The sequence below is a fragment of the Panthera tigris genome, chromosome D1 (assembly GCF_018350195.1).
Source record: "Panthera tigris isolate Pti1 chromosome D1, P.tigris_Pti1_mat1.1, whole genome shotgun sequence".
In the NCBI taxonomy this organism is placed as follows: Eukaryota; Metazoa; Chordata; class Mammalia; order Carnivora; family Felidae; genus Panthera; species Panthera tigris.
This window is the reverse complement of record NC_056669.1, coordinates 25,693,515-25,981,872: the sequence shown is the minus strand read 5'-3', so window position 1 is coordinate 25,981,872 and position 288,358 is coordinate 25,693,515. Positions and strand designations below refer to the sequence as shown.

At 37.8% G+C, this 288,358-nt stretch overlaps 1 protein-coding gene and 1 long non-coding RNA gene across 7 annotated transcripts; one reads left to right on the top strand and one right to left on the bottom strand.

The window, feature by feature from the left end:
- Positions 1-58,481: 58,481 nt before the first annotated feature.
- ARHGAP32 (Rho GTPase activating protein 32) lies at positions 58,482-256,893 on the top strand. 6 transcript variants are annotated; one of them, XM_007082691.3, is made up of 23 exons: positions 58,482-58,673; positions 78,232-78,340; positions 98,576-98,667; positions 99,294-99,335; positions 99,709-99,793; positions 140,542-140,628; positions 162,641-162,778; positions 164,931-165,023; positions 166,364-166,486; positions 168,087-168,164; positions 180,834-180,915; positions 214,057-214,206; positions 223,357-223,459; positions 225,279-225,423; positions 225,844-225,926; positions 234,024-234,131; positions 234,395-234,540; positions 235,151-235,346; positions 241,736-241,881; positions 244,318-244,389; positions 246,713-247,591; positions 248,315-249,288; positions 250,837-256,893. In XM_007082691.3, exons 1-23 carry the CDS (start codon positions 58,558-58,560, stop codon positions 253,081-253,083), a joined length of 6,294 nt encoding a protein of 2,097 aa, XP_007082753.3. In that variant the 5' UTR covers positions 58,482-58,557; the 3' UTR covers positions 253,084-256,893. The 6 variants fall into 6 exon arrangements, with proteins under 6 accessions (XP_007082753.3, XP_042813766.1, XP_042813767.1 ...); XM_042957832.1 differs by lacking the exon at positions 99,294-99,335; XM_042957833.1 differs by lacking the exons at positions 58,482-58,673; positions 78,232-78,340; positions 98,576-98,667; ... (3 more) ...; positions 162,641-162,778; positions 164,931-165,023 and having other exon boundaries at positions 166,440-166,449.
- Positions 173,270-177,566, bottom strand: LOC122231023. Its single transcript, XR_006208132.1, has 2 exons — positions 177,509-177,566; positions 173,270-173,636 (listed from the first exon to the last, which is right to left on the bottom strand). It is a non-coding gene; the product is annotated as an uncharacterized LOC122231023 (long non-coding RNA).
- Positions 256,894-288,358: the final 31,465 nt, after the last annotated feature.

Sequence of the window (288,358 nt, the reverse complement as noted above, 5' to 3'; positions counted from 1 at the left end):
CATTCCTGTTGGCTGTGGGCCGCAGCTCTAGAGGTGGGATTTTTAGTGAGATTGTGTCTCAGCCTCTCTTACCTGCTTTGGTATGGTTTTCTTCTCAATTTCTTGATCTGTAGTCATCACTTAGCCAGATTTCATTTTTTTTAAGGAGGAAATTGTTCCATATGTAGCTGTAGACTGTGTGTTTGTGGGAGGTAAGTTCAGGATCTTCTCACATCACCATCTTGAACCGGAACCGTCCTTCTTCTGGTCTGCAGCAGAAGAGAGAGCAAACAGGGTTATCTGAGGCTTATGCCCCAAGAAGGGTGGGGTGATCCTATGATCATTTACATTTTTAATGTACAGAAATCTAGGTCTTTCACCATGGATTGTTTGTATGGGAATGTGATAATTTTCTAGTCACTTCTGAGATTTTGTGGAATAAGCATTTTATTGCTGTTTTAAAATCTATTTCATATAACTTATTAACTATTTGCTAGATGCAAAGCACTGGTAGGTCTGTAGGGGAATGATGAATAAGTCAGCCCTAGCATATCAGTATATTTTCGATAGAAGATAGACCTGGGGAGAAAACAAAGGGGGCACTTAGTGGGAGAAATGCTCCCTTCGAGCTGAAAATGAAGTCATCCATTATCAAGTTCCAAATCCAAACATTGGTGTTATGATATATATTTTCTTATAAAAGACTCATTTTAGTAGCATGGTGTTGATAGAGATGAGTTTGAGAAGAGAACCGTCTGGACAAAGGATAGGCCCCTTTAAAAATCCATTCCACTGTTATGATTGATCTCCCTGAAAAATTAGTTTGAAATGCCTGTAGGGCCAGAGGGTTGAATTAGAAATTGCTAGAATGGATCAGACCAAAGGTTTAATCTTAGTGTTTGATTGCCACTAGTGATTTACAGTTAAAAATAGTTCTGCTGTGGGAAAGCATGGCTTTCATCTCTGATAGTACTTTAAAGGTTAAGTATTGCCCTGTTTCTTTGAGCAGTGATTGATTTACAGCTTTGTGTCAGTTTTCCCCCCAGAACCTTTGGGTTCATGTTATACCTCTATTTATTATATTTTGAGGTATTGGTTTTCATAATTTAATTTTATATCATAGGAAATAGAAGTTACACCTTTTTCTTATTTATCTTATTCATCAACAAAGGATCCTACTAATTTGATGGTTTTAGATTTGATGAACTCAAATTTGTGTACCAGCCATGCTTTTATAGATTGTTTTGTCCCAGCCATTACTTTTTCTAACTGAAAACTTACTTTTGGACTTCTTTATTTGATGACATTTTAGTTGAACTTCTTTGACCCTTCTTTAGTTCTGCCATATTTGGGTGTTTCTCTGTGTGAAATTTAAACACTTACAGTTGGAATCAGTACTAAAACTGACTTCAGAGTGACCCCTCTTAAAGTCAGTTTGTGATCTGTGAACCAAGTCACCAAAGCTTACATTGACTCTGATGTTTAAAAAACTGTGTTCCCTTTGAAGGCAGGGATTGTATTGATTTATGTCCAGGTACTAGTATAGTACTGATCCTGGTGGGCTGTCAATAAAGGTTTGTTGAATAAATGAATGAATGGGATATTGTGAAAGGCTTAGTGAATGTTTGAGTAGAGGTAAGTGCTTGATTTCTTTTTATCTATGTAAATACTGTTAAGTAACTCCTAAAAATTTATTCAGGCATATAGTGTCTCTTAAAACATCAATTATGACAATAACAGTAACAACCCCAAAACACTGGTCATAAACCTTTAAGAGTATAATTATTTAAGGGGCCATTGGCTGGCTTAGCCAGTGGAGCATGTGGCTCTTGGTCTTGGGGTTGTGAATCTGAGCCTTATGTTGGATGTAGAGATTACTTAAGTAAATAAACTTATTTTCAAAAAGGTACAGTTATTTTAGATCAAGAGTTATGCGTATTATTATTTGCCTACTTGAACCAGGAGAATGGGAAAATAATGGTGATTTGCTAGGCTGACAAGTAGCAGTAAAATTGCTGCCCTTATACATTGTTGGTGGCTTTATAAAATGGTTAATCCTCTTAGAAAAAAATTTTAAGTTTATTTATTTATTTTGAGAGTTAGAGAGGGTCAGAGAGAGAGGGAGTGAGAGAATCCCAAGCAGGTTCTGTGCTGTTAGCACAGAGTCTGATGTGGGTCTCGAACTCATAGACCATGAGATCATGACCTGAGCCAAAACCAAGAGTCAGATGCTTAACCGACTGAGACACCCAGGTGCCCCTAGAAAAACGTTTTATTTTTCAAATTTATTTATTTATTTTTTATTAAAGATTTTTTTTTTTTAACATTTATTCATATTTGAGAGACTGACAGAGTGTGAGCAGGGAGGGGCAGAGAGAGAGGGAGACACACAGTCTGAAGCAGGTTCCAGGCTCTGAGCTGTCAGCACAGAGCCTGATGTGGGGCTCAAACCCATGAACTGTGAGATCATGACTTGAGCAGAAGTCAGATGCTTAACTGACTAAGCCACCCACGCACTCCTACAAGAACATTTTAAAAGTATGAGAAATGTCTAAACATCTATACTTTGTGACTCAATGTTATAACTTTTAGAGTCTGATGAAGTAGTCTCAAATAAGGAGCTAGCTATATATAGAAAGATATTAACTGCAGAATTATCTATACAATTGAAGAATACTATGATGTTAAACCTTAATTAAGTTATCTCTCTGCCTCAGTTTTCTTATCAGTAAAATGGAGATAATAATAGTATCTTCCTCATGTCCTTGTGAGGAATAAATGAAACTATATATGTATATAGCTTAAAGTAGTATCTGGCCGATATATAGCACTCAAATTTGGCTCTGCTGCTACTGTTTGTGTTTTATTATTATTGATGCACAGGTCTCTCATTTCCTGGAGACTTTTATGTAATTGTGCCAGGCATTTTGTTAGGTACAGTGGGAGATGAATAAATAAAAGTTGTGGTTTTTGTTTCAAGGAACTTAAAATTCACTTGGTAGTGATTGTAATATATATTTATAAAGATATTATAAATAACTTTAAAAATTTTTAATGTTTTATTTATTTTTGAGAGAGAGGAAGGGGCAGAGATGGAGGGAGACACGAGTCCAAAGCAGGCTCCAGGCTCTGAAGGAGGAAGAGTCCCCATGTTGGAATGATTTGAGTGCCATACTGCGGAGTTTTTATCTTATTTACATAACACTGGTAAATGATGGCTTTTGTGACCTGATAAGAGCTCTGTTTTGGGAATATTGGGTAACTGCAAAATGATTTTGTGGTTGTAGGAGAAGTGGAAGTAGGGAAATGGGACGACTAGGTTTTTTTTTTTTTTTTGTTTCCCATTCATTCAAAAAACATGTGTTGCTCACTTATTCTCTGCCATATTTTGTGCTTTGTATTGAGGATAGTAAGCCGTATCATATTTACTTGAACAATGATTGTTAACTGGTATTTCAGAGCATAGATCATAAAGCTTGAACTGGTATGTGTTTGTAGGAACGAAAGGTAGATTAGATGTCAAACACGGTGGTGGGACAACCGTCATAATTTTCTGTATGGGGTAAGGGAGAGGTAAAAGGTAAAGATAATTTTTAGATTTTAAACCTGAATGACTTGGGGACTTACTGTACTTATTCCTAAGGCACATTGGGAGAAAAAGAGGGTGAGCTAGTGTATGTGGACAAATGATATGTTTTACTTGATTTATTTTGTTTCAGTTGCCAGTTAAACATTCAGTGGCTCCTTTGGAGGCAGTTGGGGGGTTGGGACTTGGGGGTGGTAGAGATGTTAAAAATACAGATTTGTAAGTCATGTCCATAGATGTAGCAGATGAAGCCTGAAGTAAATTACGTTGTCATGGGAAAATGTGTGTGTGTGTTGTGTGTGTGTGTCTGTGTGTGTGTGTGTGCACGCACGTGCGTGTGTGTTGTTAGTGAGGGTGGGTAGGGAGCTGAACTTATTTTATTTTATTTTATTTTTTAAAAAGAGAGGGAGAGGGAGCACGTGCATCCAGGCGGGGAGGGGCAGAGAGAGGAGAGACAGAATCCCAAGCAGACTCTATACCATTAGCGCCCAGCTCCATGCGGGACTCGAACTCACAAACTGAGATCATGACCTGAGTCTAGATCAAGAGTTGGACGCTTAAGTGACTGTGCCACCCAGACGCCCCTGAACTTTTTTTTATTTTAAAAGCATAAAAGAATCACTTTATTTTATTAAAAAAATTACATATGCCTGTTTAAAAAAAAAACAAAAAACCTAGTGGTATAGAGGGTATATCCAAAATCTCACTACCCAGAAGAATCTTACTTCCCAGGTGCAACTGTCATTAATATTCAGGAAGGTCATTCTAGATTTTTTTAATACATATTTGTAGATAGTTAGAAATAATTGCAGAAGTCTATTATGTATTGCACAGTATATTTTATTTCATACAATGACTAACTGTAACAGCCTCAGTTCCCTCAACTGTTTGTTTGTAATATTTGAGTTATTAAAATGCTAGTACTGGGCTAGTACTGGACAAGGCTAGGAAGGAGGTACTCACTCTTGGAGACCAGCAAGTATGTGCAAGTTCTTGACGCTGAGAGTGATGCCTCTTAAAATTTTACATCATAGGTGCCTTGCTTGCTCACCTATCCCTGGTCCTGCTGTCAAACAATTAAATAATAAAATTTCCTTTATAATTACTTTGTATTTTTATTAACCAAATCAAGAACATCATTTTAAAAATCCATACTACCATGAGACTTTTAAAGAAAAACAGCAGTTTCCTGACACTGTCTCATCCCATTTAACTTAACCCCATCTGGCCTCCGTTTCCTGTTCTATAGAGGCAACAATTTTCAACTCTTTTGGCTTTTTTCTCCTTAATATTTACTACTGTATTTCTAAATATTATGCTTTTACTGGTAGTACTTGATGTATCATACTGCATTATCTAAGTCATTTGGGTATCAATGACCACTTTTTTTATTTTGTCTTTTTCTAAAAAGGTAGTACCTTGGATTTAGTTTGTTACTGGGCCTTTTTATTATTGAATAATTCAGCCAAAATTATTGTGCTATGACTTTGAAGGGCTTCTTTGTAAGAGCTTGTTACATAGACTTTATTTTTGCTAAATCCAGTAGAGTATCCAGTTTATTTGTTCAATGTATAGTATCAAGATTGACTATCTTAACACTTACTGCAGATTTCATTTTTTCTTAACCTTTCTATACAAAAGAAAATCAAGTGAAGTTTTAATGAGGTGCAAGTTCCTGTGTACCTGTATCCTTTAATTAATACAAAAATTTTCTTCTAATGTTCATTTACTGATGTAAGCTGTATACCAGGTACCCACTTAGGTTTTTTGTACATATGATTTCATTTATTCCTTATAACTTGTAGTGCCAGTAGCTACATTTTATGGTTGAGGAAATAAAGAGGTAGAGAAGTTAAATAATTTGCCTAAAGCTGCAGTTGTGGTAAATAGTGGAACCAGAATTCAGACTCGGGAATGTCTCTTAAATCTATATTCTTTTTTTTTTTCTTTTTTTTTTTTTTTTCATGTTTAGTTATTCTTGGAAGGGAGACAGGCAGAGCATGAGCAGGGGAGAGGCAGAGAGAGAGGGAGACACAGAATCTGAAGCTGACTCCAGGCTCTGAGCTGTTAGTACAGAGCCTGACGTGGGGCTCAAACCCACGAACCGTGAGATCATGACCTGAGCTGAAGTCAGATGCGTAACCGACTGAGCCACCCAGGCACCTCTTAAATCTATATTCTTAACTGCTGGCTTGAACTATGCACTGTGCTCTCTTTTGGCTTCCCAGATTTCTTCAGGAACATTCCTTTCTCCTTCCTCTGCTGAAATGTTGCTTTTAAGAATAGTGTTCAAAATTTACACAAAATTGGGTTTTTGCAGACTACGAAGCTTTTTCAGTTTTTATTAAAGATGGGAAGGATTTATCGCAGCGGTTTCTCATGATTGTAATGACTAAAAAACATAAAAGAAAATATAAATCTCATGCTCAAGCATTTGGGGTTTGGGAGAGGGAGAGAAGAAATTAATATGACCAAGTAGATTATTTACATCTTGTTTGGTTCACAAATATGTTGTGTCTCAGGAAATTCAGAGATAAATTACATAGACTATGTCCTTAAGGATTATCATCTAAAAGTGTACTTATAGGCAATATAAGTATTCTGTAAGAAGGGTAAATTAGGTACTATGGGAATTTGTTGAAGATCTAAGGAAAACTTGTAGAAAAGGAAATGACTTGAATGGGCCCACTGAAGGATGGATGGCACAATTATGGAGTGATCAATTCAGTAGAAATTTACAGAGGCAGGAAATTTGGGGGACATGTTGTGGAATGGCAAGTAGTACTTTGATTAGACTTTTCTTCCCCAAGTTCGCATAGCTAGTGATGCTTGAATTGGAGATGGAATCCCAGGCAGTCTGACCGCAGAGTATGCAGTAATAGCTATTGTGCTAGATGCTTCATACTCACCTGGAGATTTGCCTGGTAAGAACCCCTTCTGTCAGAGTAGGGATGTGTTCTGCAGAGAGGTTTACAATGTAAGGAAATTATTTATAAGGGAGCAAGTTTCCTGAAGGATCCCTGGAAAGAGATGAGGAGGTAGTCAGCAGAGGTGGGGGGGGGGAGTTGTGGGGAGATCGTGGCGGGAGGAAATGAAGAGGAGCACTAAGAAGACTGGAGTTCACTTTTGGGGCTGATCAAGAGAGCTTGACAGCAGTGTGCCACTTGGTGGAAATAGTTGGCCTCAGGGTTCCAAGTGGAGTTATGTTTGCCAGTTTTTAAAGGAGGCATTTAAATTATAATGAGAAAAACTTTCTTCTGTTATATCATTAAAAAAAGGTTACTTCTGGGGCACCTGGGTGGCTCAGTTGGTTGAGCCGCCCACTTCAGCTCAGGTCATGATCTCGCGGTCTGTGAGTTCGAGCCCCGCGTTGGGCTCTGTGCTGACAGTTCAGAGCCTGGAGCCTGCTTTGGATTCTGTGTCTCCCTCTCTCTCTGCCCCTCCCCACTCATGCTCTGTCTCTCTCTGTGTCTCAAGAATAAATAAAACATTTAAAAAAATAAAAAAAAAGGTTACTTCTGATAACACTTAATGAATTTAAGTGGTGTTTCAAGGTATTAGTTTACATTACTAATATTAAAGTTATTTAGCTTTATAAAAAACTATCACTATCATTACAGTTCTTGTCTTTAAACTGTATTTCGTAGTTGTGTTTTCAAGAATGTGTTGTTCATACATGGAAAAATAGAGAATATAAAATGAGATCTGTTGAGAATATTTCACAAACCGAATGGTGTCCAATTATTTTTGTCCGTATCATGCTTCTTACCTTTTTAGTAAGGAAGAGTTTGATTTGTTGACTAGCCATTGTTAGCAGTAAATGGGGGGGGGGTGCACTTAGAGTTTAGGAGCTAAGTAATAGATCGAGCATTTGATGGGTTTTGGTTAGCTGAAAGTCAAATTTTAAGATAGGGATCATTGCGCAACAAGTATAGTTGGCAAGTGGGACCCACATCCTTAAAAACATAAGGTTTTGTGCCAGATTTAATTCTGCAAACATTTTATGTACAGATAATTTGTAGGAAATGAAGATTACAAAAAAAGTCCCTCCCTTGGAATTTATAGTCTGAGAGGTGAGAGAAAAAATTTGTATAAACAAGATAGAAATAGATGACAGCTGCGTGAGAAGTGACAAAATGCTATGAGATCTCCAAGTGGAAAAAATTTATTATTTAAAAAAAATTGTGCATGTATGTCTTGATTTTTGGAAAATAATTTCATGAAGTGTGGCATTTGAGTTTGATTTAGAGAGATGGCTTGGTTTCCACAGATTGTGGATGATTTGATGGATTAATGTGAGAATAGACACAGGGGGAATAGTATTGAATATATTTGGAAAATGGCCAGCAATAGTGTGGGGAATGAGGATGTTGGAGATGAGGTTAAGGCTAACAACATGCTGAGTGTGGACGTTGTTTTGTAGGTGTTTGGAGGCACTTGGTGGTGTTTTATTTGAGCAGGAACTGATATCATCCAACTTGTATTTTAGGAAGGTTATCCTAAAGTGGACTAAGAGGTGGTTAGTGTAATGGTAGTTAAGAGAATGAGCATCAGTCCTGGGGCATCTCCTGGCTCTGTCACTCTTGGTTGGTAGTGCGGTCAGTCATGAGTTTAACCTACAAAATGGGGATAATGGTAGCACTTAGAGACTGTCCTGATAAATAAATGAGATTATCCAGGGCAGCATTTACTACATGTCTTAACACAGAGTAAGCGTTCACAAAAAAATGTTAGCTATATAAGAATTTTATTCTGTAAAAGGGCAAAGGCTAGAGGTAGAAAGACCACACAGGAAAGCATAGTGAGTCTACTATTTAATAAGGTGTATGATATGCTGAGGCTTTTTTTCTTTTTTCTTTTTTTTTTTTTAGATAACATTTTATTGTGCCGTTGAAAAATCTTGTGTTTGTTAAGTGTGTGTGTGTATGTGTGTTTAAAGTAAGTTCTATGAAAAGGCAATTGATTATTTTAAATCTAATCAGTCTGTGTATCTGAGTAATCTTTAACGTGTGTGAAAGCACCTGTCAGTGACACTGGTGGGCTTGTGGTGGTGGTGCTGGAGCACAGAGAGATTAGCAAACCTAGTTGCCTGGGAAATCATTGAAGAATGACCATCACTGGAGTTTCACTCACTGCTTCCTCACTGTGTAACTTTTCTTATGGGGTCTTGAGAAATAAGAAGATGGAAAAGAAAGGATATGAAAAGGTGAAGGTGCCATTTACTTAGTTTGGTTGTTGTGAATTATGCTTGAGATGGTATAAGAGTCAGAAGGAAGAATTTTTTTTTTAATGTTTATTTATTTTGAGAGAGAGAGTGCAAGTTAGGGGAGGGGCCAAGAGAGGGGGACAGAGGATCTGGAGCAGGCTTTGTGCTGACAGCAGTGATCCCCATGTGGGCCTCAAACTCAGGAACCTGTGAGATCATGACCTGAGCTGAAGTCAGACACTCAACCATCGAAGCCATGCAGTGCCTTTAGAAAGAATTCTTTAACATAAAGGTGTTTTGTGTCCTCAAAGTTTGCAGGGACTATAAATAAATTCCATGGTTGTTTGGCCTCTAAGATGGGAGATTCAGGGTGAATAGATTTTACCCAAACTTACAGGAAAAATTAGGGTTAGAGCTATAATTGAGAAAATTGAAAATTACCTTGAGTTATCAAAACCCTTGGAGTCAACTGTGACTCTGCTTTTTCCCTAGCTCATCACCACTACATCAACAAATTCTGTTGTCCCTACCTTCAAGATCTATCTTGAACCAGGCCATTTCTCACTTTTGTCCATTGCTACCACTCTGGTGTAAATCACCATTATCTCCTTTACTAACCCATGGCGATAATCCGAAACTGGTCTCCATGTTTGATTTGCGCCCTGCCCTGGACTAGTCCTTATGTAACAGCCGGATTAATTCTTTTGACTAATTCAGGAAGTCATGTTCCTGTTATACAAAACCTGTCAGTAGCTCCCTGTTTCAGGAGTTCTTAGCACAGCTCAAAAATCCTTCCACGGTCGGGCCCCGTTTTTGGAGCCCTCTTTCTTGTCACTCCATTCACCCAATGCACACGAGCCATCAGATATCTACATAATTCACCCAGTTAAGAATTCACGTCTCTGTACATAGCTTTCCTCCTTACAGAGGTTTCTCTCATTACTCTCTGTGAAGCTGCAGTCCTAGGTTGTCTCCATTCACTTTAACAGGCTTAAAGCTTTTATCACTACCCCAAAAGTATACCTTTTAAAAACATTTGTCTTCCCCACTAGAATGTAAACTCCAAGAGAGCAGGACTGTATTTTTTGTATTGCCACTAGTTAGAACACAATAAATGACCAGTATGGGGCACCTGGGTGGCTCAGTCGGTTGAGCAGCCAACTTCAGCTCAGGTCATGATCTCACAGCTTGAAGCCTTGAGGGTTCGAGCCCTGCGTCGGGCTCTGTGCTGACAGCTCAGAGCTGGAGCCTGCTTTGGATTCTGTGTGTCCCTCTCTCTCTGCCCTCCCCTGCTCATGCTCATGCTCTGTCTCTCTCTCAAAAAATAAAATAAACATTAAAAAAAAACATAATAAATGACCAGTAAATACTTGTTTAGTGGATGAATGATTTTATAAACAAAAGGAAATTTATATTTCTTTAAATCTGAGATCTGCTGTTGTCATCAATATTTATTTTATGTTCATCTACATGCTGGAACAAGCAAAATAAAAATACAAATATTAAAAACAGCAACTAGGGAAATAATAGAATTGTAATATGATATCCAAATAGCTTTTGCTTGAAGTAGTGTTTGGTGGCATTAAAGGAAGAAGTTTCCTTCTCACACTACCTGTAAGTTAATCTTTCCTGTGACATTGTGCCAAACTTGAGAGCTGGCAAAAATTGTTTGATTCTTACAAATTTATTTACTATTTGATTTTGTAACTCTCATTTTTAAAGTCCTATGGTGTGTATTTAGAAGATTTCAATTTAAGCAAATTTCACCTCCAGACCAAGTTCTGACAAATGTTCAAGGTCTCAGTTCCAGGTATCAGAGAACTATACTTAACTTAAATGATTGAGGGAGAAATGAACATGACACATACCAGAATGATCTTCAGTGTCCCTAAGAGACCCCAGCATACCTTGTGTATAAAACAAAGATCTTAGATGTGTCCTAAATTTGAATTCTCTCTGACTGCCATTGTGATTTTGGACAAGTTATTTAATCTTTCTTTCTTTCTTTCTTTCTCTCTCTCTTTCTTTCTTTTTTTAATGTTTATTTATTTATTTTGAGAGAGAGAGAGCATGTGTGCATGCGTGGGGGTGGAGGCAGAGACAGAGAGAGGAAGGGAGAGAGAAAATATGTAACTTTTCTTGAGTCTGTTTTTCTAATGAGTAAAATGGGTATAGTATTACTTAGCTACTGAACAGGGTTGATGTAGGAATTCGATAAGAAGATACTGTATAATATAGTTGGTACATAATGGTAAATAATATTATATTAAAATTTTATGTACATGGACTGCTGAGTGTATATGTTTTTGTATTTTGACGGTTTTGATATACTGTTTCTAGTTTTCCAAAGATATTTGATGGTATTACCTAACATGTTTTAAATCCATCCAATTGTTATAAAATCTAGTCCATTTGTTTTGCATTTTTTGTTTTAAAAAGCAGATATATTTTGAATTAATTAATTAGTTAATAAAATAATATTAGAGGGCTGCCATGCCTCACTGGCTCAGTTGGTGGAGTGTGCAGCTCTTAATCTTGGGGTTGTGAGTTCGAGCCCCATGTGGGGTATGGAATTTCCTTAAAAATACAATCTTGGGGCGCCTGGGTGGCTCAGTCGGTTGAGCGTCCGACTTCAGCTCAGGTCATGATCTCGCAGTCCGTGAGTTCGAGCCCCACGTCGGGCTCTGTGCTGACAGCTCAGAGCCTGGAGCCTGCTTCGGATTCTATGTCTCCCTCTCTCTCTGCCCCTCCCCCGTTCATGCTCTGTCTCTCTCTGTCTCAAAAAAATAAATAAACGTTAAAAAAAATTTAAAAAAACTTAAAAAAAACAATATTAGAAGTTATTAATAAGTGCCATAATTTCTGCTTGTAAAGATTAGAACTTTTAATTAAAGTTTATTTATTTATTTTGAGAGAGAAGCAGAGCAAGTGAGGGAGGGGCAGAGAGAGAGCAGGAGAGAGAGAATCCCAAGCAGGCCCTGTGCTGACAGTGTGGGGCTTGATCTCACGAACTGTGAGATCATGACCTGAGCTGAAACCAAGAGTAGGATGCTTAACCTACACCCAGATGCCCCTAAAGATTAAAAACTTTTAAGATCTATGTGATGAGCACAGGGTGGTGTAAAAGGAAGTGTTGAATTCTGTGTTGTGCACCTGAAACTAATATAACACTGAGTGTTAACTAACTGGAAGTGAAATAAAAACTTGAAACCTTTTTGAGATCTATATTTTTGAAGCTCTGTAATTGCATTTTAAAATTATACTATGGATGTGCTCACTCATCTCATCGATGTTAGTGGAAGCCAAGTGCACAATATGGCTCAGTAAAATAAAATCACATATTGAAGTTTTCAAGTCACAGATATCAACTTTATCAGATAATTTTGTCATGCTTCTGCAAGCTGTTTGTTGTTAACATTTTGTGGCTTTACTCTTCGGATGCTTTTATGGTCTTGCATCTCTCAGGTGAGATAAGTAGCTTCATTCTATGAAGTATAGATTTTAATGAACTGAGAGGCAATAATAAGAAAAAACATTATTTCTCCCGAGTCCTCTGAATATGAATTAAGAAGGCAATAAGATGTACATAATGGGCTTAGAAAGACAACGCTGCAATAATGACTGATACAGAAAATTTTCAGTTATTTACCACTTATTTGATATAGCACTTAATAGCACTATTCTGGTCATTACTTGTAGAAAATACTTAGAAACCTCCTTTGACTCTTTCTTGATATCCTACCCCCTTTTCTGCTCTAACTTTGTAGAGAAATGTGGAAATTTATGGTTAAGCAGAGTCAGTGGGTCAGAAAATGGGATAGACCTTTAAGAAATAATTTAAGGGGCAGTTAACTTGAAAGTTGCCTTAGAATAAGCTGGGTATGCTGGGTTGGAATTGTGCAAATTGTCATGAAGACTTGTGCAAAGGTAAACGCAAGTACTGGGTCCTTCTGATGGTCTGCTCTTTGAAGTGCTGCACAGGGGTGCACTGCTGGAGGCTGCTCCAACAAAAGTGCCCTTCGAGACATAGTACTGTGCAAAACCTTAGGTTACTGGAAAGCGGTAGCAGGGAAAGCAGTCTAGCAGGTAACATCCAGTGTTTGCCTGGAGGAAATTATCTGGGAAAACTTGACCGAAAGAAATAGAGGTTGCAGCTGCAGCCTGCAAGCAGAACGTGTGCTTCATCTGTGTGAAAATGATTTTTCCTTCTTTTACACATATAGAGCTGGTTGGTCACCATTACTGCTTTTAAGGTGTTAAGAATAAGGACCTTGTGTTCCTATTCTACAAAGCACGTTAAGCATTGTGCGTAAATGTGCTACACTGAAGAAGGCATCAGCAGTTACTGAAGAGATGGTGTAATGAAAGGCTGGAGCCGCCAAGCATCGTCCTTAAAGGAATTCTGAGGTAGGAGACAAGGAAAACTTACCCACTGTAGTGGAACAGGAAAAAGTTATTTCTTTAGTTTGTCGTTACTCCTCTGCTGAATGTCACGTATCCTGTGCTGTCAAGTCAGTAAATATTTCTATGCCATTTAGCGGTGGTCCAGACAGCAAGGACTTAATGAAAACTGAGAGCCAAAATAAGGAATATTTAAAAAAAATTTTTTTTACATTTATTTATTTTTGAGAGACAGAGCGAGATGGAGTGTGAGTGGGGAGGGGCAGAGAGAGAAGGAGACAGGGAATCCGAAGCAGGCTCCGGGCTCCGAGCTGGCAGCACAGAGCCCGATGTGGGGCTCAAACCCACGAACCGTGAGATCATGACCTGAGCCGAAGTCGGACGCTTGACCGACTGAGCCACCCATGCGCCCCCAAAATAGGGACTATTTTTAAATACACTAGACATTTTAATTGATTTGTTATCTTAACTGCTTTCAAATTAAATGCAAATTTCTGGAAAAAAAAAATAGGTACCTTGTGATTAGAATCCTGTTTTCTTATTTGTGTACATTTTTACTCATTTAGAATAAAATCAGCTGATGGTAGGCTAATCACAGACTTTCTACTGAGGTACACCTAATGTTAGATGTACATCAAATTTCATATTTATCTTTTTAAAAAAATTTTTTAATGTTTATATGTTTTTGAGAGAGAGAGGGAGATGAGACAAAGAATCTGAAGCAGGCTGCAGGCTCTGAGCTGTCGGCACAGAGCCCGATGTGGGGCTCGAACTCACAAACTGCAAGATCGTGACCTGAGCGGAAGTCAGACGCTCAATCGACTGAGCCACCCAATCGCCCCTCATATTTATCTTAAAATCCACGTGACTTTTTGGAATGAACACACCATAATATGTTGAAATTTATATAAATGTAACAGTGTTTAAAATTGACCCCCTAGGAAGATGTGACATTTTAACTTTTTATTTCTTGGCACTTGCTGTAGTACTTCCATTTTGAGAAGTAATGTGAAGATGGTCAGTTTTGGGCTTTATTATCTGGTTTAAAATTTAACAGTTTGACATGCTCCACACCAAGAAGCCCAACCAGCATTCCACTTTTGAAGTATGTGGTTGGGTGTATGAAGGAAATGACAGGTCATTTTAGACATAAATACTCATTTACCTAACACCTAGCGGGGGAAAAACCCACAGTTCTTCCCCAAACCAAATAAGGCCAATTATTTTTACACTTAAAAATATGAACTGTCTTGCTACTGAATCGAAAGATGGGACATGAATTGATACTGGTTGTTGGTACACTTTTGATAATAATAGATATAAATCTTTTCAAGCACAGAGAAGGGCTAATAAGAAAAATAAGCCAACCTAATTTACATATAGGTGAGAGATAATAGCATTTTAAATGTGAAAGGAGTTGTTCACCTTAGCTTGATGAAATCTAATTTAAAATCCTTGAAAAGCTTCAAATAAGAGCAGAACCACTGAACAGTAGAGAATATTTTTGTCATCCAGGTTTGTGAATATACAAAACTAGGAAGGTAAGAATAGCTACCTTGGAGTAGTTTTTCTTTGGAAAAATACCAATGCTCTTTGGAATATATTTGGTTTGCATTATAGTCTTATTTAAAAATATATAGAATTTATTTTTTGAATAATCACATGTTCAAAAGAAATAGAAGAATTTACAATATTCACTCATATATCCTAGATATTTTGAGTATAATTATTTTTTGTATATATATTTTCTTTTTCCTCCTTTAAACAGAAATTGTATCAGTGTTATACTGATTTTTTCTGTATCTTGAAATTTTTTTTTTTACATAATACAGAATTCTGTATCATTATATAAAGTGTCTCCTTGATCTTTCCTTCTTTCTTTTTTTTTTTTTTAATTTTTTTAACGTTTATTTATTTTGAGACAGAGAGAGACAGAGCATGAACGGTGGAGGGTCAGAGAGAGGGAGACACAGAATCTGAAACAGGCTCCAGGCTCTGAGCTGTCAGCACAGAGCCAGACTCGGGGCTTGAACTCACGGACCGCGAAATCATGACCTGAGCCGAAGTCGGCTGCTTAACCGACTGAGCCCCTCAGGCGCCCTTCTTTTTTTTTGTTTTTTTAAGACTGCCTGATATTCTCTTGAGTGACCATATCCCAGTTTTTTTTTAACCAGTGCCTGTTACACTTTTAGGTTGTTGCATTATTGTCTTGATTCCATGAATACTTTGGTCTTGAAAGTCATTTGTCTCTTAACTTCCAGGCAGAAATATTGTACAGGTTCCAAAAGAGTAAAGAAGAATGTTGGCAGCTAAGTAGGGAGGGTAGTCTTTAGCCAGTGTGTTATTGCTAGAGGTAAAGAGTTCATTTTAGGACTTTTTTTTTTTTTTTCTATTTAAAATTATGTAGTTTCTTAATCTGCTATCATGCATTGCTGCACGTTACATCATAGCATTTTCCAGAAAGGCTTGCAAAAAACTTGAACTGTCCTGGGCAGCATTCTGGCATCTACTGGGAGAAACTTGTGTCACTGAACCTGTGATCTGGGTTTGTATTCCCATCGTGCTGGGACGGGGGCAAACCTGAAATTCTGAACTGTGTCTTTTGTACTTTATCCTCATTACATTGTTTTTGTAATTAAAAAAAAGAAAAAAAAAAAAAACCAAGCTAGTTGTAAACATTTGAAGCAGTGGTTCCTATGTACATTATTCGCCTCCTTTCCTTTTTAATTTATATTGTTGCATTTATGTATTTCTAAAAATATTTTATTTTTTAAAAAACTCATTGTGTCAACTTTTATAAAAAGAATATGATGCTCTATCTAATCTTGGGGATTTCTCCCACTTAATATTACATTGCTAAAATTTATCCTTGTTTTCACTTGTCACTAAAATTTATTCATCTTGTATGTATGTTTCCTTCTGTGACTGTTAACCAGAATTTATTTATGTGGTCTTCTGTTCGTGGACATTTTAGTTGTTCCCCAGTTTTTGTTTTGTTACTGGTGAATTGTGCTTCTGAGAATATGCTTAGACTTGTTTCTGTTGTACATGTGCAAGAGTTTCTCTTAGGAAAATGAGCTGTTAGATCATAGCATATGTGAATGTCCCACTTCAGGAAACAATGCCAATCTGTTTTCCAAAGTGCCTGTGCCACAACAAACAAATTCCTGCTTCCGTGTGTTGTAAATACAGACAGGACTCCTGCTCTTATAGGATCTGCATTCTGCTTAAATAAGTAAAAGAAGATAATTTCAGAAATATTGCAGTGTTGTGTAAAGAATAGACAAGAGTGTTGTGAGTCGGGTGATGGGGTTGTTAGCCAATTTCTACTTATTAGAGGTAAGAGTGATGGCAAGTTATTGGAGGGTTGTTTTAGTCAGTGTGGTCCCAGATGGCCTCAGGAGGGACTTCTGAGGTGAGGCCCAGGTGAAGAGGCAGCTGGGTCACAATCTGGAACTCTGGGGGTAGTAGCGCAGAGGCGCTGTGAAAGGGACGAACGTGGTCTGCAGCAGGAACAAAAAAGCCACTGTGGTTGGAAGGCAGTGGACCAAGGGGAAAGTGAGAGATGGGCAGGGCTGGAGCTTGACAGTGAAGTGAAGAGAGCCATCAGAAATGTAAATAGGTGAGTGATGAGTGATGAGGCGAGTATTTAGATTTTGGAAATACCACTCTCACTACCCTTTTGGTAATGGTTACCAGACCCGTCCGGGCAGGACTGGGAATAGGCAGGTGGATGAGGTGCAACAGCTGGTCCAGGTGAAGGGTGGTGATGGCTTCCGCTGAGCTTGTAGAGGACGGGAGAGAAACAGTGCAATTCAGGATACGTTTTGCGGAGAAAGCAACAGGATTTGCTTATACAGTAGTTGGGATTTTTAGGGGGATACAGGCTTGGAATTTCCAAAACATAGTCTGCATCAGTGGGGTCGGGGCCATGCCATCCCTGCTGAAACTGGGGGCGGGCTGGTCAGAACAGCCTGAGGCCTTGGAGATGTGGGTTGAGGAAAAGTAGTTGAGCTTAACTGTCAGAATTTCAGAGTAATGCAGTTACTTTTGTTTCTGTGTAATTAGAATCAATAAGATACAACTTATTCATAAATTGACATTAGGTTTAAACACATCTTTTAATGTAGCATTTTAACCAGATTAGCTTTTGCAAATCACATCCTGTTGTACATACGCTCAGATGTCTGTAGTTTCTTGTGACCAGAGACTCAGTACCCCGATAATATCACTTATTCCTGGTTTTGCTATTTTTTTTAAATTTAGTTTATTTATTTATTTTGAGAGAGAGAGAGGGAGAGAATGTGAGCAGGGGAGGGACAGAGAGAGAGGGAGAGAGAATCCCAAGCAGGTTCCACATTGTCAGCATGGAACCTGTTGTGGGGCTTGAACTCCTGAACCATGAGATCATGACCTGATGCTTACTGATTCCCCACCCCTCCCCTCCTCTCCCCTCCTCTCCCCTCCTCTCCCCTCCTCTCCCCTCCTCTCCCCTCCTCTCCCCTCTTCTCCCCTCCTCTCCCCTCCTCTCCCCTCCTCTCCCCTCTTCTCCCCTCCTCTCCCCTCCCTTCCCCTCCCCTCCCCTCCCCTCCCCTCCCCTCCCCTCCCCTCCCTTCCTCTCCCTTCCCTTCCCTTTCTTTAAACTTTATTCATTTTTTTTTGAAAGTGAGAGAGAGAGGGCAAGCACATAGGGGAGGGGCAGGGAGAGAGAGAGAGAGAGAGAGAGAGAGAGAGAGAGAGAACCCCAAGCATGATCCCACAGACTGTGAGATCATGACCTGAGTTGAAACCAAGAGTCAGATGCTTAACCGACGGAGCCACCTGGTACCCCAGATTGTTTGACTCTTCTAGCTCTTGGTAGCTCTTTGCACTCCTCAGCTTGTGGCTGTATAACTGGTCATCACCTCTGTCTTTACATAGACTTGTCCTTTGTGCTCTGGTCTCTTCTGTCTTATGAGCACGCTTGTCATGGCATTTAGAATTAACTCCAGAATCATTTCATCTCAAGATCCTTAACTAACATTTGCAAAGATCTTTTTCCTAAATGATGTGCTATTCACTGGGTCTGGGTATTATATTAGGGCATGGACATATCTTTTTGGGGGCTGAAATTCATTCCACTCCAGTGATGGGAACCTGTGAAGTCCTACTTGAAAACCTAGAAAACTAAGAGAATGGTGAGGTGGTTAATCACAATTAGGAATAACTACCTTTGGCTTTTTTCCCCTTATAGAACCCAGTTATGCTGTTAGAGGCTCCCCTTTGGAGAAGCATGAAGTTCATGTGATGAGTTCTTTCCGCTGCACCCTGGCGAGGTGTTTTTATTTGTATAAAAGTTGCCACATTCATTCAGGTTAACACATTAAATATAAGTAAACTTTTTTTTTTCTTGTTTTTGAACAACCAGTAAGGAGATCTTTGGGAAGAATTTCCTAGAAAACAGCATTTAAAAACATTAACTTTAATTTTACCTTTTTTTCTGCAGATATTTCAGTTATATTTATTTTTCTTCATTTTATAAAAGGTTTCAAAATACACAGAAAAGTACAGTGAATCATAGCACTCTTGTGCCCTTTGCCTAAACTTAATTAAATTTCATATTTTGTCATATTCACTTAGTATATATATATTAAGAAGAATAATATAGATATAGTAGGCTATTCATTTTGCATATGTATTTTTATAGTCTTAAAATTATTTGGTACAGTGCTTTGAGTACATTTTGGGTTTAGTTATTCAAAATTCATTTTTGTAGAATGTATTATGGTGTCATTAGCATGACTTTCAAATCAATATTTAATTGTGGGTATTTTAGGTAATGTTTCAAATTGATTAAATTGATTCTTAACTCTTACTTGAAAATTTAATGTTAGATAACTTGTCAGTTAATCTTTCTGTCTTGAACTATTGGGATAGCCTTACTTTATTATTATTATTTTTTTTAATTTGGAATATTTCAGACTGAAAAGTAGAGACAAACATAAACCAGCATACCAGCTTTATTATTCTTTATATTTTACCACCTTGCCTCAGATATTTTTTTCAAAAAAATAAAACATTATATAGTTGAACCCTTGATACTATTTTTTTTTTTTTCTTCTTACCTAGAAGTAACCATCATCTTGATTTTGGTACATTATCATACTCATTCATGATATTCTATTAAGTACGTAGATCTAGTTATAAATGATACATAACATTAGGGCACCTGGGTGGCTCAGTTGGTTAGACGTCTGACTCTTCGTTTTGGCTCAGGTCATGATCTCATGGTTTCTGGATTTAAGCCCTGCATGGAGTCCAATGTTGGGTTCCACACTGACAGCACAGGGCCTGCTTGCAAGGATTCTCTCTCTGCCCCTCCCCTGCTTTGTGTGTGTGCTTACTCTCAAAGTAAGTAAACATTAAAAGAAATGATATATAGCATTACTTAGTGTGTATTAAAACTATGTAACAAGTGCATGTTTCTCATTTAAAAAAATAAATGAGTGTGTTCCATTTTTTAAAAAATATTTATTTTTAAGTAAGCTTTATGGCCATCATGGGGCATGCTCCTGAGATCAGGAGTCACATGCCCTTCCGGCTGAGCCAACCAGGCACCCCTTTCCTCATCATTTTTTTGGATATCATCCATGTTAATATACAAAGATATTGTTCATTTTGGTTGTTTATATTTTGTATGAATATTCCACAGTTACTTCATCCATTACCTCATTCAAAGATACTTAGATTGTTGCAAATTTTTTGCTGATTGTGCTGCCTTAAACAGCCCTGTACATGTTTCCTTGTGCACATGGGTGAGTTCTTTAGGGTATCCTAAAAGTAAATTGCTGGGTTGAAGAGTACATATAACTTCAGTGTTGGTAGATTTAGACAGATTTATCTTTTAAAAAAAATTTTTTTTTAATGTTTATTTATTTTTGAGAGACAGAGGATGAATGGGGAAGGAGCGGAGAGAGAGAGGGAGACACAGAATCTGAAGCAGGTTCCAGGCTCAGCTGTCAGCACAGAGCCCAACGTGGGGCTCGAATCCGTGAATCGCGAGATCAGGACCCGAGCCGAAGTCAGTGCTTAACCGACGGAACCACTCAGGCGCCCCTAGATAGATTTATCTTTAAAGAAGGTGTACCAATTTGTACTCAAACCAATTGTGTATTAGAATTCTTGTTCACTGCCAAGTGTTGGTTAGGTTGGTTAAGTATCTTTTTACTTTTTATTTCTCATTTAGCTTCAATAGACTATTATATGACCATTAAAAAAATGCTTGTTTTTGAGAGAGAGAGTGTGTGAGTGCATGAGAGCAGGGGAGGGGGAGAGAGAGGAAGATAGTGAATCCCAAGCAGGCTCCGTATAGTCAATGCATAGCCCAGGACGGAGCTCAGTCTCACTAACTCTGAGATCATGACCTGAGCTGCAGTCTGGAGTCAGATGCTTAACTGACCGAGCCACCCAGGTGCCCCTGACCAATTTTGTTTTATTCAGAGTTATTCCTATCATCCAGGATTATTTTGAAGCAATCTCTGCCATCATATCATTTAATCAGTAACTGTTTTTCTTTTTTTTCTTTTTTTAATTTTTAATGTTTATTTTTGAGAGAGAGAAAGTGTGAGCTGGGGAGGGGTCAGAGAGAGAGAGAGGGAGATACATAATCTGAAACAGGCTCCAGGCTCTGAGCTGTCAACATAGAACCTGATGCGGGGCTCAAACTCAAAAACCGTGAGATCATGACTTGAACTGAAGTCAGAGGCTTAACTGACTGAGCCACCCAGGCACCCCAGTCAGTAACTATTTCAATGCTTAATGCATGCCTCCACAAAAGATTAAAGGCTCAGGGCTTTTTTTTTTTTTTTTTTTAAACAGTATTGATAATTATTAAGCATAGTTAAAAAAAATTTTTTTATGTTTATTTTTGAGAGAGAGAGACAGAGTGTGAGTTGGGGAGGGGCAGAGAGAGACTAGGAGACACAATCTGAAACAGGTTCCAGGCTCTGAGTTGTCAGCACAGAGCCCAATGCAGGGCTTGAACCCACAGACCATGAGATCATGACCTGAGCCAAAGTCAGATGCTTAACCAACTAAGGCACCATGGTGCCCCTAGCATAGTTTTCTTTCTTCCCTCCCTCCCTCCCTCCCTCCCTCCCTCCCTCCCTTCTTTCTTTCTTTCTTTCTTTCTTTCTTTCTTTCTTTCTTTCTTTCTTTCTTTCTTTCTTTCGTATAACTTACATATAGTAAAATCTTAAGCATAACATATTTTAAGTATGTATTTGATGTGTTTTGACAAATCTATACATTTGAATAATCCATACCCCAATCAGGGACTGTTCCATCCCTCCAGCTGGAAAAAGATCTATGCAGATTTGACCCCTGTGGAAGAGACAGGGAAGAAAAGAAAGGTGGGTAGGAGAAGCCCAGACTGGTGCAGTTCTAAAGTTCTGTTAAAGCTGATGGGGTACCACTGAGCCCAGGTCACTTCTTAGGGGAACCACATGCTTCCTAGGGACAGGCTTGCCTTTATATCCCTGTGGTACTGTGTCATTGGCTAGCAGCAGCTTGTGAGCAGTGTGGCAGGCAACATTCTAACGATGATTTCCACCCCCCCCAACCCTTGATTCCTTTCCCCTGGTGATTCGATCAGACACTGATCTAGGTACTGTTCAGAGGGAGTTTTTAAACATTTATTATTGAAGTATAGTTGACCTACAGTGTATATTAATTTCAGATGTACAACATAGTGATTTGACAATTCTGTACTCAATGCTCACAATAAGGGTAGTCACCCTGTGTCACCAAACAACATTGTTACTGTATCATTGACTGCATTCCTTATGCTATACTTCTCATCTCTGTGATTTATTTATTTTATAGTTGGAGGTTTGTACCTCTTAATTCCCTTCACCTATGTTGCCAATCTCCCCACTCACCTGTACTCTGGCAGCCGGCAGTTTGTTCCCTGCATTTAAGAGTCTGTTTGTTTTGTTTTTTAGATTCCACACATAAGTGAAGTCATGTGGTATCTGTCTTTCTGCTACTGACTTACTTCACTTAGCAGAACACCCCCTAGGCCCATCCATGTTGTCACAATGGCAAGATGATTTTTTTTAAGACTGATTAATATCCACTGTGTATATATATTTATATACCACATTTTCTTTGTGATTCATCTGTTGATGGACATTGGGGTTGTTTCCATATCTTGGCTATTGTAAATAATGCTGCAGTAAACATAGGGGTGCATATATCTTTTTGAATTAGTGTTTTCATTTTCTTTGGGTAAATACCCAGTAGTGGAATTACTGGATCAGATGGTATTTCTATGTTTAGTTTTTTGAGGAACGTCCATACTGTTTCCACAGTGGTTGCACCAAATTACATTCCCACCAACAGGGCACAAGGATTCCTTTTTCTTCACATCCTCACCAACACCAGTTTCTTGTCTTTTTGATACTAGTCATTCTGCCTGGTGTGAGACACAATTATTATGTGTTTGTTTGCTATCTGTATGTCTTTGGAAAAATGTCTGTTAAGGTCCTCTGCCCATTTTTTTTTTTTAATTGGATTGTTCTTTTGGTGTTGAATTGTGTAAGTTCTAGATATATTTTGGATATTAATTCCTTATCAGTTGTATCATTTGCCGATATCTTCTCCCAATCAACAGGCTGCCTTTTTTTGTTTCGCGGATGCTTTCCTTTGCTGTGGAAAAGCATTTTATTTTGGTGTAGTCCCCGAAATTTACTTTTGCTTTTCTTGCCCTTGCCTGAGGAGACATATTCATAAATATGTTGCTAAAGTCAGCGTCTCCATAAGATTATTGCTTATGTTTTCTTCTAGTTTTATGGTTTTAGGTCTCACATTTAGATCTTTAGTCCATTTGAGTTTAGTTTTGTATATGGTGTAATAAAGTAGTCCAGTTTTATTCTTTTGCATGTAGCTTTCCCGTTTTTCCAGCATGATTTATGAAGAGACATTTTTTTTTTCCATATGAGGGGTATTTGCAGATTTGATTAAAGTCTGAAGTCAGTTGCCCTTAAAATATGGATGTTATCTGGATGGACCCGATCTAATGACACAGGCCCTTTTAATTTTTTTTTTTTTTTTTGAGAGAGAGAGAGAGAGAGAGAGAGAGAACGCAAGTGGGGAGGGGCAGAGAGAGAGAGGGAGACACAGAATCTGAAGCAAGTTCCAGGTTCCGAACTGTCAGCACAGAGCCCAGTGCAGGGCTCAAACCCACGGACTGCGAGATCATGACCTGAGCCAAAGTCGGACACTTAACCGATTGAGCCACCCAGGTGCCCCTGACACAGGCCCTTCTAGAAAGAGTTTTCTCAGACTGGTGGCAGAAGGGGATGCCAAGAGAGATTTCAGAGCATGAGAAGGATTAGGTGCATCATTGCAGGCTCAGAAATAAAAGCGAGGGGACATGTGATGAGGAATATGAGTGTCCTCTAGAAGCTGAGAGTGGCCCTTGGGTGACTTCCAGCAAAGAAATGGGAACCTCAGTCCTACAACTGCAAGGAACTGGATTTGGGCAACAACCTGAATGCGCTTGGAAGAAGAATCTTCCCAGAGCTCACAGGTGGGATTAAGCCTGGTTGACACCTTGATTTTGGTCTCATGAGACCATTTATTCATATAGTCATTAATCTCATCAGAAAAGCTGTCAGGCTCACGATATCAGATACAGATTTTCCCCAAATCTAGCTACTTGAAAGTTCAAATTTTATCATTTGCTACGAATGCTGGCAGTTGTTTTCCTTGAAGTGACAGGCTTACTTCATTATTGAGAAAATATCTGCCAGATAACATAGTTTGAGTAACTGTAATTTGTCCTCTGTTCTTTCAAATAAAAATGGTGTTCAATGAAAAAATGGGGCTAGTTCATCTTGTATCTTAATCACTTTAATGATTTCCTAAACATAATCATCTGTTGTATTTTGAAGTCTAAAATGCTTTATACACACTTCCCATTTCATCACATAGAATATAGAGAGATATGGATTCAGGGTCAGGACTGAATAAAATTAATAAGTTTTGCTGTTTTCTTTAAGAATTTTAAATGAAAGTATGGAGCACCTGGGTGGCTCAGTCAATTAAATGTCTGACTCTTGATTTCAGCTTAGGTCATGATCTCATGGTTCATAAAATCAAGCCCCCTTGTCGAGTTCCGTGCTGAAAGTGGGGCCTCCTTGGGATTCTCTCTCTCCCTCTCTCTCTGCCCCTACCCTGCACATGCTCTCTCTCACAAAACAAATAAACATTAAACAAAAAAGGATTTTTAGGGGCACCTGCGTGGCTTAGTCAATGAAACATCCTACTTCAGCTCAGGTCATAATCTCATGGTTCCTGAGTTCAAGCTCCATGTTGGGCTCTGTGCTGACAGCTGGAGCCTGGAGCCTGCTTCAGATTCTGTGTCTCTCTTTCTCTCTGCCCTTCCCCTCCCCTGCTCTCTCTCAATAATAAATCAACATTAAAAAAATTAAAAAAAGAATTAAAGGAAGGTAGACTTTGCAATTTGAAATTGTGAGTGCACATTGGTGAAGAATACAATGACTTAATACTACAGTTTATTGCACTGCCTTTGTTCATGGTTGTACCGCCTTTGTTACCCATCATGGTAACACAGTGAAGAGGTTATAAGTTACTATGAAAATTGTTTTCTTTTGATAGACCCCTGAAAAGTTCTTGGGGATCCTCAGCTGTCCTTTGAGAACTGCTGTCCTACATCATTACCAGCATTTGTATTGTCAGTTTTTCAGTTTTAACCATCTAATGGGTGTATCTTATTATGTTTTTTGTTGTCATTTTCTCAAGGCTAATGAGAATTGAGCACCTTTTTATACGTTTAGGGGCCGTTAAGGATATCTTCTTTGTAGTGGGCCTAAAAGGGCACTCACACTCTTGATGGAAGTAGACAGCCTTAGAAGGCCCAGTTTTTTAGACCCAGTGCACTTAAGTCAGTTAGGAAAAAATGTCATTTACCACATAGCTAGTAATTGTCTTTGCTTTTGAAACTTAAAAAAAAATGTCTTTTTAAATTTTAGAGAGTATGAGCCAGGGAGAGGGGCAGAGGGAGAGAGAGAGAGAATCTCAGGCACGTTCCATGCTCAGCACGGAACCTGACTTGGGGCTTCATCCCACAACCCTGGGATCGTGTCCTGAACTGAATTAAGAGTCAGATGCTTAACCCACTGAGCCACTCTGCGCCCCTTAAACTTTAAAAAAATTTTTTTTCTTAACGTTTATTGATTTTTCAGAGAGAGAGATGGACAGTGTGAGCAGAGGATGGGCAGAGAGTGAGGGAGGCACAGAATCCGAAGCAGGCTCCAGGCTCTGAGCTGTCAGCACAGAGCCCAAAGCGGGGCTCAAACTCACAAAGTGTGAGATCGCGACCTGAGCCAAAGTTGGATGCTTAACCGACTGAGCCACCCAGGCACCCCCTTAAACTCTTTTTTTTTTAAGTAGGATCTGTGCCCAGCATGGAACTCAAGACCCATCAAGAATTGGATGCTCAACCAACCGAGCCACCCAGGCTCCCTGAAACTTTTTATTGGAGTATAACATCAGTTCAGTGAGGTGGTTTTTACTTTTATTAATCTTGGTTTTTAAAGGTTTACTGATTTTTTGTTTACTATTTATCTTTGTTTATGGTTTATTTCTACTAATTTTGAATTTAATTCACTTGTGCTTATTCTAGGTTATGGGTCAACAGATGATTGATTTCAAGTCATTTTCTTTCTATTTTAAGCATTTAAAGCTCTAAATTTCCCTCTAAACACTATTTTTATTGCATCCCACAAGTTTTGATGTAGTATATTTTAATATCATTTATTATGAAATATTTTCAAGTTTCTTTTTAATTTTTTCTTTGACTCACTTGCTATTTATATGTTGCTTAATTTCTAGATATTTGAGTCTTTTCTAGGTATTGTTACTGATTGTCAGTTAAAGCAAGTTGATTTAATAATATTCAGATTTTCTGTATCCTTAATGTTTTTTTGTCCAGGATTTCTAGTATATGTGCTGCCGAAGCGAGCACATGTCCAGGATTTCTAGAGAGGAAGAGAGTTGTTAAATTTTCTTGTTATTGGGGCACCTGGGTAGTTCAGTTGGTTAAGCATCCAACTTTGGCTCAGGTCATGATCTCTTGGCTCGTGGTTTGAGCCCCACATCAGGCTCTGTGCTGACAGCTCGGAGCCTGCCTTGGATTCTGTCTCCCTCTCTCTGTCTCTCTGCCCTCCCTCTCTCAAAAATAAATAATAAACATTAAAAAAAATCCTCGTTATTATATGGTTGTCTGTTTTCCCCTTTATTTTCATTGGTATTTACTTCATGTATTTTGAATTTATGTTATTTGGAACATATACATCTATGATTGCTGTATTTTCCTGATGAGCTGACTTTTATTATTTGCAAATGTCCCATTTTACCTTTGGTTATACTTTTTTTTCTTGAAGTCTGTCTACTTTGTCTTATAGTGACTGTAGTAGTAACAGTTTAGCCAGCTTTTCTTTGGCTTGCTATGTTGACTGTTCAGCCAGTCAACTTTTACTCTTAGCCTATCTTTGTGTTGGTTTACAACCCTCTTTGGAGCTTCCCAGGCAAAATCTGAAACCCGTCCCCTTAGGCAGAGGGCAGGAAGAGACCCAAGAAAGAGGTAGGCCACTCCAGGTTGGGAGGTGACAGTTTAAAAAAAAAATTTTTTTTTTAATGTTTTATTTATTTTTGACAGAGAGAGAGTCAGAGCATGAGTAGGGGAGGGGCAGAGAGAGAGGGAGACACAGAATCTGAAACAGGCTCCAGGATCTGAGCTGTCAGCACAGAGTCCAATGTGGGGCTTGAACTCACGGACAGCGAGATCATGACCTGGGCCAAAGTCGGGACGCTCAACCGACTGAGCCACCCAGGTGCCCTGGGAGGTGACAGTTTTAATGAGCAAAGAGAACTTACATACAAGGCTTGAGTTGGGCAGCGGCAAGATAAATCCTGGCACTTGCCTGCCGAATTTTAAAAGTTTATAAAGAAGCCTTAACTAGGTTTAGTCAAATATATCGTGCAGGTAGGTGTTCTGAGTACCACATCACTGTCTCCAGGCTGTGTCCTTGGAGCAGCCTGAGGGAGTGGGAAAGCCAAGTGGATCCCACATTCCAAGGAGGGGGGAGGGGTGAGGAGCATCTGAGTGCCTAGGCCCAGCTCATGGGTCAGTTGGTATTCATGTCTTTTTGATGACCTTTTCCAACACTTTGCTTTTATTAATAAAGTATATTACTTTTCTTTTTTTTTTTTTTTAATTTTTTTTTCAACATTTATTTATTTTTGGGACAGAGAGAGACAGAGCATGAACGGGGGAGGGGCAGAGAGAGAGGGAGACACAGAATCGGAAACAGGCTCCAGGCTCTGAGCCATCAGCCCAGAGCCTGACGCGGGGCTCGAACTCACGGGCTGCGAGATCGTGACCTGGCTGAAGTCGGACGCCCAACCGACTGCGCCACCCAGGCGCCCCTGGTATATTACTTTTCAACAATGTACAGTTGGGTCTTGCATTTTTATCCAGTCAGGCACCTGTTCATTTTAGTTAAAGTATTTGGTCTATTTATATTTAACCTACCTGCTAATTCCAATATCTGGGTGATTGCATGTTTTTTTCTGTTGACAGCTTTTTCTCTTTACTATGGCTTAGTCATTTTTTGTTGTTGTTGTTGTTGTTGTTGTTATATACTAGTCATTATGGATGATGCATCATAGAGGGCCTGTCTTTTGTTATCTTTTCCTGAGTATTAATTTTGCCTCTAGTAGGCATTTGAATTACTGGCTGATCACATTGAACATTCAGTACCTTGGTTTTATACTGTGCCAGCCTGGACTGGTTTTGCCTTAGTCTGAGGGAACTTCTTTAATCCTGGGACATTGTCTTTGCTGTTAACATATGCATTATAAAGCCTGAGGTGTTTACCCAGTAGTTAACTTGGCTTGGCTTGGCTTGGCTCAATTAGAAAATTCTGTTTTTCCTATGGTGGGCAGCAGCTGAGATACCTTACTCAGTCTCTTTTAGCCTTCTAGTTTTTCTTGCACATGTGAGTTAGTCAGCCAAGAATGTGAATTGAGCTTATTTTTAGAGTGTAGGTTTCCTCTGTAGCACTCTTTTTTTCTGGAGTTTCCATCCTCAAATTTACACTCACTTTGGTGACCCCAAACTGTCACTTAATATGTCAAGCAAATAAGACTGTGGCTTTCTGCTTTAACTCTCACACTCCCATATCATGGGAACTGGGACATGCTTTCAGGGGAAAAGCCCATCTATGTGATCTCACCTGTGAGTACGGTTGTTTTTTAAATGGTTGAATCCCTGCTAGTTTTGCTGACTTTCAGTTACTGTTGCAGGTCGGGTTCTTTTGGGAAGCAAACTTTATAGGACAGAGATTAATGGGAAGGAAGTTTATTAGGATATTTATTAGTATTAACACCTGAGGAAGGAAAGGAAGAAACGGGTAGAGGGAGAAGTTAGGCCAAGGTGGTCTTTAGAACGGCTTGAGCTGACCCTGTGGGGGGGGTTCTGAAACGGGATAATCCTTCAATGTTGTTTCTAGTTGGGATGACTGGGCCAAACCCATATATCCCTCCATTAGATGTTCTTCTGTAATCCCTATCCAGTCTTTTTGAGTACTTGTCTTGTATTTTGTCCACAGTTGATAGTTCTTTTTTAAAATTCATTTTATTTATTTTTTAACTTTTTTGTTTATTTTGAGAGAGAGAGAGAGAGAGAGCATGGAAAGGGCAGAGAGAGGGAGAAACAATCCCAAGCAGGCTTTGCACCGTCAGCATGGAGCCTGATACGGGGCTTGAACACATAGCCTGAGCTGAAGTTGGACACATAACTGACTGAGCCACCCATGTGCCCCTGAAAGTTCTTTTTAAAAAAATGTTTATTTTTGAGAGAGAGAGAGAGAGAGAGAGAGAGAGAGAGAGAGAGAGTTGGGGGGGGGACGGAGAGAGAGGGGGACAGAGGATCCAAAGCAGGATCTGTGTTGACAGCAGATAGCCTGATGCAGGGCCTGAATTCACTGACTGGGAGATAATGACCTGAGCTGAAGTTGGATGCTCAAGCTACTGAGCCACCCAGGAGCCCCCACAGTTGATAAGTTTTTAACCTGTTGGGGATATTCAAGCTACTCCATCACTATCAGAACCAGGACTTTTCTAAGTTTTTAAAATGGAAAGTTTTATATAATTTTTTTTTTTTTAACATTTATTGTTGAGAGACAGAGCATGAACATGGGCGGGGCAGAGAGAGGGGGAGGCACAGAATCTGAAGCTGGCTCCAGGCTGTGAGCTGTCAGCTTCGTAGGGCTGTGTGCTGACAGCTCAGAGCCTGGAGCCTGCTTCGGATTCTGTGTCTCCCTCTCTCTCTGCCCTGCCCCCACTTGCACTCTGTCTCTCTGTCTCTCAAAAATGAACAAACATATTAGGAGGATTTTCTCACATAAAACAGCATCAACTCGGAAGAGTAAATATTTGCACAAGAGCTAGAAAGCATTTATGTGCTATATAACTATGAAAAATTCATAATGTTGAACACCATATTAAGTTCTAATCTCTTATTTGATAGATTTTTATATTTTACAAATTAGCCAGTCATCGAGTTGATTGGATATGGAGTATTTGATAGTTTCTGTTGAAATCATTTAGTTCAAAGATATTTTAATCTTGTTTTTCAAAAAGTTTTACTCTCAGGCACGCACTTGTGAAGTATTACTCATGAGAAATGTTACTTTGAAAAAGTATATTCTAGTTTAATTTGATGTCACAAATTCAGTTTGGGGAAGACGGAAATGTCTATGTTAAATGATTATTTGCTTTCCTGCCCATAGCCTAACAAAAATGTTTTTCCCTAAGATGTTTTGTAACCAAATTAAAAAAAGGTAATCAGAACGACCAGTAAATGCATTATGGAGTACAGTTGCATATTCGTTGTATGTTTTACATGCATCCTAACTATAAACTCAAATGAGAGACATTAGGGAGAGTGAAGAAGAGAGACGTTTATCCAGTTTCCCAAACAGTGATTTTTTTTTTTCAGTAGCATTTGAAGCATTTCCTCAAATATATACATTTGGGGAAAAAATTAAGTAGTTTTGTCGGATGTATGTTTTATAAAATAATCTGGATGGGCCAACCAACCAGTAATGTTAAATCTTAGGTCCATGTTCTCAGCCTGTGTGTTATAGTAATTATTTCTTTTACAAGAGTGCCACCTGATGTTCTACTGCTTTAGTAGCAGCTAGTTGCATATTTCATGTAGCAGATTAAGATATTTTAGTTGTTTGTTATTATCTCGCCGTATTAATGTTACAATACATGTCTCTGAACATGCAGACTGTGTTCTATCTAGTCAAGGTGATAAAAATTAAAATCCTTTAGTGACTTAATTTTTAAAAATTGACTTATTTTAGGAGATTCAGATACATGATTTTTTTCTTGTGGCCCCAAACCTTGCTGATAGCATGTGCACGACACTACCTTTTGTGTCCTTGCTATCTTTCTGCAGACGTCAACTCTCAGTTTGTAGTTAATGCAGTAGTCATTGGGGTTGCTTTGTGGTGTTGGTGGGGACAGATTTTATCATAACACAATGTGGAAACAGTATTAATTAGCTCTTTGGTAATTCAGAATGTTTGATAATTGAGCCAATAGTGTAAGGTTTAATTAGGAACGAATTTTTCTTAAAAGATTTATGAATCAAATTACTATAAACATGATTTGAGAAGAACTATTTAAAGTAAGAGTGATAGTCTTTTCCCAAATACCCACTTACATGTGATAGATGCCTTAACTAATTTGCACCTGTTCATTTATACTGATCTCTAAGGCCTTCTTTCAGGGCACACTTTTTCTAAGGATGAGAAGTTATACTGTTATTGAAGACCATTTTTGTAGTAATGCCCAGTTTAAGCCAAAAGAACATTATAATTCAAAGCTTATATTTGACAAAAGTAAGAACTTAATACAACTGTATTTTTTTAAATGCTTTTAGATTATAGATTTTCAGAAATCTAAAAAGTAGTTCAGGCAGTACAGCATTATGAAAAGAACACATGGCTTAAATTTTGATTTCTCTATTTCCTGGTTCTTTGTCCCAGGGTAAATGATGTAATAATTAAACAACCTGACTTTACTTTTGTGTGAACTAGGCGTAGCCACATGTACCTTTGTGCCTGTGACTATTGAGTAAAATTATGTGTAGTACTTAATGGTTTATAGCCAATAGTGGCTTAAGGTTTATCAATTTTGTTGGTCATTTCAGAGGATAACTTTTGGTTTTGTCAGTTTTTCTGCTATTTCATTAAAATTTTTTTTTTGTTTTTAGTTTATTTACTTAGAGAGAGAACGCACATGAGCAAGTGACGGAGAGACAGAGAGAAGGAGAGAGGCTGAGAGAGAATCCCACGCAGGCTGGGCACTGTTAGCCAGGGCCCAATGTGGGGCACAAACTCATGAACCGTGAGATCATGACCTGAGCTGAAATCAAGAGTCAGACGATGAACCCACTTGAGCCACCCAGGCACCCCTATTTCATTTTTTTTTTTTTTTCTGTTTGGTATCTAAGACTATTTCTTGTCTGCTTGCTTTGGGTTTAGTTTGTTCTTTCATTGTTTTTGAAGGTAGGTGGTTAGGTTATTGATCAGGGATTTTTCTACTTAAAAAAATATATTTTTTAAATGTTTATTTTTGAGGGAGAGGCAGAGTGCGAGCAGGGGAGAGGCAGAGAGAGAGGGAGACACGGAATCCGAAGCAAGCTCTAGGCTCCAAGCTGTCAGCACAGAGCCTGACATGGGGCTTGAACCCAGGAACCGTGAGATCATGACCTGAGCTGAAGTTGGATGCTCAACTGACTGAACCACTCAGGCACCCCATGAATTTTTCTACTTCTTAAAATACAGGCATTTATGGCTGTAAATTTCTGTGACTCCTGCTTTCACTGCATTCCATTGGTTTTGGTTTGTTGTGTTTTCATTTTCATTTACTTTCAGTTATTTTCTAATTTCCCTTCTTTGACCTACTTGTCATTTACAATTGTGTTAATGTTCACTTATATGTGAATTTCTCCCATTTCTTTCTGTTCTTAATTTCTAGTTTCATTCCATTGGGTTTAATTAATCAAGACTTGTTTCATGGCGTAACATGGTTTATCCTGTGGAATGTTCATGTGCATTCAAGTATTCCGGTGTTACTGGTGAAATTTCCCAGAGATAGATGTCCGTTAGGTCAGGGTGGTTTATGTTGTTTAAGCCTTCTTTCTTGATCTTGTAAGTGTTGTTTTGACACTTACTTACAGTGGGGCATTGAACTCTCCACTGGTATTGTTGTGTTCCCTGTTTGTCCTCTTAATTCTGTCAGTTTTTACTTCCTGGATTTTGTGTGCATGTATGTTTGTGATTGTTTCACCTTATTGACAGATGGACTCTATTATCGTTATAAAATATTGTCTCTAGTAACAATTTTTTTCTCTTAAAATATTAATTTGTTAGTATAGTTGTTCCAGCTCTGTTTTTATGAAATATTTTTTCCATCTTTTCACTTTACATTTAAAGCGTGTCTCTTGTAGAAAGCATATAGTTGGATCATGTTTTTTAAAAAACATTCTGCCAATGGAATGGTTAGTTGAAGTTTTTTTTTGTTTTTTTTTTATGTGTATTTACTTTTGAGAGAGAGAGAGAGAGAGAGAGACAGAGACAGAGTGTGACTGGGGGAGGGGGCCGCGAGAGAGGGAGACATAGAATCCGAAACAGGCTTCAGGCTCTGAGCTGTCATCACAGAAGCACGACGCAGGGCTCGAACTCATGAACCACGAGATCATGACTTGAGCCGACCGAGCCACCTAGCCACCCTTGAAGTTTTTAATTTATGTATATTTAACGTATTTTACTAAGAATTTACATCTGCCATTTTGCTACTTATTTTCTGTGTATGTCTTTTTCTATTCCTCTTCCTCCATTCTGACATTCTTTTCTGTTAGGTGTTTTCTAGTGCACCATTTGAATTTACTTGTCTTTTATTTTACAGTATTTTTTGAGTTGTTCTGTTAGTGGTTGCCTTAGGGATTATAATTAAGTGTCTTAATTTATAACAATCTAGTTTGAATTAATACCAACTTAATTTCAATAAGCAAAACTTTGCTTCTGTACAGCTTCTGTTTCTCCCCTTTCTTTGTGCTGTTATTTCATACAAATTATTCTTTATTCATTGTGTGTCTTTCAACACAGATTTATAATTATTATAGCTAGAAGAAAAAAGTTATATCATTATTAATTTAAAAATATGGAATACTAGTGGAACAGGTAATAGTTTGGATATTTTAGATTAAATAAAATGTATTATGTAAACTAATTTGATCTATTTTTATTATTTTGATAGGACAGGGCATCATTGCATTAGACCCTTGCTAATCAAGGGGTACATCCATTCGAAATACAGAATCTCCTCACTCTGGCTGTACTGAATGAGAATCTGCATCTTCATTTTTATTTATTTATTTTCCAGAATGTGCACTTTAACAAAATACCCAGGTGATATGTTTGTATATTAAATTTTGCAAAGAAGAAGCAGTGCACTACTAGATACTGTTAAAGTGTGAATAGATTTGTGAATGGAATGCACAGAGCGCCCTAGCTTCTGGGACTTAGCTTGAAACAGGGGTCTGTTCTTCTCATCTCTGCTGCCTGTGGCTTTTAAAAACAAGCACACACACAGTAATGACAATCACAAAATGTATTTATTTTGGTTTTAGTAGGGGAGCAAAGTTAAAATGTAGGTCTTTAAAATTTGTTCTTGTTCACTAATACATGAAGTATATGATGTATTATTGACATTAAAAATCATGCTTTCTTCAATATATATGATGATTTTCTCTGGAAATCCTTTTTGAAAATTATTTTTTATTTATTTTTGAGAGAGAAAGGGCGTGTGTGAGCAGGGGAGGGGCAGAAAGAGAGGGAGAAGGAGAATCCCAAGCAGGCTCTGTGTTGTCAGGACAGAGCAGGGCTCTATCTTACCTGAGCCCAAATAGAGTTGGGACGCTGAACCGACTGAACCACCCAGGTGCCCTTGGAAAGCCTTTTAAAAATCCAGAAGCGTTTGACTCCTTAAAATAATAGAGGTTTTGCGTAGACTTTTTTTGGTAAGTAATGTAATTTTAAAATTTTATTTATATGAGATTGGGGAAAGTATGCGTCTGAAGCATCAGGGTCCTCAGTTATTTTATATATACCTTTCTCCCCCTAGTGAGAATGTATAGTATTATTTGAGTCAGTGGATTTTAAAGATGACCTTGCAACAAAATCAGGTAAGAGGCTTTTAATAAATACTGGTCCTCTCACCCTATCCTTAGAGAATCTGGTTTAGTTGATGGGTCTCAGGCATTAAAAGCTCCTAGATAATTCTAATGTGTAGTTAGGTTTGAGAACTGTTGTAGTCTTTAGTTCAGTTTTGTGTTAAATAATTGTAGGCATGAATAAATATAACTTGGCTCAGTATATTACCATTATGGATTCTAGGCAGAAACAGTGATCAGACTGTAAAGGAATCATCTAGAAGTTGTTAACGATGCAGATTTAAAAAAAATTAAAAATTTTTTTAGAGAGTGATAGTGAGAGCAGAGCATGCGCAAACAGGGGAGAAGGGGCCGGGGATCGGCAGAGGCGGGGAGAGAGAGGGGAGAATCTTAAGCAGGCTCCATGTGGAATGTGGAGCCCAATGCAGGGCTCGATCCCAGGACCCTGGCATCATGACCTGAGCCAAAATCAAGAGTCGGACGCTTAGCTGATTGAGCCACACAGGCACCCCAACAATGCAGATTTTGTGGTCTCCATTTAATAGCTGTAGAACTGGTCATAGAAACCAGCATCTTTAGAGGCCTTTTAGATGATTGTAATGCAGGTGGTTCATGGTCCATTGCATTAAGGCAAACTAGAATCTGATGAGAGGATATATGTTTAATGTGAAATTTACATCTTTTCATGTTGAGAAACTTGACTCTGGCAAGATAAAATCAATATTCTCCTCTCCTCTCACCTTTTCAGTGTTGGGCAGTGTTGGGCAGTTCTAGGTTGATCCTTGAACATCGTGGGGGTTTAGGGGCATCAACCCCACGGAGTCGAAAACCACAAATAACTTTTGACTTCACCAAAACTTAACTGCTAATAGTCTACTGTTGACCAAAAGCCTTACCAATAGCATAAACAGTCAGTAAACACATGTTTTGTACGTTATATGTATTATATACTGTATTAGTAAGCTGGAGAAAAAAATCTTATTTAAAATACCATAAGGAAGAAGAAATACATTTATGATACTGTACTGCAATTATTGAAAAAAAATCCACATGTAAGTGGACCCATGAAATTCAAACCTGTGTTGTTCAAGGATCAATTATAAGTATATGATTATTAAAAAATGTGCAGCTGTTGGAGAAATTTGATAACATTTGTACTATTTGCATTAAAAACAAAAGAGTTGAGTATGAAATTCTTGGGGGGGAGTGGTTAATTATTGACCACAGTTCACAATTTCATTTTAATTGAATACCTGCAGGAGGCTTGTTTGGACTAGGGAGTAACTTCATTGAAGCTTTTCTCTATACCTACTCCTGTCTGTGTTGCTTTTGAAAGGGACACTCCAGAATTCTACCCTAATACTCAGTTTTAACCCATTATTGAGCGTAAGCTACATTACTCTGCTTATAAGCAAAAAGTACTAAGAGTAACATTTAGGCTTTTCTGTTTGGCAAGCTGTGTATATTTTTGAGTTAATAACCTCCTGATAAAAATAGTCATTTTCTGTTTTCTCCAGAAAGGAAAGGTGACCTTTTATTTTCTGTTGTTACTGTGGCACCAAGGTTAAAATAACTTTTTTTCCATTTGCCCTGGGTCCCAGAGTTTATTCACATATCTTTATTGGTAGTCCCATTTGCCGTTCTCTTTTACTCCTAACCTGTGCCATATACAGAGCCTTTCTGTTGCCCTAAAATTGATCTTCTGCATTTTTTTCTGTGTTTTGTCCACCCTGTGCTCTCCTGGACTCACCACATGGTGAATAAGTATGTTAAAGGGGTTTAAGCCACATTATCTTGGTTAATGATAACTCTGGTTTTAAAAAAGGTAATTTATTCTAGGGAATGTTCGTTAAAGGAAAAACATATTTACCATGAAATTATCTGCTCTGCCCGATCTAGTTTTCTTAAGCAATTTATGCAAGTGCTGTAGTTTCAAAAACCTCATTTGCCCACAGTATAATTCCTTTTCACTGTTTGTCCATGAGCTTTAGGATGGTGAAGAACTGTGTTTGAAAATGGGATTGTTAGGATTTGTTTTCTCGTGACAAAGTGGTTATGCATCCCTGTGTTTTCAGCAGATTAAATTTTGGGGCGATTCAGTATAAGCGTTGTGTGTGTGGATGGGTAGTTAATGGGAATAGTAATAGCTTTGGGATTTTCAGTATTTTTATTTGTAAGTAGGAGCGTATCTCTCACCTTCCTTTTTCCCTTTGGGAGACAGAATATTATTAGTTACATGGCAGAAAAATAAAGTTGTGGTCTGGCCTGAGAAAGTTTGAGACAAGTCTTAATAATTTATAAATAATATGTTAATGTTATTGAAATTATCAAAAATCAGAAAAGTTTGAAAATTACTGGAGAAATTGTATTTCTGGACTGAAAGAATAGAGATTAAGTGTCTGAGAAATTGCCTAAGAACATAATCTCTGCTGGTGTGTGTGACTTTAATTCTCCATTCTTTTCTGCTTCCTAAGTAGAGCTTAGATTGCATAACAGACTTCAGAAACATGTACCTGGAAAATAGGTTTAAGTTTTCTTATTTACCATTTGGAGGACAGGAATACTAGAAAAATTTCAGGAAGGGTGTCTCAGTTTGAACTCAAAACAGTAAGACTAGAAAGAAAAGATAGGTTTTGTTTGTAAATCTTTAACCAGTTTTATATTTGATAATTAATAACAACTAGCTAATCATCATGGATACACTATGATAAAACAACTTTATATATAGTTCTCTGTACATATATAGCTGAGATTTATATTTATTTCTAGTAAGAAAATATACAGCTTTCAAAATAAAGCATTTCTTTTTTTTTCTATTTTTATAAATGTTTATTTATTTTTGAAGAAGAGAGACAGAGCGTGAGTGAGATAGGGGCAGAGAGAGAGGGAGACACAGAATCTGAAGCAGGCTCCAGACTCTAAGCTGTCAGCTCGGAGCTTGATGCCAGGCTCGAACCCATGAACCATGAGATTGTGACCTGAGCTGAAATCGGACGCTTAACTGACTGAGCCCCCCAGGAGCCCCAAAATAAGGCATTTCTATTTGAAATAATGCTCCAACTAAAAGGTGAAAATAATTTTTATTTTTATTTTTAAAGTTTATTTTGAGAGAGAGAGCACCAGCAGGGGAGGGGCAGAGAGAGAGAAGAGAGAGAGAGAGAGAGAAAGAGAGAGAGAGAGAGAGAGAGAATTCCCAGCAGGCTCCACACTGACAGCATGGAGCCTGATGTGGGGCTTGAACTCAAAAACTGAGATCATGACCTGAGCCGAAATCAAGAGCCAGACGCTTAACCAACTGAGCCACCCAGGCGTCCCTGAAAAGAAATTTTAAAATCCAGTTATCAAATTATTAAGAGTATTATCTGAGTTTGCAGTTTGGTTTTTGTATGTTTGTGAATTTCAGTAGCGCTTACCAGTGTGGCCAAAAGACTGATTGATACAGGGTATAAAGAGTTGTCCCTGTTGCCCCTCCTCAGTTCTGAAGAGTCACATTAGTGCTCCCCAGGGGTTGGCTGCAGCTTTCATTGGGTCTTCCGTGAAAGTCAACCTCTCTTTCTTAACCTCTCCCTTTTAATTTGGGTTCCTTTTCCTTGCTACAGATGTTGATCCCACTAGCACTTTCCAGTAAACATGCTAGATGCCAAATATATTGGAGTCTGCTTCCTGGTACAATATCCACCTCGTGTTATTATTAGGCCTTACCTTTAAATTAGCTAGGAGTTGTAATCCTGAATAGTGTTTGTTACGTGGCATTAGGTGAAAGGTTCTTCCTGTGCTTCAGATGCATGTGTTCTGAAACTTTTCTTTGAGCCCTTTCTCCCTCACTCTGTCTTTACTTTGGCATGTATTTATCCTTCCCCTTTCTATCTTATCTGTCTTGCCACCATTTATAGTTCTGTTATCACCATTTATGTTTATATAAATTTTTATCTGAGGAAGTCAGGTAAAAGAAGCCTCGCTTCTTAAAGGAGGTGACACTTGACTTCATTTAGAACAAATAGAATTTTGCCAGGTGTGTAGAGGTGTGTGTGTGTGTGTGTGTGTGTGTGTGTGTGTGTGGTTGAGATAGAGAATGGAGTGTATAAAGTATAGGGAACCACTTCTGTAAAGAACTAGAAACAGCATGGTAAGGGTGGAGAACTATAAATCATTGCTATGGTTGATTGACAGAAGATGCCATGTTGGACAGATATACAAAGGCCAGGTCATGTGTACCACGTAAAGAAGTTTGCGCTCCGCTCTGTAACAGTGGGATACCATGGATAAGTTTGCCTATATTTTCAGTACCAGATTTATACTAAGTAGATATTATTTAATATATTTAATTCTTCACAGTGTGTTTAAAGTCATGTAATATGAATTTGAACGGACATAAAGTTAATACTTTGTAAATGTCAGAAGACTTTAGAAGTAGATGTCAGAATCGGTCTTGATGTTTTACTTGAGAGTTTCACAACAACAGTTTATAAGCACTTACTATGTAGTAGGTACATTGCCAAGCCTATTGTTTATATTGTCATATTTAATTCTCCCAGTGTCTTTATCAAGCAGGTGGTATTAATCCAATTTGTATATAAGGAAATTGAAGTTTAAGCTAAATAGCTTGCCCAAGGTCCCATGATAATCAGCAGGGCTGGGATTTGAATTCAGATTTGACTCCCAAGCTAATATTTTTGACCACTTTACAAAGATGACCCCAGTGATAAGTATATCACTGTTTCTGTGACTGGAGTATTTACTTAAAAGGTCAGAATAATTCGGGGCTCCTGGGTGGCTCAGTTGGTTTGTGGGTTTGAGCCCTACATCGGGCTCCTCACTGCAGAATGGAGTCTGCTTAAGATTCTGTCTCTCCCCAGCCTCTCTCTGCCCCCTCCTGCTTGCTCTCTCTCTTTCTCTCAAAATAAATAAATAAACTTAAAAAAAAAGAAAATAAATAACTAAATGTCAGAATAATCCTTAAGGACTGTATGGTATTTGTTTTCTTAATCTTTTTAATTTCATTGAAATTATTTAGAAATCAGAAATGGAAAATAGCACTGAAATTTTTTACCTTTTTCTTTGTTTTTGAGTCTTATATTTCTAGTGAAGATAGATATCTCAGAAGTAACTGTTATATGATTCACAGTATATAAATTGCAGAGCATATTTGTACATGGTTATAAAAGAAGATAGCTTTAGAAATGCTCGTAGAAAGGAGATGTCTTTTTTTTTCAAGTTTATTTATTTATTTTGAGAGAGAGAACATGAGCTCGGGAGGGACAGAGAGAGGGAGAGAGAGAGAATCCCAAGCAGGCTCCACACTGACAGCAAGGAGCTCTATGTGGAGCTCGTTCTCACCAACCGTGAAATTATGATCTGAGCTGAAATCAAGAGTTGGATGTTCAGCTGACTGAGCCACCCAGGTGCCATGGAAATGTCTTTTATACTGAACTTTAAAAATGTTAATGGATTTAACATTTAATGTTTTCTTACTGCTCATGCAATGTTAGATTTTGGCACGGTGTAACTCTGGGTATGACATGGCTTTAAAGGTGACCTACTTTTACCACTGTTTTATATCAGTGTCTTCATTAAACTTAAGTATGGCAAGTGTTACTTCCTCATGGCTGCTTTGTTTTCAGAGCAGAGAAGAAAATTTTCTGGATTACTTGAAGCAGTAGCTAACAAGAAAGGATGAGAACAATATAGGTTTCGGTGTAAGACGGTAGAATTCCATGCAGAAAGTATTAACACAGACAAAGAAGGTTTGTAATGATAAAGTGTACACATTGATTATTTATGCTTCAAATAACAGCATTAACAAACATAAAGCCAGAACTATGAATTAAGGAAAAATGGAAACATGTTGGAGATAACGGTGGACAAAAAAAAAGAGAGATTTAGGAAAGTTCAATTAACATAAGGTAAATCTAATTGAAATTTATTGAACTTTGTTCAATCAATATACTTTGTTCAAAACTGATCATATACTGGGTCATTTAAAAACCCTCAAGAAATCCCCCCAAATAGAAATAATTGACTAGTAGTCTCTGATCACATTGCAATAAAAGAAATTAACAATCAAAAACATATAAGACACAAAAACACTATTACTTGTAAATTAACAGCTCTACAAAGAGGAAGGAAAAAGGAGAAAAGGACAGTGGAAACAAAATGTACTAGAACTGATGGGGTTTAGCTAAACCTGCATATAAGGGAGGATTATTTGTCTCACATATCCATATTAATAAGAAGTAATTAGAATAAGTGAATTATCCACCTAACTTAAGGAGAGGGAAAATACTAAAAATATATCCAAAGACAGTAAAGGAAGGGGTTTTAATAAAGGCTAAATATTAGCCTCTCAGATGTGTCCCGTGACTGTGTTAGTTTACTGTGGCTGTTGCGGCAAATAACCACAAACTGGGTGATGTAACAGAAATTTATTCTCTCAGAAATCAAGGTATGGGCAGAACCATGCTCCCTCCAGAGGCTCTGGGGGAGGACTGGTTCCTCATCTTTTCTTGGTTCTGGTGGCTGCTTCTGCCTCTGTCTTCCCATCACTTTTTCCTCTCTTGTGTGTCTAATCTCTCTCTCTTCAGAGGTGGTATTTAGGGACCACCTAATAAGCCAGGGTTATTTTTCTTTAATGTTTATTCATTTATTTTGAGAGAGGGCATGCATGTGCCAGTGAATGAGGGAGAGGCAGAGAGAGGGAGGGAGAGAAAATCTCAGACAGGCTCTGTGTCACCAGTGCAGAGCCCTGTGCGGGGCTCAAACCCACGAACTGCAAGATCATGACCAGAGCTGAAATCGAGAGTCAGACACCTAACTGAGCCACCCAGATGCCCCTCCAGGGTTATTTTCTCATCTCAAGATCCTTAATCATAATCTGCAAAGATCCTTTTTTTCAAGTAAAATAACATTCACAAATTCTAGGGACTAGGACAGGGATAGGTCTTTGGAACCTGTATCACATGACTACATGCGGCAAAAGGGACTTTGCAGATGTGGTTCAGTTAAGGATCTTAACGTGGGGAGATTATCCTGGTTATCTGGGTGGGCCCGAGGTTTTCTTAGGGGTTCTTATAAGACAGAAGCAGCAGTGTCTGAGCGAGTAGATGTGATGGAAGCATGAGGTTAGAGTGATCTTTGGAAAGGCCATGAGCCAGGGAATGCAGATGGCCTGTAGAAGCTGTAAAAGGCAAGAAACAGATTCTCTTCGCTCCTCAAGGGAGTGGCCCTGCCGACTTTTAGTTCAGTGAGACTGATTTTGGATTTCTGACTTCCAGAACTATCAGATAAATTTGTGTTCCTTTAAGCCACTAAGTCTGGGGTGATTTGTTACAGTAGCAATTAGAAATGAATTCAGAGATCAGGGCAGAAATTAATAGAGTGCCCTGAATGCGAGGATGTGTTATCTAAGCACTTTACATATGTGAGCTCATTTAGTTCTTTCTCCCAGTGCCCTTGTGAAACAGGAGCTGTTATTCCTGAACTATAGGCCCTGAGAAGTCAAGTAACATGTTCAGTAGGTGATGATCTAATTAGAGAAGTTAAAGAGTGGTTTTATGTTAGAAAACAATGAAATAATTAATCTGTTAAGTTTCATTTGGAAAGCGACATGGACACATGAAAAACGTAAAGGACCGGTAAGATTTGTTTAGCTCTGATGAGATAGATACAAGAAACTGAATGAACTGGATGCTATTTCTAGGAAAGTTTGAATTACCAAGCCGACTTTAGAAGAGAGAAAATTGAAGCAGAGCGATTTACAGAGGAAATAGAAAAACTTGCCACTCTAAGCCAGCGGACTTGGATGGTACTGGAGAGGAAGTCCACTACACCTTTACTAAAGGGGTAATACCAGGGCCATTCAAATAGAATGCTGGCAGAGAAGAGAAAAAGAAGGGAGAGTTTAACAATCTTTAAAAGATCTAGCAAACTTGGCAAAGATTGCACAAAGAATTGATTAGTCTCACAAATGCCTACCAGTGTAAAAATCCTTTAAATATTAGTAGAATCCAGCACTCATTAAAGAAAAATACACTATGATCAAGATGTGATTATCCCCTCCTCCTCTCCTTGAAAGCACCTCTCCTTTTGTAAATCACCATATAAATAAATCAAATGAAAAATCTCGTTTTGAAAAACCATTTGTTAAAATTCAACATCCAGTCTTTATAAAAGGAATAGTATGGCTGTTGCTTTAACCTGATAAAGTCTGTTTGTGTATGTGTGTCTGTCTGTTTCCAAAAGCATAATGATTACTGAGCACACGCTGGAAAGATTATCATTAATCAGAATAAAACAATGATAATCAGGGGCGCCTGGGTGGCTCAGTCGGTTAAGCGTCCGACTTCGGCTCAGGTCATGATCTCACAGTCCATGAGTTTGAGGCCTGCGTCAGGCTCTGTGCTGACAGCTCAGAGCCTGGAGCCTGCTTCAGGTTCTGTGTCTCCCTCTCTCTCTGTCCCTCCCCCATTCATGCTCTGTCTCTCTCTGTCAAAAATAAATAAACATTAAAAAAAAACAAACAATGATAATCAGTGGGAAGAAGGACTTCACACAGGAGTGTTGCTTGAGTCTTGAAGGATGAGTCCTTGTTTACCAAGCAAATGGGTGAAAGGCTATTCAAAGGAGAGGGGTTAAATATTACATACAAAGGCATAGCAATGTGAAAAAAGTTGTTGAGTTTGGGGAGGTAATTTATAGATAAGACTTGAGTGGAATTCATAAAGGCAGGCAATTTTTATTTTATTTATTTATTATTTTTTTAATGTTTATTTTTGAGAGAGAGAGAGAGAGCGCGCGCGCGCACAAGTGGGGGAGGGGCAGAGAGAGAGGAAGATACAGAAACTGAAGCAGGCTCTAGACTCTGGGCCCAACGTGAAGCTGGAACCCACAAACCTCAAGATCATGACCTGAGCCAAAATCTGATGCTTAAATGACTGAGCTAACCAAGCGCCCCAAGGCAGGCAATTTTTAAAAAGCATTTCATATTGACTTAAAATTTTTTTTTTCATGTTTATTTTATTTTTGAGAGAGAAAGAGTGAGAAAGAGAGAGACAGAGAGAAAGTACGCGTGCATGAATGGGGGAGGGGCAGAGAGAGAAGGAGACACAGAATCCGAAGCAGGCTCCAGGCTCTGAGCTGTCAGCACAGAGCCCGACTCGGGGTTTGAACCCACCAACCTGAGCCGAAGTTGGATGCTCAACTGATTGAGCCACTCAGATGCCCCGCATATTGACATTTAAAATCAATATATAGTCTTTTTAAAAAAAAATTTTTTTTAACGTTTATTTATTTTTGACAGAGAGAGAGAGAGACAGAGCATGAACAGGGGAGGAGCAGAGAGAGAGGGAGACACAGAATCCGAAACAGGCTCCAGGCTCTGAGCTGTCAGCACAGAACCCGACACGGGGCTTGAACTAACGGACGGCGAGATCATGACCTGAGCCGAAGTCGGACGCTCAACCGACTGAGCCACGCAGGCGCCCCAATTATTATTTTTATAATAGCCCTTGAGTTTTTGGGAATCCTCACCCCAGTCTTACTTAGGTATCAAATAGGGATTCCACCTTCCTGTTGCAAGGTTAAAGTCCATGAGCAGATGGCACAAGTACACTTTTTTGGACACAGCGTAGGTAAATAATCTTAGATAGCTCAGTGAAACTGAATCTGTGGTGGCCACCAGAAAAGAGGGTGCAGGACAGTGGCTACCATGTGATTGGAAGGGCTGCAGTTTGGGAGCTGTGAAATGGTGGGAGTAGGCGGATCAATAATTGGTTGAAAAGGCGCAATACCGCATGTGGGTAGGTGTGGCGTGTCCTCCTGGTCAGATGCGTTTTCTGTGTTCCGAAAGGGCTAGGTTCCGCTGAGCGCAGCCTTCTGCCCTCACCTAACCCGAACCCTGGTTGACAAGCTAAGTAAGGCCCTTGCTGTTTTGGTAAATAAAGTTTTATTGAAGACATCCATGCCCTCGTGCTGGTGCCTGTGGACTGCTTTCCTTCTACAGAGGGAGAGTTGTGACGGAACATATGCTTCACAAAGCCTAAAGTATTATTTGGACCTTTACAGAAGAAGTTTGCCAACTCCTGACCTAGTTCTTTTAGCAGATGAAAGCATGTGTGAACAAATGCAAAATTCACGCTGTGTTCAAATTGTTTCGTAATATATCGATCACTTTGGAACAAATTTGTATTTTCAAAACAAATGTTATAGCAAAACTGTATCTGAAACCTAATATTATAGCCAACATTTGGAGAACAGGGCAAAGTCAACAAGTGAAGACACTTTCCTGAAAACATTGGAATCCTCTGAATCTTTCTGTACTTAAAGTGAGACCATTCCTTAGGCATTTTCAGTTATGTGAGCCAGTACATTTCTTTTATGTTCAGTCCAGTTTGTTATGTTTTCTATCACTTACAGCAGAATTCTTACAAAAAAAATTTTTAGAACAGTTTTAGATTTAGCAAAAAGTTACACGTAATACAGAGTTCCCAATAACTGCATATCCTTTTGCTAACATTTTACATTAGTATGGTACGTTTATTATATGTAATGAATCAATATTGATACATAATTATTATCTGTGGTCCATACTTTATTTGAATCTTTAGTTTCTACCTAATTTTTCCCCCCGTTCCAGGATACCAGATTACCCTTAGTCATCATTTTTCCTTAGGCAGTTCTTGGTTGTGACAATTTCTCAGACTACCCATAGTTTTGACGACCATGACAGTTTTGATTAGTACTGGTAGGTTATTTTGTAGAATGTCCCTCAATTTGAGTTTGTCTGACTTTTTTTTCTCACGGTTAGTCTGAGGTTATGGATTACAGGGAAGAGTACTACTATAGTTTTCTTTTAAAAATTGCTTCTTGAGCAACAAGCATGGACAAGATAAGATACATAAGAGAGAGATTTTCATCTTAAGGATTTTTATAATTTTTATTTAAAAAAGTCATTTAACAGCCCCCCTCCCCCTGCCAAACTCTGTCTCTTCCTGTCCTCATTGACCACCTCAATTTATCATCCCTATAGTGTCCTTATGTAAGCTTTGATATCTTGGCGGTTACAGAGCACTGTATCTGTTTGAAGTGAATCTGTTTGTAAATGGCTCATGTAGCATTATGAAAATGTGACACTATTAAAAAAATGTTACCTGCAACACAAAAATTTAATTCAAGATAAGGGAACATTTTCACGAGTTTTAGTCTAATATTTATGTTTTAATAATGCAGAATCCATTTAATGCAACTGAGGTAGGGCATATTATTTTTGACATGTCCTGCAATACGTTATTTAGTCAGGGTTTTGTGTGTTGTGAGGACACACTTTGGACTGTTGCATCAGTTGCTTTTCTCCGTTGTTGTTAACAGCATCTGTCGGTTGCAAGAAATTTCAGTATATTAGATACTGTCATTTGCCTGTGGCAAGTAGTTCTGACAAATGGAAGATTAAAATTGAGCCGCTATAGGTGGTAAACCACATCCTTTGTGACAGATAAAATACCTCCTGGGGTATTTTTCTGGTTTAACCGAAGCAGTGATTTTGTCCATTTTCAGTGAAATGTGAATTTCATTGAGCATAGCAGCATGTTAGTGCCTGAGGGGCATCTCTTGATTACCCTGTATCTCAGTTTTCATCATTTAAATTTCAAATAGCAGAACTATCAAGTGAGTCAAAACACTTGAGGCTTAAACAAATGAAAATTCATGGATTCTTTAGGTGGACTCTATTTTGTTTGAAATGTACTATTTGTAAAATAAAACGAGACATGTATTTTGGGGAACAACTAGGTAAAGACCAAATAAAAATAAAATTTGAAACCCAAGTTGATCATGTCTGGTAGTACAAATAAGGTTTCTTTGTTTGTAAAATGAACAATTTCTTTTAGCCACCAAATTAAAACTTTGTTGCCTTTGTGTAAGTATTCTGGGTCACAGATATTTAAGAACATAAATTTAAGAATATAGCATGACAGGAACTTTCCTAGAGCATTTTGTACAAGCGCACCTTGTTCTGATTGTCACCTAGAGTGTTTACATTTGTACCACGTTGTCTACTGTTGTACTATACCAGGTGAGGTAGATTCATGCAAGCATTTAAGAAATGTTAATGGAGAAATAAGTATAAATTAAGGGAAGTTAAGTGGTATGGTTAGAATAGCATAAGTGTTATTGGTACAGCCTTACTGAGAACAATTTGCCCCAGTAGACCCACGAATTTCAAAATAAAAAAGTCAGAAGGTGGTGACTTTGTTTCCTGCAGGTTGCTGGAGCTCTGTGCCAAGAAAATAAAACTTGCTACATGTTATTAACCCCATGATTTTGCTTCCATTTCCTGCGGTGAGGGCCTGATTTGCTTATGAGGCAGACGGCAAGGGGGTATATGTAGTTGGTGGTTACATTAGTAGTACCACTCATTTAGTCTTTTCATACTTACAACTAATGAGCAGCCCTTCTGTATTTGGATTGATCAATTTGAATTAATTCCAAGTTACGGGGTTAAAAATGGCCGTTTATACAGTTTTAATACTCTTTATTTAGGAATGGTATTTCTTTTGCTTGAATTATTGATCGCTTCAGAAAGTAAACGCATATCATTTTGGGGATGTGTAATTTTAAAAAAATGTTTATTTATTTTTGAGAGGGAGAGTGCAAGCAGGGGAGGGGTGGAGAGAGAGGGAGACAGAAGATCCGGACTCTGCACTGAGAGTAGCAAGCCCGATGTGGGGCCTGAACTCATGAACCCTGAGATCATGACCTGAGCTCAACCCACTGAGTCATCCAGACGCCCCAGGAGGGTGTGTAATTTTTATGCTTGTTTCTTTCTTCTGTAAATACCTGATCATAAGCAACTGGGCTGTCAGATAAATAGAATCAACTGAAGGATTTCTGCACTTACAGGAGTACAGATTCTAGGATCTGGTCTCTGGAAATCCAGTGGGTCTGTATGGGGGTGGGGGAACCTGGTTTTTTTTAAGCAACTCAGGTGATTCTGATGTCCAGTCAAGTGTAGGGGCCAGCCATAGTATGCGTGTGTAGTTCTCTTACATCACTGAGGAACTCCTGGCTCTTGGTTTGCGTAGAAGACATTGAGCTGCATAGGGAATAGCTGGCTGTTCTGTTGTTCTGTTAGATGTTCAGTATTTTTGATGGCAGCAGTTTTATTCTGCGGTAAGACTTGGGAGATCTGACTGGCCATAGAGGAGTATACAGTAAATGATGATATTGGCTTTAAAATATTTTTATACAATTTTTGCTATAATGTGATATATGTGTTTCTGAAAAATCTTGTGGTTTTACAAATCATGCACTAAAAAGGTCTGGTAGAAATAGAGTTGTACAAATCATTCAAAATCTGTACAGCTTTGTATCCAGAATACTAATAAAAGCAAAAGCGTCGTTAAAAAGATAATGTCAAACGGCTTGTAAGTTAAGAAATAGTACAATAAGTATAGGATTTTATCTTTAGAGAAAGGTGATGATTGCTTGATGGAAAGAGGTGTAATGAAGTGTTGAGGCTGCTGAATTACAGAGATGAGGACAAAGCATGCAAAAATGTGGAAGTACTATGCATACCAGAGATAGCATAGGACTAAGTTGAACTAGCAGCAGAGTGGTGTGGATGGACACGGGCGTTTGCACAGTGCAGTCATCCCCTGCATTTGGTTACATCCACCGTATGGTAGTGAACTTGGTGTTAAACTCCGTGTACCTGACTGAAAACATTAATGTGTGGGAAAAAAAGTGTTACATATAATCTGGCTATGATCTAATTCATGTTACAGAAATGTGTTCTAGCAGAAGAGACTGTATCTAGTGATCATTTTGGGGAACAATGTAGTGATAATCTGTGGAGTCAGACTCTTACCTCCATCCTTGGGACAATTCACTTACTCTTTCTTTGCCCATTTCTCTTGTATTTTAGAAAGTTCTCCTGTAATTTGAAAGTGTTTTTGAAAATATTGCAGGGCAGCAGAAAGGAAAATACTTTGGACTGGGACACAATTTGAAAATTTTTTTAGCGGAGGAGACATTTTAGCTGTTCCTTCACAAAAAACCTAAGAGAAATACCACTTATAAATTATTTGACTTGGACGAGCCTCAGTTTTCTCACATGTAATATACAGAGACAGTGTTGTTTTCTTGATCACACCAGTAGGTTTTTGTGGGTATCAGAATTAAAATGGTATGCTGTGTGAAAATTTATTATACAATTGTAAGGGAGAAAAGGAAGCATGAATTTCTAGAGTTTAAGTTTACTAAACTTCAGATTAGGTAGTGTTTAAGATTTCTCCTAACTTTGAAAATAGTGGAATCTCTGACATTTTTTATACGTGCTAATAGTTATTTCAAGTTGTGTGTGTTGCCTGACACAGATGTTTCTCTGGTCCTTCATTCTTTTCAGCAGAAAGTAGCCTCTGGCCAAAATCTTCTTTACTGTCACACTGGATATTCAGTTGGGTGAATGTTCCTGATTCAGAAATGACTGCCTAACACAAGTGTTAGTCAACATAAGGCTTACTTCCCGTACTGACTCATAGCTTGGGTCTGTGCAGTTCAGTATCCTGACACCTTCGTGTTATTTCCAGAATGTTTTGAGTACCCTTACTATTATCCCCAGGTAATCTGGTTAATGTTTTATGCCAGTTTCATCTGTGAATTTTTAAGGAGTTGTATGTTTGCCGTTCTCCTTTTTACCCTCATATTTTGCCCTTAGCTGACCAGAGATTGCATTTCATCTAGCCCTTGCTCCCTCCCCATCCCTCTTTAAAACTAACTTCTTTTGTGCTGCCAATTTCAATGAAATTCAGTTCTAATTAAAATGATTTTCACCTTACGGTTTGAATGCTCAACAAGCATGACACTTTCAAAGATAATTTGCTTTTAAATTGTTGTTGATCAAAATAAATCTCTAAATAGGTTGAGTCAGCTTTGTTAATGGATGTGCACATATTTTTGAACTCTTTGGGGGTAGAAAAAAGGATTGAAAATTTCTGTCTTAAAGACGCAGTTGAAGGGAACATCCTTAGTTTTAAAACAATGCTATGACCATATTTTCTTGTTGCATATTAATTTCCTGGAATGTGTTGCATCTTTATATATTATTAAGTTCTTTAATATTTGACTGTGGAGTTATGGGGAAATTATAGTGAATTCAATTCTCAATGCTTTTTCTTTTAAAAGTTCCCTAAAATCTGTGTTTTAAATATAAAATTTCCACCCTTCCCTCGGCTTAATTCCTCTTTGCCATTTGCTTTGAAATATGTCAGAATGCTTTGAAAATAGTAGACTGCTGTACTAAAGTGATTTTTTTTTTTTTTTTGTTTTTTTGGTGCTGGTATCTGTTTTGTGTTTTATGTTTGAAAAATGACTGAGTGGATGGTAATCATTGGCTGGTTGTTTGATGCTGGCAGAAAAACCAGTGCATGATGAATTGTCTTTTCCATTTTTTCACTTAAGAACTTGTTAGTTTCAAGCACCTGGGTGGTTCAGTCAGTTAAGTGTCTGCCTTTGGCTCAGGTCATGATCTCACGGTTTGTGGGTTCAAGCCCCACATCGGGCTCTGTGCTGACAGCTCAGAGCCTGGAGCCTGCTTTGGATTCTGTGTCTCCCTCTCTCTGCCCTTCCCCTGCTTGCGCGCTCTCTCTCTCTCTCTGTGTCTTAACTGTTCTTTGATGCTTAGATTCTGATACACTGGCCAAATAGTAACAGTGTTTTCTTGGGGTTGGTGGAGAGGAGATGGTCTAGTTCTCCACAAACTATGTTATTTTGTACTAACATGTGAGATTTCCAAGCTCATGAGGGTTTATTGTTTATCTCTGTTATGAATTAGTGTTTTCTAAGATGTGCACCCTGTTATGGGTAAATCTTTGACTTCTTGATTCCTAGTAATTATTTAATTCCAAATGTTTCAAAGTTAATGAACTAGATTTAGTATACTAGGTAATGGTGCATTTCCATATTTCAACTTTATTCATCTAATTGATAGTTTATTCTAGGGTATCTGTTGTTTTTAGTTACAGCCCAGATAGGAGTAATGATAATGTTTCTGTGCTCTCTTTTAAGGGTAGTCCATAACAGCTGTTATGTTATGTAATTAGGACTGGAGTGCCTGGGTGGCTCAGTCGGCTTAATTAAGTGTCCGACTCTTGGTTTTGGCTCAGGTCATGGTCTCACAGTTTGTGAGTTTGAGCCCCACAGTGCAGAGCCTGCTTGGAATTCTCTCTCTCTCCCTCTCTCTGCCCTTCCCTCACTTGTGCTGTCTCTGTCTCTCTCAAAATAAATAAAAATGACGTGGCGCCTGGGTGGCTCAGCCGGTTGGGCATCCGACTTCAGGTCAGCTCACAGTCCGTGAGTTCAAGCCCCGAGTTGGGCTCTGTGCTGACAGCTCAGAGCCTGGGGGCTGCTTCAGATTCTGTGTCTGCCTCTCTCTGCCCCTCTCCTAATCATGCTCTGTCTCTGTCTCAAAAATAAATAAAAAAACATTAAAAAAATAAGAAAAAATAAAAATGAAACTTAAAAAAATGATAGGGACTAATGTTTGCATACAGTATGTTTGCATACTGGGTTGAGTTTTAGTAGTCATAGGTTCAGATGTGTACAGGTATTGCCAGTGAACTCAGTAGATCATGTCGCAGGAGACATAGAAATATCATAGATGCCAGTGGAAGATGCAAGGGCCCATTTAGGTAAAAGTCAACCAATGCTTGAAACCTCTTAATGTGCATTACCTTGGGTAGCTGTTCCACTAATACCTTATTGCAAGAGTGTATGATCAATGGCCTTTGGTTACTTTTGTCTTTGCATTTCTATCATTTTATCATTTTGTTTGTTTAGTATTTGTCATTTGATTAATACTTATTTTAGAAGATTGGCAAATAAGGCAGAAAATATCAGACTAAAGCATTCCACATAGCTTTTAAGAATTAATGCCTGTAAAGGAAATATGAGAGCTAGAGGAGCCTGTAGAACCAGACTGTTGGCATATAATCAGCAAAATCCTGAGTGTTAGAGAATATACAGGACCTGGTTTCTCCAACAGATGTACAACAAAAATAAAGGCGGGGGGGGGGGGGGGACCTTTAAATCACCAGGGACTCAAGAGACTTATTAACTAAAATACCATGTGTGGACTTTCTGATTCAAAAAAACCAACTGTTTTTTTAAAAAAAGGTTCATGGCAATTGGAAAGCCTTGTACATTGGCTACATATTGAAGATATTAATGGATTATTGGCTAACCACCTTTGGTGAGATGATGATATTTTACTAATTTAAAAAAGAGTCCTTGTCTCATGAGAATTTTAATTCTTCTGAAGCAGTGTAACATTTTTTAGTAGACCTAAAACATAGATTCATGAAACATCTTCCTTTTATTATACCTCTCGGTTTTGTTTAGCACCTATTATTCACAAATGTTTTGGTAGATACTTTATATGTATTGTTTCATATAATCACTTCAATTGCGATACAATTGGGGATGGTTATTCTGATCAGATGAGGAAATAGAACTCCTGAGTTCACATAGGTGATAAGCACAGAGGAATTTGGATCATCTGAACTTCATTAAATTAATAAAATTCCAACATGATTTCCTAAATGGAAACCATGGGTACTCAGAAATTGTACTTAGCAATTGTTTTCAGTTGCTTTGTATATTTAACTTGAATGCTACTTATAACTGTGAAACAGCTTAATAAATTGCATATCAGTAAATAACAAGTTAGTTCAGTTTCTAAACATGCTTACCTTATCTCAAGGGAACAGTGATATAATTTGAAGATTCTAAATTGACACTTAAGAAACAATTTTATTATTTTGAAGTACTTTTTGAGACATCATAAGATATACTTTGCATTCACTACATCTTTTGAACACATCACATGAAAAGCACCACAGATTATAATATTACTGTCTGGTTCCAGCCAAATTGGAAGAAATTGGCAGATACTCAATCCCTAATTAATGTGTCATTCAAACTTGAATATAAATCTATGTATCTTTCTCTTCATTTTAGATTTGCCTTGGTCTGTATAAAAAGATTGCCTTATTTATTCACACTGACTTTATTTATTTTTGAACTTTATATTCCCTATGCTTGGATGTAAATTTTTCTGTCATTCACTCATATGTATTCAATAAGCATTTTAAAAATTTTATTGTTGATTTCTTGGGTAGATGAGGTATATTCTAGGGTAATAATTCTCGAGTATACAAGAGAAGAAACTATGGAATGGATCTTTTAGCTTATGAGTTAACCAAAACAGCTAACACACTTTTGTGTTAAAAATTAGCAAAATTGTAGATAAAGAAAGTAAAACTCACACAGTATTTTTGTTATATGGTCTCCCAAGCTATATGTATATAATGTTATGCCATACACACAAACACACACACACACACACAATTTTTCTTATAATAATGGAATCTACTGTATATAGTGTTTCTAGATTTTTTTTTTCAAGTTACTGATACCAAACAGACTATATATAGCACTGTGGTTAAAAATTATGTTGAAGAAGTCTGATTAAGTAGATTGTCATAGTATATTTCTTTAACCAGTATTTACACAAGATGAAGATTCTATCTAGATCATGTTACAATTGATGGTAGTTACTGATCCAGTGAAAATGTAGTCTGAGATTATATATTTATTGAAGGTAGAGTTATACATTATAAGAAATATTACACATTTTTAAACTTTAATACCACAAAGTATGTTTTCAATATTTATTTATTTTTAAAAGTTTAGTTTTGAGAGAGAGAGAGCAAGAGTGTGCAGATAGAGAGGGAGGGAGACAGAGGATCCGAGGCGGGCTCTACACTGACAGCAGAGGGACCATCGTGGGCCTTGAGCTCAGGAACCATGAGATCGTGACCTGAGCCAGTCTGATGCTTAACTGACTGAGCCATCCAGGCGCCCCCAAAATTATGATTTTAATCTTTGCTTGTTTAGCTAAAGATACAGAATGTAATTTAAAAACAGTATATGATTTTAGTTAAATTTCGAGAGAATTTGTGCATACACTTGGGAAATTTCCACTTAACATCACTTGTTAAGGAGATTGGAAATGTCATGCTGAATTGTCTTTGATCTAATTTTATATGTACTTTGTAATCTTTGTTTTAATGTAATGAAGGGAATATATGAGCTTTCTGTTCTAATTTTTGATTTTCCATCCTTCACATTCATGAAAGGGGTTCAGATAAGTAGAAAATTATATCTTAGCTGAGACTTGTTTCCTTTTATTTATGAGATCACTACTCTCTTTTAAATAAGGGTGATTACAAAGTGATAAAACTAAAAAAAGCCAAATATTTGCAGATTAAATATCTTATTTCTCAGTTTTTATAATTACAACAATAAAAACATCTAAATGGTGTCAGTGATGATAAGCTTGATGGCTGTCATTTACAGAGGATCTTATCTTCACTGTACAGTATGATAGTTTCATCACATGCATTATTTCTGATCCACACAACCTTACAATGTTATTATTTCTTTTTTAGAGATAACCAAACCAAACTGAGACTCAACTTAAGCTACTTAACCTCAAACCAAACTATTTATAAATGACATGTTGAGATTTGAACCAATGTCTGATTTACATTTCTATTGAAAATTTTTTTTAGCTTCATAAAACAGCTTTTTGAAATAGAACATATACTTTTAAATGCGTATATTCTTGTAATAGGGATGATATATTGTTAAGGTATCCATTTTTTGGAAATTTTATTTAGCTTTTGTTGGAGAGTTGTTCACAGATCTCTGAATATATATTTCTAATGAGGCAAAACCTGCTCTGACATGGTATGTTTCATTTTCCAGCCAAATAGACTTTTTCTGTTATGTTTCAAGTGACCAATTGAGGATCATATTAAATTAATTGTATTCTTTAGCTATTTTAATGAAATGAATTTATTTATAAACAAATAACATTTATTCTGTTTAAATAAATTTTAATAAAGTAACATATTCATAATTGTTTGCCCTTTAGATATATTATAAACTGAAGCAGATGTCTCTGTATGATGATCCAGAATACATGAATATTCTGTAATAAGTAAGAAAATAGTTATTCTTTTGAAGTTAATTATTTCAATGTAGGAAACCTACAAACCACCTACAATTGGTTAGAAAAACAATTTAAATATATAAATAATCTGAAATTTTGAATGAATACATAGTATAAGAATGATTAATGATGGATGACATTTGTCTCTTACGGATTATGCTTCTTACATTTGGAAGAAAATCTTCAATCGCAAATATTTTAGGAAGATACTTGCTTAACTTTTCTTTCCAAAGAATTATTTGATACATACATACATATATATATGTATATGTAGATAATACCTAGACACATGCTATTCACATTGAGAATATATAATTTTCTGGAGTCTGTTTGGTATATTTGTGTTTAGAGTCATAATTGTGAACCATTCTGTGGACAAAGCTTGGTGCCCAGTTAGGGGATATTGACCTTCTGGCTATGTGCTGTGTGCTGTTTTTATTTTTTTTAATTTTTTTTTTTTAATGTTTGTTTATTTTTGAGAGAGAGAGAGAGAGACAGAGCATGAGCCGGGGAGGGGCAGAGAGAGAGGGAGACACAGAATCTGAAGCAGGCTCCGGGCTCTGAGCTGTCAGCACAGAGCTTGACGCAGGGCTCCAGCTCATGGCCTGAGCCAAAGTCAGATGCCCAACCCACTGAGCCACCCAGGCACCCCACTGTGTGCTGTTTTGAAGCGATTTGAGAAAAACAACTTTAACTTAAAGAGTGGGAAAAGGAGCCCTGAAATCAAGACCTCAGTTCTCTTGCTGCTCTGCTGCCGTTTTGTGTGATCTCCTACCTGCACTCTTTTTTAGTAGTCAGCCCAAATGTGTGGGGGATGCTGTGTAGAAATGAATGCAGGTCAGTGTCCCCCCCCCCCCCCCAAAGAAAGAAAGAAAGAAAGAGGGAGAGGGAGAGGGAGAGAGAGAGAGAGAGAAAGGGAGAGAGAGAGAGAGAGAGAGAGAGAGAGAGAGAGAAAGAGAAAGAGAGAAAGAAGAAAGAAAAGAAAGAGCAAAAATAACCTATGAGATTAAAGCCAGCCAGGCTAATGAGCTGAATGGGGACCAGGAGGAAAACCACATATTCTTCCCATACAAATAACATTTTACATGGAGGTTAGATTTATTTTATTTATTTTATTTTTATTTTTATACAGAGAGAGAGAGAGAGTGAGCAGGGGAGGGGCAGAGAGATGGAGAGAGAATCCAAGCAGGCCCTGCACTGTTAGCATGAAGCCCGACGTGGGGCTCAAACTTGTGACTTCAGCCAAAACCAAGAGTTGGATGTTTAACTGACTGAGCCACCGTGGTGCCCCTTGGTGGTTAGATTTTAAAAGGTATTTTTAATGCACACTTATAAACTGAGTAACCCTGGATGAATTATTACCCTAACCTTCAATTTCTTCACCTATAAGGATTATAAATAGCTTCTTCTGTGAGAATTACATAATTAATTATAACTAAGTTTCTAAGAACCATAGCACGTTGCTTGGCACATGAAAGTACTCAGTATATGTTTGCTGTTACTATTACTACTTAACTGCTGCTAGAAAAATAAGCCACTTAAAAATTTTTTTCTTGCATAAAATGCATTCTAGTTTCAGATTCTTAAACTGTGGCTAGAATTGCTTTTCCTCTTGTTGCAATGGGTTTAGGAACTCCCCTTTCCCTCTTCTTCCTTACCTGTTGGTCAGTAGAAGATAGAGAGTCAACTCAGTCTAAACTATTGATGGTGAGTCCTGTGGTGTAGGTCAGAGACTTGCGCCCCACTACAATTTGTTGGGAAAGTGAAGCCTGATAAGGTTTCAGGTTTTAAGCCGATCAGGGGAAAAAGGGTTAAAGCAATTGTAGTCTTCAGGAAGGTGGCTCCTCCTCAGCTTCTGGTAGCCCCAGTGATTGACTCCACTTTGTTCCTTGCATGCCCCTTGCTACCTTATGTTTCTGCTAGATTTTCATTAGCCACCGAAGGGAACAGAACGCATGTTGATTTCGAAGTTAAAACCATTTTTTTAAGACTCCTGATAGTAGAGGCAAAACCGTGAGGCCTGGGGTGCTGGGGGGCTCAGTTGGTTAAGTGTCTGACTTCAGCTCAGGTCATGATCTCTAGGTTGGTGAGTTCAAGCCCTGCTTTGGGCTCTTCACTGTCAACGCAGAGCCCGCTTCAGATCCTCTGTCCTCCTCTCTTTCTGCCCCTCCCCCTGCTTTCTCTCTCTCTCTCTCTCTCTCTCTCTCTCTCTCTCTCTCTCTCTCTCTTTCAGAGAGAGATAAGTAAATAAATCAAAACCTGTGAGGCCTGTGGAAGGTTGGCTTGGTGCATAGGTCAGGTTGGTGGGATTGAAGGCTCGCTGCAGCAGGGGTGTCTGGGGGAGGTTCTGCAGTGGCAGCAGGACTAGAAAAGATTTCCTGAGTGAGCTTGTATTGCTCAGACTGCCCTCACTATTCTGTGTAAAAATACTGCTTCCAGTTCATGTTTTCATGTTTAAAAGGACTTGAGGAAGTGAGGCAAATCAATGACAGTAATGAAAACAAAATAAATGATTAAAAGGAAAGATAAGTTGGATTCATGAAACAGATTCAAGGAGTTAGGACTGCTTAGGAGGAAAAAAAACACCTGATTTAAAATAATATTTAAAAATTGGATTGTTTGCTGAGGGATATAAAGACTATATTAAAATTAGTTATTATTTTCCAAGCATTGTGTGCACATGGTGCAGTGAAAACCTGTCTCCCTCTCATTCTTCTTGTCTAGCTGTGTTTTCTCTCGGAGATCGCATGCCGTCCTTCTCTGCATATTCTGCACGTGTTAGCCATGTGTGTTTCCCCTTCCTGTTTTAAAATGTGAATGGGAACAAATCACATATACTGTTCTACACCTTTACCTCTCTCTTCTTTGCCTTAATGGTGGGCCTTAGGGTTTGTTTCACATCGTGACCAATAGGGCTGCCTTGTGTTTCTCATTTACCCAACTGTATAGCACTCCCTTTGATGGGTATTCCATAATTTGGTTATCCAGTTTTCTGTTAATGAGCAAGTTAGATTGTTTTCGCTATTCTATTTTGCTGTTATAAAGTTGACTGCCATGAATATTTCAGTTCAGTTCTTATTTCCACCTGTGAAAATAAGGCAATTTCCTAGAAAGGGAATTGCTGGGCCAAAAGATGAATATCTGACATGTCAGTGGTTGGTAACAACATGGCTGTTTTCTAAGTAACAGTTGTCGTTGCCAGTGTTACAGATGCTATACTTTTCACTCATTTACCAGCAGGTCATTGTATTGCTCCCATGGGCATCTGCAGTTTAAATGATGTGTGAAAGTGTCGCATGCCTTTATTTGATGTAATAGTCAATGTCTTTTAACTTAAGGTATTTATTCATTTTTCTTTAAAAGGCTATGGACAAGCCCAGCTGTTATGTCCCGTTTTGGATACCTGAGCAAGTGTATCTGGCAGTTATTACTGAGGGGAAGGAAAGATGGATGTAATATTAGAAGGCCTGCAGGTCCCTACAGCAGGCTTACCTTCTCTCTGAATTGTGATCCTTTTTAACTGTGAGGTCTGTGTGTGTCTCATTGTGGTTGGCCCAGGAGACTTTTACATAAAATGTTATCCTTTCTACTTTTTTGTTTACCTTTCTTAAGTCTGAAATCTCAAAATAAGAGCATCCTGCACTTTGAAAATGTCTATTTTTAACTTATTAACTGGAAGCTTTGAGAAGACTAAATAAATTAGGGAAAAACCACCTTCATTTGGGTATTGCGTTTGGTTATGTAGGTCACAGAGCCTGAGGCAGTGGGAGGGACTCTGGTGTCACAGGTGCAGCACTCAGAGGCGGGGAGTGTGCTCTATGTGATTTCCTGTCTTTACCCCAACTGTAATTAAGCGAGCACGTAATAGACTGTGGCCCGGCATGATCACATATCACTGTGTATCAGCCACACACCTGAGTGTACATAAACAGAGCTGAACAACTTGAACATTGGTGGTGTTCTTTATCCATGCCTTGAGGTTTACATTTTTCGAATACAAGATGGAGACTGAAAGTGAGAGTAGCACTTCAGGAGATGATAGTGTCTTCTGGTTGGATTCTGAAATTCTAACTCAGGTGTCTGGAAGTGAAGAGGGAGAAAGGGAAGACAACTTCAGGTAATTGTGGAATTCGCAGTTCTCTCTCTGTCTCCTCTCTCTCTCATCTTTGTTCCTCCCGCCACTCCCTCCACCCCACACCCCTTTCCCATTTTTTCTGTTTTAATCTCTTTTCTGGTAGGACTGTCTTTTCTGTGGGGGGAAGGTTTGGAGCTGAAAAGAAAAAGTTTCTAGTTGTACATAGCTCTCTTCATTCCACAACATGCCCTGAGCTTATAAAATGCATTTTAAATGACTTGTTAGAACACCAGGAAGAGAAGGTGTTAGACAGGTTTTGTAGTAGCATTTCAGGAATTTCAAGTAGAGACTCATAATGAATGAACTACCACTCCTTCCTGTATCTGATTTGTACCTAATAGATTTGATCTGAATTTGAATGTAATAAGATTTTTTCTTCCTCTTTTTCTTGGAATGTTTGTGTGTGTGCATGTGCGTGGATGCTTTTGCTGCGTTATTCACGCAAGTAAAACATTTTGACTATAAGTACAAATTATTTCACGGGTTTGATCCTTACTCTTGTCTCTGATCTTCTATCTCATTCCCCTTCCCTCCTCCCTCCTCCCTTGCGAATCTTTCTTGGTTTTCAATCTCTAGTTGTAACTTCATAATTGAAATTTTTAGGAAATGCTTCCCCATTAAGCAGTTCTCAAAGTTTGGTGGTACTGGTAAAGATCTTCCCCAGCTTGTGGAGACAGACCATTGGTTTATTCATGCTGTTACAGATTTTAGAAGGCATTTTTCCCCCCGAACATGGTTAGCAGATTCATTCTTTTGGAGTTACTAAAACACCTCTTGAAGAAGTTTGTTCTACATATTATCACTGTCACCCACAGGAGCAATTAAACATCTTTTAATAATTTTACCTGTGCATACTTGGGTAGGTGAACATACCATTATTTACACCAGAGCTTGTCTTTATGTTTAATGTTCAAGAAGAGTCTCTCTGAAGTTAAAGAATTTCTTTATCTTTAAAGCCTGGGATAGGGCTACTTAGGTGGCTCAGTCAGTTAAGCATCTGACTTGATTTCAGCTCAGGTCATGATATCATGGTTTGTCAGATAGAGCCCCATGTCAGGCTGTGTGCTGACCATTCGGAGCCTGCTTAGAATTCTCTCTCCCCCTCTCTCTCTGCCCCTCCCCTGCTTACAGTGTCTCTCTGTCTCAAAATAAATAAATAAACTTAAAAATAACATCTAGGATAAAGGACAGAAGGGATTGAATATAAAGAAGTCCTGATAAGCTACATTAAATTTGTCACTCAGTGGTTATAATGAACAAGTATGTTTTAAATTTTGAAGAAAAATTTAATGTTCAAAGTATGAAAATGAGTTATTAGCATATGAAGTTCTTATTTTTGTATCAACTTTCTCATTCTTCCCATAATTTTATTTGTCCTTTCTTATATATAAGAAAGGACATATACTTATATGTCCTTTCTTATGAGTAAGCTGCTTCTCTCCCAAGATATGCTGATGTTACACAAATTCCTTACAATATGGCAGTGTCTCATGAACAATTAGAAGAAATAAAGTATTTATTTTGTTTGTGTTAAAACTATTTGACTTGGTATTAAAACTATAAAAGTTATTTTGGGATATTAGTCAAAGGAAGAAACAGGACTTTGTTGTAATACATTTGGTGATGTCATTCTCAATTTACTTGTTAGGCAACAGGAGACTATCTGGGATTTTCTTTTGATTGTTAAATTTGAGAGCAAATCTGTGCAAGATTGAACTTTTCTTTTCCTCAAGCCTATGTGATAGCATTTTCATCCTGAGAAACTGAGCTCTATTAGTACTTGCTTTGTTTTGGGAAACCATGATAACACCACAAAGCATTGATCCTTTTTATAATGATATTTCATATCTGAATAGCTTCATGGCTCTCCCAGACCAAATAGGTCTTTGGGGTTTGATCTTACTTTATTTTTATTTGTAAGCGCAACAGAGAGATCTGAGTAAGGCCGTATTTCATGCATGTTTCTCACCTATTCAGCAGTAAGACATGGGGAAACGCGGTGGCACGGTGCCTTTACAACATTCATAGCCGCGTTCCAGCTAAAATGCCTAGCAGAAAAAAATGTGTGTGGGTGTCGGAGGTGAAGGGTTGGATGGTAGGAGTTGCAGCTGTAGCCTTGGGAGAACCAAATAGTAGACTCAATGTTAGAGTTGTTTTAGTAAAAGCAATTTAATCATTAAGAAAATATACAGAAGAGTCTTCATGTGTTTCTTTAAAATCTTACATTAAATCAAACTGTCCTTATTGTTTACATTCTAGTTAATTTCCACTTACACACTCAGTCGCATACACACACAGCAAGGGCAAAAGATTGTGTGCTGTTCTTTTTCTCTGAATAGATTCTAAGCTACGTTTAAATTCATTCTTAGAAAAATAGCATTGTGTTATTTGAGACACCGTGACTGATAAGAGTATAAAGTTCTACCATACCTACAATGTAGGTTCCTGGTGCTGCCCAGCTGTCATCTGCGTTAGGAGGAAGTACTCTTGGAGGGGTGTTCATGTCTGTCCCAGTAGCTTTTAGAATAGCATTTATTTTTAGACTTGGTTGGAAGAAAGGATACTTTTTCTTACATTCTAGCCCTGTGGGGAGTTGCCCAGTCTCCTTCTTAGCAGTAGTTCAAACTTGTACCGCTGACTCACAAATGTCTCATTTTCTGATTTCTTATTTGTAGAGTGAAGTTATTTTCTACCATTATCACTATGGTAAAATAGTAATTCAACTAGAATATTTAAAGATTGTCACAGTCCTTAGAATTCAGTAGTCCTTAAACATCATTGGAAGAGCCCTTTTGTAAATAAGGAATATGAGGCAAAAAAGGAAAAGCAGAGATGTTTTAATTATTTTAAGACAGAAAAATTTAATTTTGGAGTTGTTATATGCAATATATTAAGCCAAATATGTTATGTACAGGATGTCATTTATCTGTGTATCAAGCCTATAAAATAGGTACTATTTTCCCCATTTTCCAGATGAGGAAATTATCGCTCAGAAAGTCACACATAGTCCACATTGTAGTATATGGTAAAGCAAAATTTTGAACCCAGGTGTGATTGATCTTGAAAGTGAAAGACTTTAGTGAAACATTTAGCTGCTAAAGGTTATTTTCTGGTAAATGATAACTTTTAAGAGACTTTAAAGCTGACATCTTAGTTCTGAAATTCTTTCTTTGAGGGATTTTGAGCAATGGTGATGTGTATAGTTTATTCAGTGAACATAAAAGTGAACTAATGCATACAATAATGTGATCTTTTAAATGTGATGACCTCTATGGGGTGCCTGGGTGGCTCAGTCGGTTGAGGGTCTGGTCCGACTTTGGCTCAGGTCACAATCCCATGGTTTGTGGTTTTGAGCCCCGCATGGGGCTCTGTGCTGCTGACAACTCCGAGCCTGGAGCCTACTTCAGATTCTGTGTCCCCCTCTCTTTCTACTCCCCTGCTCTCACTCTGTCTCTGTCTCTCAAAAATAAACATTAAAAAAATTTTTTTTTAAGTAATGACCTCTAGAACACCTAGCAGTTATTACTAATTCATTATCATAAGGGTTCTGGTTCTTTGGCATTTAAGATTAGAAATGTTTGTCATATAGTCTAGTTTAGTCTTCTGTAGTATTATGTTACTGGCAGATACATAGCCTGGCAAGTATGACATAATAGTTCGAAACACTTACAGAGATGATATAGTGCATAAATGAACCACATCTTCAGAACTATGTGTTTTTAATACATTTTTTAAAAAGTTTATTATTTATTTTTGAAAAAGAGAAAGTGCGAGCAGGGTAAGAGCAGAGAGAGAGGAAGAATCTCAAGCAGGCTCTGGGCCATCAGTGCAGAGCCCAGTGCGGGCCGCACAGAACCACGAGATCATGATCTGAGCATGTATCAAGAGTTGGATGCCCAATTGAGTGAGCCACCCAGGTGGCCCTAGAACTGTGCTTTTAAAATCAGTTTGTAGATGTCCAGATCTTTCACTAAGATCTTTGCTTTAACTCCGTAATAAGGTGATTTTAGGTGAAAAGAGAAACTTGTAACTTTAGTTAAACCAGATGGTTTGGTGAACATGTTTTAATTTATTTTGCAGTGTCTTCATTGGTTTATAGCATCATATGACTAATAATAGTTCATGCACTTGATTTGTTGGTTGCTTCATTAATTCTCAGCCTTATTGGAAATGATACTGTGAGTTAGAAGATAACTGCAGCAATCCTAATAGGTAACAATGGCTTTGGAATATGGTATTCTATTTCTTCTAGGCTCTTACTTTTCCTTTAGATTTAGAATGATTTCTTTTGATGGCTAAATTTCTCTGGAAGCCTATAAAGCAATTTCACAATTCCTTGCTTTTAATTCCATGGCTGTTCTTATGTCATCTGCAGAAATTTTTTTGATTTTGGGATCCTCAGTTTTTATGAGCCTGGAAGGATAGAGAGGTAGCATTAATAATTAACCAATGACATGTATACCTATATTACAACCCAGGTCTGTGTTATACTCTGTGACTTCTCATAGGCATCTCGCCCTTAATAATCTGTTATGTATGATACCAAAAAAAATGTATCTTACCAAAAAAGATGAGTATTACTCCATAACCCTGAATGTGTGATCTAGAATACAGGTGAGTCCTTAAAATATTCTTTCAACATAAAGTATAATTTTCACCTAACATACTCTTACCAGTGTCACAAGGATAATAAATTTAATTATGATCAGCAAAGTCTGATATGAACATCACTTAATCTCAGAAAATTTTATGCAGTATTGGAGTCTAGCCTTTGGGCTGTCTTTATGATCTATGAAATAAATCTGTCTTAACCATGAGGCATGCTAGTACAGGGCTTTCTTGGTATTTCAGTAATTAAACTCTTTGGGATGGAATCCAAGGTAAACCTTTCTTCTACCTGCCTGTATGAGTTTTTTGATGTTCAGGAAGGGCCTTAGAGTACAGAAACGATAGAAAAGTATGTCAGAGTTCCTGGCTATTAGGTTGTTTATTTAAACCTTAAAAACCAATTTTTCCTTAACCTTTGCATTTTACTGAAACATGAAAACTCCCTTAAACAGTCATTTGCATGTTCAAACTCAGTAAATGAAAACCCCTGGAACATATAAAGTACTGTTTGTAAATGTAATATAGTCAATTTCCTTAAAAAACAATCAAGTGATAGCCTAGCAAGATTAAAATGAGAACAAGCAAAACCTTTCTGGACATTTAATTTTAGAAGATATGCTATAGTTTTACTTTCCATTAATGATTAGCTTCTCTTTCCATGCTCTTATATTCAGATATGTATTTTCTTTATTATTAGAGAATCAAATAATTTCTTCCACTCAGGTGTGCTGTCTTTTTCTACCATGGTTCTCTTTTCTACTTCTCTTCCTCTTAAGACAAGATCTTTAGAATACTTTTCCATCCTCTTTCTCTCAGTCCCCTTTGGATACTCTTTTAAACTTACCAGCATCTTACCCCACCCCAACCCCAGTTTTTTGCTCAGATGTTTTGATACTTTTTGTCATTTATTCACATTTAATTATATGTATCATTGGTCAGGACCAATGTTGTTTCCTTTTTATCCTCTTCCATCTTCGTGTGTCTGTTCTGGTACATTTGGCTTTTTGTTGGTATTTTCTTGAGTATTTTGTTCACATAAGTTCCATGAATGATGTACTCTGATTTCTTGCCTGTACTCGTGCCTTTTTTTTTTTTTTTTTTGTAGTTTCTGTCTGAATGCTTGTAACACAGTCTTTTTATCCTTAGTTACATGTATTTTATCCTTAGTTCTTCAGCTTGGAGCTCAGTGACTTTCAATCCATAGATTGAAGTTTTCATGTTAGAACAGAACTTTTTATTATTACTTATTATTTATTTAATTTTCCCCTCTCTTCTATCTACAATAAGTGTCTCATTGTGGAACCTATTTATTACATATCAAGTCTTCCTAATCTGTCCTTTAATCATTTACATTTTTATTTTTTTGATTTGATGTATTCCTTATACTGTTTATTTAGGCCACCAGTAAAATCTTTAATCTTCCAAATTCAATCTGAGTAGGGAAATAGTTCTTAAGGTTTTTTTTTTTTTTTTTTTTTTATATAGACATAGCATATGCACTGGTACCTGTAAATAATACATTTGTGTTATTGTCTTCTTTAGCTTTGTGACTATTTATTTAGTGTACATGTGGTATTTTTTCTGACTGAATGGAATTTATGCTTTTAACAACTAAGCTAGATGTCTGCCCTTCTTTGCCTCTTTCCCTTAGCTGTTTTCTTTAGTAGTCCCATGATGCATCTAGTTTCTCGTAGGTGCAGACACCCACATTAGGAGCCCTGGTCCTTCTAATTGATGGTTAAATTTCTTTACAGAGTGATTTTCCAGTTTTTATTAATTCCTTAGGGGCAAATACCTCTTTTGTTGTGGAGAGAAGTGGGAGCGTAGCCTCCTTAGGCCTGTTTTCCTCTTTGGGTTTACCATTCACTGTGGTCCCACTTGCTTATCAAGACCTCTGTCCTGCTGCTTCCACCCATACCATTCTGTTAAGGATTTGTTTCCTTTTATTTAGCTTTCAGAGACTTTTCAGAGACTTGGAGAGAAAAGAGAGATCTCTTTCTTAACATACGTGCAGTCTCGAATTAGAAGTCTACTGGTACTTTTTCCCATGGCTTTAGAGAGGAAACTTCTGAAGAGAACATTCAGTGAGGCAGAGTGTTGTGGTGTCTGTTAGGCAGTCTAGTGTGTCTCTAGAGATGTGAATGGTTTATTTCAGTGTCTTCCTCAGGATGTAAAGTGGAAACTTCCAGGAGAAAACAGCTTGCCACATCTGGAATGACTGAGATGTGTTAGTGCATTTCAGTTTTCCTATCTGCACAACAGGGCTAATAATAGTGTATCAGATAGTAACTAGTTAGAAGATGTAATGGAAGAAAAAGTGCCAATTTTAAGAACAACGGAAATAAAATACCCAGAAATAAATTTAACATTTGACATATTTGAATTAAAAATAAAACATTACTGAAGGACATAAAAGACATTTGGAAGAAATGAAAAGATATACCTTGTTCGTAGCTGGAGATATTCAACATCATGAAGATGTGAGTTTATTGGGCTGCCTGGGTGGCTTAGCTGGTTGAGTGTCTGACTTTGGCTCAGGTCATGATCTTATGGTTTGTGAGTTCGAGCCCCATATCGGACTCACGGTTGTCAGGGCAGAGCCCACTTTGGATCCTCTGTCCCCTTCTCTCTCTGCCCCTCCCCTGCTCATGCTCTCTGAAAAATAAATAAACATTAAAAAAATTATCAGTTTATTATAAATTTATGTAATAATAAGAACAATTTTTTAAAACCTAGACACATTGATCTTGAAAATAAGTTGATCTTGGCTAAATAACTTCACCAAGGAAATTTGGGAAGAAGAAAAGAAGCAAGGACTAAGTACAACCAGATATTATACTATAAAGTCTCAATAATGAAAACTTTGTGGTGCTGGTACCTGAATAGAAGGCATAATGGGATAGAATGGAAAGCCTAGAAATATATTCAGACACATAGGAAGACTTAGGTATGGTGAAGATGGCCTCTCAAAAGCCCATAGGGACAGTGTGTGCTATTCAGTAAGTACCTTGGGGGAAACTTGGTATGCATCAGTGGAAAATAAAAAAAAATGAAGTCATACCTCATACCAAGAATAAATTCTAAAATGACTAAAGATATGTTTATTAAATGACATCACAAAAATTTTAAAAGAATACGTGGGAAAAAAACATTGGGGGGTCAAGGAAGGTTTTAGAGCTATTCTTTAAAACACAAAACCCTCAAAGGAAAGAGTTGTGAAATTCAACCACATAAAATAGAAAACATCTGCATTACAAAAAAAGGACAAATGACAATCTGGGAAAAATACTTGGAACTCGTATTACAGATGAGGGACTGATCTCTTTAATATATAAAGACCTAAAAATAGGTAAGAAAAGACCAGTAACCCGCTAGAAACAACAGCTTATGTATAAAAAGAATTTTTTCATTATGGAGAATTTGCCTTTCAGATATACTTGCACATATGTATTAATGACATATTTCGAAGCTTATCGTAGCATTGTTTGTAATAGCAAAAGATTGGAAATCATGCAAGAATCCCATCAGTAGGGGACTGGTTAAATAAATTGTGGAACATCTACATAGTGGAGTATCATACAGTGTAAAAACAGCAAAGAAACTCTTTGTAAACTCATGGAAATTTGAAGTATGCTGCAGGAAATACTAGACAACTACATAGTGGTGTGTAGATATGATACTTTTTTATGCAAAAAGTGGATTGTAATAGAGGAATAAATGTATTCTTCCATTTTTGTACACAAAGTAGGATATTTACACATTGCTTTTATACTTAGTGTGGATGTGTTCTTAATATAATATGAAAACATTTATATATATGAATAGATATATTCATAAAGTTTGGAAGAATATATAAGGTGGGGAGTGTAGTGGATAGGAATTGGACAGGATTTTTGTCTGATAAAATTACAGTATCTATTAAGAATTATAGCATATCTGGCATTTTCAGTTGGAAGTGACCACATCTCAATTCCACTGGCTTCAGCAAATCTCTGTTCTGTTTTCACCATCAAAACAACTGACCCCATTAGTCTTACATATTCAGTTTCTTTATTTTCTGGGAATTCTGGGAATATTGGGTTTATGTAAGCTCTTAATAGTGTATATAAACTATCCGGAACAGAGCTTCTATATTTTAAGGAGCTTTATAATCTAATGTATTAATATCACCTGAAAATAGGAAAATATATAACTCTTTATGACGACAGGTAATGACTATCAGTTACAGACATACCCAGACACCTTGCAACTTCAGTCTTACTTCAGCCATGGGTAAAAGAACACCAAACTCACCACTTTAGGTATATGAACAAGCTCTTCTCTGCAGTGGAATTGAAGCCTGTTCTTTCACAAACAGATATAAATTGAGTGACCAAATTCTCTGTTGTCTGCAATAGAGTAGAGATGCCTGTCTCTATCAGTCAAATATCACCGCATGCTCAGGCCATAAAAAAGACTTCTCGATCATTTCCCATACCATTGGGGAACAATTTATTGGCCATAAGTGTCACAGAACCAGAACCAAACTTAGCAAAGAACCATCAATAAACAAAAACAAAGATTAAGGGAATAGAAGCAGAAAGGTAGAATTCTGTTGCTCCTTGGAATTTACTCCAGGGATCAAGAAAAGATATGCCTGAGTGTAAGCAGTCCCTTAGGGAACGCTTCTCAGGCAATGTGTAGTGTGGACTTCTCTGTGGAATTTAACACTGTCGAGTATAATTTTTCATAAGCCATCAGTAAGACTCATACAAAGATAAAGTGAGTATATGTCAAAGATATAAATAATTTTTAGATGAGGGAGATGGTAAGGCTGGTTCCCACAATTTGAAGAGAGTGGTTTTTTTTCCTCTTTTTCCTTTTGCTTGAAAATACTGCAGGTCCAAATCCGAGGTTTTACAGAAAACTCTTGTAAATAAAACATTAGATTCTTTAGGTTTTATGGTTGGTAATCTTAACATTCTATCTTTTCTCTTCGATATGCAACTATAATGAATCACTTTAAAGGTAAAATTTGTCCATAATTTAAAAAGCATGGAACAAAAGGATCAATTAAATAAATAGATATTAAGTTTTTATGGAGTTGATTCGTTGTTATATAACACAAAATGTATAATATAAACAATTTTTATACCTTTTAAAATATGTAATATTTACCAATATACTTCTTATTTTATACTTTTATTATGGTATAACTTGCATATAATTCACAAATAATGAGTGTATAGCTTGAAGAATTTATATAAATGTATATACCCATGTAAACACAAACCAGTCAAAATATATATTACTTTAGCCCTAAAGGTAACCATTATTCTGACTTCTGTCACAGTAGGTTTTGCTTGTCCTTGAACTTTATATAAATAAAATTATACATATAATAAATATATAATGTGTATTATAATAATATATAAATATAAATAAAGTTATACAATGTACTCTTTTCCCCCTAGCTTTATAGAGCTACAATTGTCATTTAATATTATTTAGGATATTCAGCATGATGATTTGATACGCTTATTTATTGAGAATAGTGTGTACTTTTGTCTGGCTTCTGTTTCTCAGCATTTATGAGGTTCATCCATTTGTTGCACATGGCAACAGTAATTATTTTTCAGTTCTGTGTAGTCTGTTATGTGGAAAATAGTACACTTATATTTGGCTTCTTTTTGCCTTACTGTGTGATACTACTATATAAATACATTTGATTTTTGCCTTTGACCTTGTTTCCTGTGATTTTGCTGAATTATCTTACTCTAATTGCTGAACACATTGTGTCATCTTCAAATAATGAGAGTTCTAGTTGTTCCTGTCTAATTACCTTTTATTGACTTTTCTTGCTTGTTTTAAAAACTAAGACATCAAGTATAGAAGACATTCTTGTCTTGTTCACGACCTTCTTGACCTTGCTTGTCATCAGGAAAGCATCAGTATTTCACCATTAAATATGATGTTATCTGTGTGTGTATTTTAATAACCTTCATCTCTACCTACCTACCTACCTACCTATCTATATTTATATTCACAGAAAACCTGTGAAGAGGTATTAAATTTTACCTGATATATATGATATATGATATATATGTTTGTATTCCTTTATTTTAATCATATGGTCATTATAGCAATTGATTTTAGAATGCTAAAACAGTTTCCTTTTTGGACTAAACTTACTTGGACACTGTGTGTATATCCTTTTTGTAAACCGGTGTTTTGATTTGTTGCTTTATTTAGGGGTTCTGCAGCTATTTTCACGATCATGACCTACAATTTTCTTTTCTATTAATGTCTTTATCAGCTTTTGTTATGAAGACTGTCCTGGCCTCATGAAACAGGTTGGAAAGGTGTCTTCTTTTTATTTTTATACTCTGGAAGAATGTAATATTGCTATTATTTATTCCTTGAATATTTGAAAGAATTCACCAGTGAATCCATTTGGACTTGGAGTTTTCTTACAGATTAAGCTTTTTTAATAGCTATAAGACTATTCAAATGATTTGGTTTCTTATATCAGTTTTAGTAAGTTGTGTTTTTGAGGGAATTTGTTCATTTCAATGAAGTTCACAAATATGTTGGAATATAGTTGTTTGTAATGTCCTCAGCACCATTTTGTCTGTAGACTTTCTAGTTATAACTCTCTTTTCATTGTTTATATTGTATGTCCTGGTTTTTTCTTGATGAATCTTCCTACAGATTGTCCATTTTGTTAATGTTTCAAAGAATTGGCTTTTGGCCTTGATTTTTCTCTATTATCCACCTGATTTATGTTTCACTGATTTTTTTGTTTAAATAGTTTTTTTCTAGTTTCTACTTTGCTTGGAATAATTTCCTTTTTTTCTAGCTTTTTGTAATGGAAGCTTAGTACATTTGTTTTCAACTGGTCTTATTTCTGGTAACGTGCATTTAGAGGCCTGAAATTTGCTCTGTTTTAGTGGTAGCCCATGTTTTATCTGCCGTATTTTTATGATCATTTAGATAAAAATATTTTCTCATTTTCTTTGTGATTTCATGTATTTGACTCATGGTTATTCAGGTTTTGTAATTTCTATACATCTGGCAGAATTTCTAATTTCCCTTCTTTTTTTTTTAAAGTTTTTTATTTATTTAAGTAATCTCTATACCCCATGGGGGACTTGAATTCACAGCCCCAGATCAAGAGTCACATGTTTCCCCAACTGAGCCAGCCCGGTGCTCCTCTTGTTATCTTTCAGTAATTGATATTTATTTATTTAAACAATTTTGTTAATGTTCATTTATTTTTGAGGGAGACAGAGAGGGAGAGAGAGAGAGACAGAGTGCAAGTTGGGGAGGTGCAGAGAGAGAGAGAGAGAGAGAGAGGGAGACACAATCCAAAGCAGGCTTCAGGCTCTGAGCTGTTAGCACAGGGCCCAATATGGGGCTTGAATTCACAAACTTTAAGATCATGACCTCAGCCGAAGTTGGATGCTTAACTGACTGAGCCACCCAGGTGCCCCTAGTAATTGATTTTTAGTGTAATTCTGTATTGGTCACAAATCATTCATTTATGATTTAAATTATTTTTATTTGTTGAAACTTGCTTCATTTTCTAGATTATGGTCTCTTGGTAAATGTTTAACATGCTCTTGAAAAGAATACATACTCTGCAGTTGTTGGGTTTAATGTTCTAGCCTAGCTCAGGTTGCAAAGGTGGGTTGTTCAGATCTCCTATATTCATGATTTTTTTTTATCTGCTTATTCTATCAGTCATTGAGAAATATCTGTTAAAATTTATGACTAGTTGTGGATTTGGTTATTTTCAGTTCTTTCAGGTTTTTGCTTTATGTATTGTGAAGCTGATATATTGGAATATGTATGTATTTCTTTCACATTAATTTTATATTATGCTGTTTACTTGACACTTTTATCATGAAATGTCCCCCTTTAATTAAAATAATTTTTTAATGTTTAGTTATTTTGAGAGAGAGAGAGACTGAACATGAGTGGGGAGGGGCAGAGAAGGAGGAGACAGAGGCTCTAAAGCAGGTGCCAGACTCTGAGCTGACAGCACAGAGCCTGATGTGGGGCTCGAACTCATGAACTGTGAGATTATGACCTGAGCCACAGTCTGATGCTCAAGTGACTGAGCCACCCAGGCACCCCTACTTATTTTAATTGGAATTTTTAGTCTATTTAATTTTTTTATTAAGGTATAACTTACATACATAATAGTCACTCTCTTAAACAGTTAAGTGTTATTAAGTATATCACACAGTTGCACAACTACCACCACTATCTAGTTCTTAAATATTTCAGGAAGATATCTCTTACTTATTAGTTCAGACCTACCTCAGAGATATTGTGGGTTTGGTTCCAGACCACTGAAATAAAGTGAATACCACAATAAAGTGGATCAAATGAATTTTTTTTGGTTTTCTAGTGCATGTAACATAAAAAACAGCCATCTCTGTTACAGTAAAAAGTGAAGCAGCAAGTGCTGATGTAGAAGCTATATATATAGCAAGTTTATAACATAAAAAAGTTATGTTTGCACTATAGATGGCTGCTGACTGATCAGGGTGGTGGTTGCTGTAGGTTGAGGTGGCTATGGCAATTTCTTTTCTTTTTCTTTTTTTTTTTAAGTTTATTGATTTATTTTGAGAGAGAGAGCACAAGCCGGAGAGGAACAGAGAGAGAGGGAGAGAGAGAGAATCCCAAGCTGTGGGGCTCGAACTCACGAACCATGAGATCAGGATCTGAGCCAGAATCAAGACTTGGAAGCTTAACCGGCTGAGCCACCCAGGCACTGTTGTGGCACTTTCTCAACATAAGACAGCAGTGAAGAAGGTTGCATCAATTCAGTCTTCCTTTCATGAACAGTTTCTCTGTTGCATGTGATGCTGTTTGGTAGCATTTTACCCCTAGTAGAACTCCTTTCAGAATTGGAGTCAGTCCTTTCAACTCCTGCTGCTGCTTTCTCAACTAAGTTTATGTGATACTCATAATCTTCTGTTGTCATTTCAGCAGTCCTAACAGAATCTTCCCCAGGAGTACATTCTGTCTCATGAAACCGCTTTCTTTGCCCATCCATAAGAAGCAACTCCCTATCTATTCAAGTTTTACCATGAGATTGTTGCAATTCAGTCACATCTTCAGGCTCTACTTCTAAATCTAGTTTTCTTGCTATTTCCACCACATCTGTAGTTACTTACTCAAGTCTTGAAACCTCTCAAAGTCATCCATGAGGGTTGGAATCAACTTTTCTAGACTCCTGTTCATGTTGATATCTTGACCTCTTCCAGTGAGTCAAATGAACATTTCAGTGGCATCTGGAATGGTGAATCCTTTCCAGAAGATTCTGTTTCCTTTTCCCAGATCGGTCCAGAGGAATCACTATCTATGGCAGCTATAGCCTTATGAAATGTATTTTTAAAATAAAACTTGAAAGTTGAAATTACTCCTTGATCCAAGGGCTGCAAAGTGGATGTTGTATAAGCAGGCATGAAAACATTAATTTTATTGTACATCTACATCGGACCTCTTGGGTGACCAGATGCATTGTCAATATTTTGAAAGGAATCTCAACAGTAGGTCTCAACAATGGGCTTAAAATATTCAGTAAATCATGTTGTAAACAGATGTGCTGTCATCCAGGCTTTGTTGTCCCATTTGTAGAGCACAGGGCAGAGTAGATTTAGCATAACTCCTAAGGGCCTTAGCATTTTCGGAATGGTAAATGAGCACTGGCTTCAACTTAAAGTCGTCAGGTATGTTAGCCTGTCCTTTGAAGCAAAGCACTAACCTCTCTTTTCTGGCTGTGAAAGTCCTAGATGGCGTCTTCTTTCAATTTGAGGGTGTTTTGTCCACGTTGAAAGTCTGTTGTTTCGTGAAGCTACCTTCATTAATTATCTTAGCTAAATCTTCTGGAGAACTTGCTATATATATAGCTTCTACATCAGCACTTGCTGCTTCACTTTTTACTGTAACAGAGATGGCTGTAAGATGAATTAACTTCTGCCAGCTTCAAACTTTTCTTCTGCATCTTCCTCACCTCTCTCAGCTTTCACAGAATTGAGAGTTAGGGCTTTCCTTTGCATTAGGCTTTGGCTTTAAGAGATTGCTGTGGCTGGTGTGGTCTTCTATCCAGACCACTAAAATTTCCCCCTTATGAGCGATAAGGCTGTTTTGATTTTTTATCATCCATGTGTTCACTTGAGTAGGAAATGCAAGAACTTTTCCTTTGCATCCACAACTTGGTTGGTTAGCACAAGAGGTCTACCTTTTGGCTTGGCGTGGCTTTTGATATGTTTTCCTCACCAAGCGTTATCATTTCTGACTTTTGATTTAAAGTGTGAGACATTCGACTGTCTTTCACTCGAACACTTATAGGCTGCTTTAGAGTTGTTGATTGGCTTAATTTGAATATTGTTGTGTCTTGGGATAGGGAGACAAGAAGAGAGGGAGAGATGGGGGATGGCTGGTTGGTGGAGCAGTCAACACGATGGCCAGTTGGTGGAGGGACCAAAAAACACACACGTATTACGTTTGCCACCTTTGGGGTTCGTGGCACCCCAAAACAATTACAATGATAACATTAGAGATAACAGACCACAGATCACCATAACAAGTAGAATAATAATGAAAAGTTTGAAATACAGAGAATTACTACAACGTAACAGAGACATGAAGTGAGCAAATGCTGTTGGAACCATGGTGCCTATGTACTTGCTCCACACAGGGTTGCCACAAGCTTTCAATTTGTAAAAAATACAGTACCTGTGCAGTGTAATAAAGCGAAGGGCAGTGAAATGAGGTATACTTGGAGTAATTTGTGATGTCTTCCTCTCCCTAGCCCCTGGCAACTACCAGATATACTTTCTGTGCCCCTGTGAATTTGACTGTTCTGGATATTTTGCCTAAATGCAGTCATACAGTAGATGTTCTTTTGTGCCTTCTTTCACTTAGCATGTTCTAACCGTTCATTCTTGTGTAGCATGAATCAGCACTTTATTCTTTTTTGGTTTTGTGGTTGAATAATATTTTATTGTGTGGGTTTGGTGATTTTGTTCATTCTTTGGGCGATGAGCATTTTGGTTGTTTCTATTTTCTGACTATTATAAATAATACTGGTATGAATACTCATGTATAAATTCATGGTGGACATATGTTTTTATTTCCCTTGGTTACATTATCTAGGAACAAAATTGCTGAATTATATGGTATTTCTGTTTAATATTTTGGGAAACTGCCAAACTGTTTTCTACAGTGACTGCATCATTTAAATTTCTACCAGCAAATATTTTCTTATTTGTCTTTTTAGTTGTGCCTTTATTTTTCCTTTCTCCGCTTTCTTTTGGATTAATCAAGTATGTTTTTTTGTTTTTTGTTTTTTGTTTTTTTATTGAGACGGAGAGAGAGAGTGAGCAAGCAGGGGAGGGGGGCAGAGACAGGGAGAGGGAGAATCTTAAGGAGGCTTCATGCTCAGCACAGAGCCTGGTATGAGGCTCAATCTCATGACCTGAGCTAAAATCAAGAGTCGGATGCTTAAACGACTGAGGCACCAGGTACCCCAAATATGTTTTATTATTGTTTTATGTATTTACTTATTTTGAGAGAGAGAGAGAGAGGGAGAGAGAGACTGACCCAGAGAGACTGCACACGCATGAGCAAGGGAGGGGCAGGGAGAGAGGGAGAATCCCAAGCAGGTTCCAAGCAATCAGTATGTTGAACCCAGTGTGGGGCTTGAACTCATGAAACTGCGAGATCATGACCTGAGCTGAAGTTGGATGCTTAACCGACTGAGCCACTCAGGTGCCCCAAGTATGTTTTATTTTAACAGATTTCTCCTCTATCAACTTTCTAGTTACACATTTATTTACTGTTCTTTTACTGATTATTGTAAAGATTGCAACATATATCTGACTTACTGCATTCTTTTCTAAAATAGGGCTTATTTTATTTCCCAGCCACTAGAGAACTTCTATACTGATCGACTGCACATGTCTCTCCTATGTGCTTTTTTATGTGTATTGTAAATCTCATCCATAGGGTATGATTGTGTTATGTCAGTTTAAAACATTACTTACATTTTCCAACTTTTTCCTTCATTGTTCTCTTCGTGAATTTTTGTAGTTCTGTGATCAGTTTCCTTCAGTCAGAAGAACTCTGTTTCTTTTACTGCAGGTCTCCCAGTGGTAAATTTTTTATTTTTTTTAGAATTTTTTAAAAAGTTTATTTATCAAGAGAGAGAGAGAGGGAGCGCACAAGTGAGCACACAAGTAGGGGAGATGCAGCGAGAGGGAGAGAGAGAATCCCAAGCAGTCTCTATACTGTCAGTGCAGAGCCCCATGAGGGGCTTGAACTCAGCACGAAAATCATGACCTGAGTCAAAACCAAGAGTCGGATGCTTGACCAACTAAGCCACCCAGGCACCCCTCCTGGTGGTAAATTTGTTCAGCTTTTCTTTGAAAATAATTTATTTTCCCTGCTTTTTTAATGGGTGATTTTAGAGGATTCTTCGTGGGCAGTATTTTTTCCTCTTGCTATGTTGAAGGTTTACTACTTTATCTTTTCATTTTCATTGAAATGTCCTCCCACATTTTTGTTGCATCTTTGAAGTCAACTTGTCTTTTATTCTCTGGCTGCTTTTTCTATTAAGTGTTTAGTTACTTTTTTAGCACTTTGAGTAAACTATGCCTAACTTGTTTTTTTATCCTGCTTGAGGTATGTGGGACTTCCTGAATCTCTATTTTGATGAATTTTATAAGTTTTTAGCTAGCTATTCTGTTTCAGATATTGGTTTTGCCTTGTTTTCTCTTTCATCATCTCCCTTATGTCTAAGTTGGCAATTTAGACATATTTGAGACCTTTTTAAGCAGTCTCATGTTTTGTGTTGTGTATTTCCTTTTTCTCTGTGTGCTTCAATGTGGATGTTTTCTATTGAACTGTCTTCCAGTTTACCAGTTTTCTCTTTAGCCATGTGAATTATTTTATTAAACCCATCTAATGAGTTCTTAATTTCAGATACTGCATTTTTCAATTTTAGGATGAGCATTTGATTGTTTTTCAGATTCCAGTTGTGTCTTAAAATTCTTCATTGTTTCATACAGGTTTAAAACATTTTATTGAATGTATTAATATTGAATATATTAATCATGAATTTTTTTTAGCATATGATTAAAAACTTGATAAAACCTGGTAAGGATTTAACTGATTTCTTCTTAGCAGCTTTCTTCTTTTCTGCTTTGCTCTAAATAAGCAATTGCTTGCGATCCAGCTCATCTTAGAGTTTCCTGTCTTTCTTTAGAGTTTATCTAGTTGCCTCAGTTTTTAAAAAATGTTTATTTATTTTTGAGAGAGAGAGAGAGAGACAGAGAGAGAAACAGAGCATGAATGGGGGGGGGGGTAGAGAGAGAGGGAGACACAGAATCCGAAGCAGGCTCCAGGCTCTGAGCTGTCAGCACAGAGCCCAATGTGGGGCTCAAACTCACGAACCCCAAGGTCATGACCTGAGCTGAAATCGGATGCTTAACTGACTGAGCTACTCAGGTGCCCCATAGTTGCTTAGTTTTCTGATGGATTCAAGAAAAGTTATGATTTTTTAGGCTTTCTTTTTGTATTGTTTGGCTGGGAACAGTGCCTCTTACAGCTTCCTCTACATCATAAGCAGAAGCCAGAACTCCATCATAATAATTTTAAAGCCCATTCTGGAAATTCTAAAATCTGAATCAAATGTGAGTCTTTGTTTTTTTACATTTTCCTCCTAATTTTTAGTCATTTGTTCCTGTTTTTTACAATTGTTTTTCACTTTTTAAAGCATGCCTTGTAATGTTTATTGGGTATTAGAGTGGTTAAAATATTTGCAGAAGGCTTGTCGAATGTTATTTTCCTCTGAAGAGAGTTAATTTTTTTTTCTGGCAGTTCTGATGCTTTTATAAAGTCTTGGTTTTTGGCTTTGTTAGAGTTCATCCATTGGCAGTTTGACCTTACTCCTAAGGCATGACTTTTCTGGAGTCTCAAGAACTGAGGGTGCCTTTTCGTTTTTCAGTACTCCTCCATCTTGACACAGCTTGTTTGCCAGCCTCTGTCTCTACAGTATGACTGGGCTGCTGAGATCCCCTGTTGGTTCTTTAGTTGCCCATCACCTGATTTTGGATGGGTTTCTCAGCATGTTTTCCTACATATTTGTAGACTTAGGAATCAGTTAACAGTTTCCGGGGGGGGGGGAATTTCTATTGTAGATTTATGGGTTCTGTTTCTACACGTTTTCTTAGGGGTCATTTTTCACCCTGAAGCCCCACCCTGCTTTGGCATCTGCAACCTCCAACCTCTGCCAGCTTAGTTCAGTTAGACCACAATATTATGTTTGGGCTTTATTTCCCATTATTGATTTAGACAATCTCTTATACAAAAGTAATGATTAAATGTGGAATTTGCTTGATGGGTTCTCAAAGAACGTAGCCCCAGAACTCTTACCTGTATTGATTGCTTTCCTGCACCTTTAGACAAGTTATTTTGTATGTTTTATTTAGCATTCATAGCTGTTCTCAAGAGTGCTAGTTCAATGCACTGTGCTTCATAAATTGGAGCCAGAAATACCATATTCTGGAATTGTGGTAATACTGGAATTTTACTAATGCTTAACACCTTTCCATTAATATTGGTGGCTGCTGCAAATCTTTGCCAGGTTCCTACTGTGTTAAACAGATAAAATCAGTTCTTATATAACAGTTACCATAGACCATGAAGGTTAGCTACTTATTAACTTTACTTTTATCTTTTGGAATAAAAGAAGGTGTTTAGTACATCAGGAAAGATCTCTGAAAGCCAGAGTACAAATGGGGAATCAATACTAACCATTAAAGGTCTTAATTAAACTTCATACTGACATAAGCTTCTATTTTTTGAATTATAGTCATTGGAAGGTTTTCATAGAATTGGGAGTTCTTATCATAGTTTCTCATGTTTTTATCTCCAGGAAGATGAAGTCCTCAGTACATTCTGAAGAGGATGATTTTGTTCCAGAACTACATAGAAATGTTCACCCTCGAGAGCGGCCTGATTGGGAAGAAACACTTAGCACAATGGTAAATCAATTTTATGCATATGTATCTGTGTATATTTTACTTACGTAAAGAGAAGGGGCTGATGAATCTTTAAAAAAATTGTTTTTTGTTACTTTGTTAATTTATTCAGGAAATATCTATTGAGCAGATAATCTATTCCAAGCAATGTTTAAAACTCTGTGGGCAGAGTCTTGAAAAAAACATGCCAATTTCCTACCTTTGTGGTGCTTATATTTTAATGGGGTAGGACGAGAAGGAAACAATTAAATATATAATATGTCAAGTGATGGGAAGTGCTATTGTAGACAATTAATTGTAGAGTAGTGGGGTTACAGAGTAGGAGGATTGGAAAACCATTTACAGAGAAATGGTTTGGATGGATGGAGAGCTGATCATGTAGTTTATTGTGGTCCATTATAAAGACTTAGGTTTCTTATGCTGAGTGAGATGGGAAACCCCATTGGAGGATTTTTGGTTGAGAAGTCACATGATCTGGCTTGAACTTTTAAAGGAAATCTCTGGTTTTTGTTTATAGGCTAAAGGGGGAGGCAAAAGAAGAAATAAGGAGACCAACTAGAAGGTTATTATAATAGGTGAACAGTAATGATAGCTTGAACCATGCTGGTAGATATGGTGGAAAATGGTTAGATTCTGGAGAGAGTTTTACAAAGCCTACTATTTTTGCTGATGAATGGGATATAGAGTGAGCTACAGATAGATCAAAAATGGCGTCAGGTATTTTGGCTTGATCAACCTGAAGACTGGAGTTTACATTTCCTGAGATACTGGAAAAGCAGTTTTTGTTGGGGTCTGATTAGGAAAATCCTATGCAATGTAGTTTTCCACATGATAAGTTTGAGATACATGTTTAATCTATTATAACTTTTTGCAGCTCAGGTCTGTGAACAGTGACATTTTTTTTCTTATGGAGAATAACATTTTACTTAATTGTAGTTAAAAGTTAGTGTTTTTTATCATCAAAATTGAATGCAGATACTCATCTGTCAATTCTGGTCTATAATGAGATTTTACAATTTTATTTTTGAAAATGTCTTTTCAATCAGGTACTGCCAAATGCTGACATCCGTTCATGAGCAAATGATTTTAATTGAGCATATTTATTGCTTAAAGGGCATTTATAGAATTCTATTAGATTCTTCTCTTGTTATTTACCTTTTAGCATAACATTATATTACAAACTTCCGGTGGAAGGTTAGGGTGAAGCTCCTCATTTGCAAAGTTAAATGGATTTTGTAGTATGGAAATATACTTTGCGCTTGTATTGTGGTCAGAAAAACTGTACTGGAACTGTAGTTTGAGCTCTGAAAATATATTCACTGCAAATTTATGTGGTAATAGAGATCTTTCTTCTTGTTTTAGTGTTTGATAGCTTGATAAAAATATATGGCAGCTCATGATTGTGACTCTGACATTTATCACAGTGTAAATTTCTCATAAGCTATGTTTTCTTTGTAATTTTAGGTTAAATTGATCAAGAAATAGCATCAAATCTACAGCAAAAACTAATTATGAAAGCCATTTAGCATTCAGTAACAGAGGTTGAAAATATGTCCAACTGAACCTTTTCTGTTTCTTATTTATTTATTTATTTATTTATTATTTATTTATTTGTTTATTTATTACCAAAAATCTGTATAATGTATCTTAGTGGATTCCACTTCAGGTTGTACTGAATCAATGTTTGTTGACTTTATTTGAGAATATTGTTGGCTTTGATTGTCCCATGAAGACTGTACATTGGGACTAATTCTTCACTCACTTGGAACTCAGCATTGACTCCTCAACAACTGAGCAGTATTGGCTGCATTTGTTGACTCATCAAGAGTTAAGGAAAACCAGTTGAAATCATTTGCATTCTTTGTAAACTGACTCTTGATTTCACTCTCAATGACCTCAACTCTTCAAGCCTGTACTTACCAAAAGGCTTTTGTTTTCTCTGGATTTCTTTGCTGTAGTCAAACATGATTTAAGTGATTCACCATTGGTCACTGGCTTTCTTGGTCTGCCAACAAATGATCTACTTGGCAATTTACTCTGGATGCAGTCTTGTTTTTATTTTTATGAAGGAATTCTGTGTGAGGCTTTGCTCATTTACTCTGTTTTAGAGTTTTCTGACTTTTCAGATTGTTGTTTTCCTATGAGTTGAGAATACTGTGATGAGTGCATAGTTTGGTAATGTTTGATTTGTAGTCTTTCTGCACAGCTGTAGTGCCAGTGCATAAGAAACACAGTGTTTTGCCATCTTATTTTATAATGAAACCCATGTTCTCCTTTGCCTTAAAAGCATGACATTCAGAGTCCACTTATCTCTTTGCTTATTTTTTACATGTGTATAGATAGGTAATTTAAAAAATGTGGTATGGTGATAATGTGGAACTAGAAATGCAGTGGAGTTATAACTCAGTAGTGCAGTTTAGGGTGTGATGAGCAGCAGTATGAATCAGTGAGAATGCCTCATAAGGTCTCTTTCATAGCTACTCAGTTCTGTCATTGTAATATGAAAGCAGCCATTAGATAACACATAAGTGAGCGTGGCCGTGTTCCGATAAAACTATTTATGGACACATTGGAGTTTCATGTAATTTTCATATGTCATTGGATGATCCTCCTTCTTTTGATTTTTTTTCCCCCCAAACATTTAAAAGTATAAAAGTCACCTCTAGCTTATGGGCTGTACAAAAACAGGCATTGGGCTGGGTTGGCTCTAATTTTTATGTGTACTTATTTATTTTGAGACAGACAGCACACATGTGCATGCATAAGTCAGGGAGGGGCAGAGAGGGGCAAGCAGGCTCTGCCCAGATGATGCAGATGTGGGGCTCAGTCTGATGAACTGTGAGATCATGACCTGAGCTGAAATCAAGAATCAGATGCTTAACTGACTGAGCCCCCCGGGCTCCCTTGGGTTGGCCCTAGTTTTGGGTCCTGCCTTATATAATTATAACATAAGATGTAAGGCTCTCTGAAATATTCCAGATAGAAAAGGATTCTATTTTAATTCTCACAGTATGTTGTTCATATCTGTGTCTGAATACTTAATCTCATTCTAGTTATTTATGGTTGTTACCTCCTTTTATTATATTGTGAGTTTTTTGAGAAGGGATAAAGATAATCTTGTATTCATTTTATTGAAGGATAAACTTTAAAAAAGGATATAATCATGACTTGCTTACAAATATAAAATGAACACATGCCTGAGATATTTAACTCATTAATTAATGAAGGAGCCAGTCAAGTGTTATAACTTGATTCAAAGGAGATTTGGTTCAAAGGAGAATTCAAAGTGCCTTACTGTTAAGAGATTAATCATGCTAAAATAGATGCAAATGGATGCAAAAACTGGCAAAACTGCTTAGTTCCACTGGACACAATTTGCATTTCTATGGACAGGAATTATTTGTACTATTAGTTTTCTGCAAGTTAACTTCTCTGCAGGGATGGAAAATAGCCTCAGCAGACAAGTCCCACACCCCTATTTAAGTCAAGGAATTCCTAGAGGTACTGGACTTCCATTGAAAAGATATTCAATAATTTGGTTTGCTAATAGTATATGGAAACACAACTGTTTTAATGACTTTGTATTCTGAAACTTTACTGAGCTTATTAGTTCTAACAGTTTTTTGTTGGAATCTTTAGGGTTTTGGATATAATATGTAATCTAGAAATAGTTACAATTTTACTTCTTCCTTTCTGATTTGGAGGTCTTTTATTTCTTTTTCTTGCTTAATAGCTCTGGCTAGGATTTCCACTACTGTTTTGAATAGACATGATGAGAGTGGACATTTTTGTCTTCCTTGTCACTGAGTATGATATTAGCTCTGGGCTTGTCATATATGGCCCTTATTATGTCATTTATATCATCTGTATTGAGAGTTTGTGTCATAAATGGATGTTGAATTTTTTCAAAAGCTTTTTCTACATCTATTGAGATGCTGATTTGATTTTTATCTTTCATTTTGTTAAGGTGGTGTGTCATGTTGATTGATTTGTGGATGTTGAATTAACCTATGATCCCTGAAATAAATCACACCTGATTATAGTGTATGATCCTTATAATACACTGTTGGATTCAGTTTGCATCTATGTTCATCAGGGATATTGTCCTGTAATTTACTTTCTTGTGGTGTTCTTGTCTGCTTTTGATATCAAAGTAATGCTGGCCCTGTATAATCAGTTTGAGAGTGTTCCCTCATACTTTTTGAGAAGAATTGGTATTAATTCTTCTTTAAATGTTTGGTCAAATGTGCTAGTGAAGCTATCTGATCCCAGACTTTTATTTGCTGGGAGGTTTTTGATTACTGATTCAATCTCCTTACTAATAATTGATCTGTTCTAAATCATTTTTAAAATTAAGACAACAGCAGGGGCGCCTGGGTGGCTCAGTCAGTTAAGCAGCCAACTGTGGCTCAGGTCATGATCTCACAGTTCATGGGTTCAAGCCCCGCATCAGGCTCTGTGCTGACAGCTCAGGGCCTGGAGCCTGCTTCAGATTCTGTGTCTCCCTCTCTCCCTGCCCCAACCCCACTTGCATTCTGTTTCTTTCTCAAAAACAAACAAAAAAAAATTTTTAAAAATTAAATTAAAAAAAAAATTAAGACAACAACAAACCCTAAAGTAGCTCCCTATCCTGTGGTTTATGGCTTATGGTTTATGGTGTATAATTTATTTATTACTCTTAATAAATTTATAATTAAATAAATAGCTATAAGTATTGTAAAAAATCTAATAAAAAACTATAGTTTTTCTAAATTTGTAAGTGAAATATTTATTTGCAATTATTTAACAATAAAATCATTTAGTGAAAAAAATTAGGATCTTAAAAAAATGAGATAAAAAAACCCAAAAAGAGGGAGAATCTTTAAGTAGTTTTGAATATTCTAACTAAAACCACCTTATATCATACTTCTTAGTGTTTCATTATATATTTTATTTTTAGTTTTAATTATATCTGTAATCTCAGAATGGATCCTGTTAATTCTCAAGGTTTTTGTTTTTGTTTTCTTTTTTTTGTTTTTTTTTGTTTGTCTTTTTGTTTTGTTTTGTTTTGTTTGTTTTGGTGGTGGTGTTTTTAGGAACAGTTTCTCACTTGAGGGTCTGTTTCTAATCAATGTGTTCAAGGCTAATGGCTAAAGCAGGTCATGTTGTAGTAAAGAAGTTGTTATTGACAAAATAAAAATGGGCCTTGGTGAAAATACTCATAGATGCTAACAACCAGAACCATGAAAATTAAAACAAGTTATAAACTTTGAACTTCCAAAATACCTAAAATTTTATGAAGGAAGATAACAAGTTAATGCTCAGTGTTGTTAACATTGTATGTGTGCCCCTACAAATGCCATCCCCTTTCCCTTTCTCATACACAAACACATGTGTGCTTGGCTCCTGTGTGTGTGTGTGTGTGCACACATGTTCTCTCCCGTGTGCACATACTCCCTGTCTCTCACGCACACACAGACAATCACAGTCCCAGTCACTCACTCCTGAAGGGTTGGTTGGCTTTTTCCCCTCTGTATCTCTTCTTCCCACCTGCTAAATGCAGGCATTCACAGGGGTCTGTATTTTGTTTCTTTATGCTTGTTTCTTCCCACTTCTTTACTATTCCTGCAGATTTGACTGTCATCTCTCTACAGATGACTTCATGTCCCATATCTCTAGCTCCGTAAGAATTCATTCCCCACTGGAAGGTCCTAGAGAAACTGTGAGTTATAGATTTTCACTAAATCTCTGTTTTCCTTCTCTCAGAAATGAGTTTCTTCCTTTTAACTTGACGGTTTATGGTAAGAACACTAACTTTATTCCAGTCACTCCGGTTCAGAATCCTTGCATTTGTTATAAATCATTTTGCTCTAGTCACATGGCCTCCTTGCTCTTTCTCAAATATGTCAAGTATTCTCTCACTTCAGGGCCTTTGTATTTGTGTTCTCTTCTTCTGGAAAGTGCTTTCTCTACACAATCTGCAAAGCTTGCTCTTTTCCTTCTGTCTGGTTTCCTCGAATGTTACAGTTAAGTGCTGCCTTTACTCACCCTCTTAGAGAAAATAATAGCCCAGCCTTCCTCTTTTTTTGTACTCAGCTTGAATTTTCTCTGTAGTACTTGCAAATGTAATTTGTATCATTATTATCTCTCTTTTCCATTAGATTTTAAGCTCCTTGAGTACAGGGACTGTCACTTTTGTTAACTGTTTCATCATCTGTGTAACTCTGAGTAAACTCTTAGTAAAATACTTTTTGAATGAATGAAACTGTCATTCCTGGACAAGTAGAAACACTTGTTTTTCCTTGAAAATGCCTTAAATTTTCCTGCTTCATTATCTCACTTGTCAGATGTTAATATCTTCTTTCTTTTCTTTTTTATTTTCTGTTCTTTTATTTTCTATTCTCTCTTTTTTTCTTTTCTCTCCTTCCTTTTTTTTAAGACAAAAGTTGAGACCATTGGTACATTTTTCTTAACTTTTCGAAAGTACCCTATGTATCTGGAGCATTTCCTCCGTCTGTTGCCTGCTTTCTAAAGAGGAATGAGGATTGGTGAAAACAGCTGGATTATTTCTTCCTGAATAATCTTGAGCAAGAGGTAATTTTGGAGGAGGTCTGTATTTTGTTTATTGCTCCTTTTATTAATAGTTGTCCACTCTGTTTGATACTTACACTGGTTCCTTTTACCCATAGAGCTGTAAAAAAATTGCAGTTTGAGTAAAAGAAAAAAAAAAGTCTTTGCAAATGTTCTTTAGGTGAATGTCTTTAGCTCCTTTATTACAGTGTGATGTTTACCAGTTTAGTTTTGACTGAATTTTAGTTATAACTAGAGAAACCGGTGATGTTTATCATTTCACAGCCTTTAAGAGCTGGATGTTTTGTTTAGTTTTGCTTTCTGAATAATCACAAATGCAACCATTGATTAATATGCAAAGCCCAGGTTTTGAATTTGTGCCAGTATATTCAGAGCTCTTCAATAAACAACCCCAAACCCACCCCATTCCACAGTGCATCCTTTTCTGGCTGAAGATTGTGGGAATTCTCTGGCATGAATCAAGTGGCATTAATTATTGAAGATAATTAATGGTCTGCTGAGTGTTCTGAGATATGTATTAGGTGAACCATATGAAATTGTTAGTTTTATACATTAAAGAAGCTCAAAATTGGAAGTTTTACAAGTTTAAGTGTAAAATCTTTTGAATTGTTGAGCTGATCTCAAACCCAGTATTTTATTGTTGATTATTAAACTGAAAACTACAGTTTACCCTTGATCAACACGGGTTCGAACTGCACAGATCTACTTGTACTTGCATTTTCTTTGAGAAATACAGTATGGTACTGCAAATCTATTTTCTCTTCAGTGTGATTTTCTTAATAACATTCCGCCTCCCAGCTTATTGTAAGAATACAGCACGTAATACATATAAATACAAAATATATGCTAATTGACTATTTTATCATAAGGCTTCTGGCCAGCAGTAGGCTATCAGTAGTTAAGTTTTTGGGCGTCAGAAGTTAAGCTGCAAGCTTAAATTTTTGACTGTGCCAGGAGTCATCATCCTTAATCCCCATGTTGTTTAAGGGTCAGTTGTACATTCGAAATATTGTGCTTTTGAAGGGGTTAAGTGATCTAGATGTTACTTTTAATGACAGAATTTGTTATATAGCTTTCCAAAAAAATTATTAAACTTACGAAACATTCAGGGAGAAAGTACATAAAACATACAGTTAGAGGAATAGTGATTCTTGTAGATCTGAACAGGAGTGTCATGGGTAGTCTAGGATCTTGCTATGTCTTTCTTTAATAGAAACTTTCCAGTGAAGTATCTTCCGCATTTGTGGTTCTTTCTTCCCTTCTGCCATTCTTTTGTTTATACCCTACCTTTTTTCAGAAAGAATTTGTATTTTTTATTCTATATTCTGTATTTAAATATTACATGCAAATTTTTATTAGTAGATCTGTTGTACAAAATTCAAATGTAGAAACAGATTAGTATCAGTTTCTAGCAGCAATGAAGACTGGCAATAATTTACCTGAATAAAGTCCCTATAAAGGCAATGTTATACTGTTTTTAAATTTTCCTAAGAAGCTTAATATACAATATCTGGCAAATTTATGTACAACGATGGAACCCTGGATGTTCAGTCCATTAAATACCTGCTGAATAAGGAGGATTATCTTGTAATGATTGGAACAAACAGGAGTCAGATGAAGGAGAGATGAATCTCCATTATAGACAAGTATAAATTTCAGAATATCTAATGATTTTGCTGATATGTCAGTGTGTTAATTTTTACGTTGATTCCAGATGTTGCCTGGTAGGGGCTTTGTGATTATTATAGCAATGGTACTTGGTAATAACTTTTCCTAAATTATTTTAAACATTGCCCTGAATATTTTTTTTTTCTTGGTGTTAATTGGTTCTCTCTGAAGAGACATTATTTTGCAGTAGAATTGAACTTAAAGGCAACTTCTTCCCTGTGAAGGAACTGGTTTTATAATCACTCTTAGGAATCATAGATTTTTTTGCTTTAGTAATCTCACTCAATTGTTACCAGTCAAAATAGAAAATTAAGTAGGATAATTATATAGTTTACTCCTGGGGCTTACTTGATGGTTATTTGTATGCTTTTGGAGGGGAGTTATCCTTGTACATAAATCTACCTGCCTCCTTTGATTTCAGAGTGTTTTTTAGCATTTGCACATTAGGAGTTCAGTTCTAAATACCATATTGAAGGAAATAAGTGAAGAAAATTATGTAATTTGTTTTTAACATTGAGGGTATTTTGTTGTATCAAAAATTCTTTTGAAGATATTCACACAGATAACTCAGGTCATTAAATTTCTTGGTAATATACTTTAAAAGTCATTTCAGTGATACTGTTGTTCAACATAGTATACTGTAGATTTAATAGATTTAGCTTTTCTGTAGTATTGGGATAATTATTATTACATTTCCCCTCTTTGTCTCTTGCTTCTTTGTAAGAAAGGGAACAATACTTAGACCGATTAAAATTTAAAGTTTCTATAAACATGTTTCATTTCAGAGATTTATTCCATGTATGTCTTACAGTTAAACTACGGTCGAGTACAGAAACTGACAGTCCTGTTTGCCTTTCTTGACAGAACAGATTTCATATTCAGGTCTTGTTTTTTTAGTTAGCCGTGTATATGTTAATGCGTATGTATTATGTACAGATTTTCCCTTGACTGATGATGGGGTCATGTCCTGACAAACTCATTGTAAGTCAAAAATATTCTAAGTTGAAAATGCAGTTGGTGCATCTAACCCACTGAACATCATAGCTTAGCCTAGCCTATCTTAAATGTGCTCAGAACGCTTACGTTAGTCTACAGTTGGGCAAAATCATTTAACCCAAAGCCTGTTTTATAATAAAGTGTTGAATATCTCAGTGGATTTATTGTATATGGTATGGAAAGTGAAAAGCGGAATGATTGTGTAGGTACAGAGCCAGTGCTTATCCTCATGATCCTATTGTTGACTAGGAGCTGTGATTCACTACTGCTGCTGTCGAGGGTCACGAAAAGTATGCCACTGCATATTGCTAGCTCAGGAGAAAAAAACTCAAAGCTTAAAGGACAGTTTGTACTGAATGTGAATTGCTTTCACAGCATCGTAAAGTCAAAAAGTTGTAAGTCGAGCCATCTTAAGTCAGGGACTGTCTGTATACGTATGCAGTTCTACCAACAAAGCTCCTACGTTTTTTGGGTTTTTTTTCCTGTTTAAGAGGCCAAAGATCCTTCTCTTTACTACTATAGTTTAAGCAGAAATGCTATATTTCATCATCATCATATCAAGAAACATAATTTATAATATTATTCTAAAGCTGTTGTGCCTTCTTTCAAATTCTGAGTGCAAATAAAAAGAATATATTAAATAAGATTTGAATCTGTTAAAGGAAAAAAGTAAGAAGTAACAGAAAGTTACCATTTTTTCCCCTGAATCTTTTTCACATGCTTTTTTGCTAGCCTTGTGCATAAAGAGAATCTTGATCTAGGCTTCCTTTATTCACATATCTTGTGTTTGGATTTTTTGTTCTTTGAAGAAAAGGCCATTTTGGTAACAGCATATTCTTACACTTGGTTGCATTTTGATGTTCTTTGTGAATGCTTATTTGGTGATATTATTGTTAATTTTCTATAACAGTTTCAGAACCATCTTTGTTGTTCTTAAGTATTAACTACTCATTTTGAATAATTTGCCTTTATGCCCAGTTACACATTTAATATTACAATCTTGCTTTTTCAGTTGATTATATATGTGTATGTATGTATATGTACCTATGTGTCAGTATGGGTGTTATTTGGTTGCTGTACCTTTTGAAAATATGAGATTTTATGTAAAATCACTTATATTTCAAATTACTGGAATTACATATAAGTACAATTACATCTTCATAATTTAGTAATGAATGTCATGGAGCTGGGTTTGGGATTTCCTGCCCCTCTGCTTTGTTCTGTTTTGCAGGAGGCTAATCCCTGCAAACTACATGCTCTCTTGCCAGCAGACTTCTGGCAAGGTTTGGCCAGTGGGAGGTACTGGTAGAAGATTGGAGAGCAGGAAAAGGGGAGAAAATAGGTCATTTCTCCTTTTCTTTTTATCTGGTTTGAGATACATCTCCATTGTGGTTCTAGCTCCTACCACATTAACTCATGACTTGGCTCAGTGAACAAAAAATTCCATTTTATTACTACAACATGGGTATATCTCATCATAAATACGCTTTTCTTTTTTTCTTTCCTAAGTTGCCTATAAATATGAATACCTAGTTTTGTCTCTTGGAATTATATTGAGTATCTAACCTCCTTTAGTTATGACAGGTTGTTATGCATTTGCATATGATAGCTGTAATATGTAGGTAATATGCAGAGGTGGAAGAAGGTAGCTAACTAGCTTGCTTTCTCTCTTTCTCTCAGTAAAGCCTTCTTCCTTTATAAAAATAAAACATACTTACATAGAAAATGCAGAAAAGTGAGAAAAAAAAGACTCACCCATAGTCCTATTTTCCATACTGGTGAGATTATTTTGGTATATTTCCTTCGTGATTCTTACAATGCAGAGAAACTTTAACACCCATATGAACACATTTTTCTTATACAAATTTCTCCAAATTGTTACTTGCAAAGAATACTGCTTTGTTAATATATTCTTTTCCCCATCATGTCTGGGAATATAGTTTTATACTTGTAAACCATTTACAGTTTTCTATCTTTTTCTCCCCATTTAACATATGCATTCTGCCTTATTATTAAGGTGCTGCAGTGAAGAGAAAACTGAATATTCCCCATTGTACATTATGGAAAGTGTCATAGGTAAAGGAGTTGGCTGGTTCACTGGAAGGAAGAGATCTCTGGAAAAGACTGGCTGGTAGACATAGTGTAGGGAACCGCTGTGAAAGGGGAATACAAAATATTGCCATGGAGAGGGAAAGGAATTAAGTTTTCCTCCTTGTAGGGGAAAAGAGTGAGGGTCTTGAGAGTGGCAAAATGGGTATGGGACAGATTGTAACATGCACATTGAAATATGGGTTGCAAGGGAGAAAGTAGAGATGGCTGTTGCCCCGAGTCAGATCTGTGTCCCTCCTGCTGGCTACCAACCCCACCTGCAGAAATTGCACTTGCTTCCAGGGCTTGCCTTCACATGAACAGACTCCTGTGAGACTTCAGCAGGAGTGTTTGGAGAGTACTGAAGTCAGTGCTTTCGGTGGAGTCTGGGAGTGCTAGAAAGCAAGAGCTCCTGGGGCTTTGCGTCCTAGTTCTGGGAAGAGAGTTTTAATTGCATGAGAAGTAAAGGAGCACTTAAAGCCTGAGATCACTCAGGAATTTCTAGGGTCTTAAATATACACATTATTAGTATTTATTTTCTATAGCTGTGTGAGAAATTATCACATATGTAGAGACTTAAGACAATACTCATTTGTTGTCTTACAGTTCTGTAGGCCACAAGTTTGGGCAAGCTGAACTGGGTTTTCTGCTCGGGGTCTTGTAAGGCCGAAATCAGGGTGTTGGCTGGATTGGGCTCTCATCAGAGGACTGAAGAATCTGCCTCCCACCTCATTTAAATTATGGGCCGAATCTGCTTCCTTGTGGTTTCTTCTAGTTCCTGGGTCTGGGGTCCCAGTTTCCTTGCTGGCTGTCAGTGGGGACTGTTTTCTACTATTAGAGGCTACCTGAATTCCTTCTTACTTGGACACTTCAGTCTTCAAAGCCAGCAGCAGCACCTTGAATCCTTATCATGCATTAAATCTTTGATTTTCCCTTTTGCTACCTGCTGGAGAAAACTGCTTTCGAAGTGCTTTTGTGATTAGATTAGGCCCATCCAGACGGTTATCGTATTTTAAGATCAACTGACCTGGGAATGGAATTACATCCACAAGGTCTCTTCCCATCATTACCTAGGTTAGTGTTTGAATAACCAGGAGGTAGGCCTCTTGGCAGGTGTTTGTGGGGGGAGGGTGGGCTGCCTTCCTTAGAATGTTGCTTACCACATTGTTACATAGTTTTTCTCTGTTATATGTGCTTTAATGTGTTTAACTCATGTGATAATATTAGTTGATAGAAATCACAAATATCCCAGGAGATTTAAAACCACTAATACTTTATAAACTGTAACTTTTTTATGTTTGCCTGGGAGAAATTTATGTATACTGTGTGTTGTAATTGGTGTTAAATGAAAACTCTTAATAAAGAAATTTAAGGACTACACAATATCCTATAATATAGGATGTATTATTGATGCTTCATCAATTAGTAGGATCTTGAATTTGCTTTATTTATTTTTAAAGTTTATGTATTTATTTTAACACACACACACACACACACGTGTGTGTGTGTGTGTGTGTGTGTGTGTGTGTGCATGTGGGAGAGGGGTAGAGGGAAGAATAGAATCCTAAGCAGTCTCTGTGCTGTCAGCATGAGCCCAATGCGGGCCTGGATATCGCGAGTCGTAGGATAATGACCTGAGCCAAAATCAAGAGTCAGATGCTCAACTGAATTTGTTTTATATTTTTCACATTGATGAATATCTTTATGATGAATTTTGTCTTTTCTTTTTATTGTTACTTTATGGGGAACTAAATCTAAAGAGTATGAAGATCCCACATTACTTATGAAGAGTTTTGTTAATTTGTATTCTAAGCAGTAATGTTTCGTGCCATATCTTTTCAGCCTTACAAAGTTTTGGTCTTTCATATTTTGATAGAAGAAAAGCTGTTTCTCATTGTAATTTTTTATTTAAAAAAGATATTGTCTTTGAACCTTTTTTCTTCCTTGTGCCTATATTAGTTGTAGCAGATTTTGTAATAGAAACTCAGTTTAAATACTGTGTCTAATGCACTATGGCACGTTGTTTCTTCTTTATTGGTCTCAGTTTCCTCCTTGCATTGAAATGGCTGAATGAGATTTCTTTCAGCACTCTGATTATGTGTTAAACACCTTTCCATACCCTATTTTTTCCTTAAAAATCTGTAATACCCATTAGCATTTTGCTAGTATTTATTAAGATGGACTTTATAGACTTTGGGAGAAGATAGTCACGCACATAGATAACACAAAAGGGTGTGCCTTGTGTTGGGGCTGACTGTAGAAGTAGCCAGCTTTAATGGTTCTGTATCCGAACACAGTGTGTTACAAGACTTAAATCACTTCTGTTACCCAGCCATGGGAGAGCTTTACATGGGAGCTGGAAAATAGTCATTTGCAAGATTCTTTAAAGGTCTGTACCAGTGGCAGGAATGGTGGAATATTTTTCTGGGTTAGGGAGCAGTGAAGTAGAAAGGATAAAACATTACCCATTCCTGTTTTTGTTAAGTTTTCAGTATCAAATAATTTCCTGAAATGGATGAACTATTCTCGTATGTGGTTTAACTGGTTCAGATTATAGAGAAACAGATACTGTCCTTTTTATAGATGCCGCATTTTTTCAGACTGCATTAGCTTTTTACCAGTGAGGATATACTTTTATAGTTGGCTTGTGGTTAAGTATAAGCCTTAGATCTCGTTATGTGAATTTTTATCAAACAGAGTGTGCCCCCCCATACTTATATAATTGAATTTTTGTTCTTGATGCACTTTATAATCATGTTAGTTTGTCTTTGCAGCCTGTTAAAGTCTCTTCAACTTCTGTCACTCAGAGTGTTAGAATCCCTTTTAGTTTTCTTCTGTCTATAAATTTGATAAGTATGTCATTCGTTTTCATTTATCTTTTATAAATATCCTGAGAAATTTAGGAATGAAAGAGCCTTATGGTCTGCTACCTTCTTTTTTTAGTGATTTATTATGTAATTGACATTTAACGTATTTTGAGTATTTTATCATTTAAAAATTTTAAACTTCATTTTAAAATTCTGTTCGTGGGTATATCACAGAAGACTCAGCTACATGCTGACTGTGGTTATTCAGTGGACCTTTTGCATTTACCTGTTCCATTATTCTAGCAGCCTTAGTTAAAACCCCTCACCATCAAAAAATGGGGAAATGATAAGGGTTTCTGCTTAATTTCTTTGATTTGTATTTGTATCTCTTATTCTGAAAACCTTAGTTTTTAATGACATTAACAATTACTTATTTGCTTTAATTTTCTACTTTTAATAGTTTCAAAATAATAATGCAAACATTACTGAGAATACTTTGTTTCCTTTTATCTCTAGGAGGATATATCCTATTTGAGGTCTATTACTTCACATTAGTGTCATTTGAAGTAATTTCTCTCTGTGTGCTTAAGCCTCCAACTTAAAACAATAAGGTTCATTTGTTTTATTTGGCTTTGGATTTTAAGGGATTGCCTTTTTTTCTTTGCCCCAGTTTAATTTAATTTAGTTTTACAAATATTTAAAACATTTACATCTGAACTACAAAACAAGGCATTCAGAAAAATCTAGCTTCTATCCCCTGTCTCTTTGTTCCTCCATAGATAAACATTTTAATTGACTTTTGGTTTATCCTATCTCATTTAAGTATAAGAAAATACACATATTTTTGTATTTATTTTTAGTTAAAAGGTAGCTTGTTTTTATAGCATGCGTCTCCCTGCCATGACCTATGCAGAAGATTATTTTATAGCAATACATTAAAATATTCCTCATTCCTCTTACAGCTGTTATTCACTTGTGTTGCTGCAACATAGTTTACCATTCCCTTATGGATGGACATCTAGGTTGTTTCCACCCTTTAGTTAATAAAGATAGTCCTGCAAAGAATAACCTTATGAATATGGTACTTTGTACTTTTGCCAATATAAGAAGAAAATTGTAAAGAAATTTATGTATTATTTTGGTAAGATGTGAGAGAGAGCAGATATAAATATGTCTTCAGCTTGTTCAGTTTACTGTTGTCAGTTGAGCAGTCTTGTTGGATGTTATTGTCTTGAATGGGTGTGGAGTTTTATCAGATAATTTTTTTGGACTTATGGCAACAAACTAGCATTTTTTCCTTATAATTTTTAATTATAATTAAGATTGAATTATAATGATAGATCTTTTTCTATTGTTGAACCAATCTTGCATTTCTGGGATAAATTCAGTTTGGTTCTGAAGTATTTTTAAAAATTCATACAGTGATGGATGTGGTTTGTTATTTTATTTAGGAACTCAAACAAATCAAAACACTGAATATCTTTCCAGGTGTCAAACCAGTCTTGCATTCTCAAGATCTATCTTGTCATGGTGTTTTCTTTTTTTTCCTTGTTGGTCTCATTTTTTCTAACTTTTTATAATCTAACTTTATATTAAAATTATTTTACGCTCAAGCAGAATGCAGAAAACTTGCCACCAGTAGTTCCCTTTATCTTTTCCCTTTATTATTCTAGTTTCTGTAAGTATTACATTTACATTCATCAGTGTTATTACAATTTTTGCTTTCAATTGGCACATATATTTTAAAGAACTTAAGAGGAGATTAGTGATCTATTACATTTACCTAATTATTTATTATTTCTTTTGCTCTCCCTTTTTACCAGAAGGTCCATGTTTTATTCTGATGCCATTTTCCTTCTATATGAAGAGCTTTCTTTAGTATTTCTTGTAGAATCCATCTACTGGTAACAAATACTCTCAATTTTTGAAAATCTGAGTACGATCTTATTTTTATGTCATTTCTGAAGGATATTTTCACTTGATATAGTTTTCCGGATTGAGCGTTCTTTCAGCATTTTATAAATGTGGTTCCACTATCCTTTGGTCTTCTTAGTTTCTAATGAGAAATCCAGTCATTTAAATCCTAATTTCTCTCTATGTAATGTAGTATGTCTTTTTTCTCTGGTGGCTGTCAGGATACTTATTTTATATAGGTTATCAACAGCTTGATTATGATGGATTGTTTTGTGGTTTTCTTTGATTTTATTCTGTTTTATTTTTGCTGATCTTGAATCTGTAAATATGTATCTTTCAACAAATTTGTTATGTTTTCATGAATTATTACATCAAAATTTTTGTTTTCTGTGACCATATTTCTCTTCCATGGGTATCTGTGAGTCTGTTCATATTTTTCAGGTCTTTAATAATTTTTTTCTAATGTTTATTTATTCCTGAGAGAGAGAGAGAGAGAGAGAGAGAGAGAACAAGTGGGGTAGGGGCAGAGAGAGGGAGACACAGAATCAGAAGTAGGCTCCAGGCTCTGAGCTGTCAGCACAGGGCCCAATGCCGGGCTTGAACCCACAAATCATGAGATTATGACCTGAGCCGAAGTCAGACGCTTAACTGACTGAGCCACCCAGGCACCCCTGTATTTTTCAGTCTTTTAAAACAATTTTGAATATTGTCCTTCAGAGTACATAATTAATTTCTTTTAGTCTATTGTTAGGTTGTTGGTTCACTGACTCTTTTCCTCTATCGTTTCTATTCTGCTGTTGAGCCAAGTCAGTATTTTCTTATTTCAGATACTATATTTTTCCATGTTGAAATTTTTATTTGATCTTTTTTTACATTTTTCATCAAGGAATTTTTGTCTTTCCATTGGTTTCAATATCTAATGCAGTGTGTTTATTGTAATATATGTGTTTTAAAGTCTTTGATAAGTCCAACATCTGTTTCATTTCACATTTGGCCTTTCTTGATTGTCTTTTCCTTTGGAAATTGCTCATATTTTACTGGTTGTGGTGTATCTAGCAATTTTGGATTGTGTCATGGATATTTTGAATATTGTGTTGTGAGACTGACTCCACTAGTGTCCTGTATAGAGTGCTGACTTTTTTCTTTTTTCTTTTTTTTTTTTTTTGTCTTATCAGACTTCAGCCTGGTTGGATTCAGATTGAACTTTCTCTCTGGACTTCTTTATTCTTTAGGTGGTGGTTTTAGCATCAGTTCAGTTTTATAGTCTTTGCTGTACTCTTACTTTTGTTAGGGATTTTGCACACACTGTTCTCAAAGGATGCTTTCCCTGGTTTCTCTGATTGGAAGGGTGGAATTCTCCAAGAGCTTTAGCCTCTGGTATAATACACATTTTTTTCTGACTGAGCTACTGTTAGGTGTAAATAGTGAGAGAAAAAAGAAAAAAAATAACAAGGATTATCTCCACAATCTTTATATAAGAGTCCTTTTTCATTGTTTTTCTATTTAGAAGAATGGGTTTTCACTCTACAACTGAAGTGGTACCCTCAGGTCTGTCCTTGGGCCAGGTTGGAAGAGATAAAAGGGGAAAAAAACAATCTCTCTGCCCTTTTCCCCACAAGGGGCAGTGTTCACATCTTTTGGCCAGAAAGTTGGACTTCTCTAAGAGTTTTGCTGACTCTGCCTGTTACTCACATCCTGATTAGCCTGTCCTTGGGTCAGTCTAGGAGGTAACATGGGAAAAGCCAGGAAGCACACTGCCGCTACATTAGCCACTCTGCAAGTTTTGACTTTGTTTCCAAATCTACCTGCTGTCATTAAAATTTTTAGAGCTCTTAGGTAGTTGCATGTGTATATTTTATTTCATTTTGTTATCTTTAGAGTTTTTACCGTAAACACTGGAAAAGGCTGGAAACCTCACATTCTTTTTTTGAAATAAATTTTGCTGGATATAGAATTCTATGTTGACAGTTGTTTAAAAAAGCAACTGAAAGTACTCAGTCCAAATTTTGGTTTTCTTCTGTTTATTCCTGTGAATGTGATGTGTATTCTTTTTTTTTCCTTTGGCAGCTACTCCGATTTTATCTTTATCAGCGCTTTTCAGCCATCTGATTATGATATGCCCTGTGTAATTTTCTATGTGTTTATCAGACTCTGAATTTATGGAGTTTTCTGGATCAGTGTGTTTATAATCGTCATAAAATTTATAATTTTTTTTATCAATTATTTTTTCAATTGTTTTTTCTATTCTTCTTCTCCTTAACCCCCCTCCCACCATCCCAAGGGAAGGCATTTTACTCTCCTTTATTTACCATCCATTACATGTATGTTAAATGGCTTTATATTGTTCTATATGTCACTGAGACTTTTTTTCCTGTCTTTTTCTCTCACACACACAAACTAAAAACCAAATAAAAATTGTTTGTGGATAGTTATCTTGCTGTTTCTTTAAGTTCACTGATCTTTTCTTCTGCTGTGTCTAATACAGGCATACCTTGGAGATATTGCTGGTTTGGCCCCAGACAATTGCAGTAAAGTGAATATTGCAATAACGCGAGTCAAATGAATTTTTTCATTTCCCAGTGCATGTAAAAGCTATGTTTACACTGTACTGCACTCTTTTACTGTACTGTGCATTAAGTGCACAATAGCATTATGTCTAAAAAAATAATATTCTTACCTTAATTTAAGAAATATTTTATTGCTAAAAATGCTCCTTTGATGTGTGTTAGGGGATGATGGCCTTTCTAGCACAGAGAGCCTATATTCAAAATTGAGTTAATATTTTAGGTTTCAGTCTACCAGATAAAATCATCACCATTTACCAACTATGTCCAGTTACTCTTTTTTACTTTTATATTTTTAAGTCTGTTAATGAATAATTTACAGAATAGTGAAAACCCACTTTATTAGAAATTTTAATAAGAACTTAAGCACAGCAAACCTCTTTATGTCAAGTAAATTTTGATGCACAAACTTCATAAAAAATGAAAGAATATTGTTGCACATTATTTTAGCAAAATAAGGTGATCTAGGTTGTTGTTGCAAAAGACCGTGTGATAAAGTCTTTTCAGTTGAATGAATGACTAGAGGAAAATACCATATTTTCTTTTTTGTCCTTAGAAGTATGTTGTTCACTCATAATTTTTAAGTTATATAGTATTCATCTAGGATAAATACCCTCAATCTGAGTTGTTGTTTACATGATCAACGTCACCAAATTTTTAAAATCTAGAGCTAGAGTTACCCCTTGCCTCAGCACCCCAAACAACCAGTCTGTTCTCTGTATCTATGAACTTGGTTTTTGTTGGTTTCATTTTTTAGATTTTACATGTAAGTGAGATCATATGGTATTTGTCTTTCTCTGACTTATTTCACATAACACAATGCCTTCAAGGTCCATCCATGTTGTTGCCGGTGGCAGGATTTCATTCTTTTTTATGGCTGAGTATACACATCTTCTTTGTGAGTCTCTTCTTAATTCATTGTAACTGCTCATCCCATATTATTGCATCCTGTGGCACTGGCTCTAATAACTCAATTTTTCTGTTATAAATCATAGATGATATATTGTAAATTTGTTTCTTTACGATAGGTATTTGGATTTGCTGTTTATTTTGTCCAGAATATGGAGAACCATTTGATTTTCCAGTTTCTGGCTTTAAAATGATGCAGCTGAATGTGCCACTAGAATTAAGAAATCATGACTGTGAAAACTGGCAGACCAAGGGTTAAACTGGAAGTATGACATACATGTCACCTTCAGATCTTGGTGTGAAAAATGCATGTTGTGATCTCCTGATTATGTTCAGATTGCCATTTCAACTTTTCTTAATCATTGTAAGCTAGGTTATTTTTTTTTCCAGTTCCCTAGGGGAGATTTTAGTTTGTGTTGAGACAGATGATATAATAGCTGCTTTTGAAACTTGATTGTAAGAGTATGATAATTCTTAAGATTCACAGAAAATTTTTCCTTATGCAGTACAGTTTTTAAATTAGGTGAATATTTTTTTTCTTATTCTTAGTAATTAAAACTCAAGTGAGTTACAATTTTAAGAAAAGATTATTAAATCAGTATGCATTGCTGTGGGTACAGAGTCAGCAGAACCGTTAAAATTATGATCTGCTTTTTAAAATATTTATATTAAAGGAATAGTCCTAAATCCTTTGTTTTTATTTGTTTATTATTTTTTTTAAGGCAAGAGGAGCAGATGTCCCAGAGATTCCTGGAGATCTTGGTCTTAAGACATGTGGCAGCACAGCCAGTATGAAGGTTAAACAGGTGAAAAAGTGAGTATGATTTTACAGTGGGTTTTCAGTGAATTTGTATAAATGACAGTCAGTTTTTTAGTTCTCTTACAACTTTTATTTAGATTTCTTGGTAAATATGCTCTTACTGTCCACACATTAAATTATACTATAAGCCTAAATTATGACTCAACAATTAGTGGAATAGGTCTGAAGATTATCTGCTTGTTTAAAAATAGATTTTAATTTTGTCCTCGCAACAGCTTTATGTCATTGTCTGTTAGGGTGCATTTGTTCAATGGGAACAATCCAAGTGTGTCTGTCTCAGTGCCCTTAATACATGTTCTCATTCATTTAGAAAAATCAGCTTTGTCATTTGAGTTATGAGATTGCTGTATCTCAGCTCTGCCTTTGAGAAAGCCTGAATTTGATGCCGGTAGTTGGCTCTTATGTCAAATGTCTGAAGGTATCCATTTCAGTCTTTAACCGAAAAACCATTTCATACTTTCCCACTGAAGCCTTACCTACCTCCTTCCCCATCCCATGAAGTTGGCATTAAAGAACAAAAACCAGAAAAACCATCTTTTCACCCAGTAGAGTGTTAGATAGCTATGTTTTCGTTGTAAATAGAGAAAAGACAAAGATAAAAATATTCATTCTGCATCCAGACCCACCAATCCAGGACTGATGGGCTGCGACAACATTCACAGGTAAAATCTGGTTGTATATTTCATCGGGAATGCTGCTTCTGATCAGAAGTTGGCTCTTCACAGTTTTTATAACATTCACTGAAAACATAGATTTTCTACGGACATTGCCTTGGGTCAAGATTAGGAGAGTGTAGTGGTGCTTTTTAATTTTTTCTGTTGTTTTTGTTTTTGACCTGTGCACTGAATGTAATTTTCATTTGATCCACTGTATTTCTGGGAAGGTTTGTGTGGCTATTTGTGTGCTCATGCGCATGCGCTTATTAAATAGTTTTGCTTGCAAGAGCTCTTCAACACATTTTATTTTTCCCTTGGGCTTAGTTATTCTGACTGTTTCAGTATCTTGCGTCTCACTTAGTTATTTCATGTACTTCAGGTTACCCTTCACTAAAGGTCACTTTCCGAAGATGGCTGAATGTGCACATTTCCATTATGAGAACGTTGAGTTTGGCAGCATACAGGTATATTTGAAATATTTCCTATATACTGAATTAAGATATATCTATATCTGTATTTTTTTCTTGGTCTCTATTTTTATCTATATATGAGAGGTGACACTTAGAAGTAGTTTTTTCTATTGATGTCTTGTTGGTTGATGGGAAAACTTTTATTTCCTTCTGTTGGCAAATACTTGATGCCCTATAACTCCTATTTTAGGTGGAAATAGTGTAATCGAATCACTATAATCTTAGAACTTCTATTAGACTCCTTATAATTCGCTATTGTTTTATAGCATGAAGTATTCTAGTTGTTCCCTGACTAACATTGGGTCATAGTAATGATGATTAAATGAGAGTTGGAGTGAAGTGGAGTACGGGGCAGATGTGCTAATAGAGTTTTATTATTTTATTTTATTTTTTAGTATTTTTTTCTTACTTTTAGGTATATTGTGTGTGTAAGTATATATGTTTATAGAGCATGTGCATGTATACATATATGTTACATACATACATATATATATATATATATATATATATATATATATATATAATGTATATTTTAAAGCCCAGGCTAAGAGAGAAATTACCTAGGTGTCCCTCCTATGTTGCACTTGCCTTCTCTACCCTAAAGATTACTTCTACCATGACTTTTATAGTATTTGTTATAATTTTTTGTTTTATTATCTGTATGCATTCCTAATCAGTATGGGTGTTTAGTTTGCCTATTTTTGAACTTTATGTACTTAGAATTATTCTAATCCATTCAGCAAATACTTACTGAGCAAGTACAGCGTACCAGGCACTGTTTTAGGTGCTTTGGCTATATCAGTGAGCAACAACCACAACAAAAACCGGATACCCATTCTTTTCTTAATTTTTTTAATTTTTTTTTTAACATTTATTTTTGAGAGACAGAGACAGAGCACAAGCAGGGGAGGGACAGAGAGAGAGGAAGACACAAAATCCAAAGCAGGCTCCAGGCTCTGAGCTGTCAGCACAGAGCCCTCCATGGGGCTTGAATCCACGAGCCGTGAGATCATGTCCTGAGCCAAAGTCGGACGCTTAACCGACTGAGCCACCCAGGCACCCCATCTGAATACCCATTCTTAAAGCGCACAGAGGATGGCCAAGAGCTATGGTAAAAAAGTAGAACAGGATAAGAAGGATCAGGGGTAGGTTGAAATATCAAACCTGGGTGGGCTTCATTATTGAATGTATTCTTTCTGCTTTCATTTACCATTGTGAAATTGATCCCTGTAGATGTATGTAGTTGTAGTTGGTTCAATTTGTTCACTACTGTATATTAATCGATAGCATGCATTATGTTACAAGTAATTTGTCTTCTTTTTCGTTTGTTTGTTTGAAATTTGGGTTGTAAGTTTTTGCTGTCTGTGAACGTTGTTGTGCACAAATCCTCACGCACATATGCAGGAGTTTCTCACAGTAGAATTTCAGAGTTCTACAATACCCACATGTCCAGCTTTGCTGAGTAAAGCCAAGCTACTTCCAAAAGTGGTTGACAAATGTATACTTTCATAAACAGTAAATGTCAGTTGCTGTTCTGCATCCTTGGGAACTCTTGGTTGTTTGCTACTTGTTAATTTTTACTCATCTGATGAGGATGTAATTCTCTCTCACTGTATGTATTTGTAGTCTCCTGATTTGTAATGCAGTTGAACATCTTTTCAAATATTTGTTGGGCATTTGAGATTTCTGTTTTTTTAAAACTCTAGATCAGATCTTTTGTTCATTTTGTTTTACAGATTTGCTTATATTTTTCTTACTCAACCATGGGAATGCTTTACATATTTTGGGTGTTCTTTCATGTTGCATCCAGTCCTTTATTGTTTTTGCATGTGTAATAAAAACACTTTCTCCCACATTGTGGCATGTTATTTGACTCTCTTTATGCTGCTCTCATTGTACAGGTATCATTTATTTTATTCTTTATTTTATGCATTTTATGTAGTTGTATATATGCATAAGCCTGACTTGTACTTTTCCTGTCACATTTAAGATGTTCTCTCCTGCCCTGAAGTTATGAAATTATTGTCCTTTTCCTTTTTGTATAAGTTTCATAATTTTGACTTGAACGTTGAGGTTGCTTGGAATTTATATTTATAGTGTGAAAAAGAGTGATATTAAAAATCCCTGGTATGACAACCAGACAGAATGGATATTAACCATAGCCCTGGAGTGGAGTGCTAATGGCCTTCTCTTGTGCAGTGCATTGTCCCTCTAGTTGTATGGATCATTGGTGGTCTGTTATTTCAGTATTTTACTATGGTACCCACCAATCATTTCTGAAAGTCTGTTTTATTATTGTTTTAAAATATGATTATATTAGAGTTCTCCAGTGATACAGAACCAACGCGTTTGTGTGTGTGTGTGTGTGTGTGTGTGTGTGTGTGTGTATAAAGAGAGAGAGAGAGAGAGAGAGAGAGAGAGATTTATTTTTAAAGAGTTGGCTCCTGTGATTGTGGAGACTTGGTTAAGTTGAAAAATCTCAGGATAGGCTGAAAACCGAGGGAATGGTTCAGGTTGCAGTTTGAGTGCAAGCACAGTCTGCTGGCTGAGATACCTCTTCAGGGGAGGTCGGTTTCTTTTTCTGTTAAAGAGTTTCAGTGGATTGGATGAGGCCCACCCACATCATGGAGAGTAATCTGCGTTTAAAAAATAACTTCACAGAATTATTTGGAATAATGTTTGATCTGAAGTTAATGTATAAAATTAACAATCACAGTCCACTCTGCCAACTAGGCATTCCTTAAACTGTACTTAATCTCTAATAAAGACAATAATAGGGTCCTGCTTCGCCTAACAGCATGATCAACTGTTTTTTATACAACCAAAAACATTTTGACCATTTTCCCAGAAGAGAATACAAAGGCCTTGAGTAATGTTTACTCTTCTTGGCATCCTGCAACTTAAATACTATGATGAAAAGTTAAAATATATTAAGTACCATGATATAAATCTTTAAAGTAACAAGAGAAAAGAAACCAAAGATGTTTGCTATGACACACACACACACACACACACACACACACACACACACACGCACACACGCACTTCCAGAGTAAAATAAGAAGGTAATACTCATGGCAATTATTGTGCTGGCTTCTGTAGCTGGTCATGTGGTTGTAGCTGGTATTATAACTACTTTCTTCTGCTTCTCGTTCTGTATTCCCTTTGCCCTAAGCAGTAATCTCAGTTGATTGTGGTTCTTTCCCTGGTTGGGTGACCCATACCTTCATTTTGGGTCTGGCCATTAATAGCCCTGCCTGAATTGGGTTCTGCTAATTTCCCATTCAGTTCAGTGGCAGGGCATGTGATACCAAGGGATGCTCTAAGGGAGCTTCAATATTCCAGATGTATTTGTTTTTATTTTTATTTTTATTTTTATTTTTACCTCTGTTGTAGAGTAGCAGTCCAATTTCCCCTGGGTAGTCAGGATCAGTCATCCCAGCTAACACCAAAACTCCCTTCTTTGCCTGCTGAGTTAGAAGCATTAGGAGCCCAAAGTGGCTGGGTGGCAGGCTTACTTCCAAGTCAGTGGAATCGTTGTTTTGTCTTCTGGTGGAAGCATTCCTCCTTTTGGAACTAAGACTTCTAGGTTAGCAGAGAATATATGATGGTAGGGACAGGAAGCATAAATTTTGCTAGTGAGTCCCTATGAGTAATATTGAGTGGTCCCACTCCCATTGCCACCCGTTGATTCCTGTTTCTCCAATCTGATTAGATTTAAAGACACTCATGACTCCATTTTTTTAAATATATTTTTTCATTGTTTATTTATTTTGAGAGAGAGAGAGAGAGAGAGAGCATGAGTAGGGGAGGGGCAGAGAGAGAGAGAGAGAGAGAGAGAGACAAAATCTGAAGCAGGCTCAAGGGTCTGAGCTGTCAGCACAGAGCCCGACACGGGGCTTGAATTCACGAACTGTGAGATCATGACCTGAGCCGAAGTCGGATTCTTAACTGACTGAGCCACCCAGGAGCCCCGTAATGACTCCATTTCTAATAGTAAAGAGAGCATGGATAGTCAATGGTGTGATGGGGCAATAGAGATACACAAAATATCACCATTATATACTTAGAATCAAATACTTGTAAGCCACAAAGTTCTGGGTAACCATTTATTTGGTATCTTGGAGTATTTTTCCATACTGATGAGTAAATTGAAATTTTCATTTCACTCATGATTAGTGATGTTGAACATTTTTTCATGTGTTTATTGTCCATTCGTGTATCTCCTTTGGAAAGATGTCTATATTCAAATGCTTTGCCCATTTTTGAATTGATTTGTTTGTTTGTTTTTTTTTTTTTTTTTTTTTGATTTGAGTTTTAGGACTTATCTATATAACCTATTTGTGTCTTTTGATCTAAAGTGAGCATATTGGTGGAATGTATTTTTTTTAATTTAGCCTTTTATATCTATCATTTTTAATTGAAGTATAATTAACATACAGTGTTATGTTAGTTTCAGGTGTCCAACATGTTGGTTAAACAATCACTCAATGTTCACCACAGTAAGTGTAGTCACCTTCTGTTCACCCAACAACCTTATTATAACATGATTGACTATATTTCCTATGCTGTACTTTTTGTTTGAAGTATTTATTTTATAACTGAAAGTTTGTACTTCTTAATAGCCTTTATCTATTTCACCCATCCTCCCATCTACATCCTCCCCTCTGGCAACCACCAGTTTGTTCTCTATATTTAAGAGTCTGTTTGTTCATTTCTTTTGGTTTTTAGATTCCACACATAAGTGAAATGACATGGTATTTGCCTTTCTCTGTGTGACTTATTTCACTTAGCATAACACCCTCTAGGTCCATCCATATTTTTGCAAATGGCAAGATCTCATTCTTTTTATGACTGATGATATTCCATTGAATGTATGTATGTATGTAGGTATGCATGTGTGTATATATACTACCACATCTTTATTCATCTGTTGATGGACACTTGGGTTGCTTCCATATCTTGGCTATTGTAAATAATGCTGCAATTGACATAGGGTTACATGTATCTTTTTGAATTAGTGTTTTTGTTTTCTTTGGATAAATACACAGTAGTGGAATTACTGGATCATATGGTATTTCTATTTTTAATTTTTTGAAGAGCCCCTGCACTGTTTTCCACAGTGGCTGCATCAGTTTGCATTCCCACTAACAGTATATAAATGTTCCTTTTTTCCCATATTCTCACCAACCATTGTTACTTCTTGTCTTTTTGATTCTAGCTATTCTGACAGGTGTAACGTAATAGGTCATTGTAGTTTTGAGTTGCATTTCACTCATTTGAGTGGCATCATTAGTGATGTTGAGCATCTTTTATGTGTCTGTTTGCCATCTATATGTCTTTTTTGGAAAAATGTCTATTCAGGTCTGCCCATTTTGTAATTGATTAGTTACTGTTTTGGTGTTAAGTTGTATAAATTCTTTATGTACTTTGGGTGTTAATCCTTTACTGGATGTATCCTTTGCAAATACCTTCTTCCATTCAGTAAGTGCCCTTTTGTTTTGTTGATTGTTTCCTTTGCTGTGCAAAAGCTTTTTATTTTGGTGTAGTCCCAATAGTTTGTTTTCGCTTTTGTTTCCCTTGCCTGAGTAGATATCTAGAAAATTGTTGCTAAGGCCTATGTCAAAGAAATCGCTGCCCATTATTTTCTTCTAGTTTTATGATTTCAGGTTTCACGTTTAGGTCTTTAATCCATTTTGAGTTTATTTTTGTGTATGATATAAGAAAGTGGTCCAGTTTCACTCTTTCATATGTGGCTATTCAGTTTTCCATTTATTGTCTCCTTTGTCATAGATTAATTGGCCATAAAAGTGTAGGTGTATTTCTGGGTTGTCTATTTGTGGCTATTTTTGTTCCAGTGCCATACTGTTTTGATTACTACAGCTTTGTAGTAGTATACCTTGAAATCTGGGATTGTGATGCCTCCAGCTTCAAGATTGCTTTGGCTGCCATCTCTGTTTTTTGATGATAGAGTTTAATCAATTCTATTTAATTACTGAAAAGGGAGGACTTATTTCTGTCAGTTTACTATCTTTTTCTTTTTCTGTATGTATTATAGATTTCTTTCTGTAATACAATGTATGCTGATTTAATTGGATTTTTTTTTGTAGTGAAATGTTTAAATTCTTTTCTCAATTCTTTTTGCGTATATTGTATAGCTGTTTTCTTTGTTGTTACCATGGGATTACATTTAACATCCTAAAGTTACAATACTCTAATTTGAAATTGTACCAGTTTAACTGCAATAACATACAAAAATTCTGCATCCTTTTTGGTTTTAAATATCTTACAATTACATCTTTATGTATCGTGTGTCCAGAAACATAAACTAATAATTCTTTTAATGCCTCTTAAACTATATTGAAAACAAAGTGTGTAGTAATAAGCACAATACTAGCTTTTATGTGTAAAATTTAAAGAAAAACTATTAGTCTCTTAAATCATGTAGAAAAGACCCATAGTTACAAACCATTGTTACAGTGATAACTGGTTTTTATAATTGCACATGTATTCACCTTTACTGAGGTCGAATTACTGTCAAGTGTCTTTTCACTTCAGCTTGCAGGACTCCTTTTAGCCCTCCTTGCAGACTGGGTCTATTGACAGGGTGCTTCCTCGGCTTTTGTTTAACTGGGAATGTCTTAATTTGTCTCTCACTTTTGAAGGATGGTTTTGCTGGAGATAGTATTCTTGGTTGACACTTTCATTCTGTTTGTAATTTGAATATATTGGACTACTGCCTTCTGGTCTCCAAAGTTTCTGGTAAGAAATCTGATAATCTTATTGAGGAACCCTCGTATGTGACTAGTTGCTTCTCTCTTGCTGCTTTTAAGATTCTGTCATTGTACAGGTATACCTCACAAATATTGCAGGCTTGGTCTCAGACCACCACAATAAAATGATTATTGCAATAAAGTAAGTCAGATGAATTTTTTGTTTCCTAGTGTATAAACTACTTTATTGCTAAAAATGCTAACCATCATCTGAAATTTCAACAGGTTTTTTTTTTGTTTGTTTTTTTGTTTTTTTTTTTTTTGGAGAGAGTGCATGAGCAGGGATGGGGTGGTGGGGTAGAAAGAGAGAGAATATTTTAAGTAGGCTCTACACTCAGCATGGAGTCTGACACAGGGCTTGATCTCACGACCCAAGCTGAAATCAAGAGTCAAATGCTCAGGCAACTGGGCCGCCCAGGCACCCCTCAACAGGTCTTAATCATGGATCAGAGATCACCATAACGAATGTAATAATAATGTAAAATTTTGAAATATTGCATGAATTAACAAAATGTGACCCAGAGACACAAAATGAGCTAATGCTCTTCCAAAAATGGCACCAAAAGACTTACTTAATGCAGGGTTGCCACAAACCTTCAATTCGTAAAAATCACAGTATCTGTGAAGCACAATAAAATGGGGTCTTCCCGTATTTGGCTTTAGAAAGTTTGACTATAATGTGTGTCAGTGTGAGTCTCTTTGAGTTCATCTTATTTGGAGGTTATTAGCTTCTTGGATGTTTATATTCATGTCTTTAATCAAATTTGGGAAGTTTCAGCCATTATTTCTTCACATATTATCTCTGCTCCTTTGTCTCTCTGTTTTCATTCCGAGACTTTCATAATGTATACGGGATGGACTCCCATAGTTCTGTTATGTTCTTTCATGGTGTCACATAGCTTCCTGAGACTCTGTTCACATGTCTTCACTCTTGATTCTGTTCTTCAGATCAGTAATTCCCATTGTCATATCTTCAAGTTGGCTGACTGTTTCTTCTGTGTGTTCAGATTTCCCCTTAATTTTCTCTTATGAAATGAGAATTGTAGTGATTCTACTTTAAAGCCACAATACTTTTTAATTCTTTTTTTTTTAAGTAGTCTCTACAGGGGTGCCTGGGTGGCTCAGTCAGTTCGGTTAAGCATCTGACTTCGGCTCAGGTCATGATCTCATGGTTTGTAAGTTCGAGCCCCACATTAGGCTCTGTGCTGATAGCTTGGAGCCTGGAGCCTGCTTCGGGTTCTGTGTCTCACCCTCTCTCTGCCTCTCCCCTGCTCATGTTCTGTCTCTCAAAAATAAATAAATGTTAAAAAAAAATTTTAAGTAATCTCTACACCCAACATGGGGCTTGAAGTCATGACCCTGAGATCAAGAGTCACACACTCCACCGACTGAGCCAGCGAGGTGCCCCCCATAGTGCCTTTTTAGATCTTATGTCTCTTTGTTAATATTTCTATTTTGTTCATGTTGTTCATACATCACTTTCTTGGCATTCTCTGTATATTTCTTTAGTTTTTTTGGCACCTTTAAGACACTTGTTTTAAGGTCTTCTTGAGCCTGTGCCTTTCCCTGGTCATAATTGGTCACTTTCTAATTTTTTGCATATATGCAGTTCCTTTCTAATGATCTGGTCTAATGTCTGGCTTCTCAGGGGGGAAACAGAAAAATGAAGGAGGAAAGAGTACAGGCCTTTTAAATTTCTTAGAAGTGGCATCAGCTGGTAGATGCTTGTAACAGTATGGGGAGGTGTAACAACAATGTCCATCCATCTAATTACTTGCATCTCTGAGATCAGAAACAGCAATTAGGGACCAGAGCACAGACCCTTTGATATTTATAGGAAGAGGTCTTTTTGCCTCCTCAGTCTCCCCCAAGCTGTTCACAAGCTGCTCACAAGATGTAGTTCCTGCACAGTTGCCTCGGATGCTGAGGGGCTGGGTAGCTCCTACTGTGTTCGAGAGCCGAAATAGACTGAAATGAGCTGCAATTTACTATCCTAGCTTTTCCCTGGAAGTTGCAAGTCTTCCACAGACTCCGGAATTACAAAATAATTATATCAGACAGATTCTGCCAGCATATCTGTTGCCTAGATGGGAGATTACTAGTGCTTTCCTACTCTACCATTTTCCTAGAATCCTTCCTTATTTTTTCTTATAAATTTTTTAATTTTTTAATTTTTTTAAGAGTGAGATAGAGTGAGCATGAGTGGTAGAGAGGAGCAGAGGGAGAGGGAGAGAGAGAATCTTAAGCAGGCTACACACTGCATGTGGAGCTTGACGTGGGGCTGGATCTCACGACTGTGAGATCATGACATGAGCCGAAATCAAGAGTCAGACACTTAACCGACTGAGCCATGTAGGCACCCCTCTTTACTTATTTTTAATATCAGATTGACAGTATGTTCTGAGGAGAAAATAAGTATGAAAACTTTATTAAATGTGATTGGAATAGGTCATCAGCCTTATGCTTGGTAGCTCTGTATATCCCAGTAGGTTATTCAGACTGCCAGTTGACTCCATTGTTGCTTTTTAGTATGTCCCAAATGTGGGACATTCTGTCGTTTGCATACCTACTTTTTTTCACTCTGATCTGAGGAATTTCTCTTAGACTTCTGGATTTCTTGTATTTGTAGCTCTTTCTTTTCCTCACATATTAAAAATATGTGACTGCAGTAGGCCGTAGTATCCTAGAAGATGTCACTGAGCTCTAAATTTTTTAAATCCAGAGAAAATTATGTTTAACTTCTAGACTTTCAGTGATAAAATGAAAATAAGTTTTTTTGATCTGATGTTGCAAATTCAGATTTTCAATTTTATGGAGACTTGAAGACACAGTCGCTTATAAAATAATTGAGATAGAAATTACTGGGCCAGTAATTTTATTATCATATAACATACAGAGGAAATGCTCACGGTCTCTCCTTTGAATTCTAGCATTGTCTATCTAGCTGACTGCATTGCAACTTCACTTGGATGACTTGTCAGCGTCGCACATTTAGCAGTCTCCCCTCAAACCTGCTCCTCTTGCTGTCCTGTCCATGTCGGTAAATAGTAAACCTATGTTTCTAAAACCTATGTTTCCAGTTCCTGAGGCTAGACGAAACCTCTGAACCATCTTGGACGTCTCTAATCCAAGTCCATCGGCAAAATTCTTGGCTCTTTCTTTAAAATAAACACAGGATCTGACTACACTCACCTCTTTCTCTCCTACCTGCTGTCGTCATTGTGGGGCCATTAATTCAATAACCTTGTTTGGCACAACTGCAAGGGGGAGTCTTTTAAATATAAGTCAGATCATGTCACTTTTTCAAAACCACTCCAGTTACTTCTTGTATTCTTCATGGTAAAAAGTCAAATTTCTTAAAATTTCTGAAAAGGATTTACCAGATCTGCCCTCAACGTGTCTGACCTCATCTCTTACTTCATTTATTTCTCCTTCCCTAAGACACAAGTGTTCTGGCCACCGTTGCTCTTCCCCCAGGATACAGCTCCCTTCTTACGACCTTTGGACTTTTTTGTTTCCTCTACTTGGAAAACTCTTCTCGCTGGATAACCATGTAACTTACTACCTTCCCTTCTTTAAATACTTGCTGAAAAGTTACCTTCTCAGAAAGAGTGTACTTTCTCTACATAAAATTGCAACTCCTGGTCACCAACATTCCCCATCTCTCCCATAATTTATTTTTCTCTGTAACGCCACTCTCTGGCATGTGAACTATTATTATTTATTCTATTTTTTTCTACCTCAGCATCTAGAACAGTGCCTGACACATAAAAATCATTTGGTGAATATTTGTTGAATGTATGGGTAAATGAATTTATGTTTAAAAAATAAAATATGCTTCAAAAATACTTTTTAAAATATTTTGGGTTTTTCAACATTTAAATATTCCCCTTACATGATAAGAATGTATTCTTGGGGTACCTCGGTGGCTCAGTCAGGTAAGCCTCCCACTTTGGCTCAGGTCATGATCTGGCTGTTTGTGAGTTCGAGCCCTGCGTTGGGCTCTGTGCTGACAGCCCGGAGCCTGGAGCCTGCTTCTGATTCTGTGTCTCCCTCTCTGTCTGCCCCTCGCCCGCTCGCACTCTGTGTGTGTGTCTTTCTCTCAAAAATAAATAAACATTGAAAAAAAGAATATATTCTTTATGAGTGTGTGTGTGTATATATATATATATCAAGTATAATGAATGATGACATTTATAAACACGAGTGAAAATTCCCTTTACGCGCTCTCCTGTTAACTATTATGTGCCTGTCTAGAATTCTTTATAAAATACATAGCAATATCTCCGTATTTCTCTAGCCATAACCTTGTATCCAGCTGTCTATAACTTTTTAAAAATACAGATAGTTTGCTACTATACATACTGCCTTGAAAGTTGCTTTTTTACTTGAAATGACATCTTGGATATATTTTTTCAGAGATTTGGATTTAGCTGATTATTTCAGCTATATTTCATTTCTTTTTGTTATTATACCATAATTTATTTGATTTGTTCCCTATTGATGGATGTTCTAGGTTTTATTGATGTGAGTATATGCATTAAAATCCTATTAGATGATTTGTTGGGTCAAGGGTATATACATTTAGAAAGTTGACAGTTATTGCTAAGTTTATTTTTGAAATGTGCTGATTTATGCAAGTTGTATATTTTTACATCATCCACCATTTGCACTTTTATTTATTTTTATTTATTTTTTGGTATTCCCAGTTATAAACTCTTTGGGCTGATATGTCACACTTTTTATTTCTGTAGAACTCAGCACAATCTTTCAGTATTAGGGGGCTCAGTAGTGCTCTTGAAGATATATCTTTGTGATGTTTCCTGTTAGATATGCTGAGGAGTCTGTCATTTAACAAACACTTATTGTGTATTGGCAGTATTCCAGACACCATACTGTATGTTGGAAGGAAAAAAAAATAGGACAACAGTATTCATTCTTTTGAAATGTTTAAACTTAAATGGGAAGACTGAAATATTAAAGGATAATTCTAACATACATTAGAATCAAGATATGTTACCTTGAAGTTAATTTCATGTCTTCATTTATTTATGCATACATATATATTCAGTAAATACTGATAAATTAACTTTTTGAAGCATCAGAAAATGCTATGCAGAGGTGATGACATTTGGTGATATTTTAAAGGAGAGTAGAAGTTCTTTTAGTAGAGACGAGGGCATGATAAATAAAGACCAAGTCTCAAAAGATTATCCATGTATTCATCTCATCATCATTTATAATAAAAAGTAAGAAGTAATATAAATGCTCAGAAATCAGAATGGGTTACATAAACTATGGATTATTCGTACGGGGAAAGTCTATGTACTTACTTAAAATCATGTAGAATATTTACTGAAGTGGAAACAATATTCTTGTTATATTGATAAATTAAAGAGTTTCAACAGAGCATACTGTTTTTGTAAGAAAAAAATGTAGACGTAAGTATAAAATAAATTGGAAGAACTTGTAGGAAAATGTAATGTTTATATTTCTTGAAAGAATGCTTTGGCAATAGAAAAATGATTTCTATGTTTGAAGCTTAGAGCAGAGTGGTGTGATTTTTTTCTCATACATGTTTTTTTGTAAAATGGAATGTCTTAGAAAAGTTTCTCCCTCATTCTGAAAGATAGGGTGGTTCTTAAATCATGTGTTCTACCTTTTGAGAGCAGAGTAGACATCGAGCATCCCCAGACATTCCTTTGTTTCTGATATAATTTGTACCAGATGAAATAATTCTCAAGCCCATGTGTATTTTTTCTGGTAGATTGGTAAGACATATGCTTTAGATTGCATGGATGTGTTCAAATCCTATTTCAAGTCATTTTTAGTAGACTGTAGCCAAATTATCTGACTTTCCTGTTGAAGTCTCAGTCCAGTATCTTCAGTTGTAACTTGTGGTGTAAGGTGGCACTGCCATGTTGAGGAGAAATTATCCTGGTAGTGTGTAATGGGTGTGGCCAGCTGGTGGTATGTTCTCATTGTGTCATGCTGTCTTGACCACTAGGGAGATTGTCAGCCAATCTTCGCCTTGTTTCCCTTAATCTTCTAGCTAATATGTTGTAGATGAACTGTGAGCTCTGATTTAAATGAACGGGGGTGTGACAAGGTAAAGAGGAAAAAGGATATAATAACACAGGGGCAACAGAGGGTGTTTATCATGTCATGTTCTTCCTTTAGTCTACTTTTATAGAGTATGAATGAGTGGTCTTTAAAAATTAGTACAAAGAATTACTCTGGTCATAAAAACAGATTGTTGAAATGTCTTTATGTTTTTGGGACACACTCTACTGGCTTAAATTTTTAAATATTTTTTTAACATTTATTTTTGAGAGAGAGAGAGAGAGAATGAGAATGGGGGAAGGGCAGAGAGAGAGGGAGATACAGAATCCAAAGCAGGCTCCAGGCTGTCAGCACAGAGCCCGATGTAGGGCTCAAACCCATGAACCATGAGATCATGACCTGAGCCAAAGTCGGTCACTTAACCGACTGAGCACCCAGGTGCCCCAGCTTAAATATTTTAAAAATAAATTCCATTTTTTACTCCATTAAGAGTTGATGATTTTTGTGTCTATGTTTTTTAGTGATGTTGATCTATATATTGTACTTGTCCAGTAGCCTGAGTTTTGGGGAACTTCACTGCCATATCTCATTTTAAAAATCAATACCCAGGAAGTTTGTAGGAGTGGAAATTATCAGTTTTTTGAAGGTTTAGTAGAATTTTCCTATTAAAGCCTTTTTTGGCCTCAAGGGCCTAATCCTTAATTACCATTTTAATTTATGATTTGATTATTGGTCTAGACAGGTTCTTTTGTGTCTTGTTAGGCCAATTTTTAGCATTTATATTTTCTTAGAAAAATGTACATTTGATGTAGGTTTTCAAATTTATGAGTATATGTTGTACACAAGGTATTCTTAAAGTTTGGTCTTGTTAAGAAACAAGCTTATGGTTTGATCAGTTCGAGGCTCCCTCCCTCCCTTCTCCTGTCTCTCTTTTTTTGCTTCCTTCTTTCTTTCTTCCTTCCTTTCTCCATTCTTCCTTTATTCCTTTCCTCCCTCACACTCTTCCTTCCTTTCTTACTATTAATTCCTAAGCCTATTTTTTTTCTATTCCACATTTTTTTGGGTTTGTTATTTTGTCATATTTCTTGTTTCTTGAATTCAAAGTTTAGTTCCTTATATTTTTCCCTGGAAAAGAGTTGTGAATAACCAGTATGCATGCACCTATTTGATGGTGGAAAACTAGTATTATCATAAATCAACTTTGTCAGATATTAATATTATTCTGTATATGCTTTTCTTTAGAGAAATATAATTCTGTAGGTATTGTTGATATTTTATTCATTTTCAGCCATTGGTTTTTAAATAAGCGCATTGAAGTTTGGACATTTTCCACCTAAATAGTACTTTGAATGAATGTTGCAGGTTTTGGCACATAAGTGTCGTATTATGTTTTGTTTAGAGCAATTGAAATGTCAAAAAAAAAAAAAAAGAAGATGAAGATAAATAAGTTTTAGAAATGGGTTCTTGTTTTAGGTAAAGCTACATGTAGCTTTAAGTTCTGTAAATTTATTATCCTAATTGCATTTCTCCCTGTTGTATCAACTGTGCTGTCCAAACACAAAGATTTATCACATTTCGTGAAGTATTTTTCAGTAACAAGGAAAAAATCTCTTGTAATATGCAAAGATACAATCCCTTTATTCTCATTTACCCACTTGAGGAATTAATCTCTTCCTGTTTGCTTTATGTGGTACTGCCATCTAGTGTAGAGGATACTCAAATGGGTATGTGTGGTTTACATTTTCTTATATCATTTGGTTATCAGAAGCTGTGAATTAATGTTTCTTTTTATCTGATTTTATATAAAACGAGGCATTCCGTTAAATGAACCTGAATGCAAGAGCTCAGGTTTTACCTGAAATACGGCATTCGGAAAGTATGGAATTGCATACCCATGTCTCAGGCATTCTCTACTAAAGCTTCTGTGCAGGGAACTCGCAAGTGCTACTACGGCCTTGTATTATCAGGTGCATTCTTGCCTTGATATTGAGAAATACGGAAAGAGGTAGTAAAGTTTGACCTGAGTGTAACAATGTTGACAAGTAATATAAAATAAGCTCCCCCTCCTGAAATTTCATTTTAAATGAATTAATCAGAATTATAATAAAAATACGGGCCAGTATTTATTGAATGCTTTTTGTGAGCCAGACATCATGCTAAATACTCTTTGTATGTTGTCTCATTTACTCTTCACAGTAGATTCAGATGAGGGAATTGAAGTAAAAAAAAGTTTTAAGAACTTACCCAAGATCACAGCTTTGGTAACTGGTACAGCCTGTGTTTAAGTCAAGGCCATACAGTCATTCTGTTCCAAAAGTGCTAGGAAAGGATAAAATGACAAGACTCCTGTTTTAATAAGAAGGAACAAACCACAGATTTGAAATATCCTACATCTTTAATGTAGTTGAAGGTAAAAAAAGTATGATGCATAGTAGTGCAGTGTAACCTGTGTGATCTCATGTAAACTCCTTAATTTCTCTGGTCCTCAGTTTCCTCATCGGTAAAATAGGAATAAATATGTCTATTTCAAATATATATTACAGAGTTCTGTGGGAAGTAAGTGAGGTGATAACTAAAAAACAAACCAGATTGCTCAAATTTTAAAGAACTTTAGAGAGAGAGAGAGTGTGTGTGTGTGCACGTGAGGGAGGGGGGCAGAGGGAGAGAGAGAGAATCCCAAGCAGGCTGTGCACTGTCTGCACAGAGCCTGACGCGAGGCTTGATCCCACAATCTGTGAGCTGAAATCAAGAATTGGATGTTTAACCGACTAAGCCACCCAAGCACCCCTGTAATATACCTTTTAACACAGAAACTAACCTTATGGGACACCTGGGTGGTGTAGTTGGTTATCGTTCAACTCTTGATCTCAGCTCAGTCCAGAATCTCACAGTTTGTGAGTTCAGGCCCTGCATTGGGCTCGATGCTGATGGTGTGGGACCTGCTTGGGATTCTGTCTTTCCTTCTCTCTGACCCTCTCCTGCTTGCACTCTCTCTCAAAATAAATAAATAAACTTTAAAAATTAAAAAAAAAACCCCTCCTAACCTTATATAAAATTGTGAAATGAAGAGAGTAAGTTCAAATAACATGAATTTTCAGTAATTGTAATTAACTTAAAAATTTAGCTTCAGTTTCAGAAAGAATTAAATCTATGGATTAGAATATTGAAATTGTAATGTATTTAGAACGTTTAGGGTTTAAAGATAACTATAAAGTAAACCAGAGAAAACACATCATTGCATTTTCCCCCTTTGAATAGAAATTGAGAATCCTTTGTTAATAGATTGTTAATGGGTAAGGTATCATACATATGGATTCTACATTTTCGATTCCAGTATTTTAAATACTTGGTATAGGGGCTCCTGGATGACTCAGTTGGCTAAGCATCCGACTTAAGCTCAGGTCATGATCTCCTGGTTCACGGGTTTGAGCCCCGTGTCAGGCCCTATGCTGACAGCTTAGACCTGGAGCCTGCTTCAGATTCTGTGTCTCCCTCTCTCTCTGCCCCTCCTCTGCTCATGCTCTGTCTTTCTCTCTCTCTCTCAAAAATAAATAAACATTAAAAAAATTTAAAAAATAACCTGGTATATTTTAAATATCTGGTATTTACCAGTTCAGTTGATTATTAACTAAGTGTGGTGTCTTTTAGGAAACAGACTGGGTTTTTCTTCGTGAGTAAGAATTTATCTAGGGGTGCCTGCCTGGGTGGCTCGGCTGGTTGAGTGTCCGACTCTTGATTTTGGCTCAGGTCTTGGATTGAGCTCCTCACTGGGCTCTTTGCTAAGCATGGAGCCTGCTTGAGGATTCTCTGTCTCTCTCCCTCTGCCCCTCTCCCCCACTTGCACTGTCCGTTTCTGTAAAATAATAATAAGAAGAAAGAGTTTATCTAAATGTAAGCATTAATGTTTATAGAGATATGTACCAGCAACAAGTTTTGGTACTTATCTGAGGGACTTTCAGTTATTAATAAAAATGAATTAAACTAATGAAAAGGTTAGTTCCCTCATCTTGTCAACACTATGTATAGTTTCCAGACTAGTATATATTTCTAGTTAAAATATACTTATGTAAAAGTACATAAGGTGTGGGCATAGCCTTTTGAAACCAAAGCTATTAAAATTTTATAATTTTACTGTTGCCACTCCACCAAAGAATTTATTTTTCCTCAAACCAAAGCAAGTAGAACTTTCAGCCCTACTGTTTTGCACGTTCCATACTAGTACCTGTTCTTATGCTGTGAAATCATTATCATTTAAGGGGAGGATTTGAAATGAAAAATTCACATAGTGAGTTATCAGTGCTGCTTTCAGTATCTTGAACTGAGGGTGATTCTGGTAAAGACTGATGAATGGATAAGGAAGATGTGATACACACACACACACACACACACACGAATATTATTCAGCCATAAAAAAGAATGAAATCTTGTCATTTGCAATGACTTGGTTGGAGCTGGGGAGTATTATGCTAAGTGAAAGAAGTCAGTAAGAGAAAGACAAATGCCGCATGATTTCACTCATATGTGGAACTTAAGAAACAAATCAAATGAGCAAAGGGAAAAAGGAAGGGAGAGAAAGAGGAGACCAAGAAGCAGGCTGGTAACTATAGAGAACAAACTGATGGTTACCAGAGGCAGGGGATTGGAGGGAGGTTGGGGGAAATAGGTGATGGTGATTAAGGAGTGTGTTGTGATGAGCACCAGGTGTTGCATGGAAGTGTTGAATGACTATATTGCACACCTGAAACTAATATGACACTGTATGTTAACTAACTGGAATTTGAATAAAATCTCAAAAAAAAATAAAGATGAGCAAACCAGTTACTATATCTGGTACTTAGCTGAGGGAACAGTGCTGTATTCCAATCTGGAAGGAGAAACAGATTGTTAGGTTTATTAAGATGCATTTAGGTCTCTAGTTTTTCCTGAGAAATTTGAAGAACAGTTTTGTCTGTTACTGATTTTTGCCTTATGTGCTAAACTTAGAACTTATTTCACTTATTACCCACCTAAGATAAAACTCTAACATAGAGTTATTTGTCCACTTGGCATATCCCAGCTCAGTAGTTTTGAAGTAGTATTTTCCATATTGCATATTAGGATGTTGACAATAGGTGTGAGTAGAGCACATAATATTGCGCAACAAATTATTTTCTGTTTTCCACATCTACTACAGGCTACAGAGGTGAAGGAAAATGTTTATAAATTGTATAGGTATGACACAGTGAAATTACAACCATAATAGTTCTATAAAAGATGAATACAAGAAGTCTTCATGTGCCCCATTTGCAAGCTGTTGATTAGACTTTGATGAATAATTTTTTTATGTAGGTGGGGTGATTTTTACCCTGTCTTACTCTAATAATTCCCACCCTCCATGCAAAGAAAAGACTTTTCTGAACATTTGAATGCTTTCTGAATAGAGTTGTATTTTTAAATATTCTAACAACACTAATTGCAGATTGGTTTCCATGGTGATAGAAAAGTGAATTCAATATAGGAAAAATAACTCCAAAAATAGATTTGTAAAGAATCCAGGAGTATGGGACTTAGAAATTCTGTTTTCCATTCCTTATAAACAAAGGATTGACATATCATTAACTTGAAGAAGTAAACATAATTTAAATCATCACATTCACGTTGTAAGTTTCTCCAGGCAAATAAATGTTGCCTAATTTTTTCATAGTGTATACTCTTAGTATACATGTGGTTCAGGTACTGTATAAACACACTGATGTTCAGATTAGTGCATAAGATGTCTTAAAACCCACAATTCCAAATGGTTTTACTGAAAAACCTTGTATGTGCTAGATACTTATATGAATATCACTGATGAAATAGGTAAGAGATTCTTCCCTTAGGGGTAACAAGCAATATACTAGTAAACATAGAAAGATAAGAAAAATGTAATGCATGTTGTAAGAGTTCTTATAGGTATTCAGAGGTGAGAGAGGTTATTCCTGTGGCATTTAAAAAAGACTTTATTGAAGATTAAATAGATTTTAGATATGCAGAAGTGACGGAACATTTAGGCAAGGAAAATAACATAAACAAAGATACCTGGAAGGGAAGGGAATGGATGGAGTAGAATGATTGTGGGAAGACATGACTTAGAAGATACGTGGAGAAATGACCTTCCTTCAGGGCTCCTCTATGGTATTTGGACTTTACGTTTAAATTATTTTCTTATTAGGAACAGAGAAGGTATTGCAGGATTTTGAGAAGAGAGTACCATGGTTTGTGTATAATGAGAAATGGATAGACAGCGGTTTAGAAAACTATAGTAATCATCCATTCTACAGTCAAGTAGACCAGATCCTTCGAGGCCTAGAGCCAGGGCAGTAGCAGTGGAGAATGGGGAAAAAGGGACAGGTGTGAGAGACAAGTTTTGGGAGACAGGGGAGATTAAGGAATTGGAGTTTGAAGTTAGATCTTGACAATGGGAATCTAAAAAGACAGGATGTGTGGAGAGGAAGAGTAGTAGAGAAATCTAGGATGATTAGGTTGGTCAACTAGATGAATGGTTATGCTATTTTTTTACTTAAGGAATTCAGGAGGAAGGAGAGGATCTGTAAGGAAAGGTAGTGAATTCAGTTATGGAAATGAGTACTCTATTCCAGTGAGACAATTTGTTTATTCAGTCATTCATCAAATATTCAGTGATCCTCACTAAAATTCCAGGTACTTGTCAAGATGCTAAGATAGGTGTATGTGTATCTCATTTTTTCATTATGTATTATGGTTAAAAATCTGTCAAATGCATGTTATAAATATTTTTATACCAGTTTGTGACTCATCTTTTCACTTGGTTTATGGTGTACCTTTTGTGATTAGTAGTCAGTTTTATCAGTCTTTTGTTTTGACCCTTTTGTGTTTTAGCTAAGAAATTCTTCCCTGCCCTGTGGGCATAAAAGCATTTTCCTCTATCTCCATTATTAATTTTTTTACTTTTATTTGTATTATTTTATGTATTGCTTTTCATATTTAGGCATTTAATTTACCTGGAGTTACTCATTGACTATGGTATAAGGTAGGGATCTATTTTTTTTTTTTTTTCTAGTTATCTTAGTACATTGAGTAAATAGTAATTCTTTTCCCCAGTAATTTTTAAGTCCTAATTGGTCATATATCAATGTCCAAATATATGTGTTAGTTATCTGGCTATCTTCTGTGATCCATTGGTCCATGCTCTATCCTTGTGCTGGGATAAGTATCCCTCTTAATTAATAGGTTACTGTTACTTCTTACTGTATGAGTCACCTCAAAAACTTAGAGACATAACATGACAATGCTTTTGTCATGTTTTATGATTCTTGATTCCTTGGGTTGACATAGGTGGGAAATTCTCTGTTGGTCTTACTTGGATTCTCTTATGCAATTGTCATGTGGTGACAGTGGCTGGGGCTGGATATCTAGTACCCCAGTGATTCTTCATGTCGTCTCTCTGTCCACATGGTGTTTCATCCATCAAGGGTTTTTCTGTGAACTCTTTAGTAGTGTACTATGGTCCTTTGACATCAAGGTTTGGAGGCTTACAGTAAGAAAGCAGAGATGGTTAGACTTTTTAATGACTAGTCTTGGAAGTTCTGGAACATTGTTTTTTTCCACATTTTTTTGGTTCAAACAGTCCAAGTGCAACATAAATTCAGAACTGGAGAGGGACGCCCTATCTCTTGATGAGATGAAAAACAAGTACCTACAGAGAGACACTGAATTGTAGCTTCACAATAAATCTTGATATCCAGTAGGGTAAGACTCTTGACTTAATCAAAGTTGTCTTGGTTCTTTTTAACTCATTGTTTTCCCATATACATTTTGCATTTCCCTTGAAAAATCCTGGGAGGAAAAAATCAAACTATTGCAACTTTTAATTTTTTATTTATTTTATCTTTTAACCTTTAATTTATATTTTTTATTATTTTATTATTGAATTTATTTTTATTGATTTTTTTAAATATATACATATTTTAAATGTTTATGTTCGAGAGCACACTCGCCCAAGTGGGGGAAGGGCAGAGAGAAGGGGACAAAGGATTCAAGTGGAACCATGCTAACAGCAGAGGCTCGAACTCAACCATGAGGTCATGACCTGAGCCAAAGTTGGATGTTTAACTGATTGAGCCACTCTGGCGCCTAAACTATTGATATTTTGATAAGAATTGCACTTAAATCTATAGGTTAATTGAGGATAGTTACTGTGTTTATCATGCTGAATTTTTAAATCTGTTTGGATTATTTTTAGGTGACACAGTTTTTATTGTTAACATGAATGGAATATTTTTTCAGGTTCATTTTAAAATTAGATACTATTGATTATTGAAATTCTATTGATTTTTCACCTTTAAAAATCTACTTTTAAAACACATTTATTGAGATAGAATGCATATACCATATAATTCATCGACTTAAAGTATACAATTCACTGGTTTTTGGTATATTCACAGTGTGTGCAACCATTGCCACAGTCTAATTTTAGAACATTTTTATTATTCCAAAAGAAATCGTGTGCTCATTATCAATCATTCCCATTCCCTCCTCAACCTGTGAGCCCTCCCCTCCCTGACACTTCTGCCCCTAACCCTGGTAATCTACTTTCTGTCTCCAGGGATTTGCCTCTTCTGGAAATTTTGTATACATGGTATCATATACTATGTCATCTTTTGGGGACTGGCTTTTTTCACTTAGCATGTTTTCAAAGTCCATGTAAAGCATAGCATGTATCCGTACTTAATTGTTTTTATCATTAAATAATGTTCCAACCTATGGCTACATACCACATTTTATACATTTTTAATTTTGCATTTTAAATTTAATACTGCTGGGAGACTAATGCCTGTGGGAAGATGGAATAGATAGTGGTGAGTTTTCTGTGTTTTTTGTTTTTTAGCCATTTCAACCATTTTATACAATTCATTGGCATTAAGTGCATTCACATTGTTATGTAAAATCACCACTATCCATCTCCAGAAGCTTTCATCAACACAAACACAAATCCAGGATGGTTCAACATATCAAAATCAGTCAATGTAATATAGCACATTAACTGAATGAATGAAAAAAAACACCCATGTGATCATCTCAGTTGATGCATAAAAAGCATTTGACAAATTTAGCCTCCTTTCATGATAAAAACACTCAACAAACTAGGAACAGAAGGAAACTGACGGAATAAAGACCAACTATGAAAAACCCACAACTAACATACCCATGGTGAAAAACTGAAAGCGTTTCTCCTAACATCAAGAACAAGCATGTCTGCTCTCAACACTTCTGCTCAGTATGATTCAGAGCAATTAGGCAAGAGAAATAAAAGGCATCCAAGTTGGAAAGAAAGAAGTAAAATTATCTGTTTGCAAATGAAATGGTCTTATATGTAGAAAATCATAAAGATTCCATAAGAAAACTCTTAGTTCAGTAGTTTCCAAATATAAAATCATCAATCCCATATCAGTTGTATTTCTATACGCTAAAAGTGAATAATCTGCTAAAGGAAATTAAGAAAATAATTCCATTTACAGTAGCATCAAAATCAATAAAACACTTAAGAATACACTTAACAAGCTCTCTTATATACAGAGAGCTACGAAATGTTGCTTGAAAGAATATAAAGAAAGCCTAATAAATGTAAAGACATCTCTAGTTTGTGGGTTGGAATACTTAATGTTTTTAAGATGACAATACTACCCAAAGTGATCTACATCTTCATAGTAATCCTATCAAAACCCCAATGGCATTATTTTTTTTTTTGTAGAAATAGAAAAACCCATCTTAAAATTTATATGGAATTCTCAAGTGACTCAATATGCAGAACAGTCTTGAAGAAGAATGCAGTTGAAGAACTCACACTTCCTAATTTCAATCCTTACTGCAATCTAAAGGAATCAAAACAGTGTGGTACTGGTGTAAAGACAGACATACAGACCAATGGAATAGAATAGAGAAACCTTCATTTTTACGGTCTATTGATTTTAAACAAGATCATCAAATCCATTCAGTGGAGGAAAGGACAGCGTTTTCAGAAACGGTGCTGGTAAAACTGGATATCTACATGCAAAAGAATGAAGTTGGACTCTTTACCTTATGAGCTTAAAATGAATCGGAAGACCTAAATGTGAGAATGAAAACTTTAAAACTTACAAGAAAACATACAGGAAAATCTTTATGACATTGAATTTGGCAATGATTTCTTGGATATGACACCAAAACTAAAGGCAAAAAAAAAAAAAAAAAAAAAAAACAAACAAAAACAACCCAACAAAAAACCCAGTAGATAAATTGTATTTCATCAAAAGTAGAAACTTGTACTTCAAAGGATATTATCAAGAGAGTTAAAAGGTAACCCACGGAATGGGAGAAAACACTTGCAAATCTTGTATCTGATATGGGACTAATATCCAAAGTAAAGAACTCTTACAACTCAAAACAATAAAATGGACTAATTCACAAGTGGGCAAAGAACTTGAATAGACATTTCCCCAGAGAAGTTATACAGATGGCCTATAAGCATATGAAAAGAAGCTAATTTAACCGTTACTTAAAGTAGTGTATTGAAGTCTGTTATTACTGTAGGGCTGTTTTTTCCTTTGATTCTGTCAGTGTTTATATAATTTGGGGCTCTTTTACATGGTGCATACATATTTTTTCCAGCTTTATTGAGGTATGATTGACAAATATAAGTTGTATACACTTAAGGTGTATAATGTGATGTTTTGATATACGTATACATTGTGAAATGATTACCACAATCAAGCTAATTAACTATCCATCACTCCACATAGTAACTATTTTTTGGTATTGAGAACCCTTGAAATCTATTGCAAGCAAATTTCAAGTGTACAGTACATTATTTTTAACTGTAGTCACCGTGCTGTGCCTTAGTTCTCTAGAACTTATTCACTTTACCACTGGAAGTTTGTCCTTTTTCCCCTGCCCCTCAGCATCTTGTAACTACAGCACAACTCTGTTTCTCTGAATTCAACTTTTTAAAAAATATTTATTTATATTTGAGAGAGAGAGAGAGAGAGAGAGCGCGCATGAGCAGGGAGGGGCAGAGAGAGAGAGGGAAACACAGCTCCAGCCTCCGAGCTGTGAGCACAGAGCCTGACATAGGGCTCAAACTCAAAAACTGTGAGATCATGGCCTGAGCTGAAGTCAGATGCTTAACTGACTGCGCCACCCAGGTGTCCCTAGCCTTTTTTAAAAAAAAAAATTTTTTTTAGTGTTTATTTTTGAGAGAGAGAGAGAGAGAGAGAGAGAGAGACAAAGCGTGAGCAGGGGAGGGGCAGAGAGAGAGGGAGACACAGAATCTGAAGCAGGTTCCAGGCTCTGAGCTGTCAGCACAGAGCCTTACGTGGGGCTCGAACTCACGAACTCTGAGGTCATGACCTGAGCCAAAGTCGGATGCTTAACCAACTAAGCCACCCAGGCGCCCCATCCTTTTTTTTTTTTTTCCTAAAGATTTAAAGATTCTGCATATAAGTGACATCATGAAGTTCTGTCTTTCTGTGTCAGGCTTATTTTATAAGCCTGTATAACATAAAGTTCTCCAGGTTCATCCATGTTGTCACGAATTGCAAGATGTCCTTATTTTTTATGGCTGCACGATATTTCATTGTGTGTAGTGTGTGAGTGCATGCATACGTGTGTATGTCTATGCATATACCACATTTTCTTTATCCAAGTGTAGATGTACCTTTAGGTGGTTTCCATATCTTGGCTACTGTGAAAATGCTGCAGTGAGTATGGGATGCCGGTATCTCTTTGAGATAATGATTTTATTTCCTTTGGATATATACACGAGTGGGATTGTTAAGTTATATGATAGCTCTATTTTTAATTTTTGAGGAACCCTCATACTTTTTGCCATAATGCTTGTACCGATTTACATACCCACAACTACTTTGCAATCAAAAGGTAAGAATTCACAAGAATACCTTTTCTCCACATTGTTTTGATTTTTTTATAATAGGTATCCTAACAGGTGTGGACTGTATCTCATTGTGGCTTTGATTTTCATTTCCTGGATGATTAGAAATGTTGAGCATTTTTTCATATACCCATTTGCCATTTTCCTTTGGAAAAATTTTTATATATGATCTTTGCTTATTTTTTGATCAGGTTTTTTGTGTTGTTGTTGAGTTGTAGGAGTTCTTTATATATTTTGGATAATAAGTTCATATCAAATATGTGGTTTGCAAATATTTTCTCCCATTCTATAGATTGCTTTTCATTTTGTTGATTGTATCTTTGCTGTACAACAACTTTTTAGTTTGACATAGTTCCAGTTGTTTATTTTTGCTTTTATTGCCTGTGCTTTTGATAAAGTCAAATTCAAAAAATTATTGCCAAGATCAGTGCCAAGGAGTTTCTCCTGTTTTTTTACATGAGTTTTGGGTTTCAAGTCTTATGTTTTAGCCTTTAATCCATTTTGAGTTGGTTTTTGTGTGTGCTATAAGGATCCAATTTTATTCCTTTGCAGGTAGATACCCAGTTTTCCTACAATTTATTGAAGAGACCATCCTTTTCTGATTGTGTACTTTTGGTACATTTGTTGAAAATTGGTTGACTATATGTGCATGGGTCAGTTTTGAGGCTCTCGATTCATTTCTGTTGGTTCTGATTTAGCTCCAATGTCTGTTTTTATGCCGGTACTGTTTTTCTTTGATTACCATAGTTTGGTCATACAGTTTGAAATCAGGAAGTGTGATGCCTCTAGCTCTGCTTTTGTTGCTCAAGATTGTTTTAGCTATTCTGGGTCTTTTGTGGTTGTATGTAAATTTTACAAATTTTATTTTATTTCTGTGAAAAATGCCCCTGGAATATTGATAGCAACTGGATATAACCTGTAGATTACTTTGGGTAGAATGGACACTTTAACAATATCAATTCTTTACATTTAATTGTATCTTCAGTTTCTTTCAGCAATGTGTTGCAGTTTTCTATGTGCAGATCTTTCACCTCCTTTGTTAAATTTATTGCTAGGTATTTTACTCTTTTTTGATGCTATTGTAAATGGAATTAAAAAATTTTTTCACATATTTCACTATTAACATATTGAATTGCAACCAATTTTTGTGTGTCAATTTGGTATCCTGCAACTTTACTGAATTCATTTATTAGTTTCAATATTTTTTGGTAGAGTTTATGGGTTTTTTTTAAGTATAAGATCATGTCATCTGCAAACATTTTTATTTTTTCCTTTCTGATTTCAATGCCTTTTATTTCTTTTTCTGGCCTAATTGCTCTGGCTAGGACTTCCAGTACTATGATGAATGGAATTCGCAAGAGGGGTTCTCCTGTCTAGTTTCTCATCCTAGAGGAAAGGCTTTCAGCTTTTCATTGTTGAGTATGATGTTAGCTGTGGGTTTTTCACATATGGCTTTCATTATTGAGGTGCATTCCTTCTGTGTTTAATTTATTGAGCATCTTTATCATAAAAGGATGTTGGATTCTTTTTCAAATACTTCTTATGCCTCTGTTGAGTTGATCAAGTGCTTTTCTCTTTCCTCCCATTAATGTCGTATATCACATTTATTGATTGTGTATGTTGAACTCTCCTTGAATGCCAGGGAGAAATCCCTCTTGATCATGGCCTTTTAATGTGCTGTTGAATTTGGTTTGCTAGTATTTTGTTCAGAAATTTTATATTCATGTTCATCGGGGATATTGGTGTATAACTTACTTTTCTTATAATGTCCCTATCTGGCTTTTGGTATCAGGATGTAATGGTTACTTTCATAAAATAAATTTGGGAGTATTCCCTCTTCTTCAGTTTTATGGAAGAGTTTGAGTAGGGTTGGTGTTAATTCTGCTTTAAATGTTTGACAGAATTCACCATTGATGTCATTAGGCCCCGGTCTTTTCTTTGTTAGAAGGTTTTTGGTTATGGATTCAATCTCCTTGTTATCAGTCTATTAAAATTTTATTTCTTCACAGTTCAGTCTTGGTAGGCATAGGTTTCTAAGAGTTTATTCATATCTTCTAGGTTATCCAATTTGTTGACATATTGTTGGTAGGAGTTTCTTCGGATTCTTTGTATTTCTGTGCTGTCAGTTATAATGTCTCTTTCATATGTAATTTTATGTGAGTCTTCTCTTTTTTTCATAGTCTAGCTAAAAGTTTTTCAATTTTGTTTATCTTTTCAAAAAACCACCTCTTAGTTTTATTGATCTTTTTTTAAAAATATTTTTGACAGAGAGAGAGGGAGGGAGAGAGGGAGAGAGGGAGGAGCAGAGAGAGAGAGAGACAGAGGATTCAAGCAGGCTCCACGCTGTCAGCACAGAGCCTGACGCGGGGCTCAGACTCACAAACTGTGAGCTCATGACCCAAGCCGAAGTCAGATGTTTAACCGACTAAGCCACCTAGGTGCCTCATTTTGTTGATCTTTTATGTTGTTTTTCTTTTATTCTGTTTTTCTTTTCATTTATTTCTATTTCATTTGTTTTTTGAGTTTTATTATTTATTTCTGTTAACTTTGGGCTTAGTGTTTTCATCTTTTTCTAGTTCCTTGAAGTGTGAAGATAGGCTGTTTATTTGAGATCTTCTTTTTCTTAATATGGGCATTTATCACTATAAGCTTCTCTCAGAACAATTTTTGTTGCATCTCACAAGTTTTGTTATATTGTACTTCCATTTTGTTTTTCTCAAGATATTTTTTTTACTTCATTTTTTCTTTTGACACCTGTTGGTCAGGAGAATATTATTTACACATATTTGTGAATTTTTCAGTTTGCTTGCTGTTATTGATTTTTAATTTCATAACAATTGGAAAAGATACTTGGCATGATTTCAGTCTTCTTAAATTTCCAAAGACATATTTTGTGATATAACGTGCGATCTGTCCTGGAGAATGTTTCGTGTGCATTTTTAGGAAGAACACGTATTCTACTGCTGTTGGATGGAGTATTTTGAATATGTCTGTTAGGTCTTTTTTCTTTTAAAATATAGTTTAAGTCTAACTAACGTCTCCGTACTGATTTTCTGTCTGGATGATCTGTCCATGTTAAGTGTCAGATATTAACATCCCTCACTATTGTTGTATTGCTTTTTACTCTTCCTTTTTTTTTCTATAAATATTTGCTTAATATATTTAAGAGCTCTAGTGTTGAGTACATAAATATTTTCACTTGTTATATCTACTTCATGAATTGACCCCTTTGTCTTTATTTAATGACCTTTGTGTGTAACACTTATTTTAAAGTTTGTTTTGAGAGAGAGCATGAGAGAGTGTGTGAGTGGGGAGGGGCAGAGAGGAAAGAGAAAATCCTACATAAGCTCTGTGCTGTTAGCCCACATGGAGTTTGATCTCACAAACGGTGAGATTATGACCTAAGCTGAAATCCAGAGTTGGACGCTTCACCGACTGAGCCACCCAGGCGCCTCTTTTGTGACACTTTTTGACTAAAGGTTGGTTTACTTGGTGTGACATAAGTGTAGTCACCCCTCTTGTCTTTTGGTTTCCATTTGCAAGAAGTATTTTTTCCCTAATCCTTCACTTTTAGTTTATAAATCTCTTCAATTTTAGTCCTTAAAGCTAAAATGAATCTCTTTTAGGCACATTGTAGTTGAATCTCACTTTGTATCCATTTACCTACTATCTGTTAGTCTACTGGGAAATTTAATCCATTTGCATGTAAAATAATCACAGATAGAAACTGAGAAGATGGTACAGTAGGAGGATTCTAAGCCCACCTTGTGCCCCAGATCCCACTTGATAACACTCACATCAGTGTAAACAATCCAGAAAACAACTTGAAGACTGGCAGAATAAACATCACAACTTAAGGTAGAGAAGGGGCCACACTGAAGAGGGTAAGAAGGGTGGGGAGCTAAACAGACCTGCAGGCCATCTGTGGGAGAATGGGATCTGTGGATGCAGAGAAGGGACAGAAACAGACTTTCACAGTGAGGAGCCTGCGTGGGGAAGCCAAATCCTCATAACATTTGGCTTTGAAAACTAGAGGGGCTGAATTTTGTGAGTTCTTACAGATAGCAGGACTTAAAGCTCTGGGAGAGCTGCAGGGCAATAGGAATTGAGTCCCTGCCCTTAAGAGACAAGCAAAACAAAAAGCCAGGAGAGATACAGCATAGAAACAGTAGTTTGCAAAACACCTGGGCCATATGGGAGAGTTATTTACTAATCTCAGTCTGTGCCATAGACAGAAATGGCTGGGAGACTCCTCCAGGAACAAAGGATCTGGTAGGTGCCATTTCACTCCTCCTCCCCCAAGGTAAATACACTGGCCACCTTTGAGAAACAGCAAACACTTGCTACCTACACCCCCCTGCCCTTTGGTGAATCTGCCCTTTCCAGTCATGCTTGATTCAATCCCACTGCTGGGATAAACACTGCCCACAACAGGCAAAGAGAGCCACAGCTGATGACTGGACTGAAGGAAAAAGGGGCTCAGCCACAACAGCAGGGTGCACGCAACACAAATAGGAGACACCTTTCCAGTAAACATGGAACACTGCACTGCAGGGCACTAGGGGATCTCTTCTTCATGAGGCATCACTTTCAGGAGCAGGAGATGTAGCTGACTTTTTTAATTTTATTTTTTTATTTTTTTTAATGTTTATTTTATTTTTGAGAGAGAGAGCATGAGACAGGGAGGGGCAGAGAGAGAGACACACAGAATCTGAAGCAGGCTCCAGGCTCTGAGCTGTCAGCACACAGCCTGATGTGAGGCTTGAACTCGTCAACTGCGAGATCATGACCTGAGCTGAAGTCGGACTTCGACTGACTGAGCCATCTAGGCACCCTGTAGCTGACTTTTCTGACACACAGAAACAGACACAGAGAGTTAGACAAAATGAGACAGAGGTGTCCCAAATGAAACAATAGGACAAAACTACAGCAGAGGATATAAGTGAAATGGAGATAAGTAATGTGCCTGATAGAGAATTTAAAATAACAGTCATAAAGGTATTTACTGGACTTGAGAAAAGAGTGGAGGACATCAGTGAGACTCTTAACAAAGACATAAAAAAAAAAAACAGAGATGAAAAACACAATAAATGAAATTAAAAATACACCAGATGGAATAAATGGCAGACTAGAGGAAGCAGAAAAATGAATCAGTGACCGGGGGACAGAGTAATGGAAAGTAATCAAGCTGAACAGGTGAGAGAAAGTAAAATTATGCAAAATGAGAATACACTTAGGGAACTCCATGACTCCAACAAACAAAATAACATTTATATTATAGGAATCCTAGAAGAAGAGAGAAAAGTGGGCAGAAAATTTATTTGATAATGTAATAGCTGAAAACTTCTTGAATCTGGGGAAGGAAACAGAAATCCAGATCCAGGACGCACAGAGATCCCCCAACAGAATTAACCCAAGGAAGTCCACACCAAAACACATAATAATTAAAATGGCAAAAAGGAGTGATGTAGAGAGAATTTTAAAAGCAGCAAGAGAAAAGAAGATCAATACATACAAGGGAAACTCCGTAAGGCTATCAGTGGATTTTTTAGCAGCAACTTTGCAGGCTAGAAAGGGAGTGGCATGATATATTCAAAGTGCTGGAAGCAAAAAGCCTGCAGCCAAGAATACTGTATCCTGCAGGGCTGTCTATTCAGAATAGAAGGAGAAGATAAGTTTGCCAGGCAAGCAAAAGTTAGAGGAATTTATGACCATTAACCCAACCCTATAAGAAGCATTGAAAGGGGACTCTTTGAGTGGAAAGGAAAGACCATAAGTAAGAGTAAGAAAAGTGGGAAGCACAAAAGCAGTAAAAAGAAATATATACGTAAAAATCAGTCAAACGATTCACAAAATAAAAGGATGTAAAGTATACCACCATATACCAAAAACATGAAGGTTGGGGAGTGGAAGAGAAGTAAAGAATAAGTTCAAACTGAAGTGACCATCAACTTAATATAGACTGCTGTATGCAGAAGGTGTTATATACAAACCTCATAGAAACCACAAACCAAAACCAGTAATAAATATGCAAAAAACAAAGAGAAAGGAATCCAAGTATATCACAAAAGAAAACCAGCAAACTATGAGAGAAGAGAGCAATAGAAGAAAAGATCAGAGAAGAACTACAAAAACCACAAAACAAGTAACAAATAGCAATAAATACACACCTATCAGTAATTACTTTATAAGTAAATGAACAAAATGCTTCAGTCAAAAGACACAGGGTGATGGAATGGATAAAAGAAAAAAAACAAGACCTATTTATATGCTGCCTCCAAGAGACTCATTTTAGACCTAAAGATACATGCAAATTGAAAGTGAAGGGATGGAGAAACATTTATTATGCAAATGATGTGAAAGTGAAAAGAACAGAAAGCCAGGATAGCAATACTTTTATTGGACAAAATAGACTTTAAAACAAAGACTGTAACAGACAAAGAAGGACACCAAATAATAATTAAAGGGAACCATCCAGAAAGAAGATATAACAATTATAAATATTTCTGCACCCACTTTGGAAGCACACAAATCATAAAACAGTTAGTAACCAACATAAAGGAAGTAGTTGATAGTAATACAGTAATAGTGGGGGTCTTTATCACTACATTTACAACAATGGACAGATGATCCAAATAAAAAAAAATCAATAAGGAAACAGTGTTTTTTAATGACACACTGTACCAGATGGACTTAACAGATATGTTCAGAACATTCCATCCTAAAACAACAAAATATACATTCTTTTCAAGTGTACACAGAACAGTCTCCAGAATAGATCACATATTAAACTACAAAACAAGTCTCAACAAATTCAAAAAGATCAAAGTCATACATGGATGTTTTTTGACTATAATGCTATGAAACTAGAAATCAACCACAAGAAAAAATATGGAAAGAGCACGGAAACATAGGGTTTAAATAATGTACTACTAAACAATAAATAGGTCAACCAAGAAATCAAAGAGGAAATAAAAAATTACATATAGAGAAATGAAAATGAAAATGCAAAGGTCCAAAATTCCTTTGGGATGCAGGAAAAGCTGTTCTAAGAGGGAAGTTTATAGCAATACAGGTCTACCTCAAGAAGCAAGAAAAGTCTCAAATAAAAAACCTAACCTTACACCTTCTCAAACTAGGAATAGAAGAAACAAAACCCCAAACCAGCAGAAGGAAGGAAATAATAAAGATTAGAGCAGAAATAAATGATATAGAAACTAAAAAACAAAAAACAATAGAGCAATGAAAACAGGAGTTGATTCTTTGAAAAGATCAATAAAATCAATCTAGCCAGACTCATCAAAAATAGAGAGGACTCAAATAAAATCACAAATGAAAGATAACAACTGACGCTACAGAAATCAAACAGTTAGAATATTATGAAAAAGTATAAGCCAACAAATAGGACAACCTAGAAATGGGTAAATTCCTAGAAACATATAACCTACCAAACTGAAGGAGGAAGAAATAGAAAATTTGAACAGAATACCAGCAATGAAATTGAATCCATAATCATACAACTACCAATGAACAAAGTCCAGGACCAGACTGCTTCACATAATTCTATCAAACATTCAAAGAAGAGTGAATACCTATTTTTCTCAAGCTTTTCCAAAAAATGAAAGAGGAAGGAAATCTTCCAAATTCCTATGAAGCCAGCATTACCCTGATACCAAAACCAGATAAAAGCATCACAAAAAAGGGAACTACAGGCCAATAGCTCTGATGAATATAGATACAAAAATTCTCACCAAAATATTAGCAAACTGAACCCAACAATACATTAAAAAAAATCATTCACCACAATCAAGTGCGATTTATTCCTGGGATGCAAATCAATTCCTGGGTTCAGTATTTGCAAATCAATCAGCTTGATACATCACATCAATAAGATAAAAGGTAAAAACCTTATGATCATTTCCATTGGTACAGAAAAAGCATCTGACAGAGTACAATATCCATTCATGATAAAAGCCCTCAACAAAGTAGGTTTAGAGGGAACATATGTCTAATAATGAAGGCCATATATGAAAAACCCACACATCTTCAATGGGGAAAAACAGAACTTTTCCTTTAAGGAACAAGACAGGGATGTCCATTTTCACCCCTTTTATTCAACATGGTACTGGAAGTCCTAGCCACAGCAATGAGACAACAACAACAACAACAACAACAACAACAACAAAATAAAAGGCATCCGTTTTGTTAAGGAAGAAGTAAAACTTTCACTTTTTGCAGATGACATGATACTATATATAGAAAACCTGAAAGACTCCAAAAAATTAGTAGAACTGATAAATGAGTCCAGTTAAGTTGCAGGATACAAAATCAATGTAGAGTAATCTGTTGGATTTCTATATACTAATAATGAAGCAACAGAAAGAGAAATTAAGAAAACAATCCCATTTATACTTGCACCAAAAATATTAAACTACCTAGGAGTAAGCTTTACCAAGGAGGTGAAAGACCTGTACTCTGAAAACTATAAAACGTAGATGAAGGAAATTGATGACAAAACAAAGAAATGGAAAGACATTCCATGCTCATATATTGGAAGAAAAAATATGGTTAAAATGTCTATACTATCCCCAACAGTCTACACAAAACATTTTAATTCAGTCCCTATCAAAATGCCAACAGCATTTTTCACAGAACTAGAACAATTAAAAAATTTGGAACCACAAAAGACTCCGAATAGCCAAAGCAGTCTTGTAAAAGAAAAACAAAACTGGAGAATCACAATTCCAGACTTCAAGCTGTAGTAATCAAAAAGGTATGGTACTGGTACAAAAAGAGACACATAGATCAATGGAGCAGAGTAGAAAGCTCAGAAATAAGCCCACAATTATATGGTCAATTAATCTTTGATGAAGAAGGCTAACTAGGCAATGGGAAAAAAAAAGTCTCTTCAACAAATGATGTTGGGAAAACTGGACAACTACATGGAAAAGAATGAAACTGGAACATGTTCTTTCACTATACAGAAAAACAAACTCAGAATGAATTCAGGACCTAAATGTGAGAAACCATAAAAATCCCTGAAGAGAGCACAGGTAGTAATTTCTCTGACATCAGCTATAACAACATCTTTTTTGATATGTTTCTGGAGGCAAGGGAAACAAAATAAAAAAGAAGCTATTGGAACTATATCAAAATAAGCTTTTTGCACAGCAAAGGAAACAACCAACAAAACTAAAAGACAACCTACTGAATGGGAGAAGGTATTTGCAAATTACATATCCAGTCAAGTGTTAGTATCCAAAATATATGAGAACTTATAGAACTGAACACCAAAAACAAAACCAACCAACCAACCAACCAAACAAAACCACACCAGTTAATCCAGTTAAAAATGGGCAGAAGACACGAACAAAGATTTCTCCAAAGAAGACATCCAGAGTGTCAACAGACACATGGAAAGATGCTCAACACTGCTTATCAGCAAGAAATGCAAATCAAAAACCACAGTAAGATAATCACCACACATCTGTCAGAATGGCTAAAATCAAAAACTGAAGAGACAAGTGTTAGTAAAGATGTGGAGGAAGAGGAACCTTTGTGTACTGTTGGTGGGAATACAAACTGGTACGGCTGTTGTAGAACACTGTGTGGAGGTTCCTCAATAAATTAAAAATAGGACTACCCTAGGATCCAGTAATCACAGCACTGGGTATTTATCCAAAGAACACAAAGACACTAATTTGAAGTGATACATGCGCCCCTGTATTTATTGCAGTATTATTTACCCTTGATCTTAGCCAAAGGCTGAGAAGCGATATCGCAGCATTATTTACAATAGCCAAATTATGGAAGCAGCGTGTATCCATTAATAGATGAATGGATAAAAAAGAAGTGGTATATATACACAATAGAATATTATTCAACCATCAAAAGGATGGAATCTTGCCATTTGCAATATCATGGATTATTGTATAATGCTAGAGAATATAAGGCTACCCGAAATAAGCCAGTCATAGAAGAACAAATACCATGTGATTTCACTCATATGTGGAACTTAAGAAACAAAAAACAAATGAGGAGGAAAAAGAAAAAAAGAGACAAAGCAAAAAAAATGAGCTTTTAGTTTAAGAGAAGAAACTGATGGTTACCAGAAGTGAGGTCGGGGTGAGTGGGTGAAGTAGGCGAAGGGGATTAAGAGAAGGGAATTTATGAGTCCTGAATAATACATGGAGTTATCAAACCACTGTATTGTATACCTGAAACTAAAATAACAATTTATGTTTATTGGAATTAAAAAACAAATTGTATGGGTGAGACCCTAACCAGGCAAAACTGATAACTGTTGCCCCTGGGCTGACCTGCATTTTGGCTCTATAGATGGGCAGAGCTCCTGGTGGGGCTTTCTTATCAGGCAAGGTTGCCAGCAGGGGCATGGTGCCACGGTGTCATGGTACCAGTATCCATTGGCTGGTTGCTCTGTGTCGCACCCCCCTTTTTTGTTACTAAGTGACCCTAGGTGGTCTCCCTCTGCCAATTCCTTCAGTGTTCCCTGTGAGGAAAGACAGGAATGGGCCTCCTGAAGATCACGTCTGAGCATTGGGGAAGTTGGATATCTCTAATGGGCTCTTTTCTCCCAAAGGATGATCACAGTCCTAGGGAATCCTTTCAGTGTGGTGCTATGCTGGCCTGGGAAAGGGGTGATAGTCATCGTGAAACCACTCCTCTTTACCTTCTGATGTGACTTTCTTAATTTTTGTGGTCTAAGTTTTGTGTTGACCTCACCTCCCAAGTTCTGGGATTTTCAGAAAGGTATTCTTGTGTGTTGATAGTTGCTAATGCCTGTTTTTGTGTGGGGGTCTAGAGTCTGCGCTCTCCTGTTCTTCCTTCCATCTTCCTTTTTAATTTTTTTTGTTGTTGTTGAGACAGAATATGCACTTGGCAAGCAGGTACGGGAGGGGCAGAAGGAGAAGGAGAGAGAGAATCTTAAGCAGGCTCCTTTCCCAGTGTGGAGCCTGATGCAGGGTTAGATCTCACGACTGTGAGGTCATGACCTAAGCCGAAATCAAGACTCAGACAGTCAACCGACCAAGCCACCCAGGTGCCTCATCCTGTTCTTCCATCTTCTTTATTTATATTTTAATGTTTATTTCTTTATTTTGGGAGAGAGAGAGACATAGCACATGAGTGGGAGAGGGGCAGAAAGAGAGGAGAGAGAGAGAATCCCAAGCAGGCTCCACACTGTCACTGTTAAGCTTGATGCAGGGCTTGAACTCACAAACTGCGAGATCATGACCTGAGCCAAAACCAAGAGTCAGATGCTTAAGCGACTGAACCACCCAGGTGCCCCTTAGATTGTTTTTTTATATTTATTTTTGAGAGAGAGAAGGAGAGCGAGCCTGAGCACGAGTTGGGGAGGGGCAGAGAGAGAAGGCAGCAGAGCATCTGAAGTGGGCTTTGTGCTGACAGCAGAGAGCCCGATGGGGACTTGAACTCCCCAACCATAAGATTATGACCTGAGCTGAACTTGAATGCTTAACTGACTGAGCTGCCCAGGAGCCCCATATTCTTCCTTTTTCCTGATATGACTTCTATAATCTCTTTATGTTTTTCTCTTTTGCCTTCTGGGATTTTCATAATGCATGTGTTGGTCTTCTCGAAGGTGTCCTACTGGTTCCTGAGTAACATTTCACCTTTTTAAAAAAAATGTTCATTTATTACAGGGGAGGGGTAGAGAGAGAGGGACAGAGGATCCAAAGTGGGCTCTGTGCCTGACAGCAGCGAGCTTGGTGCGGGGCTCAAACTCAAGAATGGCAAGATTATGACCTGAGCCAAAGTCAGATACTTAACTGACTGAGTCCACCAGGTGCCCTACATTTCACTTTTTAAAAACTTTTTCTTTCTGTTCTTTGGACTGTATATAGGTTTATGCTGCTTTCTGAAACTTTTCATTTTACCACTTTGCTTTGATGAAGACCTACATTAGTAGAGTAACGGCTTTTTTTCATAAAAGTGAAAACCCTTTTTGGATTTCTTTCAGTTAGCAAAACCAGGTACCAACTAACAGAGGTCTTTCGTAAAAGTAAGGTGGTGTAATGTAGACTTTTGAAAGGCAGGGGATACTCTTTGCTTTATACCATTTTGCCTTTTAAAAGGTTTCAAAGGCTCTCTCTCAAAAATAAATAAACATTAAAAGATTAAAAAAAAAGGTGGGGGGTGCCCGGGTATGGATCAGTTGGTTAAGCGTAGGACTTTGGCTCAGGTCATGATTTCACGGTTTGTGAGTTCGAGCCCTGTGTCTCAGCTGTGCTGACAGCTCAGAGCCTGGAGCCTGTTTCGGATTCTGTGTCTCCCTCTCTCTCTGCCCCTCCCCTGCTCGTGCTCTGTGTCTCTCTCAAAAGTAAATAAACATTAAAAAAAAATGTAAAGGTTAAAGGAATGCTCTACTTTTTGGATAGTGAGGGAAACCTGTGTTTTGACTTATTCTGTCTTTCAGTAAGCTGATTTTTCTTGCCCAAATCTGCTGTTGATCCCTTTAGTGCATTTTTTAGTTTTAGTTAGTATTTAGATCCCTTTAGTTAGAATTTTTAGTCATTCCCCAGATTCGTTTTTTGTTCCCTTTTTTACTTTCTGTTTCTTCTTGATATTTTCATTTATTTATAAATTGTTTTTCATGTTTCCTTTAAGTTCTTTGTGGTTTCTTTGACTTCTTTGAGTGCGTTTCTTGTGGTACATTTAATATGTGTTAAGTCCTATATCTGGACTTCTCAGGGATAGCTTCTATTGGTTTATTTATTTATTTTTTTTCATGTCAATGACTCATGCCTTCTGGTTTCTTTGTATATCTTGTGATTTTGTTGTTGTATACTGGACATTGGATATTATAATGTGGTAACCCTGGGAACTGGATTCTATCCCTCACCACAGGTTTGCTGTTTTTGATACTGAGGGCTGCAGTCTATGTTTTTAGTGACTTTAACAGACTATTTTTGAAAAGATCGTGTTCCATGTCATATGTGCTCACTGAAGTCTTTCTTCTTTTACTTGTGTTCAGGTAGTATTTTGTCAGGGAATTCCCTGAATGCCAAGAACTAAAAATAAAAAATAAAATAAAGAAAAAGCCACTTCCTCCAGTCTTTGCATACTTCCTTTGTGTTGGGGCACTCATTCAGCAATGAACCGGGCTTTTTACAGCTCTGACAGCCTGGAGAGTAGAGGTGAAAGCTTAGGTCTTCTCCTGTCTTTCGTGCATGTGTCCCAGCCTGAACATGTTCATGGGTTTCTAGAGTGCTCTCGTTTCCCAAGGAGCCTCTCTCCTCAGCTCTTTCTCCTGGGCTTTAAGCTGACTATAATCTTTTGCTTCATATGACTGAAGACTTTTAGTTTATTTTACAATATCTTAGCAACGCTGCTTTTTTAAATCCCTGAATGAGTTCCAAGTTAGGTGAAAAAGAGATGTGTGCTGTGTGTCGGTTCTTCATGTAGCTGCCAGACAGATTAGAAGGGACATGCAGTCGTTTGTCAATGATGTCTCTCCTCCTTCTGGACCCAGGGAAAGGGGGTCCCGTACTTGGGGCCAGGACTGCTATCCACAGGAGTGCTGCCAAGATGGGGAGGAGTGGAGCGAGGGTGGGTGAAAATGCCACAGAGTTTTTAAGTTGGCTTTTTCTTGATTCAGCGTTCTCATGGTGATTGTAAACCTTTACTGTATTCTAGCATACTGCGAAAGTTGGTTGGGAGAGTTTTTGCTTGTTTGTTCATGTTTCTGTGAAGGGACTGGGATTTGCAGTTGCCTACTTTGCCATTTTACTGACATCATTAGACCATCTGTCTTTGCTGTTCGTTCCTTCACATCCATCTTTTTGCCTTTTGGGGGAAGTTTCTTCTCTTCTTCCTGACCCTCTCCTCCCCCCAGTTCTGTTTAGGAAGATTGATTTTATTTCTAGTCTTTACTTATTTTATAGTTACTGACATTTTAATTTATTTTTATTTTTAATTTTTTTTTTAAGTTTATTTCCAGAGAGAGAGAGTGAACATGAGTGGACGAGGGGCAGAGAGAGAGGGAGAAAGACAATCCCAAGCAGGCTCTGTCCTGTCAGTGTGGAGCCCAACATGGGGCTCGATCCCAGGAATCGTGATATCATGACCTGAGCTGAAATTAAGAGTCAGACGTTTAACCGACTGAGCCACCCAGGCGCCCCTGTAGTTGCTGTCATTTTAAAGTTTTATATTCTCCCTTATGGTTTGGATGTTTAGAAATCTTGTGTGTTTTTTTCCCATTGCGGGGAAAGTGAAAATTGATGAGATATCTGATGATCTATTTATGCTTTACTGCTAAGCCACCAGTTTTCTGACCTAAGGGAGAGCATGCGCTCATTCTCTGTCTCAGTCTTGAGTGCCTCAGAGGGCCCTCTGCGCTTTCTTGCCCTGTCCCTGTCTACACTGGTTAGCTGCCGTGTGCTCGGGGAGACTTCACACACTGCACAGGTTCATCTCTCTCCGTTCTCCTGGTTTATCTGTCTCTGTTCTCCTGCTCTTGCCCGAGCTGTTGGTGCATTGACCCTGTCTATATACCTGGGGAGGGGGGTGGGTATTGTCTCTCTGTTACAAGATTTTCGTTGGAATTTTAGTTCATCGACTCTAGTCCATATGCGGTCTTCATGGTTTGGCTGGTTTCTGCTTAACCCTGTCTAATGCACGTTCTTTATCCTCCTGCATCTTTACCAGGCTTCTGAGCATGTCTATGAGTCTGAGCACGTCCATGAGTCTGAGCACGTCCATGAGTCTCTTCTGTCTCATGAATGTCTTGTCACTTTCTACAACTTAGTTCATTTAGGTTTTTTCTCACCCTTAATCCTTTTTTTAAAGTATGATTTTGTAGTGAATCTGCCTTATTTTGACTGGTGTGAGAATAATCATTATCCTGCGAACTTCTACTTCAGACCAGAATGTTTTTTTTAATACCTCAGTGATCCTGCTTTCAAAAATAGAGACTATGTCTTCATATTTTATTTTTATAATATTAGCTATAATGATAGGTAACATTAAGTACTTACTGACTACCAGGCGTCTTGGTGAACACTTTCTGTGCATTATCTCATTTGATCCTCACAAACTTGAGAATAAGCATTATTATTTCATTCCCATTTTCCTGATGTGAGATTATATGGGTTGTTCAATATTGTACAGCTAGCTAGTGACACTTTTGAACTCAGGGCTGTGTGTCTCTGGAGCAGAGTTTGTAAACGTAATATAAATGTGAGAAGAGAATTGTATGTGGAAAAAAAGTCACAGAGCAAGTGGCATGATGAATGACAATGAACATTCAGCCTAAATACTGGGGAAAAAATGAAGAGCAATTAATTCTGTGGCAAAGTCTTCTGGAGAATACATGCCTCCTTTAAAGGGTTTGGTCACTTTTCCGTTCCAGCCGGTTGTTGCTCATATGAGAATATGGGTCCGATATTTCAGATTTTCTGATTTTTCAAAGAAGTCAAAATGTGTATTTTTCCTATGAAACGACCCCATTTCTAAATTTGAGCTGCTGGTTTAAAAACAAGTAAAATCCAGTGTACAGACATACATAATTCTGAAGTGACATGTGTCTGCAGGCCCGGACTATTCTCTGGGAAGTCAGTTTCCAGTCTGTGTAATAAAGCCTGAGCCCTCTCTAACCACTTGGGCATGCTGTCTCTCAGTGCCTGCCTTACTGCCTTCCTTTCACATATGTGCTAAATAAGGAGGTGAAGACCTACTCATGAATGAATGTATTTTATTTCTTTCTGTTATGCAGTTGTGCTAGTTTAGATTTAAGTTACAAAGACAATTCTTAGAAACGTAGTTTTTGAAAAATCCTGAATTCTTCATTTTGCCTTCCGTAAGCAGTAGATTTCCATTAAAAGGCCTATCTTACAGCAAGTTAACGTGAGGGTTCAAGTATTACTGAATGCCTCGTTCATTCGTCATTAATCACAACTCTCCCTCTCTTCTGCCCTTTTTTTTTTTTTTTTTTTTTTTTGACATAGCTTTCGCTTTCAGAAGAACAGAATGAAGTAACGAAAAACGGCTGTGAATCTAAAGAGCTGGTCTACCTCGTGCACATTGCTTGTCAGGTAATTTTGTGGATGTGGAGGCTCCTTTTAGTGCATTTCTTCAATGGCTAATAGAATTCGCAGAAAGATACCTGTGTGATACTGAAGTGGAATTGGACACTGCATGACTATTGTTAAGAAAATAAATGGTATCCTTTAAAAAAGAGATAAATGTGTTCGTACAATATTACATGGAGTGCACAGTTTAGTATTGTAACTTGCATATCTTCTATCTGCATCTTTAGAAAGTTTTTAAGATTTTAGACGTTTGTGGATGAATACCAGTGACGATGGCAACACAGATGTTTTGTTTTATTCTTTGTCCCCGTCATATTGGCAGTTCTGCATGTACTCAGGGTTGAAACAATTAATAGAATCAGTCTTACAGATACTTAATTTACAGACATAATTGAAAGCTCTTCTTGTAAGAGTAAAGGAAATACATCATTTATTGACAATTAGATTAAATGAATCAGCTACTGGTCCCCTATCACAGTAAAAGAGCAGATGAAGTTCTGCCTGAGATGCTCACTTTTCTAACCAAGACAGTACGTTTCACTATAGTGTCTGTAGTGTATGTGGTGTATATAGGGGGGTGTGTGTTTTAGAAGGGCACTGTTTCTTGACTCTTAGTATTGAAACTTTTGTGAGGGGGGTGCCTGGGTGACTCAGTCAAGTGTCTGACTCTGCTCGGATCATGATCTCATGGTTCATGAGTTTGAGTCCCACATCAGGCTCTGTGCTGACAGCTCAGAGCCTGAAGCCTGCTTTGGATTCTGTGTCTCCTTCTCTCTCTGTCCCTCCCCCATTCTCACGTTGTGTGTGTGTGTCTCTCAAAATAAATGAACATTCCAATTTTTTTTAATTTAAAAAATAAAACTGTTGTGAGTGTAATTACTGTGACTTCTCTTAATGAGATTTAAAAAGGGTCATTGTAGCATTATTTCCTCTGTCAACTAAGTAGTTTAGTTCCTGTTAATTTACTTTACATTCATTAAGCCTTATGTCTAGTTTTAAGTTCATAATTGTAAAGTAAGTGTTTTTGAGGGAGGCTTTCTTTTGTGCAAAGTTTTTAGTTTTCTTTGGGAAAGAGTTAGATAAGGGCATTTATGTTTTTTTCCCCTCAAAAAGTGTTATTCCTTCACCTGAAGTTAAAAATTATATGATCTTGAAAAATCTAATGCTTATCTCATGAGAAATCCCTGACTTCTTAGTCTTCGTGACTTTAAGGAGAACCTTTCAGAATTTAGTGCTTTATTTATAGATGTAAGAATATGAGATTGGAAATTGACTTTAGCTTGTATAGAAATAAGATGGCCAAAGTTTCATATTGTTTAAATATGTTTTATTGTGTGTCATCTTAGTTCCTTTGAGGAAGTAGGCAGCTCTGAATCACTGTTTTGTGTCATGTTTCAAAAAATGCTTCTATTTCTTGACTTAATTTTTAAGTGAAAGTTTCACATGTTCTATGGTGAACCATTACTCACACATTAGTGTAAATCATATCCTCTTTATCTAGAGTACATGAGTGGCATGTCAATAATGAATTTATTAATCCCTCTATGACCTAACATCTTTTAGCATCTTTCCTTCTCACCATTAATTTTCATATGTTCTGACAATGCAAATAGTTTTCTCATAAGCAAATCAAAATGTTATAAATACTGGTACCATATTTTTAAGTGAACTTGAAAAGGTAAGCATGGTATTTTGGAACCATATGCCAGAATGTATAATTGTCACTTGATTATGCTTAGTGAATTAGTTACCTAGCTACTTAGACTATTTCCTGGTTGCAAGTATCTTGTCAAGCTGCTTAAAAAAATTCAGACTACTTGGTACACTATTCATTACATCAAAGTAGTAATTTACTGCAATATGATAATGCCATTGTACCTCTCTGTAGCACTGAAAGTAATCATTGATGCACACCCCCTCCCCTCCCGGCTTACTTTCTGTATTCTTGCCATATGTGTTGGCCATAAATCGTATTAAATTAGAATCATATATATTTTTTAATAACTAAAATTATAGAGACTCATAGTCAAACCCTCTCATTTTTGCCAGTGAGGGAATTGAAGCCCAAATTACTGACGTGGCTTTCCTAAGTTCTGTAAAATCTTAGCACTAACTTCTAGGGACTTCAGTTTCCTGATGATCAGTTTTTCCTGCATGTCGGTGGAATTTACAATCTAGAACAGACTTAAGAGATTGCCTAGTCTTCAGATAGGATATGATCACCATTACATGCTGATGTAATCTGTACGAGAAACCACTTTTTCACATATTGCATATTTTTGCTAATTTCTAATTTTTAATTAAAGTAAACTTGGAATTCTTTTTATTTAACCCAAGTATTTGTCTTTCATCTGAACCCACTCTTCTCCTGTTCTTTTATCCTAGAAAATGGCCAATTTTCTGTGAAAATTCTGAAAAAACTGTGGATTTTTTTTCCAGCTTTTTGGAGGTTAAATAATACTGATTCTCTTAGGTCTTATCTTTGAAACTTTAATTGTCCTTTCATCTCTGCCTTTCAAGTTTTTATTTCTTATTAAATTGTGAATTCAGAAATGTAAACCATGTCTTTCATACTGAATTGATCCAAATTCAGTAGGCATTTTGATTACCTATGTGTTTATATAAGTACACAGATACTGCGACATACAGTACAACATTTAATTCTTACAACAACTGTGTGAGGTAAGTAGTCTGTGTTTCATTTTACACATGATGAAGACTCAGGAATGTTAATAACTTCCCCAGGGTCATAAAATTAAAGAGAAAGACCAGGATTTGAACCTCAGTCTAGTGTTTTTGTTTGTTTGTTTGTTTGTTTTACTGTTGTTGTCTAATATGATTTATACTCGGTTAGCTACTCTGAAATCTGCAAGCATATTGTAAATGGTAGTAAAGAATTACAGAAATGCACTGAGAGTGACAGTCAAGTTTCTTTGTATGACTTCAGTGGAGAGAGTTCGTGTGTACATATTTTAGGACATATATATGTGTCTTTTTTTTTCTCATTTAGAAGTGTGGGTTATAGGTTTTTAGGATAAAAATACTTTTAGAAATTTTGGAAAATATGGGAAATGGAGAAAAAAGAATAAAATTGCCGTAACACTACTACCCTGATATAGTCTCTGCTTACACTTTTGTATATTCTTGCTTTGTTTTCCATAGTTGTATTTTAGGATTGGATACAGAGATATATATACAGTTTTATGTAATTATTTATAAAGCATTCCTCCGTTGGTTATAATCTCCCTGTAAACATTCATTAATTAATATACTGAAGTATAGTTGACATACAATGTTATATTGTTTTAGGTGTACCAACATAGTGATTTGACATTTACATGTGGTACAACATGTTCACCATGATACGTATACTTACCATCTGTTACCATACACAGTTATTACAATATTATTGACTCTGTTCTTTATGATGTACTTTACATCCCTCTTAGTTATTTTATAACTGGAATTTTATATCTCTTAATCCCCTTCACCTATTTCATGCATCCCCCACCCTTCTCCCCTCTGGCAGCCAGTTTGTTCTTTGTATTTATGAGTTTGTTTCTGTTTTGTTGTTTGTTCATTTGTTTTGTTTTTTAGAGTCCACATATAAATTAAATGATAACGTGTTTGTCTTCCTGTGTCTGACTTATTTCAGTTAGCATGACCTCCTCAACGTCTGTCTGTGTTGTCACAAATGACAAGATCCCATTCTTTTTTTAATGGCTGAGTAATATTCCATGTACCTATATTCCATAACTTCTTTATTCATTCACTTTTCAGTTGACACTTAGGTTGTTTCCTTATCACATCTATTGTAAATGATGCTGCAGTGAACACAGTAGTGCATATATTATCTCTTTGAATGAGTGTTTTGTGGTTTTTGGGGGGGTAAATAGCCCGAAGAGGAATTGCTGCATCATAGGGTATTTCTGTTTTTAAATTTTTGAGGAACCTCTACACTATTTTTTTTTAGTGTTTGCGCCAATTTACATGCCCACCAACAGTACATAAGGGTTTCCTTTTCTCTATATCCTTGTGCCAACAATTGTTATTTCTTGTCTTTTTGATACTATCCCTTCTGACAGGTGGGAGTAACATCTCATTGTGGTTTTGAGTTGCATTTTCCTGTGATTAGCAATGTTGAACATTTTTTCATATGTCTCATGATCATCCGTATGGTCATTTTCTTCCATTTTCTTTGGAAAAATGTCTGTTCAGGTGTTGTGCCCATTTTTAAAATAAGATTGTTTTTCTGTGTGTGTGTGTGTGTTCGGTTATTTGAGTTCTTTGTATATGTATATCTTATTTGATATATCACTTGTAAATATCTTCTCCCATTTAGGAGGTTGCCTTTTTATTTTGTTGTTGGTTTCCTTCTCTGGGCAAAAAAAAAAAAAAAAAAAAAAAAAAAAGCTTTTTAGTTTAATGTAGTCTCAATTTTTAAAAAAAAAATTTTTTTTTTTACGTTTATTTTTGAGACAGAGAGAGACAGAGCATGAACGGAGGAGGGGCAGACAGAGAGGGAGACACAGAATCGGAAGCAGGCTCCAGGCTCTGAGCCATCAGCCCAGAGCCCGACGCGGGGCTCGAACTCACAGTCTGTGAGATCATGACCTGAGCTGAAGTTGGACGCTTAACCGACCGAGCCACCCAGGCGCCCCAGTCTCAATTTTTTATATTTGTTTTTGTTGCCCTTGCTTGAGACAAATCCAAAGAATAATATTGCTAAGACCAATGTCAAAGAGTTTATTGTCTGTGTTTTCTTTGGGAAGCTTTATGGTTTCAGGTCTTACATTTAGGTTTTGAATCCATTAAAAATTTTTTTTGTAACATTTATCTGAGAGAGAGAAAGAGACAGAGCATGAGTGGGGGTGGGGCAGAGAGAGAGGGAGGCAAGAATCTGAAGTAGGGTCCAGTCTCTGAGTGGTCAGCACAGAGCCTGTGGTGGGGCTCGAACTCATGAACTGTGAGATGGTGACCTGAGCTGAAGTCAGACACTTAACTTACTGAGCCACCAGGCACCCCAGGTCTTGAATCTATTTTGAGTTTGTTTTCATATATGGTGTAAGGAAGTGGTTCAGTTTCATTCTTTTGCATGTAGCTCTCCAATTTTCCAAACACCATTTATTGAAGAGACCATTGTATATTTTGCCTCCTTTGTCATAGGTTAATTGACCATATAAGCATGAGTTTATTTCTGGGCTCTCTACTCTGTTCTGTTGATCTATGTGTCTCTTTTTGTGCCAGTACTATACTGTTTTGATTACTGTAGCTTAAAGGTGTAGTTTGAAATCTAGGAGCATGATACCTCCAGCTTTGTCCTTCTTCCTCAAGATTGTTTTGTCTGGATCTTCTGAGGTTGCATACAAATGTTAGAATTTTTTTGTTCTCGTTCTATGAAAAGTACTGTTGGTGTTTTGATAGGGTTCTAGTTTTATGAAAAGTACTGTTGGTGTTTTGATAGGGATTACATTGAATCTATAGACTGCTTTGAGTAGTATAGACCGTGAAACAATTTTAAATCTAGTCATGAGCATGGTACATCTTTACATTTATTTTTGCCATCTTTCTTTCATTAATGTCTTACAGTTTTCAGAGTATAGGAGTTTCACCTCCTTGGTTAAATTTATTTCTAGGTATTTTATTATTTTTAATGCAATTGTTAGTGAGATTTTTTTCTTAATTTCTCTTTCTGTTTGTTATTAGTATATGGAAATGCAACAGATTTCTTATATTAATTATATTAATTATCAAATTCATTAATTATATTAATTATCTAATATTAATTATATTAATTTTGTATCTGCAACTTTACTGAACTCATTCATTAGTTCTGATAGAGTTTTTCTGTGAAGTCTTCAGGGTTTTCTATATATAGTGTCATGTTATCTGCAAATAGTGACAGTTTTTACTTCTTCCTTACCAGTTTACATTCCTTTTACTTCTGTTTCATATCTGATTGTTATAGCAAAGACTTCCAGTACTTTGTTGAATAAAAGTGGTGAGACCTCATCCTTGACATGTTCCTGATCCTAGAGGCAAAGCCTTCAGCTTTTTGCCATTGAGTATGATTTTATCTGTAGTTGTGTTACATATGACCTTTATTATGTTGAGGTATGCTTCCTCTATTACCACTTTGTTGAGAGTTTTTATCATGAGTGGATGTCGAATTTTATCAAATGCTTTTTCTGCATCTATTGAAATGATGTTTTTTTTTATTCTTCATTTTGTTAATGTGGTGTATCATTTTGATTGATTTGTAGATATTGAACCATCTCTGCATCCCTGTCAAATCCCACTTGATCATGATGTGTGATCCTTGTACTGTTGACTTTATTCTTCTAATATTTTGTTGAGGATTTTTATAGTTCCATTCATTAGGGATATTGGTCTGCAGTTTTCTTTCTTAGTAGTGTCTTTGTCTGGTTTTGATATCAGAGTAATGCTAGTTCATAGAATGAATTTGGAAGGAGTCTTTCCTCTTCAGTTATTTGGAATAGATTAAGCACGCTAGGTATTCAGTTTTCTTTACTTTTTTTTTTTTCTCCAGTTTCACCTGTGAAGCCATCTGGCCCTAGACTTTTGTTTGTTGGGAGGTTTTTCATTATGGATTGAATTGTATTACTAGTAATTGGTCTGTTCAGATGTTCTTTTTCTTCTTGATCAAGTCCTAGAAGATTTTATGTTTTTAGGGATTTATCTGTTTTTTGTAGGTTGTCTAATATGTTGATGTGTAATTGTAGTAGTCTAATAACTTTTTGTATATCTGGGATGTGAGTTGTAAGTTCTCTTCATTTCTGATTTTATTTACTTGACTCCCTTCTTTTTTTTCCTTGATTAGTCTGGCTAAATATGTTTGTTTTTTTACAGATTTTATTTTTTAAGTAATCTCTACATCCATTGTGGGGCTCAAACTCACAACTCCAAGATCAAGAGTCACAAGCTCCACTGACTAAGCCAGCCAGGCACCACTGCCTAAAGGTTTATCAACTCTTAGTTTCATTGATCTTTTCTGATGTTTTTTAGTGTTTACTTCATTTATCTGCTCTGATTTTTATTATTTTGTGTCTCCTACTAACTTTGGTTTTGTTTCTTCTTCTTTTTCCAATTTCTGTGGGTGTAAGTTTAGATTGTTTGAGATTTTTCTTTTTTCTTGAGGGAGGCCTGTATTGTTCTAACTTTCCCTCTTGGGACTGCTTTTGCTATTCCCTTAAGATTTTGAACTGTTGTGTTTCCATTTTCATTTTTGTCCAGATACTTTTTTTATTTCTATTTTGATTTCTTTATTGACCAGTTGGTTATTTAGGCTCCAAATGATTGTGTTTTTTCTAGTTTTTGCCTTGTAATTGATTTCTGGTTTCATACTGTTGTTGTGGGAAAAGGTGCTTGATATGATATCAGTCTTTTAAAATTTATTGAGACTTGTCTTGTGGCCTAACATGTGATATGTCAAGGAAAATGTTGCATGTGCACTTGAAAAGAATGTGTATTATGCTGTTTTGGTAATGTTCTGTACATATATGTATGTCAGGTTTGTCTTAAACACTGTTTCAGGTCACTGTTTCCTTATTGATTTTTCTGTCTGGACACTGTATCCACTGATGTAAATGGGGTGTTAAAGTCTCTTACTATTGCTATATTACTGTCTGTTTTTTTGCTTTTTGTCTGTTAATATTCGCCTTATATATTTAGGGGCTTCTGTGTTGAGTATAGAGATATTTACAATTGTTACATTATCTTGTTGGATTGATGTCTATCATTATGTAATGTTTTTCTTTGTCTCTTCTCATAATCTTTGTCTTAAAGTCTATTTTGTCTGATAGGTGTATTGCTACTCCAGCTTTCTTTTTGCTACATTTGCATAGAGTATTATTTTTCATCTTTTTACTTTCGGCCTGTATGTATCTTTATGTTTGAAGTGAATCTCTTGTAGGCAGCATATAGATGGGTCTTACATTTTTATCCATTTAAGTTGCCTATTGTCTTTTGACTGGAGCATTTAGTCCATTTACATTTAAAGCAATTACGGGTAGTTTTGTACTCATTGCCATTTTGTTCATTGTTTTCTAATTGTTTTTGTATGTCTTCTCTTGTTCTCTTACCTCATAACTTGATGACTTTATTTAATGTTATGTTTGGATTCCTTTCTATTTATTTTTTATGTATCTAGTATAGATTTTTGCAGTCAGTATGAAGTCATATGTAACACTCTTTGCATATAGTAGTCTGTTTTAAGTTTATGGTCTCTTAGGTTAGAACACATTCTGAACATACTACATTTTTACTCCCCATCCCCATGTCTTTATGTATTTGAATTCATATTTTACAGCTTTTTACTCAATGTGTCCCTTAACTAGTTATTGTAGATATTGTTGATTTTACTACATTTGTCTTTTAATCTTCATACCAGCTTTATGAGTGGTTGATCGACCACCTTTACTACATGTTAGCTTTTACCAGTGAAATTTTTCTTTCATAATTTTCTTACTTTAGGTATGGCCCTTTCTTTTATGCTTAAAGAAATCCTTTTAACTCTCTTAAAATGCCAGTTTAGTGGTGAAAATTTAAAATTTTGCTTGTCTGGAAAATTCTTTATATTTCCTTCAATTGTGAATGAAAAATTTGCTGGTAGACTGTTCTTGGTTGTAGGTTTTCTCCTTTCAGCAGTTTAAATATATCATGCGTATTCCTTCTGGCCTGAAAACTTGCTGCTGAAAAATCAGCTGATAGTCTTATGGGTGGTCCCTATACTTACTGCTGGCTTTTCTCTTGTTGCTCTTAAGATTCTCTCTTTATCTTTAATTTTTGACATTTAAATTATGTGTCTTGGTGTGGTTCTCTTTAATTCAGCTTGTTTGGGGCTCTCTTTACTTCCTGGACCTGGATGTCTATTTTCTTTCAGATCGAGGAAGTCTTCAGAGGCTCTTTAAGTGGAAGCCTCAAATTTAGAGCCTCTGTGGGAAGTAGTCTAGGCCATCTGGTTACAATGATAAGTCATTATATAGTCCGAGTGCTTGTTACAATATTAAAATCTAGTATAACATGGTCCTGGAACAGATACCTGTCAGACAGCTCTCATTTAGCCACATTGGTGTGTCTGAGGAGAATATTAAGCATTTTTAAAGTGATATTCTCTTGAGGCACCTGGATGGTTTAGCCGGTTGAGCATTTATCTTCAGCTCAGGTCATGATCTCACAGTTCATGAGTTCAAGCCCACAGCTTGTCAGCTCTGTGCTGACTTCGGATCCTCGTTCTCCCTCTCTCTGCCCCTCCTTCACTTGCTCTCCCTCAAAAATAAAATAAACATTAAAAAGCAAATAAAGTGACTCTCTCAGATGCTTGGAAAATAGATCTTTAATGCCCTGCCCAACTCCCTGCCTCTCATACTAATCCCGATTTAGAATAAGTTGTCTTGGGGTGCGTAGGTGGCTCAGTCAGTTAAGTGTCTGACTTCAGCTCAGGTGATGATCTCATGGTTCATGGGTCTGAGCCCCGTATCAGGCTCTGTGCTGACACAGATGGTTCTGTGTCTCCCTCTCTGCCCCTTCCCCACTCACGCGCCCTCTCTCTCTCTCTCTCTCTCTCTGTCTCAAAACTAAATAAACATTAAAAAAAATTAGAATAAGTTGTCTTAACCAATATAGGCATATTGTTTTTCAGATGTTCCCTCCATTATCGTTTTATTCTGTTCTTTAAGTAAACAAACTGAAAAAGTGTATTGTGTAGAACAAACAGATTAGCTTGTATGGATGAAAAAACACTCTTGTGTCATAATATTGAATCTGAATGGTAATACTTTATCTTTTCTGAAAATCATACTAATTTTTCCTCTGTCTATCCCCTACTTTTCAGAAAACATAATGTGTTTACTTTGAATTTAATAAAAATTAATAGAAATTCTAAAAAATTGTTATATGTCAGAAGATACTAGAAAAACCTTTACTGTCTTAAGTGTTGAACATTCACTAATTTTAAAAAGCCCAAAATGAGATAAGCACTCACAGTAATTGAACCCCACTATGTGGAATAAATCACTTATGAGTATAATGTCAATGGTAATATGTCTCAGTACCACTCTATATTCAATTGTTTTATTCTTTAGCAAGTAAGTGAACATCAGCATTTACTTACTTACTTATTTAAGTTTATTTATTTATTTTGAGAGAGAGTATATGTGTGGGAGGGGCAGAGAGGGAGGAGAGAGAGAGAATCCCAAGCAGTCTCTGCACTGTCAGTGCAAGGAGCCCAATGCGGGACTTGAACTCACAAACCTGTGAGATCATGACTTGAAATGAAATCAAGAGTTGGATGCTTAACCGACTGATCCACCCAGGTGCCTCTCAGTTTTTAAGTGTTACTTTTAAAATGGCAAATTTAAACCTAGCTGTTTCAAGAATTTATTCTAATGTGTACTCCAATGAAAATCCTTCAGGATTTTTCTGTTCTGTGAGTATAGGTTTGTTAGTGTAAGACATTGCTGCTTTATAAAGTACTTAATAAAGTACTTACTATTTTATTGTTTGATTGTAAGCTTTAGACCAATTAAAATCAATCATTTCATTGTATTTGGAGTATATTAACCGCCTTTGTATTTTAACGAGAATTCATCAGTATATAATACTTTATTTTTTCTGAGGATCAACTTTTTCATAAATATTTATAATACTCTGAAGGCTCCTTTATGTCCTGGTAGGTGGGGTAAACAGTTGGTTTTAGGGGAATGCTTTCCTGCCTCAAAATATCTCCTGCTACCCTGCTTGAAATTCCACCATCAGAAATGCATTCCTTGGTATTAAGTATCTCCTCCACTTAGTCCTTTTAAAAAATGCTGTTACTAAGGGGTGGGGTTGACTATTCACATTTGTAGAGCATCTGTGTATGAACAAAACGTGTAGAGATTGTAAACATCCAAACCTGTAACTCTTCTGTGAAATGTAGATGTTACTATTTTCATTTTATAGGTGAGTAAAGATTGCTGAGAGGTTTAAGTAACTTATGTAAATTTCTATATCTAGGATAAGGCCCAGCTGAGATTTAAATCAGGTCATTCTCTTTTCACTGAAATTCATCATACCATTAAAGAGAGAATTTGTTCATTCTTTTTCAGTTAACTTTCCCATGGTAAAGGAATTTCCAAGGACATGGGTGAGGACTGTTCTCCGAAAGAACAGCAAATGTATCTAGAATTTGTCTTTTACCAACTCTGTTATTACCAAGCTTTATCTTGTTGGGATGTTGTGATTAGCATTTGTATTTGCATCAAATTGCATCTAGCATTTAACTGCTGGAGTGATGTAAAATGTAATTTGAAACATGTTGCCTTCGTGGTTAACACTCCAATAGATTTTCACTGTGTTTAAAACTGAGCCCAAACTGCTAATCAAGGACTGTGAGGGCCCCACCTGACCAGGACCTTGCTACCTCTTTCGTATCATCTCATGACAGTGTGCCCATTCCTGTGTTCTGGTTATGCTAGCTTTCATTCCATTTTTATTTCTTTTCTGTTCTTTACTTTTATTTTATTTTTTAAAAGTTTTTATTTATTTTAGACAGTGAGGGAGAAAGAGGAAGAGGGAGAGAGAGAGAGAAAGAGAGAGAGAGAGTGAATATGAGTGGGAGAGGGGCAGAGAGAGAGAGAGAGAGAATCCTAAGCCCAACATGGGGCTTGAACCCACAAACCTGAGCTGAAATCAAGAGTCGGATGCTTTATCAGCTGAGCCACCCAGGTGCCCCATAAGGAGTTTTTGTATTGTTTTTGTGTTGATATATTTATAAAAGAAGTGAATTTCTAAGTTATTCTGATCCTTTGTAGTTGAACCTTGAACATCAACATTGGTTTGAATAGAATGGTTCCACTTATACATAGATGTTTTTCGCTAAATAGAGTACATTACTGTAAATGTATTTCTCTTCTTTATGATTCTCTTAATAATACATTTTTTCTCTATCTTACTTTATTGTAAGAAGAGTACATAATATAGCATAAAAATATGTTTGTTGCCTGTTTATATTATTGGCAAGGTTTCCAGTCAAGAGTAAGCTATTAGCAGTTATGTTTTGGAGAAGCAAACTTATATGTGGATTTTCGACTGTGAAGGGGAATCAGTGCCCCTTCTCATGTTGTTCAAGGGTCAGTTGTACTTTATTTACTTTTAGAAATTGGATGAATTTCTGCCAGAATGGTAGGTATTTTACTATTTTTAGAATTTTCTCACTGAATCTAAGTTTCAGATGATTTGCAAATTAAGGTTTTCATTTGGTGAATGACATTCTGTATAAAAGGACAGATTTTTTGCTGGCACAAGAACATTTTTAAAAAAATTGAAAGAAATCAGTTCACTGATATATGAGGAAATGAATTTTGAAATCCAGTCCCTCACCATTTTTAGGCTCATTTGCATTTATGTGGTTGGTTGATATTTATTTCCTTGAGTAAGACTGTTTGGATGGAAGAAAACACGATTTATTTTTAACAGTTAATATAGTTGATTTTTTAGATTAGTTTTAGGTTCACAGCAAACTTGAGTAGAAAGTATGAGTTTCCTGCATATGTTTTATCCCCACACATGCCCGACTCCACGATAGATGTCTTTCCCCAACATGATACATTTGTGACAGTGATGAACCTACACTGACATAGCTTTGTCAGCAAGGGTTCAGTCATGGTGTTGTATGTTCTGTGGGTTTGGACAAATTTATAATTATATGTACCCACCATTAAGGTATCATACAAAATTATTTCACTGCCCTAAAAATTCTGTGCTCTATTTCTTACTTCTCCCTAACCAGTGGCAACCACAGATATTTTTACTGTCTCTGTAGTTTTGCCTTTTTCAAAATGTCATATAGTTGGAGTTATACAGTACATAGACTTTTCAGCTTGGCTTCTTTCACTTAGTAGTATGCATTTAAATTTTCTCCATGTCTTCTAATGGCTCGATAGTTTCTTTCTTATTTTTTTTTTTTTTAGTGCTGATTAATACTGAATTTTCTGGATGTATCACAGTTTATATATACATTCACCAGCTGAAGGATATCTTGATTGCTTCCAAGTTTCAGCATTTAAAAAAAATTTTTTTTTTTGAGAGACAGACACAGAGCACAAGCAGGAGAGGGGCAGAGAGAGAGGGAGACACAGAATCTGAAGCAGGCTCCAGGTTCTGAGCTCAGCACAGAGCTTGATGCAGGGCCCAAACTCACAAATCATGAGATGATGATGTGAGCCAAAGTGGTACCCTTAACCGACTGAGCCACCCAGGCACTCCTAAGTTTCAGCATTTATAAATAAAGCTGCTGTGAACATGCATGTACAGGCTTTTGTGTGGACATAACTTTTTAGCTCATTTGGATGAACACCAAGGAGTCTAATTGCTGGAACCTGTGGTAAGGTATCTTTAGTTTTATAAGAAACTGACAAGTTGTCTTCCAAAGTGTGTTTACCATTTTGTATTCCTACTAGCAATGGAAGACATTTCCTATTATTTCACATCTTTGTCAGCATTTAGTTCCGGGTTTTTGCCATTTTAATAGGTGTGTGGTGTTATCTCGTTTTAATTTGCATTTCCTTGATGACATATTGTGTGGAGCATTTTTTCATATACTTATCTATTATTTGCATATCGTTTTGGTGAGGTGTCTGCTTAGGTCTTTGGACTTTTTAAATCAGCTGTTTGTTTTCTTATTGTTGATTTTTAAGAGTTCTTTGTACATTTTGGATAACAGTCTTTTATCAAATAAATCTTTTGCCAGTATTTTCACCCAAGTCTATTACTTGTCTTTTCATTTTATTGATAGTGTCTTGACACAGCAGAAAATTTTAATTTCAGTGAAGTCCAGCTCATCAGTTCTTTCATGGATTGTGACTCTAATGTATCTAAAAAAGTTTATCACCAAACCCAAGAGCATTTGTATTTTCTCCTATGTTACCTTCTATGAGTTTTATCATTTTGCATTTTACATTAAGGTCTGTGATCCATTTTGAGTAATTTTTTGAAAGCTGTAAGGTCTGTATTTAGATTTATATTTTTGACTGTGGATTTTGCCAATTCTTCCAGCACTATTTGTTGAAAAGAATTTTTTTTTTAAATCCACTGTGTTGACTTTTCTCTTTTGTCAAAGATCAATTGACAGTATTTATGTGGGTCTATTTCTGGGCTCTCTGTTCTGTTTCATTGATGTATTTGTTAATTTTTTTTTTTTTTTTTTTGCCAATACCACACTGTATTGATGATTATAGCTTTATGGTATGTCTTTAAGTCACTTGGTGTCAGTCTCCCAACTTTGTTCTTCTCCTTTAATGTTGTGTTAGCTGTTCTAATCTTTTACCTCTCTCTATAAACTTTAAAATAAAAAAAAAAACTTGCTTTGGTTTTGATTGGCATAGCATTGTGAATCTATAGATCAAGTTTGGAAGAATTGATACCTTGACCATATATTGACCCTTCTATCCAGGAACATGGTATATCTCTCAAATTTTTTTAGTTGTTTACCTTTACCAGAATATTGTAGGTTTCCTCATACAGATCTTGTACATAGTTAAAAAAATTCTTTTAATGTTTATTTTTCAGAGAGAGAGAGAGAGACTTTTGAGTGGGGGAGAGACAGAGAGAGGGAGACACGGTATCTGACGCAGGCTCTAGGCTCTGAGTTGTCAGCACAGAGCCTGATGCGGGGCTTGAATTCATGAACCATGAAGTCATGACCTGAGCTGAAGTTGGACGCTCAACTGACTGAGGCACCCAGGCACCCCCATGTTTTTTTAGATTTGTATTTAATTCTTTCTTTTTTTGGGGGGGTGTGCTGATATAAATACTATTGTGCTTTTAACTTCAAATTGAACTTAATCATTGTTGGTACATTGGAAAGCAATTGGCTTTTTTATATTAACTTTGTATTCTGCTATTTTGGTCATTAAATTTAATCATTCATGATTAAAAATTCTCAGTAAACTAAGATTAGTGGGAAATGTCCTCAACTTGATAAAGAGTATCTATAAAAAATCTATAACTGTAATAGTGAGAAACTCATTCTGTAAATAAGATCAGGAACAAGGTAAGGACGTCCCCTCTTTCCACTGCTTTTCAACACTGTGCTGGAATTCCTAGCTAATGCCATTAAGGCAAGAAAAGGAAATAAAAGATATACAAATGGGAAAGGAAGAAATTAAACAGCCTTTGTACACAGATGACATGATCATCTAGGTAAACAGTATAAAATAATTGTCTAAAAATCTCCTGCAACTACCAAATGTAAGACACAAAACAATGTATTTTTAAATGCCTCTTTAAAAAATATATTTTAAATACATAAAACCTTGGATTGTGAGTAACTTGTTCTGCAAGTGTTCTGAAAGACGAACAAACGTTTCTAATAAATTTTAACTTGATAAACAAGCAGTTTCTTGCAATACGAGTAGTACATGATGCCAGATGTCACATGATCAAACTGAGTCAGTGGTTCTTGAAATTCTCTTTGATGTGCAAGTGCTTTGGATTACAAGCATGTTTCTGGAATGAATTCTGCTCACAAACCAAGGTTTTACTATACTTCTATAGGAAGAAGTCTTAAGTAAGAAGGACCTACTAACTTCTTTTCCACTTTTTTTAAACAAAAAATTAGTATTTTAGTGTATTAAGCCACTTAATATATCACTTCAGAATGCATTCAAGGAAATTTCTTTCCTTTTTAAAAAAAATTTTAAGTTTTATTTAAATCCAAGTCAGTTAACATACAGTACAATAATGATTTCAGTAGAATCCAGTGACCCATCACCCACATACAACACCCCAGTGCTCATCCCAACAGATGCCCTCCCCAATGCCTATCACCCATGTAGTCCATCCCCCCACCCGAAATGCATCCAGCAACCCTCAGTATGCTCTCTGTATTTAAGAATCTCTTATGGTTTGCCTTCCTTTCTCTTTTTATCTTATTTTTCCTTCCTCTCCCCTATGTTCATCTGTTGAGTTTCTCAAATTCCACATATGAATAAAGTGATGTGATATTTGTCTTTCTCTGACTGACTTACTTTGTTTAGCATAATACCCTCTAGTTCCATCCACATTGTTGGCACCTGGCACGATTTCATTCTTTTTGATCACCAAGTAATATTCCTGTGTGTGTGTGTGTGTGTGTGTGTGTATCACATCTTCTTTATCCATTCATCAGTTGATGGACATTTGGGCTCTTCCTATAATTTGGCTATTGTTGATAGTGCTGCTATAAATATTGGGGTGCATGTGCTCCTTTGAATCAGCATTTTTGTATCCTTTGGAAAAATACCTAGTAGTGAAATTGCTGGGTTACAGGGTAGTTCTATTTTTAATTTTTTGAGAGACCAAGGAAATTTCTTGACTAACAAGCTATTTGAGTAAAAGTGTTAAGCTTTCAAAGGGCTAATAGTTAAATGAAATACTTTGGCTAGACATTCAGTGTAATAGGGTTTGATAAGTTTGATAAGCAATAATTATAGGAGTATACAATATATTTTAGTAGAAAAATTGTCAAAGATGTAAATAGATAATTCCTAAAAGAATAAAGATATCATTTTCACCTTTTGGAAAATTAAAGTGCTTTTATAAATAAATATTAGTGTAGATGCAGTAAAATAGGCACAAACAGTAAAAATTGGTACAATCTTTCCATTTTTAGAAATTGTGTGTGTATTTTAACTTTTTAAATTAAAAATAAATTTAGTCTTATAAAAATTTGCAAAAATAGTGCAGAGAGATTCAGTATACTCTGCACTTAGGTTTAGATGATGTCACAATTTTTAGGAATTTATTCTTCTAAAAGAATTTTAATGTTTCTTTTTGAGAGCAAGAGAGAGAGAGAGAGAGCATGAACGGTGAGGGGCAGAATCCAAAGCAGGCACCGAGAGCTGTCAACACAGATCCCAAGATGGGACTCAAACTCAGTAGCCATGAGATCATGACCTGAGCTGAAGTTGGACACTCAACCCACTGAGCCACCCAGGCGACCCAGGAATTTATTCTAAAGAAGTATAAGAAATTGGAGCATAGACTTAGATACAATTATTACATCCTGTTATTACAATCCTGTTTTTTGTGCTCGCTTCAGCAGCACATACACAATCTTGTTTTCAATTATTGAGCTTTTAACCTGGGAACTTCCCAATTCTATCAATTTGCACGATTTAACAGCTTTTCCAAAATCAGTCTAGGTTAGTGAATGTATCGTTAATATTGTCCGTGCATGTTAACAGTTTCAACCAAACTATTTGTCTGTTATACCCCATGCATGACAAGTATATGACTAATAGAACATTCAGAAGGTATTTCTGGGCCAGACCGCTATACCAGTGACAAAAATATCAGTAGTGATAAGAATGTTCAATGAATGATTGGCAGGCAGTGTGCTCAGTAACTCACATGCATTATTTCATTTAATCTTTCGACTTCCAGGTACTGTTAACTTCCCCATTTTATAGATGAGTAAACTGAGGTTTAGAAGTTACCTAAGGTCTACCACCTAAGGTAGCCCATAGTAGTTTAAATTTAAATCCTGCATTACTGACTACTGCTTTCCTCATTGTTTTCTTTCTTCTCTCTTCCTTCTGTGTTTCACAGTCATGTTGATCTAGAAATCTGTTTTGTATGCCAAGGGGAAAGTGATATGCCAAGGGCCAAATGTTACCTTATGTCTTAGTTTGGGGTGCTTTCACAAAGTACCATAAACTGGGTACCTTATAAACAATACAAATTTATTTCCAACAGTTCTGGAAGCTGGAAGTCTGAGATCAGGAGGTCAGAATGGCAAAGTTCTGGTGAGAGCCGTTTCTCAGACTGCAAACAGCTAGCTTCTTATAACTTCATGTAGCAGAGCATAGAGAAGGAGAAGCAAGCTCTCTTAGGGCTCCTGTAAGGGCACTAATCTCATTCATGAGGGTTCCACCCTCATGACCTCATCTCATCTAATTATTTCCCAAAAGCTCCATTTCCTAATGCCATCATATTGGAGGCTTTGGTTTCCACATACGAATTTTGGGGAGATGCAGATACTCAGTCCCTAATACCTTACAATTATGTCAGAATATTCTTCATTTAGTGAGAAATGCTTAATGAAAACGGGATTAAAAGCAGAGCCAATTTCTATTCTAAAAGCACCAGGTAACAACAAATGCAGGACTACATTTTCTTTATATTGACCACTTCCCACAGTCTGTTGGCTCGAAAGGAGTAATAGATGTGAATGTACCAAGTTGTCAGCTTATTTCTCTCCTTCCCAGACAGTGGGATGACTATACGCATGTTTAAAGTTGATCCTGATTGATTGCTTGGCCTTTGTACTAGTGACTTGAAATCCTGATGTTACATTTTTTTCTAAAAGAAAGCAGGAAAACAAAACAAAAACAAAATGTCACCAGATCTATAGGTTATCTTCAAATAATGATATTAAATTTAAGATTTACTTTCCAATATTAAAGCTGGAAACTCAGCCAGTATGGAAAACAACCTTTGACCTCTAAAGATGGATTAACTTCTCTAGTTGAAAACCTGATGTACTTGAAAGTCATCAGTAAAAATGTTCTTTTTCCTTTGAGTTGCTGAGCTTTTGGTGACCAGTCATTTGTTCTGCTAAATACCATGGGGTTTTGTTTGGAAACTCTGTTCTCTAATTCTAAGTGTTTGACTGAGAACAAGTTCTCTAAATCAGTAAAGAATAGTAATAGCCAGCGTGTACTGAGCCATTTCTGTTAACTGATACTCTACTAATCATTTTACATTAATTTACATCATTTAGTTCTTAAACAGCCAGGATTCACAATTAGGACATTCTGATCCTATAATCAAGTTTTTAGCTATTTCTTTATTTCAGATATATATTTTTAGGATCTATGCAGGTAATGTAAATAAGGTGTGGTCACTTGGGCGAATTAGACCTTGTTGTGCTGTACCTAAAGTATTCATATACATTTTTATTTTATTTTATTTTTTAGATGTTTTTATTTATTTTGGGGAGGGAGTGAGAAAGAGTGAGCATGAGCAGGGAGGGACAGAGGAAGAGGGGGACAGAAGATCGGAAGCAGTCTCTATTCTGACAGCAGCAAGCCCAATGTGGGGCTGGAACTCACGAACCATGAGATCATGATCTGAGCCGAAGTTGGACCCTCAACCGACTGAGCCACCCAGGCACCTCCATATACGTTTTTTTAATGTTTATTTTTGAGAGAGCGAGAGAGAAAGCATGTGCATGCAAGTGAACACAAGTGAGAGAGGGGCAGAGAAAGGGAGACAGTGCCTCCATAGAGGGATCTGTACTGACAGTGGAGAGCCCTATGTGGGGCTCGAACTCAAACCACTAGATCATGACCTGAGCCAAATTTGGTCGCATAACTGACTGAGCTACCCAGGTGCCCTCCTCATATACATTTAAAACACACACACACACACACACACACACACACACACACACACACACACACTTTAGGCCTAATCCAAATCAGAAGATAGAATGGATAAATTTAAAATACTATGGATGATGGACGTAAAACCTTGTTCAGATGAAAATTTATTTTTTTTGACGTGTGTTTTAATTTCTGTTCTCTCACATATGTGAGGCTTTAAGCAAATTACTTAATTTGTGATTAGGTTCATAGAGAATGAAGTAAAATCTTATTACTTGTTTTGGACAATGTACTGTATACATGCATATATGGTAAAGGTATAAAATGCATTTATGCATGATAACAATACACATCAACTCCTGTCTTTACTTTTAGAAGGGATACAAAGAATGGTGCTTTGTATCTATAATAATTGGTTCTTTAAAATAACATCCAGAGCTTTGAAACAAAAAAGTCAACATCTGTTTAATCTCTGTGATAGAGACATGAGTATGTGATAAATTATTTTGTTTACTTTTCTGGTATTTGAAGTGTTGCATAGTTTTAAAAAATGTGTGTATGAAAGAGAAAATAATTGCAACTGTATGCTAAGTTTTTCCTTTTATTTCTGCCTTTGTTTGTTTTTAGTTTTTATTTTTGCCATCCCAAAGGATCAAGTATTTAACTCCCTATGGTTATTTAGGAAATATTTGGGTTAGAAGGCAGTGTTAGGACTGAGGAAACAAAGGAGCTTACTTCAGCAAAGAGTAAAAGAATGACTTTCCATAGCCAAAGAAGCAGCAGTTAAAGATCATGGAGGCAAGAAAGGGAACAAATGTCTCATAAACTGAATAAATGTAAGTAATTGAGCATAACTGGAGGCAGAGAAAGGGCATGGAGGAGTAATGACTGAGATCAGAGTATAAATTCAGACAGAACCTAGATGATGAAAGCCATGATATATGCAAATATGTTTGGACTTTATCCTATGGATCAGTGGTTCCCAGTTCAGGCTGATCATCAGAATTAACTGGATCCCATTTCAGACTCATGGAACTAGCATTTCTTAGAATAGTGACCAGGACACTTTTCTTTAAAAGGCTCTGCCATGTGTTATTGTCTTAATTCATTCTAAAAACCCTCTCAGACAGGGAGTTGGTATTGTTCTCCATCTACGTGATAGAGAATTTCAGTCCAGAGTAGGATTATGCAAGTTGATCATGTTAGTTTTATTTAAAAAAAATTTTTTAGTATTTATTTTTGAGAGAGAAAGAGACAGAATGCGAGTGGGTTGGGGCAGAGAGAGGGGGAGGCACAGAATCCGAAGCAGGCTCCAGGCTCTGAGCTGTCAGCACAGAGCCTGATGCGGGGCTCGAACTCATGAGCTGTGAGATCATGACCTGAGCCAAAGTCGGATGTTCAACTGACTGAGCCACCTAGGCGCTCCTGATCATGTTAGTTTTAATATACCTCTGTGTAGAATTCACATCTCTGCCTTATGAAGTGGTGCATTCTGCCTCTGCCCCATTTGGCTGGGGCACATGGAGAAGAATACCACTAAAAGTGTTTCTTCAGTTCTGAGATGGTTGCTCTCAGGCCTTTCTTGCAGTCCTAGAATTTTATGAGATGAGAGCCTCTGTATAAAATTAGATAAAATTGCAAGACTAAATGCTCTGCAGCAGTGCTGACTCATGGGAGCTCTCGATGGATTTTTGATAGTGTCACCTGATAAGCTTTGTATTTTGTAGTGGTGGGAAGGGGAGCAGGGGAGATCAAAGGTGAGGACAATTAGCAGTATTCTCGGTAGGAAATGATATTCATCCCTACTAAAGCTTGGGCTAGGCTAAGTGATAGAGTCAAGAGAAAATTAGGAGGTAGAATGTAATAATAAATAATCTCTGGGAGTAGATTTTCATTGTTTTTTTTTTTTTAATTTATTTTAGAGAGTGAGAGCAAATGGGGGAGAGAGGCAGAGGGAAAGATTGAGAGAAAGAGGAAGTCAGAGCAGGTTCCATGCTCAGCACGGAGCCCGATGTGGAGCTCGATTTCACACCCCTGGGATCATGACTTGAGTCGAAATAAAGAGTTGGATGTTCAACCTACTGAGCCAACCAGGCACCCCAGATTTTCATTTTTGATGAGCTTGTGAGATTGGGCAAGGCAAGGAAGAAAGCCTGAGATGTTGGGAAGGATAATGAGTTCTAGATAATATTTGTATATTGAATGTGTATTGATGAGGACTTTAGTGGTTTTGATTTTCCAGTCTTAGTCATAGAAAATGTTGATGATACCTATCAATAACTTGGTTTTATTTTTCTTTAATTTTTGATTATATTCTCCCACCCCAAATTATTTTATGATTCTTTTTGTGGATTTAAGGCCACATGCTGTCTTACCATGTAGCAGTTACTGCTCCCAGAGAGCCAGTGGACTTTGATGAGCAGTAGAGAGAGTGGAGAGTTTTATCTTATTTTCATTATTGACCTTTTGGTGTAGTGTAACTCATTAGATTGTTTTGGAGTTTGAGTATTTACCTATTTACTAACAAGTTGATAGAAGTTTTTCACTAGAAAATATAAAATCTCATAATGCCATTATAGAATAAGGCCTGATTCATAAGCATTTTCTAAGAGGCAGATTATAAGTGTCTTTTTTTTTCTTACCCATAGGGTAAAAGTTGGATTGTTAAAAGAAGTTATGAAGATTTTCGGGTACTTGATAAACATCTTCATTTATGTATTTATGACCGACGATTCTCCCAACTCTCAGAGCTTCCCCGTTCTGATGCTCTGAAGGATAGTCCAGAGGTAAGCGTTTAGTTCTTTGCAGCCTTAATTGCTGTATATAAATTAGCAGAAAGTGTTGCCTATATACTAAATAAAAGCTTATATCGAACACTCAGGATGATTCTTGGGATTATTTAATTATTTCATAACTGAAAAAGTTATAGTGCTATGTAGAACGTTTAGAATTAAAGTAGGTTTGGTGTGTAATTTTATTAAAAAGATTCATAATATATAATGGGCTACATATATGAGACCATTCTTCAAAGAGAATATAAAATATGGAGGCAAAAACATGGAAAAATGTTGACCTCACTAATAATTAAAGAAAGGCATAGCTTATGATGGCATGCCATATCTGTGCCCTTATCTTTACTCCTGTCAAATTTCTAGTAAAAATATAAAAGATTTTAAAAAAATTAAATGGGAAAAGATTCTTTATAACATCAGAATATAAAAACCATCAAAATTATGAGGAATCTTCTTTATTTTTTATTTTTTTGAGAGGGAGGGAGAGGGAGAGAGAGAATCCTAAGCAGGCTCCATGCCTAGCACAGAGCCTGACGCAGGGCTCAGTCTCACAACCATGAGATCATGATGTGAGGAATCTTTGAAAGTAGATAGGATAAGATTTATGGGGGTGAGCAAATACTGCATACAAACAGGTACAGGAGGATTGAAGAAGACAGATCAACTAGAAATCTTAATCGTAAAAGCCAAATAAATAAAATAATTGAGAAGAGCAAACAGAGGGCTTTCAGAAGCATGGTTACTATCCTCAGAGAGACAGGAGGCAATCATAGTCATGGAATGAGAACATATTTTTAGAAAAATAAAAAATCAGAGATCTTAGAAATGAACATGTACTTATTTAAATTAATTTTAGTTATAGCAAACCTGAAGAGCTGGACTGTGTGCAGAATGGACACAGATGAAGAGAGCATTAGTGAGCTGGGAGAGCAAACTTTATAATAATACAGCCCCAGAAGGGAATGAAAGATAAAAAGTTGCGTGAGAACAGTGGGAATCATGGAGAAAAGATCCTGAAGTTCCTACTTCCCTCTCCTAGGAGTTCTAGCAGGATACAGGAGATGGAAGTAACTAAAAGTTAATATAAGAAAATGCCCTAAAGTTAAAGAAAGCCATGTTTCAGATCACATGGGCCCAGTAAGTACTAAATATAATGACTGAAAAGACATGCATCTATAAACAGTGTAGTGAAATTTCAACAGCCAAAACAGAGAACACCAAAAGCTTCCAGAGAGCAAAAAAAATGCTTTAAAAAAAAAAAAAAGAACAAGAATTGTATTGACAGTAGACTCAATAGCAGTTTGAAAACAGTGCAGATGTCTTTCAAGTCCTGATGGGAAGCGATTTCAAATCTGTAATTAATTCCAAGGCAACTAAGTAGGTAGGACAAAGTAGAGGCATCATCAGTCATGCAAGAACTGACACAGGAACGGGGTCTCAGGAATATTCTAAAACCACAGCTTCTTTTGTATCACCGAAAATCTAGAAGTCTGTCTCTGTTTCCTATCTCTGTCTCTTTGTTCCATTTCTCTTTCTCAAGCTGTCTCAGAACATGGCCACTACTAAAAGGCCCCAGGTTTTTAATCTCTTTTTGTAAGACAGCTGCTAGAATGAATTAAATATTTTCAACTTAATTCCTAATTCCTGCAGTAACTCTTGTTAGGCCAGCTAGTGTTTGGTCCCATTTCTGGACCAATCCACGGACCCGTGGTGTGGGATCACATATGAACATGGCTGTCCTGCCGCAGCTGCATGCCTGGAAGCTTACAGCAGGTCTTGGAGTTTCAGAGTAGCCAGGGGGAAGCTGGCAGAAAAGCCAAGTATGTCTCTGCTGTGATTATTTTTTTACATTTTCAGTATGAGATAGAGACAGCAATAAAATTAGAAGCTATAGAATAGTATGACCCCCTGATGATGAGGAGCTAGCAGTTAAAGTTCTTCACAAGACAGGGGATTTCTATGTAAGTGCCGATGGTTTCACTTCACGGAACTCTTAAGCCTCTGTGAAGAATCCTCTGTAACTATTAAAATGCCTAAAAATCTACAGAATTTTTGCCCCAGAAACAACTAATTTATACCAGTTACTTGGACAGGGAGTGCAGTATCTTGACTTGGAGTTACCACTGAATCTTCTCTTTCTCTTTAGTCCATCACTCAGATGCTTATGGCTTACCTCTCCCGCCTTTCAGCTATTGCTGGCAACAAGATCAATTGTGGACCTGCCCTTACTTGGATGGAGGTATTTTCTAATTCACTTCTTATCAAAATTTATTTTTGAATTGTCTACGAAATTTAATGTTAATTTAATTTCTATAGCTATTGAGCTTCAGGAATCAAAGAAATAGAATTAATGCTCATCTTTTGGAAGGATAGATATGTCTTATGCTAAGTATTTTTTTTATCTCAAATCTTTCTTTGAGAATCCAGGAAACTAATTTTAATATATCTTGTGAATTGCAGTGACACCTCTTATTTTGGTGTTTAATGTATTAAGTGTACATTTAGCAAGATATATATATTTAATTGACTTAGTAATTGAAAATATTTTTCAATTATTTATGAATGACAGACAATTAACCTTTTAAAGAGTCCAGTTTAAGTATTGAGTGTTACACAGTATCCAGAAAATATGTTAAGTATTTCTCCTTAATTTGCAGATTTATTCTCTCCTTCCAGTGGAAATTGGCAAGTCAGAATGGGAAGTAGAAAGAATATGGAATTTAGCACCAGGCCAACTTGCACTGAGATACTGGTTTTTCTATTATTGACTGTGTGATCTTGGAAAATTACAGTGAAACCTCAGATTACAAGTAACTTGTTCTGAGAGTGTTTCACAAGACGACCAAACATTTCTAATGTATTTTAACTTGCTAAAGGAGCAATGTCTTGCAATATGAGTAGTACGTGACGCCGAATGTCATGTGATTACAACTGAGCCAGTGGTCCTTGAAATTTGCTTTGATACACAAGTGATTACTTTGATATACAAGTAATTTGCTTTGGATTACAAGCATGTTTCCAGAATGAATTATGCACACAAACAAAGGTTTTACTGTATTTAATTTCTCATAAATTACATAAGCTCTTTGAGCTTTAGCATCTTCATCTTTAGGTTTTTTTTTAAATGTTTGTTTATTTTTGAGAGAGAGAAAGAGAGACAGAGCGCAAGCAGGGTAGGGGCACAAAGAGAGGGAGACACAGAATCTGAAACAGGCTCCAGACTCTGAGCTGTCAGCACAGAGCCTGATGGGTGGCTCAAACCCATGAACTGCGAGATCGTGACCTGAGCCGAAGTCGGTTGCTTAAGGGACTGAGCCACCTAGGCGCCCCAAGCATCTTCATCTTTAAGTGTTGATAATCATGCTGAGTACCTTTTAGATTTATGAGGATTACATTGAATCATTTGTTATATGCACAGCACAATGACTGGCATATAATAAGTACTCAGTAAATATTAGGTGTTGTTTTTTTTTTAAGATTCTTTGGGTTATGGTTTCTCTAAATCAAATTGAACACTTTTGTAGAGAAACTTTTACAAGTCCCCTGTCTTTATCTCATAGTTCATTTTCTTTGTCATAGATTGATAATAAGGGAAATCATCTTCTAGTTCATGAGGAATCATCCATTAACACTCCTGCTGTTGGTGCTGCCCACGTTATCAAGAGGTACACTGCTCGGGCCCCTGATGAATTGACTTTAGAGGTAAATGACTAAAGACTCTGTCAGCTCAGGCCCTTTCCCCATACTCTATTGTCTTTCAGCCTAGGATGCCATCTGTTTTTATTTAACGACTATACTCATCCTTGAAAATTCAGCTTAAATGTCTCCCATTTCTTCTAGGAAGTCATCCTTGATCTTCTTCCTACTCCATGCAAATACATATCCCCAAAGAGCCTGGATTGAATGTTACTCTGAACTGTTCTCATGGCTTATATCTGACCTTTCATTTATTACACTCAGTCATAATTGTTCTCCTGTTTGTCTCCATGACCTTCTTGAAAGCCAGGTCTCAATCTTTTTGTTTTGTGTTTTTAGTACCTAAATATGATACCCAGTGATACCTTCTTCTCATTGTTTGTTCAAAGATTGAGGTAAAGAACAGATGAAAAGTGAAATGAACATTGCTTGCAATCAGATGCAAAAGGAAGGGAATTAAGTTTCTTCCTCTAATACTGGATGATGAGAGACAAAAAACTGCTTACAGTTATTCAGTTTAAGAAACACAGTATAGATTTTTAGGTTCCATACACAGAGGAATGTATGTCTTAAAAGATGCCATGCCTGTGAGCAAATACAGCTTTGTGAAGTTGATTCTTTCATGATGTGAAAATTAGTTGTAAATATACAAAGAAAAATTCTTTTTTATTTAAAAAATATTTTAATGTTTTTTTAAATTTATTTTTGAGACAGAGACAGAGTATGAGTGGGAGAGGGTCAGAGAGAGAGGGAGACACAGAATCTGAAACAGGCTCCAGGCTCTGAGCTGTCAGCACAGAGCCCAACATGGGGCTCGAATTCATGGACTGTGAGATCATGACCTGAGCTGAAGTTGGACACTTCACTGACTGAGCCGCCCAGGCACCCCTACAAAGAAAAATTCTTAAAAGCGATATGTATACGACAGTAATATTGCTGTGAAGCACTTAACTATGTTTTGTCACAGAGATCACCACTTATTTGGATTGAAGAATGTGATTTCCATTAAATATATTATTAAGAAGTATTATTATGATTTTATATTTATAATTTTTGTAAAAGTTTGTATAAACTCACTAGTTTGTCAAATTTTATACTTACTAAGAATAACCAAGTAATTGTAGATATCTTAGGCCTTTGATATATGATTTAATAAGATATGTACTCAGCACAGTACATGACACATGGTCAATGCTCACTAAATGTCTATGAATAAAAGTTATGGTGGTTCTAAGTATGAGTATTTTAAACTATCCCTTGTAGGTGGATCTGATCACTTTTACTTTTAGTAACAGTAGTGACTATTTTAACAGAAGTGGTGGTGATGGTGTGAAACCTGACATTCAAAAATCCTATGCTGTAAGTCTGACTTTCTGAAGTTACTACACGTAGGTTAACCACTTACCTTTTCTTCTTACCTCTTCTTTACCAATCATTAAGATTATTAAATTCTTTACAGAAGTAAGTGTTACATTTTTCCAGAAATAATTAGCCAGAGAATGAGAGTGGAACTTAACTTTTTGTTACGGTTCACATTTAAATTCTAGACATAATAATGGGTTTAAAATTTGACTAAAAATATTTCACTTAAAATTTTTTCTTGTAGGTGGGAGACATTGTTTCTGTTATTGACATGCCCCCGAAAGTGTTAAGCACATGGTGGAGAGGCAAGCATGGATTTCAGGTAGGCAACAAATAAGGTGTGAAGGAGTAAAAAACAAAAAACAAAACAGAACAGTTTTTCTTTATTCTTTAGTAATATTTATTTCTCTTTGCAGCATGTACTGGCAGTGGACCTTGTCAGCGGAGGTAGAAAAATATAGATGATATTAGACTTGGATTTCCTTTTCTAGTTACTCTTGTGGTTGTTTTATCTCCTTCTTCTTTAAATGGAAACAGTAGGAACATAGTAGGAACAGAATCACAGGTCTGAGTACCACTTTTAGATTATCAGGCCTGTGATTCTGCCTTGCTTTTAAAAAAAAATTTTTTTAATGTTTATTTATTTTTGAGAGAGAGAGAGAGAGTGTGTGAGCAGGGGAGGGGCAGACAGAGAGGGAGACACAGAATCCAAAGCAGGCTCCAGGCTCTGAGCTGTCAGCACAGAGCCCGACGTGGGGCTCGAACTCACAAACCGTGAGATCATGACTTGAGCTGAAGTCAGATGTCTGGCTTAACCGACTGAGTCACCCAGGCACCCCCTGACTCTGCCTTGCTTTTAATATTGATTTGGAATCAGGATTCACATGTATTTAAAAAAAATTTTTTTTAACCTTTATTTATTTTTGAGAGACATAGAGAGACAGAGCACAAGTCGGGGAGGGGCAGAGAGCATGGGAGACACGGAATCTGAAGCAGACTCCAGGCTCTGAATTGTCAGCACAGGGGCTCGAACCCTCGTGAGATCATGACCTGAGCCAAAGTCGGACACTTAACCTACTAAGCCACCCAGGCACCCCTCACACATTTTTTTTTTTGGTTTATTTATTCTTATTTTAAGAGAGAGAGAGCCCAAGCAGGGGAGGAGCAGAGATAGAGGGAGAAAGAGAGAATCCCAAGCAGGCTGTTAGGGCAGAGCCTGATTCAGGACTCCAGCTCGTGAACTGTGTAAAATGGGGATAGTAGGACTATTTTTTGTTTCATAAGATTATAGTAAAGATTAAAGGTGTGAGGATAAAATTTGTAAAGTACATAGAACAGACCTGATGCATACTTTTCACTCAAAAAATACTGATTTTTAAGTTTTAATTGGTTTTTTTACAAATTTAATTTTATTGATTCCTTTATTATAAAAGTATCCATGGCAATTTAATTTGATGATTAAGACTAGAAAAATCATATCCATATTATATCACAAAATAATTGGGGTCATTTATCTTAATTGCTATGCATAATTGTTGCTTTTGATTAAATATAAAACTAAATAAAAGACTGGGGTATCCTTTTTTCTATTGAGGAGTCAATTTTTCATGTTCATGGAAATGAGCTATATATAAACTTTAGGCTCTAAAAGATGATAAAAAAATAAATTTGGATTTTAAATGGCAGTTATATTGTTTTCTTGGTATGGCTACCTTTCTTATAATCTTAGACAAGTCATTTGCTTTCTTTGTACTTTAGTTTATTCTTAATTGGAAAGTTCCACTTATAATCCTTCTAGTCCTTCTCAACATTTTAATTCTATTATTGTAAAAATGGTAGCAGGTTTCTCCTTCTTTCATGTGACATATTTATTGAGATCTGACTTTGTGCTAGGTATAGATTCCTAACTTTAAAAAATAAATGTTTATTTATTTTTGAGAGAGAGGGAGAGAGAGAGCATGAGTAGGGGAAGGGGTAGAGAGAGAGGGAAAGAGAAAATCCCAAGCAGGCTCTGCACTGTCAGCACAGAGCCCGACATTGGGCTCTAACTTATGAACTGTGAGATCATGACCTGAACTGAAATCATGAGTCGGACACTGACTGAGCCACCCAGGCACCCTCTTCCTAACTCTTTTATTTAGAGTCACATAAATTAATTTCTAGCCTAAACAGATTATTCATTTAAAAATTAGTATATAAATTAACAATTGTTAAAATTAGCTTATTGCCAAACAAATTATTTAAAATAAAAACAGATTTTTAAACTTAAAGGGTTTATTTGTAAATGATAGTGAAAGGTTTTTTATATAGTACTGAAAATTTTTTTCATCCTAATTAGCCTTGGAAGGGCAGTCATTTCTGTTTAGATCATGTTAGGATATGCATTTGAAAAGGGGAGTTGATTGTGGGCATTTTGGGGGGTCACCTATAAAACCAGGACTGGTTTTTAAATGTCACTGTCAAAACTTCATTTATAAAATGAGCCCAGTACTGTAAGGAAATAATCCACACAATCCACTCTTCTTTGCTGTTCCTAAACACTCGTCCATTTGTAAGAATGCCTCATGGCTTATTGAAGGGGGAAGTTGAATGGGGAGGCATGTATTGAGCATCTGTTATGTGCAAAGTATTGCTGGGCACTTTATACACAATATTTTCTTTAATCTTCACAAAGCTATTAACTCCTTTTATGGAGGGGAAACAATATGAGAGGCTTAATAAACAGCCAAGATACCTAATTGTAAGCGATGGAGTAGGGTCTCAAATTCACGTCTGCCCCATCCCATTGCCTGAGGAGCACTAAGTAGGATTTCTGCATTTAAGTCTCATTATTAACTTCATCCACCTCAGTTTTCAGCCCTATGAAAAAGAACATCTTTCCTTCCCAGCCAGCAAAAAATGCTGTAAAGATGAACCAACTAAGGACTGTAAAGCATACAGGTTTTACTGGTGGAAACATTTCTGTTACCATGTGTTGTTTTTATGTGATGATTAATATATTGTATCTAGGAAAAAACTCCTCTTCAAGCTATTTGTGATGTTCTCTACCCTTGTTAGGTATTTTTAAATGGCAAACATATGCCCTTCCTTACTCAAATATTTCGTTGAGAGAGGAAGATAATTAGAATTTATTCCATGAATATGATAATTATAGATGAGATCGCTGATTTTTAAGTTTGAAAGAACCGGAATAATGGCTTAGCCCATTGGTTTTCCCATGTATGTATTTTATGTTTGTTTATTTTTTAATTTATTTTGAGAGAGAAAGAGAGCAAGCTGGGGAGGGGCAGAGAGAGAGGGAGAGAGAAATCCCAAGCAGGCTCCTGCACTTTCAGCGCAGAGCCCAATGCAGGGCTTGAACTCATGAACTGTAAGATCATGACCTGAGCCGAAACCCAAGAGTCAGACGCTTAACCACTGGGCCACCCAGGCGCTCTACATGTATATATTTTAACTCCATGGAATTGTTAATTAGAGTCTTACACCTGAGTGTGAGAAAAGGCAACAATGGAGCTGCCCTTGGTAGTTTAAGGGGCACCCTTAAACTTAGTTTAAGTCAGGCACCCTGGGGCCTTATGCCCCAGGGAACATGTCTGGTATGACCTCAGTGCTCCCCTCAGGGTCTCTTAGATGCATGGTAGGTTCAGAGCCCAGCAAGATTCCCTGGGAGTTCTAGGAAGTTTTCCTGGACAAGGTGACTTTGGAATGCAGAGTCTTGTGTGTTTCTTCTGAGGGCGGGATGTCCAGCAGGGCAGACAGATCAGACTGAAACTGCCAGCACCTCAGTTAGCTAACTTGACTGATCCTGGACATACAGATGGACATTGTAAGCTGGGCTTTGTCAGTGGACCATGCGGGGAGGAGCCACCAAGGCAGGAAGCCTGCACTAATAATGTGTAGGGGCTGGGCTTGACCGTGAGGTAGGTTCTAGTAGTTTTCCTGGGGATCAAGGCCATTTAGAGATGACTGTTCCCAGAAGAGAGAGTAAAGGGGAACAAGGATGTGGGCCACTGCTTCCCAGGATGGATGCCAACTCTGTAGTATCATGCTCTGAGCACTGCTGGAAAGCTTTCTGGAAGTGTGCTGTCAGTATGCAGGCCCTATGCATCTCCACTTGCATGTCTGCTCAACTTGAAGTGTTCATGCCTTGTTACATGGATTCTGCTTTTCTTCTGTTACAGTCACGTGTGTTTGTTGTCTCCTTTCTGGCCAGCTCTCAAGGCATGACAAGGTACAGGCATCAGTATGGTAGCCTTTCCTGTGTATTGCTGTGAACTGATGCTGTGCATTGCTGGGTTGTGACTTTATCATTAAGAGAATAATTAGACCTCATTTTTAGTACAGATTTACAGAATAATTGAGCAGGTAGTATAGAGTTTCATATAATCCCTTCCACCGCCCCCACACAGACACATACACAGCTTCTCCTATTATTAACATCTTGCTTTACAAATTCATTGTATAGCATTGGCAAAATGCTGATCTTTACTGACCACCAGCTGATTTGCAAAGATTACAGATAGCATAGAATAAGTACTGTTTCTAAAAGAGTTGTCTGAGGATCATTAGATCCTGGGCCAGAATCACATGGATACAGAATATTTGGATATATACAATACAGAATGTCAGTTTCACATCCTGCCCCACAATGATTAAAATAATTTGGGGGCTTGCTTTTTTGTTACAATTAATGAACCAAATTTCGTACATTATTATTAACCGTAGCCCATTGTTTACACTAAGGTTCACTCTTTGTGATGTATAGTTCTGTGCGTTTTAGTGAATGCCTAATTACATGTATGAACCTTACAGCTTCATACAGAGTAGTTTCACTGCCCTAACCCTTGTGCTCTACCTTTTTGTCCTTCTCTTCTCATAACCCCTGAGAACTACTAATCATTTACTGTCTCCACAGTTTTGCCTTTTTCAAAATATCATATAGTTGGAGTCATACAGTACGTAGTCAGACTGGCTTCTCTCACTTAGCAGTGTGCCTTTAAAGTTCTTCTGTGTGTTTCCGTGGTTCGAGAATTCCTTTTCTGTCAGTAATATTCATTGTTGTGGATGTGCCAGAGTTTATTTTTCCATTCAATTATTACAGGACATCTTGGCCGTTTCCAGTTTTTGGCAGTTATTAATAAAGCTGCTATAAACATCCATGTGCAGGTTTTTGTGTGGATATAAGACCTCAGCTCCTTTGGGTAAATATGAAGGAGTGCAGTTGCTGGATCATATGGTAAGCCTGTGTTTAGCTCTGTAAGAAGCCACCAACTGTCTTTCGGTTGTCCCGTTCTGCATTCCTACCAGCAAGTGATGCTGTTCTCAGCATTCTCACTAACATTTGATGGTTCTCAGGTTTTTTTGGATTTTAGCCATTTTAATAGGTGCATAGTGGTATTAAATTGTTGTCATAATTTGCAAATAAAGTCCAAGTTATAGGATTTATTAATACACTTAAGGGTGTTATGCTGCTATCTTCATTCTTCTATTACCAGTAATTGCTTCTACTTTTCCTTCACCACTGATTTTCAAACCTTAGTGTACTTGAAAATCACCGGGGGAACTTGTTAAAATATAAAGTCCCAGGACCGAAGCCCAAAAATTCTGTTTCAGTGATGGTGGGATGAGGCATAAGACCATATTTTTATCTATGTGATTCTGGTTCAGGTGTTGCCCAGAAACAGTGCTCACTGTGTGCTGTAGGTAGTAGGTAAACTGCTACTCAGCCAGTGGTTGATAAAGTTGAGCATTTTTCCAAGTTCTGGTCCATGTATTGTTTTAGACCATAATTTAGCTGTGGGAACAGAAGGATTAGTTCACCCATGTGTTTAAATTATACCGTGACTCTGTTTCTTTTCTTAAACTTCTCAGAGTAGGAAGTGTGAAATTATATTAACTATAGAAATTCTGAAATCTGTTTTTACATTGTTTCCTAAAGTGTATCATCTTTTACCTTTGTTTTCTGAAGTGTTTCATCATAGAATGTACTTAAACAAAAGCAAAAAAAAACAAAAACAAAAAACCCAACACAACTATTTTTTTCCCTTATTTTAAAAACTAAATGGCATCAGCTTTTGTGCCTGGCTGTGGAGTTTTGTTGGAAATAAGAGGTGAGGTATCTGGGGAGCCTTTTTTCTTAGGTAAAAGACATAACACAAATATAAAATGTCAATATCTTTGAGAAGTATTTGTTTAGGCAGTTTCTCAGAGTTTTATCTGGGAGTAGCTAGCATCAGAATGACTTGAGAAACATGTTAAAGTGAGGTATTACCAATTAGAATCTTGGGGAATGGGGACAGGAATCTGAATTTTACCAAGTTATTCAGATAGTTATTCAGCACAAAATGTGAGAATCACCAAGTGGCCTCCCGTTGTTTATCCTATGCACAGATAAAAGAAGAAATTAAACACAGTTTAGCAAATACTCTCTTTACCCCCCAGGAAATCTTCCTTAAAACACATTTGGGACAGGGGCGCCTGGGTGGCGCTGTCGGTTAAGCGTCCGACTTCAGCCAGGTCACGATCTCGCGATCCGTGAGTTCGAGCCCCGCGTCAGGCTCTGGGCTGATGGCTCGGAGCCTGGAGCCTGCTTCCGATTCTGTGTATCCCTCTCTCTCTGCCCCTCCCCTGTTCATGCTCTGTCTCTCTCTGTCCCACAAATAAATAAAAAAAAAAAAAAAAAAAAAAAAAACACATTTGGGACATAGTTAACCTAATGGATAGAATACCACTTAGAGATAGACAGAATTTTATACAGCTTGCGTTCTCTTAGCTCTCTACAACGTGGTAAAGGATGAGCTGTTTTATTTTTCATAGTTAGCCCAAATGTCATGTTAGTGTTTTTGTGTACAAACATCAGAGAAGCAATTCATGGACAATAAAAAGGTCCTTTAGCTCAGGAGTTTAATATGGTTCTAGGTAACTTATTTTCAAAAAAGTATTCTTTATTCTAAAGGAAGATATTTGGGAACATTGTCCCCCATACTAGTTTAACAGAGGGGCGAAGTTTACCTGTTCCTTTACAAAAAGATCATATTATTTATATATGGCATCCAAAGCTACACCTTTTCATTACTCACTATTAAATGAGGCACAACATTTCCTCTCTAGTTAAGTTTCAGGAAATCATATACTATAAATTTTCATCGGTAATGTTAAATAATTTCAAGTAAAGAGGGAATATATTATACTACAAATGAAGTGCTTCTTAAATGTGCTGTGCTAAGTGCTTTCCATCAATCTCTAGTTCTTATAACTCTGTGAAGAAGGTACTATTATCATCTCTTGCTGATGACAGAACTAAAGCATGTGGGTTTAAACAACTTGCCCATTGTTATTCTGCTGTTTCTTATCCGAGCTTAGATCAAATCCTAGGTATTCTGGGCAATGAATAGATCACAATAGTAATTTAACGAACTGGTAGTGGCTTCTACTTGTCTCCTTGTAGAAAAAATGATAGTGGGTCATCTCGTCCTAACCTGTCATTTAAAAATTACAGAAATCTAGAGACAAAAAGATTTAGATAAATTATGCAGATTCTGATTCACCAAGACAGTACATAATGGTATAGCCAGGACCAGTTCACAAGCTTGGTGAGTTCCAATTTTGCATTTTTCCCCCTTGGATCATAAAAATATGTAAATTTTCTTAAATTATCTTCTGTATTGTTCCTATTTTTATTTTTCTTATTAGTGCAACTGCCATTGATACCATAAATTTGTTTCTTCATAGCCTTTTGATAATTTATAGCATCAGAATATGTCCTACCAAATGATAATTAAACGTTCAATTTCATGGAAATTATTAACAAAATGGTTTAGAGCAGTAGTTCTTAAACTCCTCAAACTTACACACCCCCCTCATTATAATAAATATTTTCTAAAATCCTTCCATGTGATTTCTGAAATGAAATATACAAACAATACCTACAAACAATTTCAAAGAAGTCAGTATTTTTCACATATAAAAGAAATAAAGGTATACTTTTTATTTATTAAATTTTTAAATAAAATTTTTAAATGATTTTATTTATTTTTGAGAGAGAGAGAGAGAGAGAGAGACAGAGTGTGAGCGGGGAAGGGTCAGAGAGAGAGGGAGGCACAGAATCCGAAGCAGGCTCCAGGCTCCGAGCCATCAGCATAGAGCCCAATGTGGGGCTCGAACTCACAGAGCTGTGAGACCATGACCTGAGCCGAAGTCAGACGCTCAACCGACTGAGCCACCCAGGCGCCCCAAATACTGATATATTTTAAAGTTCAAATGATCAATCACAGATTCATACTGAGTAGTAAAAACAAATGATTGGAAGGGGAGATGGTACCCTCGTGGGGATATATAGGGAGGAAAGGGGTGCAGTATCTCTGAATTTGAACTTCTCTTGTCATGGAATATATGAACACTAGAGACCTGGGAAGATAGGAAATTGTAGTCTGAAAATGAAAAATTAGAAACTCTCTGAGGCCACATAGTTACATTGATGAAAAATCTGTGGTATATCTCTGGAAGTAAGAGCATGACTTCATTCACTATGCTTAATACAAAAAAATATTTTGTTATTCTAAGTCCTAAACTTTCACTAGCCATTAATTAACATAAATCAACCATTAGAATAGGATTTTTTTTAAAAAAATCAGTGGTAAGCACATTGTTGTGTTGAAATTCCTGTTAGATTTTGATTAGTTGCCTCAGAGAGACTATAGTTAGGATTAGGCTCCATTGGTAAGCAGTGATTTCATTCTATTCTCACTGTTACCAAAGCTCCAGCCTTATTTTAAGACAGTAGTTTCTTATCCAACATTCCCTCTAAGTTGTACCAGAATATTTTTTCAGTACATTGACTTTTGTCACCAAACCTATTTCCTTTACTGTGTGAGCCCATCCTCAATGTAGAAGAAGGTCAGAAGATTCAGATTGCAGTCTGTTGCATTTAGGTCTTTCCTTATTCACTTGCAGTTGGAGAGGAAGCCATGTATTGGTCAAGCTGCCTGAAACCTATTCCCAGGAGCTATTAGGGTTACGACAGGCACAGGACCCAGTGTGTAGGTATAGATTAGTGGTGAGCCAGAGCAGGTCGTGAAATTTTTAGGAATTTGGTGGTACAAGTGTGAAACACAGCTGCTTTTAAAAATTAAAGCCTATGAATTTTTAGTTAAATGAATTGTATTAAAAACAAAGGTAATAAATACTTAAAACTTTATTTATAATTATTTCACTATATTTTACTGTTACCTACGCTCTTGAGGGTATTTCTGCCTAGTGTTCTGTGTGGTATAAATACGACCTAACAGGCTACTGTGCATCTCTTTGCAATTGCGTTTGGTTGTGTCTTGTTGGTAGCTTGACACCCGCCGGGTCTTGACACCAGCCACTGACTCTGGCAAACACTATAAATCAAGACCCTTCCTCTTGGAGAGCCAGTTGTTTAGCTTTATCAGCACACTTTGGGATATACAGTAGTCCTCCCTTTTCCCCCAGAGAATGCCTGAAACTATGGATAGTACTGAACCCTGTAAATACTAGGTTTTTCCTATACATATATATGTATCTATGGCAAAGTTTAATTTGTAAATGAGGCACAGTAAGAGATTGACAAAAATAATAAAATAAAACAGTTCTAAAAATATACTGAAAGTTATGCGAATGTGGTCTGATTAGCTCTCCAAATACCTTATTGTACTGTACTCCTTCTCCTTGTGATGATGTGAGATGATAAATGCCTATGTGATGAGATGAAGTGACGTGAATTATGTAGGCATTGTGACGTCATGAGAAGGAGAATCATCTGCTTCCAGACCATGGTTTACTGCGGGTAACTGAAACAAAGCAAAACTGTGGATAAGGTGGGGGGACTATCTCTAGATAGATTGGTCTTTTCTCTCTCTTCCTTCTTATTCCTGGAGTTGAAACTCATCTTGGCCCCTCCCAATATACCCAATTTTCCTCACCCATCTCAGTCCTATAAATTAGAGCTTTAGAAATTGTCACTGCTGCAGAAAGAATAATCTATGACACAGGATGACATAGTTCATACATAAATCATATTATCAGAGTTCCAGTCGCTTTTAACATTTGACATTTTGAGTTTGCCAGAATTGTTGATATTTGGTAAAATATTAGTTTCAGTATGAATCAGAAAAGTAAATGTTCATTAAGTATATTTTTAGTTTTACTTACGTTCTTTCTTAAGGTTACATTATTGTGTATATTTTCAATAGAACACAACTTCATTTTTTATGATGGAAATTTTATAATAGGAAAATAGAATCTATTTGCCTTTCACAAATTTATAGAGTCAACTCTTCTAATTAAAAGACTTATTAACTAGGAATGCTTTTGGTTTCAAGAAACAAAAAAGTGAACAGAAAAAGTGACTGATGGCTGTTGAGTTAGCTAACTGATGCTAAGCAGAAATCTCTAAGATTCTCTTGGCTTTTCTTTTAAGGTCAAATGATGGCCACTACAGATCCAATCTTGATACCTGGCTTCAAAACAAGAGGAAGGAAACAGAATAGTGGTAATAGAGCTGTATTTACACGTGCTGTGGCTACACCTGCATGCAAGGAGTGTGGGCACTGAATATATAATTTAGCTGATGGTAATATACTTTATATTAAAGGGAGACAAGTGAGCAGGGATTGGAGATAGGCAGTAGAAGAACATACCATGGACCTTTACATAGCACACAGTAGCATGCTTACTCATATATTTAAAGCTAATGCATGGAGACAAATTTAAAAGGTACGAATGTAACTGATATATATTATATAGTTCCCCAAAGAAGTTCGTTAAACTTTGTTCAGTTTTTGTTAGGAAGTGACAAAAAACTAGTTTTTATTTGCTGAAAGATATTCATGTTTAGAAACTCGGCTAGGTGCTTTCATACAAATTATTGTGGTAGCTAATATTATCCTGTTTTTTTATTAAAAAATTTTTTTATGTTGCAGAGAAAGCATGTGTGAGCAGGGGAGAGGGTGGTACAGAGAGAGAGAGAGAGAGAGAGAGAGAGAGAGAGACAGAGAGAGAATCTTAAGCAGTCTGCACACTTAGTGTGGAACCTGCTGTGGGGCTCGATCTCACGACCCTGAGATTATGACCCAAGCTGAAGTTGGACACTCAACAGACTGAGTCACCCAGGCACTCCTGTTATCCCCATTTTCACAAATTAAGAAACTGAAACAGATGTTAACTAATTTGCTCCAGATCACAGAGCCTAGTAAGTAGGTGGGGCAAATTTATTTAGATCCTGGTCTTTTCTCTCTAGAAAATTGCAGAAAATGTTTATAAGTTGAAATGAATTCTAATTTTGTGGAAAGAATGATATTTCATAGGCAGGAAACAAACTTAAGTCTGTATGTGCAGAAGGTGGTAAGTATTATGTGTCATCCATTTAATGGAGGAGCTGGAGCCTTCAAGGTCTTCTGGTAACCAACTATTGGATACTGACATTTAATGGGTGCTAACTATATGCATTGTGCTTATGCTGATCCATTTAGTTCTCATAACAACACTTAGGAGCTAGGTACTATTACATTGTTTAGATGAAGAAACTGAAACAGAGGCTAGGTTGCGAACCTGATCTTGTAAGCAGACCTAGAATTGAACCCAAGCACTCTTACCTTTGAGGCTGCACTGTTAACCTCTCATAATGGGTTTGTGTAAGAAAGAATGAGAAGGGTTTTTCAAGGTGAGTCTTATCTGGTTCTAATCGATCTTGGAAGAATTTCTACTTGTTTGGCTAAATAGGAAGTTGAATAAAATATTGTATGAAATTTCACCAGTAAAACAAAGCATCGTTTTGGAAGGCAATGCATAGGGACTTTAAGAATCCCCAAATCAGAGAGCTTTTAAACAAACTGATAACTTGTTAAAAACCCCTTTTCAACTCATGATAACTGGTTACATCTTCATACTCTTAAGAACTACCATGGAATATTGATCCAGAAATCGAAATAAGAATGCAGCAAATGCATATGTGAAAATAATCCCACACAGATGGAAATTATACAGCTCAGAACTTCATGATGAGTCATAACTCTTGGAAGACCATTCCATTCTTCCCGAGTCTGTCAACAGAGGGATGTAAAAGTGATGTAGTTTTCATGTTCAGCTTTAACATCTGTTGCATGGTAGCCTGATTATATTCCTATCTAAGGAAACATCTATAAATATTGGCAAAGATCTTCTTTTTACTTTTGTTTCCAAGCTATTTATCTCTGTATTTATTCTATTGGCTATCCAGTATCTCTGTGTGATCTGGGTGGTCTGTGGGTGATCTCAGTATTTTCCTAATATAACTTCTTAGGATTCTGTATCTAACACCATGAGCAGTTCTGCGATTAGGTCAAAGTGGTGTGTTTGTCAAAGCCAGAGTCTGTCACTACTGCTGAGTTTGGTTGTTTTCTTCTCTTTTGCTTTCCCACGTTTTCACACACTACTAGCTCTTTCACAACAGCAGGATGTGAAATGAGTGTTGTTTCACCAATTTATTTTAGTCCTGTCATTTTTCATGAAACCTGTGGGAGAAATGAGAAGAAAATTCCAAAAAAATTTGAATGTGGTTTAGTGTTGATTTTTTTTAATTATAGAGAAGACAAATATAAAATTTGGCTGTGGAGATACCAACACAACTAGGTTGAAATTTCAGCAAAGTAAGTTATTAAGAGGTAAAAATTATAGGTACTGCTTGCTTAGCTTGGTTTCAGACTGCATATTTGAATGGTGTAAAAAAAAAAAAGTTTGGTAAATTAAAAGCTAAAACTAAAAAAGCAGACTTAGATATTTGGACGAATAAAACACAACCCTGTACACACATAGCAACAGATTGTTTTATTATTTGTTTGTGTAATTGGTATCATCTGTGATTTAGAGTCTTGGAATAATAGAATCCTTTGGGAGGGACTGTGGAGTATATTACTGGAATTGAATTGGCACTGTTCACACACTGGTCTGCTCTCTGGTTTAGAATCCTCTCTTTGCTGCTTTTCTTCCTTAGGTGGGTCTCTTTCCTGGACACTGCGTGGAGTTAATTAATCAGAAAGTCCCCCAGTCAGTGACCAACTCAGTGCCAAAACCAGGTGAGTACACTTTTTCATCAGGGTGATGATTTTTATCAACTGCTTGAAGAAACAGGTTTTCTCTTTTAGTCAAGCACATAGCTTGTTTTGCTGTTGTTGCCATTTATTGACATGATATGTATGCATTCTTAATTTTAGGTGGTTTTGAGTTTTAAAATATTCTTATTTCTTTATTGATCATTTCACAAAGATACATCAACATTTTAGATAATTTCAAACAACTATTTGTTCCATTAATCTTTGTCATTATTTGTTTTTATAATTATATAGTAGGGATATAGTTTATTGATGAACACAATGATGAAAATAACAGGTTTAAAGAACTCACACAAATGATGTGATTAGCTGGAAACTAATAAATGAAGGGAATGTATATTTTATCAATGATTGTGAACATCAAAACTATTTTAAACAGCATTTCTCATTACTTAATAGTATATTTATAGTGCTATATAAATATGTGGATTATTTAATGAATAAAGCAGTGTTACAGGGGGTGAAAATCAAAATGGAAACTTGTTTTTATTGGGGTGATTTAATCTAGGTAGATTGTACAGAATACTTAGCTTGGAAGTTTTTAATGTTATATAAAATTTTTAAAGGAAAACAAAAACAAAGACTGAAAGATTTTGGAGGAAAGAGGAAGTAATCAGATTTACGTCTCCTACTTATATTATATTCCCTTCACCTTTCTTTGCCCTTCTCCATACTCTGCCCGCAGTAAAAGAAAAAGAAAAATTTGCTGGGCCTCAGAATTTATTTGTAATATTTTCCTTAAAGTATCTTTTAGGGTTAGGACCTATATATAAAAATTAGGGGGGAAAAGCTTATTTAGTATTTCCCCACCTCTGCCCCCCAAGCATACATCAAATCATATTTGCTTATAGTATTCAGGTAAAGGTAATATGCTTTTGAAGCTTGTTTCTTCACAGAAGATTAAGAATTCTCATAGGAATTTTAAATTTTTAGGCAGACTACTTTTACTGTTTAGTAGAGAAAAATACTTCAAAACAGTGTTCTCTACAGTTCTACTTGAGACAGGATTCTCAGTCTCTTTTCTTTCTTCTTTTTTTTTTTTCAATATATGAAGTTTATTGTCCAATTGGTTTCCATACAACCCCCAGTGCTCATCCCAAAAGGTACCCTCCTCAATACCCATCACCCACCCTCCACTCCCTCCCACCCCCCATCAACCCTCAGTTTGTTCTCAGTTTTTAAGAGTCTCTTATGCTTTGGCTCTCTTCCACTCTAACCTCTTTTTTTTTTTTTTTCCTTCCCCTCCCCCATGGGTTTCTGTTACGTTTCTCAGGATCCACATAAGAGTGAAACCATATGGTATCTGTCTTTCTCTGTATGGCTTATTTCACTTAGCATAACACTCTCCAGTTTCATCCATGTTGCTACAAAGGGCCATATTTCATTCTTTCTCATTGCCACGTAGTACTCCATTGTGTATATAAACCACAATTTCTTTATCCATTCATCAGTTGATGGACATTTAGGCTCTTTCCATAATTTGGCTATCGTTGAGAGTGCTGCTATAAACATTGGGGTACAAGTGCCCCTATGCATCAGTACTCCTGTATCCCTTGGGTAAATTCCTAGCAGTGCTATTGCTGGGTCATAGGGTAGGTCTATTTTTAATTTTCTGAGGAAACTCCACACTGTTTTCCAGAGTGGCTGCACCAATTTGCATTCCCACCAACAGTGTAAGAGGGTTCCCATTTCTCCACATCCTCTCCAGCATGTGTAGTCTCCTGATTTGTTCATTTTGGCCACTCTGACTGGCGTGAGGTGATATCTGAGTGTGGTTTTGATTTGTATTTTCCTGATGAGGAGCGACGTTGAGCATCTTTTCATGTGCCTGTTGGCCATCTGGATGTCTTCTTTAGAGAAGTGTCTATTCATGTTTTCTGCCCATTTCTTCACTGGATTATTTGTTTTTCGGGTGTGGAGTTTGGTGAGCTCTTTATAGATTTTGGATACTAGCCCCTTGTCCGATATGTCATTTGCAAATATCTTTTCCCATTTCGTTGGTTGCCTTTTAGTTTTGTTGGTTGTTTCCTTTGCTGTGCAGAAGCTTTTTATCTTCATATGGTCCCAGTAGTTCATTTTTGCTTTTAATTCCCTTGCCTTTGGGGATGTGTCAAGTAAGAGATTACTACGGCTGAGGTCAGAGAGGTCTTTTCCTGCTTTCTCCTCTCAGTCTCTTTTCAAGACATTTTATCCTCTGTTAAATTCCCCTTCTTTGGGTAAAATTACTAAAAAACTTTCTCAGTGGGTACTTGCTCAGTAGATGTTAATTTGTGGTTGTGATGACTGTAGGGTTTTTTTTTTCTTTTTTTTAAACATGGCGTCATTAACTTAAAAGAAAATCCCATACCCTTTAGCAGAGAGGTGCCTCAACCCCATCCCTCTTCTCCAGCCCTAAGCAGCTATTAGTCTACTTTCTGTCTCTACAGATTTCCCTATTCCAGACCTTTCATGATCATACAATAGTGGTCTTTCGTAATTAGCTTCTTTGACTTAGCACAGTGTTTTCAGGGTTCATCCATGTATCAGAATCTCATTCTTTTTTATGGCTAAAGTAATATTCCATTGTATGGAGAGGCCATATTTTATCCACTCATTTTGAGTTGTTTCCATTTTTGACTATTATGTATAATGCAGTTATGAACATCGGTGTATAAGTTTTTGTGTGGATATATATATTTTCATCTCTCAAGTATATATCTAGGAGTAAAACTGCTGGGTCATATGGTAGCTCTATGTTTAACCTTTGAAGAACTGCCAGACTGCTTTACAAAGTAGTTTTTACAATACGCCCTGGCAGTGTGTATGAGAGTTTCAGTTGTTCCATATCCTTGTTAGTGTGTTTTTGATTATTGCCATCGTAGTAGTTACAAAGTGGTGTATCTTTGGGAGTTTGATTTCATTTTCCTGATGACTAATCATGTTGAGTATCTTTTTATGTGCTTATTAGCCATTTGCATGTTTTTGGAGAAATGTCTATTCATATCCTTTTCCCATTTTTTAATTGGCAAGTATTCTTTATATACATTCTTTATATATTCTTTAAGTATTCTATGTATATTCTAGATACAAGTGCTTTATCAGACAATATGATTTGCATATGTTTTCTCACATTGTGTGGGTTGTCTTTGCTTGTCTTTATTCTGTCCATGGAAGTATAAATTTTTTTTAATTTTGATGAAGTTCAGTTTATCTTTTTTTGTTCCTTATGCTTTTGATGTCTTATGTAGGAAGACTTTGCCTAACCCAAGGTCAAGATTTACTCATATATCTTCTCCTAAGAAGTTTATGGTTTTAGGTCTTAGATTTTAGTAAACTTTGAGTTAATTTTTGTGTCTGGTATAAGGTTCAACTCCATTGGACATCTAGGTGTCTCAGCACTATTTTTTGAAAAAAAGATTATTCCTTCCCCATTGAATTGTCTTGACTCCCTTGCAGAAAATTGACCTTGGACATATAAGTTTATTTTTATACTTTCAGTTCTGTTCCACTGATCTATATGTCTGTTCTTTGTTTTTTTTTTTAAGTTGGAGAGATAGAGAGCATGAGCAGGGTAGGAGCAGAGAGAGAGGGAGAGAGAGAATCCCAAGCAGGCTCCATGCTGTCAGCATGTGTTTGTTTTGTGGCAAATTTTGCTCTTAATACTTTATTCTTTCTCAGGATTGACTTGGCTCTTCTGGGTTCCTTGCAATTCCGTATGAATTTTAGAATCAGCTTGTCAGTTTCTGCAAAGAAGTCAGCTGGATTTTGATAGGGATTATATTAAATCTGTATATCAATTTGGGAAGTATTATCCTCTTACCAGTATTTATTAAGTCTTTCAGTTCATGAACATGGGATGTTTTTCCATTTATTTAGAGCTTGTTTAATTTTGTTCAATGTCTTGTAGTATTCAGAGTGTATGTTTGCATTTTTTTGTTAAATTTATTTTTATTATTTTTGATGCTATTGTAAATGGAATTACTTTCTTGACTTCATTTTCTTTTTCATTGCAAATGCATAGAAATACAATTAATTTTGTATATTAATCATGAAATCATGAAATCTTGTTGAAATGTTTATTCTAATAGTTTTTTTTTTTAGTGGATTCCTTTGGATATTCTATATACAAGATCAAATCATCTGTGAATATATTTTTACTTCTTCCTTTGCAATCTGGATGCTTTTTATTCCTTCTTCTTGTCCAATTTCCCTGGCAAGACTATGGCCATCCTTGTCTTATTTCTGACCTTAGGAGAAAACATCCATTTCTTAACTAACCATTAAGTAAGATGTTAGTTGTTGGGTTTTCATAGATGCCCTTTATCAGATTGGGGAAGCACCCTTCAGTTCTTAATTTCTTCAATGATTTTATCATGAAAGGATGTTGGCTTTGTCAAGTACTTTTTATCGATCTGTTAAGATGACCATGGTTTTTTGTATCATTATTTTGAAGTTATTAAATTCAACATCAAAAATTTATTGTTGTCTCTTATGCATTATTTTTATATGCATTTCTTCTGTATACACTTAACTTATTAGGTATTAAATATCATCTTTGATATTTTGCCTCAGAGATATCCTGCAAACTTAGTTTTAAAAATTAGCTTAGTATTGGTATTCAATTTTGTCAATTGAATACTTTCTCATGTTTTGAACGAGAAAGTGACATTTCTAATAGCGATAAGCTCCAGAAGCTTTAAAACTTGAGAAAGTTAATCAGGTATTGATAGTTCTGGAAGACAAGTGTCTATTAATAGACCTGTAGGACAATGTTAATTCTAAATGAGTGATGACTTATAATGCCAGCACACCTTTAAAAGCTAGTATTTTATCTTCTGTGAGCAGCATTGCAGGATTGGCATAAGGAAATGTGGATTCTTAATATATTTCGAAAAGGATGATGTGAATTCTGTTAGCCTCAGGCTTGTTTCACACTTTAAAACTGTCTTTGCCTACAGTATAAACAACTTGAATGTTCTATTTATTTTTAACATTGCCATCTGTTACTGTTAGATGCCAAATCTGAAAGATGCAGCTATAGTTTGAGGCTGAAATTTAAAGCTCCCTATATTATTACACAACAAGGGCAATAGGAAAATTTTTCCCTTCGGAGTTCTTCTTAATGTTCTCAATATGTTCAATTATTTGTGTATGTAAAAATAAAATCATTGAGTCACCATGTCCTGATCAAGAAAACAAGTATCCGTGTTGCCTTAAGAAAAAGAAGGTGTGGTGGGGGAGGGAGTAGGTGGGAGAGGGAGGTAGAAAAGAAGAGGAAAGAAAAGAGGAAGAAAGATAGAAGCTTGTCCATAAGAAATTGGCGGTTGAATCATCACAGTTACAGTTTGATGGGAGAAGGTGAGGTTGAGGTGGGGGGAAGAAGAAGGGAAAGCATACGTAGTTTTTTGTGTGTGTTTATCCTGCTTGTAGCTTATGGAGCAGTTGGATTTACTTATTGATATCTTTCTTCAAGTTTTAGTTTTCTCAGCTATTATCTTTACAGTATTTCTTCTGTGCAATCGTTGCTCTTCCTCTTTTCCTTTACAGATTGGTTACACTCTTTGATACTGTCTTACACACCCTCTCTTTCCAGTTTACTTTTATTGACCTCTCTTAAAGTTCAGTTATTCTTCTGTGTAGGCTTCTCTTAAGCCCACCTGATAAATTCTTCAATTCTTATTTTATTTCTTTTTTAAAAAACATTTTTTAAGGTTTATTTATTTTTGAGAAAGATAGAGTGCGAACAGGGGAGGGGCAGAGAGAGGGAGGCACAGAATCCGAAGCAGGCTCCAGGCTCTGAGCTGTCAGCACATAGCCCAACGTGGGGCTCAAACTCACAAACCCTGAGATCATGACCTGAGCTGAAGTCGGACGCTTAACTGACTGAGCCACCAAGGTGCCCCTTATTTTATTTCTTGGATCAACATTTTGTCTTTTTTGTAATTTCCATAGTGGGATTCCTCATTTCTTCCATTATCCACCTTTTTGTCTAGAAAGAAAGAAAAAGGGTTAGGGGAGGAAGAGGGGAGAGAAAGGAAAGTAGGGAGAGAGGGTAAGAGAAAAGCAGGGCAATGCTTATTTTCTTCTTAACTCGAAGGACAAGGGAATTTAGATAAAGCCTTTGCTCTGAACACAGAAGATTTGGACAGGAATAAAAAAAAATATCTCTTTGAAGCATTGGAGAGTTAATAAGGCAGTAAACAATTACTGAGCTGAGGTTAAGCAGAAAAAGGACATCCTGAAGACAGACTTCAGTATATGGAGACTTTATTCCCCTAGGGTATCTACTGATAGAGTAGAGAAAGGCACAGTAGTCCTAGGAGAACAAAAATTGGAGCTCAGAGCCCAGTAGGGCAGAGTTACTGATAAATGCCCCAAGTTTTGAGTTAGAATTTTTGTGGAAATTGACAACTGGTTCTAAACTGATTCTAAAATAATTATGGAAATGCAGAGACCTAAATCCCAAGACAATTTTGAAGAACAATAAAGTGGGGAAACTTACTATTTTAAATATCAAGATTTATTGTTAAAACTTCACTTAAGGTACTGATATTAATTCAAGGGTAGACAGACAAATAGATTAGTGGAGCAGAATAGAGTCCAGAAACAAACCTGTGAATATATAGATACTTTTTTGCAGAGCAATGTCAAAAGGACAGTTATTTCAATAAATGGTGCTAGGTCACCTTCAGGGGTGTGTGTGTGTGTGTGTGTGTGTGTATGAGTGTATAAAATTCTTATTTAACCCTGTATACAGAATCATTTCTGGGAGAATTACAGATCTGTATGTGAAAGGCAAAACAATAAAACTCTTAGAAGATAATACAGTAGAGTATCTTCATGACCTATTTTCATGATCTCGGGATAAACATAAGCAGTAATCTTAACTGAAAAGCTTAATAATTAAATTGAATTAAAGATCAGAACTTGATCTTAAATGCTATTAAGATAATGAAGAAAGCAAATCACAAAATGAGAAAGATATTTGACAAAGGTCACATAACTAAAGTGTGTAAAGAATCAGTAAGAAAGGGACCGATAAAATGATTTGTTTAATTAAGTGAAAACTTGAATAGGTACTTTACAACAAATATCCAAAATGCTCATAAGCGTATGACAAGATGGGAAACGTCATCAGTCTTTAGGGAAATGCAAACTGAAATCTCATGGACTCTTTAATACATACCCACCAGAGGTTAAAATTTAAGAATAATAATGCCAAAGGTTGGCAAGGATATACATCAGTAGGAATTCTCTCACACTGCTGATGGGAGATAATGTGGGACAATCATTGTTTGGTATTACATACTGAAGTTGACACATACCCTGGGGTCCAGCAGGTTCGCTCTTAGGTCAATATAGAATGTTTATAGCAACCTTAGTCCTAATTGTCAAAAAAACTTGAAAGACCAGAGGCATATTCATAATGGGATGGATAAATAAAGGCACATTCGTTGAACGGATTCTTCTACACCGATGAAAATGAAATGAGTTCTGGCTGTCTGCCACAATATGGGTGAATCTCACAAAAATAAGTGTTGAGTGAGAGAAGCGTGCTATACGTACATGCATACATACGCCGTATAATTCCACATAGATGAGGAGAGAGTTCAGGATCACAGAGTTTAAGATGGTTCTGTGGTGTTAGAATTCAGAATAGCAGTTAACTTTGGGCGGGAGGAAGGGGATAGGTGACTGGGATGGGTAGGAGAGAGGATTCTGGAGTGCTAGCAGTGTTCTGTGGATCCAGGTGGTGATTATACAGAAATGGAATGATGTTGAACATCTTTTCATGTGTTTATTGGCCATTTGTATATCTTCTTTGGAGAAATCCCAGTTCAAGTCCTTTGTCATTTTTGAATTGGTCACTTTTCATTCTTTAAATATATCTCCCATCCAGATAAATATTCTTTGCAGTATTGCTTTAATATTCAAATGTTGGAAATCACAGTTTCAAAATAGATACTTCCTTATCTATTTATGTGTGTGAAATATTCTGCAGCCCTTAAAAAGAAAGTCATATGGAATTGTTTTCTGTGATTTATTGTTAAATGAAAAAGCAAATCACAACATAGAATAATCTCATTGTAAATTCATAGAAAATGATCTGGAAAGATATATACCAACTAGAAAGGGGAATGAGATTGTAGACATCAGCAAAAGAAATTTAATTTTTTTCTCTGTTTGCTTCTGTATTATTCAACCCCTTTACAATAAAAAAGTATTACTTTATAGAATATGAAAAAATAGATTGTATCTCTCCTTAACTCCATCCTTTCCAAATAGGTGATTTCCAAGGGTCCTTCTTAATGCAACCACCCCATAACATAGATATTTTCTGACAGTAGGTTTAATTTAGATATTTAATTTATATACATGTGTGAAAACAACACAGTTGAAGGGATAAGAGCATAGGCTTCCAACCTCAAGTTTTAATCCCTGTGCCACATTTTACATTTGGCTTCTCTGACTTTTAATTCCCTTATTTAAAAAAGTGAGGCAACATCCCTTTGAAGATTAGGGATAAGGCATCTAAAGCCCTTGGATACTTAATAAATGTCAGCTGTAGTATTTATTGATTTATATTTATCCACTCTTATGTCATTTAAATTCCAGAGTGTCAAAAACTAGATTTATGTAGATACAAAATTAATATTTGTTGGTAAAATCTATATGCCAACATCTCACAGTATACCACTAAGACAAATGAATTATAGTAGTTTTCCTGGGACCATGATGGGAGAAGGAGCCTCTTTGGATGCCACTTGAATGGAGTTTGCATTATAAATATTTGGCTTTTGGGGGGGGGGGGCGACAGCTGAATTTTTTGATTAGCAGACATAAAAGTAGCTGAGGCTTTCATTTCGAGAAAAAACTTAGTAATTAGATATAATACTGATGAAATCCTTATGGTAAGAAGTAGTTTATAAGGTAACAAATTAGTCTAAATTTGTAGCATAATTTTGAAATTAAAAAAAGTTCTTTATTTTCTTCTTTTAGGGAATTGGTCCTTTAGTGTCTTGCTTTCTTTGTTTTACTTGCAACTTTGCTTAATTATAGTTTTTTCCTTTATTTTCTTCTGTTTGCTCCGGGATTGTTTGTTTTCTTTCTTCGAGTTTGTAGCACTTTCCTCTTCTGTAACCATGTTTCCTTAACATGTCACTGACCAGACATTTTGTATCAAGTAAAGTAGGTACAGGTTTTTATCCTGTGTGCAGCATTGTATTGAACATATGCTTCCTTATATTCTGGAGGCCAGTACTTCAAGAATCGGATATTAAAATCAGCACCCTGGAAGGCATTGATGTAAGATACAGATTTGTACCAAAATGCTAGAATGCCCTGGGAAGTTTCTTTCTGAATACATTGCAAGTGACAGATTAAGATAATATTTTCATACTCTGCATTAGGGAAAAACAGGTAGAAGATTCATAATGGCACATATCTGTCAAGTGCTTGAGAGTTTATGGATACTTTTATTTCCCTTCTGTCAATTGGAATTTGACTCTTGATGCAGTCCTGTGAGGTTTGGGGGTAGGGGGTGTATTCCTGTATCCTGCCACACCTTGCATTAACAAATGGAGCCCAGGAAACTCACGGAGGTTAAACAGCTTGCCTGAGGGTTCACAACTGGGATTTGCTGAAATTTTCTGATGTCTGGTGGTAACCATGGCCAATACTTAACGTAGCTCTCACTGTGTGGTGTACCAAGACATAAATGAACTCATTTGTGGTTGATTCACTCAAAATCCAGAATTTGTCCCACTGTAGAACATTGAGTAGAGATGAAGTTTATTGTTCTCTCTCTCAAAACAAATATTTATTTAATATGTTTAGCTTTTATTACAATAGGCATGAATAAAAACACATTTGGATTTTCACAAGGCTTATACTAACGGAACAGAAGTTGGGGCAAAGATGGGTTTAATGGAGGACGAAGAGAAGTGCTTCTAGGACCTTGCTTAATGGGCTGATTTCAGTCAGCCTTCATCCTCTCTCATGACTGATTAACCCAAACAGTATCCTTCAGTCTGTCCTCACTGCGTGTAAACCCTCACTGCACACTCTGTTCTGTAACAGCGTTTGTAGGCATCCTCCTCCTCTGCTCTCCTGTTCGCGTCTTTCTCCCAGTGCTGCACTCTGCTGGGCGTTGCTTCTGTGTGCTGTGAACATACGTGCCCTCAAAGTGCTCCCATTGTGCCCAGAGTGTGAAGTGCCCTCCTCCCCATTTTGGCCACTTGAAATCCTCCTCGTGTTTCAGGCTTCAGGCCATGACCTGCTTCCTCTGTGAGAGCTTGCTAACCCCTCTCTCCCTACCCCCATGTCCTGTTTACCCCTGGCCAAGTCTAACGGCACCTCTGCCTCTTGCTCCCAAAGTGCTGTCTCCTCACAAAGGGTGAGCGTGTCTCATTCATCTTTACCTGTCTCACAGGAGGTTCATACAGTGGACACATGATTATTTCCTCTGTCTTAATACTGCTAACATGAATTTCTAGAATCAAACTTTTTTTTTTAATGTTTGTTTTTGAGAGAGCGCAGGTGGCGTAGGGGCAGAGAGAGGGGCACAGAGGATCCGAAGGGGGCTCTGTGCTGACAGCAGTTAACCCAATGTGGGGCTTGAACTCACGATCCTCCAGATCATGACCTGAGCCTGAGCCACCCAGGTGCCCCCATAACTTCTTTTTTTTAGAGTTTTATGTAAGTAATCTCTACACCCAATGTGGGGCTCAAGCTCACAACCCTGATATCAGGAGTCCCACACTCAGGGCGCCCGGGTGGCTCAGTTGGTTAAGCGTCTGACTCTTGATATCGGCTCAGGTTGGGATCAAGCTCCATGTCGGGCTCAGTGCTGACAGCATGAAGAATCTCTGTCTCCCTTTCTCTCTGCCCCCCCCCCCCATAAATAAATAAATAACCTTAAAAAAGAAAAGAGTCGCATGCTGTACTGACTGAGTCAGTCAGGCACCCCTAGAATACAACTTTTATCTCATAATCCCTAGCTTCAGAAAACTTCAGTAATGTCCCTCTGCTCCAGAATTATGTACAAAATCTTTAGAATTTGAGGTGCTCCATAAATAACTGGAACTATCTCGTCTTTGTAACCAAATGTTTCCCTTATCTATACTTTAGTGTCAGGAACATGTTTCTTTACCTTGCAGTATACTTTGGGTTTCCCCGCTTACTCGGACTGTGATCTTTCTCCTCGCTGAAATGTTTACTATGTTCTTCATGAAGGTTCTTTAGACCACTGCTTCGAAAACGTTCATGTGTGTTCAGTGTGCCTGAGAGGTGGTATTAAAAACTGTGGATTGTGATTCAGTGGGTCTGGGGTGGGACCTGGGTCCCTGCATTTCCAATGAACTCCCAGGTGACTCAACGATCCTCATCCTAAGACTATATTTTGAATAAAAAGGGACTCCATTTTAGCCGTCAGTAGCTATTATTTGTATCCGTCATTTGGAAATAGTGTATAGTAATGAGCCATCTTATTTTGAATTTGATTCTTCACTTTTTATGTCTTTTTCCTCACCTAAATTGTTTTGGTTACTGGTGGATATTTTATTTTATACCAGTTTGCATCCTTTATATATAATGTTTGCTCTAAAACAGTTGATTGATAATTAAAAATATGAACAATTTCTACTATAGTAATCAAAAATGTTTCCTGACCTCCCGTATGCCCATTAGCCAGTGCTAGGTGTAGGCCCCTAATCAGTCTTCTCCGTAAGTAAAGCAGCTGTTCCCATTTTTGGTCATTTCCAGTACTCATTAATTGATCAGAATTTATGAAGTACATACTAAGTACTAGGACCAAAACAGCAAACACAGCAGACAAATATTGTCATTTTGGGGTTTTGTATTCAAGTGTGATGCGAAGGAGAGAAAAAGGTAAACAAAGAAGTAAAAGGTTATATAGTGTGATAAGTGCTATGCAGAAAAGTCTGGAAAGGGGTGCAGGGGTTAGGAAGTGCTGGGATGTGGCCCACGTGGGCTTATCATTCCAAAGGTGGGTAGAGTGGTTGGGAAGGGCTCATTAGAAGGTTACTTTTGAGTGCCTGAAGGGAGATGAGGAGGGGAGCAAAGCACTTACCTGGGGGGTGCTTTCCAGACTGAGAACTGCAAATGTGGGGCTGCTGAACTGGACATATGCCTGGCTTGCTACAGGATTTGCTGGAAGGCAGTTTGACCACAGCAGTGAGTGACGTGAGGTGAGGTCTGGAGGTGAAAGGAGTCAAGTTCTCTTTGGGGCCTGGGCACCACTGTATGGATTTTGGCTTTCATTTAAAATTAGATGGGATGACATTAGAAGCTTTTGAGCAGAGCTGTTACTTGGCCTTATTTGGAGGATCACTTTGGTTGCCACGTTAAGGACAGGAGACCTGGGTAGAAGAAGGGAGACGGGCAGCAGCTGTTTGTAGTGGGTCTGGCAAGAGATGATGGTGGCTCAGATCAATGTGGTAGCAGTAAAAGTGGGCAGAGGTGATTGGATTCTGGGTATATTTCAGGCCATGAAACCTGCAGAATTTTCAGACATACTGTGAAGAGTTTGAGTAACACAGGTAATTCTTACGATAGAATGATTACAGTGTAGCTGTTCCTTTCCATTGAGTTCCTTGTTAACGCCACCACCCGCAAAGATTCATGTTAGCCCCTCACAGGAGAGCCTCCAGACACTTTGTTAAATATGAGAGAAAAATAACAAGTGACCTCTCCTGTGCCATAAACCGTCATTGGAAGACAAAACATGGTGCTTTCTGGGTGCCTGGGTGGCTCCGTCGGTTAAGCTTCCAACTCTTGATTTCAGCTCAGGTCATGATCTCATGGTTCGTGGGATCTAGCCCTGAGTTGGGCTCTGCGCTGACAGCATAGAGCCTGCTTGGGATTCTCTCTCCCTCTCTCTGTCCTTCCCCTGCTAATGCTCTCTCATTCTCTCTAAACAAATAAATACACTTAAAAAAAGAAGAAAAAAAAACGAAAAACACATGATGCTTTCAGTCAGCCATATTTTTTAATTTTTAATTTTGAATACTTCTCATGTCAGAAGAAGTTGCAAAAATAGTACAGAGAACTCCCATATACTCAAAAGCCAACTTCTCCCAGTTTTAACGTCTTATGTAACATAATGGCACGTTATCCAAACCAGGAAATTGATGCTGTCACACCGCAGTGAATGAGATTACAACAGACCTTACTCTGTGCTCAGCAGTTTCTGCCTACTCTCCTTTTCCTACTGTGTATTTTTATGGAGCATACATGGCAGCCTTTTTGGTTTCAGGTGAGAGTTACTGTTATTAATTATGGACTTCCCCTGCACTCCGGCAAACAGTTGTCGAATTTATGCGTTCCCGTCTGTGCTTAGATGTTAGGTAACACAAGGGGTCTATGAGTCCTACTGAGTATCCCCAGATGGCTTTTCTATAGCATGGCCCTCCCCTCCCCCTTCTTTCTCTTTTTTCTTCCTCTCTTTCCTATTCTCTACTCCCCCACCCAGCCCCTTTGTCTTTAGTACTAACCTCTGAAAGGGTGGGAGGAAGGATGTTTATTAGTTAAAACAATTTTTTAAAGAGTGGCTTTGCCTTCTCCTCTATGAATAAACTTTGAAAGCCTCATTTCCTATTCGACAACAACAACAACAACAACAACAACAAACAATCCATAAATCCACAGCTGTTCCACTGGTAAAAATTAACATGTTTTGTTCCTGCTACATATTGGAATTCTCTGGGGCTTTTCATATTTTAAAATTACATCAATTCATTGTTTTTCTTACTATGGCCTACCATTTATCAATAATTCTATATTCAGAGCTGTGTTTAGAAAGGAAGGAGAGAATAAATTTGATCAACAGCAGAAGATTTTGGCATGGTAGCTACACTCTGGGTATCTTGAATCTGACATTCCCTATTGTGTGACCTTGGCTTTTGCTTAACCCCTCTGCCTTGGTTTCCTCCTGTCTAAGATGGAAATAACATTAGAATCAACTTCATAAGGTCATAATGGAGACTTATCTGTGAAATACTTAGAATTGTGTCTAGCACATAGTGGCATTATTTTGTTTACTAGAAACAAATATCTGAATGTGGATTTACATTTGTATTTGTAAAAAAGTCATTTGTAGCAAAATATGTTAGTCTCTTACAATTGATGTATTCAAATAATTCTATGTGCACTGTTATTTAGTATAAATTTTGAATCTCTTGAATATATAAGGAGAGTTAGAATTTTAACCCTTGGGGGCACCTGGGTGGCTCAGACAGTTAAGTGTCTGACTTTGGCTCAGGTCAGGATCTCATGGTTTGTGGATTCGAGCCTCATGTCAGGCTCTGTGCTGACAGCTCAGAGCCTGGAGCCTGCTTTGGATTCTATGTCTCCCTCTCTCTCTCTGCCCCTCCCCTGCTTGTGCTGTCTCTCTCTCTCTCCTCTCTCTCTCCTCTCTCTCTCTCTCTCTCTCTCTCTAACATGAATAAAACATTAAAAAATTTAAGAAAAAAAGAATTTTACACTTGGGTACCTTATAAAGGAGGTCATACTCAGGAAAATTTAATTCTGGATTTTCAATTCTTCTGGTTAACAGAGTGTTGTTCCTCAGAGTTGTTCACACAGAGGCAGTGTAAACTGATACTTTTTTCCTTTTTTACGTGTTAGTTGAAGCACAGTTAGAGGTCATTACCAGCAAAGATGTTAAAAATGAATGTTTTCCTAGCTTGTTGCTGCTACTTTAGTGATTCAGCCTTTTACTGGGAATACTTCCTGCTTGATCAATTACTATTCATATTTTATTTGGGCCTAAAACACCTGTCATTTTTTTGGATACATTGTCTCCCATCTAGATGGCAAATATAAACAACCAAAGAATAAGTAACTTTCTCCAAGACTAAAAATGTAATAAATGCCACTCTCCTACTGGTGTTTTTCTGAGCAGGAGTGCTCACCTGTGTGAGGTTGATGGGTGGAGCTATTCTGGCAAAGCTTGTTCTGCGAGTGTGGGTTTGGGCAGGGCCCTTTCTGTGCGCTGCAGGAGCAGTACGTGTGCAGAGAGAAGGAGTGAGCTCCTGAGGCGAGCCTCGTGCCCACACACAAGCCGGTTCGCCTTGGGTAGGGACCAAAACCGGCAAAGGAAAGTGCTTGAAAGGGGCGCCCCAAAGCAGAGCTGGAACCTAAAAGTGCTGTGGAGACCTGACTCCGAGTTACCCTGTGGTGGATGCGGTCCGAGCCGTGGGACTGTGGTTCATTCTGCATGCTTTTGCACGGAATGTAGAGCTGCTGTGTGCTGTCGGATCCACTGCTGAGCACAGTCCCTGGGAATCATTTTAAATATCCTAAAACCTGTGCCACAGCAGGAGGTAAGGATATCTCGGTTATTCAGATGTTTGACTTCAGCAACAGAATATTTCACGGAGTCTGAAATATTACGTTTTATTTGGGCACAGGTTTCCTTGGTTGCTTTGAAGTGGATGGTTAATTTTTTAATTACTCAGAAATTGAGTAATTGAGCTTTAGTATTTGTCATGTCTGTAGAGAGGCGATTATTAAAGTAGATTATTGAAGTTAATTATTTTCAAGTAGATTGTACCACATAGGTATTGGGCACTGTAGTTCTTACTTTCATAGTTAGTTTCAGGAACTACCCATTTTTCTATTTCAAATCAGCTTATTTCTTAATGTTTTCTATACTTTAGGTTAATGCACAAAAGTCTTTGTGACTCAAAGAACATAACTTTGCTTAATAAACAATCAGTATATCTCATTAAAAAACTGTTTTTCCTGGTGGGTTAATAATATTTCAATTATCGACTAGTTGAAAATAGGCAGCACTGACTTACCAAAATGAATTGAGCACATTGTATAAAAAGTCTCTTCAAATTGGCATAAGAAAGTAACCCTTCTGCCCTTTTACCTTTAAGTATGCCGTGTTTTTTTTTCCTTATTGGTGTTATTAAGGATAACCATCTTTGTTTCTAAAATATGTGTATTAACTCTTTCCTTTTGCAGAGGTTTTCTTTCTTTTTTTTTTTTTTTTTTTTTTTTTTTAGCACTAGGGTAGAATTCTGTATTTATGGTGTTTCTTTAGACATTGATAAGAAATGCCTTTCTTTATAGCATGGAATTTGCAGTTTTCTCAGAATCACAGATCAGCCCTGTTAAGCAGCTGAACATTTTCTTCTCAGGAGTGTTCCACTACCATTTAAATGAATCAATATTTTAATTTTCAAAACCGGGGCTTTGAAAATTAAGTGGGGGAATTGCAGAATTTAGAGCTCATTTTCATTGTCAATTTTTTTTTAAAACACCTGTTGCTCATGTGATAATGGTTTGAGACCATAACTTGTTTTTTTAAGTATTAGGTAATACTCTATGGTACTCAGTAGAAGAGAGCAGAAATCTAAAGTTTCTGCATGTAAACCTAACATGTAAGACGAGTGTAGGCAGAAGGACTGGAAAGTGCTTTCATGTTTGTGTGTGTCCTTCCATAGTGACTTCAGCTCTGAATTGAGGAGGTACGACCACATGCGATTAAGCCTGCTTTGGAAAGCTGACTCAGGTTCTGGTCAGCCCTGTGCTGTGGAGGACTCTAAATGTTTGTAGACCAAACGTAAAGAGAAATTATAGTAGTAAAAATAGCTTATAGACACTTACTGAGTTAAGTACTTGGCATATACAATTTCCTGTAAGCATTCTAGTAGCCCTAACAGGTAGGTATTATTACTGTCATCCTCATTGTGTATTTGTGGGAATGGAAACTTAAATAGGTAATTTGCTCAAGAGCTTGCAGATTGGGAAGTAGTAAGAGAGGGGGCTCAAACCCTCAGGTCTGTCTGATTGCAAAATCTATGTCTTATTCTCCATGCTAATGGTCAGGGTTTTTTTGTAAGGCAGGCTTTTAAGACTTTTGTCTTTAAATAAAGTGTCCTCATTATCAGTTCTGTGCTTTCCAAATATAGAACCTTCCCCCTCTGGCTCCTGCAAAAAGGAAAAAAAAAAAAAAAAAACCCAACCCACAAAAACAAACAAAAAACGACCTATGATCACATCAGTGTTCAACAGCAAACTTCATGGCTTAATAAAGCACAGAGGATTATATGACATCAAAGTGAATATGATGACACTTCAATCTACATTTAATCTGTTTTTAATCTAATAAAAATTTAATTTCAATAAAACAATTTTCACACTGTTAAGGTTCTAAATTTTCAGGTTTCTAGAACTTCATGTAGTTTTTATGATAGCCCTTCTACCTTTGATGTTACTGAATCCCTAAGAATATGTAGTTATTATATTTTAATTTTTCTAAGAGAGAGTATACAAATAAATGTCTTCCTGAAATTGTACTCATTTTTAAGGTTCATGTCAAATAGTAGCAGTTCCTTTGGGTTATTTTAAAATCCTTATTAGAGACACTTCTCTAATCTGTATATAACATGTCGTTCCTGTGTTAGAATCCTTTAGTGAAAGGGATTTATATCCACCCCATGTTTCCTCCTCCTCTTCTCTGCTAAAATGCAAATCATTTTGTGCTGTATTTAGAAATACAATTAGTCAGAGTCTTTTATATAATAACTGAGGTGGTAAAGTCACCAAGTTAAAAAAATTTTTTTTGCTTCTTTTTTGTACAGAGTTGGGGAACAAAGCTAATCACATTTATTTTAATTTGTAGTTTAAATTTTAAAATAACCAGTATCAATTTTAGCAAGAAGCATGTATAGCTTATTTATGTCACCCTAAAATCACATAGGCTAAATTTGAGCCTCCTCTGATATTTCTGAAATGTATAGCTCCTGGAAAAGTAAATGTATAATGTAAATAATGAGAGTGCCTTATCTTAACCTGATGACTATTTTCCCAAGGGAACTGTGACTTTTAAAGAGCTACATACCATGCCCTTTCTAACTTATATCTGTGTGTGTGCTCCTCGAGGAAGGGCGGCAGTGTGCTGTTGCTTTGGTTTCATTCTCAACTCTGGAAAAGAGAAACGTTTTTATTCAAATACCCAAATATTTTTGTAAAGCATAGGCATGCCATTGCACATAAGGGTTGTGCTGGATATTCTGGAGAAGCCATTCGTTGCCTGTTTTCTGCTTCTCTTTTTCCAAGTGCATTGCTCTTATCTCTTCTGTGTCTGAAAGATTCTTCTCTAAAATTTACTGTAGATTTATCTTCTAGATGCCTTAGTGTCATCCCTTTGCATTCCAGAGGGTAATGCCTTTTGAAATGCTTGCTCCTCTCTCTCGTAAGTAAATGGAAGCATTCTTGACTTATGTAACTGTTAGTAGCTTTCCAGTTTTTCAGTCAAGAGCCCTCACTGTCAATGCTATTTTTATGTTAGCATTGTACATGGCATTTCTTGAATACCTGGTTTCCTCCCTTTGAGGTTGGAATGTACAGATATCAAAACTGTTACGGTCGTCCGCATTCCAGAGCCTCATCCCTGAGCTGGTCTCATATGTTTTCTCTGTGGTAGTCCCTTGCAGCTGTTAACACGCATCAGTTAGAGAACTGTGTTTTTTTTCTCTTAACTTCCAAAATTGTTTATGATATATTAATCAAAAATGATTCTGTACTTTCTTGACCCACGACAACTTCAACAGCTTATTCAGATTTAATACTCATATTTATCTAAAGGTTTTCTTGGACATCTATTTTGGTGGTGGGTGGAGAGGGAGAGGCATGAAATTCAAGGCTAAAACTGCTGTATTCCTGCTTTAAAAATTAGAAGTACTTCCTAAGGAGACAGTGAGAATTTTGCATCCTGAGTATAAATCTGATAGAATATAAATTTGCAGACGTTCAGAGCCTATACATAATATTTCCCTTTTTTTCTATTACTTAAAATAGTAGTAAGGAGTTCTTATGTAACTAATTTATACAACATGCTTATATAACTATTTCCAGAACTTGATGCATAATTGTATTACTGCAGTAAATTCATGAAACCTAATTCAAAAATCAATCTTTATAAAGTATATAGCATTTTCTGGTAAAAATAATATTATAAATGGCCATCGTACCATTTACCAAGGATTTGCTAGCAAAGAAATAGCAATAGTGTATCATATGATATAATCAACAGCTGTGAATGCCTTTCACATTAAAGCCAGTATAATTACTAACTACTATTTTAGGTTTTCATGGAGAAAAATAAATCCAATGATTTAATTAAAATTAATTTTACTTAAAAAGTGCTAATAACCCTGATTTAGTATGCGTAAAACCAGTAACATTTAACAGCAATCTTTGTATCCTAAATTTTTATACCAGCCTTTTCCAAGATGATTTACAAAGCCTAATTTATTTTCTTACTAGCTCTTCAGTGAAGTTTTAAATGATGTCTTTTTTTTCCTTCTGATAAATTTTCCTACAGCAAAGAGGTTTTCCACAGATTTCGGAGCTTCCCATGCTGTTCTAACGTTATATTTTGTCAGAGTATTTCATGATTTCGCAGGTATTTTCACTGAAATTTCAAATTTGTAAATTGGTTAAACTTCTCATTTTTCATGTTATTAAACTGACATCTAGACCGGTTATTTATCTCATCTAAAATCTGAGAGCAAGTTATTGGCAGAATCAGGACTAACACTGTATCTGCATATGCTTAGTCCATCCAGTTCATTTTCACCTGCTCATGCCTGGCCAATAATAGGCTTGATTGAATGGATGACCTTCATTGGACTATTTGTTTTATTATTGGAAAGGCATAAAAACATTCAATTACGAGGCCTTTGGTTCATGTATTTGTAAATCTTCAAATAGAGTTGCTAAAATTTTATGCCTATTGAATATTTTTACCACATATTTAGATATTATAGGATAGCATGAAATAAACTGAAGAAAAGGAATATGAGTCATAGGTCATTTTGATAATTAGAGCTGGATACATTGAAGAAAGGAAAAGCATGAAAGTATTATTCTTATAACCTTTATTACATTTAAAAGTCATCACGTTGAATGTAATGGGAGACGAATTAGATTTTACTTAATATACCTGTTTTTGTGACATAAACTTTTAAGAAGAAGATTCTAGTGATCAGATACTGGTTTATATTTTGAGTTTAATTCATTTAGAGTGTGATGCTAACACAAACTGAGTTTTAGTTGGTTAACACATGGAAAGCACTGGCACATAGTAAGCACTCAATAAATATTAGCTATACTGTAGTTATTGTCATGATATTGCTGTGTCATGGCTATTACCATTTCTAGACTTTTCCCTCAGTTTTTGTTGGATATCTGGTTTAGGACTAAATTTATCTTTTTCATCATAGGAGTTGGAACCAGGCCATGGGTAGAGCTAGGTTGAGGGAGAACTAATACAAGCTAGACCAGAAGATTTTCAGAGATAAAAATAGAGTCAGAGACTTAACTTCTTGGACATGTCCTTATTCCAGCAAGTAAAAACTTACTATAAGTTTGGTGTGCAAGAAACTTCTTTACTCTGATTTGGAGGGTGTTTTTTTATAAGATCAATAAAACCACAACATCAAAATTATTTATGTGTATTTTCAGTTATCGACTTAAAGAACTTCCTTTATATCATTATGCATCCTAAAAGCTTTATTTATGTTGAAGTTTTTTTTGCAAAAGGGAAAGTTCCAAAGGTTCTGTAGTATTGGAAAAATGTGTTTTTGGTTCAGTCTGCTTAATTTATATTTGAGTCACGTGTTAGAATCTTGCTCAACTATCCAGAAATTTTTCTTTAAAAGGTTTGTAGAATTATTATTCTAGTGAATCACAGCTCAATTTCTGAGTTCACTTAATGTCAAATAAAAGCTTTGTTGGTTAGTTTGAACCAATTTAATTGATATTCAAAGCTATAAACTAAAGAAGAATTATATTACATTTTCCCCTGGCATGATTATTTACTAAATGATTCCAAAGCTATGTTTGTTGGTTGCCCAGAGATCCTTTCAGGACATATGACAGTGCATGCTAAAAATAAGTTAATTTTTATATCTCTTGTCAATATCCCCATTAATAAATTTGAAAATACTAAGTAACACAGTTCACTTCAGCTCTTTACTTAAGACTGCAAATGTAAATCTATGTCATATAGTTTGTTGCTAAAAATGCATCAGCAACCTGTTAGTTTTTGTTTTTAGAATTCTTTGTCTATACTTGTACCCTATAGAATTATTTTGCTTGTGTTCCTTTAATGAAAGTCACTTCTAATATGTTTACAGTACTCCCTTGTTTATTAGAGTTCCTGAGATGGAACTTTGGCTTAAGACTTTTTTTTTTTTTAATTACCATGTCCTTCCATTTCCTTCTTTAGTCTCCTGTATTCATTTCTATCCTTACAAAGATACAAGGGAAGTGGGAGTAAAGGGAACTTACAGAAGTATAAAAGCAAGACTTTTAAAAGTGGGTGTAAATTTAGTTTGCCACATTCAAAACTTAAAAATTAAGAGAAACTAAATAATCTCTTAATAGATGCAAAGTAATCATGTGATAAAGGTCAACACTTGTTCATTTTTTTTTTTTATCTTAGCAATTAAGAGTAGGGAATTTCTTTAATATACTTAAGGTTTCCATCCAAAATACCCCATGAAAATTTTATTCTTAATGGTGAGACTTAAGAAACAATCTATTTAAAGTCAAGAACAAGATAATTGTTCTTTAGAGGGTCAGTGATATTAGACAAGAAGAAGTTAAAAGATTGGAAAGGAAGAAAAGCAAATCAGCAGATCTTTGTTGTTAATTGTCTACAAATCCAGAAGAGTCTACAGTCAAATTATTAGAAGAGAATTGAGCAAGGTTGCTGAGCAAAAACTATTCAGTGAAATAGCACTCAACATTAATTTTTTCTGTCTAGCACTAAGTGCTTTATACTCTTGTTTAATACTCACAACGTCACAATCCCATTAGGTAGTTACTATTTTTAACTTTTTCGTAGATGATGAAAATGAAGGACTGAGAGTTACACACTTTGTCCACAAACATACAGCTAGAAGTTGTAGGGGCATAGGTGGAAGGAAACAGTTCATCACAGCATGCTAATTGAGTTTTTATGCACCAGTAACAATTAGAAAATATAGTTTAGAAAATAGTACCATTTACAGTAGCAGTAAAAACCATAAAGTTCCTAAGAACAGCTATAACAAAAAAAAAATACATAAGACCTTTATGGGGAAGAGTTAGAAAAATTTACTGAAGGACATAAAGAATCTTAAGAGCAGAGATTTTCTGTTTGTGTACAGGAAGGCTCAGTATCATAAATCCTCAGTATCATAAATCCATTCTCGTTGAAAATAATCTATAATTCAGTACAGCTTTAGTCAGATTCCCCCCAATTTTTTCCTCCTTTAATTTGACAAGCTGATTCTAAAATTCATATGAAAGAGTAAAGGGCTAAAAATATAAAGGCAGTTTTGAAGAGTAAGTAGAAGGGACTCCTCTTTCTAGATATTAAGACTTATAGAGTGCTAGAACTTAAGAAAGTAAGGTATTGGAGAGAAGAGACTGACAGAATTAAGAGAACTGAGGAAGAGACCCCTCACACACTATACACATTTTCATATAAGAATCAGTATTAGGGGCACCTGGGTGGCTTATTCAGTTAAGTATCCGACTTCAGCTCAGGCCATGATCTCATGGTTCGTGAGTTTGAGCCCCTCATTGGACTCTCTGCTGTCAGCGCAGAGCCTGCTTCAGATCCTCTGTCCTCTTCTCTCTCTGTCCTTCCCCTGTTTGCATTCTCTCTCTCTCAAAAATAAATAAACATTAAAAGAAAATGAATCAAAAGTTAGTAGAGAAATTATTACTCAATAAAAGGTGATGAAATACCATTGGTTATGCATAAGGAAAAAAGTAATATGATTATATCTCAACCTCATTCCAGCCATACAAAATAGTTAAAAAACAAAAGAAAACAAAAAAAGCAGGGGTGCCTGGGTGGTTCAATTGGTTGAGCTTCAGACTCTTGGTTTTGGCTCAGGTCATGACCCTCGGGATGTGGCATTGAGCCCCACATTGGGCTCCACACTGAGCGTGGAGTCTGCTTAAGATTCTTTCTCTCCCTCTGCCCTTCTCCTTCTCTCCCACCCCCCGCCCCCCGCCGTGTCTAAAATAAAATAAAACAAGAAAGTGAAAAAGTTTTAGGAAAAAAGGTTTATAGGAAATAGTACAATATGTTTCTGACCTTAAGTGTTTCCTTGCTGGAAAGATATCTTAAAGCATGGAAACCATACTTAAAGACATTTTAAAATTTGTACTGGGAGAAGATGTTTGTAATATGAATAATTAACAAAGGATTCGTCTCTACGTTATTTAAAGAATTCTTGCTCATCAGTAAGAAGAAGATAACCAAACATTAAACTTGACACATTACCCATTAAAATGGGTAAAGGGTATGAACAGTTCTCTCACTAAAGAAGAAAACTGAATGGCCAAGAAACATATGAAATCATGCACAGAAATGCATATTGAAGTGGAATAAAATTTCAGTTTGGCAAAAGTGAAGAAGTCTGAAAGAACTAAATAAGACAAAGAAATGAAGAATGGAAACACCAAAATACATCCTATGTTGGTAAATCATTTTAGAGAATATTTTAGCAAAGTTGAAATATGATTGAAAAAGAACACACTCCACAATCCAACAATCCCATGCCTAAACATGAGTTTCAGATAAGTTGTCTCACAGGTGCCCAGGGAGACACTTAGCAGATTGCTCAGTGCAATATTGGTTGTAATAACAAAAATTGGGGAAATCTCACATTGATAGTAGGAGAATAGAAGTCTAAGTGGTGGTATATACTTACAAGGGAATACTATAATTTAGTTAAAATGAATATACGTAATCACAATTATATATTCTGAGAATACATGATTTTGGAGAAGGTTTAACATAGTATGATTTCATTTCTGCAGATTTTAAAAACATTTAAAATGATTGTATATATTCTTTATGGTTTTATGTGTCAAGTATAAAAACATGTATGGTAATGATAATACTAAATTCAGGATAAAAGTTCTCTCTGTACAAAAAACAGGATTGGAGGAGTTATGTGGGTTCAACTATGTCTGTATCACTTAATGTTTTTTTAATTTAAAAAAGGGAAAATCTGAGGAAATAATATGGCTAAATGTCAACAGCGTGAAAAAGCTAGATGATGTGTACATTGATATTGTCATATTCTCTTAAACTTTTCTGTATAATCAAAGTATTTAAAAGGTTTTTTTTAATGTTTACTTATTTTTGAGAGACAGAGAGACAGAGAGAGACAGAGAGACAGCACAAGCAAGGGGAGGGGCAGAGAGAGAGGGAGACACAGAATGCAAAGCAGACTCCAGGCCCTGAGCTGTCAGCTCGGAGCCCGATGCAGGGCTTGAACTTGCAAACCACAAGACCTGAGCCGAAGTTGGACGCTCAACTGACTGAACCACCCACACACCCCATTTTTTAAAAAATAAACACACCTACACGGGACTCTAATACTTCTAATAGTTCCATAGCTCTTGATTACCCAGGACCATCCTTACCCCAGACCTAGTCTTCTGCTCGTGTTTTCCAATCAATTTGCCCTGAAAACTGTCTAAGCAAGTTTTAGACCAGTAGGCTTTTAAATAATAGTGAGATTAAAAACAAGCATAATATGGTAGACTTTATTTTTCTCAACAGTTTTTTCTTAAAATTCATTTTGAAGATACTCTTTTGAAGAGCAGTTCTTAGAACTTATTAGTCTATGTATATAATAACAAGGTAAGAAAGTCCATTTGACACTGCTTAGAGAAAAATCTTTCTTCATGTTTATTGGTACAAATAGATCTATTGTTTAGCCTTAAATAAAAGCAAGCTTATGGAATTTCATTTTTTCAACTTAAATGTTTTCATATTTATTTAGCATAAAATATTTCAAAGTCTGTAACAGAGGCTTGGATTCTGGGAAGTTATGAGATCCTTAAATATCCATATAGTCCAGTTGCCTACATTTCTGTTCCCCTCTGTTAAATTTCCACCAAATAGCATCTAATACGTTTGAAAACTTTGAGCAAAAGAAGGATATTAGGTACAGTCGTGAAAATCCATTGGACATGTTAAACATCATACTCTTATTTTATTAGGTTCAATGATGGTAGTCTCCTCAGGTATTATGCATCCCACTTCTACCCTTTCACTTGTCTCCTTGACTGTGAATTTATCACAGATCTTAGAGCTCAGTGCATATAATCAGGTAAATGTAATGCTTAGGCCATTATCTGGTACAAAGTCATCTTTTAATTTCCTGAGAAATTAATCCAAAGCCTCAACCTGTCTAAAATCAATCTGTAAGATTTCTGAGACACAATTTAGAGAACTCTAGTTTAAGTGAGTGTTGAGAAAGTAAGAATTCTTCAGTTTTGCTAGAGAAATATTACACTTGTGTAATTGGTAACACCCAGTGCCCCATGTCTCTGTGTCAGGGTTCACTGTGGCTTACTGAACCGTCTGTTTTTAGTGTGCCCTGTAAACTGGTTATCGACATCGTAAAGATTTACCTTGGAGATGCTGAGTTGTGTGTCATAATGCTGAAGCTTTTAACTACTGGAAAGACTGGTCTGGTTGGGTTTGTCTCAGGTTTGAAAAAAGACTGCAGATGTAAAATCTACCATTTGTAAGTAACGAGGAAGAAGTTAGCATTGTGGCGCATGTTGCATTTTAACTCTGGAATAGGGAATTCGGATATAAAATGGTATGATTTGCTTTTGTCTAAATATTGTATGTGTTTTACTTTTGACGTATTTTATCTGTGGAAATGCCATTATCATTTTCGTTTCTCTAATTCAGCATGTTTGGTGAACCTTAACCCTGTCACCCTTACGACTACCTCCAATGTTCCTTTGTTGAAATGTGTCTAAACCTAAACCCACTCTGCCTTCCTCAGTAGAAATCTTGTGATGGTGGGAGGGGGGATGGGCTAAATGGGTAAGGGGCACTAAGGAATCTACTCCTGAAATCATTGTTGCATTATATGCTAACTAATTTGTTTTTTTTTTTAATTTTTTAATGTGTGTTTATTTTTGAGAGAGAGAGAGAGAGAGAGACAGAGTGTAGTGCGTGAGGGGAAGAGAGAGAGGGACACACAGACTCTGAAGCAGGCTCTATCCGGGCTCAAAGCTGTCATCAGAGAGCCCGATGTGGGGCTTGAACTCACGAACTGCTAGATCATGACCTGAGCCGAAGTCGGATGCTTAACTGACTGAGCCACCCAGGTGCCCTGCTAACTAATTTGGATGTAAATTTTTAAAAATAAAAAAGAAAATTAAAAAAAAAAAGAAATCTTATGATGTAACTGACAGTATTCCATACTCCTGTTCCTCAAAACGTAGATTTGCTGACTTAGTTTTCTGGTTTGTTATAAAACAATGGGTCGGGGACAGTGTCAGTGTCCATAGTAAGCTTTTTCTGGTCATTTTTTTATCTAAGAAATGGAATGAAAATACAAAGAACAAATTAATGAAGAGACATTTATGTCTGGAAGTGTTGTGAAATCTTCAAATTTAAGTATAACTAAATTGAGTATTTTTATTAGTTTAAACTTCCTATGTAATGAAATTTATCTATTTTGATGGACAACCGATTATTTAATTATGGATGCCAGAGCCCTTACCCAACTGCCTCTACCGTGGTGGATTAGAATGCCAATTAGATTGTGCTCACTTCGGCAGCACATATACTAGAATGCCAGTTAGATTAACAATAGCAGCAACACTGAAACTACATAGGACATAGTTTAATCTTACGTTGAAGACTGAGAAGTCATTTTAGACTCTATGTCTAGTCATCATTATGAACACTGGTTATTTTGGTGTCTCAGATTGGACTACAGATTGGTAGGTGGAGACCACACTGACCCCTCCAGGCCCGTTACAAATTTAGATTTAAAGTTGCCAATTTATTTTAATGTGTTTTGGAAAGGTAACAGAAGCAAGGGGCCTGGCCACGCATCGTAGAAGCCAGGTTGTACGTATGCTGGCACAGTTTCCCAGAACCCTCAAGTGCCACATGGGAGTGGAGTCGCTACAGACACTCTCCTCTTGTCTTAATTTTGTGTCCTGTTGCAACCCTTACTTTAATTGAGGCTTATGTCGCTATTTAGGAAAAATACACATGAACAGTCTTTACCCTAGCAGGAAAAGATGGCCAAGTTTCCTTGTCCATGAGCCCAACTTAGCACACCAAAAGCAGAGTCAGAGCTATCTAGTGTCCTGGAAAGTCCAGTTCTACATCGGCTGCCCTCTGACTAGTGTAATTTTACTGTGTATGAGAATTTGGTTGGAGGATCATGATTATAACTTATTTCCATATAGCTATCACTGAATTGTGAACGTGTGCATTTCGTGGTTAACATAGACGTAATTCTAGTCATTCTAGATAGGCTGTTGCTAATTGATGCGAAAGAAGTAAATACGTTCCTTTCTCTACTAGTTTGCCACTAGCCAGTGCAGGGTGGCAAACTATTCATGCAGTTTTTTAAATGTTCTAGCTCCATTTGTGCTGAAAATTGTCATTCTCTTCCTTCCTTTCTTCTGGGGAGTGTTACTGTGGACACATGAATTTTTATTTGTTTGGTGTTTTACACTAAGTCATAGTCATTCGTTGTGATATGCGAGTCTTCATTGTGTCCCAGAGCTGGCCAGTGGCAGCATGTTCACCTGTCTTTTTGGCACCGCTCCTGCTGGGTGTGGTTGTTTCCCTTGCTTTTGGCCACGACAGAATTTTACCCTCTCACCTTGTACTTTCCTTGCTGTCAACCTGCAAACAACCATTTCTCCAGGGAGTCGTGGTTTATTTGATTAAGGAATGATATTTAGAAACCCACGCCTGAGACCAAAGGCGTTTACTGCAAGTGGAGTGTCATTGTTTCTTAACCCTTTCAGTGGCTAGAGCTTAGGGGAAATATGTGTGTATTTTAAGTTCATGTTCAGATTTCCAACTCAAGTTAACATTACTGGGGTTTTTCCTCGACGACTTTGATTTTATTATTGTATCTCCTTTCTCTCACACCGAAAATCTTGGGTCCTAACAACATTAACATATTTATTTGTTTTGTCCCACAATATGTATAAAATTGTTTACGAATTATACTACTGATATTACTACCAATACTAAAACAGTTGAATGAGATTAAATATTACTTTGTACGTTTTTTTTTTTTTGTTACTAGAATATATCCCACTAAGTAAGCATGGTCAGTTTACTATTTATAGGTCATTTAAAATAATTTCTCTCTGTTGACAGTGTTCCCAATTTGATGTATGAGATACATTGTTTCAGGCTATTTCCAAAATTAGGATTTGCTTTTTTAATGTTCTAAATTTTATTTTTGAACATGTAGAAAGATTGTTAACATAATTTTAAAATCAAACTATATGGGGCACCTGGGTGGCTCAGTCGGTCGAATGTCCAACTTCGGCTCAGGTCATGATCTCACAGTCCGTGAGTTCGAGCCCCACATCGGGCTTTGTGCTGACAGCTCAGAGCCTGGAGTCTGCTTTGGATTCTGTGTCTCCCTCTCTCTCTGCCCCTCCCCTGCTCATGCTCTGTCTCTCTCTGTCTCAAAAATAAATAAAAACATTAAAAAAAAAATAAAATAAAATCAAACTATATGAAAAGGTAAATTCAGAGCAGTTTTGCTTTCTCTCCCCACCTATTTTCTTTACCCATTTTTATTAATTTCTGGTTTATCGTTAAAGTATTCCTCTTTGCAAAAATAAACCCTTAGGTACACACATACATGTATTTGTGTGAATTTATGTGTGTGTGATATATGTATTCCCCATCCATTCTTATACAAAATATACTATTCTCTATGTTCCTTTTTGACAGAATGTATCCTGGAGATTATGCCATAGTGTAGGCAGAGAGCCTCCTTTATTTATTTATTTATTTTTTTATTTAAATTCAAGTTAGTTAACATGTGGTGTAGTTTTGGTTTCAGGAGTAGAACCCAGTGATTCATCACTTACATATAACATCCAGTGGTCATCACAACAAGTGCCCTCCTTAATGCCCACCAACCATTTAACCCATACCCAACCCCAACACTCCTCCAGCAACCTCAGTTTGTTCTCCGTATTTAAGGTCTCTTACGGTTTGCCTCCTCTGTTTTTATCTTTTCTTCCCTTGCCCTGTTTCATCGGTTGTGTTTCTTAAATTCCACATATGAGTGAATATTTGTCTTTCTCTGACTTATTTCACTTACCATAATACATTCTACTTCCATCCACATTGTTGCAAATGGCAAGATTTCATTCTTTTGGATCGGTGAGTAATACCCCATTGTATATATATACCACATCTTCTTTATCCATTCATCTGTTGATGGACATTTGGGCTCTTTCCATAATTTGGCTATTGTTGATAGTGCTGCTATAAGCATTGGGGTGCATGTTTTCTAACATATTTTCTGATCAGCATTTTTGTATCCTTTGAGTAAATACCTAGTAGTGGAATTGCGGGGTCATAGATAGGGTAGTTCTATTTTTAATTTTTTGAGGAACTTCCATGCTGTTTTCCAGGGTGGCTGCACCAGTTTGCATTCCCACCAGCATCGTAAAGAGGTTCCCTTTCTCTGCATTCTCACCAACACCTGTTGTTTCCTGAGTTAATTTTAGCCATTCTGACAGGTGTGAGGTGGTATCTCCTTTAAAAAAAAAAGCAGTAATTCTCTGTGCAGATGTATCATAATTCAACCAATTCCCAATTAATGCACATTTGTGTCCCTAATACACATATTGGGTTATTTTTAATGTAACTTTCCTAAAGTGTTTAAGCGAACAGCTTAAAGTGTGTTCTCGTTGCATACATTCCAAACTTGGTAACGTGGCCTCTAGTACCTCGCCTTTGCATACCTCTTCTTCCTCATTTCAGACCATACTGTCTTCCTTGCCCTCTACACCCAGTGCCTTACAGATCAGATGTGACGTCTTCACACCTTCCCTGGCCACCCTATCCAGTGTACTTTTCTTTTCTCTTGACATTGTCACTTGACTCCATTTCCTTATGGGCAGTTAAAAGCAGTCTGAAATTACCTGGTTATCTTAATTTAGGCAGTACCACACAGTGGCTTAGAGCTTGGGTTTTGAGCCAGGCCACCTGATTTTGAATCCTGGTTATTTGACATTAGACCTGTTACTTAGCACTCTGTGTCTTAGTTTCTTCATCTGAAAATGGGAATAGTAGTAGTATTTTCCTTACAGGGCTCTATGAGAAGTGAATGGTTAGTAAATATAAACACTTGTGCAATTGCTAGCTCTTACTAATATAAAATAAATGCTCGCTATGTTGGTGTTTGTATTTAATCGTTCCATTGTCTTTCTTCTCTCGGTAAGTTTTGTGACAGCAGGGAGCTCACCTGAGTTGTTCCCCAGTGTAATCTCAGGACTCAGAACAGTTCCTAAGATATAGTAGGCATTTAGAGATTTGTTGCTGAATGAATTATACTTAAAGTTCAATTCCCATTCCTAGGAAACATTCTTGGAGACCTGAGACTAAAAGAATGCTCTCTCGTATACATCATATACATATACAGTTGTCATATTCAACAGACATTTTCATCAAATTTGTTACCAAAATACGAATGCCCACTGTTAACATTGTATCTTGGAATTCTGGCCAGTTATTAAAGTCTGAAACAGAAATAAAAACTTATTTCTATCAGAAAAAGGATAGAATGATCATATTTGCTTTGATGCAATGATATATCCATGAAATCCAAAAGGATCAACTACATTCCTCTTAAAATTGTTGAGGGGCGCCTGGGTGGCTCAGTTGGTTGAGCGTCCGACTTCGGCTCAGGTCATGATCTCACAGTTCGTGAGTTCGAGCCCTGTGTCAGGCTCTTTGCTGACAGCTCAGAACCTGGAGCTTGCTTCAGATTCTGTGTCTCCCTTTCTCTCTGCCCCTCCCCTGCTCACACTCTGTCTCTCTCTCTCTCTCTCTTTCTCTCTCTCATTGTCTCTCTGTCTCTCTGTCAAAAATAAATAAACATTAAAAAATTTTTTTAATTGTTGAGAGTATGGTAAATGATCAGATTTGAACTATACATAAAGAAATTGTTTTCTAACATACCAGTAATTACCAGTTAAAGCCATAATTGAAGAAAAGTATTATTCTACAAGAGCAGCAAAAAAATGTAAAATACCTTAAAATATTTCTAACCGGAGATTTATGTGGAGTGTATCTTTTCATAAAGAAAATTAGAAAATTTTACTAAGAGAGATAAGAGGTTCATAAAAATGATGATACACCCAGTTTCCGGGTAGTAATAGTGAAAATATGTAGAATTTTATCACTATAATGTTAATGTATAAAAATACATAAAGTACATATAGAAATCCAATGTTAAATTATTGCAAACCAAACTCATTTGTATTTTTAGATAAATCTTGTCAGAATTATTTTAAAGCTTATGTAGAAAATGTCTGAAAATGAATAGAAATCGTTTGATGGCCACTCTTTAACAAAGATTCGTAGCACACTCTGTGCTAACAACTAGGGGAGAATAGAACTCCTACAAGTCCAGTGACTTTTTTAATACAGTAATGCTATGATACGTGCGACATACTTCTGAAGTTACCCAAGAGTGCTATCAATGTCTCACTAGCAGGTAAGAGAGCATATCATTTAATTTACAGCAAGGAATCTAGGATACAAGAGAGGTTGTAATTTACCTAGAGTTTTAGGACATGTCAGAAGAGATAGCATCAAAATTTTTCTGACAATTCCAAGTAAATTTCAAATAATTTATATCGAAAAAATAAATTCCCCGTGTAATCTGTGTACAATCTAAGATGACTACCTTGTTCCAGTTTGCCTAGAATTTCCTCGTTTTAACACTTAAAGTCTCATGTTCCAGGAAACCTCTTGGTTATGGGCAAACCACTGTTGTTGATCACCCTTGCGCAGTTCATAGAAAAGATGATGTTTGGAAATAGAAATAAATATTTCTTATAAAACAGAAACACATGGAGGACAAGTGGCTGGTTCAATCTGTAGGAACCCATCTAAGGCCATCTTGTGGTCCCCAGGCCACACGTTCTGTCTGTGCACAGAATTCATACAGGAGGCTTCGTCAGTTCAGGGGATTTAAGATTTGGGTTCATTCAAGAATCTATACATAGTAGGATTCAGTAAGACTCCCAGTAACCATCTGCAAACTGAGTAGGATTGAGGCCATGTGGCTTATTAGTCTTCTATTCCACAGCTAATCTCTGAGTTTATGGTAGTTGTGGTATGTTGACTTTTAGAGTAGATTTTCCTGTAGGCTGTACTTTTCAGAAGTCATTTTTCTGGGGGATTTTTTTGTTTGCTTTCAGTTTTATTGCTATTGTCTTTCTATATTGATGAGTGGAAATATTTTACTGCTTATTAATCTACTTATTTCTCACCTTTACCTAAAAGGAATTAAGGTGATATATTTAGTATACTATAGATGGATGTTAATAGAAGAGTTCATGGGTTTTTTTATGTATGTGTTTTATATAGCTGTTTGACAAGTGTGTTCTATATCATGACATTGTCCTCTTTATAAAATAAGAAAGAAGGAATTCTTTCTTTTTTGTTTTACTTTCCAGGTTATAAATATATTAAAAATTCTATCCATCAAGTAAAACATTTTAGAAATAGACTAGAAATGCGAACCACGTTTACATCATTGAAGGTCTTACTTATTATAAAGATTTCCAAAGCAATATATCAGAGTAAAACTCGGGTCCCAGCCATAATCCTGTAGCATCCTTGGGTATACGCATTGGGAAGATAGCTCGTTTACTAAGCTTGGTTTATAGGTCACAGATTATAATACTTAAATATATTGTTATATTTATATATTATATTTATATATTTATATATTTATATATTATAATACTTAAATATATTAAGTAAATACTTAAATATATTTAAATACTTAAATATATTGACAGTTGCATCAGGTAAGATCAAAGGTTGGTGAGAAGAAGATGTAAAATTATGCCATTTATAATGCAACTGTTGCCTAAACTTCTACTGAAAATTTCCTACAGAATATAAAATGTGCATGTAATAGATGATTTTGCAGTCAGCCTGTTGAGAGCTCTGCTGTTTTTTTTCACACCAAGTAAAAATGTAACCACATGCCACAACTGAGGGATTTCCTCTTTATTATTTTTCAGTGTCCAAAAAGCACGGGAAGCTCATCACTTTCCTGCGCACATTCATGAAGTCTCGTCCCACAAAACAGAAGCTGAAGCAGCGGGGGATCTTGAAAGAGAGGGTGTTTGGTTGTGACCTGGGGGAGCACCTTCTGAATTCTGGTTTTGAAGGTAAAAATAGAACTTATAACCTCATAAATTCAGCATCTGCCCTCTCCATGTTGCTTGTCGACAATCAGTTTGGAAGCAGATTAAGCAAGCACCATTTATTTCATTTAAGCTCCACAGCATGTATTGAACTTTTTCACATACTCCTTTGAGTTGTGAGATAACTGAGAATAGAGAAGGTCTAAGAATGCACTTTGGGCCTCACAGCTGCTTGTGATCTGCCTGGGATGGGTAAGTAAGACGTTCACACAAAGGGTACAATAGCACTGTTAGTCTGCATTATTTTTATATCTGTCCAGACTGCTTTCTCGGACAGTGTTTCCTCTCACTTGTTTGTAACTTATTTATTTAATTTCTATTTTGAAAAAAAAAGTCAAATTCCTGAGACTATAAAGTACCAAGACCAATCTCCCACTGGTGTAGCTGAAAATTAATTTTTTTTTTATTTTTAAAATTTTTCTTAAGTTTATGTATTTATTTTTGAGAGAGACAGAGCAAGTGGGAGAGGGGTAGAGAGGGGAGGGAGACAGAGAATCCCAAGCAGGCTCCACCCTGTCAGCGTAGAGCCTGATGTGGGGCTCGAAGTCATGAACCATGAGATCATGACCTGAGCCAAAACCAAGAGTCGGCAGCTTAACCAACTGAGCCATCCAGGAGCCCGTAAATTTCTTTCTAAATTAAACTCTGATTCAAGAATTCAGTAATTGGCTAAATGGATCCAGGGGATGAATGGATAGGAAGAAAGGAAAAAGTTACAAAATTTTTTTTAAATAATTCTTTCCTCTACCATCTCCTTTAGAGATCCTGTATTAAAGAAGTATCTACCTGCAGAAATAGATAATTTGTGAAATTCTGAATCCTGATGGGAAATACCCATTGTATGTTTTTAAAAGGCCACTAGTGAAAACTAGTGTTAAGTACCAATAAACATCAAGTTCAAATTAAGGCCTTACTCATTGCTTAAAGAATAGCAGTGTATTGGGGCATCCAGGTGGCTTCTTTGGTTAAGTGTCTGACTTCGGCTTTGGCTCAGGTCATGATCTCACAGTTCCTGAGTTTAAGCCCCACATCAGGACAGAGCCTGCATCAGATCTTCTGTCCCTCTCTCTCTCTGCCCTTGCCCCACATGTACACACTCTTGTCTCAAAACATTAAAAAAAAAAAAAAAGAATAACAGTGTGTTTATAATATGAATTTAATACAAACTATACCATGTTTCTTGAAGGAGAAGGTAAAATACTATTTTATTTTATTTTTTATTTTTTTAATGTTTTTATTTATTTTTGAGAGAGAACAAGTAGGGGAGGAGCAGAGAGAGAGGGAGACACAGAATCAGAAGCAGGCTCCAGGCTCTGAGCTGTCAGCACAGAGCCCAACACGGGGCTCAAACTCACAAGCCCTTGAGATCATGACCTGAGCCAAAGTCAGACGCTGAACTGACTGAGCCACCCTGGCACCCCTAAAATAAAATTTTAAAAAAGTGCTGTTCCGAAACTAATGTCAACTTAATGCAGTTTCTGAAAAAACAACCTGAGGATTATTATTTTAACTAGTCAAAATGCACATGGAAAAATAAACCATTGGGGAATATCAAGCAGCGCTGTGGTAGAAAAAAATCAGTGATAGAATAGGAGGCATCTAGCTTTACCAAACATTAAAACAATATGCAAAAATAGAATGTTATTAGTGTAGAGAGTGAGATATGAATGAAATAGCTTGGAATGTTCAGAAGTTCTTACTATAGATAAGAATCCACTGTGATAAAGTATGGTCTTAAAACCAGGTCACGGGGTGGGGGTGACTTATTAACTATGTATGTGTATATAGAGAGAAAGAGAGGGAGAGAGTATGAAATAGCAATTTTGAAAAAATTCTTACTTTATAACACTGAAAATTCCAAGTGTATAAAACTGTCTTAAACTCATAGAAATGCTAACATGAAGTGATTTCTTTTTGCGATCAAAGAGGGATAAAGCTTTTCTCAGGTTAAAAAAAAAAACATAAAGGAAGTGGTGGGCTCAAGTACCTAATTTCCATATAATGAAAATGACAAATGCAAAGGAAAGGTACCTCAGACAGAAAGTAATCTGTTTTTGGATATGATAAAATGTTCCTAATAAAGTGTATGAAAACATCATTCAGATTTGTGAGAAAATTAAGCCCCTGAGTAGAAGAACTGAGAAAAGATAAAACATATAATTTTCACAGGGAAGATAGATGGTATCTAAAATACAAAAACCTATTTCTGCTTATTCATAATCATAAAGGTATCTTTGTATAAATTTTATATGCCATTTTATATTGGTAAACATTATTAATATCACAACTGTTTTTCTAAAATATGATATTCAGTGCTATTAAAAATAGCAGTGATTTTTACCAATAAGGGAAATTTGTGAATTACTGTGAATTACTGCTTTTTTGAAAAACATTTTGGCACTTTATAGCAAGAGACTTTATAGTGTTCCTTTTATGTAGCAGTTTTCCTTAGGGATTTATACTAAAGTTGCATTTCAATAGGAGCAAAAATATTCATTATAGCATTAGATATAAGAGCAAACAAATTGAATCCTCAACTTTTAGGGAAATTATTCTATAAATTATGAGGCTATTGAAATTGTAGTTTGAATATAATGTAGAAATTTGAAAAATGTTCTATATACACCCTTTTGAAAGTATGTATATTTAGGTGATGTAAAATTGAATACAATTATGGTACAGTATTCGATGTAGATAGGAATATCTTCGTAACTTTTTTCTTAGTTGTCCTTTTTTCAATTAAAGAAGAAGAAAAAAGCACTAGAAGAGTATTAGAAATGAAATTAATAATCTGAGAAGAGAAAACTCCGCTAAAGGCCTGTCCAGAGGAAAAGTCTGTATTCAGATGATTAGAGAAGCAAAAATTAATTTGTACCATTAGAATGTAATGGTAATTTGGTGAAATTTAAAAGGCAGAAACCTTGAAGACTGAGGTAAGGTATATTGTAGTTAACATACTAAAGTTATTTCCTGTTTGATCAGGGATAGTGGAAAATGAAGAATAAGTATCCATATGAAGTATATGCATTTGAATGTTCAAATAAGGGCTAACCAGAAAAGGGAAAACTTTGAAATGTAGTAAGTAAAATTTTTGGAAAGAAGATGGTTTTTAATAGTAAAATAGTTTATTAGTTTGTCTTTTATTTAATAAATGTGGAGGAATTAAAGCTTTTTAAGATTTTGAGGGACACCTGAGTAGCTCATGTGATTAAGCATCCAACTTCAGCTCAGGTCATAATCTCTGGTTCATGAGTTCAAGCCCCATGTTGAGCTCTGTGCTGACAGCTCAGAGCCTGGAGCCTACTTTAGATTCTCTCTCTCTCTCTTTCTCTCTCTCTCTCACTCTCACTCTCTCACTCTCATTCTGTCTCTCTCTCTGTCCCTCCCCCACTCACTGTCTTTCTCTCAAAAATAAACATTAAAAAGAAGCTTTTTAGGATTTTGAGACTTAATATATACTGTACATAGTCTATAACTACAATCATGTGTGTATTTGTATAGGAGAGAACGATTATTTTAAAGTCTAAATTAAAAGATAGAATTGAATATATATAATAGTATTTTCAAGTCAAAAGGAATAATCACAAGGAAGAATGATATATTTATATAGTATATACATAATTGTGAGAAGACATGAGATATAAATATGGATGGCTAGGTAGATATAATTTAAAATGTGTATAATCATTCTTCCTCATATTTATTCTGTTTTAGTTTGGACTGTAAAATGTGTTCTTATTCTATATAAAATAGATTTTGTACCAGATTTTCTAATAAGGAAGCTCATTTTGGAGTACTGTTTTGCTAAGTGATTCATTCTCTCAACTGTATTCCTAATGAATAATTAACTTTATAGAAAGATTATGCTGTTAACACTTTCTAAACTTTTGAACACCTCCCTGTTGGAGAAAGTGACAAACCTGACCTGTTTCTTCCATACAAAGTGTTGTAAGAAATCTTGTAGGAACCTGACAAGGCATTAAAAAAAATCCTTTAGTACCAGGATTCACTCAGAATGATCTTACAGCATTTCAGCTACCACAAAACACAATGCTTATAATTGAGTTGCTTAAAGATTATATCACAGTTCTCTAAAGAACTGATTTCTTTTTAAATCTCATATAGTACTTTTTTTGTGGGTAATTTGTCATTTACATAGGCATCCTTAATTATGGAGTCAAAAGTTTTTTGTTATATTTCTTTTTTCTTTTTTATCTCTTTTTAATTTTTATTTCTTTTGTGTCTCATTTTTTTCAACCCTGCTTGGATGTGATATTAATATGAGGAATGTTTTCTCGTTTGGTCTGCCATGCTTTTTAGCTTTCGCACATCAATTCAGCACATTTTAGTTGTACTTAGAAGTTTCAGGTGTGTTTCCATTCTTAGTAAGTATGATAGTAGAAGACAGGTACCAATATATCATTTCTTTCTGAAAAATAACAGATTTAATAACTAGAGTGTTCATACATTCCCTAAACTATGATAAATTTATTCTAGTGGAACAAAGTTTTCAGGTGTCATGGATTTTTTTTTACAGGATTTGTGTTGTTTACTGCACGTACTTGAAACCAAATTTCCTTAAAAATGAGATTTGAAATGAAATTGCAAAAAAAGTGAGAACTTTGTAGAAAACTTGGTTTTCTACAAAAAAAATTAGAGTTGCTACAAAATACAAAAATTTTAAAACTCATGATGAGGAAGCTGTTGCCTAAGCACATTTCTGTGTTTGAGGCAGAGGCTTTTTTGTTTAACATTTATTTATTTACTTTGGTGGCTTGGTGGGGAGGCAGAGAGAAGAGAGAATCAGTGCAGAGCCTGACATGGGGCTCATTCTCAGAAACCGTGAGATCATGACCTGAACCCAAATTAAGGGTCGGACGCTCAACCCACTGAGCAACCCAGGTGTCCCTGAGCAAGAGGCTTAAAAACGAAAAAAAACCAAAAACACTATTGTAAATATACAGAGATCTTATAATCAGAGCACACTGCGGGGGGGGGGGGGGAATAACAAGGCCAAATAACCCATGAAAGTACTCCCTTTTGATAATCCTATTTTCATAACCAAAAACGATGACACACGTTCTAACAAGTAAGGCTGTACCAGTGTCCTCCTGGCCTAGAAGCCACCCCTCAGAGAGTGGAATTTGACTCTTTCATCTGTATCACAGAATGCATGCTTGATGCCTGGCATATAGAAGGGTTGTAATAAATGGTTGGTGAATGAGTGAGTGAGTGAGTGAATGAAGAGAAGAGACACAAAACCACAGCTGTCAAGAAAAATCAAAGACCAGTCCATGTCCTACTTACTTACCACACACTTCTTTTAGCTATGGTTCTAATCTTAAATGTCATCAGTTTTAATTTAGACATGTACTTATTATATTGTCACGATGACATCAAAACTACTAAAAATACTAAATAAAAATGGATCAGAAGAATGCTGTTGGAGAGTGTGGGAATAATTCTTAAAGTCCTGCCCTCTTTTGGTAGAACCGGTGTGGAGGTTTTCTAATGCTACGTTTTGACTGGGTCATTGTTTAATGTGCACTTTGCTGGTTTGTTAGATGGTGTTGGGGGAAAAGATGGTTATTAAGATGCCTTTTTTAAAACTAGGATTTCTTCTAATAATGTAATGGGTTCCCATATTGCTTTCTTATATGTTAGTGAAAAGAGAAACCAGATCTTTTCTCTTTTTATCTTCTGACCCTGTTCTTGTTTCTACTGTCTTCTTTAAAATCAAAGTTTATGCTTTTCTCTTTCATTTTACTACCTATTTTAAATAACTTTCTCATTCATCTCTCTTAAAATTCTAATAGCACTGTTCAGTTATGTAATTTTATTTATGAAGCCCCACTATGTGATTGTTTTGGGAACACTCAGTCTTTTTGCCTAGGGAACATAAAATGTTAAACAGTTCAGATGTTTTCCATAATGTATTATATCTGTGGAGCCTCAGCCATATATTATCAGGGAAAGACCTTTAATTCAAAGTTTGCCTACTTATTTAGAAGAATATAAGCAAGTATGCATCTACTATCACATGGTTGTGAGAGTCCCAAGAAAGTAATCTATACTTTTTAAGAGGTGGTAGCTTATTTTTATGAAAATTCTATAATGCATCCTAAGAGAGCCTGATAATACACAAATAAAACCCTGTGTTCTGAAGGGCTTTGAGTACCTGGGTCAGTTAGCATGCTAATTTGGAGAATACATAATGAGAAGTGTCTTTTAAGAAAAAAAATTACAGCTTTGTTTTCCTTCCTTTCTTTAAGTAATTATATTAGTTATCCCAATAATCTCTAAATATATTTCCTTTGAAGTAGGTGGTAGAAATTTTCCAGGTCCCAGTTTATTATTTTACTTCTCATTTGTAAGGATAGAAACCTAAGTAAGGTATTGAGATTATCACTGATGGAGCAGTATTAGTACTAGAACTCCAGTTCGTAAAGATATTTTTCTTGTTACTAAGATGATAGAAAGCATACACTTGAAAATGAATACAGTTTCTTATGGAAACTAAGATGGCCCTGCTCTGCTGACTTGATCATATGACTTTCTCAGGCTCACAAGGGCAGTTATAGATTAACTCATTTGCTAAATTTGTACGTTGTTTCCAGACACAGACTTTGAATATACAAAGACAGATGAAACATGCTTTTTGCTCCTTAAGAGCTTGACTAATAAAGGGTAATAGTTGTATAAACAAGCAAATATTTCAAAATGACATAGTTCTTTGGGCACCTAGAACATAGTGCAGCTAGCTCTCCTTGGGAATATTCAAAGAAGGCTTGCTTAAGAGTGAAAGTTCAGTTGTGTTTTCAACAACAGCCAAGAGTTTTCTATAAGAAGATGATAGTACGAAGAAAATCCCAGAAGAGGAAATTGGTTTTTCTCTACTAGGAAATTGGGGGACGTATAAAATGGCTGCTTTGTGTGGCAAAAGAGGAGAGACTTGAGTTGGCCTAGAGTTGTGAAATCAATAATGTAAGTGCAAACCATGGAGGGGACCTTATGTTCTAGGCAGTATTTTGCCTTAGTTAAAAATTGGCTTTGTACTTGGACTGTTTAAATTAGAATCTCATTTCGTCCGTTGTTTCCTGTTTGCCCTTGGGTAAAACTTCATGTCTGTAAGACTCAGTTTCCTCTCAATATAGTGACAGAGCTTTTCCTATGGATTTTTGTGAGAACTAATTGAGGCATCTATTGTAAAAAAAACTTAGCTTGGCACTTATTACATGCTCAATAATATAGCTGCTTTAAAAAATTATTCAAAGCTAAAGAGTTTAAATTTTAAATTAAATTGTAGGATCTGGTAGAATTTAAAAGATGGAATGCAGGAAGGACAAAAAAAGGCAGGAGAACCAATGAAAAGTCTGATATAGGGGCACCTGGGTAGCTCAGTTGGTTAAGCTTCCGACTTTGGCTCATGTCATCATCTCACAGTTTGTGGGTTCGAGCCTCGCATTGGGCTCTGTGCTGACAGCTCAGAGCCTGGACCCTGCTTCAGATTCTCTGTGTGTGTCTCTCTCTCTGCCTCTCCCCTGCTCATGCTCTGTCTCTATCTCAAATGTAAATAAACATTAAAAAATTTTTAAAAAGGTCTTATAATAATAATGTTATATACAGTAAATGAAAATACATTAGCTATAGTTACCTAATTAAAATATCTCAGTTGTTTCATTTGCCAATCTGAATGTTTCATCCTTTGTATAGCAGTTTTTTGCAGACCAAATAATGCTCTCCCAACCTTCCTTTCATGGATTCTTTTAACTAACACTATCAAATGAACATTGTTATGCTAAAGCCTGTAAATTCATCAGTCTTCAGTAAGACAATTAAGACATTAAGACAAAGTTCAAATTTCAGCTACTGTACATTTTTGAATGAGTATAAAAACTTTTAAATTTTGTACTTTGAATGGTCTTTTCTAGACTATAGGCCTGGACTAGCTGTCAGTTTGTATCAGGTCTTTAGTGAGGTAACCAGAGAGAGTACCCCTTCTTTTTTTTTTTTTTTTTTTTTTTTTTTTTGCTTATTGCTACAGTGTCCTTTATGATTAACTGATAATATTAAGTCGAAACATCAGCAATTTTAATGTAAAGACAGGCAGGAAATTAAAAGATTCCTTCTACCTGAAGTCACGTTGACCTTTGCCTTATGTTGGTGTTTTGTTTATTGGATAAAATTCAGAATTAGCATTAACTATGAAAAGATGAGAGAAACTTTTATTTTTTTTATTTTTTAAAGTTTATTTTTATTTATTTAGAGAGAGAGAGCAGGGAAGGGGAGAGAGAGAATACCAAGCAGGCTCCGTACTGTCGGCACAGAAGCTGATGTGGGGCTCAAACTCACAAGCCATTAGATCATTCATGACCTGAGCCAAAATCAGGAGTCAGATTCTTACCCAACTGAGCCACCCAGGTGCCCCAGATGAAAGAAACTTTTAAAAGTGGGAAACTGGGGGGCGCCTGGGTGGCTCAGTGGGTTAAGCGGCCGACTTCGGCTCAGGTCATGATCTCACAGTTTGTGAGTTCAAACCCCACATCAGGCTCTGTGCTGACAGCTCAGAGCCTGGAGCCTGCTTCCAATTTTGTGTCTCCTTCTCTCTCTGCCCCTCCCCCACTTGTGCTCTGTCTCTATCTCTCAAAAATAAATGTAAAAAAAAAATTTTTTTTAAGTAGGAGATTGGAACACTTACAGGCAATGATAATTGCCTAATGTTGGGATAAGCATTAGCTTTGTTATATCCATTTTCTATGTGTGAAGTTCAGCAAAACTGTTACAACTCTCCTGGGAACATGAATTCTTTTACTTACCATTACACTTACATGTAACTATCCTAATATATGAATTCTTTCACTTACTGTTAACACTTAAATGTAATGGGAGAGAGCTGGTCTTGATATGCAGGTACCAGTTGTCTAGTTTACATGTGAAAATAAGTAAACGTGTCTTCATCAATTTTTGTAGTAGACTAATCTCTGCCCCTTATAATTTTAATTTACAGATTTTTTTTTTTTTGCTTATGAAAACTAGGACATTCTGATTTTTTGTCAACTTTGTTTTGACAGAATACTCCCAATTTAATCTCTGTTTTTAAAACCCTCTCTTTAGTCCCCCAGGTTCTTCAAAGCTGTACAGCATTCATTGAGAGATATGGCATTGTGGATGGAATATATCGTCTCTCTGGCGTTGCCTCTAATATCCAGAGACTACGGTAAAAACTTATTTGGCGTTTTCTTTTTCGTTCCTGTTGTAATTTCTTAAAATTAAATTATTTCAAAATTAAGGCACATTGATGACCATAACTTTCAGTAATATAGTCTGGATGAAGTGGGAAATAATATCCATATTGATTTTTGTAAATGTTTTCCTAAATGCCATTTCTTCATTTGTTCTATCAGAAAACCATGTCTCCTTAATCTCTTCAATTTTATATTTTGTCTCATTTCTATATTTGGAGATTTGAGCAAATTTCAAAGTTTGCATCCATGAAAAAAATGAGACGACAATTTCCATTGTACTAGAATTATTCTTCTTAATTAAAACTGACGAGTGAAACGTCTTCTGTTGAACCACTCTTGCAGCCCAGGAATCAATCACACTCGATCGTGGTGAATGATTCTTTCAGTGAGCTGTTGGATTTGGTTTGCTAGTATTGAGAATTTTTGCATCCATGTTCATCAGAGATATTGGCCTATAGTTCTGTTTTTTAGTGGAGTCCTTATTTGGTTTTGCTCTCAGAGTAGTTCTGGCTTCATAGAATGAGTTTAGAAGTTTTCCTTCCTTTCTGTTTTTTTTGGAATGTATTGAAAAGATTGGTATTAACTCTTCTTTAAATGTTTGGTAGAATTCCCCTGGGAAGCCATCAGGCCCTGGACTTTTGTTTGTTGGGAGGTTTTTGATGACTGATTCTATTTCTTTGCTGGTTATCAATCTGTTCAAGTTTTCTGTTTCTTCCTGTTTCAGTTTGGGTAGTTTATATGTTTCTAGGAATTTACCCATTTCTTCCATGTTGTCCACTTTGTTGGCATACAGTTTTTCATAATCTTCTATTATAATTGTTTGCATTTCTGTGGTGAAACTTCCTCTAATCCCCTTTAACACTAGTTTTGTAGCACATATACAAGTTATGTATTCTACGTCCTCTCCCATTATCTTCTCAGAGACAAAATAGTGGTATCCGTTATACCAGCAATAGAAATTTTATTTTCTCTTAATCTCTTAGATTCTAGTCTGTTCTTAATATGCTCTTATCCTTCATTTTTCACTGTGCTGCACAGTGATCGCCATTATTCTACACAGATTTTAATATTCCAATTGACCACAGAGCTCCTCTCTGTTTTCAGGAATACACGTTTGTAAAGTACTTAAACTGATTCTTGTACTGAAGATAGTTTCAGTCTTCAGTGTCAGATGGAGCAGATCCATTGTCCACATACACTAATCCTCTAGGTTGATAAGTAGTCCCATGCCCGTCGATTAATATTAATTAACCTCCTGGAGAGTGAGCCTAACTTGCCTTAGTATTCTAAGCACAACTTACATTTCACTCACTTTACACTATAGATCTTACTGGCTATTCAAATTCAGTTAGCTAGAAATTGCTTTATATTGTTCTGGCTTCCTTATCCTCCTTCAATAAAGTATTCCTGAACTATATACTCCTGAGGGATTTCTGTACAGAGTTGTTCATGGACCAGCTGCCATTCAGCCCTACTGTCCAGAATTGCCAAAATATTAGATATTCAAAGCACTGGAAATTGGGAGTTCTGTTTTCAGATCTATGTGTTAAGAGCTGCTCATCCATACATGTTTCAGAGGTTGTTGTCCTTTGTAATATTAGAGCTATGCCCATAACTTCCACTTAGAAAAACACTTCTCTTATGATCAGACATCCAGTTACTGCTGAAGTCCAAACATAACCTACATAAAATACAATCACTTGAATAAAACATTAACTATGCTTTCTGTTTTAAGTCCTATATTTGCTTTTCCTTCAATAAAATAATTGTATTTTGTCTCTCGTTTGTTAGCCATGAATTTGACTCTGAACATGTCCCCGACCTGACTAAAGAACCTTATGTTCAAGACATCCATTCCGTGGGCTCCCTCTGTAAGCTGTATTTTCGAGAGCTCCCAAACCCTCTGCTCACCTACCAGCTGTATGAGAAATTTTCTGTGAGTACAAGTCACTGCTAATCAAGTTCTCTTTGGAGTTGTGCTGTGATTTTATGTCAAACGTGCAAAGATTGGTTTGGTCATGTAAGAAATAGTTCTGTGACTAAAATACCTCCTTCAAAGAAAACAGAAAACTGTTATTGATAGCTAGTCCATAGTCTTCACTGTTTTCACATGTGCATACATTTAGTTTCTGACTTTGGCCCACTAATCTTATCATCCTCAAATTGGTTACCATAAAGTTTTAAAAAATTATCCTTTAATAGATTTCAATGTCCATACAGTATGGAAACAAAGTTTACTTTCTTGATACTATATAGTTCGTTGTCGTTCAGTAGAGTGAGAACTGAATTGTAAGTGAATAGCTTAAGTTTCTACCAACAAAGCCTACTAGTCTGTTTCTCATTGTGATTGTTGCAGGATGCTGTTTCAGCAGCAACAGATGAAGAAAGGCTGATCAAAATTCATGACGTCATCCAACAACTGCCCCCTCCTCACTACAGGTAAATGACGTGTTGTAGATATCGCCCAAGAGTACAAGTCAGTTGATGCGAAGAGTGGTGTTTTTCTTTGGTTTTCTAACTACTAAAACTTCCATGGAGTTCTGTTTAAACTTCTGTTTGTTCATACATTTATGTTTGTCTGTGTATCCCAAGGCCTGGCACAGTGCTTGGCATCCAGTAGGCACTTAATAAAAGTTGAATTAATGAACAAAAATAAATGAACAGATTGATAGTTGACTAAACCTGTTTTGGGGGGGGGGGTTGTTTTGTTTTTTGTCTTTTGATACCCTGAGAAATACTGGTGTATGATCACAAGTGTGAATACTTGTGATTGCTTGAATCCAAAGTAGGATACAGTGCTGAGTGCCTGTTTACTTCCAACCCTCTTACCTTTTTCAAAAGGTGTCCAAGCTACATAGAACCACAAAATGTAACAGGGGTCTCAGAATTCCTCCTCAGGAGACTCTCAGATGATCTATAAACCTGTGTTTTGTTTTAGGTCTTGTTCTTGTTTATTGTTTTTGTTGCCATTGCTACTTTTTAAGACCCAATTTAATTTGTATGTTAGTTTGACTCTAAGAAATAGTTTTGGTCATATCAGAGAAGACCAGAATAAAATTAAAGATGACTGCCATTTAGTGAGAGAAAGAAAACAGTATGAACCATAGGTGATAATATGCAAAAAAGCAAAAGGTAAAATTTTTAAATTTCAGTCATTGACAAAAAGTAAATGCAGTAGATGTTTTAGTAATACACGAATTAAGTAATTTAATACTTTTTTTAAGAATCACATTGGTCATATATGTATTTGAAAACTCAGCACTAAATTTGGCACTCAACACTAAAATTTTTAATCAACATTAAAAATTAGCATATTTTTTTTAGTCAGCACTATAGTTGTAAATCATGATAATCAAGAGCCAGAAGGTAACTTGGCCCTGACTCATAGCCTGTGTTAAGAGGAATGTGAGGGAATTAGAGGTTCTTAACGACCCATTGAAGAGTGAAAAAAAAAACCCAATAACACAAAAGAGCTTTTGTGAAGGAAGGTCAAGAAATGAGGTCTTCAACCCTGAAAAAGAAAGCTGAGGAGACAAATCTGATAATACACAGTTATTGAAGAATATTTAAGGAGGAAGACAACTTTTTTTTTTTTGTACTTGCCAGAAAAAGAAACCTAGTGCAATATAATGAATATTAGCTTTGATAGATGGGAGTTTTTATTTGCATGTTCATCACTTCCTATGTGACCTCTCCAAGCACTAATATCCATGTGTGTGAAAAGAATACTAATAATCCCTTCTTAAGAGGATTTTTTTGATGTTATAATGAGATCCAATGTGCGAATGAGTCTGGCCCTGAGTATTTTTTTTAATGTAAAACACAGCAAGACAGATGATTAGAATTAGGCCAAGACTTCTTGACTTTGTTTTATAGGAGGTACCATATAAATATATCTTTTTTCTCTAAATTAAAAAAAAGATCAATATAATATATATGTACATGGTTTTAAAAAGTCAATGGTGTGTACAGATGACTATTTTTCACTGTAAAATGAAAAATGCTCCACAACCCCCCTTCCTAATTTCTCCTTGTTCTCTATTTCTGAATAGCATGCGTATGCTTTTATTTCTTGATTTTTCATTTTTAGATAATTATTTTTACCTTCCTTTTGTGGTGAATAAAATTTAGCTCTCTTATCACCCCCACCCCAGTACCACACAAACTCACACTTCCCCTTCTTTCATGTTCAGAGTCTGGTTATGTCAGCATTTGGAGTTAAACCAGTATTCACTGTCTGTATTGTAGTGTTACAACCATGTAACTGTTATTCATGACTGCACATAATAGGTACTAGACTTTATTTCCTTTCTGGAATAACTGTGTGTGTGTGTGTGTGTGTGTGTGTGTGTGTGTGTGTGTGTGTGTAGCAGATGCCCATTTTTGGCTTGCTAAGTTTCTGTTCATCACTAGTTTATCCCTGAAACTCTTTCACAGGACTATAAATGTTCTGTCAGTGTGTTCAGACTTATCAGGCAACGTGTTTGGTTTTTTTTTTTGGTCCCGTGAAAATATCCCTGCTGGAGCCTTATGCCCCACTACTCAGTACCTCAGTCCAGGCTGTTTGCTCTCTAGATGTCCAACACTGTGAACTCTTAACCCTCATTTTGGAAGTTCTATTCATTGCCTCCTGCAGGATCTCTTGTTGTCATCTCCCTTGTTTTTACTCCCTGCTTTGTAGTAGACATCTTTGGAAGCTTCTCCAGGAAAGTCGAACGGGAGGTAAATGTGTTGAGACTTTGATATGAAGATGCTCCTATTCTACTCTTGTATTTGATTGGTAGTTGACTATAGAATGTTAGCCTGTAAATAATTTTTCCCCATAATTTTGATGGTATCACACCATTGTCATCTAAGCAAAAATGCTGCAGCCATATGACATATTTTGTTTTGTTTGTATCCTTTCTGGATGCTTTTGAATTTAGAACCTACCTAGTGTTCAGTTTTCACATTGACCCATCTTGGAGTGGGTTCTTTTTCATTCTTTGCTGTGGACACTTGGTAGGCTTTCTCCATCTGGAAACTTCTGGGAAGTTTTCTTGTTATTATTTCCTTGATGGTTCTCATTGCAGCTGAAATCCATCCCTTTTCTTTATTCTCTTTCTGGGTTTATTGTAGCTCTTGAACTAACTCTTTCATTTTCTCACCTTCCTTTGTCAGTTTCCACATATGGATTTCCTCCATCTCTTGATTTACAAGAAAGTTATTTCCAGGAACAAACTAAACTTTCTTCCTTCCTTCTGTCCTTGCCCTGTACCTTCCTCCTGCCCTTTTTTGTTCTACTTTACAGCATCCTGTTCTTATCTCATGGAAATAATCTCTGCTCTCTAGGAGAATATTACTGGTAATTATAGGTTTTGTTTTGTTTTAAATTGTTCTCTGCTTGTCACAGTATTTGTTCCTTCCTCATTTGGCAGCTTACCCTTATCAAGACTGCAAAATATTCAACAGATTTATGGAAGCAAGAAACAAAAATTCTTTTTTAAAAAATCATGTTTTATAAGTGTGATAGCATTTAACTTCATTATGATTTAAAATAATCTGCCATGAACAGTTATAGAAACACTTATGATTAGCTTTAGGTAAGCTTACAGTTTAAATGATATTTAGTGAAAGTGGTGCAGGGAAAGAAACTATTAAACAAAAAAACTTAATAGTGCTGTAGACACCAATCTGTACATTTTGCAGAGGGAATCGAGAGTACTGGTTAATATTGTGGGTGAATTAAGAGAACATCAGTAATATATATGGACAGTGTGTATTATGTGTGTGTGTATATATGTATATATGTATACATATATATGAGATATAGTATATGTGTATATATATTTTATGTATGTATACATATATACTGTATACACATGTATACATATATTAGTATAGTATATGTACAGCATGTCTAGCATATATATGTGTACATACTAATATATGTATGTATATATACTGTATATATGGTATATGTGAATAATTATGTCAGCAAACTAAAATATATGGTACATAAAATATATAAAACATATATTTAATATAATTAAACACTATTGGCAAGGTGCTATTCTTAGAATACAGTGATAAACAAGATAGAATTCATTACCTCAAGGAACTGAAGTTTTAGAGGGGCTATGTATAGAATAGGCAATACTGTATATATATCCATATAAATATATATAATAGTATATATGTATATATTTCTCATCTGGTAAAGTATGTATGCCTCCTATATTTTTTATTTTTTATATTTTATATAAATAAATCTCCCAACATAAGTTTTATTTATATCCCCTACATATTTATCCCCTGTTGTGTAGTACATTTATGTCACCTGTTATATATAATGTCTCATTATAATGTAGGGACTTTGAAGCCAAACTACCTATATTAGCTATGTGACCTTGTGACCTTGGGCAAGTTCCTTTGCCTCTTAGGCTCACTTTCATTGTGTCTAAAATAGACAATAATAGTACTTTTCTAGTAGGATTATTATGAATATTAAAGGAATAGAACTTAGGACAAGGCCTGTTACATAAGTGCTATTTATATGAGTTAATTACCCTTATTGTTATTATGTATATCTGTGCATTTGCTTTTTTATGTTTTATCTATAATGTGTGTATGTATGTATATGCACTCACATACATATGTATCTTCTGTAGAAGCAAGAAACAAATTATTTTTTAAATCATGTTTAAATAAAGTGTTTATACCATTTAACTTCATTATGAATTAAAATAACCTTGCATAAACTTTACAAAAACACTTAAAATTGGCTTTAGGTAAAGCTTACAATATATATTCATATATAACTTTTATATATTATGTTTATCTCCTCTAACTATATTCATATTTTTCCTACACAGTATATATTTTCCTTTATTATACAGATATAGATATTTTTCAACAATATATAGATATTTCCCTTACTAATTACATATGTAGCTCCCTTAGTTATTTAATCTTCCCTGTTGAACATTATATACTTTTACCTGCTATATATTATATATTGTACATGTATTGTACCATATATCTGTATAGAATATATATCTATATATATTTATATGGATATATATGTATTGTTTGTTTTATAAACACAAGTTCCTTGAGGCCATGAATTCTGTCTTGTTTATCACTGTATTCTCAGAATAGAACCTTGCTAATAGTAAATGTTCAATAATATATATTGAATATATATATTATATATTTTATGCACCATGTATTTTATAGCTTGCTGATATATGTATACATATATAGAATGTATATCCTAATATTATTTTCTTTATTCCTAATATATATTACCTACAATGCATGCCCACATGTTTTACATATATTGTTTACTATATACATATTTCCCATTCTATATAATATATAATTCCTTGTGATAGATCTCCTGCTATCTAATGTGTTTTTATATTCTAGCATCCTCTACATAATTTGAGTGTTAATCTCCTGTTATGTATCTCTCTCCATCCAGACTTTTTAAGACTTTAACATTCTCATTTCCTAATTCCTTAAATTCTTGAAAAACATGATTTTTGATAGTGTTCTCTTATGTTATTTAACCTTTTCCCTAATGTACCTATCTGATATGTTTTATGGTGTTTTTAAGTTTTTAGTTTAATTCCAGTGTAGTTAGGCATACAGTGTTATATTAGGTTCAGGTGTACAATATAGCGATTCAACAATTCTGTACCCACTTACTCAGTGCTTGTTGTGATAAGTGTACTCTTCAGTCCCCATCACCTATTTCACTCATCCCCCCACCCACCTCTCTAGTAACCATCAGTTAGTTCTCCATGGTTAAGACCCCCTTTCTTGGTTTGTTTCTCTCTGTTGTTGTTTTTTTTTTTTCCTTCACTTGTTTATTTTGTTTTATAAATTCCACATTTGAGTGAAATCATGGTATTTGTCTTTCTGACTTATTTTGCTTAGCGTTATACTCTCTAGCTACATCTGTATTGTTCCAAATGACAAGATTTCATTCTTTCTAATGGATGAATAATATTCTTGTGTGTGTGTGTGTGTGTGTGTGTGTGTGTGTCTCTATATACATACCACATCTTGTTTATCCATTCATCTACAGATGGATACTTGTTCTGCTTCCATAATTTGGCTATTATACATAATGCTTCAATAAACATAGGGGTGCATGTATCCCTTTGAATTTGTGTTTTGTATTTTAGGGTCAATATCCAGTAGTTTGATTATTGGATTGTAAGGTAGTTGTATTTTTAACTTTTTGAGGAACCTCCATACAGTTCCACAGTGGCTACACCAGTTTGCATTCCTTGGTGGAATTTTTCCCCCCAATTTTGAACATTACTGTGAGGACCACCCATTTACATGAATCTTTGTGAAAATCTAGATTTCTTTTTTTTTTTTGGATAAAGACCTGACAGTGGAATTCTTGGAAATCAAAGGGCACTAAAATTTTCTTCCTGATATGCCAAAATTTCTAAGCTGTGAAGATTTATGCAGTGTGTGCTCTGCTGAATACGACAGTGCTCACTCACCTCATGGCACTGCTGACTAAAATTCTCCATTAGCTTTTAAAAACATTTTTACAATTAGATATGTGAATAAAATGGGATCTTTGGTTGTTTTGATTTGCATTTCCTATAAAGTATATTTGTGAAGTACTTTAATATCTCCCTTCCTTCATCTACCCACCACCCAAAATTGTAAGATTTTACATGTTTCCTGAACACATTTCTCAAGCTTCCCACCTGTACATGGTCTCCAGACCAGCCCCACTTCTGTCTGTGTGTCTGCCTTTCCTACTTAAGAATGTTAGGAGGGAACGAAAGTTCCACCTGCGGTTGAAGGAGCAGGGACTTTGGAGCCATGCTGACCTTGATTTGAGACAAGCACTTCTTGTCTTTGTAACCTGGGCACACCTTGGCTCTCTCCTCCATAAAGTGGGGAGTGGCAACACTGTGCTGGGTAGGGCTATTAGGGGAACTTGATGAGATCCCTGTAGAAGCATGTTCAGGGCTCCTGGGTGGCTCAGTCGGTTGAACTCGGCTGACTCTTGATTTCGACTCAGATGATGATCTCATGGTTCCTGAGTTCAAGCCCCGCATGGGTCTCTGTGCTGACAGCAAGGAACCTGCTTGGGATTCTCTGTCTTTCTCTGTATCTCTCTCTCTCTCTGCCCCTCCCCTATTCACTCTCTCACACTCTCTATCTCAAAATAAATAAATAAAACATTTAGAAAGAAAGAAAGAAAGAAAGAAAGAAAGAAAGAAAGAAAGAAAGAAAGAAAGAATCTTCAACAGTGCTTCTAGCTGCCAGCCTCTTTCTTCTCAGATTCACATTGGTCTCTTGGGCTCATATGCCAACCACAGTTTAACTTTCATTACTGTTTCATACAACAGTCTAAACTTCTGTCTCCTATTTATTGTCTTTAATGGCTTCAATCCCTATACACTGTAGGTAGGGGCACTTTGAGAAATGTAGGTAATACCTCTGTGTGTTTATCTGATCTCACTTGCATCTAAGCTGATCATGTTTTCTTTCCAAAACTGTTCTGCCCTGTTATTTTAATCTCTCTCTATATACATAGAATTGTTTAAGTAAAGCAAATAAGATAACCCAGGATATTAGGATTTGGAATAGGCTTTCTCTTCTAAAAGCACATTTTTTACTCAAATATTCTCTGTCCTTGGTGCCCACTGCAATTCTTCTTTTAACTGTTTAGGCTTGTGTAATACTGTTTTCTTTTATAAAAGAAAAGTTTAAGTCCTCTCCTGTTAGCGTGTCTGTTACAAGTAGAATATCATAAGTTCATGATATCATGTGTTGAGAAATTAGCTTTTATGGAGGACTTACTTCACTGGTGTCCTTGAAACTAGGTGTCTGATACTGAGGAGGACACCTTTTGGGATGAGCACTGGGTGTTGTATGGAAACCAATTTGACAATAAATTTCATATATTGAAAAAAAAAAGAAACTAGATGTCTGACAGCCAGGGGCAAATATTCCTAAAGATTTTCATTCATTCATTCATTTTTTTATTTTTTAAAAATATGTATTTTTGAGAGCAAGAGAGAGAGACAGAGTGTGACCGGGGGAGGGAGAGAAACACTGAGTCTAAAGCAGGTTCCAGACTCTGAGCTGTCAGCACAGAGCCCAACTCCGGGCTGGAACCCACGAGGAGTGAGATCATGACCTGAGCTGAAGTTGGACGCTTAACTGACAGAGCCATGCAGGCGCCCCTCCTAAAGACTTTTAAAAACTAAGACTGTTTTTTAGAACCAGTCCTGTCAGAAACGTTCATTTCTTACTGCATCTGCCTTACACTTTTTTCTTAGAATTCTGTAGATGTGATTACTGTATGCAGAGTATGTAATTCATAATATTCTTCTGACATTTCTGTGGTAATAATAATATTCAAACCTAAACAGCAACAAAAAAATTTGCTGGAGTTTGTATGGTTTCTTTTTCTATTTTTCTATTGAAATCTTAAAAATTAATTAGCACTTTCAGTCTCTAAACTGCTACATACTGTTTCTTTTTGTTAATACGTTCTATTGCATTTTCCAGAACGCTGGAGTTCCTGATGAGACACTTGTCTCTTCTAGCTGACTATTGTTCCATCACAAATATGCATGCAAAAAACCTAGCAATTGTTTGGGCTCCAAACCTGCTAAGGTAAGATGCATTTGACTTATGACCTTACGTAGAATTTGTCATCTTAAATGAAAGTGTTCCTTCAGTGTTCCATGAGGACAGTTTTTAAAAGTAAAACCCATATGCTGTTCTTATGAGCATCTCCTTAAAAGAGGCAAGTGGAGCTTAACCAAGGTGCTAAAAGTATGCTTTCTTCCTCTGTGGTTTACACATTTAAAAAAAATAATGCTCTTTGAGACTGCTATCTTTGGGGTTCTCTGATGGTAATGTTGGTTACCCCCCAGATCGAAACAGATAGAATCTGCCTGCTTCAGTGGTACAGCAGCTTTTATGGAAGTGAGAATTCAGTCTGTGGTGGTTGAATTCATCCTGAATCATGTAGACGTCCTCTTCAGTGGGAAAATCAGTGCTGTCATTCAGGATGGAGCAGGTACGGCTCACACGGATTTTGTTTACTACAAGGAACATGTATCTGTTCTTATAAAGGGATGGAAAACTGCATTTCTTATCTCAGTGTAATAATAAATCTGTCTTTGGTAGAAAGCAGCTAATTTATGTCCACTTCTCAAAATGCATAGCTTAATAGTTATTTTATGTGTACTTAGTGAGTACTACATATTAGACCTATTATGTAAGTTCATGACACATTAAAAAATATGTCATTTATTGATGTATATAAAGATATGCTATGGAGCAGCAAAAGAACAATCTTTTCCAAAACCAAAGAGATCTCACTGATACCCAGTCTTGCTTGGTATCTTTTCAGAAAGGAAAACAGTTAAATTATTTAAGGAATTAAAATATCTATATTTATATATATTTATATGTCATTGTTAACACCCTGCTATGTCACCTTCTTTTCCTCATTCAGTATAATGCCCTATTATTTTTGCCATTTAAAAAACTTAATGAAGAAAATTTAAAACAACACAGACAGGTAGATAGATGGAGACTGATGTACAGACACTCACACATATTTATATTTTTTTATCTATGCCAAAAATCTTTACTCTTTTCATTGCTTTTCTTTCTTTCCAAAGCTTCTCTGTCGAGACCCAAGTCCCTGCTGGTTTCCTCTCCATCCACCAAGCTGCTGACATTGGAGGAAGCCCAGGCACGAACGCAAGCTCAGGTCACTTCTCCAATTGTGACTGAAAATAAATATATTGAAGTAGGAGAAGGACCCGCTGCGCTTCAGGGAAAGTTTCATACCATAATTGAGTTTCCACTTGAAAGGTAAAATTCATTGAATCCTCTTTAATAATGTGATTTTCATGGCCAAGTGTTCTTCTTTTTTTAACTTTTGTATTTTAGTATTATTGTATTGATGTTGAGCTAGTCCCAGAAAAACCCATTCATTTGATTACAGATGATATTTCATAGGGAATGACACAAATGATTCTCAAAAAGCATGACAACATCATGTCATTTTAAAGAAGATGAAAGTTAATCATAGACAGTGAACTGTTAGGAAAAGTAATACACTTCTACTATGTAGGGTTTGATTTTCTCTCTGAGATACTTATTTAGACATAAACTGGATTGGAACAGATTACTCAGGAAATAATGGATGGATAATGACTTGTTTGACATTAAGTTTAGAATAGGCAGAACTTCTCATAGTGTGACCTCCCAACCAGCATGAAGAGATGAATGCATAATATTCCTCTGTGTGTGTGTGTGTGTGTGTGTGTGTGTGTGTGTGTGTGTGTGTACACACCGCATCTTCTTTATGCATTCATCTCTTGATGGACACTTGGGCTGCTTCCACATCTTGGCTATTATAAATAATGCTGCAGTAAACCTAAGAGTGCACCTGTCTTTCAAATTAGTGTTTTTGTTTTCTTTGGGTAAGTATCCAGAGGTGGAATTACTAGATCATATGGTGCTTCTATTTTTAATTTTTTGAGGAACCCTCATACCATTTTCCGTAATGGCTGCACTAATTTATATTCCCACCAGCAGTGCAATGAGGGGTCCCTTTTCTCCACTGCCTTGCCAACACTGGTCATTTCTTCTCTTTTTGACACTCGCCATTCCGACTGGTATGAGGTTGTATCTCATTGTGCTTTTGATTTGCATTTCCCTGGTGATGAGTGATGTTGAGCATCTTTTCAAGTGTCTGTTGGCCATCTGGATGTCTTTTGGAGGGAAAGGTCTTTTCAGGTCCTCTGCCTATTTTTTAATTGGATTGTCTTTTGGGTGTTGAGTTGTAGGATTTTGAAATATATTTTGAATGTTAATGCCTTATTGGATATATCATTTGAAAATATCTTCTCCCATTTAGTAGGTTATCTTTTTGTCTTGTTGATGGTTTCCTTCACTGACCAAGTTTTTAAGTTTGATGTGGTCTCAACTGCTTATTTTTGCTGTTGATGCCCTTGCCTGAGGAAATACTCAGAAAAGTACTGTTAAGGCTGATGTCCAGGAGATAACTGCCTATATTTTCTTTTAGGAGTTTTATGGCTTCAGGCCATACATTTAGATCTTTAATCTATTTTGAGTTTATTTTTGTGTGTGGTGATAGAAAATGGTCTAGTTACAGTCTTTCACATGTAGCTGTCCAGTTTTCCCAGCACCATTTGTTGAAGAGACTGTCATTTCTCCATTGTGCTTCTTGCCACCTTTGTCATGGATGAATTGAGTGTATATGCATAAATTTCTTTCTGGGCTGTCTGCTGTCCTGTTGAACTGTGTGTTGCTTTTGGTGCCAGTATACCGTACAATTTTGATATCAGGGACTGTGATACCTCCAGCTCTGTTCTTCCTCAAGATTGCTGTGGCTGATCAGGGTCTTTTGTGGTTCCTTACAAAGTTTAGGATTTTTTTTTCGTTCTTGTGTGATGAACTATTGGTATTTTGATCGGGATTATGTTAAATCTGTAGTTTGCTTTAGGTAGTATACACATTTTAACAGCATTAATTCTTCCAATCATAAGCATGGTGTGTCTTCTCATTTGTTGGTGTCATCTTTAATTTTTTTCACTAACATCTTATAATTTCCAAAGTATAGGTGTTTCACGTCCTTGGTAAATTTATTCCTAGGCATTCTATTCTTTTTGATGCAACCATCTTTTTGATGTTTTTTTTTTTAATTTATTTTTCTGCCAGTTTGTTACTAATGTAAAAAAAACAGCTGAAGATTTCTGTATATTAATTTTGTATCTGCAACTTACTGAATTCATTCATTAGTTCTGCTAGTTTTTTGGTGGAATCTAGGGTTTTCTATGTATGGTATCATTTCATCTGCAAACAATGACAGTTTTACTTCTTCCTTGCCAATTTGGATGCCTGCCTGCCTCTCCTGTCTGTCTGTATTTCTCTCTCTCTCTCTTTCTCTTTCTTTTTCTCTTTTTTTCTCTCTCTCTCTTTCTCTCCTCTTTCTGTCTTTCTCTCTTTCTCTCCTTCTTCCTTTCCTTCCTTTTCCCCTTCCTTTCCTTTCCTTCTTGTGTGAGTGCTTATAGCTAGCACTTCCAGTACTGTGTTGAATAAAAGTGGTAAGTGCATCCTTGTCTTGTTCCTGATCTTACAGGAGAAACTTTCAGCTTTTCACCATCAAGTGTGATGTTATCTGTGGGTTTGCTGTGTATGGCCTTTGTTATGATGATATATGTTCCCTCCAAACCCACTTTCTTGAGAGTTATTATCATGAACAGATGTTGAGTTTTGTCACATGCTTTTGGTGCATCTGTTGAGATGTGCATGTGATTTTTATTCTTCATTTTGTTAATGTGGTCTATCTTGATTGATTTGCAGCTGAGTCATCCTCTCATTGCTGAAATAAATCTCACTTTATCTTGCTCATTGATCCTTTTAATGTGTTGTTGAACTCAATTTGCTAATATTTTGTTGAGGATTTTTGCTTCTGTGGTCATCAGGGATATTGGTCTATGATTTTCTTTTTTTTTTTTCTTGCAGTGTCTTCACCTGGTTTTATGGTAGTGCTGGCCTTGTAGAATAGATTTGGAAACATTTCCTCATTTCTTTGTTTGGAATAGTTGGAGAAGGATAGGTAGTTTTTTATTTTCTGTCTGGATGGATCTATTCATTAATGTAAGTAGAGTGTTAGAAGTCCATGACTGTTATTGTATTACTGTCATTTTCTCCCTTTATGTTTATTAATATTTGCTTTGTGTATTTAGGTACTTTTGTGTTGGTTGCATAGATACTTACAATTGTTATAGCGTCTGAGTTGGATTGATTCCTTTATTATTATGGAATGCCCTCTTTGTCTCCTGTTACAGTCTTTGTTTTAAAGTATGTTTTTTTATGTAAATTTTGCTACCCCAACTTTTTTTTTTCACTTCCATTTGCATGGGATGTCTTTCTCCATTTTTTTCACTTTCCGTCTGTTTGTTGTAACATGTGAAGTGACTGTCTTGTAGGCAGCACACAAATAGATCTTTTTTTTTTTTTTTTTTTTTATCCATTCAATAACCCTTTGTCTTTTGACTGGAGCATTTAGTCTATTTACGTTTAAAGCAGTTATTGGTAGGTTGTACTTATTGCCATTTTGTTCATTGTTTTCTGGTTATTTTCTTAGTTCTTTGTTTCTTTCTTTTTCTCTTGCTCTCTTTCCTTGTGATTTAATGACTCTTCAATGTTGTGCTTGGATTCCTTTCTCTTTTGTGTGTGTTCATCTATTATGGGATCTTGGTTTGTAGGTTTGAGGTTCATATATAATACCCTATGTATATAGCAGTTTATATTGAGTGGATTGTCACTTAAGTTAAAACACCACATTTTTACTCCTTCCTCTACATTTTATGTATATGACATCATATTTTACATCTTTCTATTTGTGAGTCTCTTAACTAATTTTTTGAGTATACTTGATTTTGCTACTTTTTTCTTTCAACCTTCACACTAGCTTTATAAATGATTGATCTTTATGTTTGCCTTTACCTGTGAAATTTTTTCCTTTAATCATTTCTGTTCTAGTTATGGCCTTTTCTACTTAAAAAAAAGTCTTTGTATCATTTCTTGTATGGCTAGTTTTGTAGGGAACTTCTTTAACTTTTGTTTGTCTGGGAAAGTCTATCTCTTCTGAATGAGCCTTGTCAGGTAGAGTGTTCTTGGCTGTAGATTTTTTTCCTTTCAGCACTCTGAATATATCATTTCACTTCTTTCTGGCCTGAAAAATGTCTGCTAAAAAATCAGCTGATAGCCTTATGGGGTTTCCCTTGTATGTAACTATTTGTTTTTCTGTTGCTGCTTTTAAGATTCTCTCCTTATCTTTAATGTTTCCTATTTTAACTATTATGTGGCTTTGTGCGGACCACCTTAGGTTCATCTTCTGGGAGGCTGTTGTGCTTCCTGGACCTGGATGTGTGTTTTATTCCCTGCGTTAGGGAAGTTTTCAGCTATTACTTCTTCAAATACGTTTTCTGCCCCCCTGCTTTTCTCCTTTTGGGACCCCCATAATGCAAATGTTAAGATGCTTGATGTTTTCTAGAGGCCCTTTTGCCTACTATCATTTTAAAAATTTTTTTCTTTTTGCTGTTCAGCTTATGTGGTTTCTGCCACCCTGTCTTCCAAATTGCTGATCCATTCTTCTGCGTCCTCTGATCTGCTGTTGATCCCCTCGAGCGTATTTTTCATTTCAGTTATTTTGTTTTTTCAGCATTTTTGGTTCTCTTTTCAATTTTTTATCTCTTTGTTGCAGTTCTCACTGACTTCATCCACTCTTCTTCAAAGTCCAGTGAGCATCTGTGACCATTACTTTGCATTGTTTATTAGGTAGATTACTTATCTCTGTTTTGTTTACTTCTTTTTCTGAGGTTTTGTCCTGTTATCCCGTTTGGAACATATTTCTCTGTCTCCTCATTTTTCTTTCTCTGTATTGGGTAGTCAGCTCTGTCTCCTGGTCCTAAGGTAGTAGCGTTATTAGAAGGCGTCTTGTGGAGCCCAGTATTGCAGTCCCTCCTGGTCACCAGAACCAGGTGCTCCTGGGGTGTCCCCTCTGTGGGTTGTGTGTGCTCTGCTGTTGTGAGTGGGTGGGGACTGCTGTGGATGTGCTGGTGGCCGGGGCTGGCCCTCAGTCCAGCTGCCTACAGTGACCAGCCATGACCACTGTGGGCACAGTGGTGGGCACAGCTGGACTTCAGTGTGGTAGTCTGAGAGGCCTGGCTGTAGCTGCTGTGGGAATGCTTGGTGAGCGGCCGACCTTTGGTGCAGCTGGTTAAGAGGCCTCTGTAGCTACTGCCGGTGTGCTGGTGGCCAGGGTGGCTCCCTCCCTCCCTGGGGCAGGAATTGCTTTGGATTTGGATGGGCCCCATCCTGACCAAGGCTGCCTGCTAGGTGCGGCAGGAGCCACTTTGGAGGAGTGCCAGCAGGAACAGGTGAGTTGGGTGGGACTAGTCTGAAGGGAATACTGGGCATAGTGTTAGCAAGGTAGATGGATAGTGTCAGAACTGGCTCCTGCCAGTGCTGGGCCAGCAAGACTGAAGGAGGGAAGAAAAAAAAAAAAGATGCCTACCAGCATTTTCCATAATTTCTTCAAACATTTCTTTCTAGAATAGTAGTCAAGAGAGTAGATACTGGGTTCCAACCCTGCCTCCATTATTTACTAGTTTTATAGCATTAAGGAAGTTACTTAAAATTAGTGTCATAGTTTCCTCAGCCTTACAGTGAGAATATTAGTACCTTCCTCATATGGTTATTTTTAATTTAGATGAGCTATTACATATAAGGCAGTTAGCACAGTGCCTGCCGTTCAATATATGCTAGTTATCATTTGTAATACTTTTCTTTTTGGTGTATTTTTTTTCTAATTTTTAAAAAATGTTTATTTATTTTTGAGAGAGAGGGAGAAGAGTGAGACAGAACATAAGTGGGGGGAGGGGCAGAGAGAGAGGGAGACACAGAATCTAAACCAGGCTCTAGGCTCTGAGTAGTCAGCACAGAGCCCGATGCGGGGCTCAAACTCATGAGCCATGAAATCATGACCTGAGCCGAAGTTGGACACTTAACCAACTGAGCCACCCAGGCGCCCCTCTTTTTGGTTGAATTCTGTTTACTTACATCTAAAATAATTTTCTTAACTCTTTTATTTTTAGAGTTTTAATAATTCCTACTTCCAAATATTTCTTATTCTCAACTTATTTCACTTACTGTGAGGTTAGATCTAAATAGAAAAACCTGTATAAAAATTACCTTTGTGACTAGTTACTAATATTAAAATCGAGGGGCACCTGGTTGGCTCAGTCAGTTAAGTGTCTAGCTCTTGATTTCGGCTTAGGTCGTGATCTTAGGGTTGTGGGATCAAGCCCCACATCAGGCTTTGCACTAGAGTGGAGCCTGCTTGAGAGTCTCTCTCTCTCCCCCTCTGCCCCTACCCTTGACTTGTGGTCTCTCTCTCCCTTTCTCTCTCTGTCTCCCCCTCTCTGTCTCCCTCTCTCTCTCTCTCTCTCTCTCTCTCTCTCTCCAAAATAAAAAACAAATCTATACATTTTATTTCCATTTCATGCTTTAGCTGCACAGTTTAGGTGCACATACACATATGTATGTGTATGTTTTCAGCTGTGCCTCTCTAGGCTCTTTGGTTCTTTCCATCATTTGTACATTTCCTGTAAGTAAGGATAGCCCCTGGGATATCTTAACACAGGTTATTTTCTCTCTTACAGGAGGAGGCCTCAAAATAAAATGAAAAAATCTCCCGTGGGCAGCTGGCGTTCCTTTTTCAACTTGGGGAAATCATCATCTGTTTCTAAGCGGAAGTTGCAGCGGAATGAGAGTGAGCCTTCTGAGATGAAAGCCATGGCTCTGAAAGGTTGGTGCTCTCCTGCCCTTCCTGTGCTCTGCTGCCGGGACAGCAGCCCACACGGCCGCTCCGCACTGCCCGTCCCATGGCGCACTCTGGGTCTGTAGTCAGTGTATAGTTATACTGTGTTTCTGTATGGTGTGTCCACGGTTGTGGTGCTACCCCTGAATTGTCTTCTTTTATGCGCAGACACATACATAAACACGTAGAAGTACCCAGTTTCTTGTGGGAACTGTGTAGATTATATAGAGTGAGAATGTGGTTAAAATTCACAACATACTCATAACATAGTTTTGTATATTGCTGTTCATACAAAATAACTGCCGAGGTGTTAAGTTTATTCATGTACATTCATATAGATTTAAAATGTGATAAAACCATGTTTCAGCATGCCTTTTAAGTTTATAACTCTTACAACCAAGGAATCTATCTTTTTCCTGGGTAATTCATTGATGAGAGTATCTTATTATATTAAAGAAATCGCTTACTGTTGTTGAAAATACTACTCGTAACAATAGTTTAAAATCCATCATCTGCTGACATTGACAGCTTCTGAATCTAGGAAGGATAGTAGTGCTTGAATGTTAGAAATACAACGTTCAGTTCATTTAATTCATCATTCGGTTTGCCATCATGTACTAAGTAAGCATATACTAGATATATTGATAGCAGCCTCTAAGATAAAAAGAAAATTAAGATACTGCCCCTACCTTCAGAGACTTACTTGGGAAATCATATGTGTAAGAAGATAAGTTTCATTCAGAATCATAGCAGTTGAGGTAGATGTTTGTGTGAAGTATTTATGGTAGGACATGCCAATTTGTATAGGGAAAGGGACTAGTGGTCAGAAATACACCCTTTGACTTGGTTTTTTGAAAGATAAGTAGGGATTCATGTGATCACCAAGAGGCTGAGAAAGGTATTTCAGGAAATGAGAGTAAGGTGTGTGCTCATGTGTGGAGCAGGGAACTTGGCTGGGTACATTATGGTACAAAAAGAGGTTTCGGTCCCTAGGGGCCTTGTGTGCTTGTCAGAGTTTTGGTTTTGTCTTCCATTCCTTTGGGGGTTATCAAGTGGCTTTAATAATGTAACACGATCACACTTGCATTGAAGAAAGATGACTTCAGCAGCAGTATAGGGAGTATATGGGGAGAGAAGAAGACTGGAGACTGGACAGTAATTAGGAGACAGTTACAATTGTACAACCAAGAAACAAACAGTGAGTGTCTGGAGTAAGCAGTGACAGTAGAAGTGGGAAATAGATTTGAGATATTTAGGAAGCAGAATCTACAAGGCTGAGTGACCAAAGGATTGTGAAGGATGAGAAAAAAAGAGGAACAAAGATCATTTTCAGTTCTCATTAAATGATTAGGGAGATGGCATTATTCATGTAGGGAGTAGTAGTCTGGGGAAGAAAAACGATGTGTTTATTTTGGACATGGTGAGTTGGACATGGCTAAGAGATGATTAGTAGTATGGATCTGGAATTCAGTAAAGGGGCTTAATATTAGTAGAAATATGGATTTGGAAGTCATCAGCAAACGCTCAAGGATGAAAACTCTGGAGAGAGATTTTATGGGGGAGCCTGTTGAGTGAGAGAAGCAGGTTGGGAACTGAATCTGGAGAAAAGCAGTGTTTAAAGGACTGGAAAAAGGAGAGTTGTTACGAAAAGAGTAAGAGGAAATGATTACAGAAGGATAGGCAGTGGACACACCTTACTCTCATTTCTGTGATCACCAGAAATCATGGAGGAGGGGTTTAAACAGAAAGTGTCACCAGTGTTGAGCGTGGCCAAGAGGTAAATGAGGATGATGATATTTAACAAATAAGATCCAACATATGTAATCAAGGCACTGTGTTAGTTTCCTAGGGCTGTCATAACAAGTTGCTACAAATTGGGTGACTTAAACCAACAGAAGTTTATCCCCTCATAGTTCTGTAGGCTAAAAGTCTGAAACTGAGGTGTCAGCAAGGCCATATACCCTTCAAAGGATCCAGGGAAGAATCTTCCCTCACCTCTTCCAGCTTCTGCTGGCTCTTGGTGGTGTCACTCCACTCTCTGCCTGTCTTTGCATGGCCTCCTCGGTCTCTGTGTCCTCTCTGCTTAGAAGGACACCAGTCATTAGATTTAGGGCTTATCCTAAGTCTAGTATGATGTCATCTGAAGATATCATGCTAGTCTTTAGGAAATACAACGGAAAGAAGTTTTAAAATTCATCTGTATTCTCAAGTTCATAATCTTTTAGAAGAGATTTTTCACATAGGAAACCATCTGAAAACAAGACAGCACCTTATATAATATAATGCTTAAATTGAATGTGATTGTCAAAATGTAAAGCTGTTCACTCTTGGCAGTTTAAATGTGTATAGAGACGAACAGTGTTCCTTTCCTCTACATCTGTAGCAGTGAATAAAACTTCACGCTATTTGGATTTCCTTCTTCAGGTGGCAGGGCAGAAGGAACCCTCCGTTCAGCTAAGAGTGAAGAATCTCTTACTTCTCTCCATGCAGTCGATGGTAAGACTAAAAGCATCAATTGTTTTATTCTTTATTTCATTAAAGAACACAATTGAGCATATTTAATAAGTACATGCTTAATAAATAGGCTATAGACTATCATTTCCAAAGAATCCTAATATCTAGCATTGTCCATTGATATTTTCATATAGTACCAGTCTCTCATTTCCTCACTTTGACATGATTGCTATTCAGTTTACATAAAAATAGGTGAAATGTTTTAAGTTAGCCATTTATATTTATTAATGCCCAGTGGAAAATGATGTATTTCTTGCTTTAGATTTCATGAAAGCACAGTCTCACAAACTATAAAATGAAGCAGCTTTCAGACTAGTAGTCTTTTGTCTTGTAAATGGCTTAACCTGACATTAAATTTCATAGATAAGATTGATTATAGGCAGTCCTCATTATCTGAAGATATATCCTCAGTATGAGGAGAAGAAAACTTGCAAGTGAATCCTCTTAAAATGGCGACCAAAATTCTAGTAAAGGGTACAAAATGGTTTCACTGCGACTTGACAAAACTAAAAATCAGGAAAGTAAGTTTTTTAAGCCCCTACTTGGCAAAAGTCAGGTTATAGTTGCAGTTATGTACTATGTTTTAGACTGAACAGTGAACTGCAATATTAGAAGGACGTACAACTTTTTTGACAAAACCATATAATAGCAAATAGGACCTCCTTTACTTCATGTTTGGCATATGCAGCAGGATTGTAAAGAAGGCCCTTTTGGGGGCTCCTGGGTGGTTCAGTCAATTAAGCGTCAGACTCCTGATTTTGGCTTAGGTCATGATCTCATGGTTTTGGGATCCTGAGATTGAGCCCTGTGTTGGGCTCCGTGCTCACTGTGGAGGCTGCTTAAGATTCTCTCTTGTTCCCTCCCTCTACCCCTCCCCCACTTGCACTCACTCACTTGCTCTTGCTCTCTCTCTCAAAAAAAAAAAAAAAAGGCCCTTTTTACAAAAATAATCAGGAGCTACATTGATTTCCCTAGGGCTTTCTTAATCTGTTGATATTAAAATCATGTTTTTGAGGTATCCTGGGTGTCGTCATGCTGGTCAGATTTCTCATCTTCATTTATTAACTCTTCTAACTGCCAGATCCTCATGGACACGTGGCTCTGCTTGTGATTCAAGAAACCCTCACACATCCCTTAGTTGGGTGTCTGACATCTTAAGGGTTCCAAGATTTTCCATTTCTCTGTAGTTAAGAGAATGACTCACAGATATAATGAACTGGACTGGGTAGATGCCAGTATTTTTAAAAAATATTTTTAGTGTTTATTTATTTTTGAGAGAGATACAGAGAGACCGAGTGCAAGCAAGGGAGGGGCAGAGAGAGAGAGAGGGAGACACAGAATCCGAAGGAGGCTCCAGGCTCCAAGCTGTCAGCACAGAGCCCGATGCGGGGCTCGAATTCACGAACCGTGAGATCATGACCTGAGCCTAAGTCAGACGCTCAACCGACTGAGTCACCCAGGCACCCCTGGGTAGATGCCAGTATTAAGCAGAAAATAATAGTTTAGTATAGATTAATTTTATAAGTGGTTAACACATTTTGAATGCATTTATCTAGTTCTTTATAGTACATTTTCAACATGGTGATTCTAATAATTGTAATAGAATGGTGGGATAGAAGATTTCTTTTACCAGTGGATATTTTACCAGTGGATATTCATAAAATCATGTAACAGTCTACTGTGGAAGGACTCTGCCTGAGAAACTCAAAGCCTATACTCATTAAAGAAAAAAAATGAAATTGTTTTTGCTTAAGTATCTGAAAAGAATCCTGTACTAAATATATGTAAATACTTTATGGAATTGTAGGGAGTTTTTAGTTGAGATGTTTGCTTTTTAGAAATGTGGTTATTATGAGGATTTTTCCTGCCAAAGAAACAAAAACAAAAACGAAAAATCCCCTTTGCTATTATATATCCAAAGTACTCTTTTAGTGGTTGATTCTGTCTTAGAAGTCATGTGTGAGATGAGTGATAAACTAAGACCAGAAGAAATGAAATCTTGCCCAAAGTCACCACAGGAGTCAATGTTGGACTAATAATAATAGTTCTGAGTCCTTTTTCCTGTTGAAACCATAAAAGCCTGCATTCTCTCTCTGAATATTATCAGATGTTTTTGTTATTTAGCTTTTGGTTTGGGAGTTCCAACCGTACGCCCAAGAGACAATTTCTGGAAAGAAACTGAGACGTTAACATTTTCTTACCCTACGTAGTGCATTACTACTCTACTGACTAGGTGACTTTCATGGTGTTGTGTATTGTGTATCATATGCATTCAAATGTTGATAATGTTATCCGTTTTTGCCAGGCGATTCCAAGCTGTTCCGACCCCGAAGACCCAGATCTAGCAGTGATGCACTGAGTGCCTCTTTTAATGGAGAAATGCTGGGGAACCGCTGTAACTCCTATGATAATCTGCCCCATGACAATGAAAGTGAGGAGGAAGTAGGGCTGCTCCATATTCCAGCTCTTATGTCTCCTCACGCAGCTGAAGATGTTGACTTGAGCCCACCAGACATTGGAGTAGCCAGCCTGGATTTTGATCCCATGTCATTTCAGTGTAGTCCCCCTAAGGCTGAATCAGAATGTCTGGAGAGCGGTGCCTCCTTTTTAGATTCATTAGGATACTCCAAGGATAAACCAAGTGCCAATAAAAAGGATACAGAAGCAGGTGGTAGCCAGTCGCAGACTCCAGGAAGCACGGCAAGTTCTGAAGCCGTCTCTCCTCTGCAGGAGAAACTGAGTCCATTCTTTACCCTGGACTTGAGCCCAACTGAAGAGAAGTCATCCAAGCCATCCTCATTCACTGAAAAGGTTGTCTACGCTTTCTCTCCAAAGATTGGACGGAAACTAAGCAAATCGCCTTCAATGAACATATCTGAGCCAATTTCAGTGACTCTTCCCACTCGGGTATCTGAAGTCATTGGTACGGTTTCAAATACAGCAGCTCCGAATGCGTCTTCTCCAACTTGGAACAAAAGCATTGAAGAAAGTGATGTCATAAATAGATCCCCCACCCAGGTAGTAAAGATGAAAACAAAAGAGAGAGAGTCCCAAGAAGGATGTGAGTCTGAAGTCCAGCCCCTAGACCAGGTGGCTGCTACAGAAGTAGAGTCACCAGGGAAAGAGGAACAGGCCGTCTTAAGCAGTCAGAGTAAGGCTGTACCTTCTGGACAGACTCAGACAGGTACCATTTGTTTTTCTCCATTCTTTCTTTAAGCTAAGAGGGATCATCAATCCTGTGTGCCATCTGTGCCTTTTAAGAGAGAAATTTGCTCCACAGCTAGCCTTTAATCAAAGAGAATGGTTTTTTGTTTTTTCTGGGAGGTGCTGATGGCTCAAAGCCCTAAATTAAAATCAGTCAAACAAAAGTCTCCCAAAGGACCAATGGTCCTGCTCCAGACCTTCATAAAGTCCCCTTTTAAAGTCTTTGGACAGTCAGAATTCATGGATAATTTTTGCACAACTTTGTAGCTCTTGATTCTGTTTTCTCTTCTAATAAAAATACCTATATTATAGCCTTACAAGTTAACCAGCCAGCCTACACCATCAGATGTAAAAAACAAAAACAAACAAAAAAAACTATTCTTAATAACAGTCTTCAGGCACTTGAAGCTTGTTTTCTAAGCAATCTTTTCTGAGCCCGATGAGGGACCCGCTTTTTTTTCCCCCTCATCTCTGTAGCAGTTCAAGAGGAGATTGCAATCTCTAAACAATTTGTTTTAGTTTTCCTCCTGAACCAGATGTGTTTTCTACAACATTTGCATGTGGGATGGAAGTCATGGATTGCCATTTTGAAATATGGAAGGCACCTATTTGGTAGTGATCAGATGGGGAGTGTTTGGATTTCCAGTACAGGATAACACAAGCTACCTTTTCACTCTCATTTTCTTTCCCAATTTCCCACCAGGAGCAGTTACCCATGACCCCCCTCAGGATTCCGTTCCCGTCAGTTCAGTCTCTCTTATCCCACCACCACCGCCTCCGAAAAATGTGGCCCGCCTGTTGGCGCTAGCACTGGCTGAGTCTGCACAGCAAGCTTCAACTCAGTCATTGAAGAGACCAGGGCCCGCCCAGGCTGCTTATACGAATTACGGAGACCTAGCAGTGGCTGCAAACGAAGATAAACTGCCTAGTTCCTACTCTAACATCACTCTAGATAAAGCCTATTACCAAACTGATAGGCCAGCAGAGGAATCCCGCCTCCAGAACGAGGTATCTGGGAACTGTGACCAGCCTGTAGCAGACACAGCAATTGGGAATCACGCTCATTCCAGTGCAACTGAATCCGGGGAGCAGCTCCACCAGGCAGACTTACCAGGGAATCATCCACATCAAACCTATTTATCTGGGGACCCAGAAAAGGCCAGAATCCCATCAGTTCCCTTAACAGACTCTAAGTCTGATGATCACATAAGCTTCTCTGAAGACCAGTCTGGGAAGACCAGTATGCCAACTGTCTCCTTTATGGATCAGGACCAGCCTCAGCTTCATTTCTATAGCGGAGATCAGCCTCCTTATCTTGGTGCAAGTGTAGATAAACCCCATCACCCTTCAGAACTTGCAGACAAATCTCCCACACCTTCTAGTTTGCCGAAGGACAAAATCTACCCTCCTTCTGGGTCCCCTGAAGAGAATACCAGCACAGCCACCATGGCTTACCTGACAACCGCTCCAGCGGCGGCTGAGATAAGCACCAGGGAAGCCAGCTGGGATGTGGTCCAGCAACCCACCGCAGCTGATTTTGCTGCCGCCACCCTCCAGCGTCCGCACAGAACTAGCCGCCCCCTTCCCCCACCTCCCTCCCAGAGGCCAGCGGAGCAGCTGCCCGTCACGGGGCAGGTACAAGCAGCGGCCAGCACAGGATTAAATAATTCCCACAAGGTAAGAAGGGGAGGGATTCAGGGAGATGAAAGAAATGCTTTCCAAAGGTATGTCATTTGTGAGCAGGGTGAGTCAGATACGACATTTATTTTAAGTCCTGTGGCAGGTTTCCATGAAACGTTTCCTATCTGAGGTTGGACCCTGCCTTTACCCTGATGCTGGTTGTTCTCTGAGGAAGGAGCAGTTACTCAATGTTTGTTGTTGAATTCTGCCTGCTATCTTCTCTTCCTAAAGCATCTAGGTGGTTTCTTCTTGTAATACAGAGAGGTCATGATCAAATAAGTCACATTGGGCTGCAGCTCTCGGGGCTGCAGGTTGGTATTTTTTGTTTTTTGTTTTTTTGTTTTTTGCCCAACTCCACCAGTGATTCGTTGTGACTGTGGGCAAGTCATTTAGCCACCCTGTGCCAATTATTCACATGTGCACAGTGACCGTGCTTTATTCTGCCTTTCTGCCTTACAGACGTTTTTTAGAAATGTAAGCGATTACATCATTTTGGGTCTTTTGTTATGTTCCTAGCATAAGCCAGCAGGTTGTTCTGCAGCCAGACATCTGTTGTGATGAGAGAATGTTGTATGCAGAATGCTGAAGTTTCTTTCAAATTTTCTCGTACTTTAGAAAAGTAGTCCGTGCGTTTTGTGGTCACCGTGAACTAAAAGGACTTCAATATCTAGTCTTTAGTGGAGGATGCTGTTTCTAGCAACTGCTTCTCAGGAAGCACCGTTGCTGTGGGGGTCCCATTTGGCTTCAGCTGCTACAGACCAGGGTGGAATAGAAGGTGGAGACAGACAGTAACTGATTTGAATGGCACATCAGACAGGTCACTTCCTTACCCTTCCCTGGATTCGGGGGCTTAAACTGCTCACTACCTGTCACTGTGATTCACTTCACAAATCTCTCCAGCTGGGATCAACTCTCCTTATTTAACAAAATGTTCTTGGCATGGAGGCTGAGCTAGATGGATAGACTAGCTAGATGGATGTATATTTTTGAGCTTGACTATACTTTAAAAAAATGTTTTTAATGTTTACTTATTTTTGAGAGACAGAGACAGAGCATGAGCAGGGGACAGGCAGAGAAAGAGGGAGATACAGAATCCGAAGCAGGCTCCAGGCTCTGAGCTGTCAGCACAGAGCCTGACATGGGGCTCGAACCCACAGACTGCGAGATCATGAGATCATGACCTGAGCCGAAGTCGGATGCTTAACCGACTGAGCCACTCAGGTGCCCCTGAGCTTGCCTATGTGTTTTGGTCTGCACATTAAGGTCATGTCATAAGCAGCCTTGTCTCACATTGAAGACTGATCGTAAGTTAGAACAGTTTTCCAAGGATGGTAATGGCTGCTGTGGCAGCTGCAGCACAGACCTTCTTTTCCTGGCAGCGAGGACAGACTGGCTTGCCGTCTTGACCAGTGCCACCACATGGCTTGGGAAATTTCATGCTGCTACCCCAAATGGCCTCAGAGTGTGGGTTACGAATCGAACAGTGTTTGATTCCACAGAGGGGAGCATAAAAAATAAGCTCATAATGTGGTCATCTTTCAATAGGTTCAAGCAGTTCCAGCTCCAGAGAGACCACCTGAACCCAGAGCCACCGATGACCCCGCACATGTCCTGGTGGGTGATGGCAGCACAGCCGTTCAGTGTCCCATGTCTGCTCTCCAGCCGGGCCTTCCTGACAAGGTGCGGGAAGGTGCCAGGGCCCCGCCACTGCACCTGCGCGCCGAGTCTGTCCCCGTGTACTCGTCCTGTGGCTTTACCGCACCAGTGCCCCCAACCAGGACGCTGGAGAGTAAAATGGCCGCTGCCATCCACTCCAATAGTGCAGATCCTGCCAGCAGCGCCAGCTATCACCCCTTTGTCACTGCTTCTTCAGCTCCTGTGGACGATGTTCTGCCTTTACCACTTCCTGTCCCACAACCTAAGCATGCTTCTCAGAAGACGACTTATTCCGCCTTCGTGAGGCCTGATGTCACCACTGAACCCTTTGGTCCAGAAAACTGTCTGCATTTCAGTATGATCCCAAACTGCCAGTACCGTCCCCAGAGCGTACCTCCACACCACAATAAATTGGAGCAGCACCAGGTGTATGGTGCCAGATCAGAGCCACCAGCCTCCATGGGACCTCGTTACAACACATACGTGGCCCCAGGAAGAAACGCGTCTGGACATCACTCCAAGCCATGCGGCCGAGTTGAGTATGTATCTTCTTTGGGCTCCTCCGTTAGGAGTAGTTGTTACCCTGAAGATATTCCTCCGTACCCTACCATCCGGAGGGTACAGTCTCTCCATGCCCCTCCGTCTTCCATGATTCGCTCGGTTCCCATTTCACGGACGGAAGTTCCCCCAGACGATGAACCAGCCTACTGCCCAAGACCCCTGTACCAGTATAAGCCATATCAGTCCTCCCAGGCCCGCTCAGATTATCACGTCACTCAGCTTCAGCCTTACTTTGAGAATGGCCGGGTCCACTACCGGTATAGCCCGTACTCCAGTTCTTCTAGCTCCTATTACAGTCCAGAAGGAGCCCTGTGTGATGTGGACGCCTACAGCACAGTACAGCTGAGGCCCCTTCACCGCCTACCCAATCGCGATTTTGCCTTCTACAATCCGAGGCTGCAAGGAAAGAACTTCTACAGTTACGCTGGTTTGCTCCCACGTCCCCGGGCCAACATGACCGGCTATTTCTCTGGTAATGACCATAATGTAGTCAACATGCCTCCAACTGCGGAGGTAAAGCACACTTACACCTCATGGGATCTTGAGGACATGGAAAAATACCGCATGCAGTCTATCCGGAGAGAGAGCCGCGCTCGGCAGAAGGTGAAAGGGCCTGTCATGTCCCAGTATGATAACATGACCTCGGCCGTGCAGGATGACCTGGGCGGGATCTATGTCATCCACCTGCGTAGTAAATCAGATCCTGGGAAAACTGGACTTCTCTCAGTGGCAGAGGGCAAGGAGGGGCGGCACGCAGCCAAGGCCGTCAGTCCCGAGGGAGAGGAGCGCTTCTACAGGAAGCATCCAGAGCCAGAGTTTGATAGAGCCCACCACCACGGAGGATATGGCAACGGACAGTCGGAGAAACCATCCCTCCCTCAGAAGCAGAGTAGCCTCAGGAACAGGAAGCTTCACGACATGGGTTGTAGTCTCCCTGAGCACAGGGCACATCAGGAAGCAAGCCATAGGCAGTTATGTGAATCAAAAAATGGGCCACCTTACCCCCAAGGGGCTGGCCAGTTAGATTATGGGCCCAAAGGGATTCCAGACACTTCTGAGCCAGTCAGCTACCATAACTCTGGAGGGACATACATGACATCGGGGCAGGAGTCTCTGAGACTGAACCACAAAGAGGTGAGGCTCTCCAAAGAGCTAGAGAGGCCTCGGGCTAGGCAGCCTCCCGCCCCAGAGAAACATTCCAGAGACTGCTACAAAGAGGAGGAACACCTGGGCCAGTCAGTAGTCCCACCCCCGAAACCGGAGCGGAGTCATAGCCTGAAACTCCACCATACTCAGCACGCGGAGAGGGACCCCACTGTGCTGTACCAATACCAAACACACGGCAAGCGCCAGGGCGGTATGACTGTTGTGTCCCAGTATGACAACCTGGAGGGTTACCACTCCCCACCCCAGCACCAGCGAGGAGGCTTTGCAGGAGGAGCGATGGGGACCTATGTGCCCTCTGGCTTCCCCCACCCACAAAACAGGACATATGCTACCGCTCTGGGTCAGGGGGCCTTCCTGCCCACAGAGTTGTCCTTGCAGCACCCCGAAACACAGATCCATGCAGAATGAGCCCCGGAGCAATAGAGTTGAAGCAGCCTCTGCTGGACAGTGGACTGTTCTATTTTTTTCAGTAACCAAAAAGATTAAAAAAAAAAAAAAAGCTACAATTCCCCCCTACCACATTAAAAACAACAACAAAAAAGAAAAATTACCATTTTTCCCCCTCCCTGCTTCATCACCACCTCTTCCATCTATAGACTGATTTTTGTCATTAAAAGAAATCTGAATGATTGTAAAGCACTGTGTTGAAAACCTAGTGAAGAAATTTGTCACAGACCATACTTGCCATATGGGGCTAATTTTGTAAGAGCCTGAGGACTGCCTTTCACCGAATTTGAATTTAACTTTGTCCTTCTTAGTGTTTGCTATATAGCGCAGAGCAGTTTCTGTCTATTTCCTGGTAGGCTTTTGCATTTTCTGTGGCATTCCTCCGTACTTTTTCAGTAGCCATGCAGGTGCCCAGACTGACACTCAGTTGCCCTCACTTCCTTCTCCCTGACTTGGAAGGGTCTGGTGTGTTAAATTCGAACAGAGAAAAACTTCTCCCTGATCCTTCAGATGATTCTGTCAGACAATTAGCACATTATAATTACAAAAAACAATAAAGGAATTAAGACTTGAAGCATTTAAGAAAGAGTCATCATAAAATGTCAGGCCATTTAGACCCAAGCTGAACCACGTCCTTTTCATCCTTCTCAGAGTTGTTCCTTGCAGTTCGGCGAGCAGGCTGATGTCCACTGCAGAAGGGATTCTAAAGTGAGAAGAAGCTTCGTAGGCAGAACTCAGTGAACTTTGTTAGCACCACAGAACCCCATCAGTGCTTCTGATGTGTTGCCTGCCTTCAGTAATTTTTTTTCTCTCAATAATATTTGATAAATTGTAATCCTAGTAAAACATCTCGCACCATTTGTTCTCCAAAGCCACTCCCCCCCCCACAGCCCCCCGCCATTGGGAGAAAAAAAAACAAACCCAGCGTGACTTGACTGGTGGATAAATACACATCGTTTATCATGATTACAAATTTACATGTTAATTTCTGTTTCTAAACCAGAGTACAGGTTTCTTGGGAACTCTTAAAGTAGCTATGAATTACCTGTTAGTAAACTGCAAACCCCTGCAATAATTACACTTAGTGCACAGCCCCCTTGCACCAGAATTCTGGGCAGTTCACTGTTTACATCCTAAGGATTCACGTGCTGTTTGTTCACACTGTACTTGTGCAACCACAGTCGTCCTTAATTACCATTTACACCAGCATCGCAGGAATAGCTCTTACAGCTCTGCGGGCATGTTAAACATGTTGAGTACCCAGGACTTTCTTCTGAAAGTCACGTTCCCGGTTAGAGCAGGAGCAGACCACTGTCTGGCCGGCCACTCCACTCCGTCTTCTCAACACCCCCTGCCCCCCGAGCACATACGCCAGACTGACAAGGCAGTCCTATACTTAACAAACGAGTTTCGATTGTCGTGGCATTCCATAACTCTCAGTAATACTTGAGTTTTGTCCATGCACATGTTTGAAAAGCTCAGTTTGTAGAAGACACTAGGAGAATTCCATTCCATTTACTGGATGATTGCTGCTCTGGCTTTTTAAAACTTGGAATTAACTTTTATTTAGAGCAAAGGAAGAAATCTTTTACGAGGCTAAATACATGCTGCTATTATTGCTGTGAAATTGTATAAAGATTAGGATTCCTGCCAGTTCTTTTTTTTATTTAAAAGAAAATCATGTGATTGCATTTTAAGGGTTTATATTTAGAAAAAAATAAAGTTTTAAGAACACATTTATTTATATGTGGAGATACTCTATAAGGTTTTCTTTTGTTTCCCCAGAATTGATGAGAGGAATTCAGTCAATAAAGATCATGGTAGCAATCCTGAAATGCTGACCTGTGAAAGGTCTGTGGAAACGGAGGTCTCTAGATTAAACATGTAGACACAATGGGAATATAGTCACAGTGTTAGGAAACCTGATAGGATACTTTCTTCTAGCACACAAACATGTCAGGTGCTACATACAGGATTTTGATCTTTGGTGAGTATGCAGCATTAACTTTTTTTTTTTTTAACCTTAACCATCTTTTTGTCAAGTAGGCAATGCATTATCCCTCTGAGGTCACACATGCCCTGTAAGTTCTCACCAGCAGCACGGAGCGTTAGAAAGGAGCCGGTATGACGAGGTACAGATGGTGTTAGTAATGGAGAGCCCAGAAGGAGGTGGCTGAAGGAGTCCTGTCCAGTCTTAATATTTGTGGATCTGTTGTCACACACATTGTTTACTCCTGAACCTAAATCTATTTTATGAATACTAAGGTTAATTCCTCAAAGCAATTACTTTATTAATGTCCTATGGGCTTAGAAATATCAGGTGAATATTTTGAATACAGAAGAATGACCCAAATTACTGGTATAATCGTGAAACACAAACTTTAGGTAAAATCTAGAGTTGTGTCACTTGATGTAGATACAGCCTTAACTTCGGAGTCAGCTCTTTGAAGGACTTTGCCTGTATCTTTCCCTTTATGGTCTTGTAGGGTAGAAAGTGCACGGCAAATCACTGTGAGCCAGGTTACCTCAGCATAGTTCACCTTGTGTGCGACTTCACAAGCAGTAATTAAATGTTCGAGCTTTGATACGGAACATTGTGATCAAGGAAATGGAGCTGCCCTTGTGCATCAGACCCATAATTGAATTCGATTGGTATTTTCTTCACCATGTCTCCAGATTGTATCTTTTTGGCAAAATTCCAATGTCCCAGTTTGGTTTGACTGAAATGAATACGCCCTAGACGTCTGGCCAGAGACTTTGCTGACCGCCCCAGAGGTGCCATTTTCTTATTAATTTCATCCGAGTCTTACTGCTTATTGTATTCAGTTTCCTTTAAAACATGCAAGTTTCTGGGATGGTCCCACGGATAGGGCCTGCACACTTTTATAATGGCAGAGCATTTTTTTTTTTTTTAAGTTAGAGTCAGGTTGAAAAATTCTAGGACTATGTAAAGAAGAGGGACCATTAATATGAGTGGAGATAGAAGACTGGGTGACCACATGGAAACAGCAATAGACACATATGGCATAAATTTGGAATGTGCCCTTTGAGTTAAAAACGGAGCCTGCAAAGTCCAAATACCCGTTCCCAGCCCCGTTTGTCAGTCATCCATTCATTATGTTGGCTGAGTATCGTCTGAGCAGTGTGTGTAAGGAAATAATAAAGAAAGCAGAAGTATGTCAGAAAGTTACTTTCCAAATGGTTAGAGGCATGTGATTTTCAGTACTGTGTGTTACGGAAATGTCAGGAATGGTATACTTTAATGTTGGTGTGCACAGAGGGTCTTTTTTCCTTTTCTGATTAGTACTGTTAGCGTTCAAAGACTAAAAATGGTTGTTTCACAGTTTAGATTCTAAGGTAGCAAAACCTGATTTTTTCAGCCATGACCTGCATGAGAGAAGCATCCTAGGAAGTCTTAGATCATACTTTTGAGTTCTTAACTTTAATTTATATAGTGTTTTTTTTATGTTTTAATATTTTTGTGAACTGGTGTAAATTGTTAATGCATATAAGCTTGTGTATTTTTGTAAATAGTTTTGTGATTTATTTCTCGACCCATATGTAAATATTTAGAGTCTCATTTCTTCAAAACTTATTTGAAGCTGAGTTGTGGGTTTGGGGTTTTGTTTGTTTCTTTGTTTTGGTTGGGGGAGGGGGGAGAGAAGAGATTTTGTACTCCGATAATCCAGATGGAGATATCTTGTGGTTGAAAGCAAATGTCCCACTGAAAGCAATTCAAATATCAACAAAATTATTTCAGGTTAAAACAGACTTCTTTGTGTATGTGTTTCCTTTTCAACCTAATATGGCTATAACAGAATGGGGTAATTGGGGATATTCAACAACATTCAAATCTGAGTGTATGACACATTATGATACCAAATGGAATATATTTGAGGGAAGAGATTTAACATCTCCTGTTTTTATATCTACTTGCCACAGTGTGCCGCCTGGCCAGGTTTTTCCCAGGTCAAACAGTCACTTAGAAAGACAGAGACCTGTTGCACTGTGCTGGAAGGTGTAGACAGACTTGCCTTGCCCCATCTAGGGCTGCCCCAAGGAGCCCACACCGTCTGCTGTGACCTGACTCCCAAGCTGCCAGTTTCAAGGAAACTGAATTGGCTTCTGAGCTCAGGAGCCCTCCACAAGGGGATTTGAAATCACCACCACATTTCCAAAGATTCCCTCAAAGCATCTTGGACATCCTGTTGACTTTTCAGAGAGAAATGACCAGAAAGGAGTCAGCTCCTACACTCTGTGGCAAGCTGGTTTGTGGCAAACCCAGATGAAGAAAGTACTCGACTGAGGCAGGTATTGAACTTAGCCTGGCTGCCTGACCGGGGGTCGAGAGCAGATGCCTGTGCCAGAATTCTTCTCAAAAATATTTCCCTATCAACCGGTATTTGTTGAAAAACACGATATTCAGCTTTTGAAAGCTTAGTTTTCCTTTTGGGAGTCATAAATTACAAATCTTTATCCTAAATTATTAGGGCCTCTCCCTCTTTGCCTGCAGTAGAAAAAGTTGCCTGTTTAGTACCAATGGCCCCAGTGAGCCAGCCGTTTTCTGTATACCTGCCTACCGCACTACATGCTGTCAGCAAACGTACATCTGCTCTAGGTAAGCGTTCCAGACCTGAACACGTGTTCCCATGGAAATGGCTCTGATGGGATTAAAGAAAAGACCGGTATGGCATTCCCTGTGGGTCTTCTTAATTTTCTGGGATTCTCATTTCTTTACCAATAATTTCATCTCCAAATTTCCTTCACACGGATGAAAATCTAGTGCTTCTTAAAATGTGTGTTTATCATTGAAGAATCAGTGGCAGACACATTAGTGTGGTGTTTGAGACTTTAATTACTTGTGGTTCTACGGGAAAAGGCACATTTTAATGTAATACCCCGACGCAGTGAAACCTTGGGCATCTGCAAGCACTGGAAGTAAGACCTTTTAGCTGGTCACGTTTGTCACGCAGTTGAGAGTGTACATCTTAAAAACACAATCGTGATGCCTAATTTTTATTTATATTTGTTTAATGTCTATTTTTGAGAGAGAGAGAGAGAGAGAGAGAGAGAGACAGGGCATGAGTGAGGGAGGAGCAGAGAGAGAGAGGGAGACACAGAATCCGAAGCAGGCTCCAGGCTCTGAGGTGTCAGTGCAGAGCCCGATGTGGGGCTCGAACTCATGACCTGAGCTGATGTCAAACACTCAACTGACTGAGCCACCCAGGCGCCTCAGCCACTTGTTCATGTTTTAAACTGGGCAAGTGATTCTTAAACTTACAATGTATATAAAGCATCTGGAAAGCCAGTTAAACATTCGATTTCTTGAGCCATCACCACATAGTCTAATTCAGTAGGTCCAGCCTGGACTCAGGAATCCACAATTTTAGCATCCACTACTTGTGATTCTGGTACAGGTGGTTAAGTAGTGATCTAGACAGCGTATTTAATAGCCTTCTTTGAAAAAATCACTTTCTACTTCATTTCGCTTCACCACTTTTTCTCATTTTTTCTCATTTCCTTTGGTCACCTATCACTTTAGTATTACTAGAACACAAATTTATCATTTTTTTTGGTCCCCAGTGTTTAAATACTAAGCCTAGATTAAATGATTTATAACCATGACACAGAGATATTAGGACCAATTGAGCTGACAACATAGAAGACAGTTCAACATTCTCTAAAACTGGTAAAAACAATACCGATCACTACAGCATTGATTCCAATTACATACATAGTTCTTTTAGGTGCGAGACATTTAGGCTGGTCAGGAAGTACAGTTGATGCATATTTATTGTTCAGGCAGGCAATTGTTTCAAACACTGTATTCCTGGAAAACAAATAATGCTTGTTACTTGTGCTCTCCTTTCTCACCAAAGCTTTTACAAGCACAACTGACACACGATTAGCTTATTTGTTTTAGTTTTTTAGTTTTATGTATTTTTATCAATTGTGGGCAATAATATAAGAGCAATTTTTAACAGCTAATGACAACGAACACCGTGCTTGTCTATACTACGGTGCCAGTCACTGTTGTAAGTGTTTTATACCCATCAGCTCATTTGTTCCTCAGGGCCTGTCAGTTTCTAGGTGAAACCATGACACGTGGTTGAACTCTTTGCCTGCTGTCAGACAGCTAGTGAGGGGTGAACCTACAGTTCAGACCCAGACACTCTCAGCATCAGTTTATGCTCTAATAAAGGCAGACTTTGAAGCCGTCTAGTTGAACCCTGACAGCTACTTACTAATTGTAAAGCCCTCACGGAACTACTAAGCCCTTCTAAAACTATTTCTGAAACTCTTGCTAAGCCCTGGCTTCCTCATCTCTGAAATGGGAATAGTGCTTACGGTTGCCGGGAGGACTGAATTAGATGATGGATGTCTCGAGAGGGGTTAGCAGGGGAGCAGACACCCAGCGGAAGTTATCCAGGATACTGACTGAATGGGGCAAGGAAGGCCCTGCCGCAGTTAAAGAAGAGAGGGTTCTATTATGCCTCTATCATTACGTTATTAAGAATTTAATCAGGTTTCACGTAGTTGACATTGTGCGGGAAGAGTCTTAGCAAGTAGATACATGAGACATAACTTAGTGGTTAATATGAAACTTCACAGCGAAGCTTGGAGCATGACACGGAAGTGGAGAAAGCCCTTGTTGTCTGAAAATATTTTGCATTTATTCAGAACTCTTGATGTAGATAGACAGTGCTGGTGATGACTGAATAATGTCTGCGTTCTGGAGCGGAGCTATGTTATCTCCATGCCATCCCATTAAATCTGATAATTATGCAGTTCAGGGAGATGGTCCTAGGAACAGCTGTGAGCTGTGCCTTCTCTGCCAACGGAGTTCCTTTCTGCAGTCTCTGCCTTGTTGTACTGCCCTACCTGCTGGTGGGCCCATCAATCCACATGGGGCACCAACAGAAGCGGTACTCTGGATTGCTGCTTCAGAAGAATAGTAGGGAGAAAACGGTGTGGCATGTTACAAGAGTTGCTGAACACAGGTGGCTTTGACTGTCCCTCCAGTTTTGAGTGGTAACACTTGGTAAGTTAACAAGGGCCTTCCCTTCATTCTTAAACACACGGTTTCCCTGGTTCAAAATCTATTAAAGCAAAATGCCTATCCAGAGAAGAGAAGAGAGTGACTGTACCGATTGTAACTAACAACTTATTAATCAATCATCAGGTACCAGGCTATTCTAGGTTTTTAAAAACATATTACTATAGCTCCATCTTCCTAACAATTACATCAAGTAGCATTATTTTATTGCCACTTTACCGATAATGAAACTGAGGCCCAGAAAGTTTAGGTGACGTGCTGGAGTTCATACATCTGAGGTTAAGTGGGATTTGGATCCAAGCTCTCTGACTGGAGCCCCGTAGTTTTTCTCACTCTTCTATGCTACCTGCCCAAAGAGGATCTTCAAAAATTATGAACACCCTGGGATGCCTGGGTGGCTCAGTCGGTTATGTGTCCAACTACAGCTCAGGTTGTGATCTTGTGGTTGGTGAGTTTGAGCCCCACACTGGACTCCGCTGTCAGCATGGAGCCCGTTTCAGATTCTCTGTGCCCCCCCTCCCGCCCCTCCCCTTCTCGCACTCTTTCAAAAATAAATAAACATTTTGAAGAAGATTATGAACACCATAACACAGAAGTGGTGAAGACACCATGCTACGAATTTGCAGGGAAATCAAGCCCTCCAGGACAGAAGAGGATCATGCTGTAATAACATCACCAGAATCTCAATACCTTAACACAAAAACAGGTGTATGTCCCGCTCGAGCAAAATCTGCTGCAGGCCCAGATGATTCTCCTGGGTAACAGTCCTCTGTGTGGCCACTCAGCCACTGGGGGTGAGGCTGGCTTCCCCCGTGCTTTCCCTACATCATCTAAACATGTTCCGGAGAAACCGTGGCAGCGAAGAGAGCCCCAGAGGTTCCTGCACAAGTAGTTAGCATGTGGCCCAGAAATACTGCAGGTTGTTCCTGCTCAGAGCTCGTGAGCCAGAGCTAGTTTCAAGGCCCTGCCCCAACACAAGGAAGGGGGCAAGTTCAGGAGAGTCTGCCATGTACCTGGATGGAGAGCCCAACGGGGCAGTGGTGTGCATTAACAGTGTCTGCCACACCACCTGGCTCCCCTGTCGGATTCTTCCACTTGCATTAAGGACAGACAGCCATATGCTAGTATGGGAAATATTGCTCAAAGAATAACAGTCCTTTGGACACAAGAAATTGGGCAGTGTAGGGTTGGCAGGTCCCCTGGTGAGGCGTCACTATTGGGGGTCCCAAGATGGCAGCAAGAAATTGGCCCTGCAGCCACAGGTTTCTGATCATAGTGGAGAAAAGCATCTGGAAGTAAAGAGATGCAGTGTCTCGCCCCAGTCCCAGAGGAACGGAGGAAGGCTTGCAAAGGGGAGCGTTGTGCTCTGCGGATGCCGTGTGAGAGTCAGATATGACCACCAGTTGTGTTTCCTCCACTACTCTCTCACTTGCTTCGCTGTCCCCCCTCCTCCTAACACAAACTCGCCAGGTTCACTTCCATCTCAGACCGACATTGTTCCCCCAGCAACCCTCAGATCCCAGGTATTTATGTGACTTGTTCCTTCACTTTAAGTCTTGCCCCGTTCATCACCACCTTGGAAAAGACTTCCCTTGACCACCCTACGTAACGCAGCATCCCCAATTAATCTCAGTCCACTTATTCTGCTTTCCCGTAGTACCTATGTGATAGCTGCACCTCCTCCAGACTGTGAACACCAAGAGCACGAGAACTTTGTCTTGTTCACTATTATGTCCTAGTGCTGGAAACAGTGCTACAGCCATATGTGCATCACTATTTGCTGAACAGATGTACTGATGGGTCTCTGTTTTCCACCGTAATATAAAGGAAGGCGGGTGCTCAGAAACCCTTTGTTTGGGTGCTGGAATAGAACAGGTTGTCTTTCCTCAACACCAAGAATGAACCCAACATCACTTGTTTGGTTGACTTTCATATGCTACACGCACGTTTGCACTACTGTTGTGGGCTGATGGCCCCAAAAGGAAAGCAAGGAGGTTTAGATGATCTCAAACTGCCAGGGTGACTAGACTCTAGAACAAGAACTAATCAGAAAATACGTTTAATGGAGGTCAGTTGTGAAAATCATTTGGAAAGTTTTGAAGGGAAGCTATGTGGAGGAGAAGAATGGAGATGTTCTGAGTGTCCAGGGGGGCTGTCTTCCCATACTCACATCTGCTGTAGTGTGCAGGCTCGAGAAGATGTAATGAACCCAGACAACCTTGGAAGAGAAGGGAAAATTGAGACTTGGACAGTTTTCAACAAGCCTCTGTAGTAACCTATGTGCCAAGGGGTGGTAGAATCTAGGGAAAGATAGATAGTTAGTCCTTGAATGACCTCCTTCTCTAAGCTACATGAGTTTTAAAGGGAACAGCTAAAACATCTCATTATGTTTCCTAGATCCTACAGGATAAAGTTACTGGGACTTAGAGGCCTCAGAATCCTCAAGAACTCTCTGAAAGTAGTTGCCATGGACTCTAGATTTCACTGTTGCTTGGCCCCTCCTGATATAGAAGCTACTCCTTCCCTTAGCCATCCTCTCAATGACACTTGGCAAGTGTATGACACTGATTATGGTGGGAAGTGGTTCTCTTCCTACCAGAGCTTAAGATTATCAGGGTGTCAAAGGCTATCATGACTTTTTTATTTTTATGGTTGTTTTCTTTAAAACAACAACAACAGCAACAAGAACAACAACAACAACCCAGGGGCACCCTGGTGACTCAGTCAGTTAAGCATCTGACTCCTGATCTCAGCTCAGGTCACACAGTTTGTGAGTTCGAGTCTGGGCATTGGGCTCTGCTCTGACATTGCAGAGCCTGCTTGGGATTCTGTCTCTCCCTCATTCTGCCCCTCCGTGGTTGGAGGGGCTCTCTCTCTCTCTTTCTCTCTCTAAATAAATAAATAAACTTAAAAAAAAAAGTCAAACCTAAAACATGTAGGTAAACCTTCCTTGGCATTAAGCAAAAGCACCCAATGTTGGACTCAAAATGTCATTGGCTACACTAATAACAAATGAGTATTCCAGGACAGGGTACTGACACCATCACTCTTCCACTTTAAGGTAACCTTGGCTTTCTGGGATGTTTCCACCTTACACAAATGGGCACCTTTTGTCCCCTATTCTAGACAATGTGACGTTTGTCCAAAGACCTCATTGTCCAGGAAAGTACCTGATCACCTGCCTTGGCTCCTCCTGAGGTCCTCAGCTACGTGTTCAATGAACCTGCAACCCAACATTACAGCGAAAGAGGGGAGACTTACAAGCATAAGGGTCCACCTAAGTGTAGGCATACCTCTCAGAAGAAGAGGGTTTACACTTGTTCGGATTGACCCTAGGTGGCAAAAGCAATCGGAAATGGATAACCATTGAGCAAGGATATTGTAGGAGGGACAGAAACATTAGGCCAGTAATTGGAGCACCTTTGGAGCCCTTCCCAACCCTGAGGCTCTGTGGTATTTGTGCCACCTGGAGGTTGTTTGTGGGCTGCCCGCTCTGCTGCCCAGTGAGTGCACTGGTCTCTCTACCTGGACTGCTCTTCTCCCCTCTCCCTCTGCTTGGCGTCTGCTCCCTCAAAGACTTCCAATAGCACCTCAATCCAACCTATCTGTTCTGGCCTATACAATCTGGTGTTCTGACTTTTCTGCCTCTCTCTCTCTCTCTCTCTCTCTCTCTCTCTCTCTCTCATTACAATTAGGCACTGGCCTCTTTTAAAGTTCCCGTAGCCAGCCCCTTCCTGCCCCAGTTCCTTGTACATGCTCTTCTCTCTACCTAGAATGTTCTTCTAATGGAAGGCCACTTCTCTTTCATTGAGATCTCACGTCATCAGAGAGGCCTTCCTTAATGTCCCAATGTGAGGTAGCCACTTGATCACATCACCCTCTTAATTCTCTAAGTAGCACTTATCACTCAGAAATTATCTGTGGGGCACCTGGGTGGCTCATTCGGTTAAGTGTCCGACTCCGGCTCAGGTCATGATCTCACAGCTTGTGGGTCTGAGCCCCCAATAGCTCAGAGCCTGGAGCCTGTTTCAGATTCTGTGTCTCCCTCTCTCTCTGCACCTCCCCCACTCACGCTCTGTCTCTCTCTCTCTCCCTCAAAAATAAATAAACATTAAAAAATTTTTAAAAATTACATTATTTGTAATTAATGATTTATCTATTAATTATCTCATCACTAATTTGTTAGCTTCATGAGAACTTAGCACACAGTATATACGCAAATAAGTTTGTTGAATGAACAGATGAATGAATGACGTTTAAAAAGAAAGGGGTCATGCAAACAATTTCAGAAAACTTTGATATTTTGCCCAAGCTCAGCCCCACAGGAGCCCACTGTCTTTGGTAACCACAAGGAGTCTCTTTCAGTGCTGTTGAGCCTTGACACGCCTACTGCCCAGAAATTAAAGAGGCCACCAGATGGTGCCATTGGCACACTTTTGATTCACAAGTGTTGCCAGTTCTTGAAAGGGTCCCCCAGTCCTACCAAAGTGATTCAATAGGCTGCTGCTTTCTTCCGCATCGCTTTCCGCCCCACTTTTACAAGAGCAGTGTAAGGACAGCGGCCAGCAGCAAATACCGGGAGCTGATTCGAGGACCTGCTTGTTTGGAGCCAGCAGTGAAAAAGAAGGATAAGATTTGAACTTGCCACACAAGACTTGGATAAAAATGTCATCTGTCCAAAGAACTCGAGTGGGAGTGTGCTTTCATGATGGATTCCATAATTTGTAAGGATGATCTTATGATTTTAAATTTTCAAATATTTTCAGGAAATGGCATAAACCACATAGAGCCTGGCTTCTCTGTGCTCATCTGCTAAATCCAGGCAAAGCTTCTGAATCTCAAGAGTTTCCAAACCTGGATGCACATAGGTGTTCCCTGCAGAGCTTTTTTAAAATACAGATTTCTATGGGGTGCCTGGGTGGCTCCGTCAGTTGAGTGTCAGACTTTGGCTCAGGTCATGATCTCACAGTTCGTGAGTTCAAGCCTCATGCCTGGCTCTGTGCTAACAGCTCAGGGCCTAGAGCCTGCTTCAGATTCTATGTCTTTCTCTCTGCCCCTCCGCTGCTCACACTCTCTGACTCACTCTCTCTCTCTCTCTCTCTCAAAAATAAACATTAAAAAAATTTTCTTTAAATACAGATTTCTATGTGCCACTCAATTAGGTGTCTCTCTGATGGCCAGAGAACTTGTACTTTCACAAAGAACTCTCCAGAAGATTCAGTGTCATCTGTAATTTGGGAGCCCTTGTTCCTGAAGAGCAACCATCCCTCCAGTTCCCCTTCTAGAACCTACCAGTCCTGCCCATCACTCCTCTGCTTATCTGGGCTTAAACGGGCCCCAGGCCAGTGTCACCCAAGTTTTGTATCAGGATCTTCATTGTTAATGGGAGTCTCCCCAGCCCTCAGCCCCAAAAGATCGCATGATCCCAAGGTTGTCAAATAATAAATCAAATAGATTTGTTTGGGCTTTTTGCTGTAGAATTCCCTAGATCCACACCATACCGTTAATACATTAAAGCCTCTAAGAGGGGTATTAATGTCGGGTCACAGATACATTTTATTCACAGAACATTTCTTCAGGACGCAGGAAACATGGTCTAGTTGATTAGGATCTGGACTAGGTGTCAGGAATTTTTGGTTTTGGTCACAGCTTCTTGATGAATAACAGCGTGACTACTTTGTTTATGCCCACCTGATTCCACAGCACATATGAGGAAACTGGCCAGGGGACTTTACTAAGTTATCCCATCGTTTGAAGCCTCCATTGCCTTATCTGTAAAATGGGCTAGTAACTGCTTCAGAAGTGTTGAGGGACAAAGTGATATGTGAGAAAATGCTCCTAAAAGAGTGAGGTATTGTGGAAGGGAGGGGTGGAGATGTGTCGAGGGGGATGTGAGAATTAGTCCAAAGCCTCCCTAGAGCTGCAGGTTTTCAAGCTAGCATATAAATTTGTAAATATTTACTATAACAGCTGTCCTCTGTAACAACTTTGCTGCAATGATTAGTTTTAAAGTGATTTAGTTTTAATTTTTTTTAATGTTTACTTATTTTTGAGACAGAGAGAGACAGAGCATGAACAGGGGAGGAGCAGAGAGAGAGGGAGACACAGAATCTGAAACAGGCTCCAGGCTCTGAGCTGTCAGCACAGAGCCCGACGCGGGGCTCGAACTCACGGACCGTGAGATTATGACCTGAGCCAAAGTCGGACGCTTAACCAACCAAGCCACCCAGGCGCCCCCAAAGTGATTTAGTTTTAAAATGCAAGTAAAATCAAAAGCCTTAGAATAACACATCAGTTCTCATTTACTTTCCACGTTCTACTGCCTTTTTCAACTCTTTTAGGTGTCTCTTCCTATGTACCGCCCAGTTTCTAAATAATGTGCTATTTCTTGATTTTTCAATTTTTAAAAAAAATTTTTTAAGTGAATAGTTTTGGGTTTTTTTCTTTTTCTTTTTTTCACATTTATTTATTTTTTAATTGTATTTTTAAAAATTTACATCCAAATTAGTTAGCATATAGTGCAACGATGATTTCAGGAGTAGATTCCTTAGTGCCCCTTACCCATTTAGCCCATCCCCCTCCCACAATCCTCCCCATAACCCTCAGTTTGTTCTCCATATTTATGAGTCTCTTCTGTTTTGTCCCCCTCCTGGTTTTTATATTATTTTTGTTTCCCTTCCCTTATGTTCATCTGTTTTGTCTCTTAAAGTCCTCAGATGAGTGAAGTCATATGATTTTTGTCTTTCTCTTGACTAATGTCACTTAGCGTAATACCCTTCAGTTCCATCCACGTAGTTGCAAATGGCAAGATTTTATTCTTTTTGATTGCCAAGTAATACTCCATTGTATATATATACCACATCTTCTTATCCATTCATCCATCGATGGACATTTGGGATCTTTCCAATCTTTGGCTATTGTTGATAGTGCTGCTATAAACATGGGGGTGCCTGTGTCCCTTCGAAACAGCACACCTGTATCCCTTGGATAAATACCTAGTAGTGCAGTTGCTGGGTCATAGGGTAGTTCTATTTTTAGTTTTCTGAGGAACCTCCACACTGTTTTCCAGAGTGGCTGCACCAGCTTGCATTCCCATTGATTTTTCAATTTTAAACGTCATGTATTAACTTCCCACTAAGGAGTATGAGGGTGATCTTCTTTGGCTGGTACCGTGCCTGGTTACTGCCCCACCCCTGCCCCAACAACACACATGTACACACTCCATCTACATTTTTAATTCTAGTTATGTACAGAGTCTTTTCACCAATAGCCAATATTTTCTATATACTGATTAACCCACCCTCGGCCTCTGCTGTGGAACTGTAAATTTCCTCTCAGTTTGGGTCAACACATCAGATACTCTCAGTTGCTGTGTGTTCCTCTTTTTGGAGGTTGGGAATAAAGAGGTATCCCCCGGAGCCCTTCCTATTCCCATTCAAACCTAAAAGGTGTTTCTCTGGGCCTGCTTCACAGCTGTGACTGCTGTGGGAATACCCTTGACTTCTCTCTGTGGGGAATCCCTTCTTTCCCGAATCCCACCTTCCTGTCTTATTTGATTCCCTCTTTGTGATGGAGAAAGGTGCAAGGGAAATAATTTTTTGTAACTTTGCATGTATGAAAAAATATTTTTTCCCTACCATTACCCTTTTTGATGATTTGGATCAATATAGACTTCTAGACTGAAAATCAATTGCCCTTATATTTAGAATATCATCTTTTTTTTTTTTTTTTTTTTTTTTTTTTTTTGTCTTTGGTAAGTCTAGCTGTTGAGAAGTCTGATGTCATTCTGTTTCTTGATCCTTATAGGTGAACTATTTTCCTCTTTGGAAGGTTTTAGGATCCCCTTTTTTCTGAATTTTAATGATGATGTAACTTGGTGTCTTTTTAAACTAATTCCGCTAGGCATTCAGTGGCCCTTTCAAATAGGAAATATACGGTCTTCAGTTCTGGGGATCTAAAATATTTTCTAGTTTCTTCTCTGCTATTTTCCAAACACCTGTGATTTGGATATTGGAACATCTGGATTGGTCTTCGATTTGATTTCTCTTATCTTTGTTCTCCTATTGTCCATCTGTGACATTTTGTCTTACTTTGTGGGACATTTACTCATTTAAAAATGAATCCTTACTAAAATTATAGGACACCTGGATGGCTCAGTCAGTTAAGTGTCCTACTTCAGCTCAAGTCATGATCTTGCAGTTTGTGAGTTCGAGCCCTGTGTCAGGCTCTGTGCTGACAGCTCAGAGCCTGGAGCCTGCTTCGGATTCTGTATCTCCCTCTCTCTCTGCCCCTCCCCCACTCATGCTCTGTCTGTCTCTCAAAAATAAATAAAAACATTTTAAAAAATTTAAAAAAATAATCCTTACATTGAATTTTTATACCTCCATATTTTTTCCCCTAAGAGTTCTTTCTTTTTTCTTTGTTCTCATTTATATCTTTTTGTTCTTATTAGTGGATCCAGGCAGGACCTAGCTCCCTGAAATTACTAAATGAGTTTTTATTATTTTTCTTCTGTCACCTCCATTTCTTTCCCCCTTAATTTTCTTTCATCTGTTTGGTTTTGTTTCTGTCCCTTATGTTAGAAACTTTCCTCACATTTCTGACAATGGGCGGTTACCAATGCAAATCTGAATGGAACCTGCGCAGGCACCTTGCACACACACGCTGATTGGCGGTTGTGTGAGGAGGCGGGGCTGGTTGGCTAGTGAAGCAATGCAATTGGAAGAATAATGCTCCCCGCCCAAAGATGTCTGTTTTCTATTCCCTGGAACTTGGGAATGTGTTAGGTTACATGGCAAAGAGGAATTAAAGGTTGCAAATCAGCTGATCTCAAGATAGATTCTCTGTGGCCCCAATGTAATCACAAGAACCGTTAAAGTGGAAGGTGGGGGCAGAAGAAGAGAGTCAGGGGCAAAGATGTGACAATGAAAGCCAGGTTGGAGGGATGTCATGTGACAAGGACTCCACTCCCCATTGCTGCTGTTTAAATTTTTTTAATGTTTATTTATTTGGGTGGGGGGCAGAGAGAGGGGGAAGACACAGAATCTGAAGCAGGCTCCAGGCTCTCTGAGCTGTCAGCACAGAGCCTGATGCGGGGCTTGAACTCACGAACTGTGAGATGATGACCTGAGCTGAAGTCTGATGCTTAACCAACTGAGCCACCCAGGTGTCCCAACCATTGCTGCTTTGATGATGGAGCCATGAGGAGCCATGAACCAAGGGATGCAGAAACCCTCTAAAAGCTGGAACCAGCAAGAAAATGGATTCTCCTCTAGAGCCTCCAGAAAGGAACCCGCCCCCCTGCTTGACAACTTGATTTCAGTCCAGTGAGACCCATGTAGGACTTAACTTTAGAACTGCAAGATAATAACTATGTGTTTTTGAAGCCACTAAATTTTTGGTAATTTGTTATAGCAGCCATAGAAAACTGATATAAAGACCCACCCACTTGGGGCGCCTGGGTGGCGCAGTCGGTTAAGCATCCGACTTCAGCCAGGTCACGATCTCGCGGTCCGTGAGTTCGAGCCCCGCGTCAGGCTCTGGGCTGATGGCTCGGAGCCTGGAGCCTGTTTCCGATTCTGTGTCTCCCTCTCTCTCTGCCCCTCCCCCGTTCATGCTCTGTCTCTCTCTGTCCCAAAAATAAATAAAAAAACGTTGAAAAAAAAAAAGACCCACCCACTTAGTTGGGGTACCCACAGACATTACAGCTAAGGAAGCAGAGAGTTAAAGTTGCCAGGAAAATGTCTTCGAGACTTGCCATCAGGGGAGGAACAAGAGGTCTCTGGAGTTCAGCTCAATTTATGGCACCTACTATATCCATCTGGAGAATTCCACTGTCTTCTCAAGAGTACCAAGGGCATTCACTTGGACAGGAATTTGGGGTTTCCTAACCCAATCCTGAACACACCTGGCTCCTTTTTCCACTATTTTTTTGGTCATGATTTGCCTCAGGTCTCCCTTATCTCTGAAGGAAAAAGCAAGGACATTTTAGAATTGACCCGTGTGCAGTCTCCTTAACTATTCATACTAGTTTGGGTGGAGATGCGGTGGTCAAGCCCAGCTAGATCACGGCCAAGGGCCATGTTACATGGTTCATCTTTTCACTCTCTTCAAGATACCATTTGATGAGCAAAATCTTCATTCTACTGTAGTCCAATTTGTCATTTTTTTCTACTTGGTGAATTTCATATCCTATTTAAAAAGTCATTCCCTACCATGAGGTCATGAATATAGAAGCGTTATTGTTTTACCTTCTTTTTCTTCTTTTAAAGTTTTTATATAAATTCCAGTTAGTGAACATAATGTTAGTTTTAGGTGAAGTATTAGTTTCGTGTGTACAATTTAGTGATTCAGCACTTCCATACATCACCCAGTGCCCATCACAAGTGCCCTCCTTAGTCCCCATCACTTATTTCACCCATCTCCTCACCCACCTCCCCTCTGGTCACCATCAGTTTGTTCTCTACAATTAAGAGTCTGTGTTTTGGTTTGCCTCTTTCTCTCTCTTTTTCTTTTTCCTTTTGTTCATTTGTTTTGTTTCTTAAATTTCACATTTGAGTGAGATCATATGGTATGTGTCTTTCTCGGACTGGCATAATACATTCTAGCTCCATCCGTGTCATTGCAAATGGCAAGATTTCATTCTTTTTCTATGGCTGAGTAATGTTCCATTGTGTATATACACCACATCTTCTTTGTCTAGTCATCAGTTGGACATTTGGGCTCTTTCCATAATTTGGCTATTGTTGATAATGCTGCTATAAACATCGGGGAGCATGTATCCCTTTGAATTAGTATCCTTTGGATAAATACCTAGTTGTGTAATTGCTGGATTGTAGGGTGGTTCTATTTTTAACTTTTTGAGGAACTCCTGGCTGTTTTCCACAGTGGTTGCACCACTCTGCATTCCCACATTTGTTTTATCTTTTACACTTTGGTCTACAATCTACCTGGAATTGATTATTCCATGTAGTTTAAGATGAGATCAAGTTTAGTTATTTTTCCATGTGGATATCTAATTGACACCAATTACTGAGAAGTTTCCTTTTCCTAAAGTCAATCAATGCCCTATTTTTTATAAATCAAATGTTTAGATATTGGATTTACTCAAAACTTATCATTTTCATTGTTCTTCATTTCTTTCTGTATCTTTGAACTTCCATGTGGGATCTTTTTTCTGCCTGGATTAATTAATAAATTCTCTTAATGAGTTAATTAATTAATTCTCTTAGTTTTTATTTCAAAATATTTTCATTTCACCTGCATTCTTAAAGGACATTTTCCTTGGATATAGGCTGGCTTTTATTTTCTTTTTATTAACTACTTAACTCTGTTGTTTTTTATGAAGAAATCCACTTTAAGTTCAATTGCTACTCCTGTGAAGGTAATCTGTTTTTTCACCCCTTCTGACAGTATTTAAGATCTGCATTTTGGGGCACGTGGGTGGCTCACTCAGTTAAGTAAGAGTTTGACTCTTGATTTCGGCTCAGGTCATGATCTCGAGGTTGTGAGATCTGTGCTGGGCGTAGAGCCTGCTTAAGATTCTCTCTCTCTCTCTCTCTCTCTCTCTCTCTCTCTCTCAAGCTCTCCCTCTGCCCCTCCCCCACCATGCTTGTGCAAGCTCTCTCTCTCTCAAAAAAAATCTGCATTTTGTCTTTATTTATTTTGTAAGTATTTCCACTATAGTGTGCTTAGGTGTGGACGTGATGTGTGTGTAGATAGAAACACACACATATACAAAAATATACATATAACACAAATATTTTTTAATGCATTTGGCTTATGGGTGTAGGACGTTTTAAATCTATGGCTTAATATTTTTCAGCATTTTTGTAAAGTTCTCAGCTGTTTTATTTCTAAATGTTGTCTCTGCCTGATTTTCACTCAGCCCTCTTGACATGCCAAGTGTATGTATGTCAGACCTGTTTCTTACTCTCCTGTTTTCTATCATTTTGTCTCTCCATGCTTCATTCTGGACATTTTCACCAGTTCATAAATTCAATAATTACCTTTACAGATTAATTTAATCTATTTATTATTATTATTTTTTAATTTTTAAAAAATGTTTTTATTTTTATTTTTGAGACAGAGAGAGACAGAGCATGAGCAGTGGAGGGGCGGACAGACAGGGAGACACAGAATCCAAAGCAGGCTCCAAGCTCCAAGCTGTCAGCACAGAGCCCGACGTGGGGCTTGAACTCATGGACTGTGAGATCATGACCTGAGCTGAAGTCAGACACTAACCAACTGAGCCACCCAGGCGACCCTATTATTTATTATTTTTTTTAAAAGTTTACTTATTTATTTTGAGAGAGACAGAGAGATAGAGAGGGAGAGAGAGAATCCCAAGCAGGCTCCACACTGTCAGCCCAGAGCCCAACGCTGAACTCTAACTCATGAACTGTGAGATCCTGACCTGAGCCAAAATCAAGAGTTGGAGGCTCACCAACTGAGCCACCCAGGTGCCCCTAATTTAATCTACTATTAATCACATCCATTGAGTTTTAAAAACAGGCTTTTGTATTTTTCAGTTCTGGAATATTCTTTTTTAAAAAATAGTTCTCCTCTGCCAAAATTCTCCATATTGGTTTTGGTCATCTTAAACATACATGCATCAATATTTTAAATTTTTTTTAACGTTTATTTCTTTTTGAGAGAGAGAGAGAGAGAGCGAGCAGGGGAGGGGCAGAGAGAGAGGGAGACACAAAAACCAAAGCAGGCTCCAGGCTCTGTCAGCACAGAGCTTGATGCAGGGCTTGAACTCACACACCCTGAGATCATGACCTGAACTGAAGTCGGAGGCTTAACCGACTGAGGCACCCAGGTGCCCCACATGCATCAATATTTTAAAGTTCATGTGCAGTAACTCTTCCGTAATCTCTGGAAGTCTGTTTCTGTTGCCTACTTTTTCTTTTAGTTTCTTTTCTTCTTGTGTGCTTGTTATTTCTTATTGTGTGCTGAACATTAGTTTTGAAAAATTGTTTGCTGAAAGAATTTGAGGACTAGAATAACATATAGGACGTACGCTTGCTTCTGCTGTGCAGGTAGGATTGCCAGCACTTGGAGTTACCTAATCCGGTTCGACAGTGAGAGAGCTTCGAGCTGAATTGCAGCCTCCTTGAGAGCAATTTACAGCTGTTCAGTTTTAGGGTACAGCCTTTCTGTGACCCCAACCCAAAAGGAAGTGGGTTCATCAGGCCACCCCTGTACACCAGCTCACTGCTATGTTAGTGAGCTCTGCACTCCTCTCCTGGCACACCACGCCCTACGAATGTGCCGCTCAGCCTTTCAGCCAGCTTCTCTAGGGTCAACACACACTCCCAGAGGAGGGATGGCCCAGCTACTGGGCTTACCTCTCTGGGCCTCTGGTCTGTCTTCTAGATCGTTCCCGTAATTCTTTATGACCTTGTTAGTTCACTATCAAGACATAACAATGCCTTCAAGAGAAGTTTTTAAAAGATTTTATATACTTTTAATATTTGTTCTCAGCAGGAAGTTGTTCTCTTTTTTTAATGCTTATTATTTTTGAGAAGGAGAGAGAGAGAGAGATAGAGAGAGAGAGAGAGAACGTGAGCAGGCAGGGAAGGGGCAGAGAAAGAGGGAGACACAGGATCCAAAGCAGGCTCCAGGCTCTGAGCTGTTAGCACAGAGCCGGATGTGGGGCTCAAACTCACGGACAGCGAGATCATGATCTGAGCAGAAGTCGGATGCCCAACCGACTGAGCCACCCAGGTGCCCCGGGGAAGGTTGTTCTAAATTACTGCACTCCCATCACCGGGAGCAAGAAGTCCTCTTCAGCAGAGGGGCTCTGCCCACCATGTTACTCTTTAACACTTAATATCAGGCATTGTCCAGTAGCAGGAGTTGTATCTGAGAATAACTTTGGAGAGAGAGAGAAAGAGAGAGAGAGAGAGAGAGAGAAACATAATATGGTAGCATAAGAGTGCGGGCTAATTTTGGACCACAGTCAGCCTCCATTTGAAACCCTTTGTTTCAGAGATTGGCTTGGCCAAGGTATTTTGTTCTTTTCTTTAATTAAAAAAAAAAAAAAAGCTCTTAATGCTTTAGAACCCATAGGATCCTTTCAAAACGAATCACGTCTATATAGATATGTTTCTCTGGAAGTTATACAACTGTATTTAAAATATCTCCTAAAAAAGAAATACATACCAAACCCTAAAACATATCTTAGATTTAGATTTCCCATCTAAGGAAATTTGGAAAGTAACCGGAAACTATTTTTGTGATTCAAAGAAGCTCTTCTGAACTCCCCATCATTACCTGACTCATTCATTTAAAATGCATCATTGGACTTTCCCTGTTTTCCTATGCTAGGGCCCCAAACATTGGGAGTATGCACTTCTCAGCCTCAGAGAATGTATAATCTAGCTAAAACCAGACAGGTGAAAACCATCTAAAGTGATAAATATGCATAAGATCTTATAATGAAATGTACATATATTACAGAGCCTAATTCCAAGAATGAACATTTATGAATTATTCTGCTTCACTGATCATTTATCATAAACCCTCATGGCAGTTCATAGTTGTTGACTACTTTTGGCTTCCCCTGAGAAATGCAAAAATACCTGTGTAATCTAAAAAGCTTCATTTGTTAATAGCCCCTAAAACTTATACACTAAAAAGGAGTATAAAAGAATAGGCAAGGGGGCAGATGCAGGAGTTAGACTGCAGGGGTGTGAATTCTTAAGAGTTGGGTGACCTTGATGGGGTCATTTAACCTCCATCCCCCTCTGTTTACTCTTCTGTAAAATAAGGATGAGGGCGCCTACTTTGTAACATGTTTGTGCAGAACAAAGGAGCTGAAATCAATCTTGCACTTAGAACAAGTTCTAGGGCCTGAGAAAATACTCAATGTAAATTCTTTTTTTTTTCTTCAGGTGCAATCATGGTTAAACATCTACTTGGGGGAATTGAAGAATAACTTAGAAAATACTTTGTGAATTATTAGGAACAACATCCACAATTAAGAGGGAAAAGGGAAAATCCATTTTGTTGCCAGCCAAGAAACATTTAAACAAATATCTTTCCTGTCCCGCTCAAATGTTTGTGGTACAAAAGCAGTTTTAACTCTGTCCTTCCAGAATATCTTTTTGATTTTTCTTATCCTCACACCTGAAAGAATTGGCTAGTGACTTTTCTTACTGGAGGCAATTTTACTGAAAGAATATTTACTTCCTCACTGTGCAGGGACCGGAGCCTCAGTAAAGACGGTTCGCTTATGTCCTCATTACCTACACTCTCATTGATAATATAGCTGTTCTCCTACCCAACTCAGTCCTCTCTCCTCTTTGCCTCTAAATCAAACTTTTGACTTTGGCTATTGCATTACTATAATCTTGATTATCGAGTACATTTCTTAAAAGCCTGGGAGAGAAATAGCACTGTATTTACCAATTACTACCCACGAGAACATTCTGTCTTGTTAAAATTTAAATTGACCTGAAACAGTAAAAATATACTTTCTCTAATAAAAAGCCCCATTCATTGGACAACTTTTCTTCTTCATAGCCCTTTAATGTTTGTATTCTTCTTTTCTTTTTTTAAATAACATTTATTTATTTATTTATTTATTTTGAGAGAGAGAGCACGTATGCACGCACAAGTGGGAGAGGGGCAGAGAGAGAGGGAGAGAGAGAATCATCCCAAGCAGTTCTGTGCTGCCAGTGCAGAGCCCGATGCAAGGCTTGAACCCACAAACTGTGAGTCCATGCATGACCTGAGCTGAAATCAAAAGCCAGACACTCAACAGACTGAGCCACTCAGGTGCCCCTAATGTTGGTATTCTTAAGACCTAAGGGCTTTTTCTTTGCTCTCCCATTTCTTTTTGAAATCACATCCATGTTAAGGATTTCCTTCCCTACCACTTTGTATCTTTTGCACAGAATTTGTCCTCAGTTCTGAAGACCGATCCGACTTCCTCCTGGACAGCTCCCATCTGGATATCCCACAGACGCCTCAACCTCAATATGTCTAAAGCAACTAACAATAAAGTGCAACCAAAGTGACCAATATGATTATGCTATATCTCTGCTTAGGTTCTTGAATTAACCTCTCAGTCAATGGTGCCAGTATTTTCGAACTAAAGGGTGCATAAGCATTACCCAGGCATCTTGTAAATCTGTGGGGTCCTGGGCTACAAAAATTCTGATTCAGTAGATCTGGGAATGGAGCTCAAAAATCAACATTGTTTTTCAAATGTTAATTTATTTATTTTGAGAGAGAGTGTGTGAGTGGAAGAGAGGGGCAGAGCGAGAAGGAGAGAGAGGATCCCAAGCTGGCCCCATGCTCAGCATGGAGCCCGATGTGGGGCTTGATCTCACAACTGTGAGATCATGACCTGAGCTGAAATCAAGAGTCGGACACTTAACTAACTGAGCCACCCAAGCACCCCAGGCATCAGCATTTTTAAGAAACGTGTCAAAGCTCTGACATGGGCAGCTGGATCCCATTCTGAGAAGGACTGCACTACAGGACAATTCGGCGCCCTGGGGATAGCACACATGCCCATGGTTTTCGGCATGTACTCACCTCTCTAACCTCATCTCTGTCTATTCCCCACTTCGTGCCCTAAAATCCAGCACGCAGGCCAAGGACCAGGAGCCTGGGAATGCCTGCATCTTGACCTGCCACTCACTCATGTTTACTTCGAAGATCTCCCTGAAGGAGGTCTACCCCCAGACTATAACAGAAGTGAGAAAAACGCCATCTTGTTAATAGCTCAGACTATGCCCGATACCCTTGAGTTCATGGTCATCTTATAAAAACTGGAATGCTAAACATGGCTGAGCATAGGATAAAGAGAAGGAAGCAAGACACCGCCCTTGGACCAAGAGTGTCCACATCTACAAAGCCAGGCCTGAGTTCACTTGCCCAACTGATGATCAACAGCTGGTCTATGGCCAGGCAGGAGACCTGGGAGCAGGGAACAAGGGTCGGTGGAGTCCGTCTAAGGAGACAGAGGTAAAAGTGTGCTTATTTCATGGGAGGACAAAATTTAAGAGAGGTACCATGCATGGCTAACAATCTTTAAGCCACAGTAACTGCTCACTGTAAAATGAGACTAATTTCTCTTCCCTTATTTTAGGGGAGGGGTCTTGGGAGGTAGACTGTTGGGTGGAGGCTAGAAGCCTGGGAAGACAGTGGACACTTGTTGCTCCTGGACTGCTGGAGGAAGGACAGAGTCAGAGCCACTCAAGGACAGAGCTCTACACCCCTTGCCATCACGGACTCTTTAGAATACTAGAAAGAAAATATATTTGGGCAAAAATTATTCTTTGCAAAATTGTAACTTTTGATTCGGGAATGAGATAAGGAAACACAAATTACATCTCTTAGAGAATACAAATGAGTTTTCAAGAAGCAAATGGGAGTGTTTCTCAGTGTGAGATACCTTATCTGGCTTAATTAAGAGCCCCAGGAATCCTATTCAGGGAGCATTGATCACATCAGATTTCCTTTTCTCTAAAATAAAAATGCAGCCAGTGAAAATTTATCCAGTCCTGGGAATAAAGAGCTCTAGATTCTTCCAGAGAACTTGGAGGTATGAAAAAGAGGTGTATATTTGAAAGTCGGAAATGTGGAATAGGGGTAAAGATTCAAATTCTGCCTGTGGTAATGTCTTTAGTGCATAACGCTTCATTCAAAATCAGGCCTATCTCCCTTCCAGGTAGAAGCTGGACACTCACCAGTAACCATGAAGACCATTCAAGGCGACCCAAACTTCAGATGAACGCAAGGCAACCCATTCTCAGAGAACACTCTTTTCACCTTTAATTGTGCCATCTTTCCATGTTTCATTTTACCTGGGATGAGAGTTGTGGCTCTTGGCCAGGCCTGGTGATTGGGGTGAGACCAACCCCATGGTGGGTACCAGAGGTGGGTATCAGCTCCCGAGGAAGGCCAGAGTTTAAGGCAGAGCATGAAAAGTTTGGAAATCCAACTGGCCAAGTAAATATGTTAAAGGCACATTCCAGAGGCTGATTGGAAACCTGCCTTGCCTAGTCTTCATGTGCCCTCATGAGCCTTAAGTTTTTGGAGTGCCGTCTTGTCCCTCGAGCTAAGGAAGAAGACGGAGGAAGGCTAAAATCAGGTTTCTGGAGAAAGTCCAGAAACTTCCATTATACCCGTGAAGACCATGTGTGCATCAGGAAAACCTGGCCCAGATGGTCTGGAATGACCGAGGCTTCAGACCTCCTGCCAATGAACACGCTTTTCCCTGTTCACCCACCATTGCTCCCACCCCACAGTACTGTGACTGGGGGACCTGCGTGCCTAAGCCAGCCCCCACCACTGCCAGCTTGCCAACAACAGGCTTCAACTCGGCCATTTCGGTGAAGGGCCCACAGGCACCTCTAGGGAGAGTTCCAGAGCCTGTAAGTCATTTCTGGAGACACTGAACCCTGGTCACCTACCCTGGTCACCCTGGCACATTTAGCACCCCCAGCCAGTGGGGGCAGTGTGCAGGAGGCTAGTTCCATGGTTCCCCCAAATTCTAGGAAGGAGAGGAGAGAAGAGAAGGGAACGGAGTAGCCCTGATGCTTTTTATTATAACTATATTTCTGTATCAATAGATCTGTCCCTAGCCACCATTATTTCACTCTTACTTTGTGCTGTCTTATCAAATACTCACAACAATTAACGTGAGGAAGATATAATTACTACCATTTGCAGATGAGGCTCGGAGAAGTTAAGTTACTTTACCCCTCATCAATGGTTCTCGAACCTTTGCATATATGAGACTCCCCCGAAGGGATTGTGACCACACAGAATGCTGAGTTTCTGATTTAATGGATCTGGGATGGGGCTCAAGAATTTGCATTTCCAACCCGTTCTCAGGCGCTGCTGCTGCTGCTGGTCCGGGGTCCACACTTTGAGACACAGAGGTGTCCACAGTCTCGTGGGGTCCCAAACAGTAAACAGCTACCGATCTGGGAGAAGTGCACGGCAGAGGGATGCGTGCAGGTCCACCTGAATCTGGAAGAGAGGCAGGCAGGGCTTCTGTTTCACACATCTTCTGGGGTGAGGCGGTCTGGTCATATTACAGAAACGGCCCCGCCTCCTCCTCTCCGCTCTACTTTTGGGGCAAAACTACTGGAGGTATACCAGTTGGGGCTCCATCAGAAGCAGAAACCTCACATGTTTTTACAGGGAAAGTTTAATTTAAAATAGTATTAAGTATTTCTAGGAGATTAAACACTCAGAGAATAAAACAACTCTCAAGGACATCCCAAGGCTGCGGTAAATTATTCCCAGGGGGCCCGCTGGATGGGGAGGGGGCTGACTGGGCTGCTATGGGCCCCAGTGGGTCTACAGGTGGAGACTATGGTTGGAGAGCAAAGAAACTCAGATGGGGACGGGCCTGCTGTAAGCTTCCCGCTGGGTCACAAGTAGGCCAAGGCCAGTGGACAGGGAATCCTGGGCCAGGACCAGCAGACCCTCCTGGGGTGCCAGCGGGCCAGGAATCCAGGCTGGGACTGGCAACAACACGTGCTGGAGGGTAAGCACTACTAGGGGTTCAGCACACGTGCTCCAGGCAGCCACGGGGAAGCAGAAACAAAAGCACAGACCAGGGAGAGAGGCCCATCCTCCTGTAGCATCTCTTCCATACCCTCCACACAAGCTTAACGTCGTGCCATATGGCAAAGGAGAAACGTTCACAGAGTCCAGTGTCATTATCAGGAAGTAAGGCACTGAAAGGTGCATTGAGAAGCAAGAAATTGATAACTACCCACCAGGGATCCACGAACTTAAACTACAGTGTGAATGACCTTTTGGAATCCAGAAGCACGGTGGCCCTGAGAGAGGCATTCGCCCACGTCGGTGGGTGGTTAGCGGAGTTGTCCTTGAAATACTTTCCATTCCGTCATGGAAATTGACTGGAGGAAAGACAGGAAAGGCAGTGCAGGCAGAAAGAATTGTTTTCCTGAAGGCACATAGGGGGAGAAGACCATGAACTTTCCCAAGGAGCCATTGAGTAGAGAGAAGGGCAGATATTGAGCTTTTCATCCTCCCAAGAGCAAATGCTAGTTAAGCAAAGAACTTCACTTCCCTGAACCAAAATGGATGTGAGGGAGCAGCTCCTTTTGTCACTTGCCCTCCTCCATCTCCCCTCCCTACAGACCCTCTGGCTTTCCACCCTACTTCCTGCCTTTCCTCCTAGGCTTGCCCCTCCTAGCCCTGCCCCAACCCCACCCTCTTAGTCCCGCCCCCAACCCCACCCCTCCTAGCTCCACCTCTTCTAGCCCCACCCCTCCCAGCCCCACCTCTTCTAGCCCCACCCTCCTAGCTCTACCTCTTCTAGCCCCACCCCTCCCAGCTCCACCTCTTCTAGCCCCACCCACCTAGTTCCACCTCTTCTAGCCCCACCCCTCCTAGCTCCACCTCTTCTAGCCACGCCCCCTCCTGGCTCCACCTCCTTCCTTTTGAGAATCCTGTTCTTTCACATTTCTCCCCAGTAGTCTTTGGAGTCTCTAGGAGGAGATCAGGGGCTTCATAAGAGGTGATTCTTTCCACTACTTCCCTCCTCTCTTGCTGTAGTTCATTGTAGATGAATCTTCTGATGCTGCCAATGCCACACCCACCAGAGGCACCCCCACCTCGTCAAGTGCCCAACAAGGGCTGTGCCAAAGCTCCAGAGGCCTGCTGTGTAGGGCCCCAGTGCAAACACGCCGAAGGTGGCCGCCATTGTTGCCCGAGCAGGTGCTGGTGTCCACTGACATCCTGTCCAGGGCTGCTTCTGCCTGAGGCAGGGGCTGATGTCTGCAGTAGAGACTGGGGACCCTAAGCAGCTTGCTCTCCCTGGCCCTGGGAGCAGGGTCACGTCTCCCTCCAACACCAGCTCAGGTTCTTAACCAAAATGTAGCCTTTGCACCCTGTTAAGCATGAGTTCCCTTCCAGAAGGTTCCGAGGTTCGTTATGGTAATAGACCAGGGATGGCAAGTGGGTATCATTTCACTGCCCTCCAGATGTTTGAGGATTCTCTGGGCAGGTCCAGAACAGGGAAGGAGGAGCACCCTGATAAATTACACATGACAAATGGAGGTGGCGCCTCTGCAAATCTCCTGGGAAACCAGTGTGGCCCAATCCCACCGCTAGCACAGCAGGGACCCCTCCTTCTGAACTGTAATGTCACTTTTCAAACAGGAAATAGAAGAATAAAGCTTGTTTTGACACAAGAGCTATAATTTGTATGTGAGAGTAGGTGCTGGAAACACCACCTGTGCACCCAGCTCTCGGTAGGAACAGCCCAGTGTCTGAAAAGAAGCAGCTGCTTTTCCTCTGCACCGAGGCATCGTGTGTCCGAAAGGTTACCCTGGGTGTCTGACTCATTGTCCCTCTTGAAGCAGGATGGGTTGTGGCAAGACCCCTTAGGGAACTGGACAGTTCAGGATAGGAAAGTGAATCCTCTAAGTTGGGTCCAGATGCTGAAGAAGCACATCAGCGGGGAGGGGGGGTGGTGGTGGTCCCTGAGCCAGGTCGTCTTGGCGGGCTGAAACCTGACAAAATGTCGGGAGGAGAACCAGACAAATCAAAATGAACGCTGGAGACTCTTGTTCTCGGTGGTCGGAAGCTAGGGATGGAGGCACCAGCTCAAAATCTGAGCTCCCCAGCTGCTATCCTGCAGATCATGGTGGGCCAGTCTGGGCCTTCTGTGTGGACCCAGGGAGTGGGGGTGGCTGCACCACCCTCGGCAGGGAGTGAGGCCCTGGCGGCAGGTGCCACTGGCCTGGCCCTCTTTGGAACGTGAATTTCTTATGGTTGCCGAGCTCCAGAAGTCCCAGGATGTAGGGACTGTTGAGAGCTGCTGTACCTCCCCCCAAAACAGGAGGGAGAGGAACCCTCGAGGAAAGAGCTCAGTGCTAGCATCGAACACCTGCTCTCTCACATTTTCCTGACGTGTGGAATTGCATAAGCTCCTGGTGAGTTTGGTTATTCCTTGAGACAACTGGGGAAGAACTTCAGAAGACTGCAGGAAGGATTTTAAGAAATAATAGATGCATAGTACTTGCAGTGTTCGCCAAATTGGCTGAATTGACATATTTGACGGGAAACAGGGAGGGTTGGAGGTGATGACCTCTATGTTCTTTTGAACCCGAGGTGTCTGATTCTACTGGTTTCAGCTTCTGTGCTGGAAGCTGCTTTTGTCCAACCGGCTGGCCTTTCGTGGACTCTTCTCTCAGTCTGCGTGTGAAGCGCTGCTTGCTCCTGGGCGCCCTCTGGAGGTCAGGGGACGCAGGCACAAGCAGGGCCGGGAGCATTGCTGCGCTATTGGACTTCAAGGAGTGTTTTCAGCCCTGGTGTTAGGGACAGGGGGACTGTCTTCAAGCAAATGATTTACATAGTTTGGACTGTGCATGCCCTTCCTTGTCACGTGGCTCCCCTAAGTTCGCCCGTGGCGCCTGTCACTGCTGCTGCTGGGCCCCCCGTGGAGCTCCCGAAAGGAGAGACATCAGCCGCTCCGCCTCGCGAGCACCTCACGCTGGTGCAGGGTGCCAGGGGCAGGGCTGGATGCCCCCGCGTGAGGAGCACTTTGAGGAAGCTACTTGACTGGTGACTTCTTCCAGCTCAGTGCCCAAGGACGTGACCTCACACAGGGCAGCAACAGCAGGGTCTGGTCTGCAGGAGGAGCGGCAGGAGGCCAGAAGGTAGGGGTAGAATGAGATCATGGTAGTTGTTTGCTGGGCTCCCTGCTTGTGGGCTTGGGTGGGCTGTGTCCCCTAGAGGCCATAGCTCCTGGCTGGTGGACTTCTCTCTCCATCTCGCTGTCTGCCCCGGCTCAGGTAATTTTCCTTCGCCTTGGCTCCTCAGTCCCAGAGACTGTGTCCTCCCTGTGGCTTCCCCTAAAACCAGCCCCCACCTTTGCTAATAGGTCTTACATTAAAATCCCTCGGTTGCCCTGTTTGGAGGTACCGTCTGTTTCCAGCTGGGACCAAGGCTAATAACTGGGTGAACCTTCTCCAGAATTTGCAGGGGCTTCTTGGGTCCAGTCCCTCTTTCAAGTATGGACTTTGAAGCCAGACTGTTGGCGTCAGAATCATGTCTTCACCCGCACCCCCAGCTGTGACTCTGGGCACAAGATGCCACTTCCCCAAGCCTCACTTTCCCTGCATGTGAAATGGGCACAATAACGTTATGTCCTCGGTGGCTTGTTACAGGAGCTAAATGTGGGGGCATGTGCCAAATGCTGGCGAAGACCTGGCTCAATGAACCTGAACTACAGCTCTGCTTCGCCCCCCCTGCTTGCCTCTTCTGTACCCAGCTCCACCAAGGCCTTCACCTCCAGGAGGTGGGGTGGGGAGAAGGCCTCCATTTGGGCAGCTGGCACTTAGTCTCCGGGCAGATGTGCAGGGAGTTCAAAGTCAGTCAGGCAGCCCCCAGCTCAATGTCAGGGCCCTGGTGAATGAATGAACGTAGTCATTAACATGATTTTTTCCACGGAGAATCCGTAGATCTTACAGCTAGACGCACCCCTCGGAGAAGCTCCGTGTCCCACACCTGACTGTTGTAGAAACAGAGGGCTTGTTGCCTTCCCCAGAGTCACATGACTGGTTGCTTTCGATGTCCCTCCTCCCACCCCTCCCCACCCGCCGGGGCTTTCTGTTTGAGTTTGTAAAAGCATCTCTAAGGTGTTGTGATTATAGCCCAGCCCGACTATTTCACTCTGAGTTGGTAGACCGCTCCTTTGGTGATGTCAGGAAAACTAGAATAGGAATAAATACATCCTGGCAATAATAATAATAATCTATTATTTCATAATTTATTGTAATTATTTGTTATATATAATATTATTTATTATATAATAATTTATTATAATTTATGTTATTATTATTATTATTCCAGTTCTGCTGCTGCTACCACTTTTGTTTTCTATCCTGCACTTTTTTTTTTTTTAATTCTCTTAAGCACTGGCCCTAATAACAAGCCGGTTCCCCGTTTTCCGCAGACAGCCTCTCTGCAGCCGTGAGCTCAGATGTGCTCCAGCTTCCGACAGTGGGTCCAGAAGGCAGGGCTTGGGCTGGCGGGACACCCAGAGCCCTGCGGGGACACCTCAGAAGGAGCAGGGCCCCAGATGCCCCTGCCGGCTGGACGAAAGCCCCGCGCGGCATGGGTCCTAATCAAACCAGAAGAGACTGTGACGACTTGTCCCCGCCAGCTTCGCAGGAGGCTCTGTTCTCATGGAAGTTGGTCTGTTCCTGAATCCCGTAGCTGGACTCCCAGCCTCGCTGTGACTCGAGGTTTGGGTGACCCGTTTCCAGCTCTGGGGACTAGAGAGGGCAGGCCCGATAAACAGCTCCGGGAAGGGCCGGCCGGCCTCTCAGTCCTGGGTGGCTGCAAGGTGCAAAGGTCTTTTCTTGAGAAGCCGCCTGGGCTTTTGGAAGGAAGAAGTTCATGGCTGGGCGCGGAGCAAGGAAGAGCTACCCGGGGGGGAAAGCTACGCAGCAGATGGACAGACGTGCAGGGGAGAGCTGCGATGGGGAGAGGGGCCCCAAGGAGAATGTGGGCCGGGAGGGTGCAGGTGGGGGGGCGGAAGGGCTCAGCATCTGTCCCAGAGCCCGGTCTCTGTCACAGCTCGGCTGGCGATCAGGTGGCCCGCAGAGCAGCAGTCCTTGACTCCAGGAGGCCTTTTCCCCAGGCAGGGGAGGACACAAGGCACTTGGAAGCTTTGCGGCTCCGAGCAGGGGAAGAGCACACCGGGCTTTCCCCTTATTCTTGTCTCCTGGGCGCCGGACTGCAGGGCTGGGGCCTTGGCGGCCAGGAGCCGGGCGCACCCCGGTCTGTCCCCCGGGGGCGTGGGGAGGGCACAGACCTCGCAGGGTGGGGGCTGGGCTGGTCAGGCTGCTGGAGGCCACGTGCTGTGGCAACGAGAAGGGGAGGCAGAGCCCCGTTATTTGCCATCTCTGTCTCCGCTCTCCTTTGCTCTGATGACCTTGAAGAACCTTTTGTTCCTCCTGTCCCAGTTCGGTTTCCATGGGAACCGGAGTGGCAGCCTCATCTCTCGGCAGAGGTGCTGTGCCCCCAGGATGCCAGGAACACCTAGGGGAGAGACTAGCAGAGAAGGATAAACCATCTCAGAAATTACCCTTCAGGGCACTTCCATATTTGGTTTTTATTATTTTTATTTTTCTATATAATTTATTGTCAGATTGGTTTCCATTCAACACCCAGTGCTCATCCCAACAGGTGAAGGGTGCTTGCTTACATTCTGCTTCCACTTTCGCCTGGGTTGTAGGTGTTTAGTTTAGTTTGGGTTAAGTTAGCCCATGGAGGCTGCAGGGGAAGAGGCTCTCGGTTCCACTCCGTCTGGATCTTTGGTCCTCAGCAATGCCTTGTGCCTGGTTGGCGTGATAATTATTTACGGAGGGATTCGTGGGCGGGGTGGCTGCGGGCACATGAAGTAATGTGATGTCGTCTCAATAAATCGAGATAACAACATAGGGCTCCTTGAGTCCTGGCCTCTCCCCAGATTTGCCACCTGACAAAATGACTTCATGAGGGAGTCATGAACTTCTCTAGATGCATTTTATTTGAACTTCTCCAAAAAGCTAATGGTACACTTACAAGTGGTCGCCTACAGCCAAGCTGATTGACAGCCATGGAACTTTCTGGAATGGGCTGGGGCCCGCTCAGCGGGACCCTGGACAAGAAGACAGATTTGGGGTAAGCAGTCTCCTGGTGAGAGCACAGACTCTGGAGCCAGGGTGCCTGGCTCAGATCCCAGCTCTGCCACCTACGGACGGAGCTGTGTGACCCTGACCAGGGAACTTTGCCTGTCTGAGTCTCAGTGTCCTCATCCATAAAATAGGATGATAACAGACTCTATCTCATAGACTTGCAGTAAGTATTGAATGAATGTACGAAAAGTGCCCAGAAAATACCTACCCATAATAAATTCTAGAAGTCTTATTATTACTATCCTTATCCTGTTTTGTTCATTCCAAGACACATCTCTGAAATCTGAAGATTTTTTTTCTGTCTTCTTGGTACATAACATATGGTGTGCCCAACAGTAGATTGTATTTTAGGTTCAGTTAAATTCATTATTGTTGTAATGATCTCCAGTCTCTAGCACAGTATCTGGTAAATAACAAGGACTCCATACACTTTAGGAAAAACCACATTCTCTGGACACTTAGCCCTCCCAGGTGTCTCTCCAGGCCTTCCCCTCCTGGAGTCAGAGTGCTTAAAGGTTTGCCAGTGTGATCATCAGTGTGGGTTCAATTATGATCAGAATAGAAGTTCCGTCATGCAGACCAGAACTGCAGATTCTAGATATGTGATCATCTCATTTCCTTCTCCTTAGCCATCAAGCCAGATGTGTTAGCTGGGTTTTCAGTGTTGCGTGGGTACGTTGCCTCATTTTGCATTACGCTAACAATCAGAGGGAGTTTTGTGTCTTCACTGGTGAGAGTTCTCCAGAGAAACAGAGATGAGAGGATAAGTACTACATATATAAAAAGAATTGACTCCTGTAATTATATGATTGGCAGTCCAAAACCTACAGAATAGGTTAGCAGGCTGGACACTCAAGAGGGAGCTAGTGTCGCAGTTCAAATCTGTAGACCGTTTGCTGCAGAATTCCTTCATGCTCAGGGGAGGTCAATCTTTTGTTCTAGGCAGGTGTTCAACTGACTAGGTGAGTCCCACCCACACTATGGCGGGCAATCTGCTTTACTCAAAGTCTACTAACTTAAATGTTCATCCCATTCAAAATACTGTCACAGAAACATCCAAAATAATGTTTGGCCAAATATCTGGGCATCTTGGCCCAACTAAGTTGTCACAAAAATTCACCATCATAGTGACTTATGGAGAAGATACCTGGAGTAAAGGTGTTCCATTCTTGCCTTGGGGAGACCACCCCCACTCCACTGTGAATTTCTGATGGTCTGGGCTAGACCCTACAATTGTATCTTCTACTATCCCCCCAACAACCCTGCACATTAGGCAGGAATATCTTTATTTCTCAAGTGAAGAAACAAAAATCAGAATTTAAATGATTTACTAGTAGCTATCTCTGGCCAACTAGTGGATGCATTACTCAAATCCAGCTTCATTTGTCATTAGCTCTTGCTTGTCAAGGATCCGAATAATCGTTGTTGTTATTGTTTTATTGTATTTGACTTAGGTGTAGTGTATTTCAGGCACTGTTCAAAGCACTTTACATATATTAACTTTTAAAAATTAACTCTCTATCCTAACCATCCCCCAGCCTTCTGAAGACAGATGTGATAAACAAGTCACTTGAAAGTGTGACCTGCCTGTGTCCACATTGCTGGGGCTGGCCCCCCACCCCAGGGCTCTGGGTGGTCCTGCCAGTCCTCTCCCCTGCTATTTTTACTGAGCAACTGATTAATTCCTGCTCGGGGTGGACATGCCCACTCTGTGGTGTTCACATCTCATCAGTTCTTAGCGCCTTCTAATTGCTTCTGAGATTATCTCCTCTCTTAGTTTGACACGTCTGATGAGGACAGGGAGGACAGGAGGACAGGACACACAGGAACCAGGGATGCTGTCAACACCCCAGGCTCTCCTACATCCACCCTCTTACACTCTCATTTTGCACCTTTTGTTAATTGCCAGTAGCTCAGACCTGCCATCCTTGGGAGAAATGTGAACCTCGTTAGCAGGACATCTGTCTGTCTCTGAGCGTTCACTCAAGGGTTGAAGTCCTGTGAGCACAGGGCTGCTGGAAGGTCTCTGTCCTCACCCTGACTCCTGATAGAGATAACTTTGTAGTAAAAGCCCTTTTCTCTTTCACGTCAGGCCAGCGCTGGTGCTGAGGGAGGCACATTAAAAGAAAGAAGATGTCACCTTGATTGACTAGATGGCACATCTAGAGGACACGGGTCATCATTTGGTGTGAGCAGTGAGTGCTACAAAGACTGCGCATTCGGGGGGGGACAAGGAACACGGAGGCTTGGTTTGGCTAAGAAGGAAAAAGGGGTGTTGACTTCATCTGGGTAATGAAGGATAAGTAGAACCTTAAAGTTATATATTTATTTTGAGAGGGACAGGGACAGTGCGAGTTGGGGAGGGGCAGAGAGAGAGGGAGAGAGAGAATCCCAAGCAGCCTCTGCGATGCCAGCGTAGAGCCCAATGTGGGATTTGAACTCATGAAACTGTGGGATCATGACCTGAGCCAAGCATCGGACGCTC

Coding starts and splice junctions, on each gene's coding strand:
- ARHGAP32 (XM_007082691.3), top strand. CDS start 58,558: ATGGAGACTGAAAGTGAGAGTAGCACTTCAGGAGATGATAGTGTCTTC. Junction 58,674..78,231: donor GAAAGGGAAGACAACTTCAG/GTAATTGTGGAA, acceptor TTTTATCTCCAG/GAAGATGAAGTCCTCAGTAC. Junction 99,794..140,541: donor TTGAGTTTGGCAGCATACAG/GTATATTTGAAA, acceptor TTTTTGACATAG/CTTTCGCTTTCAGAAGAACA.